The 286,630-nt window shown below is 38.3% G+C and overlaps 4 protein-coding genes across 7 annotated transcripts; 2 read left to right on the forward strand and 2 right to left on the reverse strand.

The window, feature by feature from the left end:
• Positions 1-10,765: 10,765 nt before the first annotated feature.
• Positions 10,766-60,309, reverse strand: LOC139717032 (uncharacterized). Its single transcript, XM_071628548.1, has 13 exons — positions 60,165-60,309; positions 59,867-59,900; positions 57,451-57,623; positions 38,300-38,310; positions 22,915-23,030; positions 20,848-20,963; positions 20,286-20,374; positions 19,312-19,911; positions 18,196-18,351; positions 16,637-17,375; positions 12,648-12,858; positions 11,445-11,572; positions 10,766-10,845 (listed from the first exon to the last, which is right to left on the reverse strand). Exons 1-13 carry the CDS (start codon positions 60,203-60,205, stop codon positions 10,776-10,778), a joined length of 2,484 nt encoding a protein of 827 aa, XP_071484649.1. The 5' UTR covers positions 60,206-60,309; the 3' UTR covers positions 10,766-10,775.
• Positions 60,310-60,959: 650 nt separating this feature from the next.
• On the forward strand, positions 60,960-158,794 carry LOC139716917 (MAGUK p55 subfamily member 7-like). 4 transcript variants are annotated; one of them, XM_071628436.1, is made up of 17 exons: positions 60,960-61,102; positions 78,503-78,957; positions 103,427-103,545; positions 109,032-109,109; positions 119,310-119,540; positions 122,288-122,369; positions 128,458-128,543; positions 144,269-144,343; positions 147,327-147,419; positions 148,757-148,953; positions 150,328-150,407; positions 151,908-151,991; positions 154,163-154,249; positions 155,088-155,168; positions 155,825-156,027; positions 156,707-156,847; positions 157,566-158,794. In XM_071628436.1, exons 2-17 carry the CDS (start codon positions 78,921-78,923, stop codon positions 157,740-157,742), a joined length of 1,851 nt encoding a protein of 616 aa, XP_071484537.1. In that variant the 5' UTR covers positions 60,960-61,102; positions 78,503-78,920; the 3' UTR covers positions 157,743-158,794. The 4 variants fall into 4 exon arrangements, with proteins under 4 accessions (XP_071484537.1, XP_071484538.1, XP_071484540.1 ...); XM_071628437.1 differs by having other exon boundaries at positions 78,533-78,957; XM_071628439.1 differs by lacking the exon at positions 147,327-147,419.
• A 9,381-nt stretch (positions 158,795-168,175) lies between these two features.
• Positions 168,176-186,907, forward strand: LOC139717060 (macrophage mannose receptor 1-like). Its single transcript, XM_071628568.1, has 4 exons — positions 168,176-168,242; positions 169,368-169,778; positions 181,205-181,618; positions 186,762-186,907. Exons 1-4 carry the CDS (start codon positions 168,176-168,178, stop codon positions 186,905-186,907), a joined length of 1,038 nt encoding a protein of 345 aa, XP_071484669.1.
• Positions 186,908-199,443: 12,536 nt separating this feature from the next.
• LOC139716919 (choline/ethanolamine transporter flvcr2a-like) lies at positions 199,444-267,428 on the reverse strand. The gene is made up of 10 exons (XM_071628440.1): positions 266,553-267,428; positions 262,381-262,513; positions 251,260-251,397; positions 222,193-222,260; positions 211,719-211,822; positions 211,292-211,402; positions 205,843-205,948; positions 203,084-203,195; positions 201,613-201,659; positions 199,444-199,773 (listed from the first exon to the last, which is right to left on the reverse strand). Exons 1-10 carry the CDS (start codon positions 267,231-267,233, stop codon positions 199,558-199,560), a joined length of 1,716 nt encoding a protein of 571 aa, XP_071484541.1. The 5' UTR covers positions 267,234-267,428; the 3' UTR covers positions 199,444-199,557.
• Positions 267,429-286,630: the final 19,202 nt, after the last annotated feature.

Consider the following 286,630-nt stretch of genomic DNA (forward strand, 5'->3'; position numbering starts at 1 on the left):
CGGTCTCTGTCATAAAGTACAAAATAATACCTTTTAAATGATATATTGGTCACTACATATAAAGGTACATTTTTGAAGTTCTGGTCAAAAGAAGCAAAAATTTTCTTATTATTCTCTTTATTTTTCTTGACCTTTAATCGCAAATATCTCCATTTGGCAAATATGGACTTATCGGTTTTTGCAAACAAACTCTTCAAATTAACACATGCAATGGCCAAGGCAAAAAGAAAGGAAAAGAAAAGAAAATGGCAACAAAAGAAAAAGAAGGAGAATATAAGCAACGGCAGCAGAAAAAAAAGAAGTCTCATTACAGTTACAGTAAGCTAATCTATTCAGCAAAAAAAAAGAAAAAAAGAAAGTAAACACTTTTTTGAGATCATATTTTTCATAGAAGATTTTGATGAAAATCTATGGAAAAATCTATGGATGATTATATTTACCATACGAAAGGTAATTTCATTGGCTATCAATCTAGCAGGTCAATATAAAGGGAAACTACGCATGGGTGAACACATTTGTTTTTGCCCTACATGACACAAAAGTAAAAATGGCAAAACTTGACGTGTTGTCTTTCATTTGCAAATGCACTTCCAGATAACAATGATATCAAAAGACCAGTTTAACACAATGAAAGACATGAATGAAATATCAAAAATTTGTTTTCTTTCTCTTTATCTCTTTATAACCTGAAACAAAATCAAAGTGGGAAACTAAAGGGGGAGAATAAAAAATTGTCTGTCAACTCAAACTTCAAATGACATAGGGAGTAAGGGCCCAACTTATTAAATGAAAAGATTATCTTTATTTCACTCTTTTAACATAGTAATTTAAGCATTCATGAGACAGATTCAAGAACCAAATATTAATCACAATTTTCCTACTTTGAGAAATCAATTCAAATTCCTACCATTTTTGTTAATATTGCATCTTCTCTCATTTCATTTGAATTTGGATTTGACAGAAGATTCTTCATTCTCCTCCAATTTTTTTAGCCTTTATTAATCTTTTGGGCTTCGTAGATATCATAGAGATCAAAGTTTTACTTCTTCAACTCAATTCATTCTTTTTTATTGTGTTAAATTTGACTTCTGCTCTTATTGTTACATGGAAGAGCACTTATGGATGAATGACAACTTGTTCATTTTTGCAATTTTTACTTTTGTGCCTTTGAAGAGAAAAACAAAGGTGTTCACTTATGCGTAAAATTTCCCTTTTTATTGACCTATGGCGCAGTGTATTGCTAGATGATGGCTTATAAGTGTCATGCCTTGAGCATGCTATCTTCTTCCTTTCTGTGCAATTATACTAGTAATACATGATCTGATTTCGAAAAAAATTTTCCAACGACATCTTTTAAAAATTCCATCCATGTTTTTTTCTATTTATATGGAGATTGTGACATTGTTTGACAGAATTTTGAGGCAGTATTGGGGTACTTTTGTGAATTAGCATGCTGTGATTCTGTCAATATCTTGTCATGTTTGTCCTGCACAGAATTGTTTCTTTATCTGAAGTAGAAAAAAAATAAACGGTTTGAAGTTGGGCAGAAACTAATCCGAGAGGACAACAGACGACCATTGTACTATAACTTGCACATAATTATTTTATAAAGTGTATAAGTCCTGTCGGTGATGGCCAGGAATTTGTTTTCATGTTTGATATGCATGTATAGTTAATCCTCGTTATCATGATTGGATTTTGTCAAAATTGTACTTCTGGCTCGACCTCACACCATGCACTTCTAAACTTGAACTTTATCTATTGCGCACTTTGCAACATCCGATTTAATATGATAACTGCAATCACACACATAATTTAAGTAGTTAGCTGAAATCATCATCAAACTACTACCTTAGATATTTATATTGCAGAATAATCATACCAGAATGGAAAGACGAATCAAAACATTTTATTCTCAATCCACCAGACAAACAACAAACCACTCTACAAACATCCAACAAAGCAGAAACATAAAGGGCTTATTGAATGGGGCCCACTCGGCACACTCGACATAGATATACAGCCTGTCATTCTTGTACTCCTCTAGATGCAGGTGTAAATGTTCAATACCAGGGTACTTGTTTGGTCTTTTTGGTGTGTATGATCCGACATAATGCACTTGTGACCATGGGTACATGTAATTGAGGAGCTGTGCATCCTTTTTTTTTTTTTAAACCTGCCTTTATTCTGTAAGTTTGTCCTCCTTAAGAGTATATTTTCCTGTACACAGCATTCTCTTGTTCATCTTTGTGTAGCACATTGTGTAGCTATCTCGATTGATCACAGTGAAGACAATATTTTTGTCAGTACATGTGTATCAAAATTTTGTTTTCCCTGCTCTCTCTTTGATTTTACATATGTATATATATATATATATATATATATATATATATATATATATACATATATATATATAAATATATATATAAATATATATATATATATATATATACATGTATATATATATACCTATATATACCTATATATATATTTATATATATATATATATATATATATATATATATATATATATACCTATACCTATATATACCTATGGTATGTTGATGAGTACATATGTCGATATCATAACTTGTGATAAAACAAATTAATTGAACACCATTGTTACGTAATAAACATGTCAATGTCCTCCTCCTTATGCGTGGGGTGCCTTGACTACATTGCGTCTACATGGCAACATCATTGTAAAGGGTACGCACTCTCATAGCAACCAATTCTGTGTATATGAGTGCGCGCTCTTCATGTTCAATTTATGTTTTGGCATTGACATTCCGCGTAGAGACTCCTGAAGAAGGTGGATGGAAGCCATCAAAAATTTGATTTGCTCAATAAACTCATTCTTTCTTTATATTGGTGAAATATTGCATTACCGGTTTATTCTTCATTACATACATATATATATATATATATATATATATATATATATATATATATATATATATATAAAATTATTGTTCTTATTATATATTCAGTAAGTGGTATGAATGGTAAATGGTTTCTTTTATGCTTTACCATTCATCGTTGATATTGTTGGTTGATATGATTATTCATTCTTTTGGAGTAACAAATGTGTGACAAAAGGTTATTTACCATACATTACAGTTTCCCCCCTGGTTGCACCAATGAAAGCTCCTCATGCCTGCTCTTAGTGATGTTTGTTATACCCGAGATATGTACAAATGTAGCTTCAATATTACAGTAGAGTTGATTACGTTGCAAGTTGAATTACATACACAAATCATTCATGCCATGTCACTTTTTTTGACACAAGATCTGTAAACCCCCTCCCCACACACACTTCAAACTAGCCTCTTTTAACCAGGCCTTACATCTGAAAGTCAATGTCCGACTCTTGAACCAGACTTACAGCCAGAGTGAGGGGTGAAGTAGTAAGTAGCTCCAGCTACTGTGACATTAATCACCTGCACAGTTACTCTTGACCCTGTGCATCGAAAGCTACTTAGAGTAAATTCCTTTCACAGTGCAGGATAAAATCCTTTGTGGCAAGGTCTGGTCCAAAGGCTACACACGCACACACTGAGCCGGATTGGCCAGAAGATATGATATTTTAAGCAGGCAAATAGACGTACCGACAGCTGACCAAGGATACTCATTACAATATTCTTTTTGAAAAAAAAAAATGATAAAAGGAAAAGAAATTTATAGATAAGTGTTTGGCGTAAATATTCTAAAGAGAATGGAAAACGCCACTAAACACAAAACAACAACAACAACAACAACACACGCACGCATGCACGCACACACACACACACATTCACACTCAAAATGAAGAAAACAAAGAGTCTTGGCTAACATTGCATACAATTTTAATCTCCCACATTTTCCTTATCTCGTTGGATAAAGAACTTACAATTGACAAATGAATCTCTTTTTGACCTTTTCTTAAAATATTGTACAAGATAGTTCAGCGGGCTACGAAACATCAATGTAAAATACTGGTGCCCTTTTATACACAGAACAAAAGAAAAATACATAACCCTTAGTTCATCAGTTGATTGCCAATATTTTTTTTTCTTTCTTTCCTTTTTTTTTGTAACTGTCAAACTGACTGCCAGTGCTATGCTGTGAAAACAAAATGAGTTACAGAGGCTGTAAATAATCCTAGCGTGTGCTCTAAAATTTCAAAGACGACATCTTGACGTGATCACAGCCAATCCCCTGCTGTATTACCAATGATTCCATCAACCTTACTTCCGATTCTTACGGTGCATTATTTGCTTCAAAATTCAAACACAGTTAACTCATTACCTGCTCTGAACCGCCACTGACTGATACATTCCCACTGTTCGAATCTAAGACATCCTATCGCAAATCAATGCATGAACTAAACGAATACACATTCCTTCTCATACCATACAGCTTCAAACAGATATCTCCACTTGCTCAAATCTCCCGCACAATGTCGTCACATCTAAGCCGTTGCTGCAAATGAGGAGGAAGTATAAATTACTACTTAAAACAAAGTCACTAAGAAAGCTACTGAACCATAAAGGTGGTTGTTTAAAGTGAGGTAATAAAAAAAAAGAGACTGTTTCATCAATTTACCTGGTAAATCGGAAAAAAACAACATAAGAATTAAACAAAAATTGAGCAAGCTATAACAAAAGTACATACTGCGATCGATGCCATGTGGAGAAAAAAAAAAAAGACCCACCATTGATGAAAACATACACGAAGATGAACTGAGCGACATGGAAGAAAAAACAAAATGATAAATCAACAAAATTCAATTTTGCGCCCCCAAACCATGATACATCTAAAACACTTTACCTCCTCCTGAAGTTCTTGAGGTTTTTGCGTACAACTGCGTCTTCAAGAGTGATAGTGATTCCCGCACTCCTATGATATGCTGTGAACTCTGTTTTAAACTGGAGTGGTGTCACAGACATGACATAGATCATAAACTATCTAACACAGGGCCTGCTTCTCTTTAAATTGAATTTCCATACGGATATAACATGTCAGACATTAGTACTAACATTTTCCACATCCCTGATAGTAGAAAATCAATGTTACCACACATATCTTTAGGTTCCATCCCAACAAAATTGTCACTTATGTTTTTGTAGCACTTTACTCCCCACCCCTAATATCTCAAGGAACAAGTACACGTGTATCTGCAGCTAAGTAGCATTTAACCAGCAATTGAATAAGCATTTGCTGTTACAATGAAACTTGCTCCCAACAATTTTCTTCACTCTCTTTTTCTTTAAACCCTTTGGATTAAAAGACACAATCTGATTTCAAATCTGCACTCCTTTTCTTTTCTTTTTTGAGTGTGTGCATGAGTGTGTTTGCTTTCCTGATGCTCATGTCAAGGCAAAAAACTAACATTATTGTATCCTGACTACAGCGTGCTTCTATTGTTTCACAAGCAAAAAAAAAAAAAAAATGAAACTTGCATCCCAACAAAAATAGAATCTGTAGGCATCACTTTGTTCCTGACCTTTGACCCTCTGGTCTGTGGATCATGATGTTGAATAGTAGTAACCAATACAAGCAGCACATTGATGTTCTCCCACATAATCTCATACCATGAATGGTTCACTTCTGCTGAATCTGTTTTACATCAATCAAGAACGATGCAAACCAAGTAAATGACCGTGACTGAAATTGTCAAACTCCCACTCGTATGAGTGAGCATAGCATTCCATCCAGAGTACAGTACCCCAACAAACAAGACTACCACAAGCATTCAAATTACTGCATACAGTAGGTACATGTAGCAAACTTTAACCCTCTGACCACTATCTTTCTCTAAGAGATACAGGTACCTCCCCATATCAAGTTCATGTTCCGTAAGCTCTGTTACAATGGCTGTTTCAGCAGTTTGAAAAAACAAAATTATGTCAAGTCCTTCAAAAACATCACACAAGACAGAAATATCTTAGAATTGGACCTCAATCAATGAACTTGGACCTCATGATTTCTAAATCTAATAAAGTGACCCGAGTGGACATGCAAACACACATGAAGATTAACTGGGATATCTTTTCACTGTTTTTCAGCACATTGCAATAACAAGGACACTTTCACACAATGTTTCTGAAACACAGAACCTGGACTGATTTTTGCACAAATTCTATTTAAAATCTCCTCCAGTGAATCAAAAGAACAGATGACTCACATGAAACAGGTTTGAAGAGAGGTTCTGATGATATTACAAGAAAGATAAGGAAGTCAAGATTGTGGTTGGAGTGCACGAAAGGGTGGATGAGAGGCCACGTTTAACATCCTTCCATGGCAGAAAGAGACAAACAATAAAAACAAGTCTGGAGAGGTGACAAAAATTTGTTAAAGATTACATTACGTAACAGATTTACATTCTTATATACTCGCAGAGGGATAAATTTTCCCTGACTTATTAGAAGGCATAAAGCGCAGAACACCACAGGCATAATCAGAGTAACAATTTGGTATGAGAATTAAGCTTGACATTGTGCCTACTCAAACATATTGCTAGGAAAGCCATCTTACTTGTTCAATTTTTACATTTCACACCATACCTCCTAATCAAGGAAGGTAAGTTTTTGTCATTCCAAGTACTATAATAGGGGCCTCTTTCATTTGAAGTCAGTGCCACAGTGAACTGACAATGGTATTTACCCAAGGGTAAGTCACAAAATTATTAACTCCATATCAAACATTCAATGGAAGCATGAAATAAATGGGACATGATCACAAAGTGGTTCACTGTGAGTGTACACATATCTTTTTGAAGCAGAATTGATTACTTTCTTGAATATCTTCACACATGCCACACATTCATATCACACACCATATATGCTAAACCAAGAAATTGAGGGATGCATTTAAATCCTCAATATTCTTCTTTTGCAAGGGACTTCCACAACCCCAAAGCCTGCATGAGGTTTCAACCAGGCTTGCCTCACCTAAAACAATAAATGTTGTATCAGACAAATTTTAGCTACAGGCACAGAAATAAGAAAGTAAATTATGCAAGTGAAACTAATGGTTGTTCCCTACCATGTCAAATGGAAACAACAAAGAATTTGAATACATTGATAGACCAGTGCACTGTTTAGATTGTCCTTCAAGTTCCAGAAAGTTATCTCCATGCCTATTGTTTTAAGTGACTGCAATGTAGAATCTTTGACAATTGCATTTCATCAATGCAATTGTTATGAATTTTTGAATGTTTTGTAGTAATAAAATACCACTTACTTTCAATTCCATCATATCATTCCAATCAGTTTCATGAAAGCTCAAAATTGAGAATTTAACCCATATTAGGCATTATTCTATGCAGCATTAATGACTACATGCAGTGTACTATTTCTCATACAACACTGAAAATAGAAAATGTTTGAATTATTACTTCATTTCACTGCTTCATTAATAAAAGGTAGACTGGATCAATACACCAATCAATGTCCATCATGGGTCAGTGATAAAAGCAGCAAATTTCATCGACATCAACACATAGAATTACAAAGAGATAAATTGCCACAGTGACCGCATTGGTACCCATTCTTCTCCACACCAATGCATCAAGCCAGTACATCTCAACCAAGTTCTTACTACTATCAGTGTATCAGCTAGGGTAGTGGAGAACTTGTGAAAGAAAAAAAAATGTAGACTCCATCAAATCATTTGTTAACATTACACTTAATTTGCTACAAAGTTTTCGGACATAAAATGCAAGGAAATCCTATTCAACTTGGGAAAAGAAATGCCTATATAGCCTAATGTCTTCTGCAAATTATTTCCCTATAAGATGTGTGCACTACCCAGGTTCTCTTGTAATCAACTGATTTCCATTTATTTTGTTTGTTTGTTTGTTTGTTTGTGTTTTTTTTTGGGGGGGGGGGGGAATGGAAGGGAGGAAAGAGAGGATGGATTGTCATGACACATACCCAATAGACACTAAAAAAAAAACCCACAGTTATTACCACTGGTTCACTACTAGGGAATTAATCCTACTAGCCTCATATAGGGCATTGTGAGGTTGATCAATGCCAGGTCTTCACACACAATGAAAGGTCAGTCTTGACCGACAGAGGGTCATCCACCAAGTGTCTTTTTTTGACCAAGAGAGCTCATGCAGAGAGATTTCTCTTGCCTTTCTGACAGCTACAACATTCACGGATGTCACAGGGATGTGTCAATACATTTATGCCCATGTAGAGCTTTGGAAACCATCTGAACAGAAAGACATTCATTCTTACAAAGGCTTGTTTATGGTGCACAATTAGAGTCCATGAAAATTTGTTGAATCTCATTCAAAGTAACCCACATTAAAAAAGTTGTACAGCCAAGACATCAATGATCAAAACACTGGCACATGACATTCCTAAACAAAAAATATATCTGATTATTTGATTAGCATTGTAACGCCTATGTCCCACGGATTCATACCATCTATTTGAAAAGATTGTCTTGTGTGTTCATCGCTGCCCAACCCTATGGAAAACACTTTGGAACTTGCTTTACACACCAGTGGGAGCAATACTTTAAAGTCTTTGAGATCATACCATCCTTGAATACCAAACTCACACCGAGCTTTCACAGGTCATCATCCTTCAGAACCAAAAAATGAGCCATGTGAGTCTCCCACGCAAACTGTATTATTTCCAATGCAAATGGAATACCAATCACTGCCACAATGTCAAAGCACGCAAGACGGTACTAACAAATTAGACAAGTAGAATAGCGTCATAATTACTGGGGGAAAAAGCTTCTTGCATGCTCTCAGTGATGAAGAAGGAAAAAAAAGGAAAAGTAAGAGACTTCAGCTACATTTATCTTAGATGCTACAGATATTTAGAATTTTCGAGGGCACCACGAAAGCTTGTGAACAAGAACCATGACCAACTACAATTTGTGTCGCTCACTGAACATTATAACTATCTGGCAAACTACAGCAGATGTGTACCTCAGCTCTATGTGTCTCTCAATCAACAGTCCCAAATATACACAACATTTTCATAACTGTCACCTTGTGGTTGTAAGAGTTATATATTAGGACTCAATTTTCCTCTGTCACCAAAATGATAATCCTGCAACAATGCAGGAACTACAAAAATAATGTGCAATTGATCGATGAATCCTCTCAAAAGTAAGAGTATTTAAAAAGTCCTTGACATATGAAGTATAGGAAGGAGCATAAACACACTGGAGCGGCAAAATGCAGATATAAAGCCTTTGCATGACTGAACACATGTAATAGAAGAGCAAAGAGCTGCTGAAAAATCCCCAAAGATAAATTCCGGAAAGGGCATTTATTTTTTTTCCTGTTGAGAAATATGGTACAGCTGCCATTACAGGCCATGATAATTCTTGCTTTCAAAACTGGTCTCCAAGTTTCAGGTAACAATTTCAAAAGAAATTGACTCTAGATTTACACATTTGACTGAAGGAAGTTGATGTCGAGCCTTTCCTCAAAACGACCCAACAAACAAAAATTCAGAAAAATCTTGATTATCAAGGAAGTATCATCTATGAAAGAGACACAATGCTCTCATGTAGAATGAAAAACACACACCATATCTTTGCTACGTGCAGTTTGACTGCTGAACCCAAGCTTGCTATGTGGAACTGAAAACCTTCAGTCTTGATTCACTAATAGATAGATAGTCTGAAATGTATGCACACAAGCCTCAATAAACATTTTCTTCCACTTATGCACTGATTGCTAACACTCTGGCATTATCAAGAGTACAAACTCACAGTGCATTGGTGAAAATAAAACGAGCGTATACTTCTGATATGTCCATCATCAGCCAAGTTTCCTACCAAGAGAATCCTTCCAGTAAGAAAGGTTTTTGTTTCTTGTTTTTGCATTAAAACGGGATATTGAATCCTGCCTGACTTGAATCATAGGTTATTCCAACACTTGCGACGAACGAATCCCTCCAGTCATTACACGATAACACACCTGCCTATCTTTTCCCCTGCATCATAGCCAGTCATGGCCATTCGTCCCACCTCATGTCAAAACCTGGGCGCATAGAAAATTGCCAAAGTTACTTCTACGGTACACTTTTCAAACTGTTCTGTTACTTAATCATTAGACAATGCAACAGCCAACACTTCCTCCGATACTGAAAAAAAAATAACTGAAGAAAAAATAAATGAAACTGACGACTAATAGTCTTTATCCGTACTTGTACTTTAGTCTCTCTAGAACAGGTTGGCATGTTGTGCAAGTTTAAGAGTGAAGACAGGTGATGTAAAGTGATTAGAACATAGCATACCGATGTTCGTGTCTCCTCATTCACTTTTGGCACTCTGAATGTAGTTTAGGAAAGAGGAAACATTTTTGTTTTCTTTGTTTTATCTTGTGAAGTTCTGCTCAAAACACATCCTCAGAACGCAAAATGACGATAACAACATTGAAATAATTGAGTGTTGATTCACCACTCAGTCTTCCACTCTAAAACATGCTTGAGTCTGCAGTTTCAAAGTTTGCTCACAACACATATGAAGTGACAATGAGAAGCCCTTTAAAATTTCCCATATAAGAGTGTTGCATTTTAAAGCATCATCTAAGTTTCCAATTCATGTTTATATAATTTTTTTTTCCACATTAGAGGAGGCAACGTAGAGAAGGATACAAGAAGGACAAGCTTGACTTAGGATCTTTGACAACAAGAATGGCAAAATGGATACTAACATTTCCACAAATCTTGTCTGTGACATCTTTGAATAGTGTAACAAAAAATATATTGTATATAATAATCTTAGAATATTTTTGACTAACGATCTGGGTGCTGCTATGTCATGAATGCATTCTCATTCTTCAACTTCTCCAGTTCCAGCACTTGTTTTCGCAGGAATAATACTCTGAAAGATACAAAGGAGACACAAAATGCAACATGACTATGTGACATACCAGTACATAACACAAACCAGTACCAGTACCAGTTCTAGAAAAAGTATTAGAGTACCAGTACATAACATAAATGCGTCACTTGCACATTCCTAACATTTACTTACATCATCTTTGCCGTATGTGAAAAAATACAATAATGTAAACATAGCAGATGAGCCAAATAAATCATATTCAATCAACTACAGACTGTACACCTGTTAAGGACAAACTACCATGGTACATAAAAATAAAGCGTTGAAGCACATTTGGTACTCCATCTCTTGTTTACACTTTCGACGTTCCAATCACACAGGTGAAAATAACTCTGCAAATGCTTTGCAGGGGAATAGCACTGCATGAATCAATATCTGTCTCTTGACTCACTTAATTTCACAAACTCTGCTTAATCTGCTAATCAATCAAAACTGAAGGAAAGACCACACAAAAAGCATACTGTAAGTAAATAATCAGATGAATCTTTTTGCCAAATGGTGGAATAAGCAAGCAAGCACATGAAAACAAAAGTTATTGAAAATATGCAAATTTTCAACGATACTGTTGTATTTCTCACCTTTCTTCTTGTAAGTTGGCTTGAATTTCTGATACCCTTACTAATGATCTTGCAAACTTCAGATCCACAGATAACTGTGAGCTGCTTTCTGCTCCTAGTACATGCGAATCTTCATTTGTCTTTAGTGCCTGGAAAGAGAGCAAAAAAAGAGAACCTGAGTCAATACTGTGAGGCATGGTACATGTAATTTACCCTAAAAAGAAGAAACCAATGGGTCTAGCGTTCACATGAGCATTGCACGTCACCTCCATGGCATTCATGTATGTATCTGATCAACCTGAGGCAACCTATTGCAAAAACTATTGCAAATTGTGTTTGTGACACCATCAGTATCAGAATATACATGTATATCTTGAAATAATCTCCACTCTTCTCCTCACATGATGAAGAGAGGGTATGGTACATACACTCCAAAAGCCTGCAATTCACACTTCATTGTATTTGCACACGTCTCCTAAAATAAGTTAAAGGACAAGTCCACCTTCATATACATAAGGATTGAGAGAATGCAGCAATATTAGTAGAACACATCAGTGAAAGTTTGGGGAAAATTGGACAATCCGTTCAAAAGTTACAAATATTTTAAGTATCTGCACAGTCACTGCTGGAAGAGAAGACTACTACAGTGTATGATGTCACATGCGTACAACTATATAAGGAAAATAAAAAGAGAATTTCACAAAACTTTACTTTTTGAATAAAGTGCACATTTCTTCGACTTGCTACTGACGTATGTTAAGGGTAATATTGTTCCCCCTGCCTTCTGAAAGAGAGAAGTCGAGTGTCCTTTTGTTATGCGAGAAAAATGGAAATATGTTTCATTTCCTTTATTCTTTCTTTATATCGTTGTACTCATGTGACATCACAAGCTATAGTAGTCTTTTCATCCAGCCATGACTGAGCAGAAACTTCAAAAATTCTTAACTTTTTAACGGATTGTCCAATTTTGCTCAGTGACCAGAGCATCTCAGCCAATCAAAACCAAGGATTTTGCTGAAATTGGTCAGCGCTGACAAACGTTGATGAAACACCCCCCCCCCCCCCCCGATGTTATATTTTAAGACCCCGAAGTAGCACATGTTAGACGGTTTAATTATATTGGCAGTTATCAAAGCAAAAATCCGATTGTAGTCGTACTGTACATTCTTTAGGTCATGTCATGATGGCATGTGTCGTCAGTTCACCAAGACTTGAGAAACTCACCTGTTTCTCTGCAAAGTCTGAGGGCCACCCGCTCACATGCTTCGTCAGGTCTTCGGACAGGTGTACTGCGAGTGAGGACGTTAGCTGCAGTAGCGTGTGCTTTCCCTCAGGCCCTGCTTCAGACGGAGCAGGCTCACTGGTGGGCTGGTCTGGGCCCTCTTTGCCCTCTGTCTGCGCTGTCTTCTTGTCTTGGGTTTCCTCATTGGTGGAGCTACAGAAATGCAATCGATTTGTGGAACAGTAAAAATATGTTCAAAACCACAAATTTTGGGGTGACAGCAGTGTACAATTGTACTTTGTCATTGGCGTCAATGGTGCACTATAGCAGTCAATTGCTTATTCTTCAGTTTTTCAGCGTTATACAGACTGTACGAGCGAAAAGCACCTGAAAGGAATGGATACAACATTTACTATTCAGTCAGTTACACACACACACAAAAAAAATGTTTGCTCCCTCTACAGCAAAAGGCAAAAAAAAAATTAAAAAATCAAAACACAAAATCACTTTTAGTATTCACCAAATTATTGACAAGTTGATGAGATAATCAATGTTCTCTGCTGTACAAGTTGTATCTATACATATTAGCTGTGAAGGCAGAGTGAACCATGCCTTTGAAAAAGGTACATAACAATATGAACATGACACCTGGGCCCCATTTCATAAAGAGTTTATTTGATGACAACTCTTTGCTGGAATGACTATTGTCATGGTAACAACAAGAATACAGCATTCTGATTGGCTGTTTGCTGTGGAAAGTTGTCATTCCAGCAAGAGTTGTCATCCTAACATCTTTTATGAAATGGGGCCTTGAAGTACTGGGCATATTTACTATGAATAGCCTTCTAGTTTGTGAAATGCTTTTATTGGGATAATCTTTAACACAATTTGGTTTCAAATATCGACCTCAAAGATTGCTCTATAGTAGTGGTCACAGTGAAATAGTGAAATGATATCTTTTTTTTTCTTCCTTTCATTTAAAACATTATTATCATCCAGACTCTGTGTATCTTTTCAGTTTATCTTTTTTTTGGAAAATATTAAACACAGAGAGAAATCTAGGATTACCAGTATCAGAATCATATCTACAGTGTACTACATCATATACATGTACCGGTATCTTCTCCACTGTCTGGTCAAACAGAACAGCAAATATTGCATGAAACAGTGCCATTGGCCATCATGAAAAACACTGGTAAGCTACATGCATAAATTACAGCGCTTCAGAAAACTCCAAACAAACAAAAACAAAAACAGCAATTTTTTGGATGCATAGTAGGAGCTGGCATAGATATCAGTGTGATGGGTATTACATGTAGTTTGGCATCAACAACATTACTATTCCATGATTTACAGTGACAACATATCAAACAAAATATTACCATCTTGTAATGCATAAATCTAAATGAAGCATCCAGAATAGTAAAATGCAAAACACAGATAGTAAAACTATTACACTTTCTTCCTGCAAATACTGCACAACCTCTTGAATCCTCGATTGTACAAATTTGACAATTTAAAACAAGCATGTTCCGAAATGTGAAACCATTGCATCAGATTGTAGACATTCTTTTTTTTTCTATGAAAATTCTATGCAGACATTTGGTGGCACAATCAAAACATCTCATTTGTTTGTTTTTTGTTTGTTTGTTTTTTGTTTTTTTGTTTTTTTTATTCAACTTTGACATGTCCAAATAAATTTAACAGAATGTGCCAGGCTATATAAAACTTCATAATGTAATCTGAGTTGTTACATCATAAGTTGTATTTTACGGATTACCCTATCATTCAATCTACAGTCACATATCAGTCACAGATACAATATTTATCATGATGACATTTATGGATGTGCTGCAGCACAAGAATTAATGCAGATATATAATGTAGTAGGCACATCATGTCACTTGTGCCAGAAAGTGCTTTCTGAACAAAAATAACTCCACATGGCACCATATGACAATAACTCCATATGACAACTGAGCAAAGTCTGTCTTAGAATTTAAATCAAAACAAGCATGTTCAAAAATGTGAGTTACAGGAAAATATAATACCAGCAAGTCCTTGCCACTGTTACAGGTAGTACCTCTATACAATCGACCACATCAGTTTCATCACATTTAACAACTTTTAGAAATATTGTGGTTTGCTATATATGAATATCTGCAATCCTCTGAAGTAAATAACACGCAAGAAAAATACAGAGGAAGAAAGATGCTACTTTGACATAGCTGTCTTGAATAGATGTGTTTGACAGAGTATGTATTGATCAGTGGTATGAGTGCATGCAGGATGGTGAGCTGCTAAACACTGCGCAGCAAACATACTGCATTGACGTCTCAGGAGATGCGTCGTCAAGGTACTCTCATTGGATAACAAGGTTTGTTAACCTCTTTACATGACTAAGACAAACAAAAAGGTTATTAACCCTTGATGGTAGAAGGTCACAGGGTTCCTCGTTAGAACTTGGTTCATATCTGAATGAAGTAAGAGCCCAGGTGGCAGACCCTGCACTTTTTATCCATGGTACTCATGTCACATATCATTTTATCAAAGGGCAACTGGAAAAACAATCCAGTGTGCTCTAATTTTAACATAGCTCATTGGAAGCATATTTTCATGGAGTAGTCTTGGAGAATACCACATCAATACAAATATCTTACCTCAACAACAAAATGTTGATGTTACTGAAGTTGATTAAGCTTGTATACAATGTTCATCTCAGTAGTAAGAGACTACAGCGTACTTAGTTATGAATGCATATCTCATGCCAGTAAATGCAATATGTAACCACATCATAAGCAGCACAAGACCTTCTACGCACCATTATAGAAATTGTCACACTGATTCAACATATAAAATTGGGAAAATATAATCCAATTACACACTACAATTATGTGTGTGGGAAATAAAACTCGTTGTGAGTCATAGCTGTAGACACTTGCAAAATATGCAAATTCTATGCAAATAAGTTTGGACAGAATTCTTGAATATAAGCTTCTTTTTTAATTTGTCCTTATTTTTTTTCAAGTATAGAAGTACATGTACTTCTCTCTATTTTAAGACAGACACAAATTGTCAGCATTTTGAATACAATTTTACTGATTATAATCGGCATGGCTTTAATCATCATTGAATGTAGACTGACTGCTCATGAATAGGAAAAGAAAACCTAGAAAGTCATCACTTTTCCATGTAAATCCAAGCTGTTACAATTTCTCTCAGTTATCAAACGTGTCAATTATCTTTTCCATCATATCACTCATAATCTTCACATGTATGTTCTGTTACTATGAGGGCTTCCCTGCCTTAGACTGGGAGAGAACACAATAAAACTTGAAAGAATCATTACAAGTCATCCTCATACAGCTTGGAATCTTCAGATGAAATTGTGGAGACTCGCCCCAGAGGGCTTGATTTGGACTGGAGGAATTTATTGAGCTGCTACAGTCAGTCAAAGGATTTCATCACTATGGGTGTACAGGAGACAAACTTTTCTATTTACTCAATCCTAATTTTTGTTGATGTTGTTAATATATATGTACATAATGCTGTATTTTTATTCAATATTTTTCCGTATTAATGCGCTTAGAAATGTTGGTACTGAGCACTATATAAGTGTTATTCATTATTATCATCATTATTATCTTCATCATCATAATCATCATCATCATCATCATCATCATCATTATCATCAAATGAATGTAGATAACACACACAAACTGACACTTGACATAAGGCTTTCAAAGGTACCTTGCACAAGAAACGTTATCTCCTGCACATTACAAAAAGCACAGTGGCATGCACAAAGAATCAAGGTGAATACCTCAATCTATTCACTGCCGAGTAGATCATTACGAGGGTGAATACCACAAAACATTCATGGCTGAGTAGATCAGTGGGAAATTAGGAGACAGGAAGTTTGCTTCACTGATAACCATAATCACCATTTACAGATAATTGACTGCATAAAATTTGGACAATCAAGACTCACCTAGAATCTGGACTGGTTCCTTTCTCCTTGCTGTCTGCAGGAGGTTTGTCACCACTCTGATTTTCAGGCTGCTTGTCAGTCTCTGTTTGTGGTTTATCAACAGTGGAGTTATTCTCTGATATCACAGTCTTGTCATTTCCCGATACATTCCTCTCCCGCTGCTTGTCCCTATCGCGGGCTAATTCAGAGTCCCGACTCCGGTCCCGTTCTCGGTCACGATCCCGCTCCTTCTCCCTTTCCCTTTCTCTGTCTCGGTCACGATCACGTTCGCGTTCTCGTTCACGTTCACGTTCCCGCTCCTTGTCCCTCTCGCGTTCCCTTTCCCTGTCTCTTTCCCGTTCCCTGTCCCGTTCTCTGTCCCTTTCTCTGTCTCTATCCCGGTCCCTGTCACGTTCCCTGTCACGGTCCCTTTCCCGCTCCCTTTCCCGCTCCCGTTCCCTCTCCCGCTCCCGTTCCCTATCTCTTTCCCTTTCTCGGTCTCGGTCTCTACTTTGTGAATAGTTTCTTGAACTACTTGTCACCGATGACGACGCTGATGTCGGGGTGTGATTAGAACTTCCTCTATTTGTTTGGTTCTTTCTCTGCCTGTCATCAGCAGACGGTGTATGGGGTGTCCTATCTCCTGCCCCGTGGTGATGGGAACGCGAACCTCCTGGTGTAGACTGCTGAAGTCTTGGGGAAGGGTGGGACGGAGCTGGAGATATTGATGCTGTTGACAATGGTGACTGACTAGATAACCCTGCAGATTTAGAATATCAAAGGATTAATAACAAAATTATACATGGTCTTTATGGTCTATAAATGACAAAAGCTTGAGTTTGTTCTGATGTAATTGCCCTGCTGTGTCTCCAAAGCTTAAACATTTGATTTCTTCTAAAGTGTATAGTGTATATGAGAGGAACATTATGAAATTTTCCTTATCAAAAGGGTGTTATTCTTGAGGTGATACAAAAATGTTCTATGAATGAATTTGCTTCATATGTTGATAATGTGAGAGTGAATTGTCTATTCACCAATGTTCTCAGTGAAGAAAATGTGTACTCTATCAACAAGTGAAAGCTCAAATGATATAACACATAGATACATGCACATGCGTATGCAGATTAATTCACAGATATATTCTGTAATGTCCTTAATGTTGTGTTCTTTTGACTGTAATCAGCAAAATTCAATTTTTCTTGCAAACCTTTGGAAAGTATGATATAGAGCCAACATTTTTGCCTTATATTGTATCTTACAAAATTTAATTATCCCGTTGAGGATGGGCTGATTTTGCTACAACACGCATTTCCCATAAACACATGCCCGAGTATACTGGTGACTCGTCCTCAACGGGTTAAGAAATGCGCAGAACACTGAAATCCAAATAGACAGTACGACAGTCTAATGGGTGTCTTGACTGCAGACGCAACACTGATATACACGTCTCCATTCAAAGATCAGAACTGTATGATGAAGTAGTTTGTTTGAGACCTTCCGACAATTTTTACTGATGTATCAGGGCTGGTTGCTGAGGATTCTTTGATTCCGTCAGGGTGTGGTTGTTACGGCACACTTACTGTCATTCAGTTCATCATTCCTCTCGCTGTGGTGCCCGGTGTGCCGTTCATTGGAGGGCGACCTCGAGGGGAAATGCCTGGTCTGGTTCTGGAATCGTGGCGTGACTGGCGATGGGGTGCCAGCAGGAGAGGGGGTGCCCTGTATCCTGGGGGAGTCTGGGTGGGGTGAATGAATCAGAAGAAGAATGCATAAGAGCAACTGTTCGATTTTTAGCTTCATGCTGTACCGTATGTCCCCAAAAAAATTACAACGGGACCCTCTGCAATGATAACTTTAAAAATAATTAATCAATCAAAATACGATTTCAGGGTGTGAAACTATAACTCACTGCGCACATCTTACAGAAAACCCCATTCGATTTGCTTGAGTGGTCAAAGAGAAATGAGGAATTTTGTAGAGCATGTCAGGAATCCCTTCCCTCCAAGTTCTGTCCATTGTGTTTACACATTAATATGCAGTTCCAAGTGCATCCAAGTGCTAAACTTGGAAGAATTAGACTCATGACATGCTTTACAACAATCCACATTTCTCTGTGACTGCTTAACAAAGTTGAATGAGGTTTTCTGCAAAATAGAGCTAAGATGTTATATTTTAAGACCCTGAAGTAGCATTTGGACAGTTTAATCATATTGGGTATTATCAATGCGAAAATCAGATTGTAATTTTTTGGGGGACATACTGTATAACGATGCATCCTACCGTGTAAAAATACTGTGTCGTTCAATGCCGGGTTATAATAATCTCTTGAATTAGGATTACATGACGGTATGGATGCTAATGCATGTACACATTTGTTTGAAGAAGCATCTTCATTCACACAAAGGGGAGCAAAATCCAAATATGAGTGACTGCACAAATACTGGCAGAACCACATCAGTGAAGTTTGAAGAACATCAGACAATCTATTCAAAAGTTAGAGATAAGCCAAGTGCTTTTTCATTATACAACAAATGAAAATACTTTGAATTCTCAATATAAGAAACTAAAATCTTTACCTTCTATGGCTAGATATTAAATTAACAAAGATATGTACATATGGAAACAGACCGGCAAACACACACACAACCTAAAACAAACTCTCTTTCCTTCTACTTTGAAAGGCAAACAATACTTACCTCTATCAGATCGATCTCCCTTGGGTGGATGTGACACAGTGACAAGATTTTTTAACCTCCCATACATGTCAGTTGCAAGAGACACGCTGCCCGCATGGGGTAAGCCAATCTTGAACAACCCCCCTTGGGACCCGTGTGGGTCTCTTTTTGGATGGTCAGTTCGATTGGTTTGGGGCTTATCTATGCTCTGCCCCCGTGGTATCGACTGATGGTACGAAGGGTTGCCGCTGCTCTTGCTTGGCGTTTGATGGTTGCCACTGGACCGAGGCTGGGGGAGGGAGTGGCCAAGTGCATTGCTTGTGTATGATGACGACGATGACGACGAAGATGACGACGACGATGAATGGGACTGACTGGTTCCGTATCTGAGCTGTTGTGATTGGCTGCTGGCTGACGAGGTGGTGCTTGCTGATGATGCGTTCCCAGAAGAGGGCTTTGTGTGCAGTCCGCTGGCCTGAGATTTGCTCTGTGATAGGCTGGAGTTATAATTCCTCTCATGCGACTGGCCATCAGCCCCTTTCTCATGTTTGTCGGACACATTAGGCTGGGTTTGGCCGCCATCAGACTTGCTATTACTGGAATGCTTGTCATTAGATGTAGCTGGAAAAGAAGTACACAATTATCAACATTAGTCACATTGCTCGAGACAGACATGTGATCAGTAACCATTTTGCATTAATGCATCCAGAGTTTAAAACATAAAATACTCAGACTTGGAAGACGCGCCAACCCAGTGGAATAAAAGGGACTCATATTGACTTTAAAGCACCCACAACCTAAATCTCTATGCAGTTCTGTTGTCTTCCTTCCTCTCTGCATCTCACACTTCAGTACGAATGCAATTGACAACGCATGTTTTCTAAATGAAACAATGAATTCTGGCAAAAACAAATTATCACATGAAAGTTATCAAACTGTAAGAAATTCTGTGGCAGCAGCATAGTCCAACCAGAAAACGAGTTGTTCATAATTACCTTTAGATGACATATTAGGAGTATTAGAGAGCTGAGGTGAGTCACTGGTACCCAGTCTCTCCTTTCCCACAGCCCGCTGCAGCTTCTCCCTGTTGGTGTAAAAGTAAAAAATTAGGAAACTGTTTTGATGGAAATATATATATTTGCTATCATCAATATGACTTCACATCTTGTACAGGGGATGGCTTTGCTTTTGATACACTGAGTAAATGGTACTTTGACAGCAGCTGACGGCAGATAAATTAAAATCATAACATTCTCTACATGATGTTTCATGCAACCAAAATGGAAGCACTGTGAAGAGCATAATATTTCAAGTAACTGCCTTTCACTTTCAAGGATGCCCAAAGAACCTTCTTGCACTCACCTCAGATGAGGAATATTTACAAAGAAAAACAGCAATCAATGCTGACGTTTTGCTTACATTAGGGGTTTCAGAAATAAGTAATAAAAGATCACTAGCATTTCGCGACGAACAGGTATTATCCAACACAGTCTAGTTCCCATCAACATACATCTAGAAGACTGTTGCATTTAGTGGCAGTTCAGTGGTACGTCTCACCTTTCAACCCACTCTTTGGGTTTTTCCCACTGTGATACTTCTGTTTTACAGTTGTAGTAATATTTCTTTCCCGATGAACTCTTGTGCTCTGACCATTCTTTAGCCTTCTCCAGTATCTGCAGGGAAATAACAATCCATTCATTTATCAGACCATTGTTTGATTCCATGTACAATTTTCACTTTTCTCGCATAATAAAAGAATGTTTGACTCGCCTCTTTCAGAAGGCAGGTGGAATAATATTACCCTTAACATACGTCAGCGACAAGTCGTGGAAATGTGCACTTTTTTCAAAAAATGAAAATTTGTGCAATTCTCTTTATATTTTCCTTATATTGTTGTACACATGTGACATCATACACTGCAGTAGTCTTCTCATCCAGCAGTGACTGCGCAGACACTTTAAAAATTCATAACTTGTGAATGGATTGTCCGATTTTCTCCAAACTTTCACTGATGTGTTTCAATAATATGTTGCATTCACTCATTCCACATGTATATGAAGGTGAACTTGTCCTTTAAACTACATGAAATAGATGCATTGTGAACTGAACTTGTTTAAAGCACATACATTGTACAAATATGTACAGTCAAACCTGTCTATAGCGGCCACCCAAGGGAGACGGAAAAAGTGGCCGCTATAGACAGGTGGCCGCTATAGACAGGTAATCCAACTTTGTGTGCATTGCTTACATGTACATGTATCATCGGTGTATCCTTACATATTCATGTATGTGTGTACGTATACACACACTGTGTGTTTCGTGCATTTAACCATGCCGGTGTATATGAAATTGTTACACAGTAGTATGTGTATTGTCGTGAAGATAACTTAACACCAGTGCATTATTATGACTGAATGGGGGATGAATGCAGCGGTGGCGGTCACTGAACGTTGCCCGCACGGCTACAAAGCAGAAAACATGCTGAATTATCGGCTCGGCTACGGTTCCATTGGTTTTTTGGCCGCTATAGACAGGTTCAAATCTACCGCGGGAAACAAAATTTGTGGCCGCTGACCGCGTCAGACAGGTGGCCGCTATACACAGGGTCTTTAACAGGGCTTTTCTCTCGGGGGGATTTTTCAGTGGCCGCAATAGACAGGTGGCCGCTATAGACAGGTGGCCGCTAAGGCAGGTTTGACTGTACTTTAAATCCCAACCACTAACCAACTGGAGCTTCCAGTGGCTAGAATCATTTGCTGTCCACAAATATTTTGCTTGAAATCAAGAGGGCTCTTGCAGCACACAAGTGTCATCTTCAGTTGCATTCCAGCTCATACTCTAGGTAGTTCATATTGTATCAGAAGGTAATTTAAAACAAAACCAGTTTTGTCCTGGTAGTAGCTGCATATAGGGTGTCATTCTTACATTTGGGAAGGCATTTCCCTGTTTCTCATCATAGTCTAAAAACCTGAACTTTGCAAAGCATTGTTCTGAACCTTCCTCTGATTTGATGTCTATACAAGTAACCTGGATTACTGTAAAAGTGGATTTTTTTTTTTTTTTTGGAGGGGGGGGGGGCTAAAATTTTCACGCATTTCATGCAACCAGAAACTACATGTCGCACAAAAATAAAAACATGCAAATATTTTTGCTTGCCATATGTTCCCTAGTTTATGTCTCGATTCCGCAGAACTAAAAACACACAAAACTTTTCTTACCCGACAGAGCCCGAAAAATTAGTTGCGCGAAAATATCCACTTTTACAGTATATCGTACACACTGCAGAGTATTTAAAGCAACACTGTCCTGGAGTGATATTTACACCCTACGATAAAAATACTTGAAACATCAGCTACATATTAAAATGTCCTGCAATGCTCTGTACATGTAAACCTATCATCCAACTGTTTCAGTCAGTTGGTATTTAGTCCATGATAAATTGTTCTTTCTAAATCATCTTCTTCCAAGCATTTCTACTATAACGACCTGCACCTACAATGAACTCTCAAATGAAGCAAACTTTGTACTTTTATGTGTTTCAACACATTTCTAAAGACCCTTCGTTTTAATTGTCATGGTCTGACAAAAGCAAAGATGGTTACTGGTAACCAGTAGGTAACTTACCGTCTTGATATGCCGCTCATGGTCCGACGAGGGGTGAGAGTTTTGCAGAACATGGGCTTGGTGATTTGCAGTCCTGTTTTCTGCAGCATGGATAGAGTTGCTTGCATTGAGAGCATCTGTGCATGAAACAGGATGAAATACAGTAACAAACAACTGAATAATGTGGAGGCAAGAACACAGGGCTGACATACTACAGCGCATACATGTATACTGATTCCGTACAAATCCAAACGTATCAGCACGAAGTGGATTAATGCACTTGCCCTACAAACGCGAATGCATGTATGCACAAAGTCAAGATGTCATAATATCATACTGCTTTGGTTGCAAGTATGTCTCACTAAGATTCGAACATACAAAATCTCTCTGCCATATGAACTTTAACAGAGAGCCTTGCCCAAATCTACAATGTAAGCAGAGGCATAAAAAACAAAAAAAGACAGAAGTTCCACATGCACCAGTCACACTCTACTGAATGTAGTCACAATTACATATCAGTATTGTCATTCATAACTGCATCCATCGGCCTTATTCATTATGTGCCCTGCATTAAAAAGCAGGACAGAAACATGGAATGAACGGCAAGGTGTGACTGCTCCTATACAATCATGCCTTCAACTCCCTATCCTCACTTCTTGATGTAGATGTTAAAAGTACACTGACAGAAGCAGCCATTGTGACAGGCAAAACTCTTGAATGCTACATAAATCAGCTGTTGACAGGTTACTGAAAGCATATTCCATTTTCACATGGCAAAAGTGTCTCATTTGTAAACCCATTTATGACATGCACTTACAGTGTTGTATAGGCTGTTACAGATCTATACAAGTAGTTCAGATGCTGAAATTACTGTAGGCTTCTCTCCAACTACACACTGAAATGACATTCCATTCAACAGTCATGTCCCAAACTCTATGCTGTTCAGTAGACACACAGCTCTACACAAAGACACACATGTACATTGTACATACACAGCTGTATTATCGTGTACCTTTAATATTCTGTGAAAAATGCAACTAGTCTTGTCAGTGGAAGTGAAAATAAGGTCAAGCTAAGCTTTATCTCCCCAACTGTGTTTCAGGCATCACATTATTCAGTAGATGAGTACATAAATGTATGCACCTAATACAAAGTAAAATCAAATTTGCAGAGCATGATTACAGTTTCAAGTTGCTATCAGATGCACAAGAACAGCATGACTAGCATCAAATCATTTCTTTGCATCATTTTACAGACAAAGTCTGTTTGCCTTCTGGAGCTAGGACCATATTCAGGTGCTACTCTTTAACACCAGTTTGCAATAATTTAATCAATTGGGAAGGAGGTAGAAGGAACCTGAGAGTCTTGTCATTATCATTATGAAGTATTCAATATTTGTACTTTCTGTGCTTGAGTTATATTTCCTCTAAGAATATTTCTACCCCACCTGAAGCTCTGAGATAATGTACACAATTGAGTGTGATTGTGTGATTTGTTGGGATAGAAATTATGTCTCCCCCCCCCCCAAAAAAAAAAAAAAAAAAAAATCCACTTTGACAGTAAATAAAGCATGAAAAGAAACCTCATTTATTTGCAATCAAGGCATGTTTTCTCATGTCAAAGCTTGACTCACATCAAAATAAATATGGCCAGCTCAGGTGGTACAATGTACAAGTACATACGTACAGTGTATAGTGAACATGTACAACACATACAAAATTGTACGCGAGTGAGCTTCTGCTGACAGTGATGCACGCAGGACAAAAAAAAGAAAGAAAAAAGAGTGTGCTGCTTCTAAAGGGCATGGCTGCTTTTCATTTTTTTATAAACAATTGCAAAAATGACAATGGGCGTAGAGGACATACAATGTAGCCAAGTGCAACCTGGGCATATCCAACATCACAATACAAAAGAAACATGGCCTCGAGAACAAAGTGAAATGCATTTCCAAGAGCAGTCATAATTGTATTCAAGGAGAGTCACACACAGAATAAAGGCTCTGTGTAAGAAATGTTTGTCTCAATCAATCAATAATATGAATTTAAAAATGATCACAGAGAAGCACTCTTCCTATAAATAATACACCATGTTGAAACTGCTTTTCAATCTACAGTAATCCAATCCAATCAAATCACTGTATTCTCTGTCACTGCTGTGAACACTCTAGTATTACAGCTGTATGACCTCCTACTGTACTACTCTCCGGAATGCAACTGGAAACAACAGAGTACCTTTTCAATACTTGTTTTTGAAAGAACTTTACAGGTACAAAGTATGATTGCCCTGGCTCCTAAAATCAAAGTTTTACATGCAGGTCCTCAAACACGGGGAACTGGTCAACCATAGGATCTAGAGGGAGACAAATTGAAGAAACTCACACCTGAACCTTCACCCCTCTGAATAATTTTTTTTCCCCCTTTTTTTTTCATTTGATGTGCCTTGTCCATCTTGGACTACACGTACAACAATGTCGGAATGTCCGAGCTTGAGTATTAGTTCCATGTTTATCGTGTCACTGCCAACAACCAGGGACAGCCTGGTGGTAGTGTCCCTGCCCGGAAAGCAGACTTAGACGACAGGTTCAAGTCCTACTGGTTCCTTCTTCTGACATGTAACCCGTAGAGGACGGTTTGATTTTGCTACAACATGCATTTCCCATAGACACTTGTCCTCAATCGTTAAATTTACAGATCAGCAGTTGCAATCTTAACAAATTTAATTTGTAGAGGGAGACAATCTGAAGAAACTCCCACCTGAACCTTCACCCCTCTGAATAGAGCTTCCTTTCATAGGATCTGTTGTGTACATTAATTCCCACTGATATTGCACTTCATCATATCAGCTATACAAATCTGGACAGTTATAAAGGAGATTATGAGAAAGCATGCTGCTTTTAATAGGACATTAGGATAGTGACAAGGTTTTTGAACCCTGAACAGAAAGCATACACAATTATAGTGTGCAATTTAGAAGACCATGAAATTTCCATCAAAAATGCACAAACACATGTCCAGTCTGTTTATACCTTGCAGCATTAGGAAACAAATTATAACAAAAAAAAAAAGACCATACTGACAAAGTTGGAGCTACACACTTGTAAGTTCAAGCATCTACATGAACCATCATCTAGAGTTCAACTTTTGAATGGTGACTACAATATCAAATGTGAAAAATAAAAAGACACAATGTTCATGTATACCGGTACATCTTTTCCATGCTGGTATATTCACTATTGGAAATAAAAAGTAGTGATCAAGCATGTCGCAGCGACATGCTGAAACACCTCATGGACCACCCTGTTATAGCAGTATGCTATCCTCGGGGGGTGGGGGGGGGGGATGAAAGGGGATCCCCATTCCTTCTGTGATAAGACATATTTCATGTCTCATCATGCGACATGAACCTTTCAATACAATTTGTGGATATAATGTATTATACATTATGTAGTTTATACTGCAAATTATATTGGTACTAGAATTACTACAGTCATACAATAACCTACAGTACCTGGATTGGGATAACATACATACATACACAGTCAATGTAACACTACACTCTATGTACATTGTACACAGAAGTGAGGCTACAATTGTAGCTAAAATTCAGTTGGAAATGTACACTATCTACACAATAAGGTCCTTGCCATGATTGAACATTTCCTTGCTTGAATAATGTTTGACTGAATATCAACGACACACTACATCTGTACACTGTACATGCACATTTCATGATAACCAGTTTTGTACACAAGCCGTTTGTACAGTACCGTCTTGACCGGCATAGAGGCCGCATTTTATCATTTTTAAATAAGAATTAAGAGCAGTGTCACTGTGTAGGTGCGGCCTACATGCAGCGATAGTCAAAGTCTAACTATTTCAAATCAGTGAATCGCTGGTACATTCATAAAGAATAACAGGCATACACACACATGGGCCGGTGCATCAGATGCAACCTCTCTACAATGAAGGAATACGTCTGACAAATACAGCATTTTTACGCGACCTGACTGATGTGATAACCTCTTAAAGCACTGTTATCAGCTACATTTGTATAAAATTACTCATTTTCTATGCTAGGGACTAGGGACTAGCAGCAATGGTTTTGGCAAAATTATACGTGAACAACACAATGACAGCACAGATTAGATGGCTAGCAGACCCCTGTTACTTGTAACAGAGCAAAGCAAGCTTTGTTCGCACACAGTGAATGTATGTATACATAGATGCATGTTATATGTAAATCAATCAAAAGCCTTCTAACGCGCTAAACATTACATCAGACTCTAAAGGGGGAAAAAAATCTGAATAAGGATATCCCACACTTGTATTCCTTACAGTAAGTGTCAAAAAGAACATTTGGATATAAACAAGTGCCACAAGCTCATGAATTTTCTTTCTGAGGGCCAAGGGCACAGCAATGAACTACAGCTACGATTTCTAAGCTAGCCTCAAAAAAATATATATATATTTATGACATTATCACAAATGCTACAATTTGAATTATTTTTCTTCTTGGCTTACACCTGTACACAAGAAACATTTAATCACTATATTTTCTTGTTTAAGCCAAGAGAAACAATGCAGATAATGCCTCTGGCAACATTTTGCAGCAGAGGCATAAAGATTTAGTTTACATATATGTATTCATGTATCACAATCTGAAATGAAGGTACAAAGGTAACCTTGTCAAAAGCCGTATGTCTCAAATCATGAGAGAGAATGAAATTACACTTCAAAGGTGAAATACAAAATTGTACTGAGGGGTTGTATGCTAAAATTTGAATTACTGTTCATGTAACTGTAACCTTTGATATCGGCTTTTAATATGAATACGGTACTCTTCAAGGTGATTTTGTGATCAACGGTTCTAGTTTTGGTGCATCATGCATAACATGCGCATGTTTCAAGCTTCACACTGTGTGGCAATTGCAATTATTGCGGCAGACATTCACATTTCAGCACACAGTATGAAAGTACTGTAATATGATGTCTTTGGAATTATGTTTTGAATTCAAAAGACAAGAGGATCATATATTATGCATAATTATGCACTTGAAAATAAATTACTGAATATGCCACATATTTTGGCAAGTATTAATTTTAGCGAATCGGGACTTCTTGATGATTTCGCGAGTGGTTAAATTTGCGATTGTGAAGCACAGTATCGGGATCAGAGTCAATATTCTCATGTGCTTTTAATTTTGCGAATAACACCTGACTCGCAAAATTTGCGAAAATAAAAACCTCACAAAATATTTGGCGTACACAGTAAGCTGCCTAACAAAGGCCTAATATTCACTCACATGGAAGCAACTTGCCAGACATAAAAATATTGATTTGCATGTACTTGTAGGTAAATATGCACATATTTGATTATTGAAGGACAAATTGGCAAATGAAAGGCAAATTTGCACAAAATTGTTCGTTTTGCTACACTTTTGTCAAGCTTTAGAGTGATGCTATTTAACCAAGGTGCCATGGAAATGCCAAAATCCACAATTCAAATCCTCAATCTTGACAATTTTGTCACATTTCTACCTGTAAGCAATGCAAGTTAAGCTACAAGCAACATTGACAGCAGAATGTTGCTCAGTTAGTTGCATCAATTTTTTTCTTTTTGTTCTTCTTTTCCTTTTTTTTTTTCCCTTAACTGTGCGCTAGTCGGGGTACGGCTAAGAAGGAGGATAAGGCCTATACAAATATACACTGTATGTTACAATGTATATGAAGGTTCATACTAAAGTGTGTTCTTCATTTGTAAGGGTCCTACCGGCGAGTGGTGTCTTGGAAATATAAGTGGGATTCACACGTACACGTACGCGAATTAGTGGGATACAAATCTCAAGGTTTGCATCGCGATCAGGTTTTCAAGATTTTTGCCATTGTGGACTAAAAAATCCCACCAATTATTGTGCTCAGCATCACAATACAAATTCCAAGAAATCTTGCATTTAATTTTGAGTTATCCCGATAATTTGCCCAGTGGTGACTGTGCAAATGTTGGACCAAATAATCTCAAGATTTTATATCCCATCATTCAAAGCACACATTATCACGATAGTGTGCGCACCATACCACTGTGACATGCAAGAACAAAGGGCAAAGAGAAGCTCACATGCACACTGTGTGAGTCAATTAGCAGGATACTCTTGTCCATGTTAACTCTTACAAAACATCTCAAGATATGGATTGCAATCATTCTCCCGCTATTTTGAACGTGAATGTAGCTATAGGAGTTACAATAGGCATTTTCACATCAGCCCGATGTATCGAAAATAGCGCGCTATTTTCTGACTTGAGAAATTATCCCAATAGCGAAATAGCGCGCTATTTGATAATGTGAACACAAATTAGCGCGCTAATTGTATCGCTCTGATCGAGAAAATTTCTCGAGTCCAACTCGGGAAATTTTCTGAAATAGCGGGGATAGTAGCGCGCTATTTGATAATGTGAAAATGACTAGAGAAAAATTAGCGTGATGCATCCCATCATGCCTAGCGTGTGTGACTCGATCGATCGAGGCAAACTGCACACAAATCATGAGGAATTTTTTGAGAGGGCACCACACATTACTGATGCTGTTTGCACATACTCAGCTGTCGAATTAGCTTGAAAAAAAAATTCGGGCTAATTCTCTTCGGGCTGATGTGAATAAGAAATGAAATAACGCGCTAATTCGCAATCGCAAAAAGTATCTCAAGCTTGGATTTTTTATCGAATGATGTGAAAACGCCTAGTGCATATTCTTAGCAGACAACAGTCATGGCTATTCTTCAAATTTTGTAAACTGTACTAAGATGTGGCTTCATCATGCAGCATGAAGAAAAAAAAAAACAAACAAACAAAACCGGTGACAATACCTAAGTGTGTGCCTCATACTGTAATGTATTTGCTCATGTTCGCATGACTAGGATTGCAAAGCCCAGTGGCACTGGCACCTGGAAACTTGCACACTGATTTTCAGCTGGGCTGTGCAAACATCAGAGACAAAACTACTGATCATCATGGGTGCAAGATCAAGTTTTTTCCACTTTGCTGTTCAAAAGATATCATCATGGATGCTTTTATCATCAGGAACGGGAGCGCACTTCTAGACCACTCATGATTACCTTCAGGCAAAACTGAGATATATTCTTTGATGATTCAGACACTGAGGCAATAATGCCTCCTTAGTCAGCACAGATTACTGTTACAGATAATCTACAAACACACTGCTGAAAGAGTAATGAAAAATGTAGCGAGGTTCTGCATGCAAATGATGTGCGAAATTGCACAGAGACACATGATTGAATGGCTAAATTCACTGATGCATGCCTGAGCTGCAGTATGCACATGCACATGTACATGTACGGTAACAAGTGAAGTACAATGCAGCTCCTACTTCACATAGGAAATGCGCTATTCCCCTTATTACGTCTGTGTATACCAATCATGTATGTATTAGGCTGTAATGTTAACCTGTTTTGCTATGACACTTGAAAAGCATTAATTCCTGATAAGTTAAAACTGGATGGCATTGTGTGTGCTCATTAACAAATTTGTTTGATTTTCCCACCATTCCAATATTACTTTCTACAGAAATCATGGATTACAGGGCATTCTTTTTTGTTTCCTTTCACTAACAGTTTGCATAGTATTCAATAGGTAAATTCTTTAAAGGACAAAGAACGCAGGATTTGAATTAAGAAAATCATATATGAAAAAAAAAAAAGGTGTCATAGCAGAGGGAAATGTTTCCTAAAACAGATTTTTAATGTGACCTATTAGAAGATATTTGCGCCACTGAGAAATTGCGAGATAAAAAACTGATCAATTCACTTCACCCATTTTCGCCCCCGAACAGCTGTCTTTTTCGAGCCCTAAATTATGACGTCACAAAAGGCTCAAAACCCTTTACGAGTGCAACAGTACATTGAGGCCGTCATTCATAAAGCATGTATTCCCAGGCGAGCGAATGTAATATTTGGCCTGTCTTTCTTCGCGTCGGCTTTCTCGGCTGAGCCATTAAAACATCCAATTTTTACCTTATATTGTATGATAAGACTTTGAGTTCGATATCGAGAGTGAATAGAGTGAACCGAGTGATGACAGTGACAATGACACCGATAGTGACGGTGGCAAAGTCGGGGTGGTAGAAGAAGTAAGGGTGAGGCGACGGAGCCCACTGTCTGTCTGTACTGTGTCCGTGTTGATGTGTTTTGCTATGGTGCACCAAAAGGAACCATGTCTGGTTTGGTTACAATATCACTTCCCCACAAATAATTTTGTGAAAAGAAAACATCTTCAACTAATGATGTTGATGCCCTTGATTTTGACATAAGAGTAACATTTTGGGTGATTTTGTACTGAATTACTGATTTCACTCCAGCTAAATAGCTACCGTAAGTGGCATGCACACGTACATAGATGTACGTGTTCATTTGCTATAATTATGTACCCGACTAAGTTTGTGTGTTACGACATAAAGTGAAACCTAAATGAAACACTGACCTTGCATGTCTAACCGTTGGCGTTAATTGTAGGCCAACGTGATTACGAGAAGCTAGGGTTCTGCAGATTTAGCTTCTGGTTCTAGTTCAAGTAGAGTACCTAGGCCTATGAGTCATTTGAGAAGAGAGACTGAGGCGCAAAAGTGCAAGTAGAAGTCTAAAATTCTAAGCAAGATGGATTCAATAAGTAAAAATTTGCAAAACTTATAACCAACTTGTACCTGATTCTGTGAAGAAGAGACTTCGCCTCCCATGCAGATCATGCAGAATTCACACTTTGAACCATGGCACTGCGTAGCAACAGCGCATCAGCTCATGGCTATAAAATTCGTTCCTTGTGTGACATCATAATTTCGGTCCCCAAAATTTCGCCGTTAGATCGGGTTCTGGCGGTCAGAAAAGGGTGTCAAAACACCATCTCTCCATTGTTCTAGAGACGTTTTCATGTTCACGTTCCTAGAGACTAAGTTTTCCAGAAATGTATAATTCACTTTATTTATGATTATCAAGCTATTTTTTGCATGATGACTACTTTAATTTTGCTGAATTGCACACCACCATGTAATACTTCTGGTTTGAGTGCTAGACCTAATGACATACTAGGGTGTACTCACAGGACATTATCTTTAGGATACTATGCTCTAGCATGATAGATCCACTATGTACAGTAATTCTAAGTGGTGGATCATGCATCAATACGCAGTCGCAGCGGATAGGTACAACTACTGTATACGCCATCTCGATATATTTCGCGAGTCAAATTTTTGCGAATCGGGAATTCCTGACAGTTTCGTGAGTGGTTAAATTCGCGATCGTGGAGTCCTGTACTGAACGGAGAAATGTACACGCGATCAGAGTCAATATTTTTGCGTGTCTTTAATTTCGCGAATAGGACCCGACTCGCGAAATTCGCGAAAATAAAAACCTTGCAAAATATTCAGCGTAAACAGTAACTCACCGTTTTCATTTTGCCATGATCTTGCTTCCCCCCTGAATGAATGCGTTGTGTACAAGAAACCGCTGGGAAAGTGTCGCAGCAAAATTGCTATAACTCCACAATTTAGTTCATACTTTGTAATTATTTTTACTTTTTTGAAAATGAAAAACCTCATTCTGACTCATCATTACGCTACATTTTTTGAATAATGATGAAAAATATTCAAAAATGGAGCAAAACTTGACTTTTGAAACAGAAAATGATTGTCAGAAAGTTGTTACGATTTCACATTTTCACAACGTGAACAACAAAAATCTTACAAGTATGTTACTAAGTATGTATTTCTTTACATAGTTCTAAGATCCCCATCCACAAAATGATTCACAAAATAACCCTTCAAGAGTTCAAGCACATGCCTATGACCCTGTCAATGCTGAGAAATAGACAGCACTACTAACTTGAACATGTCACACCATTCGAGTGAACATGTGTACACCATAACACTTAGTTTACAACGAAAACATGTTTCTCATAGCATAATATTCTTTTTCTGACTATTTGTCCTTTCTCTACCACACACATACTAACATCCACAAACACTCACACTACACGTTGTTACGACCAAAATCACTCCGAGAATGATCGCACAAAAGAAACAATCAACTGATGTTCAGGCGGTTTATTGACAGTGATATTGTGGGTACAGACTGGTAATCGGCGTCACATCAGTACAACAATGATCAATAGAAACAGTTATAAATCGGTAGTGGAATCACTTACACGTATTAAATAATCCTTTGAAAGTGTCCAAATACGATGTTCGATGCACAGACGAATGATCCGCGACGCACCGATGAATGATTCCTCCGACGTAACTCCAGAGGCGCAGGTTACGATAGTCCACGGTATAGATCCGGGGTAAAATCCACGATATATGTCCACGGCGAAACGTGCAGAGTCCAAACGTTGTGACGACCACGTCCAGTTGATGCGTTGAATAATGATTCACTTAATAATGTTCAGCTAGGAATCCAGCCCGTCACAGCTTTGCCGTAGCAATGTCCATTGATACAAAAATATGGAGTCCAATGAAGGCACATTAATTCTCTGCAGGCAAAATGTCTCCCAGGCCAAGTATCTCCACAAACATAACAGGTCAGCAGGTAACACAGGACTGACTATAACAAGTCGCTTCAGAGCCAGAAGTGACGTAACTCTCAGAGCAGAGGTGTTGGGTACTCTGCCTACTGCAGAATTTCTCTGGCTTATATACTATCCATTCACCCCCTTCTAGCACCTTCTATAACTCTCTCCAACCTACTAGCCAGTCCAAGTTCCAGGAAACCTGGATGACTCACTGCCTAACTATGTACAAAACATCATTACCAAGAATAACTACCAATCACATTGGGCTACAGGGACAGTGCCTCACTCAGCCAAACATGTAAGCACTTCCCAGAACTTTCTGGAACGGGTGAAATCATACTAGATTGAGTGAGCTATAATGTATTTCCTGTTACATGCATGTACTGTATAGCTACATTGTATACCACCTAGAAAATTCTCCACTGATCTGGTCAGCCTGTATGTACTATATGTACATGTATACCATGTAGAATGTTCTCCATGAATCTGGTCAACCTGTGTACATACACATTAAAACAACCATGCATACAGTACATCATACATATGTACATAACTACTTAGTGTGTACATAACTACTAGTGTGTACATTTGTGACACCATCCCCCATGGGAAAAAGAAAGCCTTGCTGTAGCAAGGGTTTCTTTTTCCTTCACAATTTCTCATTATTGTATACAATGAATGTGAGGTAAAATCCAAGTCAAGCTATAATCACATACTATCACATGCCTTTTGGATAGCTGTATTAATTCCATGTTCTCTTTCCATGGATACTATTTACAATGATATTGCTTGGATTCTCGGAGCTTATACAATCATATCAAACTGTTTTGCACACATTAATGAATATGCTTAACACATACACTGGAAATGATATGCGGTGAAAACTTTTCACCTTTGATACTCTCTTCATGTTACACTCTTGACAGAGCGTCGGCAATTACATTGTTTTTGCCTGCCACATGTTTGATTTTGAGTGCATATGGCTGCGTCATCATGCTCCATCTGAACAACCTGTTGTTCTTCATTTTGAACCGGTCTAAAAAGACCAAGGGGTTGTGGTCAGTATAGACCGTGATCTCCCCTTTGCTATTTGTCAAGTACACTTCGTATTGCTGGAGGGCAAGGATGAGACTGAGAGCCTCCTTCTCAATTGTGGAGTACTTCTTCTGGTATGTGTTCAATTTTTTGGAGAAGTAGCTAACTGGTCGTTCAGTGCCTTCTTCATCTTCTTGGAGCAAAACTGCTCCCACTCCTACATCGCTAGCATCTATTGCCACCTTGAATGGCTTTGCGAAGTCAGGAGCTGCCAAAACAGGCTCATTAGCAAGGACTGCCTTTAGTTTCTCGAAGGCTCTTTGACATTCATCAGTCCAGGTGTACTTTGCCTTGCCCTTCAACAAATTTGTTAGGGGGGTGACTACAGTGCTGAAATTCGGTACAAATTTCCTGTAGAAACCAGCCATGCCCAGAAATCTGAGCAACTCCTTCTTGGATTGGGGGATGGGAAAGTCTAGTATAGCCTCTACCTTGGCTTCTCTTGGCAATACTTGTCCCTGACCGACTACATGCCCGAGATACACTACTTTGGCCTTTGCAAATTCACTCTTTGCCAGATTAATCACCAATCCGGCCTCCTTGAGTCGATCGAAAAGTTGCCGCAAGTGTGTAATGTGCTCCTCCCACGTGTCACTGTACACTAGGATGTCATCAATGTATACTACACAATTGTCAAGTCCAGCAATGATTTGGTTTGTCAGCCGTTGGAAGGTGGCCGGAGCATTTTTCATGCCGAATGGCATTACTTTGCATTGGAACAAGCCATCTGGTGTAGCAAAGGCGGAAATCTCTCTGGCTTTGTCGGTCAAGGGCACCTGCCAGTATCCCTTTAGAAGGTCTATTTTACTGACATACGCAGAATTTCCGACCCTGTCAATGCAGTCTTCTAGTCTGGGAATGGGGAAAGAGTCTGTTTTCGTCACGGCATTCACCTTTCTGTAATCTATACAGAATCTTTGAGACCCATCCGGTTTGGGCACCATGACGATTGGGGAGCTCCAACTGCTTTTACAAGGTTCTATTATGTCATTGTCTAGCATGTATTGAACCTCTTCCCTTACTTTTTGCAGTTTGCTCGGGTTTAGTCTGTAAGGGTTTTGCTTGATAGGGTCAGCATCTCCTACATCAACATCATGTACAGCCAGAGGGGTGCAGCCTGGTTTGTCTTTACACAGTTCTTTGTACTCATGTAATAGACTAGTCACATCTTTCCTCTGATTTTCAGGTAGGTAGTTCAGTGTCTGATCTACTTTCCCTAACATCTCTGAGTTAGACAACCTGGCACTAGAGGGCTCACTTCCATTCTCATCTTGAGCTTCTCCCTCTTCATCTACTTCTTCTACTACCACCTGAGCTACGCCTACCGGCTGACTAGCCTTTCTCTCATAGTACTCTTTCAGCATGTTTACATGACACACCCTCTGATCTTTTCGTCTGTCTGGCGTACTGATCACATAGTTCACATCATTGAGTTTCTTTTTGACATAGTACGGGCCACTGAACTTGGCTTTCAGTGGTTCACCTTGTATGGGCAGCAGTACAAGAACTTTGTCACCTGGGTTGAAAGTTCGGGCTTTGGCATTTTTGTCTGCCTTTCTCTTCATAGAGTCTTGTGACACTTTCAAGTGTTCCCTAGCTACCTCACAAGCCTTTGAAAGCCTTTCACGAAACTTTGACACGTAGTCAAGTAGGTGGACCTCATCATCCTCAGTCATGAATTTCTCTTTGATGAGCTTCAGTGGGCCTCTAACTTCATGACCGTACACCAACTCAAATGGGCTGAAACCCGTCGACTCATTTGGGGAGTCCCTCGTTGCGAACAGTAGGAAAGGGATGCCCTTATCCCAATCCTCGGGATACTCCTCACAGAACGCCCTAATCATTGTCTTTAGGGTCTGGTGGTAGCGCTCCAACGCACCTTGGGACTGGGGATGATAAGCTGACGACTTCAGCTGCTTCACACCCAAACGATACATCACCTCTTGAAATATGCCTGACATGAAATTTGACCCTTGGTCAGACTGCACTTCCTTGGGCAACCCATACCTAGTGAAAAACTGCACTAGAGCATCTACCACAGTCTTAGCAGTGATATTTCGCAATGGGATAGCCTCTGGAAACCGTGTAGACATATCCATGATTGTCAAGAGGTACTTATGACCCGACCTAGTCCTAGGCAAAGGTCCAACACAGTCAACTAGAACCCGACTGAATGGTTCTTCAAACGCAGGTATCGGAATCAATGGCGCCGGCTTCACTGAATGCTGTGGTTTACCAGCCACCTGACATGTGTGACAAGTCTTGCAAAACTCAGCCACATCCACATTCAGCCCTGGCCAATAGAAATGCCTCATGATCCGATCCTTTGTCTTTCTGACGCCTAAATGGCCGCCAACAGGTAACTCGTGAGCAATCCTCAAGATCTCACCGCGGTAACTAGGAGGGACAACAACTTGACGGACCACCGTCCAATCCTCATCAGCTGGCCTATGGGGAGGTCTCCACTTCCTCATCAAAATGCCATCTTTGACATAATAGCACTCAGGGACCTTTTCAGCCTCAGCCTCAGAACACGCCGTCTGAGACAAGCCTTTCAACTCAGAGTCTGCCTGCTGTGCTTCAACCAAGGAAGACTTGCTAAACAGCCCATCGCTGTTAGCCTCGGAGCCTAATACAGCAACCCCATCATTCAAATCCTTGAAAAAGGTTTCTGCCAACCAAACACCGGAATTCTCCTCCACATCAACAGAATCCGCATCATCTTGAACAGCTCTACGAGCCTGAGACCTAGTCACGACACAATCTGGAAAAATCCCAGGAAATTCCTCCTGCAACTGCTCAGTTTCAGCAACCACCACTGGTTTCTCCGAAACAACTGGAGACGCAACCACCTTGTCCCCAGCCAAGTCATTCCCCAACAAAAAGTCAATGCCTGCCATGGGCAACTCGGGAACAACTCCAACAGTAACAGGACCAGAAACTAGGTCACACTTCAAATCCACTCTATACAGTGGCACTGACATATAACTGCCATCAACAGTCTGAATCAAGACTTTTGCATTCACTGCACTATCTGGTGGAAAAGTCATACCACCATCCACCATCAACGACTGAGAGGCCCCCGTATCCCGCAGGATGACCACTGGCTTACCTGCCTCACCAGAGGTACATGGGGTCACCTCACCATCAAACAAAAAGCTACGATAGCTCTCATCCACCTGCTTCAGCCTATCTTTGAATTTGGGAGATTGACTTTCAATGGCCTGTGTTTCACTGAACGGGACACTGTTTTCAGGTAGGACACTTTTTGACATGACAAATCCCAAGTCCTTCTTTGTTTTGTTTTGCAACTTCCAACACTGTGACTTTACATGCCCTGTCTTGTTACAGTGAAAACATTTGATGACATTTGCACTTGTACTGGACCCTTTGTCAGATTGAGGCTTTGGTGCCGATGAAGTTTCAGAACTCGTGCCTTTTTCAGGACCAGCATTCTTTGGACTGCTCGACTGAATTTTGTCTCTCTTATTTCCAGAGAAATTCCTGAAAGGTGGTCTGTTGTCATTTCTGTGGGTCAGCTCATACTCATCAGCCATCAAGGCTGCTTTATGCAAACTTGTCACTTTGTGATCATCCAAATGCGACCTCACACTGAAAGCAACACTCTTTTTGAATTCTTCCAAAAGAACAACCTCACGTAGGTTATCAAAGTCCTGATCCACTTTCAGGGATCTGTACCACCTATCAAACATCATTTCTTTTTCACGAGCAAACTCAACATGTGTCTGGCCTGGTTTACGGTACGAATTTCTGAACTTATGTCTGTACGCCTCTGGCACCAACTCATAAGCATTCAACACTGCTTTCTTGACTGTAGCATAGTCACGTGATTGCTCTTCAGAGAGAGATGAGTACACATCGGCTGCTTTGCCGACAAACACACTTTGAAGGAGCAAGGGCCAAAATTCCTGTGGCCAGTTCAAACTGTTAGCCACCTTCTCAAATGACACAAAGTATGCATCAACCCTGTTTTCTTCAAACTTTGGCACCAATCGAATGTTCTTGGCCAAATCAAATTCAGGGGGAGCCCTTTCCTGAGTTCTTACAGTCTGTGCATGAGCCAATTCCATCTCACGCAATTTCAATTGTTGCTCAAGTTTCTTCATTTCAATTTCTCTTTCAATTTCTAATCTCATCTTCTCTTTCTCCATTTCCAATTCCCTTGCTCTTTCTCTCTCCTTCATTTCCAATTTAGCAAGCTCAAGCCTCGTTTGATCTGAAATTTGAGCTCGATCTTGAGTGTCAATTTCTTCTTTGAGCTCCATGTGACCAGCTACTAAGTCAAGGATCTCTGCCTTTCTTACACCTTGTGGAACATCAACATTTAAATGCTGTGCAACAGCGGTCAAATCACATTTGCGTAACCTTTGCAAATCTTTGAGGGACAAATCTGTCCTCTGAACAAATGCCTGAACATCCATTGTACTGATTGACATTGTCACACTGTATTACACACAATATACAATTGAACAATCAACTCAACTGGTATTTTGTCTGTACCAATGTTCTGGATTCCGGAACGTTCCAAATTCTATATTTTGGCTTTAAATTCAATTCCCGGACAAGCCCCCAATTTTGTTACGACCAAAATCACTCCGAGAATGATCGCACAAAAGAAACAATCAACTGATGTTCAGGCGGTTTATTGACAGTGATATTGTGGGTACAGACTGGTAATCGGCGTCACATCAGTACAACAATGATCAATAGAAACAGTTATAAATCGGTAGTGGAATCACTTACACGTATTAAATAATCCTTTGAAAGTGTCCAAATACGATGTTCGATGCACAGACGAATGATCCGCGACGCACCGATGAATGATTCCTCCGACGTAACTCCAGAGGCGCAGGTTACGATAGTCCACGGTATAGATCCGGGGTAAAATCCACGATATATGTCCACGGCGAAACGTGCAGAGTCCAAACGTCGTGACGACCACGTCCAGTTGATGCGTTGAATAATGATTCACTTAATAATGTTCAGCTAGGAATCCAGCCCGTCACAGCTTTGCCGTAGCAATGTCCATTGATACAAAAATATGGAGTCCAATGAAGGCACATTAATTCTCTGCAGGCAAAATGTCTCCCAGGCCAAGTATCTCCACAAACATAACAGGTCAGCAGGTAACACAGGACTGACTATAACAAGTCGCTTCAGAGCCAGAAGTGACGTAACTCTCAGAGCAGAGGTGTTGGGTACTCTGCCTACTGCAGAATTTCTCTGGCTTATATACTATCCATTCACCCCCTTCTAGCACCTTCTATAACTCTCTCCAACCTACTAGCCAGTCCAAGTTCCAGGAAACCTGGATGACTCACTGCCTAACTATGTACAAAACATCATTACCAAGAATAACTACCAATCACATTGGGCTACAGGGACAGTGCCTCACTCAGCCAAACATGTAAGCACTTCCCAGAACTTTCTGGAACGGGTGAAATCATACTAGATTGAGTGAGCTATAATGTATTTCCTGTTACATGCATGTACTGTATAGCTACATTGTATACCACCTAGAAAATTCTCCACTGATCTGGTCAGCCTGTATGTACTATATGTACATGTATACCATGTAGAATGTTCTCCATGAATCTGGTCAACCTGTGTACATACACATTAAAACAACCATGCATACAGTACATCATACATATGTACATAACTACTTAGTGTGTACATAACTACTAGTGTGTACATTTGTGACAACGTACAGACACACAAAGAGGAGAGTATGGACCGCACCTGGAGATGGTGACTCTTCATACTTGCACTGAAGCGGTGGTACACGTAAGTGCATACTACTAGACTAATTACAATGTATATTTGTACATGTATTAGGAATTACAGAAGCTACTGGTCCTCAATATGACTGCCACAGGACAATGAAATACATTGTACTGCCCAACAGCATGACTGTGCAATTAGTAGAATCTGACCAGGATTGCTTAGAAAATAACGCTTGGGGTGAGGAAATGAAATGTTTGTGACTATTTCTAACGATTGAGTTGCCACTTTTGAATATTAGCGATGGACAATGGAAAGTACAATTGGCCAATAAAGCCATGAAAATAACATGTAAATTTTGTTGCACTTGGGTAGTGTTTCCACTAAGCTATTCCCGCTTGTCAGGTGAGCACTACATGCATACTTCCCTTATATTTCAAATCTGGTCATTGTTGTATCATTATATTATTATTAGCACTGTTATTATCATGATTATGGACATGATTTGAACTATAAACTACACATATGAATGTTATTATCAGCATGATTCATTGTGTAGGTTTGAGGGTTTCATGACATTTGCTCCTGCGACAAATGCTCCCATGAAATATCTGCATATTTAGGTGATCCGAGTATCCTTCGGATCACCTTCTGTATCTGTACGGATTCTTTATTTCTTTATTTCTGGACAAAAGTTGTGCAGAGGTTAGCTCAGAAAGTCCTCTGCCTATCAATTTCACACTTATACCATATATGTATCGTGTTGCAAAGACGACAAATCTTGTAAAATCATTGTGATCAGTCGACCGTGACGTCACTATGACGTCATTATATGAAAACACATTCTCAATCATATCTCATTAATGGAATGGAGTTTTTCAATGAAATTTACGTCACATATATTTCAACTGATGCGCATTCTACTCATGTTCTCAGAATTCATACTTTCTCTTAAAACGTGCGCGTACGCGCGCGTTGAAATATTTGTATGCTCAAATCGAGCTCAAATTTTTTTTGCACACGTTTCAGACCATTTGGAGCATTTTTTGAAAAACTGAAAAAATTGGACGGACGCGTACGCGCGCGCACATATACGCACACACAGCTCATATGCAATACAAATTTCCCGTTTTTTCACCCTTATCGGATGCTTGAAATATCAAGCAATATTTCTACCAAGTTTCAAGTCGATCCGACTTAATATGACGTCATACGGGTCCGTCAAAGTTGAAATTCTGCGCGCGCGTCAATGGCGATATACAGTGCAACGATGCCAAAAAAACGCCAATTTTAAATCCGATTTTACTCGTCAGGATGGACGGTAACCCCCCATTTTCTTTACATATTCTGAAAGCTGATGAGTTGGACATGTTATTTCATGGGTTGGCGATGCTGGCAAAATGATTAAAAGATATCAAATTTCTTCATAAAGTAAAAAAAGTAAATTTTCAAAATGACGTCATCAAATTTCAAGTTTACTCGAGCGTATCTCACTTATCCTTTGCCAATTTACACCAAGATTTCAGTATGTTGTAGCTTATTAAATTATCTTTCATTAATATAATTACAACATTTTGATTGGATGACGGCATCACCTCATAAAAATGGATTGAAAGTAATATTGTCAAATTTGACCAGTTTACGTGTTATCTCTATGGGAGAGCAGTTTTTCTGGCAGTGAAAATTGACATGACTCTCTTTTTCGAGCACTAGCTCACTTATGCTTCGGTGAATTTCTCCCAGATTTTAGTATGTTGTAGCTGAGACTTTGGGCTATCGTAAGTGTGCCCTTTATTTTTTCATACGATGTCGGCATCATGTCGAAAAACTTGGTTGAAAATGGCACGAGGCTTCGATGCAGCGTCATTTTGCTTAATACACAGGGCCTATGGAGAATGAAATAGGTCATTGCGTAGCGCATCCGACTCGTAATCCTAAGGTCCCTGGTTCGAGGCTCACCCCTGCCAATATTTTTTTAAAATTTTTTTAAACACTTTTTTCTTCTTTTTCTTTAGTTAATCTTAATCTCCCTTTCCTTACTTTATCTTTTTCTGATTTTTTTATGCTTCTCCTTCAAATTTCTGTAAAATAACAATTTTTTCTTTATTTTCCTTTCTTTCTACTACTTTCTGTGCAATAGATGAACAACAACAATGGCTATCAATCCCATATTTTGCTCATGTTTAGTACATGTCACGTACATTATTTCATAAAATAACAACTACTTGATCGGACACCATCTTGGGTATGTAAATTAGGGTCAAAGGTCATATATGTTTCATCCTGTATCTTGGTGAATACATGTCCTATCTTTCCCATATTTTGCACACGCAAAGACCATGTTACAAGAATCATTTCATAAAATAATCACTTTTTGCTTAGACGCCATCTTGGGTGTGCAAAGTGAGGTCAAAGGTCAAATATACTTCATTCTGTATTTCCGTTAGTGTATACGGAATTCGGTACCAAAGATGGCAGGTCTCACTCCCTTTTCTAAATGAGAATCCAAACATCGTACGGCCTATGTCCCGTCAACACAGATGAAACCTGTATGGTCATGAATATTTGGATCAGGACTCAAATCATTGATTTTGGAAGAGATCGGATCACCTAATTTGTCAGTGATGACAAATTCCGGTTCTAGTTTCTTTTTGTTGTTGTTGATTATTTTCATTTTCATGTGGGTGTGTTAATTTGCGGCATTTTTGTAAAGTGAGCTTTCGTTCACAAACTGCATGAATTGTGTGATGTTTACGTGTAAAACATTTGAACAAGGGTTCTGATGTGCAAACATACTGAATACATGGCATATTTCGCGAGGTTTTGATTTTCAAGAATTTCGAGAGCCAGGTGCTATTTGCAAAATTAAAGACACATGAAAATATTGTCACTAATCCCCAATATGTGACGTATGCGTACTGTATCACATTTCTCCATTCAGTATAGGACTCCACAATCACAAATTTGATAACTCGCGAAATCATTGGGAAGTCCTAATTAGAGAAAACTTACCAAGACTTGCTAAATACATGTATATGGCGTATAAAGTATTTGTTTTCATGTATCATTTTATGTTTTAAAGAGTTATGCCATGCTGGAATATATAATTCATATAATTCATTATATATTATGACAATAATTATCATAATTTCCATCTCACTTCAGTCCTCACTCATACCTCCTTTGGTACGATTTCTCTTTTTCAGTATTTCTGATCATTTTGATGGAGTATTCAGAGGTTTTAGATGTTTTAGTAGGTTTATTTGTAGAAATGTGCTATCTCCAAACCACTTGTGTACTGGTCTTATATACGATTTGCTGGCTGTGGCATTTGCGTGAATAATTATGAGTATGTTTCTGAATGTTTGGCAAAGGACAAAATTATTTAAACAGTGATAGTAATGGTGATTATTGATGACGGTGTTAGAATAAACAACTTACTCAGCACGGCATTATCTATACCTAGCAACTTGATTCTTTTCTTAATCATTTGGCCATTTAAAAAAATAAATAAATGAAACAATGAAAATTGTAACAGTAAACAATCAATGCCAGTAGCCGACATGTCTATTTATCATGTAAGAGATTAATCAACTCATGGGAAATAATGAAAGTACATGTATGTCAAAAGAAAGAAAGAAAAAAAAAAACAGAGCTATGCCATTGAAAATATCACTAAACAATGCCAGTCACATGATGGCATATAGGCTTCCATGTACATGTGTGTTCACTAAGTTGTGAGATGATATCATTGCAAGCGGTTCAGTTGCGATACATGCCACTGTTCAGTGAAAACATCATAAGTTTAGAATTCCATAACTATAACTCTGAAGTCCCTTTCTCATGAGATGTCTCCTATTTTGATAGTTTGATTGTCCTGTATTAATAGAGATTCTTAAACCTGGAGTGGCTGTTACTTTTACAAATCAGAAATTGAAAGCCATGCTTGTTCAGTTGTCTGGTTATTCTTAAAATGTTGACCACTGCCCACATGGGAAGGAAATGGTATCAATATTGATGACCCTGTAGGGAACATAGACACAAAGTGTGTTTGATGCTAGGCAATATGTACAAAGTTGTACAGTGTTGTAGGCATGTTGACAACATCTTCCATAGATTTAAAGAGGGAGACAGAGAGACTAGCAGTAAAAGATACGGCACTAAGACACTATTTACACCAAGTACAGTATCACAGCACTTCACAAAATCGCAAATAACTTATCATAAAACGTATCGATAACATATTCTCACAATGGAATATTGCTGGCAACTTGTGACAAAAGCTTGAAGAAATAACTAGTGAGGTTTCCCTTAGAGACTACGATGCACCAAGCTAATATTTTGGAATACACAAATAAACTATGTCAAATAAACCAAAAATTTAATCTTGTGTTAATGAGCTTAGTCTGATGACCGACTGAATATAATTTTAAGGCTTACATGTATGAAGCATATATCCAACATATGTTAAAGGGGAAGGCTAGTAACTGATCAGTGGGAATTCGTGGAAATGCTGGGAGATGATTGTTCCAATCCTTATGGGATTCATTCAAGAATTCATTGTATATCTATTGTTCTGTGAGAATGATTTGCTTCAGAACGGTCTCATATTCAAGTAATGTGCAGATTAATGCTCCGTCACTGACCAGGGACGCTAACCTGGAAGCATTAAACTGCACATTACTTGAATATGAGACCATTCTGAAGCAAATCATTTTCACACAACAATAGATATGCTATGAACTCTTGAATGAATCCCATAAGGATTGGAACAATCATCTCCCAGCATTTCCACTGATTCCCACTGATCAGTTACTAGCCTTCCCCTTTAAGGAGCAAGGACATTTTACAACTTCGTATCATACACACAAATGCATTTTCTTAAAATGTGATATGAAGAGATAGTTTAAGGAGTTCTTTGAAAAGCGTTAGGGCATGTGACTTGCATCTGGCCATTTTTACAATCAGTGGTGTAAAACACAGTGTTGGCACTAATTGGTGTATAACTTTCTTATACACTGACAGATATGCATTATTTTTTCTCATAAACTTACCACCCACAGTGTCTACCTTGGGTACCTTAATGAACTTTCCTCTCTTTTTCTTTCAGATGTGGCAGGCACTTACATGCTTGAAATCCAACACATTTGGTGTACTCATTCTGACATAGTATTTTTGTCAGAGCTAGCATATTAAATTGTTTATTCCTTTTCATTATTTTTGTTGCTGTTGTGATAGACAGGTATCCAACATTAAGAACTATTATGTTTACCAGGTTCTGCTTTGTCTTCTTTAAATACTGAAATTGTCCAAACTTTATGTTTCGGAGGTGACATTTTCCGTTAACAATTAACCCCTCTTTTGAGTTAGCTCTTGTTCACAATTATAAAATTCAACTTTGCTAATTTCCATCAAAACAGAATAGTAATCAATCTGACTTAACTTTGATCCAAAGATTATTTAATTCAAATAACTTATCATTTTTTGGTGAGCGTTTATAAATTTATGTAACTTTTCCGTTAACATTTCTGTCACCTCCGAGACAACGGATTTATGTATTTAATTTTTTTATTCTTGACATCAGTTATACATTACATTTGCAAAAATGTAACATATCCCCTCACATTATCTCTGAAGGAAGGTAGTAGAAATATAGCCTGTTGTTTTCATTTCGGAGCAATTTACAATTTTCCGTTAACACTTGTCACCTCCGAAACACTTGTCACCTCCGAAACAACAAGCATATTATATTTGATAATTTCTTGAAGACAAAGCAATTTTGTTTGATTCTGCCCAATTGACAGGAATCTCTTTTGGATGACAATAGTAATATGGCAACAGGAAGTGAGAATTTTCTAGGGATTAAAAAAAGATCCAATAAAAACTAAAAATTACTGTTTCGGAGGTGACAAAACACTGTTAACAAGATTTTTTGTTCATTTCTGTTGAAGAGAAACCATATCATGTACACCAATGGTTTCATTTATTTTAGTAACATAAGTCTCAAAGTGAAGAAATCAACTACCACACTCTCACTCTTTTTTTTTATTGCTAGACTGTACGTTTTAGGGCAAATTTACATTTTTTCACTTTTTTTAACAATGAGAATGCACAAAATACACCCTTCTATTGTATATATAATATTGTAATCAAGATCATTTCTCCTGCTTTAGTTAAGTAAACATATAGATGCTTTCATCTTAGAAGCTTGATTTCCAACAAGCAATTTAGTTGTGAAGATTTACCAATCACAGCTTTCCATGTAGGTTGCTTTTTCTTGTGTTTCGGAGGTGACATTGTTTGTTAACACCATATTGTTATGCGATAGTGAAAGGCAAGACTTCAGTTCCTTTTCACTATCTATCAACATTTTCTAATACTTTTAATATCTACAAAATCCTCACAACAGAAGTGACTTGTTTATACATAACTCACCAGAATTCCCTTGATACCAAAGTGATACCTGTGGCAGTTCATGCATGCCCTAGTCCACAATCATTAAAAAAAAGAATGTAAAAAAAAAAAAAAAAATCATCAAATAATCAAACTTCACAAAAAGGCCACATGCCTATAGCTGGTGCACAACTTGTTCTTGAATTCTTAGTTGTTGTTTTTCCATGTACAATGTGGTAATCATAAACAAAAGTATGTGATTTTTTTTTATATGACAATAATTATTACATTTTCCGAGTTGAACCAACTGTTTATGACATTGTATTTTTTAAAGATTATTCAAGTTTGTGACAACTAAAGTGAACAGAGGAACAAGTCCCGAGGACTGGAAAGGGAAAGATAAAAAAACAAGATTTGTAGTTCTATTTCAGTATAATTTTGATGAGGTGTTTACCTTGTTTTGTTATTATGTTTTATCTCAGAATTTGGCTTTAAGTACTGGAATTTCAAGGAAAAGAAAATGGTTTCTTAAAGGACAAGTCCATTTTCATATACATGTGGATTGAGTGAATGCAACAACATTAGTATAACATATCATTGAAAGTTTGGGAGAAATTGGACAATCCATTCAAAAGTTATGGGTTTTTTAAATATCTGCGCAATCACTGCTGGATGAGACGACTACGACAGTGTATGATGTCACATGCATACAACGATATAAGGAAAATATAAGTGAATTTCACAAAACTTTACTTTTTGAAAAAAGTGCACATTTTTTCAAATTGCTCTGATGTATTTTAGGGCAATATTATTCACCTTGCCTTCCAAAAGAGAGAAGTCATATGTTCTTTTGTTATGCAAGAAAAGTGAAAATACAGAATGTTGAATTTTCTTGATACTTTCTCTATATCCTTGTACACATGTGACATCACAAGCTATAGAAGTCTTCTCATTCAGCTTTGACTGAGCAGAAACTTTAAAAATCCATAACTCTGGAACGGATTGCCTTACTTTCCTCAAACTCTCACTGATGGGTAAATATTGCTATATTTACTCAACCCTCATGTCTATTGAGGTGAACTTGTCCTTTTCCAGTTTTGGTCCCTTATAGGTTTATTTGAGACCAGTTTGTGTCCGGGACCTTCTGTGAAGTTGATGGGGAAAATTACTGAACAAAAACAAATTTTCCCCTCAAGTTCACAGAAAAGCATTATGCTGCTCTCTTCAGCTGGGAAACACAAACTGTTGTCTTAACCAAACTGTAAAAACCTGTTAAAGATTAGTATGGATTACAATCTCAAACAAAATATGAGCTGGTATCTATTATCATGAAAGAGAATAAACAAACAAAATAACAAGTAAGAACTGAAAGAAAGAGCTTATATTTGAAAATTAAAGCCATGAGGAAAGACATGAATGTTCACTGAATAGTTAACACCTGAGAAGTTGGGTTGTCTCTGTGTTGTGTCACCCCAAAAACAATAAAATGGTTTTTCTTATCTTATACTTCTTACTCTCAAAAGTGACTGTTAAATATGCATGATTTGCAGGTAATTTTCAATCAATTCAAAATGATATGTAAAATATATTTTAGTAATGTCAACAGTTTAAATGAATCTGGTGTATAGAAAATTTATCCCAGATGAACCAAACACCTTTCACCAGTATTATAACATTTGTATGGTGGCTATCAAGGATGATGAAGAATTCATGAACATCCTTGAATTAATCTATTTATAAAACTATGTGCAAACAAAAACGTACACAAGTCAAATAAGAATTTTTGCTTTTGGTATTCATACCGTATGTCCCCGCCAAAAAATTACAGTGGTATCCTCCTCCGCAATGATAACTTTAAAGATAGTGAATCAATCTAAAATACAATGTGAGGGATTGAAACTATAACTCATTGCCCACGCCTTACAGAAAACCCTATTCAGTTTGCTTCAAAGGTCAAAGAGAATTTAGGATTTTTGTAGAGCATGTGAGGAATCCCTTCCCTCCAAGTTCTGCAAGTGTTTACACATTAACATGCAGTTCCAAGAGCATCCAAGTGCTAAACTTGGAAGAATCAGACTCCTGACATCCTTTATAACAATCCACATTTCTCTGAGATCACGTAACCAAATTGACAGGGGCATTCTGCAAAATAGAGCTAAGATGTTATGATTTAAGACCCCAAAGTAGAATTTAGCTGATTTAATCATATTGGGTGCTATCAATGCAAAAGTCTAATTGCAAATTTTTTGGGGGGGACATACTATATGAATACATGAACACAATGTTAACATTGAATGTCACCTCCGAAACAAAGTTATTCTTCCCTGGTGTTGCGGAATAAAATATTCTGAGAGTAAAGAAACAATACTGAAATGATCTTACACCCTCATTTCAATTTAAGGTAGAAAATGGAATGCCATGTTTCTTCGGGTTACAATATCTAGTTTATGTCCGTTATATTCTTACTGTAAATTAATATTTTAAAACAATGTTAACATTGAATGTCACCTCCGAAATTAAGTGATTCTTCCCTGGTGTTGTGGAATAAAATGTTCTGAGAGCAAAGAAACATTACTAAAATGATCTCACACCCTCATCTCAAGTTAAGGTAGAAAATGGAATGCCATGTTTCTTAAGATTTCAATATTTAGCTTACATCCTTCGTCCAATTGGAAGGCAAACTACCGGTACCCGTGCTAATTAATGAAGTGTAAAAAAACACTTGTTCTGTGTGGTTTATCTGCTTGAAACAGGAGTTAATTTCTTGTTCTCGAGTTATAATTATTAGAAACATTGATAAAAAGAAGAAGTTTTTGTGTTATTCTCACTTATTCTCAAAAAAAGTGAGTGTTAATATTAATGTCACCTCCGAAACATTCTAATATGTTAACTGTCACCTCCGAAACATCCATGTGTGAAAAATCCAAGTTTTAAAGAAATGATGGGAATTTCATTTAACCTACATAGGAAGGTAGCCCTTCTTAAAGACTTGTCATAGTAAGAGTTTGACCTGGCCTGCCCTCCAATAAATAGTTGAAATCTTAAAAATTACATGTCAATTGGTATTTTTAGCAAAAATTTATAAATCTCATGTATTTTTTTTTAATTCACTTTTTATTCAACCCCCAAATAGTTTTGATTCACAAACTATATATTGTTGTTAACCATATAAACTTTGCATGGTGAAGTTTGACTACAGAGTTTTGTCAATATGGTGCAATTCATGAAAGCAAAATTTTGCTTAAATTTACTTCAGGTGCCAGGGTTTTCCTTAAATTACACCAATAACCCTTCAGCTTTAAGGTCTGAAATGCTATTTTTTCAAAAATTTGAATACTTTCAAACAGGAATCCAACAGAATAATGAAAAAATATTTTGTTTGAAATTTTGACCCTCCGAGTACAAAAGTTACACCACTGATCGTAAAAAAGGCCATCTGGTAGCAGTAACTACATGTGCACATGGGTTTTGATAGCGCATGACTCCCATTTATATTCTGTCCTTGGCAATTAAAGGCGATATGGGTGATTGCATGATATTGTTTGAAAATTAAACTACAGCCAATATGCTGATCAAAAAACATGCATGCCGTGGACCTCATCTAGAAGCATCGCAGAGTCTTTAAAGGGACTACGTTGTGGGGTGACTATACATTGCGAAGGTTAGCAATTTCAATACAGTCAACTTCGGATACCTCGAATTCGTCGGGACTGAAAAAAATGGTTCGAGGTACGCGAAATTCGAGGTACGCGTACGTACGTCGAATTTTCTTCCACTTATCCGACGTTTATCGATGTTCAACATGGTATCTGTTATAGTGCCTACCGATTGTTTGCATGCTTGTCAATTGGAATTGAATCGACTTTTATATGAATGAATTGAATGAAAATCGGAATTGAAATCAAAATATTAGAAATGAAGATTTTGGTGGCCCTATCGCGTCACCAAAAAAGTCGGATGTTTGCCTTTACTTATGAAAATGGACAGCGGTAACAATCGGCTCCGTAAGATACTAAAATGAATGTCGGATGTTTGCTCATACTTTTGGAAATGAAAAATGATAAGACTCAGCTCCGTATGGTGCTAAAACCAATGTCAGATATTTGATTTTGCATTCGGAAATGAATAAGGATAACATTCGGCTCCGGAAGACGCTGAAATATATGTCGAATATTTGCTTTGACGTTCGGAAATGAAAAACAATATTCAATTCCGTACGATGGTTAGATAAGTGTCGGATGTTTCCTTATACTTTCGAAAGGAAATAGCAATAACATTTGGCTCCGGAAGATGCTAAAATAAATGTCCGATGATCGCTTTTATGTTCGGAAGTTGCAGTAATATTCTGCTCCATACAATGCTAAAATAACTGTCTGATGTTTGCTTTTAAATTTCGAAATGAATAACAGTAACATTCAGCTGCGTTCAATGGTTAAATTACTCTCTAAAAAAAAACCGAGTGAAAATATTCACTCTTAAAAGAGTGAATACAAAAAAGAGTAGATTTAGAGTGAAATTGGAGTGAATTTTGAGTGAAAATGTTCATTTTCACTCGTTTTAGAGTGACCTCAGGGATCACTCCAAAATCTTCGAGTGATCCTTGAGGTCACTCCAAAATGAGTGAAATTGAACATTTTTACTCAAAATTTACTCCAATTTCACTCTAAATCCACTCTTTTTGGTATTCACTCTTTTAAGACTGAATATTTTCACTCGATTTTTTTAGAGAGTAATGTTTGATGTTTGCTTTGACATTCGGAAATGAGTAACAATAACATTCAACTCCTTACGATGATAAAATAAATGCTGGATGTTTGCTTTTACGTTCGAAAGTAAATGGCAATAACATTCAGCTCCGGGAGATGCTAAAATACATCTCGAATGATTGCTTTTACGTTTGGCATGTTTGGAAGTGAATAGCAGTAACATTCTGCCCCATATGATGCTAAAAAATATTGGATATTTGCTATTACATTTCGAAATGAATAACAGTAACATTCAGCTACGTTTGATGGTGAAATAAACGTCTGATGTCAGCTTCGACGTTCAAAAATGAAAAACAGTAACATTCGGCTCCGTACGATGATTAAAAAATTGTCAGAATGATTCATTTCACTTTCGGAAGTGGACAGCAGTAACATTCGGCTCCGTACGATGATAAAACAAGGAAAAGTAGAAATTACGCGGTGCGTAACATATGTCCCCGCCGGAAGTAGCATTTTGTAACAAAATGTGCAATATAGGTAAAAAATCAAGGTCAAAGGTCAAAGAAGTCAAAGGTCAAAATTCTGTGTAGAAGTTTTGAAGCCCTCACCTAGTGCCATCACATAAAGCAAATGGAATCGAAATTGGGTTAGAAATGGCGAAGGAGTAGCATTTTGTAGCCAATGTACAATATAGGTCAAAAATCAAGGTCAAAGGTCAAAGAAGACAAAGGTCAAAATTCTGTGCAGAAGTTTTGAAGCCCTCACCTAGTGCTATCACATAAAGCAAACGGAATCGAAATCGGGTTAGAAATGGCGAAGGAGTAGCATTCTGTAGCAAAATGCACAATATAGGTCGAAAATCAAGGTCAAAGGTCAAAGAGGTCAAAGAGGTCAAAGGTCAAAATTCTGTGTAGAAGTTTTGAAGCCCTCAACTAGTGCCATCATATAAAGCAAACGGAATCGAAATCGGGTTAAAAATGGCGAAGGAGTAGCATTTCGTAGCAAAATGTACAATATGGGTCAAAAATCAAGGTCAAAGGTCAAAGAAGTCAAAGGTCAAAATTCTGTGTAGAAGTTTTGAAGCCCTCACATAGTGCCATCACATAAAGCAAACGGAATCGAAATCGGGTTAGAAATGGCGAAGGAGTAGCATTTTGTAGCAAAATGTACAATATAGGTCAAAGGTCAAGGTCAAAGGTCAAGGTCAAAGGTCACGACTGAAATTCTGTGTAGAAGTTTCAAAGCTCCCATGTAGTGCTATCATATAAAGCAAACAGAATCAAAATTGGCTCATAAATGACAGAGAAGTAGCAAATTGAAGATTTTGATCACACACGGACGCACACACGGACACACGGACGGACGGACGGACGGACGGACGGACGGACACACGGACGGACACACGGACACACACACGTACGGAGCCCGTTTCATAGTCCCCTGCTCGAACTCGTTCGGCGGGGACAATAAATGTTGTATGTTTGAAATGAATAACGGTAATATTCTGCTTCGTACGATGCAAAAATAAATGACAGATTGTTGCTTTTACATTTGGAAATGATTAAAGGTATTAATCCGCTCAGTGAGATGCTGAAACAAATAGCGGATGTTTGCTTTCACGTTTGGAAATGGATAAGGATAGCATTCAGCTCCGTAAGATGCTAAAATGAATGTCGGTTGTTTGCTTTTACATTTCAAAATGATTAACGGTAATATTCGGCTCTGTAAGGTGCTAACAGACTAATAAAATGTTGAATGATTGCTTTTACAATATGAAATGAATACCGGTAACTTTCGGTTCTTTACAATGCTAAAACAAATGTCGGATGCTGACAAATGTCGGCAAATGCTCCCCCGTTTTTCATTTAATTTCATTTCTAATATTTTTCTCCATTTTTTTTTTTTTTTTTTGGGGGGGGGGTGTGTCGCCAGATTTTAATTTCGAGTAAATTCGACCACCAAAAAATAAAAATCAGTGATACTGGTGGCCCGATAAAATTTAGTGTGGAGCCCTGTCTATTCTATTTATGCTCGGCCTATATTTCCACATCATATTCCAAAATATTTTCACAATCGCATCGCTGAAAAAAATAATCAGTGCTAGCGTTCTCGGGGAAAAATAAATGAAACATACTTCGTGAAAGGCAAAAAAAAAGTTAAGAAAAAGGCACTACGCAGGAGATTGATGTTTGAACAGTGGACCGTGATTAATGTCAAAGATGTAACTGTCAACACCTACAACTGTATAGGCAGGTGCGCCACGACGGCTAAGAAATCTACGCGCTCGGTACGGCTATCATGATCAAGAATTAAAACACAGTGGTTAAAGAAAAGAAGATGATGGGGCAGAGCGTAGTGCTATCGTAAGCACTCCATTGGCAAGGGTGCTATGTGCATACCGTGTACGTACGTAGGTAGGTGTTGGGGATTTTTCTTGTCAGCTGTGTACCGGGTATTTCTTTGGGCGCGTGATTTTTCTGGTCGGGAATATTTACAGTCGAGTGTGACAAGATTTGTGGCATTTCTTCTTCGCTGTCCACGCGCGCTTAATCGGAGATGCTGAGTGATGTTTGCAATTTCGATTCGAGCTACATGCTGGGAAAAACAATGAGTTAATTAAGATCGGGACAGTAGATTTCACTTCGAGGTAACCGAACTTCGAGTTATTTTCTTCGAGCTACGCGAATTTTAATACACGGAAACTCCATAGGAACAATCGGGACTTTCATTTTGCCCCCGAGGTAAGTGATATTCGGCTTATCCGACGTCGAGGTATCCGAAGTTGACTGTATATGCAGGAATTCCTGTTTTGAACGCTTTAAAAAACGTTCACAAAACAGGCTCTTGCAAGCGGAGAAAACTGTAGAGCAGATGAGGACTTCTTTTGGCCCACCTCCCGGTCTTCGCATAAGATTCGTACTGTAATATGCTTCAGTGCACATAGTATCTGGAGGTGGGCAATTCTATTTTACCAGGCCTGCACTTGTGGTTTTTTAGTGTAGTGCAGTGGGCAGCAAAAAAGATCAATTTAATCAGAGGATCACAATATCTGTGAATTGGTTCCCTTCATCACGATCATGAAATTTCACTGACAGGGCTTGCAAAAGGGCTACTTCTAATGAAAGAGAGACATAAACCGATATACCAAAAAGAGACAGAGAACAGAAAAGCTAAATTGGTGCCAGAAAGTGATAGACCAGAAAAGGTTTGAGAAAAAGTAAATAATCATTAAACAGGTTACTGTATTGAAAGATCACCAAGATCACCAAGACATCCCTTGGAATATGCATCTCATTTGTATAAATTGTGATGTCATTTGCCTAGAAGTCCCAGCAATATTTTGACAAACAAAAACAAACTCTAGATGATTTTGGCTGCTCTGATCATGCAGGAAGAACCTTGCTTCTCATGTCTTCCAGACTGGACTGGACTATAGCATCTTTGCCCCATTTTCCATGAAGTCAAGACTCGAGGAATACTCTCATCATCATCATCTTCTTCTTCTCTTGTAAATTAGACATTGATCATAGCATGCACAAAACAAAAGACCTTTTCTTACAGCTACTGCACTATCATGTTACCAGAACAACTCTTCTGAGGTGCTTGAGTACATTACACATGTATGTGTACATGTATGTAGCTTAAAGACATCCAAATAAGTTTATATTTTCCCTTACTATTGGCCAGCAGGGGACATGCATAGAAATTTTAAATCAGGCTCAAGTTGACATCCATGGGTTTAAAAAAAAAAGGAGAAAAAACAAAGAAAATGTGATTAAACAAGAGAGTGAAATTTACATCACAACTGGAAAAAATGAAAGAATATGGAATTATAAAGTTTCTCCAGTTTTTCAGGAGACAGTGACATCTATCAAAGTGCACTTATATCATGACTTTACATAGCTCTGTTATGATGTTGTAAAAAGAACATTGTCAAAAAATTATTTTCTGTGACTGATAATGTAGCAATTTTTGTAAGCCCTCCCCCATTAAAAGACATCACAGCTACGCCATTACAATTCCATAATGATTGAATGCAACTGATATTTTTTAATTCATTCCAAACATGAAAACTCACTGAAGCCCACAACAGACATTATGTCATCTTCTTTGAATCTAATTCTGCCAAATTTTGAATAGTGAATGTATGTGAAAATCCAAAAATATTAGAACTGTAACAGTCAGATTTATGACAAGCTCTTTATGTTTTGTGTGTTTTAATTGACATGATGAAGTCAACTGCATCATAGAGTAGTGTCTCTCTTTAAATTGGCAACAAGTTGTCACTCTTTATACTTATACTTCACACTGATATTGTACTTTATTTCTTTTTCCTCGGGGATTGACATCCTGCCCTCATAAATTTGTTCCTAATGAGTATCAAAAGAAAAAAGAGAATACACCTTACCACAAGAAAAGGAAAAGAGTGCCTCTACTGTTTTGACATGCTCTACCACATGAACAGTTCTTTGTGGGGGGGGGGGGTGTTTTCATTTTGAAATAAATTGAATAAAAAAGACATTTGAAGCAAACCATACACACACAAACAGAATCACAATCATATCATACATGTGCATGCAAAGCCCTGACAAGGAAGTCTTTCATCAATAGTCTCAAGAACTGATTCACAATTGCCTCATTATTAGAATGAAGGACAAGAAAAAAAAATACATGTGAACATGGTCAAAGTTTACAAAATAAGAAGACAAAGGCAAGGTAAACTCAGGACTGTGTTAAAAGGATTGTAGTTTTGGTTAGGATTCAGATTTTAAATTTTTGTGCGATAATTAGAAACAATTATGAAATATTTAAGAGCATACAATTCTAAGAGAAATTCAAAGTTTATTTGATGAAAATTGATTTGAAATGACAGAGATATCCAAAAACTTAATAAAACAAAGAGATCCTAATAGAAAGTGGGTCCCACCTTTTAAGATCCCTTTGTTCTTAGATATCTCATCCATGTCAAAACCAGTTTTCATCGAGCTTTGAATTCCTGTAATAGAATTGTATGCTCTTTCATATTTCATAAGAGGCTTTCTCATTATCTCACACACAAACACACAAAAATGGAAACCTGAAGCCCCATCTGAACCAAAACTATACCATCCCTTAAAGTGTTTATCCAAGCAAGTTTATCACATTGTACAAGAGTGCTACATGTTGAGTCAATTACTTCCACATTGAGTCTTTCTGAAGAAGGAACATTCACAGTTACTGGAGAAAATTCTTTGGATAGTGTTCTTGCAAAGGATGCTAAAATCACCCACTGTTAATGATTTACATCACACTATGGGGGGGGGGGGGACTTTTTGTCCATGAGTACAACTCTGGAAGAATACATGATACATGTATTTAGAGTGAAAAAAAAAGTGTGATGCATGTTTTGTGGGGAAATTTTTATGCAACAGCTTTGCATTGTGTTATACACATTCTTTGGCTATAAAGAAAAATACTTACAGTAACTTGATTTCAGTGTCATGTCAGTCATCTTACAAATGTACACTATCAAACTCTTTTTGAAGTCATTATGTCATAATTGAAAAAAAAACAAAAACCTTAGATCTTGTATATTGCTTACAGGGAGCCAGGTGTCCCTGAAGGATTTGAAGAAAATCAAGAATTTTCATTCAATGGTGCAAAACATGTAGACAATTTTCATCTTAATTCTGACAACTACTACATATCCAATGATTAAATTATTTATAACTAAGTATAGAGCTTGTTTACTACTGTAGAAGATTGAGGTGCTTTCAAAGAAGTTGGAGCTTTATTGAGTATTCTGTGGAAAGGGTACAAAGAACTACACTTCATTTGAAGTCTTCTGTGTCTGAAGTAAATTTGGCTCTCCCATTTTGACAATATTCTGAAATTGCCATGAGACGAATGAAAAAAAGGGGTGAAATATGAGGTTAATAGCACAGACACCATTCTTGTCCATCTCTGACCACCATCAGCCACCCATTCCATAGCACTGTTATATAAAATTGTCTTTTCAACCCTTGAGTGTTATCAGATCTTTTTAATCAATTTATTTTTTACCTGACTTCTGCTTATCCTTTTGACGTTGGATATACATGGTCTTCGTAATGACGTTCCTGGGGCTGTTCTGATTGGTCGATGAATGGCTTCCAGTAGCGTTTGAAGGTGTTGGCTTCTTCCTCTCCCTCTCCGATGCCATCTCGTTGTTTTCTCGCCCTTTGGAGTGACCGTCAACACCCTGTCAAATTCAGTTCAAGATAAAGAACCATCAGTGATGCTCCAGACAACATACATATTAGAATACATTATTTTAACAATTAATTGAACTGTTTCATGCATTAAGAAAACATATCCTGCCTTCTATAGTTCTAAAAGTCCTATAAACACTAGGACAGACCTAAAAACAGTAGCAGTCTTCTATAGCCTTTATATTTACATGGTTGCTGGTTCAAACCATATCTTTACGTGCCTGTGACTGCAATAATACATCGAAATACAACTTCCTCAAATATTATTTAGGCCTACTACAAATGCATTCATCAAATTCACTTCAGCACACCCCCAAATCACAGCATTATGACTATTTGATTTTTGTTGGGCACGTTTCTAATTTGAAAGGGTGTGAGCCCATTTCCTGGAAACACTGACAACTGACCTACATTATGTATACCACATCCAAGTTGAAGTAGAACATGGTTGAATGAACTCATTCTCTAATAAAAGAATGGCAACAGAACTACAAAATACAAGTTGCTTATGAACCTAGATAGTATGTAACTTATGTAAAAAGACTAAAGCGAAACATTCAATTCAAACTAGGCACATCTTTGAATTATACCTTTCTCAAAAGACTTTAAACACACATGTACACCCAAGCAGCACAAGAACAATTTTTGAACGAGCAGATCCAGGCATGTCACGAGCACCATACATCTCTATAACATTTCTACAAACCTGTTTATAATGGCATGTAGTTTTTCTTTTTATTTCTATTAGAAACACAATCATCCCTCTACCACAGAAGCTCCAAGTATGCTATCAAACATTCTGGAATACACACTAGCAGTCCCACATAAAACCATTCTGTACAATTTTACAGGGATATTCTATAAGTTCTCTGATCAAGACTTAGAAAGGTTTCGAACGTTGTTTTGTATCTTAGGTGTATGATAAAGACTTATCTTGGTTGTTAAGTGCACTGAGAACTGTCAGATCAGAAATGCACAATTAAAAGCAGTATCATCACCATTCATCTGCACTAAAACTACTGTCCAGTGATGTGCACTTAAAAGCACACATTCAGCTCTGTGAATCCGTATCAGTATGAGCAATATTGCTGAACAAAGTCAGACCCCTTTTTAGCCCATGAACAGATAAAAACTGTTACTAGGATTCAAGTTGGAGTCCAGCCATTTGTCTGCATTTTTAAAGCAACCTGCATTCTTGAAGAGGCTGTCCTATAATGAAGCCACTGTTTAAACTTGGTACAGTGTTGTACAGACTAGTTATCTATACATGTATCAACAGGTCTTATTAGGCCCCTAGTAGGAATTTATTGCTTACTGTACTTAAAAGACAAGATAAATGTCTGTTCACGCTACATTCAGTCTTCACTACATGCACTTCTGAGACAGTGCACCTCACTGCACTCGGTACAACTATCCCTGCTTAGAGGGATGTACTTCAATGAAAAAAGAAGGTGGTGCTGGATGCTTGAAAAATTTGGGTATTTCATGAAAGTCATATGATGGGCTTCTAAACTTCTACAAATAAGATTACCTTCCTTCACATTTCCAGTCATACTATCCAATAAGGGAAAAAATATGACCACCATTGCTAATATATAGATGTTTCTATATCCATGGAAGATCACAAAGGGGAAAGTTTTTAACCAAACTGGCACTGGCTGCCTTACAACTGAATCATTCTGTAAAAATTATCTGAAAGAAAGTAGAAACTTGCCTGACTCTCTTTGTAATTTACACCAATAGGCATTATTCAAGTTCAACTTCTGTATTTCTCTAGACGGGCCTTACTCAAATCAAATTCAAACACCCAGTGCACCCAGACCTTCAATCGCTCACTCAGGATCTGCACTACTTTAGCACCATTTCATACCACACAGCAAGACTTCGTCATGTTTTGCCCAACATTCAACAAGTTACAAGACATTAGACACTAGAGTCTAACCGTTAGGCATTACTATGTTAATGAATAGAAACTATGTAGTAACTTTACACAATTCACAAGTAGAAGTAATCAGCATGAAACTTGAAAGTTGAAAGTCTTCACTTCACGTTCCCTTGTAAACAACCAGACAAATGAAATACTAAATTTATACCATAACTTACCTGCACATTAACAAATTACACTTCATTTAATTATACTTAATTTGAGGTTGAGACATTGTTATTACACAGTAATTTTAATGGCACTGTAATTAAAATCTCATTCTCAGATCTCAATTCAATCACTACAAACCTGAAAGGGATGGGCTTCATTCCGCTCATGGAACCTGCAATGAAAATAAAGGGGAAAAAAACTTTTATTACACATCAAGACATGACAAATACAGGACAAAATGCCTTAGAATGAAAACATTAAGCCGCAGAAAACAAATCGGTCTCCATCCTCTCCTGGAACATTGTTTGGAGCAGACTGCAAAACATGTAGAATCTACTGTTCTACAGTCCCACCACAGAAAATCAATCCCAACATGCATAAAAAGTAGGGAAAGATTGTTGATTGAATAAAATTTGCTAGCTGAGAAGAAATTTACCCATCACGGAGTCTTGGTTGTTTGCTTGCATACATCACCATCAATGCAAGTATGTTAGAAGTGAATCAGACACGGAAAAGCATTACAGGAAAGCTGTGAATTTGATGCCTCTTTTCACCCCTAACATAACACACAACATTTCACCTAGGTGGTGTCGCCATGTTCAATCCGGGTACTTGATGACCTTTCGCACTTGGTCAGGTTTTTGTGCTGCAGTGCGATAGTACAATTTTACGTTTCCTGTTCTATTACACTTCACAATGTAATTTGACTGAAAATATTTATTAGATGTCGTAACTTTCTGAAGGAAATGTACAAATTATCCGTATAAAATAACAAATTTGTTCTTAAAATGCAATTTATTTCATGATAACGAAAGGGGTATATCAACTTTAGTATCGTATATTTTCTACTGTAAATGCGCCACATATGTTGAATTCTTTCATTTAGAATAGCTTCTTAGTGGAATTAGAACAAAAATATGTGATCTGAACATTTTTTTCAATTCAGAAATAGAGGATTATAGAACTTATTTAAATCAATATAACGATCAGTTCTCATGCGTTTGTCAATAGTTACCCATATCAGAATGGACGTGCCTGGTAATTGATCGATTGACTTGCTTGTCTGTGTGATCGATCTCCTGTTTTCACTAGCATGCAGGAAAACCCACGCGAACAAAACACGCGCACAACAACAACAACCACGTTTCGATTTGATGGGTTGATCACATCACGATTCTCGATCTCAAACACACACGGCTTCATTGCATGCTTGTGAATTGATGTATTGTGCACCCCTGGATGGCCAAGGATGAAACCTTCGAGACAAATTAACATGGGATCTTTCGCTCGTCTTTGTTTGTTTAGCCAGTAATCATCAAGACTGCCAATTACAACACATGACTCCTGCCGTCGTCTGACACTCATTTATATCAGGTAACTGGCCAGGAACAGTTAAAAAATCGCATACTTATAATCAGGTTGTGATGATGTCTTGGGCACGCTGGAATGACGTGCAGCTCGCCGCTGCGGGCCCGGCGCCCGGCCCCGCACACACGGGCGGACGAGTACGAAAGGAGCCTGCTGCATGCTGGCTACAGATTGATCACAAACCCTGACCTTGTCGGTCGTAATTAAAAGGAGTCTTTACCAAAGCATCTCTTTCATATTCCCTCCTTTCTTTCACATTCCTTCCATTTTATTTGCCCTGTTTTTAAACGACTTCCAAAGCTAGATTATTAACAAATACTGAACCCCAGATAGTGGTATGGTATGAAAGGCAGGTCTCATTACTCTCAATCTCATCTAGAGTCTAGAACTATTTAATTTTAGTAATACTCATAGACAGTATTGTCATGATTGTTCAATAAAGTTAATAGGGCAAGGAGACTGCGTCCTAGGCCCCCTACTGACTGTTCACCCGGCCCTATGGCCTCTTATGCAGATAACGCCATTGTTTTAGGTGGAAGTCCTCAAGAATTGATAGGATACAAAAAGCTTTAATGTTTGATTCTGTTTTTCGTTATTGCCATAGCTGCATAGCCATTGGCATTTATGGCATCTTTCCATAAACGCCTGTAATCAAAAGCAGTGATTTTTTTAAAGGGTGAGGAAACAATTTTCCAACTGTGGTCTTTGGAGAGGATAAACTTGGTGTCTGGTATATTTGGGAATAACATTTGCTAACAATGTATTCAAAAAGGCCATTGATAAACAGGTTTGTCAGGCAGCACATGCCTTTATATGAAATTGAAGCTTGATCATGTATGCTTTGATCCTTAACTCCTGTTATTAAATATAAATATACAACTTAAAGCTGTTTGATCAATTAGAATTTAGATCTACCCAGGGGCGGATCCAGGGAGGACCGCAACCGGCGCATGCCCCCCCCCCCTTTATTTTTTGTTGAAACAAAGGAAATAAAAAGAAAAAAATGGGGGAGGGGTGCGTGCGCCCCCCTTTAATTTCAATGCGCCCCCTCTTTACGAAATTCCTGGATCCGCCCCTGGATCTACCTGTCTTTCTTGTATGGATGTGAGGTACATGTAGGGGATTTGAAAAGCTGTCTCAAATTGGGTCTTTGTGTTTAAGATTTTGAAAAAATCAATGTTGGGCATGCACTTACGAACACACAAAGTTGTATGGTTTATGGGGACCTAGGGTTTACAAATTAATATGTCATTGCAAATCGTATGCTGCTCTGGTACAGACTCGTCCGTGGCATTCTTTTAACTCTTCATTGTTTGTTGATAGCACTCGTAGCATACCGGGGACTTAAAAGATAACAGGACTTCTTGATAGTTTGGGTTTCACTGATATTTGGGAAAATCAAGCATGGGATATTACACTGTCAAAATTTAAGTCAACGACTCAGAGGTTGTTTGGTATATCATTTAAAAGGACTGGCATGATGAAGTATATTATTCTAACATACATTTTAAGTATGAACTTGAATTTGAGAATTATTTGATTGAATCAAGTCCTACTGATCATAAAAAATTTTTCTGTTGCTTTAGGTGTTTAAATGACAAGTTACCTGTGGTGGCAGGATGGTACTGAAACATCCCAAGAAGTGAAAAAAAAAGGGTGAAAATTGCTCTCTAGATTAAATCAGTGATAAATTTCATTATTTATGTCAATGTCCACTTTTTCAAAATTCTCATACGCATTGGTAAAGATGACAAAATTCTATGAAGAAATTGTTAAATATTTTGAAAAGTGATCAATCATATTATTTCAGTGATTAATCATTAATCAGTTTTTAGACCAATAACAGACCCGGAATTACGTGCGAACCCAAAGGCAATTTTCCTTTTTCTTTTTTAACTCCACATAAAGGAATGTCTCTGAATTTTGCTAGTTCCTGACTCTTACTACAATAAAATTGGCAAACGTGTCATAAATATGATGCAATATTAGCAAACATCGCATACACCATGTATTAGAGGGACATTGAAGATTTCATGCCAGTTTTTGGAGTCAAACATGAAGGAATTTTTTGAAATACAACACTGAACTTTGTGAGCAGTTTTGATAATCTGGATTCTTATTTTTCATTTTGTTTTGATCACAGGAATATTTGTTGATATTTTCTCTTTGATTAGATGGTAACATTGTTGAAAACTGACTAGAAATATTTGTTCTACACAAATTTGTTTATGACCACGTATCTGTTCATTACGTATTCAAGCACCGCTGAGCTGTACATAATACTTGAATAAATATGTGCAATTTCGCTCGTGCTGCAGTCTGACTGTAAACCATTTGTGTAGTGACTGACTCTGCTCGGTTGAAAAATGCAAGTAGAAAAACACATTGTGTTTTGCAAGATTACTGAAATATGACAGATTAATGTCAGATAATGAAGTTGTACATGTAGGTAGTAAAAGAGTTGGGTTTTTCTTTTAATTAAAAGACAAGGCAAAGAAGAAATGATTGGTCATGAAATTCTTCACTGCATATCCAAGAAGTTTAGATGAAAAAATAAACCAAAAATTTTTGAACATTTATAGCAGTATGAAACCATATTGGATTTTTATAGATTAATGAAACACGACAGGTCATTATCAGTTAATGAGGTGGTATCTTGAAGAGCTTTTTTAATTGAAAGAGCATGGCAAAGGAGAAATGATTGATCATAAAATTCTTCACAGCACATCCAAGAAGTTTAGTTGAAAAAATAACCCCCAAAATTTGATAACATTTCTAGCAGTATAAAGCCATTAGGTGTATTCTTTCCTCTAGCTACAAAAGTGAAACGACCTGCTCAAAGCAAAAAATTTTGTGTTTTTTTTTTTGTTTTTGTTTTTGGTCATTTGTTTCATTTTTTGTTTATTGGTTTTTTCATGAGTTGTGGTTTTTTTTGGGAGGGGGTTGTTTTTCAGATCATGTAAAAATCACTGTCAAAACCATGATATCTCGGAAAGTATTTTTCAATTTGTAATATTAAGTAGTGCAATATTTTTATATCAGAGATTTTATTTAGGGCTTTTGTGTGTGTTTTTGTTTGAAAAGGAAACCCCATAGAAAATTGATAGCAGTGTTGATAAAAGCAAAAATTTAATGTGATGTTGGAGTGTAATGCTTACTAAGATGTACAGTATTTGTCATTTTCCACAAGAATTTCAACTTGTTTTGTATGTTTTGTGTAAATACACTCTGACTTGTTTTGTGTGAATACACTCTTTAAGCAAAGAACAAACATCTTTTATTTATAAAAAAAAAAGAAACTAGGACAGGTTTCAAACTGGTACCTTCCATAAATTAATTTTATTCTTTTTTTTCTGTTTTGGGAGATTAGACAAAGGTAAATCAAATACAGGACAAGTTTTATAAATAATATTAGACAAATTTGATAAAAGTAATACATGGTAGTAACTGAAAGCACTTTTTCCATGCCCCTCCTCAAACAAAGAAAAAGAAAGATGAATGCGTAAATAAATAAATGAATAACCTGAAAGAGGATGATGTAGAGTAATCCCCCCCCCCCCCAAAAAAAAGGTGTTATTTTTCAAACTCCAACTTCATCTAGGTTTCCTTTTAGTTTGTACATTTGTTTTGTGTCCTTTCCAATCATGCTCAGAACATTCCACATGCATCATGAAATATCCACAAAGGATGGGGTTGGGGCATTTCTTTAAAGGACATGTTCACCTTCATAGACATGTGGGTTGAGTGCATGCAGCAATATTCGTAGAACACATCAGTGAGAGTTTGGTGAAAATCGGACAATCCGTTCAAAAGTTATGAATTTTTGAAGTTTCTGCTCAGTCACGGCTGGATGAGAAGACTACTATAGCTTGTGATGTCACATGTGTACAACGATATAAAGAAAGTATAAAGAAAATTCAACATATTTTCACTTTTCTCGCATAACAAAAGAACACTCGACTTCTCTCTTTGAGAAGGCAAGGGGAATAATATTACCCTTAACATACGTCAGTAGCAAGTCGAAGAAATGTGCACCTTAATAAAAAAATAAAGTTTTGTGAAATTCTCTTTTTATATTCCTTATATCATTGTACGCATGTGACATCACATCACAAGCTATAGTAGTCTTCTCATCCAGCAGTGAGTGAGCAGAACCTTCAAAAAATCATAACTTTTGTACAGATTGTCCTATTTTCCTCAAACTCTCACTGATGTGTTCTACTAATATTGCTGCATTCACCCAATCCACATGTATATGAAGGTGGACTTGTCCTTTTAGTGTATGCCTATCCAGTGTATTGAAAGCAAAATTCTTTTTTCCTTTTTCCTTTTTGTTGGTGTGGAATGTACAATACATTTCTTATCACCTCTGAGTTGTCTCCCATATGTTTTGGAAGAATGATATGCAAAAACTTTCCCCCTCTCTCTCTTTCCTTAACCTTTTTTTTTTTGTATTAATGTTATTCATTATTGGGTGTCAAACATTCAAGTTTTGTACTTGTTCTTGCCAATCGTTCTGTGTGGCAATTAAAGGACAAGTTCACCTTAAAGGACAAGTTCACCTTCATAGATATGTGGATTGAGTGAATGCAGCAAATATCACTAGACCGATCAGTGAAAGTTTTGAGGAAAATCAGACAGTCCATTGAAAAGTTATGAATTTTTAAAGTTTCTGCTCCGTCACTGCTGGATGAGAAGACCACTACAGCTTGTGATATCACAATTATAGAACAATATAGAGAAAATATAAAGAAAATTCAACATATTTTCACTTTTCTCGAATATTAAAAGAACACTCGACTTGCCTCTTTCAGGAGGCAGGGGGAATAATATTTCCCTTAACATGTGTCAGTAACAAGTTTAGGGAATGTGCATTTTTTATAAAAAATAAAATTTTGTGAAATTCTCTTTGTATTTTCTTTTATCGTTCTATGCATGTGACATCATACACTGTAGTAGTCTTCTCATCAAGCAGTGACTTCACAGATACTTTAAAAGTTCATAGCTTTTGAATGGATTGTCCGATTTTCCTCAAAGTTTCACTAATTAATGTGCTCTAATGATATTGCTGCATTCACTTAATCCACATGTATGTATATGAAGGTGGACTTGTCCTTTAAAGGACAAGTTCACCTTCATTGACATATGGGTTTTGTGAATGCAGCAATATTAGTAGAACACATCGGTGAGAGTTTGAGGAAAATCGAACAATCCGTTCAAAAGTTATGAATTTTTGAAGTTTCTGCTCAGTCACGACTGGATTAGAAGACTACTATAGCTTGTGATGTCACATGTGTACAACGACATAGAGAAAGTGTTTAGAAAATTCAACATATTTTTGCTTTTCACGCGTAACAAAAGAACACTCGACTTCTCTCTTTCAGAAGGCAAGGGGAATAATATCACCCTTAACATACGTCAGTAACATACCGAAGAAATGTGCACTTTATTCAAAAAGTAAAGTTTCGTGAAATTCTCTTTTTATTTTCCTTATTTTGTTGTACGCATGTGACATCATACACTGTCGTAGTCTTCTCATCCAGCAGTGACTGCGCAGATATAATTCATAAATTTTGAACGGATTGTCTGATTTTCCCCAAACTTTCACTTATGTGTTTTACTAATATTGTTGCCTTCACTCAATCCACATGTATATGAAGGCGGACTTGTCCTTTAATACGCATGCAGATTGAGTGATTGCAGCAATATCATTAAAAGCACATTAGTGAAAGTTTGAGGAAAATAGGACAATCTGTTCAAAAGATATGCATTTTTCTGTGCAGTCACTGCTTGATGAAAAGACTACTAGACAATCTATGATATAATGTCACATGCATAGAACGATATAAGGAAAATATAAAGAGAATTCCACAAAATGTCTTTTTTTTTTTTTTTTTTGAAGGAGGAGTGACTACACATTCCCTCGACTTGTAACAGACGTTTGTCAAGGGTAATATCATTCCCCCTGCCTTCCGAAAGAGGTAAGTCAAGTGCTTTTTTGTAACATGAGAAAGTGAAAATATGTTGAATTTTCTTTATATTTTCTGTATATCTTTCTATGCATGTGACATCACAAGCTGTAGTACACGTAGTCTTCTAATCCAGCGATTGCGGCCCTGAAACTTCAAAAATTCATGACTTTTGAACGGACAAATCAAATCAACAATCAAATAATACAGCAAAGTTCCCAGGACTTGCAACCTTTTGTCACCAGTCTGAGGGAATGGGATAATGGTACAGAGAATGTCTCATAGTGGCATACTGCCCTCTGTTGTTAGGAACCATGCAGGTTTGAACACTCTTGGGGAACATCTGCCCAGCATTGGCTGTATACATGAAATAAGCAGGTAGATTTTCCAGCTTTAATATGTGATGTCTAGTACCACATATGATGAACATTGCACCTTTACTTAATATAGAAGACTGGTCTTTTCAACTGAATCACTGATTTTTTTTCCTTTAACCATTTATGAAATCAAGTCCATAATCAAAGTCTGATGAACCAGGGGTGGTATTCTGAAATCCTTCCTATGAAGAAATTTCTTCCTAAGTCAGGATTTTTTCCTAAGTGGTATTCTGAAAATCTTCCTAAGTTTCTTCCTAAGTCTGTTCCTAAGTTTTTTCCTAAACTTAGGATGAAAAATATTAAGGGGGCGTGAGTATGCAAATTTCTGACTTAGGAAGAAGTTGGTATTCTAGAATGCACTTAGGAAAGAAATTTAGGAAGATATTTAGGAAAGCTCCACCCCTGTCCTAAGTACGTTGTTAAGAATAGCAATCTGCAGACATCGTGATAGGTGTGCTTGTCATTCACTGCGCGCACATGTACTTTGATGCGCGAAATGAGCGTGAGAAAGGGGACATGTCGCGCACATGTGTATTCCTATTTGACCCTACGTCATAGTAGTATGCGATTGTCATTGGTTGGTTCCTTATGATACGGCATTTTGTATTGGCTTAAGAAAGGACGTGGGCGGGGGGGATAAGGATGGCCTAATTTACATTAAGAAGTGCCTAGAAAGAAATTTCAGAATACCAATTCTGTCTTTCCTAGGCACACTAGAAACTTAGGAAGATCTTCAGAATACCACCCCAGGTTTTTGTTATATTTCCTAGCTGCATGGGCATTTGCTTGTTCGTGGTACTTAGCAAGGGTGACATTTTCAAATGCTTGTGAACATGCTGATTTTTATAATGCAGTCGTACAGGTATGAAATATCTCACTGGGTGTGAAATACAGATGGTTGTACGATCCCTGCATTTAACACAAATTTCATATTTCATACTACAGTGGTGATAATATAATTGTATGAAAGGCATAATAAATAAGTGTTTATTTAACAATTATATCTGTTATCAACATTTCTTATCCATTGGTAAAATGATGAAATCACGTAAGTGAGAAGAATGGTCTGCAAGTTCCAGTAACTTTGTAGAATACTCAGTATTGCACATGCAACATTAATCTTGTGCATTTTATGTATATTACATACTGTAAGCCAATGCATGCACACTATCTATTTTTGTGAGGCGATAGTACAACAGAGGTGCAGAGTAAAGTGGTGTATTGTACTGCAGCAAGATGGGAATTTTGGGATGGAGCAAGCAATAATGCATATTTTTTTCCCCTTCAATTCGTTGAAACCATGAATGTAACTTTCCTTTTGTATTACAGTCTTGTTTTGATCCACTCAATTTCAGGCAGATCGAAGATAAGATGATTGATATCGCGACTTTTTCCTCTTGATGGCAGGGGTCAGCTATCCGTGGCTTTTAGTAGTAGAGGGGACCCCGAGAGAAGAAAAGTGTATTTGACATTTGGATACGGGGCTTTTGCAGATATGTTCACATAGAGAAAGGAAACTTGGAGGAGTGGTGTTGATCTCGTGAGTGATAAAGGGTAGGAATAGTGAAATCTGAATGTGAAATTGACTGTCAGGATTGATTTCCCTCCAAGAGTTGCCCCCAACTTCTGTGTCTCCATGCCATCCGTGCCAGCCCACCTGAATTTCTTACTTTTCCCTGACTGTAAACACTCCAGTTTTCTTGCTCTGTTGGGTTCTTGAATGCACTTTCCCTCTGTTATGAAACCAGAATCATGTGATAACAAAATCTTTATGTTTTATGGGCAGTGATGCCTTTTTCAAATCACATGAAGATGACAGTATTGGCAAGGAAAATTTAAAGAAAAATTATCCCCAGGTGAAAGTACCTGTAAGTGCGAGCAGAGGAACAGGATCAACAGATGAGAGAGAATATTAAAAAACAGTAATAATAATGAATAAATGAAAAGGTGACATGAGTTTTGGATCATTTGATTGTGGTCTATATTCCCAGTGGCCTGTTATGCCTCATTCAAGCCATTAACTTATTCACTAGGGTCCAAAATAGTAATATATTAACCCATTTTGCTTCCAACGAGGCAAGCAGGCGTACTCAAGGTGTGACTTGGATGAGCATCATTGCTGCATCTTTCCCCTGCATGTAGTCTAGACAGGATGCTGCAAAGATCCATGGCCAATTAGCGTATTCTTTGCTGTCTGTTTGCAAAACAGCCCGAGGGGAGGGCCACAAACAAACCGTAGATGCAGCATGAATGACAGACTAATGAGCCAAGACTCAGACACACAAAGAGGAAAAAAAAAAAATGCAATAATGACCACACCGTTTTAGCCTATTTGCTGCTGATAGATATTGTTCAGTCCAATCAACGACAGAGCCGATTTCTGGGCCTTTAACGATCTCTTTTCCTTATCCTTTCTGAAACTTGGTGATGCTAAAGAGTCTTCAGAGATAATGAAATTATCATGGAAGCAGGCAAGAAAGTAAATGAGCTCTAAATGGTTCTCTTTAGTATTCAATGCGCGTTCACATCATATTTTGTGTGTGGCACCTTAGTGGTCAAATACATATCTTGCACATTCTGCTCACCCACCCTTTGCTTCAAGTTGACAGAATGTGAATTGCTTCTGGGCATTTTTGTTGTGTTTTATATATTACGTACATCATACCCCACCTTAATAGATTCAAGGACATCATGTGTGCAAGCTACAAAACTCTATGTTTGTGTGAGAGATTCTGTAGCTACAACTGTAAACTTAAAATCTGCAGACTCAATTCCCAGCTTGTTTACAGTACTAGCATGTGCACATACATGTATTACTCTGACAATGTGTATTTTGGTGATTTTATAACCTCCAGCAGCTCAAAGCTGTGTAAGAATTTCTGTATGATGAGGGATTTGATAAAATTTTCAAGGATGTGAGTAAATTGTGCAATCTTTAAGATTAAACAGTGATATAAAGAAAGGCTAGCTATTTTCAGAGGAAGCAGAATAGTATTGCCCTCATTACAACCATATTATTCGACTCATACATGCAATATGGTTCTACAATTTGTAACTTGGGCAATACATAACAGTGTCCCCCTCAAGGCCAGACAATATTCATTTAACAAAAAATTGTACAACATGTATTTATTTCATCTCATTTTACCGTATGGGAGAAGCTTGTGATTGTGACACGTCATGAAATCTCTTGTCCTTCTTCTCTCTCTCATCTGAGATATGCAAGAACTGTTCTAATCGGTCATGGTATTGAATGTCAACCATTATGGTATGAGAAACATCAAAAAACCCACCCCTACCCTCACGCCCACCCCACCCCCAACTGGAACCAGACTGCTCTGTACAATGATCCTTGGATGCAGAGAATTTGTCGTTTATTTACTGGGAAATTATATGAGGGTCTTTCTTTTTCTGGAATCTCAAATACAAAGTGTCTACCAATGTATCAATATGCATGCAGCCTATAACTGGGGCACTTTGAGTAGTGCAGTGTATATGATACAGTGGCATGTATTTATGGACACTTGTGGTTCTTGTGATGTACGGAACTCATGAAGTAAGGACACTTGCATTTTTTTTTGGGGGGGGGGAGGGGGGTTGTTTGGGGGGATGATATGAACAAGTGAAGTTTATGTAAATTTGCAGACAATTCTGTTCTCACAGTAGCTCATTCAGCATCTAAATCAGGATGAGGGGAGGAGGACATGGCAGAAAGAATCTTGTATGATGCAAGACAGATCAGATAATATCCCCATTCCGCAAAGATTTTTTCTCATGGGTCACTTTTTTAGCTCACCTGAGCCGAAGGCTCAAGTACAAGCTGTAAGCTATTGCGATCGCTCTTCGTCCGTCGTGCGTTGTCCATCGTACTCGTGCGTAAACTTTTTACATTTTCATCTTCTTCTTGAGAACCCCATGACCGATTTTCACCAAACTTGGCAGGTAGCATCCCTAGGGGGATAGGATCTCAATTTATTCAAATGGGCACCATGGCCCACCTGGGGGGCCCCAGGGGAGCCCAAACACCCTAAAATTAAGGAATCTTTGAAAATCTTCTTCTCTAGAACCAGAAGTAATAGGGCTTAGTTGATACTATGAGTACGTACATTGATGACTGTAGTTTCAAGTTTGTTCATGGGGGAATCAGGGGTGCCCCCCTTGGGACCCAGGGGAGGGGGGGTGGGGAGGGGTCCTAATGGGGCCTAAATTGTACATTTTTTCATCTTCACTTTGAGATCGCCATGTCTGATTTTCACCAAACTTGGTAGGTAGCATCCCTAGGGGGATAGGATCTCAATTTGTTCACAATGGGCACCATGGCCCACCTGGGGGCCCCCAGGGGCCCAAACTCCCTAAAATTAAGGAATCTTTAACAATCTTCTCTAGAACCAGAAGTAATAGGGCTTAGTTGATACTATGAGTTAGCTACATTGATGACTGTAGTTTCAAGTTTGTTCATGGGGGAATCAGGGTGCCCCCCTTGGGACCCAGGGGAGGGGGGTGGGGAGGGTCCTAATGGGGCCTAAATTGTACATTTTTTCATCTTCACTTTGAGATCGCCATGTCTGATTTTCACCAAACTTGGTAGGTAGCATCCCTAGGGGGATAGGATCTCAATTTGTTCACATGGGCACCATGGCCCACCTGGGGGCCCCAGGGGGCCCAAACTCCCTAAAATTAAGGAATCTTTAACAATCTTCTCTAGAACCAGAAGTGATAGGGCTTAGATAATACTATGAGTTAGTACATTGATGACTGTAGTTCCAGGTTTGTTCATGGGGTTGGTGGAATTAGGGGTGCCCCCCCCCCCCCCCCCCCCCCCCCGCCCCCCCCCCCGGACCCAGGAGAGGGGATGGGGAGAAGTCCTACAGTTGTAATGGAGCCTGAATTGTACATGTTCATCTTCTTCTTGAAAACCTCATGATGAATTTTGGCCAAACTTAGCAGGTAGCATCCCTAAGGGGATAGAATCTCAATTCCTTCAAATGGGCACATGTCCCTCTTGGGGGCCCCTAGAAGGCCCACCCCACCGCCCCCCCCCCCCCCCCACCATATTTAAAATCTTCTACTCTAGAACCAGAAATGATAAAGCAAAGTTAATACCATGAGTTTGTACATTGATGACTTTAGTTCCAAGTTTGTTCATTGCAGATCCAGGGCTGCCTGCCCCCCCCCCCCCCCACCCTGGAGTTGGGGGGGGGATCCATATGCAGACCTAAGTTTCCAATGTTCTCAGGTAAGAGTGTGCAAGAATGCATGGAAGATGAAATTTTTTTCCGCTTCCGGCCACCAACCGAAGTGTATCGGATGGCAGTCTGATGAATCCGACTTGTGTGGTCTACTATCACATCAGTATCAGACACATCAGGCGTGATCCGATGAAGCAAGATCATACGATGAGGACGCCCGACACGTCTGACACTGACCTGATAGTCGACAGAAACAAGTCAGATTCATTTGATACACTTCGATGGGTGGCTGGAAGCAACAAACTTTGCTTCAGACGAGTGACAGATGTGAGAAAAAAAAATCTCTGTTGGGGGGGTGGGGAACGGGGGTTATGATATGTGCAACTTATTCTATGTGATTATTTGAAGCATTTATTGAAAGGCACATTGGTCAGGCCTCTTGTGGAAAGATGTGCAGAGGTGGTGTGAGAAGGGGGAAGGGAGAAGTGGAGGGGGGTAGGGGGCAAGAGGGGTACACCACTGTGAGGAAAAAAAGGGCTGGGCTTTGTGTGTGTGCATCTGACTCATGTCCGCAGTGGGCTTCACCTTTATCAGATCCCCATGTTTTTTGGCACTTTCTCTGCCCCCTTGGGGCGTGCCTGATGTAACTCCACTGAGGTGTTTCGCCTGTCAAAACATCTCGCCCTTTGAATGGATTGAAAGTTTGGGGATTATCATATGATGTGAATCAATGAGCTCATTAATCAGAAATGAAGCTGCCAGCTTATGGATGTTATGCTTTCACCCTCCCTTCCTGTGTTTCAATTTGGTTATCAGCCAGTGCACACATGTATCACAAAATTTGTCTTGTTCATATACACTGGGCCTGTATACAGTTCCAAATGCATTGTGAAATGGAAGAAGTCTTGAAGAGTTATTACCAAATATAGCAATAATTCACAATTTGAAGAATATAAGTCACAAATATTTTTACATACAAACTATGATTTTCAATCAATTCACCACGTTGAATTCCATCTAGAAGTGTGGTGCATTTTCAATCCTTTGCATTTATTTAAGTGCAATGATTGACAAAATGTAACCCAAGCTGTATGTAATTTGGTTTTCAAAGAATGTGAAATACATGAAACTTTTGTGCAAAGTATTGCAGTCCCCCCCCCCCCCCCCTCCCCGGGAGAAGGGTAAGAAGGGTATGTTTTTTTTTTTCTGTATGAGGGGACTGCATTCTACAAGCTCTGCTTTTTAGCAGTCCCCTCCATTTCCAGCAATATTGTTAATGCATTTACCACAGTGAAATAACAGTTATTTTTTGTATCTCTGTTGATTATTTACCTGTATCTTTTTTGCAATGTTATTTCTGTTCATCGCATTGTGGTACTGATTTTCTGACATCTGTGTATACGAATGTTTCATTGTACTTACAGTTATTTTGTTTGTTGGAAATGAAATAAATCAACTTGAACTTGAACTTGAAGGGACTTCCCAAAATCAATACTGGATTTTAGTCCATTGATTTTCTTTTTAAACACTATGTGAAGACACACATTTTCTAATGCTTGCCTCTGTCTTGCCAAAAAGACTCAATTAAAAGTCAATACTGGTGCCAATACAAGTTCATAAACATCTCCAAATGAAAAATTGCAGTCTCACACTGCACTTTGGCTGATTCGTCGCCAGTCAGGGAATCTCAAGTAAATTTTGTTATCAATATCAATTGCTGTCCTCGAAAGAAAGGTATTATGGCCACAAAGCTCCGTTCACACTGATCAACGTGGACTTAATTAGTACCTTCCTTTCACATTCCACTGTGGCCACCTTGAAAGTTGAGTGACCATGCAGTCATTCTTCAGGGAATGCATGTTATGCATATAGTACAATTGGATAGTGCAAAAGGTGTTAAAGTTTGTTGTTATATTTTGGTGGGTTAATGTGTTTCGAGTTACCAGGTAATTTTCTTGTTGTTTATAATATATTTTTAGATATGACTGTCAAATAGTCGTACATGGAAGTGAATCAGAAATTATATTTTTGGATCTGTGCATTCCTCTTGCGTGGCTTCCCAGGCTTTGTGTCTCATGTATTAATTTTACTTTTCCTCTCCCCCTTACTCTCTCCTTCTCTGTCTGTCTGTCTGTCTGTCTGTCTGTCCGTCTGTCTGTCTGTCTGTCTGTCATTTTTCATATCTCCCTAGGAAGGGTGGGGATGTATGGAGTCACAAGGAGTAAATGTCATCCATGTGTTTCTGTGAGAACTGTTAAAGAACCTGTTCCTCATACTCACCTGTGATGTGTTACCTTTGAGCACGATGCCTCAAACCGTTTTTTGTTACAAGCCTGTTTCTAATTTCTTTGTAAGTTTCACTGTCACGTGTATATTACATACCAAGCATCACAGTACATACTGAGGATTGTACCCTCAGAATTTGAAAGGCTTTTCTTTCTCCCGGAAGCCCTTCAATTGAAAAGGTGATTTATGAATTTCTCTGGAGTAATATACATTTGAACAGGAAAAGGCTGTTGTTAGATTAGTCATAGTACCTATATACAGAGTGCAACACATGTATAAAGTGTAAGATTACTGGAGTCTGCATGGGTAAAGATTACCCCCATCAACCTTAAATACATTTGTATTTCATGCAAATAAACATTAAAATCTGTAAGGTTGATAGCTTGATCAAGAGGATAAGAATATTGGTCATCCATCTCAAAGCTACTGAAATATGTATCATTGTTCAGCTTCTTTTCACAAGTGTTGAAATTATCGGCCCTGGCAGAAAATCCAATATGCTATGCTTTTATCTTGCCATGTCTATTTGGGGTCAATTTTTAACCCGTGCAATTTGTATTTAAGATATGATGGCAAGTACATAGGGTAACTGATTGTTTTGTACATAAAGCCTTGTATGGCAGCTCAAGTGGTTAACATCATATTTTCAGTTCATGCTCACTCTACAGTATCCAATAAATTAATTTCGCATATGGGTATGTATTATAGAGGATTGGAAAACTTGGGAGACTCATAATAAAAGCAAAAACAAATTGACAAATACAGTATTTTTCTACTCTTTTAACATTTTTTGTTACAAGAAAATTTACCTTGCCTTTGCATGTCATCCTTTGACACAGCTGAAAATTTAGCACATTGCAAAAGTGAGGATGAGGACCTTTAAATTCAGATGTTTTGTAAAATCAAATTCAATTATACTTTGTGTAGTTGTGGAATTCCACATAACACACCCTGCGATTGTTTGTGTTCCATGAGAATTGAAAATGAGAATTTCTGGCTGCATGACATGGCATACGTGTGGTATGGGGGCACTTTGTGTAACTGATACTTGCAGTTTCAAGGATGCAGCGCTGGAAAAAATATGAATAATCTCCTGTATTCTAGCATTACGTGCAATAGTAACCAAATACAACAAAGTTAGGATGACATGAGTTGTTTGTTTGTTCAATTGTTTGTGTTTGTGTTAGTGAACTGCAGACTTTTTTTCACATGATGCAAAGCCTCCCAATAAGTCAACAGTCAACATTCTTATTGTCCAAGTAAAGGATCATCTATCAAAGTATCAATACTATTACAGGCTCTCTTGGTACTAGTATTCATATATTTTAAGTGGCAGTATGGGTTTATCTATTACTTTATTGTGAATGAACTGTAAATGTGTGTATTGCTGAGTGTGTGGTAAGTGACGGCCATCATGTTGGCATTCTTTTGTACAAGTTGCATATTTTCCCCTCAGCTCTGGGACATTTGTATTTTGCCGTACTGAAATGTTTTGCAGCCAAAGTAAATTCAGAAGTGAACTTAAATTCTACTTGCATCATTTGAAAGGGTTGTGTACCCATTTCTTAGTTCATTGCACCCATTGTAATGGTGATTAAGCAGTAAAGTAATAAGCAGTCTACTCCCAGAGGTCTTAAATTTCAACTGCACCCACAAACCACAGAAATATACAGTAACTGTACAACAAAGCACCTCTCTCTCTCTGTCAAACTTCTTCAAGCTTTAATAGTGGTTTGAGTAAGCCACTTTGCATGTTTTAAATGGGTGTTCAGTTGTACTTTCATGTTAAATGCAATTCAGAAGCAAGTAGGGGAAATCCAGGATTATCGAAATGAAGATGGGGGCCATCGACCACTGCGGAAGATCTTGATGATAAAGAGAATATTGGAGAGGGGGGCAGTCTTCCACACAAGGTTTTAAAATTATTGGAGCTCTTTCTGAAGGGATCTCCATAATTATTCATTACACCATAGACACATTATTTAATTGACGCTGTGTGGTGGGGTGAGCGTGGAGGGATTACTGTTTTACAGCCATGACGTTCGCGGCCACTAATGCGGAGGGGAAATTATCATTTCTTGCAATGGACGTCACGAAAAGAGCCACAGCCCAAAGTGACAAATTAATTTAGATTCATGACAGCCACTTCGGGTACTGATCTAAACTTTTGGCAGTGGATTGCATTATTACTTTTAGATTCCATAGTCACTTATTTGCCGGAATGCCCCTCAAGGAGACTTGGATAGAACCTTTCAACCAGGACACCCAGCTAAATGCCTTGTTTGTTTTGTTTTCTAATTTTTACATTAGAATAGGCCTATATAGCTGAATATACAATGGCCAAATAAAACTTCAAATACATGCCTGAAAGAAATGATACAAATTTATCCCAGTTTTGATGTGCATTCTTTATTTAGTAATTTAACAGAATGTGATTTATGAAGTAGCTGCATAGTGTCACCATAACAATTGATTAATGAATGTAGTTTCACTTCTAATTACAAATGATGTTATAGTTTATATCAGATATAAGGCGCATTATATATTCCATGAATTAGTGTAATAGCATTTTGTTTGGTGATTTTTTTTTTTTTTAAAACTTTTGTGTGAAGTAAACGTTAGCATTTGTTCTGGGAATCTAATATGTATAGATTTGAGGAACAAATTTAAGGCCTAGTGATGATGAGCACATGTCTTACATTAATATACCATATATGTTAATTAGTCTACTGAATTTCTTGCACAGGTGCTATAACTATACATCTCTTTGTAAGTGATATTTTTCATGATGGAAAATTGATGTTTTCTGATGAGTAAAACAATTTCTAATCGTTTGTCCAAGTAAGTGTGGCATGTCATGACATCTAAAAGCCATTACACATTATACATTTGTATCTCATTTTGATAATATGTCTTTTATGTTCTGTATGTTGTCTTTTTGGTTCATTGCCCTTAATTTGGTAAAAATTTCACCAGACAAGTTGGCCATGCCAGGAAAATATGTAAAGGTGTGTTCATGGTTTTGCTACTTTTTTTTTTTAAATCAAGACTAGGCCTAAGTCATTTCCATGACTTCGTAGCCTAGAAATCAAGACTAGGCCTAAGTCATTTCCATGACTTTGTAGCCTAGAAATCAATCTCACAAACCTTTAAAGTGCATACTGAACTTCAATTCTGTATCCTTGTCCCCATAGAAGCTTGTTTAGAGTCCTCTGCTTTGAATGTCTGTATAAGGTGTGCCAGGCAAGCCGCACCATGAGACCCATAGGCTTAAAAAGTCCCATCACCTGAATGGCAAGTACACATCATAACACCTCAGGGATACCACTAATTCAATAATTGGTGAGCCTCCCTGGATATGGATGTAATGCAAATCACATACGTTTGGCTCTAATCAGTGTGTTCTTGGCCTTGCTGAAATGCTACGAGTGTCTTTTTGTTTTTGTTTTGCTTTGTTTATTTTTTTGTTTTAAATTAAAGTGATTGTCAGGAAAACCCCCTGCACTGAGTTTGGGTTCATTTTGCTACTTCTGGCAGTTTATGAGGGCTAGCAAGAAGCTGACTTGTCTTGATTTATGCTTTCAGGAAATTGTCATCGCTATCCATTTCGTCCAGGCCGTGCCCTACCGCTGTGCCGCAGCCAGTCGCAACAGGAGTGGGGAGATCAAGGCAGGTCTTGGGGGCTCCCTCTGCCATCAGTGCCGCAGTAGCGCAGGGTCTTTGACTGGCACCTCTGCGAGAAGCCCTAGGAAGTTCTTGCCGTTGCCGTTAACGCAACAAGCTCCACCTTCTCGCACTGTGATTGACAGAACCGCCCGGCCAATGAGAAAAGTTGGTGGGACGACGTGAGTCAGAGGAATTGGGCCGAGAGATTTCCTCCAACTCTTCTCTAACTCTCTCCCTCCCTCTCTCTCTACCGTCAGAAGAAGGAGCCGTATGAAAGGAGAAAGTTTTTTCTGGAGGTAGACTCAGTTTTTCCTCATCGATCAAGACGCCTGCAACCATGCCTGTGCTCTCGGAGAATCCACCTTTCAACCCAGGTGAGTGAGAACAGATTTGTCACCGTAATTTTGCTTTTTCCTGTAAATTCTTTGACTTATTTCTCTTTTTGTGGATTCAGAAATGATAACAATTTTTTTTTTGGTTAAAATGTACACTAGTCCCACTCTCATATCGTTCATCAGTTAGCTGCAGAACTTCAACTGTCAGACTCATACCAACATTACTCTGAACAATTGCTTCAACCAGACATCTTTATTTTCTGGAGAAGAAGTTAGGGTGCCATTAAAAAAAAAGAAAAAAAAAAAATCTCTTCATGTCAGGACTGGTAATGTTTTCACTTGCTGTACGTGTGGAAGAAATGTAAGACATACATATAGTATGTTGTATGCATAATGTTCTAGTTGATGCTACATTGACCAAATTTCACCAATTAAGTGCAATACTAATCCATGTGAGAGTAGTGATTGATTACAAAGTAGAAGCACGCAAAGAGACTGGTAAATGTTATGGACGTGAAATATAGCATTTAATATTTTACATGTTTTCACATAATAGTGTTATCTGTTACAACTTTATGCAAATTTGAAGAGGTGTTGATGTAATCACCTCACAACTTTCTTTTTTTTTTTCTTCATAAAACAAAGGATAAATCCAACAATGCCCTTGGTCAGTGATATAGCAACTATTACCAAATTTTCCCTAAATGTCATGATTTCTAGATTATTACAATGCTACAATCATTTGGCCATAAGGATACAACATTTTTTTAATTCTTTTTATAATTTGTTGTTGAAAAGGACATTTGGTGAAAATGTTTAAATAGGTCAATGAGAGACTTAGTGAGATATACAGGGCTGCACACTAACCCATTTTTTCTACTGGTCCGTCCTGTCTGTCGGACCAGTAGGTACCCAGTTTTTCCATGTTTTACTGGTCCATTCCTGAAAAAGTTGCTGGTCCGACAGTGATTTTTACTGGTCAGAGACCGTTGGACCAGTGCCAGTGTGCAGCTTGGGATATTGGCATCATTATCTTCTTTAGTAATCATGACCAATATTACTGTTTAAAAACAAACAAATACACACAAAAATATGAAATGCCGAGACTCCATAATTTATGATCACATACATTTATTGTCATTGAAAAGTCATTTATACCTTTAGCAAAGAATTTGCTGGGATTGGATGACTTATAGTTTCTTGGAAAAATTTGGGGAAACGAGCTTTTGCCCATGCTGGACCAACACCGTGGAATTTACTTCCATTTGACCTGAAAGGCTTGAACTCCATTATGTGTTTTAGGAGCAACCTAAAATCCTTCTTGTTCAACTGTGCGTTTTGAAGACAGATATTCAATTCTTCTTCTTCTTCTTCTTCTTCTTCTTCTTCTTCTTCTTCTTCTTCTTCTTCTTCTTCTTCTTCTTCTTCTTCTTCTTTTGGCACGATGTATTTTCACGATGTCTTTTGCTTAGGTGTAAAGCATCTTGAACTTGAACATTTAGCCAGAATGGAAAATGGCATTATAGCAATTCTAATATTATGTATGTATGTATGTATGTATGTATGTATGTATGTATGTATGTATGTATGTATGTAATATTATTATTATTATTATTATTATTATCATTATTATCATTCTGCATACATAATTCTGCTTGAGATACATGTACATTGTATGTGCTGTACAGTTCTTGAAGATGGGTGAATTCGACCGTGGCAAATCTACTCATGGCATTTAACCCAATTCTAGAACCAGTTATGTGATATTGACCTTTCCAACAGTAACTACATACAATGTACATCAAAGTATTTGTGTGAGAGAATCAATATCTTTGCAAAACCCATTTCACAGGGAAGCTGGAGGTGCTTTCATTTGAATCGAGACATTTTTTTTTTTCATTTGGCATTTTAGAATGTGCAAAGCATGGGTCACTTTATTCAATGATAGTGTTGTTCTTCAAAGAGCTTTGTGTGGATTGGGGCAAGAAAACCTTCAAAAGGTATTGGCGGCAAAATGAATCAGTTTATTATTGTTGGGGTTATTTTTCTGAAGATCGAGTGTTTGAAAAAGTTTCAATTTTGTGTCTTTACCCTGTCTAGTTCTGTTATTACATGTTTTTTGGAAATTAATGTCTCTAATTTTGAATTTTTTAAATTCCACACTACTTTACCCTGGTTATTTTTCTTACAAATCAATGTGATTGTAAACCATGGCTAAAATGTTTAAATTGCCCCTCTATCCCTCCTCTACCTCCTACCCCCCCCCCCCCCAAAAAAAAAAAACTTTAATTTTAATGTCAGCATGTAATCTGATATGATGTAACCATCTTTGGTCAGGTACAGCTGTACATCTAACTGTGACATCTCTTGTATAGCACTACTCAAGTGGTTTGTACACAAAATTCCTGGAATATGATTCTTAAGGTTTCTGGTGAAAGATTCTTGAGTTTGCAAAACATATCTATTTTGATATGAAGAACAAACTACTCATAATGATTGCAGTGTTTTGAAGCGAGTGTTTTTGTGAAGAAAAAAAAGTTAAAGGGACTGTACAGTACTGGTTGAGGTGGGGATTCATGTTTTGAACATTCTTAAGTGAGATAATGAGAAACCTCTTAAGAAATATGAAAGAGCATGTAATTTTAAGAAGGATTCAACGTTTATTTGATGAAAATTGGTTTTCAAATAGCTGAGATATCCCAAAAAGTGATAATAATAAAAGGCGACAGGCCACAACTTTATTGGGATCTCTTTGTTTCACCTTGTTTTTGGATATCTCAGCCATTTCAAAACCGATTTTCATCAAATAAACTTTTGATATCCCTTGGAATTGCATGCTCTTTGACATCTCATAGAGTGGTTTCTGAATATCTCGCAAAACGTTAAAAGCTAAATCCTCACCTCGACCAGAACTGTACACACCCTTTAAGTTGGCAATGATTTTTCATGTCATGCATTTTAACAGTGTAATATGACATTACAAAAATGTGATTGCAGCAGTTATTTGAAGATGCTGAGAATGATGCAATGTTCATTTGCTCGATGAATTTGATTTGTCATGATTTCCACATAATACTTCGTAATGTTTTGTCTGAATTTGCTCACATTTCACAGTGATTATGAGCCATTCTATATTTTACTCTCAGCTTTCATGCAAAACAATTAACTCTGCGGAACGACTTCTTGAATGTGAGTAGTTTGTCCTTGGGAGGAAATGAACATTATACACAAACACCAGACTTATTTGCATGTGGCAATTTATCTGATCGAGACCGCGTACATGTGTACTTAAAGTTAGTTTAAATGCTCAATGAGTAAACCTGATTAGATGTCACTAGAGGTAGTATACATGTTCAGATTGACATTAAAAAAAAGGAAAAAAAAAGAACTTTACACTGTTTGAAATATAACGTTTGATAGTAGAGATTTCTTTTTCTTTTCTTTTTTTTTGCATGGTTGCCAAAAATGTCTTTATCCTAATGACAAGGATTTATACATTATCATTAATTCAACGTACCCATGTCTATGGATGTATGTCAATTCGTGAAGGGGCACATAACCATGCACATATGGTGTAGTAATATTTAACATTGAGTAACCAAAATACTGGCTTGAATCATTTAAAAACAAGAAAAAACATGAAACTCTTGCCATAAGTCTCTTACCTTTTATTTCTAGGTCTTGATATATAATGATTGATTCTTTTTTCTTTTTTTTTTTATTTATAGGATGGGTTTGGGTTGAGTGTTCGGGTTTGTTTGTTTTTGTTGTTGTTGTTGTTGTTTGTTTGTTTTTAACATTTGAAATAAAAATGACCAGGCACAGGACATTGTAGGAGCATATCCATGATAATCTGAAGGAAAGAATTACAGAAAAAGCTACATTAGAATAGATTTAAATCATGCAAGATCGTGTGAACATGCTCCTAGTCCTACAAAGACGTGATGATAACTATGTTGTAATTGGATCTGATGAGCCTGCTATCCAGCCAGCGTGAAGAGAGCATTAGTGCCTGCCTTTGGGGATTAGGCTGCCCCTCCATGGATTAGACTAATCTCCCAATCAACCGTGCTCTTTTTTTTTTGGATGGAATCCATCCACCATCCAGTGGCCGTCTCCTGGTGAAGAGGAGAAGCCGTAGTCTTTGGACTGAGTGCTGCCCGTATTTTCCCTCATGCACACTCCCACAACTCAGGGCATCACTGCAGTGGTGCATCAGAACCTCAGCCTAGTCTCTCCCTGTCCCCTCATTCAGTCACTCACTCATGCCGTCCGTGTCTCAGCCAGCGCAACACTACAAGGGGGCTGTGGTATGCTTGGCGATTATTTACAAAGAGCACACCTACACAGGGCAGTTGTGAGTGGAGGGACATTCGGGCTTGTGGTGACTTACAAGTACATACCCTGTGGAACGTGCATATAGTTTGTTTGTGGGTGCAACATTCGTTGAAAACATGCAGTCGTCGCCAAGCAGCGGTCAGTGATCGAGGCTGTGATGTTGCTGTCTTGTCCACGTCAGCGTCTTGCCAGATAAGCTTTCGATGATATTACCAGTGGGGAGAATCAGCTTTTCATGAATGGGTATGTACACACAACTGTATGTTGTTCCCTACAGCATACCTTTGCGACAATGAACAAATACGGTGTGCTTGCATACTCATTGTCACTTGGGGCTTGTGTGCAATATGTAATGTATTGAGTCAACTGCACAATGCTATTATGGACGCTTGTTGTCTACATTCAGTTTGTACTTGAAATGTTGCTGCAGTGCTTCTTGTTATGTCACCAAATGTCAGTTTTATCACACTGGCTATGGTATCCATGAAGATAACATACACACATGCTGAAGACTTCATCACTCCAGCACTGTCTGTAGAATTGATTGGATGGGACTGCAATCAATATAGCTTTTAGTCATTGACAGAGTGTTCCAGTGAGCAAATTTGCCATGCAATATGTACAAAGAGCATGTTTGCATTAGGGTAGAAGGCAGGACTGACCATGTACATTGAAACTTGCTTGAGAAATACCATGACATTAAAACACTTCCAGACTCCAGGGCTCGAATACACGAAGGTGGTACAAATGAAACCATGGTTTAAACCATGGACAAGAACCATGGAGCGCCAAGTATCTCTCGGAATATTTCTTTACGAAATTGGTCATTTCGTCGACAAAATGACTGTTTCATTAACGAAATTATCATTTCGTGGACGAAATGTTAATTTAGTTACAAAATTTGTTATTTCGTTACAAAATAATCATTTCATCGTTGAAATGACTGATTTCGTAACGAAATATTCCATGCGACACTTGGCGCTTCATTGTTTTTGTCCATGGTTTACAACCATGGTTTCATTTGTACCACCTTCGTGAATTCGGGCCCAGAAGTTTTTTTTCCATTCTCATGATACAGTGTAAAGGGTATGGAAGTGTCTGGCACACCTGTGGCACCAAATGATATTAGAGGATTTCTCTGTTTCTGAGACTAATGGCAAGAATAAATGCAGAGTGTGAAATGAGTTTAGAGACACAAAATGATGGCACCTTGAGCTGTCCTGGGTCAGGTTCTCAAGATGTGGAATGGAGTGTAGAAGATTCCCAGCATGTCATGAAGTACAGTATATAGAAACATATAAACAGAGAGAGATGCCAGTAGATGTTTCTGCCGGTGGACGCGATTCAGTGATAGTTTCTCATCATCGAATAGCACTACTGAGATATTCATAGGGCATTTACATACTTAATTAGTATGTGCGTGGCATGACAGTGGCAGCTATTTTGCAATGATGTGATCGTTAATGTTTGTTATCCTTCACACATAGTCTGCGTATGTTCGTCATCATCATCATCTTCTTCTTCTTCTTCCATAATTTTCAAAGGGCTATGAAAATTATGTATTACGAAGATGAATTAGTGTTAATATACCAATGTAGTAATATATCTGAAGCGTCATATGATATCATAGTGACCTTTGATATGATTCATTAAATTAATTTTGATGTATGACACTATGTCTGTAGTGACATGATCTGTTATATTGATAACTGGTCAGGTATCATGTTAGTGTTTTTAACAAGAGGGAGAACATCTGTATGCTATGTTATCAAAAATGTGTAATTTATGAAGCAATATGACTTGAGCATAGAATTATATACCACAGGGTGTATGTGGTCCTTTGATAATCATTGGGGTATACACTTTGTCTCGAGAAATGATTGTAAGATATCACCCCTATACCATAATGTCCAATAAATAGGGGAAAAGCTATATAAAACTTATCCACTGCTTTACAGTTTGGGCATCTTGGCTGAGACTCTTTGCTCTTTAAAGCATTCAATTAACCTCTTGGCATTTGGCATTAACCAACCGCATTTGCTTCAAATGAGGTCAATTTTTTTTTTTCTCTCTTTCTCTCGCAGTACAATGTACATCATATAATTTAGTTGATTGCAGCTCTACCACTGGGCACAGTGCTTAGCTTTTGATCCTGCAAAATGACTGCAAATGGCAAGAAATTAAATGGGCAGGATGAAAATTTCATCCTGTTGTATGCGCAGTGAAGCCAACAAATGTTACATGATCTTTTGAAGCCAATTAGTTTTGCATTATTTATGAGTATACTGTACAGTCCTCCATTAAGGTGTATTGATTTTTGACAGTGTAGTCTGTTAGGCTGTGTGGAGCTGCAAACTAGGAATAATTCCTAGTTTGCAGCTCCACACAGCCTAACAGTCAATAGAATGTATTCACGGTGCCTTTTGGGGCAAGTATTATTAATTTGCTATGTGTTTCAAACACGGGGGACACTCCCTTCATGCTTATGGATCAGCGTTTAAGGTGAATTAATTGGTCTACACCATGTATGCAAACTGGGTTTTTTTTTCACTTTCCTATCTTTGATCGCTTTAAATCTTCTGATGCCTGCTTTCCCCAAAGGTTTGAGAGCAATGCAATGCTGTGGAATTTTGATACAAGTATCCATGGCATTCACTCACACAAAAGCTGTTTTTGTTTGTTTTTGGTGTTAGTGTGCATATATTTTTTATTCATATGTTTTTGCCTTTCTTTTTTCGCTCTTTTTAAGTTATGTATACTGTCACCATTCCTGTTGACTTTTTATTATAGAAAATGCAATTTTGATAATTGTTTCCTAGATATCTATGTTTGTTTTGTTATTGACTTATTTGGAGGAAATCTAATATTTTAAAAAGATTTCAGAAAATCAAACAATGTGTATGATTGTGTGAAATACCCAGGTACTCCGCAGAATTTGCATTTCGTTTTAAAGCTGCTTAGAGATACAGTCAAAAATTTTTTTTTTTCTGCATATATATTAACCTGACATAGCATGCATAGACCGAGGACCTGTAATTGACGATAGGACAGATTCCCCCTTCATGTTTACATCATTATGTCATTAGCACGTCCATTCATTCTCAGACGTGATGTTAATCAGAGCTGGCAGAAGTTAATGGCCCAGGGATCAGGCAAGCGAAAACGGGGGAGGGGGGAGGGAAAGTGGTGTGATGCTTATTACACTGTGAAATAGAGACATCTTAATCCATCATGTATACAATTTGGTCTTTGCATTGTAATGAGATGTTGGCAGCATAATATATATATTTGCCCACATCCCAATTTCAATTGAAATTTATAACTATTTTAAGTTTGATACAAGCTTTCTTGTTTGCATTTATTTTTGTCCTGTTTGTACAGTGTCCTCCACCAAACCCAGAAATATCCTTTTACCATATAGGCTTATGTGTACATGTAGATAGAAACCACAAGATCCTAGATGTGGAGTCACAGTTGTACATTGACATTAACCACATTTATGGACGTTTGGCCAGCACCCCCACAAAAAAAAAAAAAAAAAGGAACAAGAAAATGAAAATTAATGTACAACATGTGTTGAATGAGTATTTACATGTATCTCTAGATGCATTAGAGCCATTACGATACTGGGTACCGATGTAACACTGGACTGTCTATTCAAGTTATCCTACAAGCCTCTTTCCTTCTTTTAAATCTCTTTCATCTGCTGTAATCTTCTTTTATAGTAGCCCCTGACGAGTCAAAGTATAAAGATGCAAATATTTTGTCTCTTTAATCTTGCATTGGTCAACTTTCCAGAAATAGTGGAAGTGCACGTAATGCATAAAATCCTCTCTTAGCATTAAGAGAAATCTGCCTAAAGAAGGACAAATGACACCATCCACTGTGTCTAGAAGCTATTAGTACAGACAAGGAGATTGCCTGCAGACCACAGAGAACTAGGGTGATAATTCTGTGCCAGAAAGAAGAAGGAAAAAAAAGATAGTCGATCTTATACTATATGCACTTTGATTTGCACCACAAGTCTCTATCATGTGTTATGAGTTTCTTGTTAATAAATATTGTTGGTCAGTACCACAAACATTAAACTTTGAAACATACAGAACTCACTGATTGTCATTTTCTCTTTAGATAAAATTTCATCAGTTGAAAGTCGATGGGCTTTATAAAAGAGAACCATAGTACACTAAATTCTCCCGTTTTCATAACATGGAAAGGTGTTAAAGAATTGCATGATTCATTGATTGAACAAAATGTCACCACTTTAATAGACAATGTAATAGGCAGATGAACATTAAGAAATGAAATCAGCATGCTGATAATAAGATGAACCTTTCACTTCATGATGCTTTCTTATACCTCTGTGCGATTAATGAATATGAAAGAAGGACAGGTTGTACTGTTTCTTGATTGTTTTTTACTGACAGCAATCCATATTGGCAATATTTTACAATTATGCTGAATGTAATGCATCTGATCATTGTGCTTTCACAGACATGTTCATACCACTCTGGTCTTCCGTGGTATAGGGAATGCATAATGTGAATGGGATATCAGCAATGCACATGGATGAGAAGTGTTATTACCAGAATGTTTGGCTGACATGACGTCATAATTTCCCCAGGGAGATACATTACTCCCCACAATAACATCTTCCGTCATCAGGAGAGTTGCTAGGTAGTTGCACGGCGAGCGACGTGTCTTGCTAATCTGTGCTATCCGGCACATCGCAGAGGACGATTTCGCCCCGTTGTTCAGCCACAGATACCGTTCCATGGCCGATCGTTTTTCATCCAGTATGAGGTAGCTACAGTAGGGATCGGTCGCTACCCCACTCCCCTCTGCGCATCCCGCCGAGAAAAACGTGTCAACATCCCACCTCATCTTCAACAACCGAGTGACTCAATCGGCTTCCTTAATTCCTCTATGATGGATTGGCTTAACTTTCCGAAGGACGTCGTCTATGTACTCCTTTAGGAGCATAGTCGCTCCCGAAATGGAGAAATTCATTGTCCTTGCATGAGGCTGGCTATTAGTAGCCCTCTACAGCCTCCAGAAAGGAAAGCTGAAACCAGCGGCACTTCCTCCTGGTGAAATGTGGTTAGGTGTCCAGCGAGATCCATCGGAGATAGGCAGGGAGGGGGAGGATCCTGACGAGTGGTTTCTAACTGTGGCACTTCCTGAAAGCGTGACAGGAAAGGGAATTCTTCATGCAACAAACTCACCACTTTGTTTCAAACTTTCTCTCCATGGAGTAGAGAAGAAGTGAAAGTTGTATTTATTGCATTTTTTTAACAAACATTTTTGTCACATTTCCTCAAATAAGATGATGGCAGATCCAAACATTTCCATGAGTTATGGAAATAACCAAAGGATGCAAGTCTGTTCAAAACAAGGTTTGGACACTTTTTGATAAAATATGGATGCAAATCACAGTAAAATATTCTTGAAAGTATAAAGAATTTATATCAGGAGGTGCAAGGGCCACACCAAAGGGGAATAATTTCATATGGTCCAAATTGCCATGATGATGATGATGATGATGATGAGCATATAGCACCATTTACCTGTAAAAAAACATTCAAAGACCTGTGCCCGGCTCATAAAGTCATGTGAAAAGAAGCTCATATCACTTTCTGATCCTAAATGTTATGTTGCTGCCTTTTCTTTTAAGGATTGTATCAGAATATCAAGTGAGATTACACTCCAAGATGGTGGGAGGAATGTGAGCCTTTTTAATGGGCAACTTTTCATAAACAACAATTCTTTGAAGTGCAGTATACTTTAATCATAGTCTGCACTATAGATGATTAGTATACAAAGACCTGCATCTGGTCTGGAGTTACCTTGGGGACACTTCTGTCTTTAATATCTTACTCTTACCACTCTGAGCTTTTCAAACAATGCTACATTTGCTTGTTCTTTAAATGGATTGCATCGTTGGGTATAGCACCGTCCCATCACTCAGACTGTAGTTTAGCCATCCGTAAACTGACAAATCTTGATTGAGTGCTGTAAATTTGTACGCTAGTATGTAAGCATGGCTGCATTTGTAATGTAGGGCTAAGTGTAGGTGGTGTGTTTGCGCACTTATCGTAAAGCAAATGAAATAAAAATAGCTGTTATTGCAATAAACATCGTTGAATGCTTCTGTGATGTTGAAAGGAAGTAGAAAGGAGACTTGATTTAAAACAAGTGCAATTTGCTCAGACTATACTTTCTTGTAGTGTCGATAAGAATGAAAAGCAAGCAACCACATTTACATCTGAATCGTAGAGAGTAAAATGCATATTGTTGGTTGAGAACCAGAAGGGCTTTATTGCAATAATTTTTTTTTTTTTTTTTTGGGGGGGGGGGGGGGGGGGGTGAGTAATTGATATCATGTTGTAATAGCTTAATCTCATCTACGTTATGGTGTCAATTTGAGATTACTTTCGTTTTCAGTAAAATATTAACAATTAAAACAACAAGGGTGCTACAGTATTTTACCCTATAATACTTAAAACAAATCGTATAATTCTACCCACTTTTCATTTTAACTATTTCGATGTTTTGTATAATGAGCGAAAAAAAGAAAGAATGTGTGATTTTATTTGCATGCTAGTTTCTAGTCTTGCTCAAATATTCACTGTGATGCTCATTGAATTACATTCTCTATTTTCAGACTAACATTTAACTGGTCCAAAATTGACCTTTAATTGTGGGCTGCATTTACATTTTTCATAGCTAAATCTGGAGGCAGTTTCAGGCTTAAAGTGATTAGTGTTGTAATGTGTGAACAGGAAATACAATATGCAGCAAAGGTCAATTACACAAGGTGATGTAATAATGGCTATTGCTCAATCTGGACAACAGAGCTACGTACCAGTTGATTATTTTTCTACTTTGTAGCTAGTATTATCTTACTTCACACCATGCTTCATAATGGGGATGTAATTTCTCAAAATCTTTAAAATCAAAGGATGTACACGTAGCCTTCAGAACTTTCTTATATTGTTTGTTTTGTTTTGTTATTGTGTTCGGATATTGCTTGGCATCATTTTGTATTGTATTTTGTTTTGTTGTGTTTTTGGAGATGTTTGGACCCTGGGATTATAACAGTTTTTGTCTTCAAAGTACAAGCACAGCCTGTCCATTCAAGCACCGCATAATTTGCTTTTATGTGTGAATACTCTGGCTGAGCTTCTAGTTGTGTGAAGTCTGAATAATTCCAGTATACCCTCATAGAACCCCACTGCACACTAAGTTCATTTCAGAAAGCTTTTTGTAGTATTTCAGAGCTGTCCACAAAGCACCCATTCAAACACAAATTGCATTTTGTGTATATCCTGAGGCGTAATATGATTTTTTTTCCCCTCAGTTTTTCTTGTGTCATCGAATATACTGGCAGGTGAAATTGTGTATTTTCAAGTTTAAGTGCTCAGAGTAGAATATTGAGTTCCCTTGACATTTCCAAGACGTCTAAAGCAAAGATTCTCTTTGCCAGTCGTGTTATTCTTTGGGGGCTGACTGTCTTTGGAGATCTGAGCCCACCTGTAAGCTGACATCAGGGATGAGCTAATCCCTTGATCCCCCTGTGGATTAGATCAGAGAAGGTAATGTTTGACTCATGCGTCATCTTTGGATGGGAAGCCGTCTCATCTCTCAGAATATGATGTCATCCATGAACATCTGATTCTCTCAGGGGGCTTTTCATCTTGGTATGAAGGCTCTCCAGTAGGATAGAGTAATCAATACAACCAAAGCCCATTGGGGAGAGACCATCGTGAAAAACAAGATTTTACAGCCCTTATTTGATTTTTTTTTTCATTCATATGAAAGTAAATTGTCTATGTGATCATGTGGGAGTTGAATAGAACCTTTGTATAGCTGATTGACATCTAGATATAAATATCTGTCCCAAACATTGGTTATGAGGGTAATGACATATTATACCTCTTCTTAGCTACCTAAGAAAGAAATTTTCTCAAAACTTGCCTATCCTACTTTTTCATCTCGGTGTAACTTTGATTGTAGAATTGAAAAAATAATCTTTACTGCTTTTCCCAGCAACATAACTCTCAGATTTTACATATGGACATTTACATTTAATGACATACTGTAAAACGAGGAATGTTCACGTGCATTTTAATTTCGCGAATTTCATGAGTGCCAAGATTCGCAAAAATAAAATGCATGCGAAAGTTCTTGTCTACACTGTATGCATTGAACTCCAGTGGCAATTTGCGAAAATTTCATGCCATGTAAAAGGCCGTCAGCTCCAATTCGCGAAAATTTCATGCCGCAAATGTATCATGTTTTACGGTAATGGAAAATTGTAGACATTTGCTGTGACTCGTGAGTATGATTAATACCAAATGTTGCAACTTTGATATTTGAGAGATTAAAAGAAAATGGAAACAAGTAAGAGAGCAACCAAAAGAAAGGGGAAATGTCTGTGACCGATGGTCTTAGGTTCCCATATTTTTTTTTTTATTCTTTTCTTTTTCTTTTTCATTTTAAACATGAACAAGAGGTCATAAACTAAAGCCATTCAAAAGAAACTAGCCAGGAAATCTTCAGCCCAGTTACTGTATACGCTATATATTTCGCGGGTGGGTTATTTTCGCGAATTTCGCGAGTCGGGAGCTATTCGCGAAATTAATAACAAGAGAAAATATCACCATCCAAATGAATCCCTTGCCTTGATGATACGAACATTTCAGTACTAGTATACCATGTCACGGCTTACCGAACAGACCATACTGGCTAAGTTTGTTTGAGTACATAGCACGTCCACGTCTACTTACGGATACTGTAGAGAGCCAATCCATTATCGCAAGGGGACCATTCATCAGAAATCTAGCGCGATGGACTTAAAGGGATAGTACAGTTTTGGTGGAGATGAGAATTGGGTTTTTAACTTTTTGCGAGATACCAAGGAAACACTTATGATATAGTACAGAACATACCATTTTAAGAGGAATTCAAAGTTTATTTGACGAATGTCGGGTTTGGAATGACTGAAACATCAAAAAACAAAGTAAAACAAAGCAGTCGTAATAAAGTGTGGGTCCCACACTTTATTAGAATCGCTCTTTTTTGATATCTCAATTTTCATCAAATAAACATTGAATTCCTCATAGAATTACATGCTCTTTCACATTTTATAAGAGGTTTCTCATTATCTCACCAAAAAATGTTAGACACCTGAAATTAGGTCCCAACCATAACTGTACAATCCCTTTAACCACTTCAAAATTGTTGACTTCTAAGTTACTAGTTCGCAGAGTTTAGTAAGTTTTTTTCATGCAGTGTATAACTAGTATCATTCTTATTTGCTGGTAAGTTGAAACTCACACTTTCTTTGCCACTTCATATTTTCTCTGGTCCCCCAATCGCGAATTTAACCACTCGCGAAAATGTGTGACAGCGGCAATTCGCGAAAATTTATGTACGCGAAAATTATAGCGTATACAGTATACTGGTATTATACAATCATTGACATCACCATGTGCTAACTGTATCTGTTGCACTTTATGATGCTAATTCTGAGATACATTGGTGGTTTTATCCTCATCAAAAGTTAGGCCTACATTTTACATGAACATCATTAATATCATACAAAGTTGAAACATGAGCAGTCGTGAGCAGTGCCTCAATCACCGTGGATCTATAATGAACTCCAAATAAATTCTATTAATGCTCAACAAAGCCATTTGTATTCACAGTTTTTAAAAAAAAAGTGATAATAATTGCAATATTGAGACACGTAAAGGTAAACTCTGACAAGTGCTACCCAAAACATGCCAGAATGATCATACACTGGAATATGGTGCACAGTAATGATTTGCAGATTGTGAACCCTGCCTACAACTGTACATGTAGGTCTAAGGATTTTTAGCTCACCTGAGCCAAAGGCTCAAGTGAGCTATTGCGATCGCCCTTCGTCCGGCGTCCGTCGTGCGTCGTGCGTCGTGCGTCGTGCGTCGTCCGTCGTCCGTCGTCCGTCGTCCGTCGTGCGTCGTGCGTAAACTTTTTACATTTTCATCTTCTTCTTGAAAACCCCAAGACCGATTTTCATCAAACTTGGCTGGTAGCATCCCTAGGGGGTTAGGAACTGAATTTGTAAAAATGGGCACCATGCCCCACCCAGGGGGCCCCCAGGGGGCCCCCAGGGGGGCCCAAACCCCCCAAAATTAAGGAATCTGTAAAAATCTTCTTCTCTAGAACCAGAAGTGATAGAGCTAAGTTAATACTATGAGTTAGTACATTGATGACTGTAGTTTCAAGTTTGTTCATGGCAGAATCAGGGGTGCCCCCCTTGGGACCCAGGGGAGGGGGGTGGGGAAGGGTTCTAATGGGGCCTAAATTGTACATTTTCATCTTCTTCTTGAGAACCCCATAACCCATTTTCACCAAACTTGGCAGATAGCATCCCTAGGGGGTTAGGAACTCAATTTGTTAAAATGGGCACCATGCCCCACCCAGGGGGCCCCCAGGGGGCCCAAACCCCCCAAAATTAAGGAATCCACAAAAATCTTCTTCTCTAGAACCAGAAGTGATAGAGCTAAGTTAATACTATGAGTTAGTACATTGATGACTGTAGTTTCAAGTTTGTTCATGGCAGAATCAGGGGTGCCCCCCTTGGGACCCAGGGGAGGGGGTGAGGAGGGGTCCTAATGGGGCCTAAATTGTACATTTTTATCTTCTTCTTGAGAACCCCATCACCCATTTTCACCAAACTTGGCAGGTAGCATCCCTAGGGGGTTAGGATCTCAATTTGTTAAAATGGGCACCATGCCCCACCCAGGGGGCCCCCAGGGGTCCCAAACCCCCCAAATGAAGGAATCTTTATAAATCTTCTCTAGAATCAGAAGTTATAGAGCTGAGATAATACTATGAGTGAGTACATTAATGACTGTAGTTTCAAGTTTGTTCATAGGAGATCCAGGGGTGCCCCTCTTGGGTAGGGGGGGGGGGGGGAGGGGTGGTTGGAAGGGTCCAAATGGGGGCCTGAATTGTACATTTTCATCTTCTTCCTGAAAACCTCATGATGGATTTTTGTCAAACTTGGCAGGTAGCATCCCTAGGGGGTCAGGATCTCAATTTATCAAAATGGGCACCATGCCCCACCCAGAGGGCCCCAGGGGGCCCCAATCCTCCCAAATTAAGGAATCTTTAAAAAATTGGGCCCTTATTGTACATTTTCATCTTCTACTTGAGAATGCCTGGTCAAATTTTGGTGGAGCTGTGAATAATTTAGATTAGTGACTGCGTGAAAAGTGAACTTGCGATACTCAGGTGAGCGCTAGACCCGCGGGTCTCTTGTTTCTTCTTTTTTTTGCATCATGAGCGTAAACGTTTTTTGTTTTACACTATTACATCACTACGTTGCCTGCTACAGATTGCGAAGCCATTCATGGCATGTACAATATAGCGGCCAAAACTCTCGGTGGCCCTGAGTGGGCCTATAAATGTCAAATGAACTTTTTGTATTGACCTTTTTTTTTCTACATATCTCTTTTGCGGCATCAAAATCGCAAATTCACAGATTGAATATCCCAAAAGTGCCACCAGTGGAAAAAAAAAGTAAAGTTAGTGTCAAGCATGACTTGAGGATGACAATTACAGATAAATGATGGAAATGAAATGGGCAAAATGAGATGAAGACAAAAAATTACAGAGAGCTCTGAGCCAGATTGGGTATACGGTTCTGGAATCAATCATGTACTACACAGAAGCAATTAGAAGCATATTGAGTGGAAGTCACTATGCTTGTCTGTGCAAACAAATTGGTCTCTTCTTCACTCCAATTAGAGAAATGCGCATCTTTATATTTGAGTCCTTCTTGTTCTGCAGTAGAGGAAATGATGTCTACTGGAAAAATTTTTACCAAGGCCTTTCTACTTTTGCCTTGTCTGTTTCCTTGATTGCAGTGACATCTATGAAACCAAGCGTGTATCACAACAAATGAACCAACCATATATAGACTTGCTAATTCACCAGTTGTCAGGGATAATCTACAATACTTGTATCAGTGGCGGCTGTTTCAATTTGCCATTTCGAGATGGTCACAAACTGCTTTCCTCTATTCTACCACTTCATTCAGAAGAGTGTCAAATTTGTAGCTCATTGTCTTTTCTTTGCAAAGTATCAGATGTATCATTTACCCGTTGAGGACGGACTGATTTTGCTACAACACGCATTTCCCACAGACCCCTGCCCGAGTATACTCGGGACTCGTCCTTAACAGTTTAAAAATGCAGAATATTTCAAATTTGTATTTCTTCTTTATATGTGACTTAAAGGGGAGGTCTACCCCTGAAAATAAGTGCATGTGAATAGAAGCAGAAAAATTAGAGGAACAGGACAGAAGAGCTTGAGCCAGTTATGGTAAAAAGTAAGAAAATAATGATCTTTTTGTCTTTTAAATTGTAATCAATCAAGCACGAATTGGCAGTACTGTGATCTCACATGAACTCACCTCCATTTGCTCTGTACTATGAAATAAGAAATTAAGTTCTCCAGCCAAGTAAATTGATAGTCATATGCATTCTTATATACTCTAATCTAGATATTTTTTGTATGCAGCCCCTGCGTGCAAAAATACTCTGTCATTTATAACAAAAAGACAATAGATTTTATTGAATTTCATGCTCAGGACAAATGGAAGATGAGTTCAAATGATAAGTCACAGAGTTGTCCATTTCTGTGTGATTGGTCACACCATCACAATCAGAATTTGGTCCAAACTTTCATGAGTTTATCACTCTCTCATTTTTCTGGGTCTATTCAACAAACTTATTTCATTGCAACTGATTGACAAATTGCCCTACATCAACGTTAATCAGTTGCAATGAAAACATCTCGACGGAAGAATTTCATGAATTTGAAAAACTTATTTTAAAGGGGATGGCTAGTACCTGATCTGTGGGAATCAGTGGGAATACTGGGTGATGATTGTTCCAATCCTTGTGGATTCATTTAAGAGTACATTATATATCTATTGCTGTGTGAAAATTATTTGCTTCAGAATGGCCTCATATATTCAAGTAATGTGCAGTTTAATGTTTCCAGATTAGCATGCTTGTACAGTGACGGGGCGATCAATAAAAGCCTGTTTACGATCGCCCTGTCACTGTACAGGCATGCTAACCTGGAAACATTGAACTGCACATTACTTGAATATGAGACCATTCTGAAGCTAATAATTTTCACACAACAATAGATGTATGTACTCTCAAATGAATCCCAGGTCCCACAAGTATTGGAACAATCATCCCCCAGCATTCCCACTGATTCCCACTGATCAGGTACTAGCCATCCCCTTGAAGGATGGACTTTCCCTTTAATGGGCTACACATTGCATAGAAAGCTTGATTGAGTGCCATTTTATATCCGACTACCGTTGATAACATACATAGCTGTTACATGTTAACTCAAGGTATGCTTGAGACGTTAAGTCTTTGAGATGGTTAGCTGGCTCCACAGGTCCCTAAAAATTGTAGGGGAAAAGCACATATTATGGAAATCATGGTGTATTGTGGCTAGCAATTCATGCTGCTGCTTCAGTGATGATAGCGGTTTGTATCTGTTATTTAGAGAGATAAACCCAGTGGGTGAATCCATCCTAAAATTGCTCTTTGATGAATGGGGGAGTTGGGTGGCAAAACAGTTCACAAATGGATGGAACGTGACCTGGATAAGGTAACAAGCCAGTAATGACTGGCCTCAAGTCCCAGACCCTCTCCAGTGGGTAGCCCCACTGGTGGGACCTCATTCTCCACAAAACAAGCTCACCCGTCCTTATTGCACCCAGCATCACTCCCAGGCTTCCTGGGCCTAATTAGATTTGGTCCAGTTGTGCCAGTTTTGACTGGTCCTACTGACCTTGTTATCCATCATGATGCAATTTGTTTTGGTCTGCTCTTTTTCTTTTTCCGTATCCCCTCCCCCCCCCCCCCCCCCACCCATCCCATCTATCCCATTTTAATAGGGCTGTTCACACTGCCACTGAAACATTGTGACCTTTCAGAAACTTGAATTATTTATGTGAAAGTCACCAGGCAGCTGTGCTGAGAGCTTCCTCTTTCGTCCATGAGGAAAATTGTAAACTGGAGGGGCAAGTTCTATTCAGTTTATAATACAGCAATAACTGGTAATATTTTTCAAGTGCTGTAATGTCATAAGTTTTAAATGCAGTGTGAATGGAAAGGTGAATTTATCAAGCTGTGTTCTTACAGTTGTACATTGCCGTATCTATACACAATGTGTACATCTCACTGAGAATGGTTCTACCTCTGTGAGGTATTGAAAGTTAAGACTTTGTGCAGCACATTGAAAAAAAAATATGGAACTCTTTTCTTTTAAATGTCTTTGTAGTGATCAGGGGGCAAGCATAGTTATTTGATATGTATAATATCTCTTGTAACAACTATTTTGCCCACTGAAAATAGTCTTGGCATAAAGGGATACGACTTGGTAGGGACGTACTCCTATTAGTTGGGTAGGATTTGAATGAGCACTTTCTAGGAATTAAAAAGATTTCATCTCATTTAGTGAGGTATTCTGGTTAATTGGTTAACAAAGATCTGCTCTCGCACTTGCTGTTAATACACAGCTAGAGTGGACTGTGCTGACATAGAATGTTAACACTCTAATTTTATCTAAACTATAAGATTTTGAGTGTATGTTATTTTTCACGAAATACATTTGAAAAGCATGTTGGGAGTGTCTCTTCAAAGGTAGGCCCTACATGAAGGCCTACATTGTAGTCATTATCTTTCCCTGGCCTTTTCTGTAGGAGCCGACCATCAGACTTGAAATGATAAAGAAAATAATCATTTCAGAGTGCATTTTTCCACATTTTAGCTCAAAATGTCTCTGTTGTTTGATAGAAGTAAGAAAAAAAATCTTCCCAGATGTTGTTTTATTTTCTAAGTCTCTGTAGAACAGCTTCTGGTAATCTTGTAACAAAAGTAATGGTATACCAGGAAAAATAGATAAGTGACAATAGTGATATCACATCAGTCATCCTCACAGTGCATACTCTGAAGGGGGGGGGGGGAGGGGAACTAGCGTACCCCCTCCTATGGTACATACGTAAGCAGCTTTAGCATTGTAAATTCTGCGATCTAGTGCCTACTGAATGTAATAGTTTTCCTTATCCGAGTTTAGGAAGATATTTTCTCAAAATATGACTATTTTGGTAAATGGAAATCCATTTGTGTGTGTGTGTGTTTGTGTGTGTTTTGTGGTCTTTGTTGTTAGGCGTGAGTAAAAGCTTGTCAGACGTATGAGCATGAGAAAGATACCTGAGATCCGAGTCTCAGGGATCTTGGTAGATGCTGACTTGTGAAGATAGAAATGAGTTTTTCTGAGATATAAGCCCATCTCTGCACTCTCATTGAGGGAGCGTCAGGAGCTTCAGGCTGCATCTTTACTAGCTGGATTGTCGGCTTGGTATAAGGAGCAGCGCTCACTTGTACATCTCCAATGTCTGTCACCGTCAGAGCTGTTCAAACACTTCCAGGGGGGAAATGTTCCGTCAGGGTTGCGTACATTTCTGCCCCCTTCCAAGGCAGATATTCCATGTTCAAGCCAGCCCTGTTGACAGACAAACATATTTGTCATCCCCCAAACCCCACCAGGGTGTAAATATTTGATGTATCTGGTTATTGCCAAAGAGTTACGATGGGTAATGATGATAACCCCCCCCCCCCCCTGTATACCAGGTCCCATCTGAAGCATTGCTGCCAGCTAATTCTCTTCCCCCTCCCTTCCCTCCCCAACCCTCCCTCTTCTTCCCCTCTCCCCTTCTTCCATCTTACCTCCTCCTCTCTCTCTCCTTCCTCCATTTCCCACCTCCTCTCTTTCACCCTCCATTATGCAGCACACTCAAGATCCTCCTCCTCCTTTAACCCCTCCGTGACTCTCATTTTTCACTTCTGTCCGACGAGGGACCTTTACAATTTAAATGTACACTGTTTGGATGTACATACAAAGGTATCTGCCTCATTTGTAATGTGTCCCCTCTTGACTTGAAAGGTCAGACAGTCACTACCCTGGTCTTCGCCGATGTTTGCTCCTTGCTCACACACCTGCATCATGTTCCTAGAAGATCGCATTGCGTCACCGAGGAGGGATCGCATCCCACTGTCATGTGAATCCACACAGACTGGGAGAACTTCTTATCTACCTTGTCGCGAGATGTCTCGCAGACCTGCAATTTTACGATGTGGGAGGTCTGCAACCAAGACTATTCTTCAAAGTACAGCACTAAAAAAATTATGCTGTTCTCAAAGGTGTTGGTCATACGTTCGACCTCACTTCTGCTTTACATGCTTACATTGTAATATCTTGACTTGTCTGTACAATGAGGAAAAAAAAATAAAATTCATTGAATTGTCTGCAATTTTTGAAATTTTATATGCTAGTGGTGAATCAAATTTATGCAATCAGCAAAGCAAGATACATGTACGTTCGCAGCATGCAGTTTTCGCGTATTGGAGCGGACGACCTTTTTTCGTGGCACAAAATTTTCGAGAATTGCTACTGGCATTCAATGCACATAGTGTAGACGAGGATTTTTGCATGCAATTTAATTCTGTGAATTGCAGAAATTTTGCAAACTTAAAATGCACATGAAGATTTCCGGATTTACAGTACTGTACGCAATGTATGTCTTCTTTTATGACCTTTGTGATAAAAGCACTTCAACATATGTTTTCCACTGGGTTCCCTAAACTTTTCATGGGCTTTGAGTGTACAGTATCCATTGATGTGTTTAATGTCACTTGCCATTAGTTCTGAATTGAAACTCCAGATGGGGGAGAAGAGCAATCAGTGAGCTGGGTATAATCTTGTGAAGACAATTTTGCGGCTGATCGAGTAGAGTGTTTGCCTAATGACACGTTTCATAATTCATCTAGACGTGCGATGAATGCAGGGATGAGTGAATGATTTGTTTGTTTTTTTGTGCATTTGTTTTCTTTTCATCTGATTGTGTTGGCTTCAACCGTTTTACATACATAGCAAACATATTTTTGCTGAATGACTTGTCACTAAAATTTCCATCCCCCTTTCTTTTGCAATAATATATAGACAGTTTTCTGGGTCTTTTCATTGCTAATGATCAATCTGAATACAGTTGTACCACATAATAAAAACCCACTTTTTTCTCTCTCCTCTCTTTGGCTAAAATGTTTTGTGCATAAGAACTCAAACTTCTCACATGAATTGATCTTAAACATTACAAGACACTAATGGCCTAATTGATGCTAATACAGAACTGTGTAGTTATAGCAGATTCATCCTAATAAAGATTCTAGTGGCAGTTCATAGCTTAGAAAAAACAGAAGAGTGAAAATTTCACAGCAGTGTTAAGTATTGCAACTTGCAAGTGCACTCATTACCCAATTCATTTTGACAAAGAAGATTACGTATAAACATTTCGCTGTATAAAGATGCATACTGTATCATAATCATGATTCTGTAATCAGGTACTAGCACCTGGGAGTGCAATATGTATGCAGTGTAATGCATGTTCTTATCTGCAATAGTGTCATTTCTAGAGAATAAATTTAGCTGTAAGTTATTTCCAGGGTATCATCTGCCCATATAAGGATCAAAAGAAACATTTTATATTGTGTGGAGAATTGAAATCAATTGCTGTTAACACGGTATTTCAGCCGCTTCATTTCTCTTCAAGTGTGAAGAGTCTATTGGAGAACATTAGTGTTGTGTACTGGGGCCCTTTTGACTAGTAGTGTGACTGAATAAGTTCAATACCTGTACTTCTTAATGGCCGTTTACATTGTTAATGGGGTAATGGCATCTGGTTACTGGTAATGTGTGCTTGAAATGTAATTACGATGTCATTCAAAGTGCATGCAGAGGATGAGTTCATTGTGGTTTTATGTTGGGTTCAACATCAATCCAGTTTGCCATAGACTCTATAGACACTGAAACTGAATTTAGTAAAAGCCTGAGTTTGTCAAAATTGTAGTCTTCATGAAACCTATTGTAGAAGTACTGTTGATTTTGCAGGTTTTTATTTTTTGCACTTTGCGAGTCCATTGCCATTCACCAAATTAATGATGCACAAAAACATCTACTCAGATGCAGACACAAATGCAATGTGCATACATGTGTACATTTCTCCATTAATCACTGCATTCCATGATCGCGAATTTAACCACTCGCTAAATTGTTGGGATGTCCCAATTCGCAAAAAATTAGACTTGCGGAATATATTGTGTATACCAGTAGTTTTTTATCGTTGTTAACATAATTAATATTCATATTTACCTGTTTTTGTATAAACACATGTTGAAGTAAGCTATACAAAGTGTTTTATGGTTGGTGGGATGTATGCAAAACTTTTATATAGTTGCTTTCATGTAGAAATTAAAACATTACTCTTTCATTACCAAATTTGGCAATAGCTCAAGATATCTCGTAGCACATTCTGATCCAGTGCAAAGAAAACCCAATATTCTGCTGTAAACGTTAATGAAGACAATTGAGACAAACGTGCAAGGTAGAGGTACGATCTGTACAGTGACACTATCTAGGCAATTTCTTTGGCATCCTTCATTTAGTGTGGTTCAATTGACTGAAGTAGTGCAGCGGACTGGGCTCGTATTCCGAGAATCAAGAGATTCCCATCAGGGATAGGAGAAAATGCCGCTGAGGCCATAACGGCGATGATGCCCGAAACCTATGATCACCTTCCAGTGTTCTCTGTAAAGAGAGATGTGAAAGATAGTGTCTGCCACATATCACCTTCCCTGATGATGTCTTTAGGAGAATGTGTTGGGCAATAAAGACCTCACATGTTTGTGGCCCATTTGAACTTTTCAGATATTCACAGCCAGGAGGTTTTGAGTCAGGCTCCATCCATGGCTAATAATGACAGGCGCACGCAATTTATAAAGAATTTAAGCAGAGCCATTGACGTCTATCACTTCACAGGAGGCCCGATACTGTGTTAGATACACCTGCTACTTGAATTCAAGAATGGGCAGTGTTGAACAACATCGATACCATTAACAAATTCAAAGTTTCTTCAAATGGCAATAAGAATACTTCAGATCAAGACTTTTGAATACTTGTGCCAAGTTTCCTCGTCTTGTGGTTTTGTTTTTGTTTTTATTTGAAGGAGGAAGGAAAAAAAAAAAAGATGCTGCCTCGTTGTCGCGGATGCAAGGACAAAAAAAAATGAACAAAAACACAGGAAATGATAATTCATTCATTCTGAGCGTAGAATCCCAATATAATGACAAACATGGGATTTGTTCATAAGGCCCGTGTCTAAACATTATGTAAACATATGCAGCTCATTGGGAAAAGGACAGGAGGTGTCCGCAATGACAAACAATGCAGATAAGACAGAGAGACTTGTAGTGACCACGGCCTTCTAAACTGCACAAGGCTTTGTAAGCATATTTTTCCAATTAAGATTTCCTATGAATTCTACCAGGAAAGTGCATAACCCTTTCTGGTAATGTTTGTTAAAGGGGGTGGCTGGTAACTGATTAGTGGCAATCAGTGGGAATGCTGGGGGATGATTGTTCCAATCCTTGTGGGATTCATTTTAGAGTACATTACATGTATATATCTATTGTTGTGTGAAAATTATTTGCTTCAGAATGGTCTCATATTCAAGTCATGTGCAGTTTAATGTTTCCATGTTATCATGCCTGTACAGTGACAGGGCATTAAACTGCACTTAATTACTTGATCATGAGACCGTTCTGAAGCAAATAATTTTCACACAACAATAGATATATAATGTACTCTTAAATGAATCCCACAAGAATTGGAACAATAATCCCCCAGCATTCCCACTGATTCCCACTGATCAGTTACTAGCCATCCCCTTTAAGTTTCAATAAAGAAGAAAGGGGAAGAGTTGTTGTTATATTATTATTTCATTGATATTATCATTGTTGGTGTTGTTACCATCATCATCATAACCATTTTCATTGTGTCTGTTTATTATTATCATTACATTTTTATCACCATTATTGTCACTTGTGCTATAACTGTGTATTTGTATGTGGGAGGTTCCCAAACATGGTCATTTTTTTTTCTTTTTTTTTTTGCAGCACATTTGCAACATTAATGCACCAAAATACTCATGAAAGTTTTGTGTTTGTTTCCTTGTTTGTGCCCGTATCCATAGCTCTGCAGCAGTTGCTGGGCTGCCTCGATCAGATCTGTGGAACGATCGGAGAGCGGCACGAGAACCACATGTTCCTGAGAAACCTTCTCAACAACAAAGAACTCGCCGCTCTGTGCCAGGTGTGTACCTGATAGCTGCCTCCAGAGATAAAAACAAAGATCCGTCCAGAATTTTGATTTATTTCACTAGTAACAGTACTTTCATATTTGTATCGAATGGGTGTTAAAATGATGATGTAGTGTAGATCACATGTTATTTGCCCGCTCTTGAATTGTTCAACTCTTCTTTCATTCAATGTGACTATTACGTAACGAATTTTTTCAATGAAAAAAAAAAAAACACAGCTGTATTCATAATTGTCGATTTACAAGGTAGGTATATGGAAAATGACAAAGAAACTCTTGGATATTAATTTTGTGTGTGTTTTACACAAGTATTCATTAATTTTTCATCAAATTTATACATGTAGAGGGTAACATCCTTGGCCACACTGTAGCACCTGTGGCCAAGTTAACCCGTTGAAGACGAGTCCCCAGTATACTCAGTATACTATTGTCTATGTGAAATGTATGATGTAGCAAAATCAAACCGTCCTCATACAGGTTAAGTTGTTAGTGTTATTCTCACTTTTTAATAAATTATTAGTTTTCCCTGATAATTCTGGTTGGTAGGCTATAACTGTGGAATTGAATATCTTTGAAGCTTGATGTCTGTCCAACTCAGTTGTCCACAGAGGTTGTTGATAGGCTACATTCAATTTGTGGTTTTAGGGTTGTGAATAGTGCATTCGCCATATTCATGTATTTTGCATTGTGATATTTTGCATTATGGAACTTAAACAATATTGCGAGTGGTCAAATTGGCAAACTCAGAACCACAGTGATGGAATTAGGTAATTTTTCTTTCAATGGAGAAAAAAAAAATAGTGATTTTCAAACTTGGAGACAATAAACAATGTGTTTTGATTCCAGGAACCAGAACTTTTATGAGTTCCAAAAGCAGAGACAAAACTTTTGTGAGCTATTAATTTTGTAAATAACAATTGACACACATTGTTTCTTTTGTGTTTATCCACACACACACACACACACACAAATTGCTGCATACACAGTAGTTATCTTCATGTTATATTGTGTTTGATTAGTTTCAATTTTATACGTGCGAACCCATTGATGTGAACCTGTAGGCCCTACCCCTTCACACAAAGTGAGTTTCTCTTGTTATAGTGTATAGTGGGCAAATTTTACAAAGATCTGAAATGCTGATATTAAATTGTGAACAGTCTGCGTAGTTGAATTCTTGCAGTGCTCATGTAGATTGGTAAAGACATGTTGATACAATGTACCAAGATGCCATAGACTTAATACAAAGAGTGTCTCTCAGTCAAGAAATTTTCACACCATTTACTCTCCATATTTTAGCAGCAAAATACAGCAAATTTTTAAACAAATACTTGGTGCATTTTGTTTTGTTGTGTTCAGTTAATGCTTTATCAGCGGCAAAGTGTCTTCAGTCAAATTGATTGCACTCAAATTTTGTCCTTTCTAGACCAAGCACGAAAAATGACTTGTGCAAAAAAAAAAAAAAAAAATGTCAAATTTTATAGTAATATACATGTACATGGGCTGTTTGGGGCCCTTCAAGAACAATTTGTCAGGGATAACCTACGGTAGAAAATGTATGAATTCCTGACAGTCCAGAAGATTGCAAGAAAGGAGACAGAAACCTATCTATCTATGTTTCCAAGCTAATGTCGACACAACGGGTTATGCGTCATGACTCAGACAAAAGTGACAGCTTGGGTAGCTCATAGGATATTTGAAATGCTTGAGGGATATCATTTTTATGGCTCATTTACCAGGATGCGCTCACTTATGGTCATTTACCGGCACGCTTAGTTATGGTCATTTAATGATTTCCTTTGGGATCTGAGCCTCTCTAATATTTGTCGTTTTGGGCTGGCCGACAACATAATTGATTCGGTCATCGGGTCTTATGGATTTTGCCATGGTATACTGGGGCGTAAATGGTAAAGGTCGTACAACATTTGATTAGTTTTTCGTTGTGGATGCAACATCATGCCAAGACCACAGAGAGTTAAGTCTTGTGTCCATTCATCAGTTTGCACTATTCAAGTCATAGTGGGCAATTGGTCCTTTTTGCAACAAGGGCATGACCTTTGAATTGTCATTAGTTTCATCATAAATCAACTTGAAATCTTGAAATCTATCTCTAAAGAATGAATTGTACGTACTCTCAAAACTACTGTATGCCAGATACTTTGCAGATTGGGACTTGTAAGACGGTATTCCAGGTGGTTACATTTGTGATGAAGGACCACATTGATGGAATGAGAAAGAAGAATTTCCCCTTTTCATTAAAATAAGTTTCATATTACACCGTGTACCCACCTTTAGGCAGAGAATATGCAATGCATACTTGTTGCATTAGAATTTCGTGGTTGTTGGTTGACTCACAAAATTTATGAAAATAAATAGACCCAAATTGTACCATGTATACAGTGTTCACATGCTTTAAAGAGATTTCCTCTGCGATGTAGCAATTAATATTGTCCCCTTCAAGCGAAAGCATGCTTTAGTATAGTAATATAGTACCTACTGTGGAGTGATTTGTGTTTTACATGACTGTAGTAGGATATGATGCGAAATGAAAGAAAATAAGAGAATACATATTGATAGATGTTGAGTCACAAATCTTGAACAATAGAAGGGGGGGGGGAAAAGGTTTATCTGCAAAAAGGTGCATATTTTAAAGCAATCAAAATCAAGGATTGCATACAGTTTGTGTTGTTACAACATAGGAAGGATGCATGAATGAATTCCTTATGATTTACAAACAGTTCCAAGTGTAATGCCCCCAAATAAAGTGGACCTGTCCTTTTGTTGAAGCGAACAAATGGCAAACACTTTGGGCATTTTTATGAGAGTCTAGACGAGGTGAAACACCACATTTGAAATGATTCATAGCATTTCTCTTGAGGCATTAAAAAGCAAGGAGAATGCATCGGCACAGGAAATAAGACTTGGGTGCAAATTAGACACAAATATATGATGCAAGACAAGCTTCTTCTGCATTTGTCATAGTGAACAGTACATCCTCTCATTCTCACAGACTATCTCGGAAATTATATCCTCCTCCTCGTGTAATATCTAGCTTTTTTTGCCTTGTTTCTCTGGCGGAGGCCGATGGGAAGAATGTGTCGATGAGAGTGCATTGAGTGATGTCTTCCTGTCAGATGTACAATCTTATGTATGAGAGAAGAAAGATGAGAGCTATTGCAATGCCTATGACTCCCCCCATGTGTCACGGTGGAACATTCGAGCCGCAAACACCGCCGCCGACTACCACTGGAGGCAAGGGTAGCGATGACTACCTACGGCTCAGTGCAGATTTCCTGTCGTGTCTTAATACCAGTGTATTTTTCTTACCATTATTTCAGATTTTTTATGTATTTAATAGACAAAGAGTGACTTGGCTGCGTCACATGATTAGTAAAAGGCCTGAATTGTCTCCGCAAGGCTATATTTAGTAGCGTTTAAGATTCCGGAGTGATCAAACTTGTGTTCTATTTTGATTTGTTGATCCTGGATGTGTTTACAAATGAAAGGTCACGCATTAGTGACATCAGACTGGTGATGTTTACGACGATAGGTATAATTAACGCTTCACACGGATGTTGGAGATAAGGGTGATCATTGCACCCCTTTGTACGCATAGTTGTCTTGGCTTGCAGTGATGAAAATGAGATATTTGCCAGTCACATCAACTTTGATTGATGTATAAAATGTGTCATGTCTGACATGCTTTTTGTTTCATTTGCAACTTGACTTCTTAAGTGCCTTGTTAGTCCAGCTTCATTGACGAACACACCATAGGTAATTGTGAGACTTTTTTTCCATATTTCACAATAAGTTGATAACTGATTGCTGTAAGAAGGAAAAGGTAGTATGACTTTATGATATCTTATGTCAGCAGCATAATTTGAAAGTGGGGTGGTTTTCTTTACCTACCTATTAAGTCATCACTTTGACTTGAAATGAACTTGTTTCTTTACATTTAAATCTTCCTTCTTTATCATTTCATTAAGGGCATCATTTACCATTTGCAGATGCAACAAAAACCCAGCTTTAGTGCTTCAAAATAGTTTTAAAATGTGAGTTAAGGATAGAAACAACCAATGTAAAAGTTGTAATCATTATAATCAGTGTTAAGTATTGTTGAATATACAAAATGTCAGCAATAGTTATAATAGAATTGTTTCTAGTCTAAATCATCTACAATTATGGTTTTAGTGAGAAAAATAGTTATATCTCCTTATATCTAAAGGCTTTATTGTAAAATTTTATTTGGGAGGATGTTTTGTGATACAACTGACATACACATATGCATCAAACATGATAACTCAAACATTTTTTGAATCACTGCTCCCAGTGGTAAAAAATACCTTTAAGATCAGCCAGCAAGGAGTTTCTCCCCCTCGGGGAAGAATAATTGTATCTAAAGAAACATAGCGTAAGCTCAAGATAAGCGCAACAAGTCTCAGAACAGTGCAAGTAGATGTATGGTTGAAAAAGAAAATAGGTATTGTTAAATATAATATCTTATGGAGACTGTGAATCAGCAATGTTATACTACTGACCACCAATGAATCACATCCTCATTTGGTAGGAATGAAAATTCCAGAATGTGATATATTTCTTTGAAGCCATTTCATACGACAGATTTATGTAAGCATCATGTAAATTGTAGAAAGATTGATGTGTAGTAATTCTTGTGCTTGGTCATCATTAGAATATGACTTTGGAGAAAATATGACATTTTGCTTCGTTTCATGCCAAAAACTAAACAAGGACACTATCCAATTATATCTCTGTTGTGAGACATTTGCTCAATATTTATGCACCTATGATCGATTATAAACAGAGTTTTATTTTCACTGCACATTAACCCGCTGAAGATGGACTGATTTTCCTATAATAAGCATTTCCCACTTACCCTAGCCTTTTGTCAAGGCCCTCTTGCTGTAATGGGCGAGCAAAGCGAGCCCAGCCGAGCACGACAGCATGAGGGCCTTTTGAGATCTGCTTCACATATTATTATTCATAACACGTGAACCCTTCTGAATATTCATATTTACGGGTTCTGGTCGACCAATGGAATGGCGCGCTCCCCACATCCTCTTCAGCCTTGGTGTTGTCACGCCTGTTGTTCGCATGCATCACTGACCACCAGCAGAGGTCAGTGCACAGAAAGTTACACACTCTCCCCCCCCCCCCCCTCTCTCTGTAGAGTTCTGTGGGTCTGTGGCGTGCATTCGTATCGGGTTAGAGCAGACAGACACGCTGATTGGTCGACTTTTGCTCCCGAAATTGGGGAGCAAAAGTCGGTAATTCAAAGGGCTAACAAAAGGATGCAAAGCAGATCTCAAAAGGCCCTCGCGCAACCCCACTCAGCTGGGCTCTCTTCACCATACAGCGAGAGGGCCTTGACAAAAGGCTACACTCACCCCAGCTGGAGAATACTCAGGACTACAGATGTAGTCTTCAATGGGTTAACAATAAATTTGTACTTTTTTTCTTTGCAGGCACATTCTATCATAGAGGAGTTTGATGACCGGAAGTACCCACCAGCAGATAATAATGCATTCCAGACATTGTATGAGGTAAGAAGATGACAGTGTACATTTCTCTAGAGCTACAGCATGCAGAGACTCCAACTCTCCCATTTTCGACGGGAGATCTCCCACCGAAAGCCCATCTTTGCACAATCTCCCGTTCTCCCGTTTGAGATTTGATTTCTCCCGCCCTGGCTCTGAGTCTCCCGGTGGAAAGGATTTCTTTATTTCTATCGTGTGTTGAAAAAATAAGCCTTAGATAGCACCAGAGAACATCTAGAATCCTAGGAACTTCGCGCTTCGCATACATCAACTTGGAGTCTCCCGTTAGCTAGGGGTATCGGGCGGGAGAATCTCCAGATCAGAAGGTGCTTGGGGTTGGAGTCTCTGCAGCATGTATTCTGTGGACGTGGGGGAGAAACTAATACTCCCTCTGCATAATTATTCATGGATGGTTTTAACACACCTTGTGCACATGTTAACATCTTATGTCTAGCATCCATTTTGTGTATTTCTTTTTTTGTTCACGCATGTATGTATTTGTAATGTAAGCATATGAGGAATTATGCATTGGACAGAAAAAAATATAGGATGTCCAATTTACATTTGAGGAAAAAATTGTCCGTTAATAAAATGGATGATTTAAGTTTTATGGACAGTATACCCAACTTATGCATATTGACTTCAGTAACTTATATTTTGAGCCAAGGTGACCAAAATATCAAATTGTAAGAGTAGTTATGACCGCTTTAATTGGTCAGCTTTGTAAAAAGCTTTTCATGCATACCATGAAATGATCAACTTGGTCATGCAGGCAGCTATGATAGTACTTGTAGAATACTTCTCCGTTTACCACTCGTAAGATATAACCAATTTCGTATTTAAGCAAAAGATATATTTCTATTTGTAACTTTTCCCTTGCTGTATCAGGGATGCTGTATCAGTAATCATTGCCTAAGACAGAACAAGTCAGTCCCTGCAAAAAGAGATAGAGAATATAATGGTTATGCGTATGTGTGTTCACAAAGAAACTAAAAATTTCTAAGCCAGCACTGCCATATTCATGTGACTTTTAATAGATAGTTCCCACAGGACCCTATGTCTGATGATATGACATTCCAACTGTTAATTCATGTCTAATTTGGCTCAAAGTTTTCCTTATCTGTGATTGCATTACACCAATTTCATTTAGATCAACTTCATCTGTATCATAAATTCCCTGTGAAGCACAATGTGTAGTTCACACACGATTTTTGTGATACAGATGACCTACTCATATGCATCAAATGTGATATCTCAAACATTTTTAAAATCACTGCTCCCAATGATAACAGTACCTTTAGAATATTGATATATTCTTAATGAATTCCAGCTTGAATCGAGTTGAGCAAAAGAAATGGACCCTACCTTCAAACTTGCAATCATGCCAAGATGACCCTCTTACTCATTAATGAGTTTTCTGCGCGCCACATGCTCGTGGTCTGAGCCACGTTTCCGGAGAGCCATGGGAAAAAACAAACAAAACAAAACAAAAACAAACCAAAACGCAGAGTAAACTCATCAGCCTTGGGGAAAAAAGAAATGAGAAAAAATATACTGCATGCTCTAATTATTACCTCCCTCTCTGTTCCAGCCATAAATCAGAATGGACTTGTTTACTACTCATTTCTTCACCTGCCCTTCTATGTTTATTCCAAAGGAAGTGAATAGGAGAGGGAAAGGAGTTATTTGAGAGAGGGATGGGGGGCGTGAATGGGCAAGGGGGAGGGGTAAGAACACGTTCAATTGATGGTTCACTTGATGAGAGCAGTCAGTAAGATTTATGCTTGTAGATACGAGTTTGCACTCCGTTAATTTGGTGGCTTTACTAATTATACTCACTAAAATATCTTCAGACAGTCAAACTTGCCCGAGCCAAATCCATCAGAAGATAGGCTTCACATTGGCAGTATATTTCATGTACAAGCGTAATAATCATTGTTAGAGCACTGTTTGGGGTTTTTTCCAGTATCGTAGAATAGCTAAATGTTTGACTTATATAATATAGCATACTATAAGTACTTAAAAAACACTTTTTCATCACTATCTGTGCTGTAACACTAAAGGTTAGTGTGTATGTAGCATGGCTTGATATGTTTGAGTTTGATAATGAAACAGCAAATGGACTTGCAAATGAGCTGAGAGTGTAGCCACTGTATGTAGGCAGTTTTTTTGGTGGGGTTTTTTGTATAGTTTTATCATGATCATGAGTTGCTGAAATTATGGACTTGCAGTGAGTCTCTTGGCTTGACCTTCCTTAGATGCAAATCACAAATATCATTTTATTACAATGATGAAAGACCGTTATTTGTTGGGTTGGTTGTTTTTTTTTGGGGGGGGGGGGGGTGGTACTCTCCTCTCTTGAGCCCCATTCACACTTTAAATGCATTCCTTTCTATGTCAATGAATTCAGTCTAGCTAAGCTAGGGAGACTCGTAGCTGCACTAGTAGCCGAACTAGCGAGACTTGGATCGTAGGAGTTTTCATCATTGAATCAAGATATCGATGCACCCTTGCTAAATAGGCTTTGACAGGTTTTCACACAAAAGTCAATCCTCAGTAAGCAGTACTCTGTGTTGTTAGTGGATGATCCCCCCCCCCCACAGTCTGAACCAAGGACACTATGTATGCATTAAAAGCCCCGAAATCCTCATGCCTATGTGAATACTACAGTCAATCTTGTCAGAATCATACAGTTGGAAAGAGCTCGCCTACTTCACGCAATGGAAATGATATTTTAGCAGCATGCTTCGGAGGTGTGAGTTTAGGTTGCCAATGCCTAGCTGCTGCAGTACAACAATCATTTAAATCATGATGGCTAGTTTGTCTGCATAATTTAGCTGGAAAAAGAAATGTAGTACCATTCACATTGCAAACATTTCTCAATTTTGTGACTCGCTATCAGGGTAGCGTCTCTATGATTCAGTGTTCTTACAGAATTCATTCGAAAAATATGTTCGAAAAACCATGAATAGTGCCCATCAGTATAAATATGTGCTTGGCTCATTGGTAACAGTCAACTCCATTTGAGATTCTTTGGCTATGTTTGTACTTACATGCAGGGTGTTCAGACACACAAAAAAAAATTGTTCTAGAATGGTACATAAGAATTTATACGTCTGAACGCTGACTAACGAAATGATGTATAGCGAAACGATGGTCAGAGCATCCTTTCAAACTAGAACTCGATAATGAATCAGCATTCCATCATGTCCATTATGCGTCTGAACGTATGGCGACCATAGAACTGTGGGCGGGACTTAATGGGAGCGCGCACAAAAGGTGACCCTATACCTGTCACTCGTGATCGTAATGGCGTGCGCAGTGAGAAACTGCGCATCTATACGTTTTCCAGAATGGTTGAGATTAGCCTCTGAACGGTCTGTCGGCTATATGATTATTCTTTATAGTTATATGTTGTTTCTTTATCAACTTTTGGTATAAACTGGCTTGCATCTGAACAGGGGGATAGTGATCGGCAAGATTCTTGACTGTATCCGAGCTAGGCCAACCTCCGCACTCCATGCTATCCCCATGCTAGCTACTGGATCTTTAAACAACCTTGCAATAACCTGCCATATTGATCCAGAGTGTTACTGACAGCCAATGAAAGTTTTGTTACTCCTAATCCAAATCCATCCTCCAGCCTCACCATCCTCTCCCCTCCCCCCCACCCCCCCCCCCACACACACCAACACCCAATCTGTCAGCAGGGGTCATTCTGGGACACCCGTCTCTCTAGAGCTCCCCCTCCCGTAATTTGGTTCTCTATCCTTCTAAAATTGGTGAAGGGCGGAGCCACCTATATGTGTCGTTTTATAATCAAAAGGGACACCTCAGGTTGGAGAACGGAAACCTTTTAATCCTGGTGTGATGTGATCGGGATCGGATTGGACTACCTGGAACTTAATTTCTGCAGAATTGGAATGGCAGTTATGTGATATAAATCTCTGCAGCAATGTGTGTACGAAGCAGAGTCAGCATGACATGGTTAACTTTTTAAAAACCAGCCAAAAAAGCCTTCCTGTGTTCAGTGATCTATCATAGTTCTGATATCTCCTTTTGGGTACAAAATACATTTTATGTTGGAATTATGTCAGTGTACTTTCCATCTACAGTGTATATACCTGCTGATTGCTATAAGTGTTGGTTCTATAAGGATTAGAACCAGCACTAGCTGTCGGGCAGAAGCTCAGTGGTCTAGTGGATAAGACGCCTGTCCAGTGATTAGGAGGTTGTAGGTTCGAACCCTGCTTGAGTATGTATGCCCATGATTATACCCCCGCCAAACGAAGTTTGAAGGGGGTATATAGGAATCAGCGGACGGTCGGGCGGTCGGGCGGGCGGTCGGTCGGGCGGTCGGGCGGTCGGTCCGTTGCAAATCTTGCGTCGCGAACTACTTCCTCAGTTTTCAACCGATTCCCATAAAACTTGGCACAGATGTGTGCCTTGGGTTGTAGATGTGCAAGACGTATTTTTTTGACAGTACCCAAAAGTACGTTGCCATGGTAACGGCATATTATGGGCAAAAATGGGTACAAATCTTGCGTCGCGAACTCCTCCCACAGTTTTTGACCAATTTTTATGAAATTAGGTACAGATGTTCATCTGAATATGTTAATGTGCAAGACTTATATTTCCGCAGTGGCAAAAAGTGCGTTGCCATGGTAACGGCATGTTATTGGTAAAATATAGGGCAAAATGCTTCATGGCAAAACTGCTTCATCAGTGTTCTTCCAATTCTCATGGAATTCATATTGAATGTTTGTCTCAGGATATAGGTCAGCATGACACATTTCTTGACAGTGACAAAAAGTATGTTGCCATGGTAACAGCTCACATATTATGAGCCAAAATGATGGAAAATTTTGTGTTGCAAACTACTTCCTCAGTTTTTGCCCAATTTCCATGAAACTTGGTACAGATGTGTGCCTTTGGTTGTAGATGTGCAAGACGCATTTTTCGACAGTACCCGAAAGTACGTTGCCATGGTAACGGCATATTAATGGTAGAAGATCAAGGAAAGATCTTGCGGATTTAACTACTTCCTCAGTTTTTTGACCAAAGCTTATGAAATGTGGCACACACCTTGATCTTGGTGGGAAGATGTGGAAGACATATTTTTCGGACGTGTCGGAAGCTGCGTTGCCATGGTAACGGCATATAAATGGCAGAAGATCAAGGAAAGATCTTGCGGATTGAACTACTTCCTCTGTATTCGACTGAAGCTCATGAAATGTGGCACACACATTGGTCTTGGTGGGAATACTGTCTTCAATGCATGTTTTCACCAAGTGCTGTAATTTCCTTGGGTAAGACTGTCGTCACGGGGCGGGGGTGTCTCAATCACCTTCAGTGATATTTTCTTTTGTCATGGCTACTATTAAAAATACTGAATAACTTAGTGCTCATTTATGTCAGTGTAGGGCAACTTATCAATCAATTGCAATAAAAACAACTCAACAGAAGAATTTAATCACTTTGAATGTATTTGAGGTTTGCAGTTTGTGAGGTTAGCAATTTTGCATTTACTGCTATTTAGAAAGATTTGGCAATACTGAAACATTCTCATCAATTAAAAAGAAACCCATTTCCCAGTGTAAGTTGACTTTAATGATAATGTAATTTAACTGTCTTTTATGTAGTATACTTCCAATATGATACTGATCAATTCGCTTTACATCATAAGATTGTCTCAATGAGGAACTCAAAAAGAACGTGAGAACTTTGTTACATTCTTTTTGAAAAAAGACACTGATGATGATGAATGTAGTGAATAGGATAAAGTTCTACACATAGAATAGTGAAAGTCTGTCATTTTAGATTTTGGCGAAATAAAGTAATAGAATTTCAATGTTACATATGAAATAGTATCATTGCTCACAATCCCCTATATTATGCAAATTTGATGAGATAATGATTTCCCATGGCAATTCTCCCATTGGCTTGCACCCAAATCTTCACTAGATTTCCTCTCTGGAAATGGCTTTAAACTAGAAAGTCGAATCTTGGAAGGTAATTAATTTTATGATGTGTTGACTTTGCAATGTGAACTTTTTTTCGAAGGCATTGACAAAAGTATAATTGTATTTTTTAAAGGTAGGGGTTCCCTTTTACAGACCTCCCAAAATGCAGGAAAACATTAAATATGAACCTCAGGGGACTTGTTTAGGCCACTGCTGAGAAATTCGGAAGTCAACAGTTATCTACAATTTGAATAATGCACAAAACTCAACTACTCAGTAGTTCTGTGTGTCAGCCACACTTAAGCCTTTTTGTTGCGGTCTTCTGTATTTTTTATCTATAAACACAAATCTAATAGTATAAGAGCTGATGTAATAACATATAGAGTGTGTGGCAAGCATGTATATAGAAATGTTTGTAAGTTTTGATGAACTTTCTTCACAAAATATACATGATGGGCACATATGCAGTGCATGGGTCTGCAAAGGTAGCCTAGTAATGTACTGGAATTTACGGTGAGCCCCGAAAAAAATTCAGTTCAAAATCTAACGGTCATTAAAAGTGTACTAAATGTTACCTTCCACTTTCAATACTTTATGGGAGTTTCTAAAATGATACTCTCTTCAACATACCACTGTATTTACACAACTCTTCATTTAAGGCATGCAAATGGGATTCCCTACCTTTAACGCATTAAAGACTAGTCCTAAGTATCCTTCTGGGCGAGTGTCTATGGGAATTGCAGCTTATAGTTTCGTACTCAATGGCCCGAATTCACGATGGTGGTACAAATGAAACCATGGACAAAAACCATGGAGCGCCAAGTGTTGCGTGGAATAATTCGTTACGAAATCAGTCATTTCGTCGATGAAATGATTATTTTGTAACGAAACGACAACATTTTGTAACTTAATGAACACTTCGTCCATGAAATTTAACGAATTGGTCATTTTGTCGACGAAATGACCAATTCCGTAACGAAATATTCCGTGCGACACTTGGCGCTCCATGGTTTTTGTCCATGGTTTAAACCATGGTTTCATTTGTATTACCTTCGTGAATTCGGGCCTATGGGTTAAATTACAAACCAAAGGGAGAACCAAGGAAAGGTAGCATTATTGCCTCTTCTAGGTTTTTTTTTTGTAATTGTGATATATATATAGAAATGCTTCATGAATACTAACAATTATTCTTGATACTTCATATCTTTTTGCACCGTTGTGGTCTAATTTTGCTACATTTTTACAGACTGTTCTATTTAACGACTGTGTGTTCTCTTCGTAGAGCACTTAGCAAAGAGAGCAATATTTTCCAAGCCATTGAGATCAAGGCAAAGTAATGCAGCTTGAATGAGCAAATAATGGTTTTCTTCATCACAGCGTGATGGAAGCAGGTCTTGCAATGAATTTCATGAATATTAGAGAAACCTTGGAGGCATTAACTTTGAAAGACAAGTGTTGGACGAGAGAAGATTTTAAAAAGATGTCTTGTACTTCTAAGCCTAAGCCTTTTCTCTTGATACCATACATGAATGATTTATTTCTCTCCTACAGTACTTCTTGCTTTATATTTCATATTACCGGAGGGTACTCAATCTACCCTTTTATTTTTTTTCCAGTTCCTTCATTGCTACATCTTGATCCTTATTTTGTGGCTAATGCACGGCTTTGTGTATGGATTGCGTCTGTTGGGTTGCCATGGTAACATACCGCAAAAAAGCTATGAGGGACATGGAGCCTACAAATGTGGCGCATCTTTCGACTCTATTATGTGCGCGCATCGCCCTGCTCTCGTGGTAGAAAGTTTCGTTGCAGCCCTCCCATAACTTATTCATGTTGAGTGTGTGCTTGCAGTTTACTCGCAGTATAACATGGCGATGGTAGCGGGCATCTTTTATTCATGGTGCTGTTCTCGCTGATCCGCTCCCCCCAACCGAGTGGCAGCCCGAGTCCAATTTGTCAACAGCGCATTTGTTAAGTGGCGAGGAGTTGTATATTTCACAACTCTATTTGGAAACTGCCCTGTTGACTAGTCATGTCAGCTGTATGTAGAGTGATCATGCAATGCTCACTTACCAACTCTGCTGAAAATGGAGGAACTTCTGATGTGCGTCTTTCTCCACCTTTCTCAGAAGTGTGGAACTTATGGATAATTAAAAGACATTTTAAGTGAATAAAAGGGATTGCGGGGTTTAAAAAAAAAAATGGATTGTATGGCACTGTAGACAAAATTTTATATGAAGGCCTGGGTGATTTGTTTAAGAATAAATACTTTCCCCAGCTTGTTGCCAGTGTGTATCTTTATCAATGGCCTCTGTTATCTGTTTCATTCACTCGCCATTTCATTTGGAATGTGGGTAGTCTCTTTTCACAAGGGCGTAGAAGAAAGTGGGTATCCTATTGCACAGTGTTAAAGAAAATGAAAGACAAATGCACAGACTTGACTGTGTGGATTGGAGATTACCGCTTGGGTTATATATGAAGTGATTTCTTTACATATGATATGATTTCGCTGTTGTGTGTTAGTATGTGAGATACTTTAAAAGTGGACATTTTCATGCATTTGTTTTTGCGTGAAAAGAAACGAGTGCAAATAAATGCACACAAAGATTTTGGCTCATTACATGTAGCACCAATGTTTTCATTATGCAGAATTAAACACACTTGAAAGTAATTGTGCCCAGCTGAGTAAAAAAAAAAAATCAATAATTGATTGCGCAAAAATGTCCACTTTGACAGTATTTAAAGTCTATTTTTGCTCTGTTTAAAGATTAAGCTTGGCTTCATTTGATGTGCAGACTGAGAGGACACTCTAAATAGGGAAGGGATGAAAATGTGTGCTTTGGTGTACTGCAGAGAAGTCTCTAATTTTCATGAAAGAAAGAGATATGCACTCAAAGACACTGAAGTTCTGTATACTGTAAAACCTATAATTTTTGTGTACCGATACATTCGCCAGTGAGTAGGTTACAGACATTTTCGCGAAATATTGTATTCACATTTTGACAGGAGGCAATCGTTAAGTGCACTAACTACTGCCTGTCTGAAAATCTAATGCGATCAAGATCAGGTAGTGATATTCTCAAGTGTTGTTGAATTTGCGACCCAACAGTGACTCGTGAAATTCACAAAAATTAAACTCTCGCAAAAATAACAGCTTTTACAGTAGTTGTGCATAGCTAGCTAGCTACATGTGGGCATGCTGGTGGTGCTGCGAAAATACATAGCTTCCACAAAATTTGTAAGTGTAAAATAATCGCTATTCATAAAATTATTTGACTAATCCATAGAAAGAACAGGTGAGGATTTTTGTTGTCGGGAGAGTCCTGGATGTTCTAACCTCAGGGTTTGAAATGCTATTTCAGGGATGTTATTAATCTCTCAATAGCATTTTGATATTTCGTACCCTTTAGCTGGATCAGTCTGCTTGTTCCCTTCCAGGCATACAATGTATATCATCTCCTATAATGTTGTAATATACAGTCATTTGGTATGTGTTTGGGACCTCACCTACTTTTCCCTTGCCTTGCAAATGAGGAGTTCTGTCAGCAAAAACAGTGAGTTAAAGGATTTGTTTCCCTTATATACAGAACTAGAAAGCACTCAGAGAGTACAGACCTCCACCGAGCAGCTCATTTCAACCTATTTTTTGATTTCCACTTTGTGTTAAAGTCCTGCATTCATATCATCTACATTATCAGATTCCTTGACCGTCAAAATATATCCCTTGGCATTTGGAATCACATTGATATCAATAGTTTAATGGCTATTCACAAACTCAACATTTTGATAACTGTCATTTTCTTCATAATTCCCCCATTGTCTACTGTGTCTACAGTAGCAATGTGCAAATTAATGGGGTTTCCCGCTGCGTGATAAAAGTCAGTTACCAGTCATCATCATAATATAGTGTACAAAAGAATACAAAATATATGTGTATTTACTTTAGAACCAGAAATGTTTGCATGCATTTTAATTTCATGAATGTCGCAAGAGCCAGATTCGCATAATTAAAATATACACGAAAGTTCTTGTCTACACTGTAGTGCATTGGATGCCAGTGGCAATTTGCAGAAATTTTATGCCGCAGCAAAGGCTGTCTGCTTCAATTTGCGAAAATTTCATGTCGCGAATATTTCTTGTTTTACAGTACACTTCAGAATGAGACTTGAGTTTCATACTATGTGGATGGGTATATTTTATCTTTCTGCTGCTTGTTTTCTCGTTTTGTTGGTTTTTCGTACAGGTCTGCGAGGAGCTGCAACACTTTGTCAGCATGCCAGAGGTCATGGAACTGTGCTGCCTGCTCACGCGAGCCCACATGAGGGCGATCTTCGACATCCACGACCAGATCGCGAACAAGGACTACACGCCGGAGCTGCCGCCCGAGTTCCCCGAAGACCTCACACCTGTCTGCAGTGATGATGAAGAGGCTGGTGTCAAAATCGTCAAACTCGTCAAAAGCGTAGAACCTCTGGTGAGAACGCACCCTTTGGTACAAATATACATATGGAATGCAATTTGGTGGCATCATCAGATTCATAGATATGTTCATAGATCTTTTTCATCATTGTATGTAATATCATAGTGTACTGTATTTACCGTATATATATCATACGATTTTTATTTTCATGAATTTCCTGAGTAGGGTACTCTTCATGTGTCTAATAACACGCAAAATTATCGACTCTGATCTCGAAATGGATGTAACGTGCACGTGTACATTACTCCGTTCATTTCCGAGGTTTTTTTTCACAGTCATTCTCAAAAGTGTAGGACATCTTAAAATCAAATTGACAAATAGACTAAAAAAGGAGAAATTATTTAATTACCCAATGATGTCGAGGTACCTTCAGTGCAATCTTATTTTTTTGCTGACTGAAATCAAGATGTGATTCAGAGCAGAACAAAAATCACGATCATATAACCAAAATTGTTCTTACATGCATTTTTATGCATCTGTGGAGATGGAGACCTTTATTTAATCTTTCTTTCCAAGATATGATGTCATACACTGAACATATCCCAGACACAATTCAATTTCCCTTTCAAAAGTTCCATGCCCCAACCAAAGTGTGAAATGGCTGCGGCGAATTACTTATCAATTAGGCATCAACACTGGGGAGAGATCTAGAGGTGTCCGCAATTGCCAGCAGTTGGGTTTATTCCCAACAGGTGGTTCTGGGCCGTGATAGTAGGAGTCAGCAGAATATTAAAACATTTGGTTCCTCACTTTGAGATTTCTGGCCATCCTGTCTCTGATAGGGAATGTAAGTTATTCTGTTGATTATTTCTGTGCTTTTTTTATTAGTTTTATATGATTCTGCCACTCGTTGTGGAGGCTGTTCCTTTTTATTTTTTAGAGGGGGGGACAATCTAGTCAACATATGATGTAGGGCTTGAAAGTGAAACCAGTGTAAAGGAAATGAAGTCCAGAGAAATGAAGAAGGAGAAAATGAATCGGGAGGCAGAGAGAGAGGGGGAGATAGAGAACGAAGGAGATAAATCAAGAGGGATTATATCTGAGGGGTGACCTGGGGAGGGAGCCAATTCCTGCTTTTCGTGGTGTCGACCAATTTTTAGTGGATGCACGTGATTCCGCTTGGTTTGGAAGCCAGCCCATTCTGGGTTAACCACCGGTCTCAAGGTGGTACCAAATTAAACGCTTGTGTAGCTGCTATAGTAGCTGAACAGTATGAAGTGCATATCGTCGCTGGGGTGACAAGACCTTGTATCTACAATTTTGGTGAAAATTACTTTTTTGGATTAATGGTCAAATAATCAATAAAGTGATGTCCTGTCCAAATCTTAGATGTCTTACCCAAAAAATGAAGCCACCATGGCATGTCAAAGGAATGTCTATCCCATTGGATACAGTGCTTTGGCTGCCATGTTTTTTTGTTCTCCTGAACATTTGACATTTTGTAGATACGAGCTAGGTCTTGTCGCCCCAGCAACGATACAATACCTAATTCTTTATAGCTGATAGCTAAACAGTGAATATCCAGAGGGAGATGAACTATCAGTGCACACTTTTTTGTTTTTGTGTTTCAGTTCACTTCTTTGCTCACATATTCGACCATTTTCTGTCTTTTTATATTGCAAAATACAGCACAAATCTGGAGGCATATAAGGGAATACAAATGACAATAGATGCAAGTAGATTTACATAGTGAGACAGAAGAGTTAAATCCAGAAGAATGAATTTAATGATTCATTAAAGTATTAGAGCTAAAATTGTCATATCCAGAAGAAGGCAAGAAGACTGTGAAGATAATATAAGATAGTAAAGATAGTTAAAGGAACGCCTCCAAAATTCTTGGGGGGAAGTGCATATGAATAAACAAATACAACAGCAAAACGAGATACAAGAAATAAGGAGAGAGATTAAAAGAGATTCATGTGATCAGAATGACTTGGTGGAGGATCGAATGATATGATAGAAATGAAGGAAGAAATAGAGTAATGTCTACAGGAGAATTGCTCCTGGATAAAGGTCACACACAAGTTGCCTACATGTAGCTCTTCTTGGATATCCAGGGGGTTATTATGTCTCGAAATGGGGTCTATTTCTAGTTCTCCATACCTGGCGTAAATTTCCATGGGGCTGTCCCTTTATCTCCTTTGTCTTCATTCTCTTTCTTCTCATTCACTTTTTTTGTAACTTGCAATGATGGTGAATGTTTATCTTGCCTGTTGCCAGATGGGAGAAACCTTGACAACATTGTTTTCAAGAAAAACCGTAATAATGCATAAACCCATGTCCATTGTGGGCAATGCACTTTCTTTACAGCATGTGACATTTTTCTCCAGCTTGGAGAGTAGTGTATTTCAGGAGCTACATTATGGATGTGTAAATTGCATTTCTAGTCAAAGCCCAGTACCAAAGTGTGATGTCATAGCCATTCATCGCCATGGAAACTGGTTCAAAACAACCTCACCTAGTCTGACTGTATATGCTCGCATCTGGTTCCAACCAAAGCTGTAACAAAAGACTGTGACATCATCACTTTAGTACTCTGTTGGTTTTCTATAGTTATTCTAGACATGAATTTCATAAATGCCTTGTCTGTTTTCTAACACACTAGTGTCTTTTTTGTGAGATTTTGTCATACCGCAGAGAAGTGCAATGAATTTGTTGATTCATGGTGGAACTTCTTTAATAACCACAAATGTTTTTGATATGGTTTTTTTCTCTCTCCATTTTGTGTTCATGTCATGTAGGGAGCTACAATCAAGTATGACCACAAGTCTGGGATGATTGTAATTGCCAGGGTGATGCATGGTGGCGCTGCAGATAGGAGCGGTGAGTTGTTGTGCTTCTAGGTCCACAGTCTCACGGGTGATTTGTAGGGCATGTATGCAAACCGTGGTAACACAGCAAAAGTAGTTCTACGGCATAGATTGGACTGTTACCTCAACATATCAACATATATGCCATTCGCCTTTCTGAGTTCATGGTGATGGTTTAGCAATAGACCGGTTTACTAACATATTCAAATTTTATGCATGCCTTTGGTTTGCCTGACATAGCAACAACTAATGCACAGCAAACTGGATTCCAAGTATTGAAAAGGGTTTGGGGGTACAGGTTAATAGAATAGCTTGTTACAATGTCAGGGTGGAAGAAACAACCATAAATTTGAATATGTTAGTAAACCATCTATTAAACATGTTTGTACAGAGTCGTTTGTTTGCCATGTTGATTGAATATAAAGTTGGGTTGAAAGGAGCCACTGCAAAAACAACCCTTTCATTTCCATATATGATAACACAATTATGTTTGTGTTTTCAGTGCTCTCACCCATTGCCATTAAGTTGTTTTGTTTTTGTTTTCAAACTTGTTAAAGGCTTGAGGTTAATTTCTACATTTCCAACTGAAAGTCAAGTAATCAGAATTTATTTTTCCCTTCTTTCTTTCCTTTTTTTCAGCGAGTTCAAGGCAGGTCCTGTCTCCAAAGGGGGAAAAGGGGGTTTAAAAAGAAACAGTGGCAAGGTTATTCAGCATTAAGCATAATTGTCAGGAGAGGGAATTCAAACCAGATGGGGAAATATCACTGGCACAAACAGAATACAAAGATATTGTTTGGAAAGGGGAGAAGGGAATGAGAAGAACAGACGGGGAGTAATTGAGGAAATTGTTGAATTTGAATTGATTTAGAGGGTTTATTAATGAGTCACTGGAACCTTGGCGTTGCTCGATAGCAGAGAACGCTGATCCGCTGGGGGTAGAGCTGCCAACTAACATTATCCACCGCTCCTGTGTGGTGCCCATTTGCTCTTTAAACTTTCCACTCCTCCCCTCCCCTATCCGATATACTCAGATGATCATTTTCCCTCCTCCCCCTCCCCTCAATGTCAGATCCCATTTAAAATGAACAGTGAGGTTTACTCCTGTTCCTTTTAACCCTTCCTGTACCAAATTGTGCTTTTTCCTGGCCCTGCTTCCAGTCAGTCCACTAAGGGTCACCGCTGCCAGTCTTCACTTACCGACCTGTCAGCAGAAACAATACATCCCACCACATTGTAGGAGGTGGTCAAAGACAATTACAAAGTGGGCTTTAGAATCTCTTCCATCTGATTGGTCAATTATCATGCATTGATTTTTAAATGAACCACACTTAGCTGTACAACCGGTACAATCTTAGCGCATGGCCATGCGTCTGCTAAAATTCAAACACATGGCTCAAGCCTTGTATAGTATTGTACCAGACATATACCACGCATACCAGACGCATGATGGGAAAAATTTCATGAATTTACAGGCCCATTTTATAAAATGAATTATGCGCAGGCCTATTTTATGGATCAGTGAAAACTGGATACTCCCATAATAACTTTGGAAACGGTCTAAAACCCACTCCTGAGCTCATGAGTTTTAAACAATTCCAAAGTTAAACTCACATATATCCAATTCTCACTGATCCACTCTAGATCTGTCCTGTGCATCATTTGTGTAATACTCCTTGGTAGCGGCATTCACACTGGCACAAATAAGTAAATTTGGGGATACAAATCTTGAGATTTACCTCGCGATCCATATCATAAGGTTTTTGCAAGTGTGGACATCAAAGTTTCACTAGCTACCGATACCACAATAAGCATTGTGGTCCATATCCCAAGAAATCTTGCGATTATTTCAGAACTCCTGCGATTATTTTGGAAATATTGCGATAAGTTGCACTGCAGTGAGTGTCTGAATGCTTTGGCAAATAATCTCAAGATATTTATCCCATCATTCAAAACACAGATCAAAACAGTGCATAAACACAAGGCCAAGGGGCGTCATTTTACTAGATTTCAGCATGAACAATTTGGGATATTTATGTCCATCTAAATGAGTACAAAATACTTGGTATTTTGGATGGCTATCGACATCTGCTATTTTGCCTGTATGGAATGACACTAGTGATTGACTTGGCACAGACACCTGGCTCAAATTTTCTTCAGTTTGTTCTGTAGCCATAGCTACTGAAACATGACCAAGCACCATATATGTGCAAACAAACTGACACCAGACGAGACTGATTACAACAATTTCTTCAAATGATGAAATGGTGATATTAGCATTGAGTTCTGTATACAACAAGTGCAGTACAATTAAACTGCATGTGTTCACAGTCATTATAACATTACTTTAAAAACCTCTGAAGAGTACCTTGCCACTTACATGTTCGTATAAAGTGGCAAAGGTTTATGCAAAGAATGGAAAGTTTTTCCTCTACTGCCAGTGTCACAAAACCTAGCACAAGCTGAATACTGATGAATACAGTTCTCAGGAAGAAAAAAAATACTGTTATTCTTTAGATGTTACATTCGTCAAAAACAATTATCATGCGATATTTTCACCCCAGCATTTTGAAATAGTATTTTGGGAGAGTAGATTCTTCATAGTTATTTCAAACCTGTTGGTAGCATCATTCTGTACAGTTTCCTTTCCCTTTTACCCACAAACATCCTTGTGAAATATAGAGGGTCAAACGTTCCAGTGATGTAAGAAGCCAAAGCTGATTTTTATTTTGACATCCACTCCACGTAACAGTGGATAACGTTAGACATTCTATAGTCAGTATGTCATGAATGCCAATTCAAACCAATTAAGGATTGTGTCCAAGGTGTACACTGCTTGACATGTGATCATTAAATATACATTGCATGTGCCTTCTTGATTGAAGAGGGCTAGATTTACTGTTATGTTCGCGTGCATTTTAATTTCGTGAGAGCTGAGTTTCGCGATATCAAAATGCATGCTAAAGATCTTGTCTACACTAAATGCATTGAATGTTAGAGGCAACTTGCGAAAACTTCATGCTGCGAATAAGGCCGCTGGCTCCCATTCGCAAAAAATTTCATGCCGCGAAAATATCGTGTTTAAACAGTATATAACTTTTGGTGCTTTTACGGAGAAACTGGGTTGTTTGCATGGGTTTGATTACTGGCATGAGATTCTGTGGATGGACAGTCATCATGACTGTATCCTAAAGTGGATTCCGTATTTACCCCCCAAACGTCAGTCATTATTTACTCCTCGGCAGGTCCAAAGCCAATTTCCAACACCTAATTTAGGCAATTAGATTCTTGATTTTTGCCAAACATGATTGACAGTGTCATCAAGTAGCCGTGGCAATTAAAAGTTATTGTCTTCTTTAACAGTCCACACTAAAGGCGAGTGGATCCCCATGTGAGTGTTTCCAACTCACGAGTCCGCATCACACCTGTCCGTGATGTCACAATCCCCTTTGTCCGCGTAACGAGGAAAGACGAGTTTCCCTCACGATCACTAAATGTCATCGGCTCACTTGGGGGCGGGGGATGTGCCGATTAGGGGACAGACATCCCCTGCGGGGTCAGGCCGGGTGGTGGCGATTGTGGCGCTCCCACCGTTTTTTGTGCCTATTCATCTTGGGTAATTACCAGCAAAACACATCGGTTGAATTATGGGGAAGAGTTGAAGAAACCCTAAAATGTCCCCGAACCCAAAAGTGATGTAAAACATTTGTCGTGGGTCCGTCCAAAGTGAGAGAAACATGAAACGTCAGTCTAAGACCAAAACATTGAATCTCTGCCCCTAGTGAGATACGTGAATTGTCAAAATAATTTCTTTAATGTACCTTCTATGCCCTAAGAAATATGAGGGAAACAAACTGCAGAGAGAAAGAGTGGGAGAAAAAATAGAATTCTGACTTTCAAACGTAGTGTAGTATGTTCAATAGTATTTAATGTGTGAAGTCTGTTTTAAACAGTAAAACATTTTGGGCACTTACAAGTGTATATCTCTATCAGAAATTTATATGGTATGTAAATTAGAATGAAATGAACTTTGTTATGCATTTTCCTTTTGAACAAAACTGATGAATCAAATGCTGCCTCATGCAGTGTTTCAGAGTCAATTTATTTGTATTGTGTGACAAAGATATGAGTTCACCATTTCTGGAAAACAGATTTTCTTTGGCATGATAAGACCATCACAGATGTGCTTCTATCATTGCTTTCACCATAAAGACCTAGGTCAGAAGAAGGATGACAGATGTTCGGATGATGTGTTAGTTAACCTCTGCTAGTGGGAGCTCAAATAGTGCATTTTGCATATTTTTTTTCTACAAAGTCTTAGAAATTCTGTTCCATTTGAAAATATTTCACTGTTTCTTCATTGTTGGCGTTGCACAGTTCTGAGTGGTATATCACTTGTATTTTCTCTTTTATTAATTGACCTGTTTAGAAGTAAAATTTTTAAACTTGTCATAAAGATAGTGATTTCTGTACAATTCAACAGCTTTTTCAGAGTATTCAAAGTTGGTATAAATGTGGGGAGTAAAAAACAAAACAAAACAAAACAAAAAACCTGAAACACTTTCATGAAAGTGTGAATAGGTCTTTCATTGCTTTGTTAATGAGCATGTATTGTTTTTACCGTTTGGCGTGCTATTCTCTCATTAGACTCACGCATGCCGCTGTGATGTTTCTAAGAATGATAGGAAGGAAAACGTCGTAGCAAATAATGGTGCATGACGCATTCAACATCATCAGTTAATTCCATTCTATCTTTTTAAGCACACCTGTGAGTTACATCCTATCACAGCTTGAGATAACGATCACCAGAGGGCTCCCTTACTCATGTTTTGATGACTGCTAGAAACAGGTTTAGCCTCCAGCGACTGCTGCATCTGATTTATGTTACCATCAGTTGTCATTTTTTTGTCTGTTTTATGTCGGCTCATTGTACTTTCTCCTTCCCTGGTGCTGCCTTTACGGTGTCCTCCAGAATTTCACGTCTAATCGGGAGGTCATCTCAGGTGCCGCCCGGTCTGCACAAATCTTTTATGATGCACCTGTGCGCATCAGAGCATCCTCTGGTCATCGCTAAATGGAGGAGCCCTTTCAGATTGGCAAAAGGCCATGTTTGTAAACATGTTTAGAAATGAGTTTCATGCAAATCAAGTTATCTTCTTTCGTTTTTAGTAAATCTGAAGGCAAGCTTCAATCACTTTTTGACAACCAGGTTTCATGGCTCTGGCATATCTGAACCCTTAGGGTGCTTTTTGAATGTCAATTAGCACAGCAAACCTCATATTATTGTAAACACGGTCCAAAGCCTTTGGCAGAGAAAGGGTTAATCAGGAGTTGCATGCTTTATTGACAGGTGATAGAGTTTATAAATGACACAGCTGTTACATGAAATGTAATCTGCGGTTTGCAGTAAGCAAGGGGACTCTGCCAGTGTGTTAATACTCTGTTGCTCTAAACATGTTTGAAGACATGTTTCTGAAGTGGGATTTAATTAAGAAAGACATAACAGTTCTCTTGTAATTGTAAAACCCCTCAGGATCATTGCTTTAGGGTTTTTTTTTTCCATGCAGCATTGTCTCTCATTTTGTTTTTTTCTCCCACCTGTATCCTGGATTAATTCTCCAACTTGCATTTGAGTAGTGATCTCAGCCAATGAATGATATTTCAAATGGTATCCTGTACAATGCTGCTGAATGAAACTGCTACACGAAAGATAGTTTGTGCTGGAGCGGTATAAAAAATTCATAGCAAATTGCGATGCAATACCAAAGAAAAAAAAGTATTCCCTGTGTATACTCTTTTTTGTTTTATTTTTTGTCTATTTTGATGTTGAAGTGCACTCTATTTTGCTTTCCTTTCTTATGTCATATTCAATTGCATTCCATCTTCATATCTCTATCTCTTTTTCTCTCTGTCTCTATCTGTCTGTCCATCTTTGGCATACTCTTCATCATGCTCACCATCTGCCATGTTTCTTCATCAACGTTTGATTCATATATATCTGTGTCAATTTCTCCGCATTGTACCTCATTTCTTTGTCTCTTCTTTCTCTCCTCCCCCCCCCCCCCACCAATCTTTTGTTTTCTCCATCACCACCACATCTGCAGGTCTCATCCATGTTGGGGACAAAGTTCAGGAGGTCAACGGAATTTCAGTCAAAGGTCATGATCCAGAGGAAGTGACCCACTTTTTGGTGAGTGTCTGATTTCAAGAGATAGAGGGCTCACTCACAGGAAGAGAGTTATTCAACTCGGCCCTGACAGAATACCAAGAGTACCTGCAGAGTGTTTTCTAAAATTGGAAGACCGATGTCAGTAACAAACAGGTGGTTAGTAATAATGACAAACTTGAATGCAGGAGCCCTCTTTTGCAAACTGTGATAATCTATCTCTACTTTTCCTTGAGCATGGCATAAGATTTATAAAAAAAGAAAGAATGGTTTTGAATTTTGTTGTCATCTCGCCCTGAATGTAGCACCATGATAGGGACATTTCAACTTTCTTTCAAGATACCTCTGATTTTGATCGAACAATAATTTTCTTCCGTGAGATATGTTTTCTTTTTCTACCATGAAATACTAATTCTTATATTAATAGTTTGAATCACCGTGCTCTGAGGCAGAGAGGCAATTGTCCCTTGGAACGTTGGTACATTCGATTCCTTTCCATTTGTTCTGCTGTGCTGCAGAGACACCTGTTTTTGATGACCGCTGATATTTTACTATTATCACACTCAATCTTCCCTCTCTGCCCAAATCACTTCTATATTTTATATAAATCAGACCATTCAAAACCCTTCTTTACCACTCAAATTAATGAATTCAGTTGATCTTCTTTACTATTTGCTTGTTTCCTTCCATAAGAGGTCAGTGTTTATTTCTCTGTGTGTTTTACAAGAGCCATGAAAACCAAAGCTTTGCTCAGGAATTGAAATTTGATGCTCTGTAATCTTAATTGGAACATCCATGCTAATAGCAGCAACTTCTGGATTGTTGGATGATTCATTACTCTGGCAACATTACTGGTGGTATGACTACACATTCATGTACAAATGTAAACAGATACATCAGAGCAGAAGTGTGGGCAGGACGGAGATTACGCCGCCGGAGCTTAATCTTGAGATTAGAAAGTATTCGTAGAGCTTCTCTTTCGGCTTACGATTCTTGATTACACAGCAGATGTGGCTTCCGCAGAGATATTCCCCTTTTTCTCTTCCCTCTCACAGTAATCTTGTTTCAGGATTACTCGTAGACAAACGAATTCCATCTCTAGTGTGCAATTGTTCGTGGGATAGTCGCAATGATAGTTTTCCGGTGAACGTGTCCCACTTGTCAGCGCTGCGAAAGGTGGGAGCGATTCGCCAGCAGGACAAGCCCGAGAGCATCTCTGTTTTCGAACAATGTCGACACGGTTTTTGCGCCGGCGGGCTAAACATCTCCCAGGAGTGCCACCGATCCTACCTGTGATTCATTAGAGCAACAGGAGGAAGGGGGGAAGGTGGGGGGACCGGCCGGAAGCGACAGGTGTTTTCTCGGGATCGGGTCTCGCGTCCCTGTTGCCATCTTGGGATGTGGGAGTGTTTCACAACATCCTGTGCTCCACACAGCATCTTCTCACTCTACCTGCCACTCAGTCTGTCTCTCTTTCTCCCCCCCCCCCTCTCTCTCTCTCTCTCTCTTCATATATACATGTATATAGCTATATAGATAGAAAGATAGATAGATAGATAGATAGATAGACAGATAGATAAATAAATAGATATAGATAGACACACATATCATTATAGATATATGTATACCTATATCTCTTTTCTTTCTCTTTATATCTGTATTTCTCCTTCCTTTCTATTCTCTTTCCACTTCTTCGTGTATAGGAATGGGTATGTTGAGATGAACTTCAAAGGGTGCTTTCCTGTATGCATATCTCTTGCATAGAACCGCTATAACCCCCAAAATCTATTATGGGCCCAGTTAGTCTTGTCTGTGCATCTATGTATGACCGATATATTTTGTTTCCTAATGTACATCCTACTCCAGAGTGTCTGTTTGTCCGTCTGTCTGCGTGTCTGTTTTCTCTGCACACATCTCATCGGTGCGGGGAGTCCCGTTTATTGTTACATCCTGCAGGCTCATCTCCTGTCGTCAGACACAGCCCCCTCCCCTCCCCATAGCTCCCCCTCCCCTCCCCCTTTATAGCTCCCCCTCCACATCCCCCTTGCCTACCCCCCCATCAGCCCCATCACCTTCTCATCTAACATCATGTCTTCTTCTTCCAAATATTGTTTCATCTTTTCACTTTCTGGGTCTGTTTTTTTTTTTTTTTTTTTGGGGGGGGGGGCAGAGACCTCACTGTTATCTTCTTTTCCTTCTTCATCATTATTCCTGTTATTAGAGCAAGTATTGTTTCTTTTCACATCATCTTTGTTTTCTTTTGGACCAAAGCACTCAGCAGTATCTTCATAGTGGAATATTCAAGTTGGAATAAAGACATCTTGATGATAAAAGTCCCATGATAAAGAGAATACTCTGGATTAGACAACATTGCATCACAGAAACAATGCAGGACGAAACCAACATGACATGACAAGTGTTTGGACGACTTTGGCTTTGGATTGACCCCTTGAAACGCCTGCCTTGGTCACGTGACCGTCGTGTCACATGTGCACTCTCCTATGTCGTTTCAATCAGTATACATTGGATCATGATTGTTTCATGGCCGGGAATGTTAACGTCTGAGAGTTGTTCACCCTCGAGACGGAATAAGTCGAGTCTAGATACAAGCTAAAATAAAGAAACATGGAGAGTGTCTGGTACCGTACCCAAAACAATACCCCTGTACTGTCATGCACCACAGATGAACATGAGAACTGTAATGTAGATTATGAGGTAAAAATAGGTGTGTGAAAAGAGCAGTGTGCTCTGTGCATTTATTTAAGAAGAGTCTTCTTGCCCAACTCAGTTGTGAGAGAGAAGGCAGTTTGTCAGTTAAGACTTCTTGAGGTTTGTAGGCATTGGCCCTCTGCATCAAAATTTGTCTAGTTGTACTGTGGATGCTTCTTCCAATTATACTGTCACTTGCACTTTTACCCTGCACAATATATGTTTGTGCTTGAATTCCAAGTGCATGAATGTTTAAACCCCGAGAAACGGCACAAGCTGTGGTGGGGAAAGAAAACTCACGTAACTTGTCCCGTCTGCAGCTGAATCCTTCAATGGATTTCACTTTGAATTGATTACTTCCTCGATGCCGTGCAAGCATCAATTTCCGTGCAAGATGTCTTGAAGGTGATGATTGGGGCTGCATCTCTGAGGAGGGAAAACAACATCGATAAAAAAAAAATTGAAATACAAATTATAGAAAGGCTGTGTAAACTTTGGCAGATAGGCACATGCTAACTCCCTTTTATGATTATGTTGAAAATCATGTGTTTTTGTGTCTTTTTGTTTGTCTTGCTTTTGATTCAGTGAAATAGTCAGTTGATCATGTAAGACAACATAATATGATATAAAATGATAGGAGAATAATAACCCTTGCATTTCACCCCAGGAGACTAGTCTTTCCGATCACAAACTTCAGTCCTAACAAGGAGTTGTCTCGTATGAAATATTCATATTTTCAGCAGCTTGAAAGATGTCAATCATTTGCAAAATTCTCGAAGTGTCTATATAAATGTCAGCTTAGGAATTATTTATTAGAACAGAATTACACTTACTACAAGTGCTTTAAAAAATCATGTGACCTTTCATTATTGTTAAAGAAAAAAGTGTTGTCTATATTATAGACCATTTAAGCCACAGTGGACCCATTCTTTTCAGAAATCTGTGCTAATAAGGGCTCTGAGGCATGAAAAGCATAACCCCACATTTAGAAATCCTTTATCTGATTGCAGTTCAGTTTAAATAGAACAAATTGTGCCTCTTTGCTATTTATCATTCACAGGGGTGAACGCTTTGAGGCTTGTGTAGTAGTCAGAGAGAGAGAAAAAAAATAGAAAAACTAGGTTAATGTCCCATCTCTGGTACATCCGAGGAGTGCAAACCGAAGGTCAGAAGTACTTGGGAGGAGACAGTGCTCATACCCACGGTGGATGTTAATGAGTGGGATTAAGGGGCCAGGACTGTCTTGACTCAGTCCTGCGACATCCAGTTGATGCAATGCAGAGTATATTCACAGAAAAAGATGAAGCAAGAGAAAGGGGGGGGGGGGGGGGGCTAGCAAGACATTCTATATGAAGCAAAACATTTCATCGACTGAGAAAGAGTAAGAAGTCAATATCAGAATGGAGTGGAAATTATGGATAAGATCAGATGAATTTGATATGGATATCCATCCCATACGAAGAAGGACAAACTTGAGTAAGATGCATCCTGAGATGTTACATATATGGAAAAGGTTATATTTTTAATGGTTCCATGACATAAATTTTACCCACAAACATAACCCTAATCCTAATCCTAATTTTCACCTCAAACTCAACCTAAAACCCCATCACAACCTTAACCCTAACCCTAAATCCTTGGTAAAAATTAGACCGAAGTTATTGTTGCAAGGAGCAAATGTTGTGTCACCATTTTGAATGCTGAGGGAGAAGGGTAGGACTGTGTTTTCATAACTTTTGAAAAGTAAATGAACGTTGTAATAATGACAGCAGAGACATCAAGGTTAACCGAGAAGAGAAGTTGATAATTACCAGTCTGCGAGAAGCGAAGAGAGTAATCCAATATAGAATGTCCTTCGGTCAGTCAATGGTCATTACAAATTTCATCAGTAACGGCAAGGGTCGTCATATCGCTTGACCACCTCGGCAGGAGGGAAGCGCACTGACCTCGTTACAACTGACCGAAAACAAAGTTGAGAATGGCAGAGGAGAAAGACCAGTGTACGTATCTCTGTGGACAATCTTCATTTAGAGTGTCATTGTCATCACTTTATATCGTCTCTGCCTGGCAGAAGGGCCCAAGTGTAAAATTTAGGCCACAAAAATTGAATTTTGGTTTGTGGCATAATGCGACAGAGTTTGGAAAGCTCTTACATATGATGTAACCAGACAACCATCATCAATTAGTGATGTTTTGAGCACAGTCCCTAAGGCCCTTCTGCCGGGGCAGGCAATTTTTTTTTTTTTTTTTTTTTTGTTGCTTTGGCTAAGATATGATGATATTGTATCATTGTATCCTATCCTGAGTGAAAGAAAATAAAAATCGCACAAGAATAAGAGGAGCAGAAAATTGGGAAAGGCGTTTGGGAAGAACATATCCTCAGTTATTATGTAGAGTCAGGATAGAAATGACCATGCTACATTGCACAGAGTGTGGTGTAAAGAGACAGAAAGAGGAAATATATTACACTCAATTAAGCTTCTCATTGGTACATTTCAAAGCAGAAAGAACAAAGGGAATGAATTAAAAAAAAATGAAAAACAGATATATGTGGAAAAAAAACAACAACCTAAAAACAATGTGGAATAGGCTTGTGCTGTAGAGCAAGTAAGTGACACATAAATTGAGCAGGGATGCTATTATTCATTGGGTTCACACTCTTGAGGATTGGTTTGACATGGAGAGCACACATTGCTGCACTCAAAATGCATTAGCCTCCACAAATCCTTTTTGAGGATTGGGGGATAACTTTGATCCTCTTCACTTGTACTCCCCCTTCTCTGCCCCCCTGCACATTTCTTCCAAGGTTCAGAGATTGCTTAAATTCTATTTGCATCTGCCCTTTCCCTCATTGTAAGATATCTATCTAAATCTCCAGAAGCCACTTTATTTGAGTTTTCTTGTTCTGGTTTTCATTTACAGACTGTATTTGTAAAGTTGTATTGTGTGGTCATAAACAAATCAGGATTATAAGTGACAAAGTCAAGCGTACTTTTTGAATAAGTGTTCCAATTCTGCTGGTGGCACACATAATATGGTATTAAACAAGGTTATATGTTACATGTTACATCAGAGTACTGGTAAGAAAAAATAATAAGTGTGTTCGTGAGCAAACTGTTCGATTTAGATAAATCTGTCTATTTCCAACAATTAGTGAACTATCCTGCATCGCATGAATATAATTAGAGATTTATAGAATTGTGGGCTGATGAATATGGCTACTCTCACAACAAATTAACCCATTGAGGATGAGCTGATTTTGCGAGAGCACGTATTTCCCAGTGACATCTGCCTGAGTGTTATAATGACTAGCTTTCAACGGGTTAAGTGAATGGTAAAATGAATTGTGGTTAGGACTTCAGAGGGCTTTAACCCTATCTAGATCTCTACCAGGGACTTCGGACAGTATGTATAATGCTATGAGGTTTTCTGTGTCAGTCAACACTCAGAGCACACATAAAGAGTTAAGGAGGAGACGTCAGACATTATGGATTTTTCTCTACAAATGCACATTCTTCAGAACTGAGTGGATATAGAATGCCACAGATATCCTGAGATTCAGTAAGCAGCCATCAACACTTCGGGTGCTATCTTTCACACACACACACACACACGTGAAATCATAGCTAATTTACTCTGCACGTAACCTGTCAGTGATGGCCAGGGGGTGAAACTCTGCGGCCGTGCACGGACGGCTAGTTGACCGTGATTGCGGGGGTCGTGGAAGCCAGAGTTGAGGTAGCCGGCGCTTTCTACAAAGGTCTTGTACTCGGAATGCAAGAGGGGTTAATTGTCGCCTGTAGCAGTATTTGGCGTTCATGCTTTCGGAGAGATGATTTGATTAAAAAATATGTCATCACCTTGCAAGCCAAAGCAGGAGTCTTTTCTCACTGGAAGCACTGAAAGTCACATCCTCACTATAACCCATTGAGGACGGAGTAATTTTGCTACAATGTGCATTTCCCATAGACACCTGCCTGAGTATACTCGGGACTCGTCCTCAACGGGTTAAGATTCTAGCTCTTCAACTTTTCTCGTGATCTAGAAACACAGGAGGGGAAAAGCGCCGTTATCATTTTATGGTACTTTTGTAATTCAGGCAGGATTTTTTCCTTCCCAGTATTTCTTAGAAACTTTACCATGCGCTATTAGATAAATGCTTTTGCATATTAAATGGAATAAATGGAATCACTCATCACTGCTCATATTCTTACATTGCCCATCTTATTTGCACCTACTTCTTAGCATTTCATTGACTTTGGACAATATGTACAATGCTATGGGGGTTTTAGTACCAATCTACTTTCAAAGCACACAAAGTGTTAGGTATCAATCTTGAGAATTACTGTAAAAGTGGATATTTTCGCGGTGTTGAAATTTTCGCGCATTTCACGCGATCAGAAAGTAGCGCGAAAATAAAAGCACGCAAATAATTTTGGTTGCCATATGTTCCTGTGCGTGATGTCTTGATTCCGCGGAATTAAAAACACGCGAAACTCTTCTCACCCGGCCAAGCGCAAAAAATTAGTCGCGCGAAAATATCCACTTTTACAGTACTCAGGAAAAAGGCTTCAGAGAGCTCTAAGATTACAGTATCAGCCCAAATATTCTCTCTACCTCTCACTCAGTTTAGCTCTCATGTTTTTTTGGGTTTTTTCACAGAACAAAGATAAGTACATATGTCTTGTCGTAGTACTTAGCAACCCTTCTCACTCTCTCTTGATCTCGTACTGTTCCTGTCTTTTCTTGCTTTTCATTTTTTTTTTTATAGTTTTATTCCAACCTGCGACACGAATGTGAGATTTCACAAGACCAGGGCATGCTGTGCTCATTCAGCCTGTAGAAAAGTCTTCCAAAGTGCATTGCCAGTGATAGGGAAAGCATTGTAATATGACAGCATAAGGCCTAAATTCCTTGCTTCTCACTATAAAATTAAAAAAAAAGTTGTGATGATGAATAAATACAGTATAGATGAATAGAGAAGAATGAAAAATGAAAACAACAGGAGACAAAACAACAAGGAAACAGCTGGAACTTTATCTATATAGCTGTCTTATCTTTGCTGAAATGTTATGTGAGTTCTTTTGAGATCTGTGACAAAGATCCTTGGCATTTGGCAAATCACTAATCTAGGGATTCTTTAATCCTCATGTGGAGGATCTTGCTCACTGAAACCTTCTTTCAGATGAACTTTCAGCTGAACAACCAATGCAGCAGAGGTTTTCTTTGATGTCGTTATTTGTTTGTGTTTATTTCTCCTTAAGCAAAAGAAATGGCAAGTGTAAATCTTCAAAACAACAGTATATGATGCATTGGTGTCTGTATAATGCTAACATCATAAAAGAGAATATATGAGGGTATATTTGATATCACATTACAATCAAGCAGTGATGTCGTAGTTAAAGTACAAAACTTGATACACCTTAATTTCCCTGGTATCATTACGTCTTAATGATCTTTTGCGGCATCTGCATTTCTGCTGACTTTCATACTTTCAGCAAGCCATCGTACCAATGATGCAAATTCATTTTAAAGCTTGAAGTACGGTGTTTACCTCCAAACCTCTGTCACTTTGTAGTCATGGATATATTCTAACAGAGTACATTTATACTTCGTTCCCATAGTGTAGCAAGTTTTTTTAATGCATTCATGCGGTAATGTGTTTGGTCAGTTTTCCGCTGCCCTCCCCCCCCCCCCTCGATGTCTGATGGTCTGTTGAGAGTTCTGTCTGCCCAAGAAAAACGGTCACTGAAGTCTCCTCCTAACCGCTCCTTTTCCTGACATAAAAACCATCATCTTTTTCCTCTCATCATGTCTGGATGGAAGGATGCGAGTGACCTAATTTGGGTTTTTACGATTACGTCTAGTCCGGGAAGGACTCGCGGATCTTTTCTTGGTAGACAGGTTAATGAAGGTGAGCAAATACAAACTGCCGCGTCTTCTTCATCGTGGTTGCCGCGGTGACGTTTGTCATCATAGGTTGTTTGCACACCTCCAAACTTTGTACACACGTGCAAACATTTGATAAGGAGTCTGATAGGAAGCGATTCAAATGTGGGTCCATAATTTATCGATTGCTCCCTTTCCCAAGTCCATCTAAATTTCTGTTTCTATCAGGTTGTCCTCGTCAAGTGAAGCGCCTGTTCGACAACATTAGAACAACAAGGATGTATAGATTCAAGCATAATTGTATCTGATTCCTCCCATATTTTATGTTTTTATATGGGTACATTCTTTGAAAGAAACATCTGTCATGTCTGTATCGTCCCATGAAGATTAGTTACACAATTTACTTCAAAAATTGCAAAATTGTGCTTTTTTTAGACAAATCAATGGCATGTCTGAAAATGGATTGCAGAGTAATCAGATTAAGCGACATTGGATTCTGTGATATAATATCTGCCAGACATTTTACGAGCATAATCTTTTGCGAATCAGGACTTGCAGGACAATTTCAAGAGTGGTTGAAATTGTGATCGAAAAGCCCCAGGAATGATATGTGAAATCGGAGTATTATCTCTTTTCCAAAGAAAAGTTAGCATTTTGTTTTGTTTTTTTTTCCCCTCTGGAGACAAGATGCATTGCTGTGTCTGTCAGGCAACATGATTGTGAGTTGTTAATTTGGCGAATACATTGTATCAGGCAACTGATGAAATTTGTAAGAATAAAAACACTGCCAAATAAATAGCACATACAGTACATGACTGTGTGTGCCCTCACAGATGCAAGCAAATCAGGCCACCAAACAGCTACAAAATTGTTGCTTATGGCCATAGAATGTAAATCATCTATTTAATGGGAACTTGAATGTTTTTCAAGCCTCCAGAAAACTTGCTTGAGCTCTTATTTCTAGATAGTCTTAGTTCCAGCCATTTCTTTCTCACTGAGTCATTTATTAAACATGATTGATAATATACGTTTATGTGTCTAAAAGGGTATGATGCATAGGAATAGGTGTGTAAGGTTGAGATTGAAATTGATTTCTTACATTTTTATTTTGTTTTGTTTTAATTTTTCTGGTAAAATAGTGAGCTTTATTCGGGAAAGTGGTAATTGAGGATAAAATGTCTGTAATTCATACCCTGGCAGATGCTTTCGAGTCTGGCATAAAGGAAAAAAAATGGGGATTTTTTTTAGCTCACCTGAGCCGAAGGCTCAAGTGAGCTATTGCGATCGCTCTTCGTCCGGCGTCCGGCGTCTGGCGTCCGGCGTGCGTAAACTTTTTACATTTTCATCTTCTTCTTGAGAACCCCATGACAGATTTTCACCAAACTTGGCAGGTAGCATCCCTAGGGGGATAGGATCTCAATTTGTTCAAGTGGGCACCATACCCTACCTGGGGGGCCCCAGAGGGGCCCAAACTCCCCCAAATTAAGGAATCTTAAAAAATCTACTTCTCTAGAACCAGAAGTGATAGAGCTAAGTTAATACTATGAATTAGTACATTGATGACTGTAGTTTCAAGTTTGTTCATGGTGGAATCAGGGGTGCCCCCCTTGGGACCCAGGGGAGGGGAGTTTGGAGGGGTCCTAATGGGGCCCAAATTGTACATTTTCATCTTTTTCTTGAAAATGCCGTGATGAATTTTCACCAAACTTGGCAGGTAGCATCCCTCAGAGGAAAGAATCTCATCCCCATCAAATGAGCTCCATGCCCCACCTGGGGGACCCCAGGGGGCCTAAACTGGGACCTAAATTGTTTTTTCATCTTTTTCTTGAGAACCCCATGATGAATTTTCACCAAACTTGGCAGGTAGCATCCCTAGGGAGATAGAATCTCAATTCCATCAAATGGGCACCATACCCCACCTGGGGGGCCCCCAGGGGTCCCCCCCCCCCCTCCCGTAAGGAATCTTTGAAGATTTTCTCTAGAACCAGAAGTGATTGAGCTAAGTTAATACAATTAGTCAGTATATTGATGACTGTTGTTTCATGTTTGTTCATGGCAGAATCAGGGGTGTCCCCCTCCCCCCCCCCCCCCCAGGACCCAAGGAAGTGGGGTGGGATGGGTCCAAATGGTGATGTAAATTGTGCATGTTCATAATCATTGGAAACCCCTTGATGAATATATACACCAAACTTGACAGGTAGTAAAGCTAGCTCTCAAAGCTACCCTCCACCATTAACCCGTTGAGGACAAGTCCCGAGTATACTCGGGCAGGCGTCTATGAGAAATGTGTATTGTAGCAAAATCAAACCGTCCTAAACGGGTTAAGTTTCCGATGTTCTCCGGTAAGAGTCTGCAAGAATGCATGAAAGGTGAACTTGCGATACTCAGGTGAGCGCGAGACCCCCCCCCCCCCCCCCCCCCCCCCGGGTCTCTTGTTTTTTGTTTGTTTTTTGTTTTTTGTTCTTTTTTTGGGGGGGGTTGTATGTGTGTGAAGGATTGCAGGTCATATTGAATGGGCATGATAAGGAATTACTGAATTACTCTCCTCAAGCAACAGTTCCAAAATAGTGAACTTTAATACATATAGGCTACACTGTACATGTTTTGATGAAATGATCATTGAAGCTTTAAAGGACAAGTCCACCTTCATATACATGTGGATTGAGTGAAGGCAACAATATTAGAAGAAAACATCAGTGAAAGTTTGGAGAAAATCGGACAATCTGTTCAAAAGTTATGAATGTTTAAAGTATCTGTGCAGTCACTGCTGGATGAGAAGACTACTACAGTGTGTGAGGTCACATGCGTACAACAATATAAGGAAAATAAAAAGAGAATTTCACAAAACTTTACTTTTTTAATAAAGCGCACATTTCTTCGACTTGTTACTGACGTATGTTTAGGGTAATATTATTCCCCCTGCATTCTGAAAGAGAGAAGTCGAGTGTTCTTTTGTTATTCGAGAAAAATGGAAATATGTTGAATTTTCTTTATTCTCTTTTTATATATTGTTGTACTCATGTGACATCACAATCTATAGTAGTCCTCTCATCCAGCTGTGACTGAGTAGAAACTTCAAAAATTCATAACTTTTGAACGGATTGTCCGATTTTCCTCAAACTTTCACTGATGTGTTCTACTAATATTGCTGCATTCACTCAACCCACATGTCTATGAAGGTGAACTTATCCTTTAAAGTAGCACTTTGTTTGAGAATGCCAGAACTAGTGGAAAGTTCATGTACCTTGGTTAGTGCTTGAATTTCAGTTTGTTTCCCTTTCCCAATAAATGCCATTTACATTGCAGTCAAGAAATTAGGCCCAGATGGACTGTAATTGAATGCTTTAACTAATGTGATACATCATCATTGCTATCACCGATACATTTTATCCATTGGGTCCGGTCCCCTCTTAATTACTGGAAGTTCTTACCATTGACCCCTTATCCGTGCCGGCAGGAGGCTTGAATTTCAGGTGTGCAGTCTTATTGGGGTGTGGTGTTCAGCCGAGTGTGAAACTTCCAAAATTTCTCGCTTACGAGGAGATGAAATTCACAGTGACTTGTCAGTTTTGCCAGCCAGAGTACCGTTAGATGTGCGACGGCAAAATATTGTGTTGCAGACGCCCACCTCTGCATTATCAGCTTACACTTTATCCGATTCAAAGTTGTCTACGTTACCCCTGTATAAGGCGATTTGTAGCTCGTTTTATGTCTAGTTCAACTTCCTGAAAAAGAAAGAAAGAAAGAAATTGGAGTCTCCTGAGCTATCAATGTCATACTTTGTGAGTTATGACTCTGTTGCTGCAGACATATAAAACTTAATGTATCTGCCTTTATGTGTAATGCAAATTTGCCCCATATTTCATTTTTACTCAACTTTATACCTGACTCTCCTTCAGTTTACTTCAGCTGGTTTTCTCATATCCTTCCTCTCCGTACTTTATTTATCATTTTCCTTATTATCAAACATAATAGAATCAACTGGCATATGCAGACATAGATAATTAAAAAATTATATATCACATTAATTTCTGAAATATGTTCCCTTATTCCTTTCTTTGAATAGCTCCAATTTTGTTTCATGGAAGAAGGTGTTATCAGTCAAACTGAAGAGTCAGTGTGTGCAGGGATAAGTAATTAATGATTCAAAAATTGAATTAGTGGTCGGTGGCATGGTCTGGTGATAAAAATGAATCAACATGATGTGGACTATCCCTGGGGTTTGGGGAGGCATGTAATTACTGCTGGTCCTCCTGCATTCTCCCCAGCCCCAAGAGCCGATGAAGACGGAATGGGCAGCGTATCGTTGGGGGATACCAACTGTGCAGCCAGCACAGAAATCAAGAATCTATATATGGGAGGGGGGATTTTGATGAAACATTGTGACATCCCTTAAACTTGTTGAAACTTATATTGTATGGCCTTTCTGAATTCTGAGATGCGTGGAAACAAAACATGGTCCTGAGTGCGTAAATCCTTGCGTTTGTAGCTGTACTTCCACAGCGACTGTGGCCAAAATGCATTGAACTGGATATCTTTGAAAGGACATTTTCTGAAAGGAAACTGAGGTCTGGTGTTCCTCTCCCCCCCCCCCCCTCTCTCTCTCTCTCTCTCTCTCTCTCTCTCTTCCTCATTTTTTTTTTTCTTGAAGGCATCACTTATAGAATATTCATGGAAATCTAAAGTGCAATGTATAACTCAAAGGTTGTCAAAGATTGTTTGACAACTCCTGTGGAGATGATACATCCTGACGGACAGATGATCGAAACCGGACAATGCAGTCTCCCCTTCACCTCTTTTGTCAAAGTTTGTCAGATGTGAACACCGACGGCTACTTTCTCATATCTTTTTTTCCCCTTTCTTCCTTCTTTCTTCTTTTTTTTTTTTCAACCTTACATGAAAGCGTGAGAGGTGACACGTTGTTTGGCTGTTTGAGAAGCTGGAGTTGGGAGTCTTTGGTGTGGATAAAATTACTGAAATGAAACCGCGCCGAATCACAACAGTATGTCAGTGGAAATTGAATTTTCGGGCTCAGGAAGGCGGGGAAATTGCCTGGATTCACTTTCATTTCTTCTAGGATCCTCTCTCTCCCTCCTCTCTAACTCCTTCTCTTTTTCTCTCTCTCTCTGATCTCTTTCTCTGTATATTCTGTCCCAATCTCTTTTTCTCTTATCTCTGTACCTTTCCTCCTCTCTGTCTATTCCCCTTCTCTCATTCTCTCTCTATATATACTCACTTTATGCTTACCTTCTTTCTTACTTTTGTGTATCCATATCTCTCTCTCTCTTATCTTCTCCCATTCCGTTTCTTATTCTGTGTTATCTTGATATGAAATCTTCATAGGGGACATGTGTAACTGCATCAAAATATCATTTCTTTTGGGGGGTCATGCTATGATTATCAGAAGACAGTGTTATCAATCACTACATCTCCTAGTCTGTATGGTTCATCCTCTATGCCATCTGCCCATTTAAACTCATTCATGTAAAGGTAACCAACATCTTTAGTCTACTATCTGTATTCATTCATAGGTATTGACTTAGTATAAAGTTGAAGAATCTTTACTTTTGTGGGGTAATTCAACTTTCTTACTCTCTCGCTCTCTTCTACTCTGTTTCGTGGTCTCTCCATCTCGTTATCCTTTTATTTCTCAGCCTTTTCTCACTGGATGCAATACAGTATTGATCGGTTTACCTCTTCACCATGTAACATTGAAATGTTACCTTCTTCCAGTATTCCTCCCACGGTCATCTTACCATCTCCCATCTCTGTCTGGTTTTCACGTTCTGTCACTCTGTCTTACCATCTCCCTTCTTCACCGTCTGGCTGATTCTTTTTGTCTGTCCTTTAAAATCTCTCTCTCCCTCTCTCTCTGCCCTTGCCCTTGCCTCTCTTTCTTTGTGAGAGATGTTAAGTGTATTTTAGTGGTGAGAAAAGTATTTATAAGAGCCACCTTGAGCAGCAGTCCCTCGGCTGCACTCCCTCCCATCTCCTTTCAATTCAGCTCCCAAGTTTTTATTGTCTGCGTGCGGTGTACGCTTGCATCCTGGAGCCATCCTCCCACTGAATGCTGCGTGTGAGCGTCTTGTGAAAAGGGACCCTCCCTGCTTTCCTGCCTTCGGGGAATACAGGGTCAGCCCAACCCGTTTTTTTGTGCTCCCCAGTCGTCGACGAGCGTGGTTCTCGAAATGTTTGTCAGCCATGTTTTTCTCTATTTTTTTGTTGCATCTATTGAACAGTCATCAGCCTCATTTCCTGGCCGAGAATTGATGCACCTCACATCAGCTGCCCAAACCCAGAAATGCCCAATCTATTTGTTCCTCTGCACAAAGTGAAACATGGTGTGTGTGTGTGTGTGTGTGTGTGTGTGTGTGCTTTACATTATTCAAAACCCGCTCCCAGGAGCTAAGGACTTCTACACAAACACTTCTGCAATGGCTACTCAAATGTGAACGTTGCATATTGTGAAAAATTGTTTGCAGACGTAGACTGGAATGGCATACAGTGCCCTCAACACACTGTCTTAACCCTTACTCTGTTTTGTTCGCCGACTGGCATGTTCACTGGCGTGCCTTCTCCCCCGATTGGCACAGATGTGTGGGAACTAATTGTCAATTAATAGAAGTAGATTAACTAATCCTCCAAATCTCTTTTGTATCACCACTACCTTCCTGCTGGGCTGAGGTGCATTGCTACACCGGAGTGTGCTTGCTAAATTTACAACTAGGTCATATTTGAATGGATTTCTGAATACTAATGAAAGTGCTTGGCAAATCATCCTTAGTGATTACCAGCAATTTTGTCAATTTTGATTAATAGTCAGGTAGGTAGCAAACTGTCAGCATTGTCTGGTGCAAATTCCTGTCACTGGAGTTACAAATTAGTACGTATAGGTATACATCTATGACATCAATACTCTTCTTAATCCAGAGGCTGTTAACATTTGTATTTAAAGACATCCAAACTGTTCATCTTCATTGTTGCACTTATTATCCGTGTGTTGTGGGCAACTGTTGTGCGCTGGTAAATTTGTGCAGTAATCCACAACAAGGCATTGTGATTGTTGACTCTTACTCTGAGTTTTAAAAATGTGAATTCACCCTGAATTTGATCTTGATGTGGTCCATTTTTTTTTTCTCTCTTCCTGAAAGGCTTCCCTGGACGGATCGATCACGTTCAAGTTGATTCCGGCTGACATGGACACAAAAAAGAGCCAATACAGCCAGGTGAGGGTACAAAAAAAATATAATAGTTGAAATTTCAGTGATTATGTTTTCTCCAGGACAGAGAGATTGGATGTAGAATCTGTGAAGCAAAGGCAAAAGATATGTCAAATAGTGGAGTGAAATTAGACAATCAAGTGAAGCAAGTATTAGGTAGAAGAACAACTTTGGATTTAATCATTTGAAATTCTCAACACATGTAGCATGGTGCCGTATCTGCACCTCAGAATAACCTCATTGATCATGCCGATATGGCATAGCACGCACAGAAATCAATCTCACCAGTGTTGCAAAGTGACTGGATATGTTCTTAGCCCCAAGAGTAACATGAGGGAATCAATTTCCGCAGAGGATGTGTTACAACTTAGTGTCCTTGATGAATGTTGCGCAGAGTCATGACGTAGAAAAAAAATACATATATTCATATTTCTTTTTGAGCGTATGTGAGCTTGGAGACATTGAGACAGCTGTAGAACATGAAGTAGCTATCTGCCTGTGCATTGTGCCACTGAATGAGTTTGCATCTTGTAAGCATTAACATTGCAGCATGCTCCTCATAACACAATGAATTTTAACAACTGACTAGAAGTGATGATGGTTTGCTCAGTCTGTGTGAAAAACAAGAGGTCAGAGGTCAAATCAGACAATGAATTGACCAATCTATTCAGTTTGGTTGCTTTCGTGTTCAACACTTAATTTTAGGACTGACATACCTTTCACACAGACACTCTATGCTTCACTTTACTGTGCATTTTGTGGATTTTACATTATGGTAGTATTGTAGAAGTGGAAATTAGCCCTTAGCCACTGAGGCAGCAGCAGGCTCTTTGCAGTATTTGCTCAATTGTCATGACTGTCCACTAAATTGAGAATACACAAAATTCATCATACCAGGCTGGCAAAAAAAAAAATACTCTTGTGAAAATTACCACTTTCACAGTAGTCCATGTTTCTAGTTATAGACTATAGCCCCCGGGAGAGATGTATATTGACCAGGTGGGGATAAACAAAATGCAAGACATTAGAGAATGCCATGTAATATGCCAAGACAGCCATAGAGAGCTATTATTTGTCTTAAAATGGGAAACTTGAGGATTCTTGTGCACATGTAAGTAAAGAAGCACCTATCTGGATTTCTCCTCTTTTTCTTCTTCTTCTTTTTCTTCTTCTTGAGCTCACCCTGAGCTTCAGGCTGGAAATAAATTTCTCAATTATCCTGTTCAATTGTAGAGCCTTTTTGTTAAACTTTAAAGCCATCATTTTAGCCCTTTTATTTTAAAGGTTTGTATCGTAAAGCCTTGTTGTTAATCTTTCAATTTTGTTATATTTTCCAGAAAGGCCTTTTTCATTAACCCTGTAATTCTTAGAGCTTTCAGCTTATTTGGCTTTTAAAACCTTTTAATTCTGATAAGAACATTGTTGTTAACCCTTTTCATTCTCAAAAGCCGTTGAAACCCTTATATTCTTCAAAAGTTCTCTTTGTTTGACCTTTAAATTGCAATACCATTTTTAACCTGACCATTTACAGATCCTTGAAGGCCCTTCGATTAATTTCTCTCTCTGTCACCAAATCAGTGAAACACAAATAAGTAATTGCTTTACATAAGTTATGTGAAGAAGCATGAATGTCCATATGCCCCTGTGAAAAACTACTGACAATTTGGTATAGGATACCATCAAGGGGCACCATAGGGAAATGCATTCAAGTCAAATTTGCCCTGAAATGCAGGTGAGCGTGGAGCTCCCTTTAGGTCTGACTCCTTGTTTTTTATTTATTTCAGACTACGTTTACCAACACTATTCAAATTTTGTCAATTCTGGACACTAGTGGTTATGTTACAATAAGAGTTTTATCTCAAAATGAGCTAAATCTATTCTTGTTAAGTTAAGATATTTATGATTAAGGCTGCTAAAAAATGCAAATGATAAGAAAATATGTGACCCTGCACCTCAAAACAAACAAAAAGTCGCCAGACAGGAATTTTTAGTGAAGACCATATTCTGAAAGAGCAGACTTTGACTTTAAAATGATGTATAACTCAAATCAAATGGACTCTCCTAACCTATCTAAATATTGGAAAGAAAGCACAAACTCAGGAAAAGTGTGAACTGAGAAAAGAGGCTCTGAAGTACAGTGTCTATTCAAGCGCTTAATCTTTACAAAACCGTGCTGGCTGTGCGATGAATGGGACAAAAAACAGGAAGTAAACCACCAGAGTAACAACAATGAAGGGATTATCAGATTAAAATGAAATTAAGCATGCCTCATTAACACATTCTGTCCATAATTAATGCCAACTTTCAAAGCAGTAGCACGATCCTTTTAAAAGTTATTAGAGTTGAAAGTGAAGAGTGTGGACAAGGTTTTTCAGAAATGAAAAAGGGATTCTAAAGACACACCTAATCACACTATTCTACCAAAAATGTTCGAGATAAACTGCTAAAAAAACACACTTTCCTGCCCATTTTATGATACCAAATTTTAGCATAATGTAAAAGAAGACCCGCTCTTTCAGAAAATATGAAAAAGTCAAGTTCGGGTAGGTTGACCCATTTCACTTATTTTCAGTCCTCACGCAAAATCAGTGCGTGCGACTTTATGTTCGTTTTGAGGTGCACGGTCATATATGGAATATATTTTATCATAACTTCTGGAATATTCCTTGTTATGTCACAAGTGAGGTATTACAGGAAAGATTTAACTTTGCCCCATCTGATGATGGACATACTTTGAAATGTTTCAAAATGGCACTTATAGCCCATTTTTGCAATGAAGCTCTTGAGTGGTTGTTGTGTAACACGTACCTAGTTTTGTCATGGAAATATCATTTGTATGCACTCTCACTAATCACATGACCAATTTTTCCCCGATCAATCCCCGCACGTGGCCTGTCACTGCCCCGTCCGCTGGTTCCTCACCCTTCCCGCCTCCACCACCTCCACCTCCTCCTCCTCCTCTCCCCCATCACTGCACGTCACACAATAGCTGAACTTTCACAGCTCACCACTTCCTGCCTTGGGCGGCGCTGCTGCCAATGGGTCGGCAGCGGACTTCACGACCGTTGATGATGGAAAGAAGGTTTGTTTACTTCGGACTAAACTCAGCCACTAACCAGCATGTTAAATCAGAGGCCTCTTCAGCTAGCATATACTGAATTTGGCTGTTGTAAAATTATGTGACCAGTTGCTACTTTACCCAGATAAAGTCAAAGACAATTAAGCAGAGAAATTGAAATAAAAAATATAAGAAATCAAATTGTGCTTTATTCATTTGTTAAAATTGAAATAACTCCTTGTCAAAATTACAGAGTTTAAAGATGTGTCAAAATTCTGTAACTATTTAGCTTGTTTGAAGCTTGTTCCAGGGGTGTTTGAAACTATCCTCTTCTTTAAATGCACTATTCCTTGCACCCTTCATCGTACCTACTCTCGAAGACAATTATCGCCTATTTTTTCTGTCTGGAGGGCATCTTTCTTAACATTGTTCTGTGTAAGTTTAATATTAAGACCTGGTATATGATTTTATCAGCTTGGAATCTGGGTAATTCAAGAATATTAAAGTTGAGTAATTGCTTTTTGGTGATTAAAATAGGCTTTCTTGGCAACAGGTCACATTTGAAATGGGACACTAAAGGTAAACATGTGTGGAAGGACAAAATATGTGTACCTCAACGCTTGCATCATGCATTTCATTAATTTTTGCATCTTCTATTGAATGAATTCCCATGTTAGACATTCATTTTAGCTTTTTGAAGGCTATGTACTAATGTACTAAGCAATATCACATCACAGTTGTTGCTGATCATGAAATGTATTCTGCCGTGGCAACCTGTGGCGGGATTGTAATTACAAATGATTAGTTTTTGGTGATGTAGGCAGATTTTAGCTACATTGGTCTGATAAAAATCATTGCCAGGAATGATATGCTAAAATGACTAAGCCTTCTGTGACTACGCTGTTCTGAATATGTTAGAGTAATCAGCTCCTTGTAGACCTGATTCTGTCTAAATTTTCCCCTCTGGTGAAATCATATTCTCCAGAGTTCTGAGTCATCACAAATAAAACAATTAATGAAGAAATATGCTGCACTAGGCATTGGAATGGAATGGGAATCCTGGTGAGAAATGGGCTGTGGCACTGGAAGTGGAATGGGGATGGCAATCCTAGTGTGAAATGGGTTTTGGCACTGGAATGGTGATGGCAATCTTAGTGTCAAATGAGATAGCAATCCTAGTATGAGATGGGCTGTGTCATCAAAATGGGGATGGCAATCCTAGCGTGTAATGGGATATCCATCCTAGTATGAAATGGGCTGTGTCACTGAAATGGGGCTGGCAATCCTAGTGTGAAATGGCCTTACTTCACAATCCAGCATCTTCCTTAATGCCTGTTGTCCTCCCACCACTCTCCGTGCAGGTCAAAATGCGGGCCCACTTTGACTACGACCCGTACAAGGACGAGCTGAATCCGTGCCCGGACGCCAGCATCTCATTCCGCAAGGGGGACATCCTGCACATCGTGGACCAGGACGACCCTCACTGGTGGCAGGCTAAGAAACTGGGGGACAAGGGGCTCAGGGCTGGCCTCATTCCTGGCAGACAGCTCCAAGAGAGGTCAGTGGGGTCAAGTCAATGATGTTATGCAATGAAGAGACTCCAAGCCTTCCCGCTTTTGGCAGGAGATCTCCCTGCTTTTAGGCCATTGTCTCAAAGTCGATATCTTCTGCTCTTTGACTTAAGAATGAAGTTCCCCTGCCCTGGCTGTATGTCCCTCTCCTAAGATGCATTTCTTCCACTTCATAACCGTTCTCTCACCAAACTTAGTTTGTCATGTATGATTTTTTAAAAAATAAAAAAATTAATAGATAATGCTATGATAGCACCAGAGTATCTACACAGATATAACCCTGGAACCTGGACCCCAGCTGCAAGTAACTTCGTGCTTGTGGTGTACACTACCGGCACATGATATTGTGAGCATATTTACGTGATAAAAATTCCAGTTTGCTAGGGGGTCCAGGCTGGAGAATCTCTGGTTCAGGAGATGGCTATGGATGGAGAATCTCTTTCTGATTCCTATATCCTTTCACTCCCAGGCAGCTATAAGAGATGCCAAAGGTCAAGTTGGTACTATACAATCTTGTTACAGCTTAGTAAATGTTTCATGATGTGATCATTAGTAACCATTGTATTTAAAGCTGGATAGGTTAGGGCAAAATTTCTGTTAACCCTATTTTAACATATAGCCGGATGTCAACTACAAGATTAAATTGTCATGCAATAGAGAAATGTTGATTTTATATTTTTTGATAAATTAATTATGCAAATTTACACATGAAATTATATTTTCACCTATAACTCCATCAAAAAGAATGAAGGATTTCTAAATTTTTGTGTCAGAGTTCCTCAAGACACATCAAACAATTTTCTTGTAAAAAAAATAGCGCAATCAAAATCAGTTTCTTTGTTTTTTATTGTTTTGTTAATTTCTTATCTATTTTATTGTTTTTTTCAACCTTTTGTTTTCTATTGTTTTTTGCCAAAATTTCTTGCAAGCACTTTTTCAAGCTAATCTACATTAGAATTGATTAATTTCAATGGACAAAAGTTGAAATAATCTAATTTATATCAATTAAACAAAAAAACACAATTTGCTTTGGATTTGCACACGAAATCATGAATTTGAGTGGTTTTCGGGTTGACATGCATATGCAAAACATTGCGCAACTTCGGAACGGTGCACCGGGACGTCGCAAATTTGGTCTCAAAATATGTGGGAGACTTCAATGAAAAAAGTCATAAAACGACGCAGCAAAATCTTTGCGCGTTGCGGAATCGTGGCGCGAAATGTCGAGGGGGGAGTTTCATTTTGACCCCCCCCCCCCCCCCCCTAGTTAAAATAGGGTTAAGGATATGCAGTATTTTCAGGTTGCAGTCAAATAACTGATACCTTTGGTTCTTGTATTGATTTCTGATTTGTTGCTGCAGGAGACTTGCCAACAAACGTTCCACCGTCAATGGCAATCTAGGGAGCAATACTTCTCTGGATTTGTCATTCAAGAACAGTAGTAAGTACATTGTTTGTCTGTCTGTCTGTCTGTCTGTCTGTCTGTCTGTCTGTCTGTCTGTCTGTTTGTTTGTTTGTTTGTTTGTTTGTTTCATTTTCCATCTAACAAGATGGCTGGATAGATGGTATTCAGCTGCACTGGCTAGTCTTTATGGGGTTCAGTTGTATGTATGTGTGGAGGGGGGAGGGTGGAAGTGGAGCTGGGACCTCATCAGAAGGTACATGTAGTATGCACCCTGCTCTTTGTGATGAATGAATGAATCGGGATCCTTTACGTGCATGGGTTGTGACTCTCTCACACATGGGAGCTCCATTTTATGTCCTATCTGAGGGACAAAGTGTTTTGCCTCTTGCCAGAAGGGACAGTATAGAACTACACAACATTGCTGAGCAAGACTCACCTGGACTTGAACCCACACCCAAACCTGAGCCATTCAAATGAAAGGCAGATATGCTAAGAACTATCAAGCCACCTCAGTGTCCCAACTGATGGTGCCAACTGAAGGTCTTCTGTTTTGTTTTTTAAGCCAATGGATGGATTTTTCTGCACATTGATCTATGTGGTCTCTTCAGGGTTCCCACAGTCATGGAAAATCCTGGAAAAATTTGTGGTCATAGAAAGTCAGGGAAAAGTCAGGGAATTTGGAAAATTTGTGAAAAGTCATGGAATTGCATTTACCTCTTGGCTATGGCAGCTTTCCAGTTTGTCGTGTCTCGCAACTCTCATACTCTGTGATCATACTCTGCTATTATAATTGGTGTTCATGATTTGCATTTTCCCCAGTTTTGTGACATCCCAAATTCTACATAACTCCCGGGACATATACTAATGATAATAGATGTACATGTCATGAGTAAGATAGTGGGTGGAACGGATGGCTATGAGGGGAGGTGGAGGCCAACATAACGTGTCTGATTTTGGAAATCGTGCCAGAAAGGAAGTCATGGAAAGCAGCAATTTAGTCATGGAAAAGTCATGGAAAAGTCATGGAATTCTGTTTTCAAATTTCTGGGGGAACCCTGTCTCTTGTTTAAATTTCTTTGTTGCTCACAAGCACAATAGTAGTGTCTCTTTGGAATGCTTGCATTCTATCACATGATCTATGTGGTCTCTTGTTTAAATTTCTTTGTTGCTCACAAGCACAATAGTAGTGTTTCATGAGAATGCTTGCATTCTATCACGAATGATGGAAGGGTTTTGAGATTATTTACAGAGGTATGTCATGTGTGCACAGTTAAAATCTTGCTAGAGAAACATTGTCAATGAAATTGTATTACGTAAATGTATAGATTGCCAGGTTTGTTCTCTGTTTATCCTGGGATTGCTTATTTGTATGTTGTGATGTGGTGTTAATGCGTGAGTATGGGTATGAAAGCACATTTAAAAGAAAAAATCCTAGTTACTTAATATTATACAAATTTCTCTTTCATGTACAATTTCTGTCTACATAGATTTCTTGACTAATAGATTCTTTTTATGGTATTTTTGTTCTTTGTCTAGGTGTAAGAATAAGTGCCAGAAGCAGCTTTAGAAGTAACAAGAGGAAAGTCAAGAAAGTGATGTACCAGGCCAGACAGAATGAAGGTACGTTTCCTGGTACTTTGTAAGTGTGCAATCAGGGAGGTGGAAAGAGCCACCTCCCTGGTGCAATGTGCTTGTCAAAGGTAAAGAAGAAACAAAAAAGGGAAGTTAAGTGTATCTGTATTTTCTCGTCATTAAATATGTGAGTTTGAAATATACATGAAGCCTTTGCTCAAATTTTCTTGAGAGGGAGCATCCCCTTAAAATACATTGTCTAGACGTAGGATTAGTGTCTCAGCTTTGTAGAGCCCCTAGACAGGTCTGGAATTGGTGTAGACCCTCATACCCTTGTTTGATTAGACATGGTTTGTCATATATATCCCCATGTGAATTCATATTCACATTGGATGGGGGTGAGGATTTTGGATGCAAACTGACACAACCTAGGGCTGTAGCTCCGGAAAGGTTGTGGAATTGACACTGTCGTATATTTTTGAGAGAAATTGTCAAAATTTGTCTGGAAAAACTGGTCACATGAACACCCTTCAGTGCTCTTGATCATTAGCTGAGGTCATCAACATAGCCTTACATAGAGCCCTAAGATAGAAACATTACTTTGAGAAAAGAAAGTGTGAATGTGTGCTAGTTTTCTGATTTAGTGAATTTTCAGTACAGGCTAGTTCTTGATTGTAAGATACCACAAGAACATGTAATAGACCCTGTAAATTCCAGGTCAAATCAATGAAAATTAAGTAACTATGAATATACATATTTATGCCTCCGCCACGAAGTGGTGCCGGAGGCATTATATTTTCGGGTTCTCCGTCCGTCCGTCCGTCCGTCCGTCCGTCCGTCTTTCCGTCCGTCCGTCCGTCCGTCCTTCCGTCCGTCCGTCCGTCCTTCCGTCCGTCCGTAATGAATTTTGTGGACAGGGTAACTACCAAAACCTTTTGAGGTATCCTAATGAAACTTGGCATGTATGTGTATTAGGGGGTGAAGTTGTGCCTATCAACTTTTGGGTGCACATGCTCAAGGTCAAAGGTCAAAAGGTCAAGGTCAAATGCTTAAAATTTTACTATTTCCCCCATATCTATGCAATGCCTGAAGATATTTTCTTGAAACTTAGTGTATACATGTACTACCCAATTAAGATTCTCTGGTGAAAGTTTGGGGTCATGAGGTCAAAAGGTCAAAGGTCAAAAGGTCAAGCAAAATGTTAAAATTTCACTTTTTTCTCTGTATCTTGGAAATTGTTCAAGGTATCTTCATGGAACATAGTATATATGCATCTACTGACTGGCAGTGGTTATCTAGGGAATTTAGGGTTCATGGGGTCAGGGGTCAAAGGTCAAGGGCAATACTTCAAAATTTTACTATTTTCCTTATATTTATGCAATGCCAGCAGGATTTTTTTTTAACTCGATGTGGGTATGCATGTATAAACCAATAGAGATTCTCTGGGATTTTTTTTTTTTGCCAAGAACGTCAAAGGTCAAAAGGTCAAAGATCAAGTGAAAGTGCTGAACTTACTTCTTTCTCCATATCTCGGAAGTGGCTCAAGTTATCTTGAAACCTAGTACATGCTGAATTTATGTATGTTCTGCCTGACAGTGATTCTCTTATAAATCAAAGGCCAGATGAAAATGATAACAATTTACTGTTCAATACAGAAATTGCGCTTTTTCTCCTTACCTTGAAAATTACTCAGTGCATAAACTTATGAAATGGTCAATGTCAAGTTAAAGTTCTTAAATCCCCAAATACATGCTCTCCTATTCATCCAATTAAACATAGGTCAAGGAAGGTAAACATTCAATACATTTGTGACAAACATGTCATTTTAATATTTTGCCAATTTTGTGAAAATGTAATCACACATTGTCCACATGTACTATAGACCTATTAGGAGAATCATGCATTATGGCGGAGGCATACCAGTCGCCATAGCGACATTTCTAGTTTTTAATATTTTCGAAATATTGGTGAATGATATAGATAAACAATGTAAAAATTATCATTTTCAAACTATATATATAATGAATTGACGTGCGCAGCAAATTCATTTTAATGAGGTTTTCATTGTGTATATCATTTGTTGAAAAGTATATGATGAAATTCATAAAGTCTTTTCATGAATCAGAAAATGTTTTCCTGCTGCGTCAGTAACTACAGATGAATACTTGTACCTTTGTGAATGATAACATGTCCTCTCTGATCTGAATATTGCCCTGAAGATTACGACACAGAGGAGGTTGTTACCTACGAGGAAGTCTCCCTCTACAAGGCTAGTCCATCAAGGCCCAGGCCCATTGTGCTTATTGGTAAGTGGAGGTGCAGAGACATGAGGGGCCCTGTGTCACTCATTGATCAAATAAGGCACAGGTCCAGTGCTGGTAGACTTACTGCTTCAAGGATTCAGTTTGAGCCAAGGGGCATTATAATGTCACCTCAGACAAGGCCTAAAACTTATATCCTCAGCGGACAACTTTGTCGGACGAAATGCTTCATGAAATGCCCCCAGGTCAAATACAACCATTGCTCAGATATGGCCCAATACCATAGATTGTTTGGTCAAGGCCCAGAACACTGTACTGATTGTAAGTTGAGCCTTGGAGCCATTGCTGAACCGATGATTGCTTAGTCAATGCTTAGGTGCATTATGTCCAACACAAATCCTTCTCAGCAGGACTTTGTCTATTTACTGTATTTACTGCTATGTTTACACCAATATGTACATACAAAAACTTAAAATTTCCTGGTGATGAGGTTTGTCACTGCATTTACTCAAATAGCTCTTGAACCATGTACCAGAAAGCATCTCATTGTTATTTCCTTTCAGCCATTCATTAACCCCATGAATTGACTTTCAGTTTCAAAAATTGCATTCACTGTATTTGCCAGATTTTCAAAGTGGCATTGTGAAATGTGCATGCAGTAATGTCAAACAAATAGAATTTTGTTACACATGTTAATATAGGAAAGAAGATGACTCAGTTGGCCCAAAGTTGGTTCTTCTTCTTAATCTACAAATTAAGACATTCCCTGACATGTTGCATTGTAAAAAAAAGAAATAAATAAGAAAAGAAAAAAAAAAGAAGTTCATACCTATAAGACTGATGCGGAACTATTGTCATTTTATTAACTCTTATGATCTTTTAGGTCCACCTGGCGTGGGACGCAATGAGTTAAAGAGGAGACTGCTCGCCTGTGATCCTGATACCTTTGGAAGTGCAATCCCCCGTAAGTTACAGTGCCTTTTATGTCATTTTCTTTCTTTTCAAATCAGAAGCATGAGGGTGAAACAGCGCCTCTGATCTTAGAATATCACTGTCCCACTTTATTTTATAATAGGCAGTGTTAGAGTTATGTGGTAATGATGCATATATTTCAGAGCGGGAGCATAGATATATTCTCCCCTGCACTCTGTGGGTTGTTAATGTGATATTCTTGGAAGGTTTCAGTTTTGAAATTGAACAGGGAAACACAATGCCAGAGATGTGGGATTAAATTTTGCTCAATCATGATGAAGGGATTGTATTGTGCAAATGATTGTCTTTCTTTTCTGGCAGTTCGGAGAAATGCACATACTTCAAAGAGAAAAGTATATAATCTCAAACCAATTTGTCTGACTTTCACAGATTTGAGGGGAATTTAAGTCTAGTTAGATGATAGTTGCCAAAAGGGTTAGCAGTCGCAAAGTGAAATATTTGGTAATTAAGGGTAAGTTGCTAAGTATCAAGCGAAAGAAAGAGTATTTGCAAAGATAGTTTTACATTTGAAGAGATTAAAGGTTTGTAGAGCTGTAACCTCCTGTTATGTTATTATCATCCCCAAATGATGAAAGTTTTCTGTATGATGCTAAAGTGTTTATCATTTGTTGCATGTTGCGACTGCAGACACCTCGAGGCCAAGACGGATCATGGAAGAAGATGGCACCGAATATTACTTCATCTCCCGCGATGTCATGGAGACCGCCATTCAGGAAAACCGCCTCATCGAGTACGGGGAGTACAAGGGTCATCTCTATGGCACCAGTATCCTAGCAACCAAGAGACTGGTCGATGAAGGCCGGACGTGCTTGCTGTGTGTGCATCCACAGGTAGGATAATTGTACTCTGGGAATCTTAAAAGTACCAGACATTTGATTTCTGCATGATGCCTACACCTTGAGATAGGATGATATTGCTTTGAGAATCATACAGATTCCAGACATTTGATTTTGATTTCTGCATCTACAATATTATAGATGCCAACACCTGCATTGGCCAGCGATTGAAGAGGATTTCTTTAATTATTGTCTTTTTCTGAGATCTGTGTGATGACAGACACCTATGAAAATTGCAAAGCACTGAAGTATATTAACAATCCTGATTGGGATATCTACTGAAATGCAACTAATTCAAGATGACCTTGTGCAACTTGAAGTACAAACAGAAATATGTACAAAATGCCTTTGATTTTTATACCTGGTTCTGTGCAACATAGCTTATTGCTCAGCCAGGATAACCAGAGATAACTACCACAGGTACTATTTGCAACATGCAATTCTACTATTCTTTAAACAAAAAAAGAATATACAGGTAGGCATATCTCATAGGTTTTTTAGACAAATCTTACATACATAGTTATCTGAGATGCCATTTGAACAGAGTGGGGTTTTCTTGTGTTTGTTTGTTTGTTTGTTTGTTTGTACTTTTGTGTGGCTTGTATTGTGCCTGTCTTCCATTAAAGTTTATCAGCTTCACCTTTCACTGACTGTGATGTGTTGTCTCTTGCAGGCCCTGAAGATCTTAAAGAACTCTGGACTGAAGCCTTACGTCATATACGTCAAACCGCCCTCGCTTGACGCCTTGCGTGCTACAAGAATGTCGCAGAAAGCCATGGTGACTGTAGAGAAGACGCACACGAGACCCTTCATGGTATGTTGTGATGCTAGAGAGACTTTACTGTGCCCTCAGTTTAAAAGGATGGTATAGTATTGGTTGAGATGAGGATTCAACTTATAACTTTTTGCGAGATACTAGAAACTACTTTATGACATGTTAAAGAGCATACAATTCTAAGTGGAATTCAAAGTTTATTTGATGAAAAGCAGTTTTGCAGTGGCTGAGATATAATGATAATAATAATAATAATAAGTAACACCTTATATAGCACTTGATACTGACATTTCTAAGTGCATTGATACGGAAAGAATATTAAATCAAAATACAGCATTATGTACGTATAATATAACAACAACAACAAAATTAGGATTGAGTAAATAGATAAGTTTTCAGCAATGATTTATCCAAAAACAAAGTTAAACAAAACAATCCTAATAAAAGGTGGGTTCCATCGATTGAAGATCAATTCTCTCTCCCATGCTACCAGGGCCCCGTTTTATCAAAAGATAAAATCGATTTTAAATTTCATTACCACAAGACTTCCATAGACTTACAGTTGAAATCAACTAAATAATCAATTCTAACTCTTCATAAAACAGGGCCCAGGTCTTTAATTGCAGTTTAAGGCGGTCATATCAGTAACGTGAGGATGAGATGTTGGTACAGAGTGCAAATTACCGGCTTCTAAAAAAAAAAGATTGAGAATGTACTCATCAGTTGGATGCTTTCGCTTCTCCGCTTTGTCTTTCAGGACGAGGACCTCGTGAACATGATCCAGGTCGGTAGGCGCATGGAGACGATGTACCAGCATTACTTTGACTACACCATCGTCAACGACAACCTGCAGCGAACCTTCATGGAGCTCAAATCGGTCATCTCGCGAGTCCAGACACAGGAGCAGTGGGTGCCGAGCAAGTGGCTGAGATAGACCCAAAAAAAAAAAAAGAAGTCTCTTCACCGTGGACCTAGAACCTTTTCCCACAATGAAAGTCTACCATAGTCCTAGTCCCGCTTGTTAGTTCTAGACTGTCATGTATATGTGAATGGGAGTCATTCTTAGGCAGCCACTTTGATCTGATGTTTCCCCTTAAGCCTTTGCCTGTGCACACATTGTTAGTAAAATTTGCATCGCTCTGCATGTCGGTGGCCAAACTGCTGTAGCAAGTTTGTGTTTCAGAATGAAATGACTATGTGTTAGTATAAACTGACTCTTGTCTTCTTATACACAAGTGCCATGGGGGAAAAAAAAAGAGAGAATTCTGAAGTTCCCGCTCCTAATATCCAAGAACTGCTCAAGTGAACAAGAAGAAGACAGTTAGAGTAGAAGCTCGTTTATATTTTGTAGTGAAATCAAAAGTTTAACACCTATTTCAGTTAAGAAGAAGACTGTTTTTATGCACTGAGAATAGACTGAGTCTACTGGATGTGCCCCTACAGCATCACACACATGTTGCTGTGCAGTATTCCAGCATACCCAGAAAATAGTGTATGGATCAGTGATCAATGGTTCGTATGTATGACAGATATTATTTTGCAATAATCTTTGAATGTATGTAGCATACAGATTGTACCCTATATAGCCAGATTAACCTTCTTGGGGCTTCATGGGTAATTGCATTGACTGTGATACAGAATAACATAGTTCTTATGTGTTCAACTTATGACAGTTTGTGCTAGTGGCTTTGATGGTTAGACCGTGTCGTCAAGTTTGCATAAGAGGCCTGGGGAATGAATGATAGTAGCGATGACAGTGTCTTAATATGCAAACCTTTCTTCCAAGTTAACCAAAGCACTCAGTAAGCTGCTGTATTTTACCAAGGCATTGAGAAGGTTTTATGGCACACTGAGTGTTGGTCACTTGTAGTACTCGACAGCTATTATTAGACTCTGCCCACTGCTTTCATCATGTGATATTGGCAGCTCTTCTTGTATGGAATCCATTCACTCCCAAGTTAGAAAGCGTAACACAAGCAAACTGAAAATTACGGTGTGATTCAAATTGTTTACACAAGGACATGAAGTGTTGCATTCACTGAATGATGTCTCAGTGTGACAGTAAGTTAATGACATGAGCAAGCCTTTGCATCAAAAACCATTTTGCAGTAGATTTAGAGCACAAATGTTTTATCTGTATAGTGGAATGGATATACCATAACACAGTCAAGGGATAGACTTGATGTATCGTTACCAAGGCAACAGATGTTGTATGTGTGTGAAGAAGTTTCCCATGACACTGTAACTGCAAGAGAAATAGTTTGAGAGGTTATTGCCAATATCAGAATGAGCAATGTAGGATGTGCATGCGCTACTTACCAATAGGCCAACATCTTTTCTTTTTGTCATAGATACATCATATATCTCATGGCTGCTGTGAATCAGAAAACAACAATCATAGTCAAGATTTATCACATAACTGAATTTGCATAATAATCACTAACCAATTCATCTTCGGAGATCATACAATTCATCTTTCCGTATTTTCAGTAATATGTGATGTATCTCACTGCTGTTTTGAGTCGAAAGGAACCATCATTGTCAACAATATATTTATATCAAGCAACTAAATTGTCTTGATTATCACCCTTGCAAACGCAATTAGTCATGCAGTGCAATTATGCAGGAGGAAGACACTTCATAGAACTTTAATCATAATTTCTGCCTTTGTGCAAGATGATGTTGATATGATGTACATTATGAAAGTGCCTGGTAACATTTAAACAAGGAGCAACAACGTCATTGTAACTAGTAAAATAAAAGCCCATCCTTCCCAAATTTGCATTAATATCCTTTAAGTCATAGACCTCCTGATCTACAAGTATAAAAGTGAAAAGTGTTCTTCGCTGTTTTCATAATGTTGATATGTGTGTGGGCCAGCGTTACTCGCATGAGCCAACGCTCTTTGATGCCAACCCATCAAATATTCATTAATTAGGAAAATCACCCCAAATTTATTGGTCCATAGAAAACACAGACAATACTGAGGTAGTGTATACATTGTATATTTAAATTAGAAAAGGGTGCGCAGAAAGACCCCTTCTTCCAAGGCCCAGGAGATGATCCTTGACCACGCCCACTGTGTGATGTGCTCTCAGGCAAAGCTCTTACTCCTTGCCAGCTCCTGATGTGTGCAGCGCTGCATTAGTCATGATCCTGTCATTGAAATAGACCTAGTGTGAGCAGAACTCGCCGGACCAGGGTAGGCTTTGATGTCGAGTCAGCTGCTAGGCTCGCTTCCCCCTGTCTTAATGTGTATTCAAGAGTGCATATAATGCCTGGATGTGTAATCAGTCAGTCAGTCAAAATATCATTTATTAATCCAGCTACATAGGTATGCATTCTCAGCTGTACATGTTTACCAGTATGTCCCAGAAAGGCCCACCTGCTTCTTCCCCTTAATGTAGTGGCAGTAGTTTATAGCACAGCTCACATTGTTTTCACATTTAAGTTTGCCTGTTCATACTTAAACCATTGCATGCCTAGATGTGTGGAATGCTGGTTAGTGGACGATCTGAGTTGCCAATATGTGGCTTATGACATATAAATCATGAACTTAACCTGTGCATAATTTTGTATACACAGAAAAATGATATATGATATAGCTATATGAAGCATTTTAATGTGTAATATCTGTATGTATATTGTTGGTGCATATGCTAGAAAATGTTGATATGTGTGTACATGGGAGTAAAACTCTGCTGGTGTTATTGATGTTGTTTTAATGAGTTAAGAGTAAGGTGTGGGCGGAGATACGCCTTTGCTGCATGACAGGCTTCCTATACCTTCTTTATAGTCATCAAGGTACCTGCTGTGTCATGGACTTGTGACGTTATTGCACTGCCATGTAGTTGTAGTATTCCACATATGTTTTCCTGGGGCGTCTCGCCACAAATGAAATCTCTATTAGAGTCAATAATGTCCACATTATTGGCATATCATTAAGTAAATTTTGATTGACTTTAATTAGGGAAAAGTATCCATGCACTCGTACCAACTTCCGTAAAATTCAGTATCAAGAAATGTCTCTGCTTGCATTTTGATACAGTACAAAAAATTATCTGTTAGTTCTTACTGTAGTCCAGTTGAGCTCACGTTATTATTCCATATTTGTTAAGTGAAGGTGAAAAAATCTGATCAGGTGGATAGAATTTTCAGAGGAGAAACATCAAGGATGCTTGCTCATTTCCAAATGAAATCATAGAAATTGAAATTAAGCACAGTTACCATTTTTTTTTTTGCAGTAATTATATGACTCTTTGTTTTCATCAAGATATGCCTTTAACTAGTGCTATTAATATGCCAAACACAACAAACTTAAATGTACTGATGCATTGCCATAGGTTTTGTTAATTATGTGTAAATTGCACACTGTCATTCTTGATAAAAGTCAGGTGCCTTTTCATTATAGTGGTAATTTACCAAGAAAAAAAAAAAGCATTTGGTAATAGGAAGGAAAACATGGTGTCAAGGAGCTGGGAAGGCAAGGAATGTTACAAGTCTCCATCAAACATTTTGTTAGATAAGATCTTAGCTTCATATTTGATATACAAATGAGAGGTACAGTTGATGCTTCAGATAATTTTCTTAAAAGAATGAATTTCTCAAGCAGTTGTGTGCTGGAAAATGTTTCATTTATGTTTTAGTCAGTGTACAGCACTACAATGTGACTTGATAGACAAAGTTGTCTGTGGCAAATGTTTACTTGATAAATGAAAGATTTTAAAAAAATGTTTACTTGATGACTTTGCTAGGACATATTATTTATTTCAAGCATTGATACACCAGTAACAAATCTGTATACTGTCCGCTGACATTCATCCTGTTTGTTTTATGCAAATCAATGATTCTGCTCTGTATATTTTGTAATTATTTGCAGTTTTTGTTCACTTTTAGCCTTTTTGTTTTGTATGTTTTTGTTTAGTGTGTATGGTACAGAAAGCAACTGTCTTTTAAAAGTGTAATACAATTTGATAGTATTATCATATAACTTATTGATATATTTAGAATTGATATGCTACTAATTTACACAGAAGCCCATTTATTTTACAGTCAGTTGATGCAGTTTTGTTATGATGAGACTAACAGAGCAGGAACACTCAGAATGGATATAATTGCTCATTCACTTGTGTAAAAACTGTCCATATTTCACAACTAGATATTGTCATGTATTCCATGGCTAGACTGTAGTGTGTGGGCATGTCTTCATTGATATGTTACTGTAACTCCTCTTGTCCATTTAATAGTTGAGAATAATTTAGATCATTCCCTTGTCAGTTTTGTGAATACCGGGTAGTAAAATGTAAAAGTTGTATTCATATAGTATTTTTAAAATATAGCAGAATACTTGTGACCACGCATACAATTAATCTATTCATCACATAGTTCAGTTGGTATTTGACTCAGCTGGTAGTTTTACAAATATGACAACTTCCATTGTGCAGAGATAAGCATTTTGCATGGTCTGTTCATGGAGGTACATAGCTCTATGGCTTGACCCCACATATGTCCCTTTCAATTCTTATTGTGACGGTTTGATCTTTACGGGATATTAATCAAACCATGAAGTAAGCAATGCCTGTACAGTGGCATCATATCACAAATTTAAAATTCAAGTGGGAATGAAAACAAGGAGGGCCAAATATGTTTCCTTTTAAACCATTTGCTGCTTTGAGAATATGATATGAAATAACATACTAAAATTTATAGATTTAATCTGGACTCCTTGTTTATCTTCTATTTTTCCTCCCTCTTAGTCCTCTGTTTTGTTTTGTGTTTTGAAACCTCATGTCTCCAAATTTCAATCAACAATGTAATTTTACATGTCTCAGAAAAGACTTGTGTTGAAGTCAGCTGTATGTTTTACACCATACCAAGTTCAGACTGTTAGGTGTTGCTTATCACTTTCTCTATTCATACTTTGTCTCCCTTGTAATTTGTGTTTTGCTGATACGCAGGAAGTACAAGAATTTACATACAGGCATGAAACGGGCTGTAGCAATATTTTACTTGTGAATTGTTTCTAATTTGACAACAGTATTATTTACTGTGGTTTAGTATATACAAGACTTGTTGGACTGCTGCTCAGTTGTGTTTGGGGTTTTTTTTACATTCGATAGATGAACTTGTCAGGCTTTATATTTGAATAAATATTTTACGCAAAAATACTTTTAGCATTCTGGTGCACAATCATGATTCCAAATTCAGCACTTACCGAGTGTTAGTTCAAATTGTTGTATTCTTCAAACACTCCCTGTAGGCGATACAATTTGCTCTGAGTGCATATGCTTCACAGTATTTTAACATTTTCTCGCACCAAAAATGGCATTTAGGTAAACATTACCATTCATTGCAAACTACTGTCCATAGATATACTGAAATACAGTTAATCATCATAAGTTTCAAGAGACCTAGGTAATGGTAAAGCTACACACATGCATCACTGCTTACTGTCAGTTCTGTGTTATGAAAGCAATGTAACGTTTAGTTTGAAATATATGTATTCACATTTCTTGCCTCTGTATTCAATTACAATTACCAAGAAAGAAAATGTGGTCGATTCAAACAAATGAAAAAAAAAAAAAACAGAGACTTACGGCTTGCCAGGATGTATGCAAGCAGTTATGCTATTTTGGCCAATATTATCTGTACACAGCTTCCGGGCAAACTTATGTCAGTATTAGTGGTCAAGTTCATAGAATTATTGAGAGCTTCAACTTACAGTGGAGATGAGTGCGAATGGCACAGTCATTATTCATGTTGCAAATGCATCAGTCGAGATAAGTTTCTTTCACATTTAATTTCTGTGATGCAAAGTAATATTCCTGGTGCATTGTGAAGTGCTTTATGAGAAGAGTGGTTGGAGATATGCACATTTTTTTTTAAAATCTCCCATCCTTATATTTGTACAGAGAAAGTGAGTATCGGCATTTGGATTTTTTGTTGTTGTCATGGAACAAATTATGAAATATGCTAGATGTACATTGCCATTGTAAGGCCCTGTGTGTACATTCATTTCCATGTGCCCGATGCATTAGTGTAAGAAGTCATCACTTATATTATATCAATGTCAGTTGTCATGGATACAAATAAAATTATGCTCTAACACTGCGACTCTTCACCTAGAATGCTTGAGTGCTTATTCTGTACGGCATTCTGTAACTATGCACATTACAGCAACTGCAATGAATATTAAAGTGAAAACATAGTTCTGGAAAGGATTGGAGAACCCATCTTGCACCATTTCATATTTGCTTGAAATCCATCGAAAGTGTCTTCCAAGAAACCTACGTGGATGAAGCGATTTGCCGGGATGATGAGCTGTTTTGGAGTATTTTGAAATCTAAAATAAAAGTTGGTATACCAACTTTTATTCCAGAAGGATCCAGGCTAACTTGGTCTCAGGGACAACTTGGCCCTATTTCAGACGATTTACATGCAGTTCGTGATCGCCATACTTTATACGTAGACGAACGTTCATCTTGTATGAGCTCCAAAGAGGTTCTTAACCCATAACTTCGACCAGCCAGAATGCGAAGCGATCCCATTGTACAACACTGTACAATCCAAAACAAAAATCCAAAAAGAAAACTCAGCCCCCTGATAAAGCGAGGCCAAGTTGTTGCCGAGTCCAAGTTAGCCTGGCCCCGTTCTGAGATTGAGACTTAGCGAACCTTTTTGGTTAATATTTTGCATTTCCATCATTACCCAACGAATATCTTGTTATAACAGCATTATTTCACACATTTCTTAGGCATAAGTGCACATTTTGGAGCAAAATTTAACAATTCTGCAAGTTTACTACCAGAACCATGTTTTACCTTTAAACACTTTGAATTGATGCACTGGTCTTGTGATGTCTGGTTTACAAATGAAGAGCTTAAATGAAAAAAAAAAAAAAAAGATACCTGTATATCCACTTTCAGCTCACCTGAGCCAAAGTGACCCATTGTGATCACTCTTCTTCTGGAGTCCATTGTCTGTTGTGCTTAAACATTTTCATCTTCTTCTTGAAAACCCCATGTACCAAACTTGGCCAGTAGCATTCTTAGGAGGCCTTAATTGTTAATTTTCATCTCCTTATTTGTCGTGCCTTCAGTATTATATTGCAGCACCACAATCCCTCTCTTCTTTCTTATTTCAAAACAACAACAACAACAATCTTGGAACAGTCTCCCCACAAATATCCAATCAGCAGTTAACACAGATCAATTAAAAAAAAACTGTTGAAAATATATTTGTTCCAAAAGTAAGACCTCTTTATAGCTTGTACTTAATTCCACTGCTAGTGATCTGACAACTTTAAAGTCATTGTTTATTTGTTTTGCTTTGTCCTTTCTCTATTTTGTTTTGTTCTGTAAATATTGCTGATTTCTTGTATTTTGTTATTGTTGAAGTGCTTTGCGTCTGTTTAGAAAAAGTGCTACATAAGTATTGGTTATTATTATCATTGGACTGATTTTGCTTAATTTGTTGAAATTTACACCTTGCTCCCCCTGGGGGCCCCAAGGCGGCATGTTTTAATTGTCTTGCGTAAATCGAAATTCGCGTGACTGAGTCAAAGGGTTTTCTCCATTCACTTTGAATTTGATTTATAAAAGCGAGGTTGATAGTAGATATTGTTGATCGAGAAGGCAATTTTCCCCTTCTCCTTTTTAAATTCTTTCGTGACGACAATCGCTCTTACTGCTCTTTGTTCCATTTAGCTAAATTGAAGTTCCTTCCGATCACTCGACCCAATATATGCAAGCCATTCAGTCGGTGAAACAACAAAATCCAATGAAAAGAGCGCATTGTCATTATTGAGAGTTGTCAGTTCATTGTCATCGGCGTCCATTGTATGTGGGCCTATACTTGTACGATATGATGATACAATGAAGAATTTCCCAATATGTAATCATGGGTTCATCATCCTTGACCGGCATTTGATATACGCTTGTAAGACTATAGCTTTGTCAAAACATCATCTAACTCTCACGTCCATTACTCCTGGGCTTTACACAGCAATACTCAAAATGTTTTGCATACTTATGAATTTCCTTTGTTTTGCGGTATAACGTTAATAACCATATATGGGCTGGTTTTCTTTCAAAATTTATATTCATATATTTCTGTTGGAGATAGAAATGAATGAATGGATGAATGAATGAATGAATGAATGAATTACGTAATTAAGTAATTAATTAATTAATTAATTAATTAATGGATGGACGAACGAATCAAACTTGTAGAAACATCGGTGGAATGCAGTATTATTCTTTTTGCATGCTGCTAAAGTATACTATTATGTACTAGAGGTATACTATTAACAGGACAGTGCAGCTGTAATGGATGACAGCGAATCTCATCTCTTGAATAGGAGGTCTCGAGTGTATATATATATATATATATATATATATATATATATATATATATATATATATATATATGTATATGTATATATATATATATATATATATATATATATATATATATATATATATATATATATATATATTAAATGACTTTCATTCTTCCTTGAGCAATCCCTACACTTTTTAAAGGCGATATGACATGGATTTATACATCTATTTAGGCCTGCAATGACCACTAAGTTTGAAAGTTAGGAAAATACCCAGACACAGGTTTCCAAAGTCGCTCGTGAAACACTTCCATGTTCAAAGTTGCTTTAATCAAAGTAGTAAAATGAGACAAGCATAAGCATAAAAGTCTTTTGAATCGGGCACAAAGGCCCCGACAGTTCAAAATGAAAATTCCCATGTTGTCATGAAAGAATGGTCCACCGAGACATGCAAAATTTAATGAGGTATAATGATGAAACATTATAATAGCGCCGTTTCACTGTAAAGTTGCCCGACAACATACTGAATGTGCGATATGTTTGAGGCAGTGAATTTCTCCCTAGCGAGTACGAGCTGATCAGACTTTGATTCAATAAAATTAATGTCGCTTTTGACTCTGGCAGAAGACACATGACGTGTGTAAGGCTAGGCGACGACGGAATGTGGCTTTAGAATAGAAACCTTGAGCGACGAATGCGATGTATTGTCACATTGTTCGCATGGCAAATTAAGGCACGCGCGAACGATGCATCGAGGCTTTATAGCAGCGCGTTAATGACGCTGAAAGAATTCGAAGAGATATCCTATCCTCTTTCATAATCATGTGTGACCGTGGACATCATATGACCTAGAACGGATATCACTCGATGGTCATTCTACACTCGGACTGATTTGAAGCTTAATTCGAACTTCGGGAGAGAACAAGCACGCTTTCTGCCGAAATGTAAGTATCTGAAATCGTTACAGCAGATTGATGCTCGTAATTTATAGATTTCTTCAGCACTGAATGTTTATCTTGTAAATCAAAACCACAAGTAAGATTTTCGAGATAGATGCTGACCAAAAAAAAAAAAAAAAAAAATGTGATCTTCATCCCTTTTCACTTCGATTTTGTTTGAACTCGACATGTGCGAAGGAACCAAATCGCTCTCAGGTTTACTGTGGCGGAATGAAATTGAAAAACGAAACTTGAATTGAGCTACACTTCACTTTACATCAATAAGAAATAAAATAAAAAATAACACAAAAAAAAACTTGAGGGGTTGACCGACAATTGCCATCATTCCTAGCTCTCAAGAACATAGTCCATGTCTCAAAGTCTTCTTGTATAGAACGAATTTTCTTATAATTCTAAAAAATAAAAAAAGATAAAAAGGTGAGAAAAATGTTGCAATTTATTAACTATCTCACAGCGTCATTTTCAGCCACAAATAATGGATATTCAAATTCATGAAATTCTTCCGTCAAGGTGTTTTCATTGCAACTGATTGTTATTGTCGTTATTTAGTAGTTATTTACGTCGATGTAGGGCAATTTGTCAATCAGTTGCAACAATGGATATGTTTGTTGCTTTGGTACGTTGATGGTATACAGTTCGCTGGAAAACACAGCCTCTTATACGATGCGCAGTTTTCAGATTATCTACACATAGCAGTACAATAATTGTCATGTCAATTCAGACACGGTTAGGCAACGGGCATATAATTGCAACGTCGATCTTCATAAAAGGAATATATATCATTATACTTGTATATTATACAAGTGTCGACCTAAACTTTACCATCTCTTTAACGCATTGGTTAGTCTGTTGGTTTGAAGACGTCAAGAAAGATGTCTCCAATCGCCACTTGATAAATTAAGTGCAAATCGAAAACCCAAACATAAATTGCCTGCATTATTTTATATCAATACCGATACATGATTACATGACGGATCGCGACACGTACGAATAATGAAATAAAAATAAACGTTGATTATTCAGAAAGCTCATTATTATTATTTCTCCTTCTTAGATCCCCACAGAAAGATGAATGATCCTCGGCTTATCTTCGTGCTGCTGTTTGCCTCTGAAATTCCTATCGGAATCGAGAGTGGTGAGTTTTCTCTTTACCCTCGACAGCTTCCTTACTTGTCGCTCATTTTCTTCTTTGTTTGTTAGTATTATTATTATCATTATTACTATCATCATCATCATCATCATCATCATCATCGCTATCATCATCACTGTTATTATTGGACTAATATATTTTGCTTTAGATTCCCAATATATATCACAATATATATATATATATATATATATATATATATATATATATATATATACATATATATAATTGATACAACATTTGCTCCTGCGACACTTGTCACTCGTTAGTAAACAGTTAACAGAGGTGATAGCATTTCAATAAAACTTGGTGTGAAAAACAAAGGATGAAACCGAAAAACTTACCGAAAAGTTTCTTATTTTACATACAAAAAACTTGAGAAAAGTAGGTTTGGTACACTTAACCTTCGAAGGACCATAACCGTGTGATCCATGACAATGTTGACGCAAGCAAGGTGTCAAATTAAAACTGATAAGCTACTTTGTATAAATGCAGTAAATATTGCATAAACACTAAACTATGTATTCTTGAAATAGCTGACCTTTGAACTTCGGTTACCTTTCCTTTCTTTCTTTCTTTTTTTCGTTCTTTTTCTTTCTTTCTTTTTTTAGGAACACACTGTAGATCCACTGTAGGCATCTAGGCCTATAATGACGTTAAAGGGTTGTATGATCAGTGACAAACATATTATATCAAACTTAGAAGTTTGTCACCCTCATATGATGGCCTCATCTCTAAGATAATAAGCGGGAGACCAAGTAAAAGGTTTATCATAGTTTTATGAAAAACACTGCAGTCAGGTACAAGAATACATCTTAATCTTAAGTCCAAGTGGTTTATGTATATTACTGTGAAAAAATAAAATCCGTAGGATCTATAGACAAGGAACTCTTCAAGCATTTCAAATCCTCGAGATGATACTCACTAGGGAGATCACTGATTACCATGGAGAGTGTGTTAATGCCGGATTCTTTTAACTGTTATTGTAAATTAAGTTAACGAACATCATTTTTATGTTTAATAACTTTTAATTACTTTTTAAGTTTTCGATTGTCATTATCATAGCGAGACTTTAGCGCATAACATATACATATATATGTTTCGATCAAACAGTGTGTCCTTTGAATTACAACCAATGGAACGGGGCGTGCTACAGTCTGCGTGGGCTGCAGACTCCGTCTACCTTCCCCGACGCGGAGGACTCGTGCGAGCTCGACGGGGCTCATCTCGCATCGATCACCAGCTCGGACGAGATGGACTACGTCGTATCCTTGATGGCTGCCAGTAGCTCTCCTGAGGCGTCGGACTCCTGGATCGGACTGACCAAGGATGGCACTGGGTCTTGGGGATGGACGGACGGGTCTCCCGTAACCTTTACTGACTGGGGATTATTAGGGCAGGACCAAGGGGCCGAGTGTGCGCGCATCAGCAAAGGTCTTTTCGGAAGCTATAGATGGCAAGACCAGCACTGCACAGAGACGTTTTCATATGTATGCAAGACTGATGTATCGACTACAAGTGCCGGTAAGGCAATTACTTTGTTTCTGGGTCTCTCCTTTCTTTCTCTTCATCCGTCCCTATCGTAACCTTTCTCCGACTTTCTTGTCTCGATTGCTATCTATGCAGGTCTATCTTGTGTAATTAAGTCTGTGTTTTTCTCTCATTCTTGTCTTCCTGTGTAGTACGCTCCGTGGTGGTACTATCGTCCTTTTAATCAAATTTTGTCATTCCTCGTAGGGAGTGACTACCACAGTCAAATTTGATAGATGGCCTACTGACAATGACGGACTGGTCCCTTTTGTGTTCGCGGTACACGTGAACATTTAATTGATATTTCACACGACTTAGGCGCATTCGTCAGAGGGACTAATTATGTGTAGAAATGAACTGCAAGCCATTATCGGTGACGGAGACAATAGGGACGCCAAACAGAAAGATCGAACTTTACCGCTGATGGCTGTATGAAAAGTTATAATCCACTCAATCATATACATCGTCCGATAATAATGCATTAATAAGCCTCGACTTTGGGATAGTGGGCTTAGATATAATTGGGCGGGGTCTATTTACTTTTGAATAGCCTACTGCACGAATGATACAGGACGATCGAATTCCACAGTTCTCATATTATCTCCAATTTTTAAATTTGCAGATAGCGACGGAAATTTTTCATATTCTTTTGTGCATTATATGCGCTGAGCACGAAAGATTTAATAAACTCTGATGCAAAAAAAAATTGCACTCGAAGCCAAATGTGACTATTTAAATGGTGTCGTGCGTTATATACTCTACAAAGTTCTCGGCTGCTCTTTCCCTCTCTCATTTACCTTTCTCGTTCTTCCAATACCGTTCTTCTCTCTCTCTCTTCTTTCTTCTGTAAAACAACAACAACTTCCAATGACCCTAATTTGTCATCATAATCTAAAACTGACTATTCACAGCAAATATTGACTTTTTACTCTCTGGAGACAATAAACATGTGTCATAACAGTCTGAAAATTCTAATTTAATGAAGTCAATACAAGTTTAAACATTTCTGGCTCTTATAGTGTGTTTCGATTTTTTAATTTGAATTTGAATTTGATCAGACTTGTCATATAAGCGATAATTTTGTTGACTTGTTTCTCAGCAACAGAACCGATTCCGTCAACTGCCTGCACAACATCATCACCAAGTTCGTCTTCCACTGATGTTCGGAGACATTTCCGTGAGAATTCCTTCACCTTACTCAAACGACGTATAACAGTTCATCCTGCACTTGTGACGTCATTGCGCACTTCACAGAGTGTGGCGCACTGCGCAGGTCACTGCAGTAAGATGTCAGACTGTACCCTATTTGCATATCAGTCGACCAATCATGAATGTGTGGTTCTGACTGCGGCGGGAGATCAAAGTGAACCGATAGCTGACGAAAATTCAAATTATTACGCCCTCTATCGGAGAGAATAGGTTGCAAGCCAGAGCTGCCAAACTCGTTCATTTCTTTTTTTTTTTGTTTTTGTTTTTTGTTTCGGGTGTTTTTTATTTTATTCTCTCTCTCTCTCTCTCTCTCTCTCTCTCTCTCTTAGCTAAAACACCTCGGCATTGATGGGAATGTGTTGAGCTGGATTGAGGGTTTTCTCTGTGACAGGATGCAAAGGGTCATTGTCCGTGGTGAGGCTTCTCTGTGGAGGGCAGTCCGTAGTGGTTTTCCACAGGGAAGTGTTCTAGGGCCGATACTATTCCTAATATTTGTGAATGCTATTTATGAAGATGTCGACTGTAATAATGAGACTGTTTGCAGTCGACGTCAAATGCTGGCAGTCAATTAGTGATCCCGATGAATGATCTCAATTTCAAACCCGTATGACGTCACTGTGATGCGAATCGTTTTGTTGGCTACCACAAATATGTCTGTAAATTACGAATTAAGCAATGTAATTCGTAGTCTGTTGATGTATTTTTTTTTCAAAGGTTGATGTAAAAGGGCGTGATTTTGTATCTCACATTTACTGACACTGGTAAATATACTACCAATGAATACAAGCTATTAAATAAACGTTTGGTGTTTCATTAAAAGAATCGAATTCGTGCTGAAAGATCCACATCACATCCGTCCACCAAAATTATATCATTGTCCTTGTAAATTGCCGAGAGTATAATTCATGATGTATAACGCTGTACTAATGGGCGAATTGCTCTACTCTATTCTAGCAGTACATGACGATTGTATTAAAATAGTTTGATATGGTATAATGAAGAAATTGCTAGTGCGAAACTGCGTCGAAGGCAATTAGAGCGAAAATGGACGAAATCGTTGTTAGAGATTGATAGGCAGTTGTATTGTAAACAACGTCAGTGTGTCCGTTCATTACTCAGGAAAGCGAAAACTGAATATCACGCCAAACAAGTTAATGACTGTGGAAAAGACACAAGAAACTCTTTCAAGTTGTAAACAAGCTTCTTGGCAGAAAACAGACATCCCCTCTAATTGAGCATGATTCTGACAAAGAATTGGGAAACCAGTTTAATCAGTTTTTCTTAGATAAGATAGCGAATATATATACGCTTCTCCTTACCATGTGTCCATGAAGCTGAAGTTGCAACTACTTCAAAATTAGATTCACTAAATCCAGCCACTGTAACTGAGGTTAAGAATATGATTATGAAGTCTCCAAATAAGTCATGTGAATTAGACCCTTTTTGCACAGATCTGATTAAAAAGTGTGAATCATTTACGGCCCCTGCCACTACGAGCATAATAAATGGCAGTTTTGCAACAGGTGTTGTGCCAAACGATTGAAAACAGCGGTGATATTTCCAACCCTCAAAAGACCTCATTTAGATAAGAAGATTTTACACAATTATCGACCAATAATATTTCAAATCTGCCATTTGTTAGCAAAGTTATGGAACGTGTTTCTTTCTCACGCCTACGAGACAACTTGCAGGAGAATGAGTTTCTTGATAGCCACCAATCAGCGTATCGCCCTGATCATAGAGACATTACTTGCTGACCTAAGTCATCAAAGTTTGAGACAGATGGATGCTAGGAATACCACTGCAGTTGTTTTACTTGATATTATGTCGGCAGCTTTTGATACTGTGGACCATTCCATACAATCCAGACTCTCAGATCTGTAGGTGTCACAGGTCTTGCATTAGAGTGATTTCAATCTTACCAGCCGTTCACAATATTACCAGATCAATGACAGTAGCTCTGATACGGCTGCACTTACTCGCGGTGTGCAGCAAGGGCCTGTAGGTGGACCACTTCTGTTCTCTCTGTTTTGTTTTTTTAAGGATTAGGTACATTTTTGAAAGGCGCAACATTCAGTATCACTGTTATGCAGATGATATACAAATATTTGTGTCTTTTTCACCAACCAGGATTGAACTCTCTGAAGATTTAAAACGATTAGAATTATGTATCGATGATGTTAAGGCATGGATGGAAAGAAATGGTCTGAAATTTAATGACAGTAAGTCAGAATTTATTCTGATAGGAGCCAAACAGATGTTGTCTAAAGTGAATTCTGATACATATTATGTAAGAATTGGCAATAGTAATATCAAGCCTTCGAACAAAGTTCGTAATCTTGGTGTTTTTTTAATGCAAATCTGACATTCAAAGACCATATTTCATATGTATCCCAATCTGTAAGATTTCATTTGCGTAACCTGGGCTCAATTCGGAGATATCTAACTAGATCAGCAGCAGAAAAAACTGATGCATGCTCTTATTTCGTCTCGCCTAGATTTCTGCAGTGCTCTGTTTTGCAGCCTTCCACAAAATAAACTGCAACGTCTTCAAAATTGTGTCGCTAGATTACTTTCACGAAGAAAACTACGCATACTACCCCAATACTTCGGTCCCTACACTGGCTTCCTGTAGAAAAACGTATTAACTTCAATATTCTTCTTCTTGTGTACCGTACATTGCACTAATTTGCCCCTGCCTAATTTCAAAATACTCTTTTTCTTCGCCAATCACCACGAAATCTCCGTTCATCGAATACGCAAAAATTACAGGTACCTCGAATCAAGCATAGTTGGGGGATCGTGCTTTTTCATACATGGGCCCAAAACTTTGAAATAGCCTGCCAAAATCTCTTCGACAAACATCTTCTGTTGATGATTTTAAAAAGAACATCAAGACCTACCTTTTTAATCTAAATTGACAATTGTTTACCTTATGTATATGTGCACGTATATTGTTTGTTTATTGTTCTTATTATCTTCTGTGATACTCTGTTGTAACGTGATACATTTATAGTCTGTTCTACAGCGCCATGAGTATCTTTTTGCGTAGAATGAACGCTTTATAAGAATCTCTTTGTTATTATTACTATTACATTTTTATAGCATCTTCTCCACTGGATACAAGGCGCTTAAATGTGTGATATAAAACCAATTTTTGATATCGTTCTTATCCGTCTACTTCACAATGTTGTACCACACACCAGCGCAACACTCTAAAGTCGATTATCTTAATGCTCCTGGAATGATAACAGAATGATAGGAAGCCTGTAATCAGGAAAAAGAAAGGTTAATGATTCAGCAACTAAGAAAGAGTCTCCGTTGTATGAAAGTTTACATGAAAAAGATATATTAAAAGATTTATTAGTGAAAAATATTTTTGAATCAATACCATGTTAATCGTCACTTATAACCTCGTTTTACAGAGATTTTTTCTCATCAGTCATTTGCAAAGTTTTTTGCTTCCGGCAACCCACCGAAGTGTATCGGATCACAGTCTGATGAATCCGACTTGTGTTGGTCGCCTATCAGGTCAGTGTCAGACGTGTCAGGCATGATCCAGTGAGGCAAGATCGTCCGATGAGGATCACGCGAGCAACGTCTGGCACCATGCCTGATAGTCGACCAACTATTTTGAATTCATCAGACTGCGATACGATACACTTTGGTGGGTGGTCAGAAGCAACTAACTTTGCCTTCGACGAGCGACAGATGAAATCAAATCTCCGTGGGATGGGGTGTTACGTCCTGTACGCCTATTCCACAGATATTTCTTCTCATCGGTCACTCGTTGGAAGCAAAGTTTGTTGCTTCAGGCCACTCACTGAAGTATATTGGAAAACAGTCCGGATGAATCCGACTTGTGTTGCTCGACGATCAGGTCAGTCTTAGACATGTCGGGCGTGATCCGATGAGGCAAGATCGTCCGATGAAGGAACTAAGCTCAGAGCTTAGTTCGTCGTCGGACGCCTTTCCCCTTCGCACAATGAGTCGAATTTGTGTCGGATGAGTGACCAGTCAGTCTGTTGTGTGTCAGATTTGTGTAACGCAGCAATCGGGCGTGTCTGGAGCGTCCGATAAATTAACCGTCATCGGATGCTCGTCTGATTCCAATCTACGATCTGCCCGACGTGCTCGTAATTTGCCCAGCACAAATGCAACGTTCATCGGAGGGTTAACGATATTCTGCACCGTCCGATTACTATCCACAGTCACCTGACTCTCATCGTATAAACCTAGTGACGTCCGATGGCCAACGGTCTATAAAAAGAGGGTGATCCCACGGTCAGCAAACACTGGCGCTTTGGCAGACTTTTATCGGACAATGACCGTTAGCTAGACGTCCTGAAAGTCGGCGACCAAATCCCCTTCTGCGTTTTGAATAAAAATGTGGATTGAGTGAATGATGTAGCAATATTTATGTAACACATCAGTGAAAGCCTGAGGGAAATCGCACGATCCGTTCAAAAGTTATGAATTATTAAACTTTCGGTGCCTCTATTGCTGGATAAGAGGACTACAGCATTTTGTGACGTCACGTATGGAAAACAATATAACGAATTCCACAAAATTGAACTTTTTTTCACATTCCCTCGACTTGTTACTGGCATACTAATTATAAAAAGAAAAAGAATGAGATGAATAAAGTGATATTGTTAGATGCCAGGAAAATGAAACGAAAAATATGCTATTTTTTCTTATATTTTCCTTACGTCATTTTCCATAGGCGACGTCACAAAATGTTGTAGACTTCACATCCAGCGATTCAGCGATAGCAGCACCGAAACTGTGGGATTCATAACTTTTCAACAGATTGACCAATTTACCTAAGAATTATTTCACTAACGTGCTCTAGTAGTATTGCTGCAACTACCTAACCCATGCATACATTTGAACTGATTCTTATTTAAGTGCCAGCCGACTCTCATGTGCCACTATAAACCTAAAATACAGTGGACTCTCGTTCTTATGCACTTCTTCGCCTGCTGCTCCCGAAGATTCAATGACAGCAGATGCTCTGGTCTGGTCCTCCGTCATCCCTAATGCTACTGTTGAGACCCAGAGCTCCCTCATGATTGGGAAGTACAGTCAAGTTTATGGAACTAAAATAAGAAGTAAAAAAAATAGGTATCTGTTCATAATATATACATTGTTGTTTTGAATAGTTTTAGCTTCCTTCTTATCTAAAGATTTCAGAAATACATGGAATTGGCATTTCACTTAAACTATCGTCAGGAGGTGTACTGTTCTGAGAGTCTGTTTGACCGGCTTCAATACACGATTTCCAATTTTGGCGCCAATCAGCCCCGTTATGAATGGTCTGAGTCTGACTACCATGCTATTACTGACTGATAAGTCGGACTTGTGTCCTACGATTGTCGGGAAGTGTTGGGTCAGTATCAGACCACCCTCCAATCACAATCAGAATGATTAACAGATGACAGATCGGGCGGCTATACCAGCCTTCGATCTGATTATTCCGATCAACGTCAGATCTTTGTTGGATTTGCTAGAAATTGGGGCCCCCGAATTCTGCTTGTCGGCTCAGATCTCATCGGAACTCATCGGAACACCGAAATTTTATATTTCTGGGGTCAGATGAGCCTCCGATGGGTCAGTGTAAAGAGACCTTTAGCTGCATGTGAAGAGTAGGATTGAAGTTCATATAGGTATCCATACAATATATATCGCAAAGGGAATTATAGCTTGTAGCTATATGCCTACTAAGGAGGTTCAGGGCGTGACTAATACCTCCTGACCTTGGCTATGTGGACCTTCAATATACTTTCATCTTTGGAAGATGAGTCTTGAGCAGCGAAACTAGCCCTATAATCTTGTGTACTTCTTGTTCAGTGTTAATCATGTTTAACGTGTAAAAACACATGCGCGCCCCCATGCGGCGCACTATACAATGACAGAGAATTCTTCAGCGGCTTCGTGGTCCATAATAGACGTGTTAGGAAAAACTGGCTCTAACAAAAAAAAAAAAATAAATAAATAAAAAAGGGGGCAAAAGGTGGCAGCCAAATTTGGTATCGGGTTAAAGCTGAGACATCAAGAAATGTGGTGGTAATAAAATCGAGTTGGAAATCCATGGAAATCTAAACGTTTCATTTGGATAAACACGAATGATTAGCCTATTTTCCAGGATATTTACCAATAACATGATGTTCACGAAGATTAAGTATCTTTGCATTCTTACAGCTTTCATACAGTAAACTGAACTCTTAAGAATTATGTGGGAGCAATACATAGATCGATATCTTCAAAACTACATGTTGAAATAACAGATTTATTAAAGTGGTCACAATTTGCTCTGAAACTCTTAAAATGTTGTACTTTGCTACTTAAGATAGGAAATGTACTCTTTTAAAGTACGTACCTCATGGTATTTTATGAAATATTCTTCAAAATTTCGTCTTTTATGAGGGGCATATCAAAAATTAGAGAAACGAAATTGCCAAAAAATTAGACTTTTGGCGCACTTTGGTATCTCTTGGCGCACTTTGGTACTCCCTGTCGCACTGTGTTAATGTGCGGCGTTTCACCGTAAAGTAGCCCGACAACATACTAAATATGTGATATATTTTACAGCGAGTACGTGCTACCGACCAGACTTTGATTCAATAAAATTAATGTCACTTTTGACTCAGACAGAGACACACATGCGTAGGGCTTGGTGACAACGAAATGTGGCTTTGATGGAATAGAAACCTTGAGCGACGAATGCAGTGTATTGTCACATTCGCATAGCAAATTAATGCACGCGCGAACGATGCATCGAGGCTTTATTGCAGCGCGTTAATGGCGCTAAAAGAATTTGAAGTGATTCTATCCTATCCTCTTTCATATTATGCATGTGTGACCGTAGACAACATACAGCCTAACGGATATTACTCAAGGGACAGACTTCGGAAAAAACAAGCGAGCTTTAATTTCTGCCGAAATGTAAGTATCTGAAATCCTAACAGCAAAATGATACGCGTAATTAGATTTCTTCAGCAAACTGCAGTAAATGTTTGTCTAAGTCTTTCAGTTGTCAAAACAGTCAAAAGTAAGATATCAAGATAGTTCCTGGGGAAAAAAAGTGATCTCCATCTCTTATTAGTTTAATTTTGCCTTAATTCGACATATGTCGGATCGTTATAAGCCAAGGAACCAAACTGCTCTCAGGTTTGCAGTGGCGGGCTGAAATTGAAAAAAGAAACATGAATTGTGACGCATAGAACTAGTAACATTCCAATGCATATTATCATATATATGTATATAATATTCATATATACATATATATATATATATATATATATATATATATATATAGATATATATATATAATGAAGAAACGAACTGGTAATGCATTTATGGCCAATAAAGCGTGAGTTTATTCGACTCAAATTTTTGCGTCTACATGGCAACATCACTGTAAATGGTGCGAACCCCCATCCGTGTCTCATGGCAACTAAGGGGGCATTGCAAGAAAGTTGCAATTGATTGCAACTCCCCAAAATCTATTGCAAATCCTGCAATTAATTGCAAATTTGCAATCAATTGCAATCAATTCTGTTGCAAGAAAGATGCAATTGATTGCAAATCAATTGCATCTCTGCAATTGATTGCAAGCTCCCTTCTTGCAACAGGAATTTGCGATTGATTGCAAGTTGCAATCGATCTATCTATTGCAAAGTTGCAATAGATATTTGCAATCAATTGCAACTCGACTTTCTTGCAACACCCCCTAAGTCTATTAGTGCGCGCTCTATACGTGTTCACTTTTTCTTTTACTTTGTTTTGATACCGTCATTGTCAAGATTCCTGAAGAAGGCGTAGAATATATATATATATATATATATATTCATATATGTTTATATTATATAGGCCTATATATATTTATATTATATATATATATATATAAATCATATAATTATATGATCATTTAAGTACATAATGATATAATCGAGATGACGTGAAATTGTCTTAATTCCTATAAGAACATCTACAAAGAATTAACTGTAGGCCTATGGAAATTAACCGTGTCTCAAAGTCTGCTGAATAAGTTAAAGGAATCTGTTTGCAAAATCTAAAAGTAGACTGTGAGATTAATGTTACCATTCATTAGCTTTCTCACAGCGTCAATTTCAGCCACAAATTGTTGTTTTTGGTGTGTTAATGATGTGCCGCTCGTAGGGAAACACGTGAAGCCTGTACGATGCGCAATTTTCAGATTATGTGAGTTAAATATGATAACCTTTTTCATATACATACATTGTATAGGGCCTACATATCACTGTGAAAATCCATCCTTATAAGATCTATAGACAGGGAGCCCTTCAAGCATTGCAAATACTCTCTTGAAAAAAAATCGAGTGAAAATATTCACTCTTAAAGGAGTGAATTAAAAAAAGAGTGAATTTAAAGTGAAATTGGAGTGAATTTCGAGTGAAAATGTTCGTTTTCACTCATTTTGGAGTGACGTCAAGGATCACTCGAAGATTTTGGAGTGATCCCTGACGTCACTATAAAACGAGTGAAAATGAACATTTTCACTCACAATTCACTCCAATTTCACTCTAAATTCACTCTTTTTTTAATTCACTCCTTTAAGAGTGAATATTTTCACTCGATTTTTTTTTAGAGAGTACCCTCGATGAAGCTTGATTACCATGGATTAATGATTACCATGGAGAGTGCGATAATGTTGGATAATTTTTTTTACTCATTCTCATGAATTAAGTTAACGGACACCAAATTTCTGATTACCTTTGCTTACTTTTTCAATTTTCAATTTTCATAAACAGAGCGAGACATTAGAGCATATTATTACGACCAAAATCACACTGAGAATGATTGCAAAAAAAAAAAAGAACCAAAATATTGAAGCGGTTTATTAACAGTGTTATTTCCGGTACAGACACTGATCAATCAGAATGAATAATACACGATCACTGACATGAATGTCGTACACTCAAATGTAAAAATCATAAGTTCAGAGACTCCAACTCTCCCGTTTTCGACGGGAGATCTCCCGCCGAAAACCCATTTTTGCAAAATCTCCCGTTCTCCCGTTTGAGATTTAATTTCTCCCGCCCTGGCTCTTTGTCTCCCGTTGGAAAGGATTTCTTACTTATTTCTATCGTGTGTTGAAAAAAATAAGCCTTAGATAGCACAAGAGAGCATCTAGAACCCTAGGAACTTTGCGCTTCGCACACATCAAGTTGGAGTCTCCCGTTTGCTAGGGGTTTCAGGTGGGAGAATCTCCAGATCAGAAGGTGCTTTGGGTTGGAGTCTCTGTAAGTTCCATGTAATCCCCTGGAAATGTCAAGAGATGAAGTTCGATGCACAGATGAATGAACCTCGATGCACCGATGAATGATTTCTCATGTGTAAATCATGTAATGAGCACATAGGTTACTGTAATCCAAAGTATAATTTAAAGTAATAGTATAAATCCACAGCGATACGTGTAGAATCTGGACGTTGTGACGACCGTGTCCAGTCAATTATGTGAATGATAATCTAGCAAAGAAATAATCTCTAGCTAAGAATTCAGCCATGCAGTCAAGGCTTCGATGTAGCAATGTCCATAGTCGTGAAAATGGAGTCGGTCATCAATGTATAGGCGAATTAATTCACCGCAGGCAATAATTAAGTCTCCCTGAGTCCCAGGCCTTATCTCCGCAAAATATAGCAGGTCAGCGGGTAACACAGCACAGACTCTAACAAGTCGCTTCAGAGCCAGAAATGACGTAACTCTCAGAGCAGAGATGTTGGGGACTCTGCCTACTTCACAATTTATGCGGCTATATATTAAGTACCTTCTATCTTTCTTGAATGTTCTGTAATTATCTCCAACTTAGGGCTATACATACCTGAATCTATACCTAAAAATGGCTTACCACAGAACACTGGGCTACAAGTATAACATGTACTGTACAGTGTATGTATTGCATCAGTTAGCCAAATATGTAAGCGCTTCCTAGAACATTCTGGATTGGGTGAGGTCTTCTTCTTTCACATGCATGTATTAGTTCTTTCACATGCATGTATTAGCAGCTTCACGATGAGAAATTTCTCCACTAATCTGGTCAATCTGTAAACATACATATTACAGCTAAGGGCACATTTAAACAAACTTGCAATCCATTTTATCAACCAGTATACTGTACTGGTAGTATGCACATTTATGACAATAATGTTTTGTTCCGATCAAACAGTGTGTCCTTCGAATTACAACCAATGGAACGGGGCGTGCTACAGTCTGCGTGGGCTGCAGACTCAGGCTACCTTCCCCGACGCGGAGGACTCGTGCAAGCTCGACGGTGCTCATCTCGCATCGATCTCCAGCTCGGACGAGATGGACTACGTCGTATCCTTGATGGCTGCCAGTAGCTCTCCCGAGGCGTCGAACTCCTGGATCGGACTGACCAAGGGAGGCACTGGGTCATGGAGATGGACGGACGGGTCTCCCGTGAACTTTACTGACTGGGGATCAGGGGGGCAGAACCAAGGGGCCGAGTGCGCGCGCATCAGCAAAAAGCATCAGAGCGGACGCTACCGATACAGTTGGCATGACCAGCGCTGCGCAAAGACGTTTTCATATGTATGCAAGACTGGCGTATTGACTACAGGTACTGGAGAGACATTCACCTTGTTTCTGAGTCTGTCTTTTCCATATGTCTTTTCCTCTATTAATATGCGTTTATTACACCATAACATTATGTTCCCGGCGGCCACGGCAGCTTCATTTGCCCGAAACGTAGTGCACCGCGGGTAGATCGAGACATTCTCCTGTTTTTTCCCCCATCTCATTCTAGTTTTGTAAATTCGTTCAAGTCCTTACCCCCGGTGAACATGAAAGCCCCAGTCACATAATGCTCTGCGTCCGGCGTTACGTCCAAAAAAAGTCATTTTTCTGCGGACTCCCGCGGATCCTTTGCCGACACCAGAAAATTTATTCAAAACATACCGGGAAAAATGCGGGCGATACGGACAAATACGACCAGATGCGAATACTTGCGTCCACTTGCGGATATTCTTACGAATTGGCAAATAATAGTTCTGAACACTTGCGGAGAGTTGCGGATATTTTTGGATAGTTACGGATACTTACAGATTGTTATAAATAATTATGGACAGTATTGTTTTCTGTGACGATCCCTGCTAAGTCAGTGTATTATGACAGCGAGGTTATCACATAGTGGACTGTCTTACATTGTACACTGGCATGACTGGGGAAAACTGAAATTGAATTACGTACAAGTTGTGAAAAAATTCGTAATCCTTTAATTTGCTTTACAGTGATAAAAGATATATGAAATTTTGAATTTGAGGTTTGAATTTTATTTGTGCAACTCAAATATGAATAAACTTCATAAATGTAAAGAATACATAACGTAATTATACCACAAATATAACACAATATAGATCGATAAGTTAAACATTAGAGTAAGAAAATTATTACTCACAGTCATGGAATAGACAAACTGTGGTTACGTTGTCGTTGTGCAGCGATATTCATGACTTATTGGGTTATGTTAAGGAGATTTTTATAATAAAACAATGCTTATTAAATTTCCAGAGAAAAAAAAAGACACCAAGACTTCAAACACCCCTCCCACACCCAAGTACAATATATATACAAAAATGTAATACACATTCCATGGAGCGTAAAATGGGTAACACTATAGAGAAAAATTCGTTCTCAGTTTTCAAGTTGATTTATGTCACTTCCAACTAACAAAATAATTAGAAATACAATGAAACACTCGAATACACAGATGTCAGGAAATCAGTACCACAATGCGATGAACAGAATAACATCGTAAAAGAGATACAGGTAAATTATCAACAGAGATACAAATAACTGTTACGTCACTGTTGTGAATGCATAAACAATATTGCTGGAAATTGAGGGGACTGCTAAAAAGCAGGGCTTGTAGAATGCAGTCCCCTCATACAGGAAAAAATATAATTGCAAAAAACAACAACAACAACAACAACAACAACAATTTCCCTAAACGGTAGTAAGAAAAAAAGACATACAGAGTAATACACACATACATGCACACATACCAACGCACATTAACAAACACAAAGCGGCTCTCTTATAAGGAAAGATTGATGAGAGGATAGAAAGATAGTAAGAAAGGTAGGAAGTTCGAGGTGGAAAGGGCGGAGGAGAGGGAAATGGTGGGTCATAACCAGGGCACTGGAGGCACAGAAGCACGGGCTCGCTGATAAACAAAAGAGTAGTGAGGTTACCGACGCAACAACGATTTTGAAAATCAAAAGTAAGAAAAAAAGAATGAATTATTTTTCTGCATACGAAGTCTTTAAATAATTCTTTAACTTTAAAGAAAATGTATTAAAACTTAAAGCTTCTTTTATATTATTGTCAAGAGAATTCTAGAATTTTGGTCCAGAAAATGAGAATAAAGATTTTGCAAAAACCGTCCTAGTCAAAGGCAAATGATATTCATGGGATTGACGGGTTGGATATGCATGAACAGTTTCATTCTTTAAGAACATGGAATCAATCACAAGGGGGAGAGAATGGTTAGTGAGTTTATACATGAATTGTCCTAGTTGCAAACGATTAAGGTCAAACATTTTCAAAATATTATTTTCGTGAAGTAAATTATTAGTATGACTTCTCCACGATTCGTGAAAAGTGATACGAAGAGCTTTTTTCTGTAATAATAATATTTCTCGGTAAATTTTCCAGCGAATTACTGAACAGCATGGATTTTTTTTTCATTTTTTTGCAAATTTGTTGACAGTTTGTTCGCTCTTATCCAATGGAGTAACTTCGTTAATTCACCTTTTAAAGTATCAATAATCGATCAGAATCAGAATCAGATAAAACACAGTATTATCATCCGCAAACAATAAGAAAGAGAGGATGTTTGAAGAATTTGACATATCATTGACACAGAGAATTTTGACATATCATTGACAGAGAATTTACTATCGCTGTCACACACCTTTCCAGGCCAGAAAAGTGAATGAAATGCTGTCACCCCATCCCCTACCCAAAATATTGCCTTTTCGTAAACAATATACATGCAAAGAGTGCAAGAAAAAAAGTTTAGCACAAAGGGTCAACCGATGTCATGAGTGTATGGGTGCCACCTAAAAAGACCATTTTGTGGGAGAAATGTCATAATTTGACCATGCGGTTCTGCCTCTCACTGCTCCGACTGTGTTGTAGCATTCCTTCAGGTAAATGCGCTGCAGCATGGCAACACGAGTTATGTGGCTTCCCATGAGTCTCTGTGTTCCCATGCCAGCGGAAAACGGTAAACGTTGAAGGACGTAATCGCCCGCAGCATCCGTAACTGTCCTCAAATATCCGTAAGCGGACGAAAGTGTTGAGATACGTTAACTTGCGGTTACTTTCGGATACTTCCGGTGGACGTAAACGAACGCAAACGGACGGGAGGTAAAATTTCTTGCGGATGGTCTGCGTCCAGGCTACGGATAGTTACGTTCAGTTACGGAAAATTACGTTTGGTTGCGGTTACTTGCGTAAGTCTGCATCCGTAGAATCCCTCTGCGAAATTTTGAACATTTCAAAATTTCGCAGGCTTGGCGCCGTCATTGTGCGTTTCTTTACGGATGAGTTACGGACAGATACGTCTACATACGTCCCTGCGGATGCCTGCGTCCACGCTGCGTCCCTCTGCGTTCACTCATTCGTATCTATCCGCGGCGGACGTAACCCATCGCAAAGCACTGTGTGACTGGGGCATGCTATCAGAAGCTGTTATAGAGCGTCTGGTCAGACATGACTATCATTGTTTTCCATCGCGTCGCGATACGGCATATTACGTGCCGTCGTGTTTACGTTGCGTTCACCCCGTTTTATCACAGTATACAAGATTCCTCATTTGCACCGTGACTGCCGCGGTTGACAGTTTAAAAGTCGGACCGCACGACACGGCAATCACAGCCCATCAGATTATCCTGTCTCATCGCGTTGTTTCACGTCCATCCCGTTTTGTCCACGGTGGCCTGAAACGTGACTGTCGTGGTTGCTGGGAACATAGTGTAAGCGCAACATGCGCCATCCCTATCGTAACCTTATTCCTATATCAACTTCCTTGTCTCGATTGTTGTCTATGTTTCGTAATCGAGTCTCTGTGTGTCTCTCATCTCTTCTTTCTGTCATTGTCTGTGTAGTGCTATTGTCCTTTTAAATCAGTTTCGCCATTTCTCGTAGGGAGTTCCATCCAAGGTCATATTCAATGACGCATTATTGGTCCCTTTTGTGTGCGACGCAGTTCAAGCGCATCCGTCCAATAGTGATTTATGAACTGAAAGCCGTTATCATGTGATGGACACAATAGAGACGCCGGAAAGATCGAACTTTGCCTCTAATGGCTGTATGAAAAGTTATTATCCGCCCAATATTATTTATACGTGTGTGTGATAAAATGTACTAATGGGCCTCGACTTCGAGATAATGGGATGGGTCTTTTAACTTTTAAATAGCCTACCTGCTGCGCAAAGGATAAAAACAATACATTTCATTTTTTTTTTCTCATCTCCGATATAGCTACAGATAACGACGGAGATTGTTCTTTAGGATATTCTTTTGTGCATTAACACTGCAGACACTTGTATGAAATATAGTGAATTAAATCGCACTCCCAGCCAAATGTAATTATCTAATGTCGTGCTTTGCTCTTGAGCTTTAGTCTACTCTACCCCTCTCTCCCTTCTCTCTTTCTCGTTCTAAAGACCTTGAAATGCCATCAGTGAATTTAACGCTCTGGCAAGAAAGTTTTGACATTGTACTCTCTGCTGATGGCAAACAAAGATAAATTATGTATCATAACAGTCTGCCAATTCTGATTTACAAGTTCTGACATCTTTCACTTCAAATACGTTCGGATTAGACTTATCTTCTTATTGCGACAATTTTGTTGACTTGTTTCTCAGCAACAGAACCGATTCCGTCAACTGCCTGCACAACATCATCACCAAGTTCGTCTCCCACTGATGTTCGGAGACATTTCCGTGAGAATTCCTTCACGTTAATCAAACGACGCATAACAGTTCATCCTGCACTTGTGACGTCATTGAGCACTTCACGGAGTGTGGCGCACTGCGCAGGTCTCTGCAGTAAGATGTCAGACTGTACCCTATTTGCATATCAGTCAATCAATCATGAATGTGCGATTCTGACTGCGGCGGGAGATCAAAGTGAACAGACAGCTGATGACAATTCAAATTATTACTCCCTCTATCGAAGAGAATAGGCTGCAAGCCAGAGCTGCCAAACTTTTCATTTTTTATTTTCATTTTTTGGACATTGACTCGAAAAAAACAACAACAAACAACTAACTGAACAGTTCATACAGCTATTTTTAGGTAGTTTCGGCAGTAATCACATACCAGTAAACACCATTTTGACGAGATACTCTGTTTATTTCTCTCGTTGCTACGAGATCTCGAAGGGAACAGGGAGAGATCATTAACTTGTCTCTGTTAAAACCTTCGTATTATTCACACAAGAGTGAAAATATCTCCTTAATCGGGCAAGGGTTGTTAAACGTTAAACACCCTTTTTTATGACCATCGGCCCTAAAATGGCAACTAGTCTTTACTTTTTACTCTGTCTCCAACACGCTATACAGACACAAAAATTGCATGAGTGGCGCAATACTTCACAGCAAGTTAGTGTTGCCTGGGATTTTCCTCAGTAACCTGCTAGCCGTCATGTCTGTTTAATCCTCCTCCATTTTACGGTTCGCCTGGATACAACAGCTCAGCAGTCTAGCTCGGACCATGAATCTTTACAATACTCGGACGAATCAGGTATCGGGGCATCCGATCCGTCACTGCTGTGGGACCACCTCGTTAGGAGCAGGGAGGTGCTCACCTCCCTGTTAGGAGTCAGTGTTACTGGTTGATGTGTATTAGTAGTGACTGTAGATGTAAACTGTATCTGTAAATTTGATATTTGTAACAAATGATGCGATTATATACTGTATGATAATATTAAAATAAAAAATCACCGAAAGTGAAAATGAACTTAGCAGAAGGTGAAGAGGTGTATTTCTCCTCCCATGTGGAAACCATTGACAAAGAATCTACGATATTCGGTTTGCTTTCGTCCTTGGTCCCATGGTTATAACATGGACCTACTTTAGGTCCATGGTTATAATCAATGGAGATCGTTTACTTTCACGGGTTCATCATCCGAGAAAAAGAAGATCGGCTGACGGATGGGATCCAGATTGCCCCCTTCCCTCCTCTTTGTATTTTATTTTCACAAATCTGAATTTAATTCTCACGCGTTACTATCTTCTCTCATATTGTTGTCAACTCTGGCTTGCTCGTCGGATTCATGAAATGAATGAAAGTTGTAAGATCGCAACGGCTGACCTACATTTTAACAAACATGTCGCAAAAATGACGAGTTCGATTACTGCTGGTTCCCTTTTCATTCAACATGTTTGTTAAAAATGCCGATCAGCAGTTACGATCTTACAATTTAATTTGTACAGAGGGAGACAAATTGAAGAAAACTCATACCCATGTCCATACAATTTACACGTACTCAAAATTTGTGATTAGTTTCAAATTGTTAAAGTTTCCCTGGCATCATCTCCGGATAAGGAGACTACGTTACTTTTTGCAAGGGGATTGCACTCTAAAGAAAGTTTAAAGAAAAGTCAACATTTTTGTCGCTTTTCTAGTATGATATAAGATAACTTGACTTACCTCTTTAAAAAAGGCAAGGAGAAAAATGTTCCCCGTAACATTGTGTCAATAACCAGTTGATGGAATGTGTACTCGATCTTTATTAAAATCAGATTTTGTAAAATTATTCGTACATTTTTCTATTATATTCTGTAATGACTTCTTGAAATGAAATAAGGCTCGTGATTCCGAAGGTCTGTTATTCTGAAACGCACAACACAGTTAAACTTCGTAAACCTAGCTGTTCATTAATCCAAAAATGAAAGAGGGTTCGTTAATCCAAACATTGAATAAAGTAGCATTATTCCGAAGGTTCGTCTATCCGACAAATGGAAAGACCGTGCGTACTTCAGTTATACCAACCTTCGGAATTACGAACCTCATCAATTTCATTTTCAGATAATGATCTTTGGAATAACGAACCTCTGTTTATTTCAGGTTAGCGAACCTTCGGGATAACAAACCTTTTTGCATTTTCGGATTAACGAACATTCGAAATTATGAACTGTAACCGAATTATTGAGTATACTACCTCTATGATGCACAAACTTTAAACGAAAGGAATCTAATTTCCAGGACTGCAAGGGGCGTTAAGAGAGCATTGAGACCTACTTAGATCTTGCGCCAAAGAGGGCAAGAAATATCTTATCTTATTAAAGTGAGGAGAGGTTGCATTTATTAAAATGTTGCACTCTGGAATCGAGGACTTTGATAGTATCATTTTTTTGTTGTTGAAAGACGCTGAATGCTTTCATTTACTGTGGATCTGTGCAATGAAATATCTTACTCCGTGAACGATATTTAGATTATGATGTAGAGTACATGTCTTTTCCTCAAAACCAGAACAAGGCCAGAAAGGTTACGAAAAACAGCAATATACGTACCGTGATCTGGGAAAGCCTCTCTTCAGATTAAAGAATTGACATTGTTTTTGGAAACAATTCACATACTCTAAAAGTTCTGAAAGTGCAATTTTGACGAAGGTTTAAATTGTGTCTGTCTATATCTGTATACCGTATGTCAAAAAAAAAAATTACAACGGTACCCTCCGCAACGATAACTTTAAAGATAATGAATCAATCTAAATACGATTTCGGGGTATAAAACTATAACTAATTGCCCACATCTTAGAGAAAACCCCATTCGATTTGCTTCAGTGGTCAAAGAGAAATGAGGAATTTTGTAGAGCATGTCAGGAATCTCTTCCCTCCAAGTTCTGTGTTTACACATTAATATGCAGTTCCAAGAGCATCCAAGTGCTAAACTTGAAGGAATCAGACTCATGACATGCTTTACAACAATTCACATTTCTCTGTGACCGCTTAACCAAATCGAATTGGGTTTTCTGCAAAATAGAGCTTAGATGTTATATTTTAGGACCCTGAAGTAGCATTTAGACGGTTTTATCATATTGTGTGTTATCAATGCGAAATCCGATTGTATTTTTTTTTTGTGGACATACTGTACATGTATATTGTCCTCGCCATCCCCTTTCTCCTGTATTACCGCATGTATACATTGTGACTGTATAATTTTATGTGCTATCTCATGTACTGATTTTGACATAGTTGACGGGTTGTGGGGGAGAAGATCTGCACTGCCCCTGCCGACTGCCCTGTAATAGTTTTCACCACCATGGGCCTATTTTCCATGTCTGCTTTGTTGCTTGTCATGCTGAATTCAATTTGCTTTGTCATCATCTATGTGGAGATGTTTGAAATACAGAAAATATCATAATCATACAATAATCAAGAGTTTGATTTGATTTGATTTGATTTCTGCATTTTTCACAAAATATATACAGCGTAACAAACAATTGTCTAATACTAATCATAATTATTATAGCCAACACAAAATGAATATAATCATAAATGATAATGCACCAATAATAAAATATTGTATAGGTGAGTTATAATCATACACAAACAGTTGGAAAATCATTGATTATTCAAACTAATTATTACAAACAAAATGCAGGAGACCGTCATCTTAAGTCGAAGCATGAACTTGATGATGGCCTCTGAAAATGCATATGGCTTATATTCATCTCATTACAAATCATTTAATACATACTAAATTGTATAACTGAGTGAGTACGCACAATGCATCAGTGCAAAGGTGAGTTAGGGGCAAGTATGGACGTGCAGTTTTGCTGTTTTGTTATTGTTAATGCTGTTTAGAAAAAAAAATATGTGTAGATTAATTTGCATATATAGAAAAGAAATGGATAAAGCTCCCTTTTGAGACAATCACCCAAAATTGCAGTTATATAGGTTTCATGTTCTCCTATTAAAGAGTGCCAGGTGAGCCATGGCATATTTTATCATTAGATAAGAGTGGGTAAAAGAGTTCTTTTTGTATCCCCCAATACACAGGAGTACTTCAAAAGTGTAATTCCACAGGTGATTCCTCTACTGCCTGGTAGATAGAGTTGACTTGCATGGTGGCTATACACAGAGTCTAAACATACTCCACACAAGAGAAAATAGAGACCAGAAAGTGGATAATATATCTAAAACTATGTGCTTGTTCTTTCCTTGTGGTTGGTTGGTTGGTTACCAAATGACAAAAAGAAGCTAACAAGTGACCAACTCAGACTGCAGGGTTGTATGGATTGAATAATGTCTGTAATTGGCTATAAAATGTAGCAAGGAACAATGGCTGCATAGGATTGATGCTTGAATGGAAATGATTAGACAAGGAGAGTCCAAGGCAGATTTTCACTTAAACAGAGAGGTGATCCAGAGGTAGAGTCTGGTTAACAAATGCACATGTAATGGCCAGTGATTAGATCTGACTTTGATCAGATAATAACAAAGCAAGAATAGCAGAATGATGAGTAAAACACTACAACTTCCTTGGAGGAAACCACTTTGCACAGCTGCAAAGAGCAATTGCTGTTCAAGCAATTACAGTTATAGTTCATGAAGGGGTTAGATTTGAACTACTAAGAATTATATCCAGCTCTCTGAGCTTTATTCCTTCACACAATGCATTATATCACCCATTCATTATTCACATGGTACACACACCCGTCACCTTTCGTTGCACCCTACCTCTTACATACAGTTTCCATTCTCATTCTTCCCCTACACATCTATTATTAACCACATCAGAAATCTGAGGTCAACTTTACTTCTCTGTTGCCCAAGTTTTGACTGTCATCATTATTGACTGGTCAATAATTTTGTTATGTCTCTGTTTTTCCCTCTTCAAAATGTATTTCAAGATGTGATTACAAGTGCATTAATTGTCGATATTTTCAAGTTCGCTCTAGATGTCTGATATAGTTAATGATAATAACACTGACTGGCTACTTTCAGGAGATATGATATTAACTGCCCTAACTGTAATCGAATCGCTCTTGTCTCCGACCTGAGCAATGCAGTTCAGTAATTCAGGCAATACATTGTACATGTTTCATCCGGTTACAGTTCATTATTCCGAAGGTTCGTTAATCCGAAGATTCGTTAATCCGAAGGTTCGTTAATCCAACAATGAAATAAGGTTTGTCATTCCGAAGGTTCATTAATCCGAAAATGAAATAAAGTTTATTATTCTGAAGGTTCGTTAATCCGAAAATGAAATAAGGCTCGTTATTCCGAAGGTTCATTACGGACCCTATTTCATTTTCAGATCAACGAACCTTCAGAATAACAAACCCTATTTCATTTTCGGAATAGCGAACCCTATTTCATTTTCGGATTAACGAACCTTCTGAATAATGCCACAAAATAATGTTCGGATTAACGAACCCTTTTTCATTTTCGGATTAACGAACCTCGAGGCATAGGAAATTTGTGTGTTTCGGATTAACGAACCTTCGGAATAACGATCCTCCAGAATAACGAACCTTCGGAATAATGAACAGCACCCGTTGCATCCCTCTCAAGTTTTGTTTGTTTTTTAATGTCGACATAAAAAAAAGGAATCATCACACACACTTTTATGATTTTACTGCAGCAAAGACAACACAAAATCAGACGTTTCCGTGGAGTTCGAGCAGAATATATATTTGTGTACTAAATAATCTCATATACAGAGTACATTGTAGGCTTTATATTTGCTTCTCACTGTCATAGGCATACCACAAATATTACCACGACAAGTATCTCATGAAAATAGCAGTATAAAAACATTTAGTTTTCACAATTTCTATTGAAATACACTCAATATCCGTTTTTATATCACATTACATTATTATCTGCCAGGGTGCATGTCAAAGAATGCAAACCCTTTACGGGAGAGTTTCATTTCATCGGCAGCAAAACTTTGTCTGTGACAAAAATACAAGTCTGTGTTACAGTATTGCCACTCATTTATCATTTGTGCCATGACAAGCTCTGCTGAACTCAACAATACATGTAGTATGTAATCACAGTGTTCAACTCTCTTTTCACAATATATTATCCACACCACACTGTACCAAAAATACTTCCACACACACAAAAAAAGTTACTTTCTGCTAAGATACACAAGGTCAAGACACTCATCACTCAACAGGAAAAACATTTGTGAAATAATGCCCAAAATATCTTTATCATATTCATGATAGTGATACATGTAATTATATCATGATATTTGAAGTCAAAGCAATTTCATAATTTCTGACAAGCTTGTTTCTTGTTTGTGTTTTGTTTTGTTTTTTATTTGTGGATAATTAATCCGTATCATGATTCTGCAATTCACAAAGGAGTAAATGTGCTTCAAATAAACAAGATTTACAAGAAATATATGAAAAAGGAGAGGTCTTGCATATCTGTTTGAATCAGAGAAACATAATATTTTCCTAAACTTGCACAACATTTTCCTAGAATCATATTGCTGGCACTTTGCCAAAAAGGGAAATATTTGGCTGAGCATTTTCTCACGACTGAAACAAATGGATGATAGATCAGTGTCCAGGGGGGTTAAGCGTATCACAATAGGGTCGCAAAGTGATAGGTCCTACACACTATACACGACACAGGCTAGCAGTAAATCTATCTGTCACCATCAAACAAAGTTGTTCTACCTTCTGGTGGATAAGGGCAAAAGGAATTGTACTTTGTGACAATGCATCATGAAATTCACAAAAAGCTTCAGAGGCTAATTTCCCTGTGGACTGAGATAAGAGAATACTCTCCCTCGACAATATTGCTTTCCAAGTTTTGGAATTTTCTAAATGAGTACCAGAGGTATTTTTTCCCTCTACCTATCTCTGAAATTTTGAAGTACTTTTCTAACAGTTTTGTAGAGTCTTGTTTCTTTAGTCTGACACCATTTTCTTTAATTTTCCATGCATGAAGCACACGGTCATGCATAATACAATGTATAAAAAAGACCAAAACATTAAAATATCTTTAAAAAACAATCAGCTAATGATTTTCAGCAGCCAACCTGGATAATCGTCTAATACCTTTATAGTTATTGCTACATTGCATACAATGTACCTTGGAATTCAAAGCCTTATTTTCACACATCTGACCTGAACTGTAATATCTTACACATCAACCTTTTGTAGGTTTTTGTGAAACAAGGTCACGCTTGGGCTGCAAGCTTATCATTTCTCACTTGTCAGGGAGACCAACGCTATAACACGACTCATCAGGACACACTGATAAATAGATTGCATAGTATTGATGCATTAAGAGTAAATACTTGTGTCACAACTAAAATTTCATATGGAGATATGACAGTGTCACATTGGGGAAATGTCATGAGAAAACTGCAAAAGCTGTCATTTTCATGACGACTTAATTTCGTCAAATCACTGTTGGGCTGCGATATCTAACATCATGTAAAAATAACGTCTCCTGAACTTGATTGCTGAATTTTAGAAAGAACATCGAGAACCCGCTGGACAATGTTTCAGTGACAGACAATAGGCTACCTGTCTTTACCGCATGTGCTTTTGTGATAATCTCATAGGCCACTGAACAGAATTACTCTAAAAGGAAGCATGTTTCCTTGACAACGAAAGATGAATGACCCAGTCAAAAACCACAACAGAAAACATCGGCTGTACAAGGTGAGTTGCAATGCAATATAAACAGAATAAAAGCTGTTGCAGTAATGTGAAATCATATATAAACACCAGATAGATATCCCCAACAAAGAATGTACAATATCGCAATGATTTTTACAATCAGCCTGATCCTCTTGGAAGAACCAAAGATATTAAAAAAACACAAAGTACTCCACAACTTATTCTCTCATTCTCTTAACCCTGTCATTTCCACAGGCACAACTCTAAGATACATAAGTGTCATGCAGAAAATTAATGACAGCTTGAAGAAATAACATATGCAGTCCACTGGGAGTTCTTTTGCATAGGTGCTTGCCATGGTACCTACAAAGTGACTACTAATACAAAAAAGAAAAAAGCCAACTGACCACATAGCCCATTCACATTCACAAGTATCCATCAAGGGCAGCAATGCAGATGTCTAGCAGAAGGAACATACAGGGAATTCATACTTGCTGAAGAACTTGTTTGTAATCACGTTTCTGATATACTGTAAAAGTGGAAATTTTCGCGGTGTTGAAATTTTCGTGCATTTCGCGCAACCAGAAACTAGCGCGAAAATAAAAGCACGCAAATATATTTGCTTACCATATGTTCCAGTAGTTGATGTCTTGATTCCGCGGAATTAAAAACACGCGAAGCTCTTCTTACCCCGCCAAGCGCGAAAAATTAGTCGCGCGAAAATATACACTTTTACAGTAATACACGATTCCAAATGTGTTCATGGGTTACAGAGTGTCCAGACACTGACACAAGTCACTCTGCCGACAACTATGCTACAAACTATACTCCATATACAGCAGCTGTGTTGCAAATCTATGGCCTGCCCATCACACAGTAACATCTCCAAATGCTTTACAGCAAAATAAACATACAATTTATACACACACCCCATTGCAGAAGTTGAGGTCGGCCCCACAAATTAAGTCCAGTTTGATACAATATATAATACAATAAAGTCCTTGAGACCAGCAGTTTTCTTTCATTATGTAGAAATCTTAATCTAGCCAAACTATGAAGTATATGAACATGTACAGATAATGATCTAGGATCTGAATTCTTCATTCACTGTAAAGAGATTTTCATAACCATGTTTGATTATAATGGGAGAGGACTGTATTACAAATGCTTCCCTATAGGGTAGAGAAAAACAGAACTGAGGTATACGTCCAGGCAGTGATTGGGAAAAGGTGTTGAGGGAAAACACGTGCTTGGAATGGATCATGAATCTAAACCCTTCACAAATAAGATCTTGGTGCCAACATGAATGGGCGTACTCTGGAATCAATTGATGACTCTGTGATTGAAAAGTCAATGTATCCAACCAATAACTTGATGGAACTCACAACAGCTGGACCAATATGACACACAGCGAGAAAAGAGCTCTTAACACCCCAGTTGTGTCGGATGGTTTTGATAGACAAGAATTAGGCAAAAATAAACTCAAGAGATTTTAGTATAAAGAAATATAAAAGTGAAAAGAAATGAAAGAGCAAAATGTCAAAAAGAAAACAAGTACTATGGAAATGCCCTACATAGAATCAGTTGGGGGTGAGAATACAGCAAAGAGTCTTTTAAGGCTTGCTCTGGTTATGGAATTCGAAAAAGAAAGCAAGAATTATATGTTTTTTGCTGATCTTTGCTGTTCACATTCAAAATGTCATTCATGTTCATCTCGTAGGAGGGTAAAGAGAAGATAAGAGAGTAAACACTGGTATTTTACAATGTTTGTATTTCCCGAGTTTTACTCTAAGAAACTATCTACAAACTGGCAACAATTCACATGGCATCATTTTCATTTGGTCGGGGATGTAAAAAAAAATCAACAAATAAATAAAGAAAAAAAGAACTGTGCAGATGCACATAAAAAGTATTACATGTGACTTTTCACCATTCACTGTGTGCCCGGGAAAATGATGTGAACGCATGCGATTCAAGGTGTGCTTGAGAGAATGACGTGAACGCACGCGAGGCATGTTTTATACTTATGGGCCTCCCCAGCATTGGCGTTGTTCTCCCAGACACTCGATGTGTCGATAGTAATCTATATAAATATATGATTGATTTAATAGTTCACATTTTTGTTAATTCCTTAACTTGATTTTACTGTAATTGCAAAACATAGAATTATAAGTATGATAATATATCTCTTCCTTGTATATAAATCTTCATTTATGTTACATTGATAAAATTTCAATGTTAAGACATCAATTATTATAATTGATCACTGATTTACAAAATGATGTGAACTGGCAATCCTCATACTCTCATACCCTTCCTGAGCATGCAAGCAACAATTTGAATGGCTGTGTGTATTTGGAATAATTTCATATGGTCACTGAGGAAAAGATTAAGTACAACTGTACCTACGAGGAAGCCGGCACAGGACTAACAGCTTTTGGTCATCTCTGCAGGCAGGACTACGCAAAGATGATGAAGCACCTCCTTGGGGTGCAACTGCTGCTGCCAGCCGGAGTTAAATCATTAATCTTATGATTCACAGATCCTGGTCTTCTCCGCTGACCCCCACTGGGTCCTTTATAGGAGGGGACTTTGAGGCCATTGGTGCCTTGACCGCTTGCTTTATACAAGCTTTTATTACTTCCTTACTGCCACATGAAACAAATTATAATTCTCTCTCTGATACCAACAGGTCTTATTCACAGTCCCTTGTGGTGGTAATAAACTTCCCGACACAGGCTGTGGTTTGTTACTTCAGGGTACGCCGTCTCTCTCATAGAAACAGGCCCCTGTAAGCCTAAACTGACCCCTCTCCTTAATTGTGTTAATATATCACATCAATTCATAACCACACACACACTAGTTACCATGGAAACCAGATGATGAATCCTACACTGACCTCCTGGAAGACACCTTAGTATGAAAAAAAAACAACAACATGTAAAGATAACAATAAGAGATATTGACATGAGGGAATAAGTCTCAAAGCCCAATTTAGGCACATCTTTTCCTTGGGTGCATAAAACTTACAGATGTGTTTTGGACATCATCATGAGGGGACTACTCCAATGAATTTTGACATAACAAAGTGCTACTACCTTTGTCAAATCACAGTTTCGTTTCTTGTACATGTTCTATGTTGGAGATTGATATACTGACTGCCATTCGAGGGGACTATTAAATGTGTGACAAAATACCACACTTTTAATAGGACAGCGTGCAAGTCATCATCCGAATATTGCCCTCTTCCACAGCTAGACCAGGTAATGGCGAAAATTATCACGGGTAGAATTCCTTGTATCACACTTTGGAGGGTAAATGAGTGCAAAAAAGATGTATGTTTTTGTCATGACTTAATCTTGCCTCAAGCTACACAGTCAATATCATGGCCATGAGTTGTTTGTGGAGTCAATATTCTGACATGGTTCTCCTCGCACAAGCAGTTGTGTATCCTTCCACAAACTACTGCGTTCTTCACACAAAACATGCACGGTGACAGCATAATTTTCACATCATAAACTAGACTACAGACACCAAAATAATGAATATAACTTCCACATGGTTACGACATCTGTCTGCATTACCATCATTAGTAACAGAAGTGCATAGGCTTTAACAATAAAACAAGAGAGCACGATAATCTGATCCATAACTTTCTTGACCTCATTAACACACTCACTCACTTATCGGCACTGAACACATGGGAATTCACAATCAAAGTGCCTTTGACCACTTATATGGAAGAAAGAGATTATGCACTCACTTTCAATTTTATGAGGTAAGACGGTTCTACAAAAAGATGCACAAAAATCCACAACTAAAACAGCAAACTACACAGAAATGCATCGACTCTGGATTTGTGCAAAGAGTCAAGCCTAAAAATTGAACCAAAACACCATATCTATTTGACAAATTTTCACTCTGTATGAATGAATATAGGCATTAAAAATGTCTGACACTGTAAATGACCTAACTGCAAATTCATTTCCCACTGTGCAGAAATATTACATAGGCCATAATTCTGCCCTTCACATATGCAAACAACTTTAGTCCAGCATCGCTACTTATACCAGGATTCCGCATACAGCTTGTTTATGAAGCAACCCATCATGCACAAATGGCACTTGAAGAAGAAGAAGAAAAAAAAAAAAACTTCCGAAGTGAAACATGGGTAAGGCAAAAGAAATGATCTGTCATTGACTGACTATATATTAAATATTAAATTTGTTTCAACATGATCAACAATTACATATTCTCAAATTTAACCTTGATAATTTTTCACTGCAAGTCACCATATCAATAAAGTCATTTTTATTTTCTTTCATTATCCTGCATGTCATCACTTCTCTTCACATCACATCACATCTAAAAACACCCCATGCATGGCACATCTGGTACCGGTATTCAAGTGCCAAGCATGTGTTAGGAGCCAACAAAAAATTTCCTACAAATCTCATCAAAATATCAAGTTTCAAACTTTGAGTCTCTGTTTTAATTAATGAAAAATGGAAATTCTCTTTAATTTCCAGTTGCAACACCACACTCTCATAATATCACACAATTTTTACACAATTTTCTCTATTATCTTTGGTACAGCAACTCTGCATATAATGTCCATGGCGATTCAAAGTATTGGGTCCAAGAATGTTGGAGACATTGGCTCAAGTTCACAAAGGTAGTCTGAACAAAACCCACAGTTTAAATTTACTTCATGAACTTCAACACGATATCGTCTGTTGAGAATGAGAAGGGCAGTAAGTAGTCTTGAACACTATGGGTTTAGTGACAACTTTAACACCCTTATCATTCTCAACCGACAATATAGGCTTACCTTTCACACATGCGTACCAGAGCATGGTTATCATTGGATGCATGTCGGTGCACCCAATCTGTCACGCACATCTATGTTGACAAATTTGCGCAATCCATGAGCTTAAGTTAAACCACCTTTGTGAATTTGAGCTGTTGCCACCACATACCAAACACTGAAATATATTGATGGATTGATGGATTGATGAGTTGTGTGACTAACCCCTCTCCTGTCAGAAGACCAAACATGCTTTCCAACTGAGAACATTCTATCTTTCTTCCACATCGAACATCATGAACGTACTTCATCATGGTTTGTCAATATGATCTATTGTCATAGAATACAATCTCCATCCTCACATTCACGACATGATTTTGAGAGTCAACACAAAGGAAGTCATATAATGGACACTCATATTAAGATGCTTCATAATATAAATAATCCAGTATACACTACTGCTTTTTAGTCATTAACATCAATCCCTTTCTCTTGTCTCATGTATTTTTTTTTAATATCTACTTAAATGAAAGTACTTGGCCATTTTGACATGGACAATTGTCATTTTAATGAAAATCAATAAAATTGTATGCCATGTAATTGACAGAAACATCACATATGTCAGACTCATGTTTTGTTACCTTGCAACAAATCTCAATGATCAAACTCCCCAAGCTCATTCCATTGGATAGCCTCATGTCGGTATTGAAAGCATGGGAAGTGGTGCTCTGCAGTCTAAGTATTAGTTAGTTTACAGCTTCTGAGCTCTCGAATTGATCATTAACTTTCATTCTTTTCAAGGTGCATCAATTCTGGCAGAAATTTCATAAATTTCCTGATAGCATGCCACAACTTTAATAGCTTCAATAACAATTTTTTTTTTCTTACATGCATCCACTCTCTCACTACAGAATAGAATATGCAATCAAAGCAAAATTATTTAAAGCAATTAATTTGAAGTACCTTTCTGTATGTATGCAATATACATGCGTGTGCTGGAACTTTACACGCAGGGATAGAAAAATAAATGCCACAGGGGGCAATAAATACAGGAGTACAAAATAAAAGAGGACTACAAGGCGTTATGTCGGTGTATTCTTCTGTTCTGTTTCCGTGGCATCATTAAGTCTATCTTCTTCTCCCGCTGAAATTACAATGGCGTCATCATCACCATCATCTTGTTTCATTTCCGTCTCGACGTCTTCGTCGTCGTCGTCGTCGTCGATTCCCTCAAACTTCACGCTGCTTATTCTCGCTCTAGCTAGAGGATTCTTCTCCGGCTCCCCAGGGTCTTCAAACTATGGAACCATCACAAAAAACTCAGACAGTCAGGAAAGTAGAATTATGAAATGTAATCATGACTATTCATGGGTTCACTGATATCAAAATAATATGGGTCTAGGGCAAGTATCCCCTGGACAAGTACCCCAGATCCTTCCCCTGACCCTACCCCTAATCCTAATCCTAAATTAATCCTAACCCTAACCCAAACTCTTATCCTAAGCCTAACCCTAACCCAAATCTTTACTCTAACCTTATTACTAACTAGTATTTAGCCAGGGGTAATTGTCCGGGGGAGAGAATTGTCCTGATGTGCGAAATATGCATCAGATATTACCGTATCAGCAATTGATCAGGGCAACAACCAGTTGTTGTTTTTAAATAAGATATCTACAAATCTTGTGTCCTTTGGATCATGTGACTTTTCTTATCTCATCTTTTTATTCCCTCATGAAAGCAAATCATCAGTAACGAAAATCTTGCATCAAAAGCCACTACAAAAAATGTCTTCATATTTTTCTTGATTCATTTTCCATTCTAGCATCAAGCATGAGACTGTGTTCCAGTCAAATCAATTTTAATCATGAATGTCTCTTAATCTCTTTATAAACACATTCACTGACCTATTCCTGAACAAAGCATATGGTGGAGGCTCAAGTAATATCATAACTAAATAACATAACTGACTGAGCTGTACTATTAAAAAAAAAAAGAAAAAAGTGCAGTTCACTTTAGTTTTGAGACTGGATTTATCAAGGAATGCCTTTATTAGCCATTGGAAACAGAGCATCATTTTGGTTGGTTGCAGGTAAGAAGCAGAAAACAGATCAATGGGAAAAAAAAATAAACCAAAACAGGATAAACATACACAAAGGCATGACCATGTCAATGACAGTTAGTCATTGTAAATAACCTTCAGTAGGCTCCAAGAAGAGTTGTGAACATGTTGTCTTGAAATTCGCCCAATTCACATCTCTTTATGCACTGTCTTTCTTATTTTTTCTTCACTCTCGTCCAATATACAAAAAAAAAAAATTATCCATTTCCATTTCCTATCAAGACAAAAGAAGATTCTCTTACGACTTCAAGAAATATCATATTGCACTTCATTTTTTGTAGGGGGGGGGGGGGGGTCAAAATAAAAGGAAGATTTCCAGGTAAGGGATGTTATTGTCATATTCTCCACCACAGCTCTTTCCAGGTCCCATTCAGTAACCTTGTGCAATGACTCAGTGACGAGTCAGCTGTCAGATTTTCTTCAAACATTTTAATGTCACACAAACCGCAGGCTGATGCATGACTTGGATATTACTGATTTCATTGCAATGAACTTTCTCTTGTGAGGTAAACCCACCACCTCTATAAACTTCAGATAAGATTGCTAGCACCATCAATTAATGCCACTTGAGAAACATGCTACCCATGAAATAAATATGTAACACGTTTTTGTGCTCTAACTTCACACTCAACAAACTACTCAATGGAGTGGTTGCATGATCTGTGACTATCATATATTCAGCCAAACATTTGTACATGATGTATATTTGATATACATCAAATCATCATTTGATCATCATTTACCTACAGAGCCTCAGGGTTACCTAAAAAAAACACCTACTGTATGAGCTGTTATTTTCGTGAATGAGGTCACAGACATTTTCATGAGATCATGTTTTTCGCCATTTGACACAGAGACTATTGTAAGTGTACTATCACCCTAGTGTATGGCGACATTCTCCCATATTGTACGAGTGCCGGTCTGACATTGATTTGCAAAATTAGTGAAAATCAAACCCTCTTGAAAATAACAGCTTATATAGTACTTGTGGTATATGATAACACACATGGTGGCTTACCTCTTCTTTCTCCGCATTTTGTCTCCTCAGTTCAGCTTTGATGAAAGCTGCAGCAAGAGAAGAAAAAAACAACAATAGTTGATGTATTAGCAAGAGCTTGATGAGATTACATAATATTCAGTCATTCCATCTTTCCCATTTACTGGGATATAATGCCGTATGAGAAAAACACATAGGAACACACATGCAAACACACACTTTAAAACAATGGAATATTGGTACCGGTACACATAAATCATTTTGTATGTTTGTTTGTTTTTTGTATAAGGACTGTGCTAGACGACAAGAACAAGGACATCTTTAAGTCATCATGGCATGAACATTATGTTAGTAACGAATATAGCAAAAAACAAATGAGAAGGAGTATTAAGACTATACTGGTGGTAATTAACTGCTGCAAATTAACTGCTGCAAAGTAGAAAATTATGCTAATATAAACACATATTACCTATAGCAATCGCAGTAGCACCTCATGTGATTGTGCATTTATTTTGTGTAACATGCACATGTAGCCCTCGATACACAGTAAAGATCTTAGAGCACATACTGTGTGAATTACAGTCTGGGACATGATCACAAGACAAGATTTCATATGCGAGGCATATGTGAAATTATACATTTGGTGCAAATGCCAAATCAAACTGCCGTCAGCTGATGTTGAGTACAACTGGTAAATAGTGGTACATATGGTAAATTCCACTTCACTGTATTAAATCGAGACAGAAAGTTCCTACGTATACGGTAGAATCATTTATAAATCAAAATTTGCACACTTTTTAATTTCTGACATTGAAGTGACATGGCATACTAAAGCAGATAAATACGCTAATAAAACAATTAACAAGCGCCCCGTAGCATCAAAACAATGCACATCTGTGCATTATTTGTGTAGGGCAGCTTAGAATGGGTCCAACTCCATTACACAGGCAGAATAATAAATGATGTATAAGAGGCTCATCTGAACTTGTTCACTGCCAGGAACACAACTACCCTGGGTTTTCTGATTTGAGCCCCATGGGTTTATTCACCATAATTTATAAGTATGCAGGCTGAATACTCATAAGGGCAAGTGTAGACAGAATTATACCAACATTCAGAGCAAGAAAGAAATAACAGGAAAATCAGTCAGGTGAACAGTTAGAGGACTAAAAGAAAGTAAGTGTGATACCCACATACCATTAGGTGAGGTGAATAAATACAATAGAGAAAATACCAGTATATGACAGTGGACATAATAGGATTGGAAGTCTACACTAGGTCAGGCCTTGATTATTCATGTGAAGTGGCCAGTGACAGGGTGGACCGAAAGTGGTGTACCATATACTGACTAATACGTATAGCAATATAAAGTCCTGTTCACAATATCCCTTTATTTGTAAGTAAATGACAAAGAGACTCCAACTTTCTCCTACCTCTCCCCACCCTCACAGCTCCAATCCACAAACGTTTGCAAAGACAGATCTAAACTTACCTGTGATAATTGTTCCTACTAGTAGAGCGACACACAAGAAGATATTCCCGACCAGTGAGTTGACTTTGTTGACGAGAACACCCATGATCAGGGTGAAGGCAATGCCAAATGTCTGCAAGTATTCAAACAAAAACACATGCACGTAGGTCATAAGTCATAAGAATTTCATTTTTGTTCTTTTTTTAGTTTACTTTTAATACCTAAATACAGCATTATTTGACTGCTCAAAAAAAAAGGAAGAAGAAAAAGAAGAAGATTGTGACAAATATGTTGCTGACTGATTACAGATTTATCTTAAAGATGCTAGCTCATTCGGTTTGCGCAATAAACGTCCATGACTTTATTTTCTCATGAGAATTTCATAAGTTTGCAAACCATGAATCACAGATATTTTGTTTAAAACCAGCTCCATGAAAGAGCATTATTACCCATTCTCCTACATGTGAACTTGGGTGTGATATGTACGGTGCACCTGCACAGAAGTTTGAGGGATGTGGACACACAAACCTGGAGGTGTGGTATGTGTATCGTGCTAAAGCAAGGGCCAATCATTAACAACCATCCTTCATCAGTGCTCCTGACTATAAATCGTCATTGACAGCTGTTCAGTGACCCCCACCATAGTTACCTGCCAGGCCTGCACTAACATTGAGATATTTTGCAGGTCATTGTACTAGTCTAGGAGCAAGAGCTACCAGCACATTGCATTCCTTCGTGATCACTGCTCTCCCTACCTTCAAAACAACAATGGGAGCCACATAAATCACTTCGGTCATCTATCATTTGTACCATATTGCTTATTATCAACCTGGAAGAGAAGATCCATAGTTTCACATGTGATATACCGTAAGACCATAAATGTTTGCGTGCATTAAACTTTCGCAAATTTCACAAGGAGCCACGATTCACAAAAGTGAAATACGCGGGAATGCTTCTGGCTGCACAATGCACTGAATGCTAGTGGGAATTTGCAAAAATTTCTTCCCGCAAAAAAAGACTGTCGGCTCCTATTCATGAAAGTCTCATGCCACAAATGTTAGTGGTTTAACAGTATGAAGGACTGAATATAAAGCCAAGCTGATGAGAGATATAGGAACAAAAATCACACCTAACCTTAAATTTTGTCAGAGGTTTTTTCCCCTCTTCTATTATCCTCTCTATGGGGAGGCAAATGCCAGCAAACTAGTGCACCATTTCTTCATTTCAATGAAGAATATATACTGTTTAACCATGTGCTGTTATATCACTGTACAAGAAGACTATAAGATTTTGAGATGTCACTATAGTGGACTAACAGAGAGAAAATATTAAAAAATGCAACAAAATGAATATTTCTCTATTTCTTAAAACATGTTCAATCACCTTGCTACTAACAAATGTTAAGGGCAACATTATTTCTCTGCCCTGTGAATAAGGTAAAGTGCTCTTTTTTTAACATATGCTACAAAAATGAAAACATGTGGAAGTGAAGTCTATTCCTATTATTGTGACATCACAAATATTTATAGCCTCTCATAATCCAGGCATGATTTAACCAAACCTTTCAAAATTCAGAGCTTTTAAATGGATTGTCTAATTTACCACGAACTTGGCTGATGTGTGTCCTACTACTATTTCTTCATTTGCTGAATCCAAGTGTACATTTGGGGTGAACTAGCCTTAAGAATATATCAATAACACACCACATCTCTATAGACTATTGAATAAGCAGTAAGAATTTGCTTAGGAGAAGAAGGAAATGATGAGGGTCTGGGAGGCAGACTACACGCCAAGAAGACATTGATCTAGATCTCTATAACAATACAGACACTGTCATGTGGTGTTTTAAGAGGCAAATGTGTATGCCCTCATGGACATGAGCAAAAAGTGTAAGTAAATATGCACAGGGCACTAGTGTCAAAGATGACAAGAAGTCAGTATATTGACAAACCTCTCTTTGTAGGACATCAAACACAAGAATAAACTGTGTCAACACCAAAATGTGTTTGTATTTGAGCAATTTCTCTTTTAATGGGAGGAAATCCCAATGCAGTTTCTCTCCAAATGACCTCATTTCTGAGGCAATATCAAATATATACACACACCTGGTGTGCAGTGAGCAAACAAGAATGTACTACTCAGACAAAGAAAGGAATGACATTGAACACAGGTAAAAGTGCACAAATATGGCTCCCAGCTGATAATCAATTACAGTTATAAATTCTCCTCTATCGCTGCCTTGAGTCAACAGTCTTTAGTATCAAAATTGCAGTGTATATCTTACAGTGCAATAAAGCGACGTATTATCAGCACTTGGTCCTTATTAAAAGTAATACCATTTCATGACATTTCATACTTTCAGTCAACAGTATAATTATGTTTGCCTTCAAACCCAGAGTCTGCAATGCAATTGCTTGTAATTCGAAAATGGAAGGTTTCCAACAGGAATATCATACTTTAACAAAAACGCAACATTCTCCAAAAGACAACAAAACCATCAGGTGTTGTGAAGATAACATCGGTGTCGATGAGCAATACTCTATCTGACTACCAATGCTGGAGCTTGATTCAACACAGTTGTTGGGGATAGGACAACATTGCTAGCACTAGTCCAGAACTTACAAATTACTCATTGAGCATTATCACAATCAAAGTTGATTACCAATACTTATCACATCTAATCTCAGCACTAATCATCTCAGTACTTATCATCAGGACGGACTTATCAATCTAGTAACATATAGAGGAGAAGATTAAGCATGATTTGTTGTAATCTGTACCTGAGCTGAAGCGTTCAGCAGGCCAGATGAAGTGCCCTCTGGTTCAGGAAATGTCAGCTCAGCAGCAAACTCAAATCCAAGTGGAAGATATCCTGTCATGAAGAATCTGCAGTCAAGACAAATTAAGGGAAAGGGGCATGTAAATACACCACACTACAAACTCGACAGAGTTTAATTGGCGGCATTGTGCCCTTTCTCATCGACAAATTGTTTCATCCTGACAATATATAATATATATTTGTATATATTGGCCTCAAAATGACAATTCAATTACACCAAGTAGCACTATTCATCAGAGGCATAAGGAAATGGGTCAAGTACTGTTCACATCATCTGTTCCTACTACTGAGATACAATTGCACCATGAAACAAATATCTTTATAAAATGGGTTCAAGAATGTAGCCAATTGGAAGCGCTGAAATGAGTCACGTGTGCCTGTATTAATTTCTCACTAACATCCACGGCCTGATGTCACAATGTTTACACTAGCAGTGCGCACTCAATCAGTTGTTACAAGTGCGTCGCGCGCTGCTATACACGCTGTCAATCCTGTAAACAACTTCTAGTTCGGGCTGCCGGCCGGCCTTTCTTGTGTGCATAACATGTGTGGCGTACGTATACTCTTATACGTACAGTACTTATATGTGCGGGATTTCCAAGTGCGACGTGCGTAAATGTTTGGGACGAACATCTTCGGACATCTTACAAAGGTACGTGAAAAATGCTGTTAGTTTTCGACCCATTTTATAAAACAAATGATGCACAGGATTATTTCGTGGCGTTAGTGGAGATGCAGCTCACTCTCAGGTATTTACAATGTAGTGCAACATGCACTCGGCTTCGCCTCGTGCATGTTTCACAATTGTAAATACCCTCGAGTGCGCTACATCTTAACTAACGCACTCTATCCTGTGCATCATTTGTATAATATTGCCTGGATTATCATTTTTGGAGCATATAGTCGCTCAGATGACATGACCTTGTATCTTAAATTTTGGTGAAAATCACTTTTTTTAACATTTATTGTCAAATAATTAGTTAAGTGATGTCCTGCCCAAATGCTAGCTGTCTTACCCCAAAATTAAGGCCACCATGGTATGTCAAAGGAAAGGCGATTCCATTTGTTGAAGAGCTTTGGCTGCCATGTTTTGTTTGTTTGTTTGTGTGGGTTTTTTTTGGCTCTCTTGAACATTTGACATTTTTGCGGGGTCTAGGGCAATTACCCCCGGACCCTTCCCCTGACCCTAACACTAATCCTAATCCTGAACCTAATCCTAGCCCTAACCCAAACTTTATACCCTGAACCTAATCCTAACCCTAATCTTTGCTCTAACTTTATCACTAATCAGTATTTAGCTGGGGGAGGGGGGGGGGGGATTAGAAAGACATCTCAGAAACGCCACAGCAACATAGCAGCGATGTCTCCACGACTTCCGAGTGAATATGTTGTCACATTCTTTGGAGATGTCTTGGACATCGCCCTGGAGTTGCCTTCTTGGTGAGAGGGCAGGTCATTTCTGGTCTCTAGAGTTGCACAAGTCATGGCAAAGTCCAGTGAGATAGGCCCTTAACTAAATATGGCCAGTTAGCTAAATCTTCTGACTACTACAGTCAACTTTGGTTATCTAAAGTCAACCTTGCATACGTCAAATAATCACCTATTAAGGGTGAAGGTCTTTTCAAGTCCTCTTGTCTTCATATTCTATATTGATTTTAATCCATCATATGTCAAATTTTTTCAAAGTTAAAGCTATTTCTCCAGTCCAAATAGATTTGACTTTGAGCAAGCTTGACCGTAGTAACACGGGACCATGTCATCTGTTTTAAAACACATTGCAGAGGAAACTTGAATCAATATTCTGGCATCCATACAAGGGTGACAGGACAACTTAACAGCAGAGAGTCTTTTGGATAGTGTGGGCTTGCCAAAGAGCCTGGCACAGATAGCTCACAACTCGGCCTACAGACTTTAGACTCCCTGAGACTTAGACTCCGTGCAAAGGAAATATGATGCTTCCCCTGATTGTAAGAGGCAGTCAAGCATTGTGAGATTATGGCCTGTCTGCAATACAACACCATGGCCGGAGTTGATGCCGCGTTGTCATGGTGACCAAGTAGTGGCTACCAAGGGGTTCTGAAGAGGAAATTCACAATTTTTTTTTTCTAAAAATCTCTCCTTCGTCTACACTTCTGACTAAAGACTGGATCAAACTAATCACTCTACCAAACAGGTTTAACCAAATTCCCTTTGTCATCTTAGATTTCACTAGGATGCAGTAAAAAGATGAATCTCAGACTGGCATAAATATTTTCAGAAAAAAGATTGAATAATTTCACAAGCTACTTACTATTACATTGCAAATTAAGTGGACTTCTTGGTATATCATAATCATACTGGGGGGGGGGGGTATTGAATGCTGTATTCTGAATGTGAAATCCTACATTATAATCATCATGACAGTTTGACATGTTCTCAAGTTTTTTGTTCATTGAGCGTTGCGGGTGTATTGAGTCTGGCCTGTTGCATGCTTAAATCCCATCATTGCCTGCAAAGCAATGGAAACCTTATCTCCCCATTCATACAACAGGAAAACAAGGATTTCTTGAACGAAATGCAGACATGGTCATGGATGTTCCCCCCCCCCCCCACACACACACACACACGACTACATTGCTTAGCCTGAAGTAAATCCTGGGAAATAGAGTGTGTCAAGGAAGGAAGTTGTTGGCTGTAATGGGCGGAACATTCTGCACAATGCTGCAAGAACGGCTCGTTCGTACGAGTCTCTTGACTGTGAAGCAGAAGACTCTCCAAAGATCAACCAGTGACAAGGTGCGTGATCGGGGAAAAAACGGTCTTTGGACCGCAGCTGCTGTGGTGGAACTTTTCCCTATCATCTTCAAAGGTTAAAAGAGTTACAAGATGCATTTTCATGAGCCAAACACATCTACAATTCACCAGTGTTTTCCAACGGCAGCCAGAATTTTGATTTAAAAAAACAAAAGCAAACAAACAAAATTTTTATATAGAACATTCCCTTGACAATCATATTTTTGCATTCTGACACAGAACATACATGACAAAACTAGAACAAAAAGTAGTCTTCAGATGTATCCATCCAATTGGTATCAAACACGGTAAATGACAAAATTTTTGCATGATTAATTTTCATTTTCTGTTGGGCGAGATGAATTTTGCACATGTCTCTAACTTTGTGTAATCAAAGACACAGAACAATATTACAAATAGCACGCAAAATTCATGTGGCACGAAATGCATGAAAATTTCCACTTTTACAGTGCGAGAAGACACATTTATTTAGCAAATCTGCGACTGACAGCTCATATCATCATAAAATAAAGATAAATGCGAAGTCAGTCACTCATACAACATCTTCGTCTCATACTTCACTGAAAGGTAAGTTATAATCTGAACTAGAAAAGCACTTGGAGGGTGCAGACCTCCACCAAGCAGCTAATTTCCACCCATTTACATACGTACACAATTATGTTGAAAAATACCCCTTTTCCCAATGAAAGAATCTTTTCTAGTGCCTTTACCTTTGCTTCCCGCTCAGCGCATGCACGCACACCTCAAAATACACACAGATTGAATTCCCTTGTTTGTGGGCCCTATTTGCCAATGATAAAAAAAAAAAATCTTTCAAAAATTCAAACAAATTCCATGATCCAGACAGTGATTCCATTCACTACCACAATTCTATCATTCGTTCCTTGGGTCATTATCCACTTTTCCTATAAATTTCATCCAAATCCATTTGCACTATCTTTTTTTAAATATTTTTTTAGCCACTTTGCTTGTCAGACAAATAAACAAACAGGCCGACAGACAGACAGACAGACAAACCAATACCAGTAAAAAAAACCATAACCCCCTTGGCGGAGGAAATTATGGATATTCCCAACACATGCCTGCCCCAGCATATTTGGGTTCAGTTCTGAATCTGGTAGGCATGTCGTGTTTGCAGGCAATTTGTCCCTCTGCGCGTGGGCAATAGATGCCTTACAGATGCAGCTGAGATAATGCAAAATTTACCTTTTACACTGTCACAGCATGCATGGACTAGAATATTGGCTCATAAAACACGCAACACACTGCTTAGATTGATTTATAAATTCCCTCTCATTGAACAGTGTACCCCTTAAAGGGACGGTTTATTTTTGGTTGAGATGGGGGATTCAGACCTTAACTATTTGCGAGATAATTAGAAACCGCTTATGAAATATTAATGAGCATACAAATCCACAAGGAATTCAAAGTTTATTTGATGAAAATTGGTTTTCAAATGGCTGAGATATCCAAAAACAAAGTATAACAAAGTGGTCCTAATAAAAGGCGGGTCCCAACTTTTATTAGGATCTCTTTGTTTCTTTGATATCTCGGCCATTTCAAAACCGAATTCCTCTTAGGATTGTGTGCTCCTGAATATTTCATAAGGGGCTTCTCATTATCTCACAAAAGAGTTGGAAACGTCAAGCCCCTTCTCAACCAAAATTATACCGTCCTTTTACGGGTAACTTCATTAACTCATCAGGTCCAAGGAACCATATATCTGAGGTTTGACACTGTGTCATTTTGTTCAAATATTCAGTATTCATTGTTAGTATTTCATAAGGTATAAGTTAAAATTTCTCTTTCTGTGAGTCCTATTTTGGTTAAAAAAAACAAACCAACTGTAATTTGAAAGCATGGTTAACAAAAGCCTCTGATTACTAAATTCAAAAGTGGTCTATGAATTGGCAAAAAAAAAAATGTAGAAGACAAATTTTACGTTTCTGTCTCAAAGAGACAACTTTTTATATTTCTATTTTCTGATATTGTGCAGACTTCAGTTGATATCTTAGTGGCTCGGAGACTACATGACAATCTGGCGACAACTTGGCGGCGATTAGAGTCTTGCTGGTCATGTCTCAGCAATGTTTCCAGGGAGTCGCTAGAGAATCAAACATGTTTGATTTTTGGGGATACTTTTTCCAGTCTCCAGCTGTGGTCTGAGACATCTCTGTGATGTCTTCTTTACATTGTAGTTGCTGCCAAGTCACAGAGGCTAATTTTGTCTATGAAGCCTCCAACGCGTCTCTGCGACCTTGCTGAGAACCATGGCTACCTACCAGCAACAATGTGGAGACGTCTCAAAGACCTCTGGGTGAATAAGTTGTCACCTTGTTGGGAGACAACTCTTGACATTGCTAAAGATTTGTCTTTTTGGTGCAAGCACAAACAATCTTTTTTTTTAATGTTTTGAGTCACATGAGTCGCAGCAGTCGTGGCGACATCTATTCCAGTGATATATGCCCTTTACTGATTTTAACCAGTCCCATTTTTAATCTTTCCCAAATACAAGATAATACAAGGAGAATTTGTGCAAAAAAAAAAAAAGTCCCTTCCAGGACTTGGATGGGTCTCGGTGACAGCCTTTTACTCACCCAAGGAACGCGGTGACACCGAAGACGACCCAGATCTCTCCCAGCTTGAGAGTGAAGGTGAAGCAGGCCATGCCAAGGAGAGACAAGATGTACACTCCCAGCGTCGTACCCCTACCATGGAGAGACAGAGTGACGGCACTAATCATCATGTACACATATTCTATAAATGTGATGTCAACTAAAAGGTCGTACATAATCCCTTTTGCAAATGTAACAACAGTTTCCATGATTACAGAATGGTGTTTCCCAATATCTACCATTGTCTATGAAATCTTACCATAAAAACACCTGAGAGTTTTTTAAAACGAGATGAAAAACTAACCCCATGACACTCAAGAATCTTTTGTAATAAAGAATAATGGTTGGAATGTTAGTTTTGTGTGTGTGTGTGTGTTTTGTCCAATAATACATAGTGTTGGGAACTGACCTGTAGGACCTGGTCCTGTCCAGCCAGAAGCCTGTGACTACCGAACCAGCCATTCCAGTTATCACCAGAGTCAGCCCGATGATACCAACCATGACCTCTTGGCTCTGTGAATGAAAAAAAAAAATAGAGAAACATATGAATAAAAATACTTCTTTGGTTTCTTCTTACTTTCTGATACAAGAATGAAGCTGGAGAGAGTCACATGGATACAGCATTATGTTTGATCATGATAATATTGTCATCACTTTTACTATCATCATAACATAAATATCATTGCCATGTGTCATCACATGAATCTTTTATTACCTCCACAAAGGAGGTTACGTTTTTGTGGGCGTTAGCTTGTATGTTTGTTTGTCTGTCTGTTTGCAAAATAACTCAAAAAGTTGAGAACAGATTTGGATGAAACTTGCAGGAAAAGATTACAATGACACGAAGAACAGATGATTAAATTTGGGTAGTGATCTCAATATATCTGGATCAAGGATTGTTTTTTATTTGATTTGATGAAGGATTATCATAAGCAAATAGGACCAACAGAGGAGGGAGTTCAAGCTGTGCACATTTGAGGTGTGCATGTGCACGCAAGTGTACACTCCAGGCACAGCAGGCAGCTCGCTTATGGAGGGATTCTGCTGCTGATGAAGTAGACTAGTCTTAAACAAAACAGTAAGGCGTCTTTGAAATCTTTGTCATAGGAAAATAAGGGTGATTTTCAGCATGCTCGTATGGATGGCTATAAGCTGCTTGGCAGAGGGTCCGCGCTCTCTGACTGCTCTTCTAGTTGTAACTTTAATCATTACCATCATGAGTTCTGCCATTACTTTCTATCATGACTTTCTATCATCATCGAGGAAGCACAGGTCAGAGAGAGGCCACCATCCCCCCCCCTTCCCCTTCTCCTCCGAAATGCAATTAAAGCAAACTCTGTTAATTTGATTACTTGAGTTAATCTGTCAAATTGCAGAAGTAAATTAACAAATTTCTGTGCTCCTTATCTTGTTCTCTGCACTCAAATCTATACCGGGACCTACCCATAACAAGCTTGCTTTTATGTAGGTTCTATCATATTTTTTTCCCCAAACATTTTCACTTCAGATCCAAACTTTCAAAGACTGAGTGAATTCTGATTATATTATAATCATATGTACAATGTATGTTTTTTCTTCTTCCTCTTCTTCTTTGTTATGCCAGTATTCTGTATTCATTTTAACAGACAATAAAGTATCTTGTATCCTCGCTATACCAGGAAGGTGGGCCCACCTCCCTGGCTAATACAGTCAAACCTGTCTATAGCGGCCGACCAAGGGAGATGAAAAAGTAGCCATTATAGGCAGGTGGCCACTACATACAGGTTCTTTCACATATTTTTGTTTTTCTATTGGAAGGAGTTATTTTCAGTGGTTGTATATGGCAGGCGGGCGCTAGAAACAGGTGGTCACTAAGACAGGTTTGACTGTATATTAATAATTACTATATATTTCAGGACTACTTTATTGTGCATCCGACCTGCATATGATGCATCAATTGATATTTGATATGTCTGATGTTTTTTTTTTTTTTAATTGAGAGATTATGACAATAAATTGGTATGAAAACTATTAAGTACTTGTGGAGGACACTTCATCTTCCTCTATGACATCACAAATGAAGATTGATCACATGAGAGGATTAAATTTCTGGAGCAGTAATACCTTGGAAATAACTCACAAATTTTACCTGTCAGCATTCTGTCACTGAGCATGTGACTATTAAACAACCAGCATTTCTCAACTGCAAATGATCAGTGCCCATGCTCACTCCTTCAGACCTTCATTTAATTACATGAACATGCCACACCTGGGTCACATGACCTACACCAACTGAAATGTGCGATAATGATCCCATGGGAAATTAAACTTTGTGCTCTATGGATTTTTTATGCCCCTAAACGAAGTGTCGCTGGAGGCAATATGTTTTTAATGGGTTGTCCATCCGTCCATCAGTAATCAATGTTTTTTTCTTTGTACATTGTCTGTTGTGATGTGTACATCATTTTGATGTCGATTTCAAATTATTTCCTAGAAATTCCACAACAACAATAAACAGAGAAGAAAAGTGTACATAATATGGGTTCTACAGGACATTGATGTAGCAGTATTTTCAATATTGTCCACATGTTATAGCTGTACAATATCTGAAAAGACCTTTTCCTGACTGAAAAAAAAGAAGAAAAAAACATGAAGTCAGCAACACCGGCAATAATGGATATTGTGATGCTGAATAAACTGGCCATCACTCCAAATGCCTTCATTCATTTGTGCTCAAACACATCTTGAAGACTGTAAAATTGGACTCATGTCCTTCGGTTTGCAAATCATAGGATACATGTGCATCTGTCTGCAGTCTCCCAGCACAGACAACTCAAATAAGGGTTGTTTTTGTTGGAAGCACAAAGATTGAGTAGCAAATTTTGTTGAAAGGTCTTGGGTGAGTCAACAATCTCAGCAATACACTTTACTTTTTGGTTCAAATCAAAACAAAATGAAACAAAACAAGACAAAACATAAGATATGGTCTGTATATTATCACACAAAGTCCCCCCACAAATCTACCACTTGGCAGCTGACAGAATGCACCAAAAATGGGCAAAGTGTCACAAGTTCTAGGTCTCACATGTAAACTGAGATGGGGCGTTTACTTGGCATATGTTTGAAAAATCAACAATACAGTCAGATACAATATTTAGTATCACAACTGGCAATCTATTACAGGGAATTCTACAGGAATTGAAGAACATATTTCTGTATTTTCAAAAGGATGTCTATTAAACTCAATCAGGGACTAAAGAAGTCAGCTTGTATACTCGAGAATCCAAGCACAAACTTCACGTTGTCAAAAACGTGGATTGGGATGTAGTTTTAGGCTACCATCAAGGCTGCAGACAATTTATCTTACATCACCTCATAGTACTGTTTGATTTGCCTGTCTGCTCCTCTGACCCCTTTCTTTGTTCACAGATCAACAACAAAACCTGAATTGGTTTGCTTTCTTCTTCTCCCTCTCTGGTATATAAGAATGTGCCATGTGGACATTATTTGCTGACTGTTGCTCAGTGGCGGATCCAGAGGGGGGCACACCGGGCGCGCCCCCTGTTATTTTTTGTTAAAACAAAAGAAATAAAAAGAAAAAAATGGGGGGCGAGTACGCCCTCCCCTTTAATTTTGTAAAGGTGCCTCTCCTTTACAGAATTCCTGGATCTGCCTCTGTTGCTAGTCACCTCGCGCAAACAATGATGGCTTGGTATCATTCATTTGTTGCCAGTGAGCGAGGGCAGGATGCACCTTTTCACCTGTTCTTCACACAAAGAATGAAGCATACATAGAATCCTACACGGGCATGAGTTGTCATTCTTTCATTATGCCCCATCCAAGGGAAACAGCATTTTGTGTCCTAAAACCTAGCCAGACTGCAACCTCTGTGCATCATCCCTGTCACCAATAGTAATGACTGGATTAAAGGGGAATGAAACCCAAATTTATACATATCTGGATTGAGCAAATGTAGAAGAACACTTCAGTGACATTTTGAGGAAAATCAGACAATCCCTTCAAAAGTTATGGATTTTTGAAGATTTGGTGCCACCACTGCTGGATGAGAAGACTACAACAGTTGGTGATGGCACACATGGACAACGATTCAAAGAAAATATACAGATTATTTGTTTCATCTTTTATGAAGAGTACACATTATTCCTCCTCCTGATACTGACATATGTTAAGGGTAGTACAATCCCCTGTTTTCTGAAAGGGGTGGTTTTTTTTTTGTTTTTTTTTGTTTTGTTGTTGTTGTTTTTTTTTTTGGGGGGGGGGAGGGGTTCATTATAGGCCTAATACTGCGAAAGATGAAAATATGTTGAATCCTCTTTGTATCTTTTTTTTAGAGTGTCCATTACATGACATCGCAAAGTGTTATTGACATCTCATTCAGTGATGGCGTCACCTAAACTTTGAAAATCCACAACTTTTGAACGGACAGTCTGATCTTCCTCAAAACTTCATTGACATGTTCTACGAATATTGCTGTATTCACTGAATCCAGTTTTACATTTGGATTACATTTTCCTTTAACGGAGGAGACGGCAAGATCCAGAGACACAACCCTGCACAGATGGTCTAATTTGGCCTCAAACGGGAGACCTCTTGGGTTACCTGGCAAACATGTTGTTGATTGACTGAGCCAGCTCACTCACTCCTCCATTTGGTTGCGAGGCTCTAATGGCTGCTGCACCTTTTTGTCCGCAATTTGCTCAGAATATCATATCATGCCATCAAACACACCAGATGAAATTTACTTCAAATAGTGTAGACTTCATAAGTTCCTACATTAAATTTAGTCTTATTTCGGTTAATTTTTGTGACCTATAATATCAAACACTACTTTTACCATTCCTATTCAGATCTTATCAAAGTACAATCAACAAAAATGTACTATCTTTGTATACTTCCGTACATTTAAACTATAATTTTCGTATGGTTTTCAATCCTTTAAAAGTTCCACTTTACTCCCATTTTTGTCCAAACTGCACACACTAGACAGCATTTTCAAACTCCAGCTCTTCCCACCTCCCTGCTCCATTCCCTCCAAACTGAACTAGAAATGTCGCTACAGCGACTGGTTATACCCCGCCAAACAACATTTCATAAGCTTTGGTCAAAACAACATTTCATAAGCTTTGGTCAAAAAACTGAGGAAGTAGTTAAATCCGCAAGATCTTTCCTTGATCTTCTGCCATTAATATGCCGTTACCATGGCAACGTACTTTCGGGTACTGTCGAAAAATGCGTCTTGCACATCTACAACCAAAGGCACACATCTGTACCAAGTTTCATGGAAATTGGGCAAAAACTGAGGAAGTAGTTTGCAACACAAAATTTTCCATCATTTTGGCTCATAATATGTGAGCTGTTACCATGGCAACATACTTTTTGTCACTGTCAAGAAATGTGTCATGCTGACCTATATCCTAAGACAAACATTCAATATGAATTCCATGAGAATTGGAAGAACACTGATGAAGCAGTTTTGCCATGAAGCATTTTGCCCTATATTTTACCAATAACATGCCGTTACCATGGCAACGCACTTTTTGCCACTGCGGAAATATGTGTCTTGCACATTTAACATATTCAGATGAACATCTGTACCTAATTTCATGAAAATTGATCAAAACTGTGGGAGGAGTTCGCGACGCAAGATTTGTACCCATTTTTGCCCATAATATGCCGTTACCATGGCAACGTACTTTTGGGTACTGTCAAAAAATACGTCTTGCACATCTACAACCCAAGGCACACATCTGTGCCAAGTTTTATGGGAATCGGTTGAAAACTGAGGAAGTAGTTCGCAACGCAAGATTTGCAACGGACCGACCGCCCGACCGCCCGACCGCCCGACCACCCACTGATTCCTATATACCCCCTTCAAACTTCGTTTGGCGGGGGTATAATAAAAACTATCAGCCTACATGTTGTACTGGGTAGAGAATGGAATTTGTTTCAGAAATCTTCCTAATGAACCTACTCATTAAAGGTGCATGGTCCCCGTGTTTTAGTCAAATGCGTACACGGGCGCACAGCGCAAGTTTCCTATAGAGACCTACGCTATCGACTTCTTTTGGCGCTTACGCTTTGGCCCACTTTCCCGAGTCCGAAGAAGACCGATTCACTGTAGTCAGTGGTCCGATCACACTTCGGCTCATGATTCGGCTGAGGGGGATGACAGCTTCAGCAAACTTCTTTTGTGATGTCATAATAACAAGCACATATGCACGCACCCTGGCATTACTACAGACTGCGCGATGCGCAGAGAAGACAACAAAGGCAACGTTACTTAGCAACACCTACGCACTTTACTCTTGATGACAGCTCTACTTCGGTAATCTTCGGCAGTATCATCAACAGCGCCATCTACACTACCGGGACTATGCCCCTTTAAAAGCTGACATTCTTTATCATGAATAAATTCTCTTTGAGGCAGACATGCTTCGGTTTGAACCATCACTCGTTACCTCCGCCAAAGGGGGAGGTTATGTTTTTGTTACCGTTGGTTTGTTTGTTAGTTGGTTGGTTCGTTCGTTTGTCTGTGTGCAAAATAACTCAAAAAGTAGTAAACGGAGTGAGATGAAACTTGCAGGGAAGGTTTAGAATGACACAAGTAACAAACGATTAATTTTTGGTAGTGATCCGAGAATTTTTGGGGAATTTATGACAGATTTGTGATATTTTTGCAGGTAGGGTCAATGAACTTGGGAGTTCAGGCTGCGCGTATTTGAGGTTTGCATGCGCGTATTTGAGGTTTGCATGCGCGCACTTAAGTGCGTGCTCTAGTTTCTGCTAGGGTGAGGCGCGCGGTGCAGCTGAGGGTTTATGACATAACATTATTAACTAGAAATGTCGCTATGGCGACTGATGCCTCCGCCATAATGCATGATTCTCCAAATAGGCGTATAGTACAATGTCTTCACAATGTGTGATCCATGACAGTTTCACATAACTGGCAAAATATTGATATGACTGGTTTGTCAGAAATGACTTGAATGTTCACTTTCCTTGAACTGGGTTTGCTATAATTGTTGAAGAGTGCAGGTACACATATTTGGGGAATTGAGAATTTTTACTTGAATTCTGACGGACCCTTTTATAAGTTTATGCATTGAGTAATTTCCAAGGTATGAAGAAAGAGTGTAATTACAGTACAAAATAGATTTTTTTTTTTTTGGGGGGGGGGGCATTGAAACCTGACCTTTGACCCTTAACCTTTGACCTTTGACATTCTGGCTGGAAATTTCCTGGAGAATCTCCATTGGGTAATGCATGTATATATTACGTTTGAAAACTAATAATGCAAGCATTTCATATACTAGTGTATGAGGGAAATAGTAAAATATTGAGGAGTTGACCTTGACCTTTGACCCCATGACTATTGACCTATGACCCCTAAATTCCCTAGATAATCTCTGCCAGTCAGTACATGTGTATGTACCAAGTTCCATGAAGATACATTGAAGCATTTGTGAGAAACGTGATATTACATTTTCACCTAACCTTTGACCTTTTGACCTTTGACCTTATGACATGAAACTCTCTCTGGAGCATCTTTATGCAGTAGTACATGTCTAAACCAAGTTTCAAGAAAATACCTTAGGGCATTGCATAGATATTGGGGAAATAGCAAAATTTTTTGCATTTGACCTTGACCTTTTGACCTTTGACCTCTTGCCAATGTCACTAAAATCTACTCAACTAATTGTCCCATCATACTTCATCCTTGGACAAAGTTTGGTGAAAGCTGCTTCATCCAATTTTGAGTTATCACGTAAACAGATAAATTTCAGGATTTGACCTTGATCTTTGACCTTTGACCTCAGTCCGATTTCACTAAAAAACTAATCAAGTAATTGTCCCATCATACATCATCCTCCGACACAGTTTGGTGAAATTTGCTCTATCCAGTCTTGAGTTATCGCGTAAACGGATACAATTTCATGATTTGACCTTGACCTTTGACCTTTGGCAGATTTCACCCAAAAGCTAATCAACTAATTGCCCCATCAATGCAGTACGTATGGGTGGAAATCACTGATCTCTGTGGAAGAACAAGATCAGTGCGGGTGGAAATGGGCTGCATGCTTGGCGGAGGTCTGCACTCTCAGAGTGCTTCTCTGGTTATTACAGCTAATATGCTTTATTTTGAATCATTTTACTTTGAAGCAGGCATTCTCTACTTTAAAACTGACATTAGTACCTTTAATAAATTTCCTGATTAGACAGACTGGGACTATTGTATTCAAACATGAGAGGCCGACAAGGTACACAACCTAGGTAATCTATTTACTGGTATAATATGAGACCTTCATAATAAGGACAAAATGGTATAATATTAATGGACTAGTCATTGTCCCTATACTCACAAATTTGCCAAACACGGCACATGTTATTTCACATCAGAAAATAGCCTATAGATAAGGGGTATCAGTACCTGGACAGGAGGATTTTTTTTTCTTTCTCTCTCGTTCTCATGTGTGATTAATTCACCTGATTAATTCAGCTGATTACCCTAAGGCCTACAGTTCATCCTACAGACAAGAGGCCCCCCTGAACACAGCTTGAATTAATGTGGCTGTGTGCTGGCAGGTAGCTGCGGCTATTCATGATGTGTAATCTCGTGGGTTCAGCCTCGACGACTCGTCAGAATTTTGCATGAGACAATGCACCGTGAAAGAAAAAAGGCTCACTTTAACGATTGCAAAATTCTGCCGCCCGGTTGTTAACTTTTACTTATAAGTTTGATTCCATATCACCACAATTCTCTGTTCTTTACATTGGCTGCCTGTAGAAAAAAAAGGATTATTTTCAAGATTCTGTTGCGAGTACATCTTTCGGTTCATTCTTTTCCCCCCCATATACCTGTGCAACTCTATTCTCATATGCACTATGACACGAAGTCTACATTCATCATCAGACGCATTGCTACTCCAAACACCCAGAGTAAAACATGGATGGGGTGATCGTGCTTTCTCTGTTATGGAACCAAAATTGTGGAATCAGTTGCCTATTTAGTTCAGGAAACTGTCATCTACAGAAACATTCAAATCCAAACTTAAGACGGAGCTGTTCCTCTGACACTGAGGACTATAATTGCAATCTATAATGTTCAGACCCAATTGTATTCCTTATCTGGTATGTGTTTGTTGTTGTTTGCCATTTTCTTTTCTGTTGTCATGAACATGTAGATCTATCTCTTCACTTTTGAAGTGCCATGAGAACCTAAAGGTGGACCTGTGCGCTATACAAGTGGCCACTATTATCATTATTTTTAATATCATAAAACTGATCTTGTAAATTCCCAAACATTAAATACAGTGTGCCCAGTTACAAAGCCAAAAGCTGAAATCAGAGAACTATAGCAAGCTTGATATATGGAAAAGCTAACTTCAATTACAAATCATGTCAGAATCCATGGGCCTGTTTCATAAAGAGTATCTTGCGCTCAATTCATAACTCAGTGAATCAAAGATAAGATCAATAGTGATCTAAGTCTATTTCATAAAGATACTTTCACTTAATTTACAGCACAGATTGAACATGACTATGTTTGATTGCATTGATCGTTAGATCAATCGTATGATCAATCTCTACAAAACGGCCCCTGGGCATGCAAACTGGCATGACTGCATAATACTTGGACATTCTCCGTTATACCATAGCTGACATCTTTTGTCGACTTCACTGATATCATTCATGACCAATTTCTCCATGAGCGACGCATCACTTAACAATTAACAATAAGATCTGGCTGGTAGCACAGCTTTATAGGGAACTCCACCTCATCAGTATTCAAGTTGACTTAAATGAAATGAGGAAGCGTTAACACAAACACAGAGTATCTGTAAGGCTTAACTAAATTAGGAAGCACAAAAAAAGTTCCGCAGTATCAAAATTCTTCATGTACCAAGAAACAGAGATACTGTAAAAGTGGAAATTTTCGCAGTGTTGAAATTTTCGCGCATTTCGCGCAACCAGGAACTAGCGTGAAAATAAAAGCAGGCAAATATTTTTGCTTGCCATAATAAGTTCCAGTAATTGATGTCTTGATTCCGCAGAATAAAAACACGCGAAACTCTTCTTACCTGGCCGAGCACGAGAAACTAGTCACACGAAATATTTACATTTACAGTAGAGAGAACACAGGCTGTTATTCGAATGCTATCATAATTTGATATCCATGATATCCCATGGAAAATAAATTCCATTCAATTCAATGATATTCCTTCAGCCTCTTGATTTTCAAAAGAAAACTTTCTCTGTTCTATTGTTTTTTACTTGACCGTAAAGGTTCTTCTCTAAGCCGTTTCAATAATGCACTCATGGATATCTCATTTCACTGAGCAATAGTTGAAAAAAATCCTATTTTAATCAGAGCAAACCGCAACAAGTGCATTCATACAAAATGAGTAGGTGTTTTTTTGTTTTTTGTTTTGTTTTGTTTTGTTTCTTGCAACTGCCTTTTCTCAGGTAAGAGAGGGAAGAAATGAGGCAAAGTGTCACAATGAAAGGTCAATAATGAAAGGGCAGTGAGTTGGCTCAGTCGGTAGCGCGTTTGCCTCCGACCCAAGCAACTACCCGGGTTCAAACCCGAGTCTGGACTGAGCAATGTTGTGTGTTATCATACCGTCCCCTCCAGCAAGAGGCAAAACACTCTGTCCCTCGGATAGGACATAAAATGGAGGTCCCATGTGTGAGAGAGTCACAACTCATGCATGTAAAAGATCCCGCTTCATTCATTCATTGCAAAGAGCAGGGTGTTTAACCCGGTGAAGTGGTCGCACCTCACATCCAACTGGATCCCATGGAAGACCAGCTTAACGTAGCTGAATATGGGCTATCCAGCTATCTTCTCAGGTGGAAAATGAACAAACAAACAATATACTCACTGGAAATTCCGAGAGGATAACTTGGTTGAGAAGTGTTGATATAGCATAGAATGTACCCACGTTGATTCCTGCAACAGCACACAAGCAGACAGACACATTACAGATAGACAAACAAGGAGAAATGGAAGAATGAAGGATTTTTGTGTCAAATTTTGATATAATATCCTTCTCTGTAAAACCACACACTGTGTCATATCAATGGCAGTATTTGTCTCCACTCTAATCAGGTAATCAATTTTCATAAACCAATCTTACAGGAGAATGAAACCCAAACATAATATATGTTTATAATATTAAACTACAATATTATAAAAGTAATATGTTTATACATATCATGGTTTTGACATATAATTTTCATACAATATATTATACATCTAATGAGTGAATGCAGCAACATTAGAACACATCAGACAAGTTTGAGGAAAATTTGACAATCAGTTTAAAAGTTACGAAGTTTTGGTGCTACCATAGCGGGATGAAAAGACTACTACAGTTTATGACGTCACTGCAGAACAATGATACATAGAAAATGTAGGAAAATACAACTCCGCACAATTTCTCCTTTCTGGCATACTGAAAGAGCAATTGACTGATCTCTTTAGAAAGCATGCAAGAGGAATAATATTACCCTAAACATACAGTTGTATGTCATTGACAAGTCAAACAAATGTGTACTTTTCATAAAAGATTACATTTTGTGGGATTTGTTTTACTGGTACACTTTCTTTTACAAACGCACATTGTTGTTCTACAGTGATGTCACAAACTGTTGAAGTCTTCTAATCCAGCAATGGCAGTGCCAAAACTGTAAAAATTAATAGACTTTGAATTGATCATCTGACTTTCCCCAAACTCTCACTGATGTGTTCTACTAATATTGCTGCATTCACTAAATCCAATGAATAATTGGGGAAACTTTCCCTTTCACAGCAACTGAATTCTTGAACTGCTCATGACATATCAAAGGACTGTTGATAAAAGAAGACGTGGCATAGAATTTAAAAAAAAAAACTAATAAAAAAAAAAAAACCTGAAGATGAAGCATCAAATTTTATTACTGCAGTTACAGTACCTTCCATTATGCATCCAGATACTATATCGCTGTATTACTTGCTGTGCTGTGTTTTTTTCATCAGCATTCAGTCTTCCAGCATTGACCTACCAGTAATTACAGTCAGTCAGTTTCTTCAGGGGTTATGAAATGTCTCAGTCCAACAGGAAGGCCATGGAGACGCAATAGCTATTAAGGGGATTATTTAATCTCTTTTCACTAGCATTACAAGTGTAGTTTACAGACAACTATGCAGACCCAGCGATACAGCGCGATTAACTCCGCAATAAGACTCGAAAGCTTTTGAATTCGTAACGGTAATCGAAGCACTGTTCAAAGTGAAGGACAAAAAATCTCAGAAGTTCACCAATTGTATCTCCCCTACTTTACCACCAAATCGATTGAAACTTCACATAATATGATTATGTCATCCTCCATATGAATTTTGGGTGACAAAGCTAAATCTTTCAAGATATTTGGGTTTTTTTTCTGTTTGAGTCGATGGAGGGACAGCGTTATGATTATTTCCCCGACGCATGTCTGCTGCAGCATGAATATTCATTTAACCCGTTGAGGACGGTTTGATTTTGCTACAACACGCATTTCCCATAGACACCTGCCCGAGTATACTCGGGACTCGTCCTCAACGGGTTAATTAAAATATTGCTAGTCTGAATAACCAAGACTCACTACCTGCGAAGTTTTGTGTTTGCGCAATTAGTATTTAGGTCAAAATCAGAGCAAATAGACAACCAAGGTTATGAGAAAACACTGGACATGTACAACTAGATCCGAGAGTTACGGGAGAATTGAGCATGTTTTTTTTTTTTTTTTTTTCGAGAGAGAGAGACTTTTTGCAGCCTCCAGCTGGTCTTGAAGACATCTCCTTATACCCCTTTCCCGCTGAAGGAAATCTTCTCTGGTGCATCCGGGTAACCACGCAGTATGAAATGAAACTCGGTTGAAACCTATGGGAAGCCTAGGTGAAACACTGATTAAATTTTGGGCAATTTTTACCCTAGAAGCATCCTGGGTAAACACCGATAGTTCAACGGGAAACCATCGGTGGTTCACCTAGGAACGCCCAGCATGAAAGGTCATCGCGGTGAAACACCGGGCGAAATATGCAGATTGTGTCAAAGGTCATGTTTTGTTTCCGGTCATGCACACAATTATCGCTAGCTAGCTTGCGCTCCTAGATTGTTCCACACGTAATGCGTGGATGTAAACATACACACGACTAGTATGTCATTCGTGTGACGTACAACGGTATTGTATTGGATCGTGTTGTATTGTACGCATGCCGTAAACAAATAAGTGCTGCGCAAAACTGATACCCCTTTCAGGTAATCGTGGATGCGGATGATAGGAGCAATAAATCGTAAAATTTTGATTACATGAACGGGAGAGGAGTACAAAAGTGCGCATTATTTTGATGCTGCTATTATCCGCATTATTGCAGCATGAGGAGTTGATCGAGAATACATGAACGCGTTTTACGACTTATGTGCACTAACATTCCACAGTTCGGTCAGAGGTCACTCGATTTCCCGCACAACCGCTGATTGCTGAACTTGAGCGAGAGCTGTGCATACACGTGAGTATATATCACCGGAAACATTACGTCATTATAGAGGCGTGCGCAGTAACCATGACAAATACTCCCGTCTTTCGCACCATTATATGAACGGGCGCTCGTAAAAGTAGTGCGCACTTCATGGGATATATGAACGCGATTTTGATTACTTCATCCGCATTATTTGGATGCGGATAATTGAACCGCGATTACCTGAAAGGGGTATTATATTAGTACTTGAGTTGCCGTGTTGTTTGTCCTGTTGAATGTTGCAGTTGAATTAACTATTTTGGAGTTAAGTTCTGTGAGAGGTAGAGAATTACGAGTACGAACCACTAGTAAAGTATCACGTTCAAATTAGCGCTCGAAATGTTGTGCCATATTACACACTTCCGCTGGAATTGGCCGCAGTGCGAGCAGAAAACACGTCTAGGGGAAAGTTGCAAACAAAATCCACCGAGAGCATTGTCGTAGGTGTGAAAAGACGGCACTGAAAATTTCACCGGAGGTCCTCGGTGAATTCACCGGGGAATCCAACGGTGGTTTACCGAGAGTGGCAGTGGGAAAGGGGTATTAGTCGCAGACACTGGTGGAGACTAGTTTGTCTAGGAGGTCTCTCAGATGTCTCTGCGACCTTGCGGAGACCCACTGGCGACCCATAGACATTGCAGAGACTTCTCTGCTACTGAGGAGACATCTGCGAGATGTCCAAGCGAGGTTTCCATGACTTTCAGATTACTAGTAATAAATTATCATGTTATATGGAGATGTCTTTGAAGTTTCCCAGGAGACTCCTTCATGGCAAAAGCGTAAGTCATATTTGTTGTCAGTTGAGTGGCAGGAGTCACCTTGACTAATTGCATAGTCATGACAGTCATGGGAAAGTCTCCTCCAGTGAGATAGGCCCTTTAGGGTCAAGACAGCCATCAATCCATGTTTTTAAATTCCAGTAAAATATGATCGACAGGTCTGCTTTGAGCTGGCATAAATTTGGACAGAGGAGCTGAGGGCAATCTATCTTCTGAATGATAATCCTTCCTAAGATAGACTTAAGTGACTACATTTCTTGAATTACCTACCAGTATAGGACTATCAAGTTTGACAGTGAAGTTAAAATGTCAACAAATTTGACATGCCTGCCCCCCCCCCCTTTGTTATTCTAATGAACAACAAGCATCATGTTATAGACTGTGATTAATAGCTGGAAAACAATACGGAATTCTTTGCCTGAATATAGCATAATGGCATGGATCATAAAACACCAATTACCGGTGAGCCACCAATAAGCTCTCAATAGCTATGAGCTATTAAAGTCACTGCGTTGCTTGTCTTTCTAGATGAACTGATCGCATGAACACGAGCTATGTACATGCCTGTGTACACAACATCCACCCAACCACAGCTGACATATAAACGTGCTGGAGTAACAACATAAATGCTCTTCGACCAAGCATTTCTATGTACATGTATTATGGGGCTTGATATAGGGCCAACATTCTATATTTTCATGTTTCCTTTACAATCACAGCTAAATTGTGTGAAAGTGTAAGCCTATCTATATTGCACTGCCAATGAAAGAGGAAACTTGCCTACCTCTCCCCCCCCCCCCCCCAAAGTGGGCTGTTTTGGAGCTAATAATGATGTACACTCATATAACATCAGGCTATTTTCCTAAACCACAAAATAACTCACTAGTTTAAACTTGGGTCTGATCAGGGAGGTGACTCTCACCTCCCTGGTCTGATGAAGACATCCCTAGTCATCCCAATTCAAACTGCCCCCTTGTAAATCGTAGAACTATCTGCTCTCAGCGTATATATGTGTGTGTGCATTTGTATGTTTGTGTGTGTATAGGTGGGGTGGGGTGTGGGTGTCCATAAATGTGTGTTGCCTAGAGAGATAATTCCTTTGCTTGATTCCTATCATTTCTCTAGTTACGTTCAGACGACAAGCCCTAACATCGAGGTTAGGAAACCTCAAGGTTAAGCTCTTGCCCCCTAACTTCGACTTGCGTCCACACGACAAACTTAACCTCGAGGTTAAACTCCTGCCCCTTTGAGTTGGTTGATTTTTGTGTCAACATGGTGCTTAACTACAATTGGGGACCCCTGCGGCTCGTGGTTAGAGCGCTAACCCTGAGATATCTCGTGGTTCTTAACATCGAGCTAACCTCGAGGTTAGCTAACTACGAGTGCGAACTACAAGCTTAACCTCGAGGTTAAGGCTTGTCATCTGAACGTAACAATATCACCATCCAGTGCAATTTGATGTCTTCATTCATACAAATGTATACATTTACCAATTCCTTCTTCAGTGTATAGAGGCAGACAATGCAATGCAGGATCCCTCTCAGTGCTCTAAGAGTTAATCTGGAGATGCACTCTACATGTGCTTTCCAGAGGAACACATCTTGCACTCATTGCCATTTGGGGAACATTCTAAAAGTTCACTCAACCACCAGCTAGACACACTAGATAGACGTCTATCAAATAGCTGTCACCACAGACGGCCATGACAATGCTTCATGCTTGGAAACACCATTAAAGGTTTAGTGTACCACTCTCTGGCTTTCACTGGTGAAACATCCATCTAGTATAAGGATGCGAACGCAACTCAAAACAAATACTGGTAGCTTTTAAATCACTGTGACTTAGCCCTACAGCACTGCCAGCTGTCTTGCATTGTCAACTATTACCCACAGACGGAAACAGTGATTCTTATACTCCCTTTTTTATACTGTGGACTTAAAACTTCCGACGCGAGATAACTTTAGCTCGAGCTAAGTCATTTAATACGACCATTCTTGTCCATCCGTGTTGCATACCAGATCAGAGTACTGTAGTTGTCATGGTGACCTAATTCCCCCCCCCCCTGTTTCCTCCAAAGGGCTTCTTACACTTGTAAATTTTTGCTTAGTCCCGTACCAACGGTGGGGCTAAGGGGGGGGGGGGGGGCCTTAGCCCCACCGTTGGTACGGGACTATCCTTAGCCCACTTTCTGTTTACACTTGTTTTTGCCAAAGTGGGCTAGCCCCACCTATAGTCCCGTACTATCTGGCCCTGCAAAATAGCAGGGTTAGCACCGCAATTGCGGTGGCAAGCAAGCGAGTGTAAACAGAACAAAAGAATAATCCGGGGCTAAGCGACGGAGACGAAGACCGACCCCCACTGACCAATCAGAAACGAGGTAATCAAGTGCTGCCGGTGCATGCGTGTATGTGTACAGTGCACAGCGTAATCATGAATATTCATGTGGTTTGGAAAGTACCGGACTAAGAAATACGAATGTAAAAAGGTCAATTTTCTCCTTAGCCCCGGACAAGAGCTTAGTACGGGACTAATTGGCGAGTGTAAAAAGCTGAAAAAATTGGTACGGGACTAACGATAGTCCTGGGTCAGAGAAAGTACAGGGTTAAGAAACACAAGTGTAAAAAGGGCTCAAGTGTCACAGAATTTAGCCCAAGCTAAAATCAAGATACCATTTAGTGATTTTAGCTCGGGTCTGAAGCAGACCTGAACTACCTCCCAAGAGGGGGCTAACTTTAGCTCATAATGCTACATATTTTTAAACCATTTATACTATTTAAGAGTTGAATACAGTAGCTTGCTTTACAGCTGTAGGTCCGAGATAACTCCCCATAGGAATGGAGTATTACATTATTTTGCTAACAAATGATCTTGTATTCATGAAAATGAAACTGCAGAGCATGGCAGAACAGGGTTGATATGAATCAAACCATAAAACATGCCCATCATCATGGGTAGCCCGTTTCATTCACTGCCAACCGGAGTACATTCAAAACCCATTCAATAGCACCAGTCAGCGAAAATGCACATCGAAGCATGTGCTCATCAGGAACGTGTTGACTCCAGTCAAGATTCTTTGGCTGTGTTAGTATTTACACAGAGATTAGTGATAAAGCTGTACATAATCAAATACAGGGACCCTCAAATCAGGGAGGTGTTAGAAAAGGAGAGACAACTCTTCGTAATTCATGCAAACACATGTTTTGGTTCAAAGCGTTACAATGGGATGTCTAGCATTCCACTATACGCTTTGAAGTCATGCGCTGCACCGCTCTAGTTGCAAGGCGAAGTTCGGAGACGAAAAACGCACTTCACCTTTCATTGAATTACAAGCTTTATTTCCCCGCAAAATTAAAATGAAATACTCGAATTGTTTAAGAGTAGTTTAAGAAAGAATTCAATATCATAAACATGTATTTCTAGTTTCTTCGTAATGCGCAAATTGAAATGAAATGAAAATTAGGCCATCTTAAAAACCTTATATTTTTCTATAATGCGCACATTTCCGCATGTTAGTTTTCTATCCTTTAATCTGGGATATTTTTGATCTTTCAAATAAAGTACTCTGCTAAAGCGTGCACCAGCGTGCTTTTAAAACTATTTGCTGTTAAAATTGTCAGTTTTACACTGCATTTTGATTCGCTGCTCCAGTTCAAGGTACACAAATATATTATTGCCATCACATTGAAAGAGAGAGAGAGCGAAATGCAGTAGGGGCAAGTATTTCTAGATGTCATAGCGCTAGTCCCGATTATTGATGCTCTCTTTTGTCAAAGCACCTGATTTCCACCTGTAGTTAAGCGCATAACTACTCGGCGGTGACGCGCATGACTTCAAAGGAGAGCAGGAGTCGTCTCTCCTTTTCTAACACATCCCTGCTCAAATGTACCAGGTATCCAAATTTGACCAGCCTTCCCACTCTGTGGTATCCCAACACTCCTGGATCTTTAACATTTTAACTACCCCCCCCCCCCCCACACACACACACACATAAATATCTGTAGTGTACCCATGAGAGTGGCCGTAGGTGATTTTGAGATCTTTTGAGATATCAGCAGGTGGCTTGGCACTAATGGGTTAAAAGCATTCATACATTTCCTTTCCAGCTGGGATGAAAGCCTTTATGAAATCCATAGAATAATGCAAAAATCCACGCGTAATGCCAGCCCCATTTGAAAACAAATTGGTCCCCCTCCCCCCTCCCCCCAAAAAAGAAAAGACATAGAACTGCAAAATATCTCTCATCTCATTTGTTGAGGAAATGGCTTTATCATTTTTTTATGATTATAGTTTCAATGGTATTAGCTGTCAGCAGTAATGCATTTTATGTTGTCTTTTCAAATGCATGATATGTTGGCCCACTTTGTATTTTGTTGTTTCTTTCTTAAATCTATGTATTCCAGTCATACCATTCATAAGAATTTTCCTTGCCTCATGTAAAGCAGGTTGAAGGCAGATGCATAGAAAGAACTTTTCATTTTAAGCTGCCCATATACATACATTGTATGTGCACATTCATGCATTGGCTCACAGACACAGAGCTAACATTCGTGATCAAACCTTGACTTGTTCTACTTCTTCACGACACAATTGTCGTGATATGTCTTAGGCCTCTTCACACTGGTTGAGAAATGTAATTGTAATGCTGAATCACAATTACAAACACTATTATGATCAGAATTTTCATCTCTCTGTACAAATCTTGCTGACAAATGCAACACAAAATGAAGTATTAACAGGATATGTATATAAAAGGGTTAAACTAAATCAATAACCACTTGTAATCAGACATGGCCTAATTACTGGATCTAGCAGAGAGCACCATAGCAAAATAGATATTGGCAGGTTGGTTTGATTTGATTTGATCAGGAGTTTGACATATGGGTTGCCTCAAAGTATTCTCAATTATTAAAACCTGCATAGGGTCAGTGAGAGCAGATTTTACCCAGCAGGCCAAAGTATCAAATTCAACATGTGACCAATTCTGCTATAGATGTAGTCCAGATACTGGACGATTTTAATCGTCCGCATTCCCACTAACACACGCATACACATGCATGCACCCACACAATGCGCCCAACCGCTGATTGCGACACTCCACCAATTGGTACTCCCGAAAAAAATTCAGGAGGGGAGAATTGTATAATACAGTGTACATATACAGACACCATCAACGTACGTCCGTACGTACGCGGGTACACTACATACGAATACAGTCCAGGAAGTGGACTACTATAGATGGGGTTTCATGATATCAAATGGCGTGTTGCCTGAGGGGCAAAAACAAATCACGTATGTATTAAGCTCATATCTCTACTCAATGGTACGCATACCGCGTACCCGCCCGCCTATCATGGAACATGGGATGTGTTAGACGCTTACGAGCTTGCCCACATGTATGTGTGCCCCAGTATGCAGTTTTTGCCCCTCAGCATGGCTTGATAATGTCATCGGAACCTCGTCTACACATTCTTATTTCATGGAAAATGTTTATTCAAACACCCAATTACAAAGTACACTAGTACGCTATCATACAGGGACTACCGTACTACACCAGAATTCTTCAAGAAATGGCAGATTGATACAAGATGGAAGTCTGGAAATGATGGCTCGAGTTTTGGTGGACGGAATCATCACACCTGACAAATTGTGGGGACATATCATTGGACATAGAATAACCCCCTGTCCTTGGGCTAATGGTGTATTAAAACTGTCACAAGCTACTAAAAATGTGTCAAAACATGTGCCAGATACAGTTAATCATCCAGGAGGCATGGAGAGATCGTGAAATTTGGCACATCCTGAACTTGAAACAAGATTAAGGGGATAGTACAGTATTGGTGGAGATGAGAATTGGGCTTTTAACTTTTTGCGAGATAACACGAAAACACTTATGAAACAGCACAGAGCATACCATTTTAAGAGGAATTCAAAGTTTATTTGACGAAAATTGGGTTTGGAATGACTGAAACATCCAAAAAAACAAAGTAGAACAAAATAAAAGGTGGGTCCCACATTTTATTAGAATCGCTCTGTTTTGGATATCTCAGCCATTTCAAAACCAATTTTCATCAAATAAATGTTGAATTCATCATGGAATTACATGCTCTTTCATATTTCATAAGAGGTTTCTCATTATCTCACCAAAAGATGTTAGAAACCTAAAATCAGGTCTAAACCAAAACTATACCATCCCTTTAATATCACACAGTGGAATTATACATCTTTCATTATTCAAATTGATTCAGAATGCAATTTGTCATTGAATTAAAAATTAAAGAGAAAAAGAAGAGAGGAAGACTGCACACTTCATTTTGTCAGCTGAGAGCTAGAAGGGCACTATCACAATTTTTGGGGTATTGAGTTGTTGGTATCACATTATAGAGCTTGATCTCCTCTCCATCATGATGTCAATTTCAAATAATTTTCATCTTCAGTAAAATTTCAAAAATCAAAACTGCTAGGGCACTATTTTACCCAATATTTGGAACAATGCTTATCTTTGTTATATCATGAAAATTGATTATTTTGTTTGTATCTATGCTCAAATCTTAGAATGCGATAAAGCCCTTCTGGCCATCAGCTGACAATTTTGTGATTCACTGAGTAAGTCTGATCATGGACCTAATATACGTATGGACATTCATCGTATCGTTAATTAATTCATGCACCTGTACATCTCAAAAGTGCCACAAAGACATTTTTAGCATGCTTCACTGCTTTGATCCCATGATCGTCACCACCAGCAAGCCGGGAGAAGAACAAGACGAAGATTCGAGAAATCTAAAACTATATGCGCAGAAGAAAATAACTCACCAAAATCAAGTAAAGTGAATGTACAGTTGTGGTTTATGTGAGGAAATCATACCTCAAACAATTTCGCTTGGGAGAAGCAGGCAGTTTTTAAAAGAAAGCTAACATTTTGGCAGAATGATTGTCATTTGTGATCTCAATATTTCACTTTTCCGCAGCTTATTCCAGAGCAAAAAGGGACGGTAATGGTAGAGAACAGGTATATCTTGCTATTAGGCAAGGTCTTATGCGTGTGCCAAAATGTGTGAATCAACAATTACCCATCTTTTGACACCAAATTTGTCATGATCTCAGGTATGCTGCTCCTCATCATCTGTATTTATTCAAAGACATTTCCGTCTGAAAAAGGCATATCAGCGAAACAAGACTGAAATGAGGGAAAAGATTCTTTTGTTAGTGATGATACATGATCACACAATCATTATTGTCCAGATGCACATATTCCATGTGTCGGTGATGATCATTACATCAAAGAAAGACTGCCGTGAACAGTCCATGTATATTAGGTCCATGGTCTGATGTAATCTAAGGCATGAAAGAGCATTATTTACTCGAGATATAACCGAGAACTGAATTGTTCACAGACTGTTAATCACAGCAGACATTTCATCGAAAATGATAAATAATAGATGTCATGATGGAGAAGACATGTCTGCAACTTTAAATCATTACATTAGGATGCTCTCCCATTATTATCATAAAAGCAATATTATATATATACACAAATTACTCTGTCCTTGAAATCTATTTCAATCATTCAGCCTTGAGAAGAACACATTCTGTTTATAAGCAGGTTCAATGACATAGTTCTTCCTGTATTGTTCTCAGCTTGTTGTTGTTGGCTTTTAGTAAATCACGATGCACTTTCCTGAATTCAACCTATCTCCATTGTTCCATTCTCCTGTGATGACAATATATTGTGGTGTTAGGGGAAATAGTCCAGGCTAGGCTCCATAGAAAGTGCACCTAACCTTGTTTTTTTATGCCTCCGCCAACGAAGTGGCCGGAGGCATTATGTTTTCGGGTCGTCCGTCCGTCCGTCCGTCCGTACGTCCGTACGTCCGTACGTCCGTCCGTACGTCCGTCCGTACGTCCGTCCGTCCCGTTTTGTTTTTGTCGATATCTCAAGAACCGTGTGGTGGTTTTACATCAAACTTGGTATGAGGGTATATCCTTGGGGGATAACACTTTGTGTGGATTTTAGGGTCACAGGGTCAAAGGTCAAAGGTCACAGGTTATTTTGTGAAAAAAAATTGACATTTCATGTTTTTCTCCATATCTCGCAAATGGTTCAAGGTATCTTCATGGAACTTAGTATATATGCTTGTACCGATGGGCAGTGATTATCTAGGGAAGTTGGGGGTCATGGGTCAAAGGTCAGGGGGTCAAAGGTCAAGGTCAACTCCTCAAAATATCACTACTTTCCTTATATTTATGCAATGCCTAAAGGTGTTTTTTTTTTAACTTGATGTATACATGTATTACCCAATATATATTCTATGGGAAGTTTCTTGCCCAAAGGTCAAAAGGTCAAAGGTCAAGTGAAAGTGCTGAATTGCACTTTTTCTTCCATATCTCAAAAGTAACTCAGGTATCATCATGAAACTTACATATTTATGCATGTTCAACCTAACAGTGATTCTCTTTGGAACTGTGAGGTCAAAGGTCAAAGGCCAGGTTTAGATAATGCTATTTTCCCATTTGATACTGAAATTATATTTTTTCTCAATACCTTGAAACTAAATGCATTTAAACTTATAAAAGGGCCAAAAGTCAAGTAAAAATCATCAGTTCCCCAAATACCTGCACTCTGACATTTTAATCATTCATCCAATTGAACCTAGTTCTGGGAAAGTGAACATTCAGCACATTAAATGTGTCAAACCGGTCATTTTAATATTTTGCCAATTGTGTGAAACTGTCATCGCACATTGTCAAGACATTGTACTATAGACCTATTAGGAGAACCATGAATTATTGCGGAGGCATATCAGTCGCCATAGCGATATATCTAGTTATATATACAATGTTTTTTGATGGTTTCTTGTCAATTCGAGGGTGCTGATTCCGAATCCGATTGATGCCACTCGCGTAACCTTGAGCATTTTCGGCAAAATGCAGAAATCCAAAATGGCCGCCAGATATGCTAATTTGGCCATCATAATCCCAGTTACGTCAATTTTATGACCAATTATTCCATCAAAGTTGTTTAAATTTTTGTTCCTTGAGTAATTCTACATACACATGCAAGAAATTTTTTCTTTTGAAGAGGTGCATTGAGTATTTTAAGCTTATTTTCAATTCAAAATGGCCGCCACTCCTATACTCATGTTTATGAATGGCAAAACACAAATAGAAGACGAATTTTCAGTCACATACCTACGCTTTTATCAAGTTTTGCATGTGCAATGCAAATCTGATGAGTGCCACTAGCAAAACAAGCAAACAAACAAGCAAACAAGCACAAAATTTATTGTTTTTAGGCTTATTATATCCTTCTTAATACAACACTTCAAAATGGATGCCACTCACATACCCCATCACAATTATGGACGGCAAAGTGTGCATGGAAATAAACAAATTTTCTTCTTTTTTTTCCTGTCACTCAGGTACACTGTTTATCAATTTGTGTGCTGATTATAAATCAGAAGGTTGATCCTAACAAAAGCTGTTTTGTATTTTGATGCAAACATCCAAATTTACTCCCTCAATCTGAATTTTCCCCTAGGAATTTGGAAAAATCCACCAAAACTTGAATTGATGCCAACGTCAAGATCGTTTATCAGGAATTATTAGATATGAACATTTGACACTTAATTGCCTTGAGATGTTCAACATCATAATATTCACTCTACTTTACTGAATGAAAAGGCTGAATCCTAGATGATGACACAAATGAAATTCCCAATTAACTGTCCTGTTCTTCTAAAAGCGATATTATACAAACTTTTCAGTTCCCTCATCCGAGAAAGAACATGAGGCAGGGGAAATTGGAAAATAGGGACCACCTCACTTCCTGTCGTCAAATCTCTGAAATGAAAACAATGGCCGAAAGTTTTTCATGTTAACCCAGATGAATTATATATGGTAGATGAATTTTACCACCATTTTTTTTTTCGGAGTGAATGTGTTTGCGTATAATATGATGTCAACGGAGACTCTGAGATATGTACAGTGCTGCCTCATTCTGAAAGCAGTGCTATAACAACTTCACACGGGGTCATCCCACAAGACCGACACCCACGAGTCATACAGCCTCCGAGTTCGACATTGAAAACAGGTCCATGAGTCATACAGCTCACGAGTCATACAGCCCATATGTTCGACATTAGGCAAATAAAGCCCATGAGTTCGACAATCGGCAAAAACAGCCCACGAGTTCGACAGACTCAACACAGGGCTTAATGTGTCGGTCTCGTGGGCCTTGTTAGCTTAGTGTCGAACTCATGGGCTGTATGACTCGTGAGCAGTATAACTCATGGGTTATATTACTCGTGAGCTGTATGACTCATGGGTGTCGGTCTCGTGACGTGCACCCCTTCACACTGCTTGTCTTTAATCTACAGCACTTGCAGATTCAGGATTGCTCTAGGTAACCAGACCAACTGTGTTAGGACTCTGAATGATGGCCTCCTTAAGGTGGCTGTATAAAACTAACTCCACTAGAGCTCTTCTTAACATATACATGGTGACATAACATTCACTTCACGTAGGAAGTTTGAACATGATCTTGCCTTTACGTTTCATAGAAAGTCCTTGGATGATATGAGCTGAGTACTGACCCATCTCAAGACAATAGAGGAGTACTTCACCTTCTGGAGACTTTGCCCCAACCTTTATAAGATTATCATCATGCCTTCCATCTTAGTAACCATCTTGCCAACGCTATGTTCAAGGTAGCCCTCTGTGGCAAGCCTTCCAAGCATAGGCTAAGGAAGTACACCCTCCTTCAATGGCACTCGATCACTCTCCCTCACGCTGGAAGGAAAGGATGGCAAGTGTCACCAGTGCCATCAACGCATACCCTGACCTTCCAAACACGATAGCATGGGGGTATTTCATGGAGCGTTTTGTCTGACAAAGTTGCTCTCAGCCAATCAGATGCAAGGATTTTAGTAGCTTATAACAGTTTGTCAATAAGAAAAGATCTGACAAAACGCTTCATGAAAGGCCCCCTTGAACAACCTGCCATCAATGCGTCTGAAATCCCACAAGCCTAGATTTCCCTCCCGTAACTTGAAAGCTTTGACCCCTAAACAGGTTGGTGCAGATGCTGGTCTGATGTCATCTCTGATACCACCCAAGTTACCTACAACACTGTCTCTGGCCTGGCAACAAAGCCATAGGGCTTCATTAGGCCCGTTCACAAACAACGAAAATCGAAATTTCAATCGCGATCCAAATTTCGATTTTTTTTTCGACCGTTCATACACAGGGAAAAATCGCACTTCGCAGCAAGGAAAGAACGATCAGTGGCCAAACTGCGCATGCGCGAATCTTGCATGACCGAAGACTGACCCCGCAGTCCCAATAGAGTTTCGCACGCGCTACGAACGATGGGATTAAAAATACCGATTTCCGAATCTCGATCGCGCTCACACACACGACGCTTGGCAAAATAATCGCGATTATTCTGAAAAATCGCACTAATAGTGCGAGTTGGATCGCGATTAGGATCGCGGTAATTAGTGAGATTTTTCTGTCCACACTGGAAAAAATTTCGAAATTTTGATCGCGATAAGAAAATCGATTTTTAAATCGCACTTTTTCCCTTGTGTGTGAACGGGCCTATTGGGTGGTGATCAAGCAAGTCTTCATGTCTTCATTCTGTTTCTATGGCAAATAATCGCCCTCTGACCCCTGAGGAAGTGCTGAACATATCATAAGATGTGGTTGCAATTAAAGAAATTGCAGGACCAATAAGCATCTTTAGTCTGAGAATTCTGCAAATTTGGGGCTGATGTCGCCTACTGCCAAACATCCAATTAAAGGGTTCTTTAAAGACAATAAGAATGACAGTTTTAGTTTTAAGACAAGACTGAATGAAATCATGATGTCAAAGTGTATGTTATCAACACTTGGGAACTGTGAGAGAACTGAAAGAGGTATCTCACATTGCTCCTCGATTGATGTTCAATGAATATTTTGTACGGTATTGCCGTGTTTGGACAGTTTCGTTTATGCCTTCACCAGTTTTTGTTGTTGTTTTACTTCAATAAGAAAATCATGTTTGCTCGATAATATCAAGGCGGTACTTCTAAATTATATCATATCAAAGCGATGGAGGTTATGATCCATTTCAAATTTCATTTTGCCGAAAATGCTCAAGGTTACGCAAGTGGCATCAATCGGATTTGGAATCAGCACCCTCGAATTGACAAGAAACCGTCAAAAAACATTGTATATATTAAAAAACAAGGTTGGGTGCCTTCTAGCCTGGACTAAAAAGTGACTTTTCCCAAGTAACATGCATAAAAGAAAAAAAAAAGCTTTAACAGCTAAAAATTGCCATCACAACTCATTCTGGAATGCAATCTTTTTAAACCCATCTGTATCCTCTTCCATTCTCTGGTGAATACAGGTCCTGAAACCCGGCTAATTGTAGAAATCATGATGGGTTTAGCACCGGTGCATGGTTGGCGTTGTTATCGTTCCCTTGAAGAGCCAATACAGGATGTCCTAGATAAATCTATCAGACCTCATTCAACTCTGATGACCTGACCTCAGCACCCACTGGCAAAATTTTGTGAGCATTTACTGAACAATTAATGCCTCTACACATCCACATTCCCCTTAAAAAAAAAAAAAAAAAAAAAAAAAAAAAACAGAGAGAGAAAATTTAACCACCCTTTGCAAAATTGCTTGGAAGTTCCAATCCAGTTTAATAGACTAGTTGAATATGCATGATAGAACCAGTTTACATACAGACAAGCTGGATAGCCATGGCCAGATTACATAGAAAGATAGCAATCACATGATATCCATTTTTTTCAGCTGGTACCCTGTTAAGTATGAAAAGAAAGCTGTAGTTCTACTGTAGCTAAAAAAAAAAAAAGGTGAAAAAGAGTTTCCAACTAAGAACCCATTATGTCGTGGAAAACATCCCCCCCCCCCCCCCAACTTTTCACAAAGCAGGCTGATTGGGACCGGGAACAAAATTTGGAGGAGAACGTGACTTTGGGCCATAAATGATAGCATTCAATTGTATTTGTCGAATGTGCACAAAGTCTGGTTTAAAGTGACAGGGCTTGCCCCAAGCCTAGATTGTCCCTGCAGCTAAGTGACAGTTGAGATAGCTGCGGACGACCACTTGTAAGAAAGACAAGATCTCTGGTGACTGTCCCCATGATGCGGGGTCAATGTGAAAGCAGGGTAAGATCCCTTCTTCTATTGATGCTAACTTGAGCCATACAGTGAGCTTAAAATGGTGAGCTAAAAATCTATATTGACTCACAATGTAGTACAGATATGAAGGCTACCAACATGACGAAACAATACTAGTCCTAGGCTGCGTTTATCTAACTTGAGAGAGAGAATCACGTTTCTAAACACATTTGGAACGGTGTTTGCAAACGTGGTTTGAAACGCGATTCTCGGGGTGCCGCGTTTATCTAACCATCATACAATCGCAACTCAAGTGGTGTCACTGCGCAGCTGCTTTGCGCCGTTTGACCCGGGAAGTAAAGGTCAACTGCATACCACCAAACATGCCTCATCAGTCACACACAAATAATGGGCAGAGAACACAACCGGAAACAGCTGGGATTTGACCTTGAGATATAAACGCATTTGAAAACGGCATTGCGTTTATCTACTCACAGAACGGCGATCGTGGTCTCAAACGTGATTCAAAACGCCCTTCGAAAGGCATTTCAAAACGGCTTTTCTAAACGCGTTTGAAAACACGGTTGCGTTTATCTAACCCCTGAAAATGCCTCAAACGCATTTAGGATCATGATTCTGCCTCAGAATTATTTTAGATAAACGCAGCCCTACATCCACAAATCACAGGTTTAAAGGACAAGTTCACCCAAATATACATGTGGATTGAGTGAATGCAGCAATGTTTAATAATAGAACACAATGTTTAATAGTAGAACACATCAGTGAATATTTGAGGAAAATTGGACGATCCATTCAAAAGTTACGAATTTTTGAAGTTTCAATGCCACCATCACTGGCTGAGAAAACGACAACAGTTTGTAAACATTACTGCAGAACAACGATAAAAAGAAAATACTTTAAAAAATCAACATATCTTAATATTTCCAGCAAAGTAAATGAGCACTAGACTTTACCTCTTTAACCCGTTGAGGACGGTTTAATTTTGCTACAACACGCATTTCCCATAGACCCCTGCCCGAGTATATTCGGGACTCGTCCTCAACGGGTTAACAAAGATGGGGGGGGGGAACAATACTATACTAGCATGTGTAAGTTACAAGTCAAGGGAATGTGTACTTTCACTGATGCATTCAACTAACATTGCTGTATTCACTAAATCCAAACATATATTTGGGTGAATTTGCCCTTTAAATTCACCTGACCTGACCTCTTGTAAAAGGGAGAGGTCCGTGGGAAAGATTGCCCTGTTGAATTGAAGAATTCTTCACTTGGGCTACAGTTCTAGATTCTAGTGTTCATTTCATCCCTGAGGCACCAAATTGGATCCTTTTTTTTTTTTTTTTGTTGTTGTTAAATCCATGTATTTTTAGGCAGTTGTTGAGTTCTTGAGATCATCACATAAACCTTGTCTTTGACCTCTAAACTCTACTTCAAGAATTTCATTCTTTTTTGTCAGCAATTTTGATTGAAAAAAAAAAAATGGTGAGAGTTGATTAATGACAATTTATGATGAAAGCTGGATATAAACTAAATGTCTCTAGGGGTACTGATGGGAGTGGCTTGAGTTTCAAGAGGGGCACAGGTCTGGGTATTCCACAACACCAGTAGTTCAAAAGTATTGCTCCAGCACAAAATAGCGGGAAATGCATACAAACCTGGTAAGATCTTAGTGGAGTACCACATCTTGCTTCGATGTCATTTTAGTTCTCAACAAAAAGGTCATGAAAACAATGTGATATTACTGCATTGGCCACTCTTGACCCTTAGGCCCGAATTCATGAAAGGTTGTACAATTGAAACCATGGTTTGAACCATGGACAAAGACTGTAGTTTTGTGTGGGGCGCCAAGTGTCGCACGGCCTATTTTGTTACGAAATCAGTCATTTCGTCAATTTCATCAACGAACACCGTAAAGTTCCGTGTATAAGATGCACTATTTTTTCGTCGGAAAACGTTGAAAATCGGGAGTGCGTCGTATACACGGGTACAGTCGAATCACGGGAAAAAATCTGTCATGTACACCCAATTTTATAAGGCCATCTTGGGGCCATGTATGCCCATCGACGTTTGGAAGGTAAGCAATCACTAAAACTTACGGATAAAAGAGCGATCTTTCAATCTGGACACACACAAAAGCTGCAAATACGAGATAAACTTACATCGGCCTTGTGCAGTAATGATGTATCAATCTGGCCATAAACAGCTGTAACAGCACTGCTGTATGCCACCGATGTCAGTCTACCAAGCTACCAACAGCCAACCTAGTAGCTGGAATACGCGATGTACAGGTATCATTACTAAATTACCGATACCGTAAAACTTATCAATGTACTAGTTTCGATATGGCCATAGACAAAAGCTGTAAATTACGGAGTAGGATCGACACTATGTCACCGTAAATATGAACGATGCGTGAAGCATGCATGCATATCCATGTCATTCGTTTGCTCTTCATTTCACGAGTGCAAGGCCAGCTAGGATAGCATAGCTACACTGTAGCTACAGTACTGTAGCTAGCTAGCTAGCAAGCCTTTGGCAAAGGCAGCAGCTGCAGAGAGGCTTTTGCAATGGACTCGCGTGCACACAGCGATCGGATCGAAGCGCGCTTGCCCGTTGCGCGCTGTATGTGCAAGTCCATTGCTCTCTGTGTGCGTGTGCTGAAATTATAGCGAGCTGCCTTTTGCAAAAGGCTAGCACTGTGCAAACAAACATGGTACAAGAGACACACATGTTACTGGTAACAGTGCATGAGTGTAATTACCGTACGCACCGTACGTCTTGCCGTATGATCCCTCTGCTACACTTGTTGATGTTTTTCTTATTTTTCGTAATGAACCTTCCAGTCTGACATGCGTCAATATGCGAGACACCCTCTGCTATGTATGACAGCAAAGATCGTACTGTACACTCATGAGTACGATATGCATGACACAATAAAAAAAAATGTACGATTGAAAGGCTCTGTACACTCATGAGTACGATATGCATGACACATGTACCACGATTGAAAGGCGAAACAATAGCAAGTGAGTACAAAATTGTTGTACCGAGACAAGTCTCGCATTTTGCGTCTTCCATATTTTGTTGATGTCCGATGAATACCGTTAAAGAAAATATAAAAGGAAACGAAAAATAGAGCAAATACATGCTGCATTCTAGGGAAATTTTGAGCTGAAATAATATGTATGACACACGCAATATTTGCGTGGACATTTTCGTGTGTTTTTTTTTTTTTTTAATTTAGGTCCGAAATTAGGGGTGCGTCTTATACACGGGTGCGTCTTATACACGGAACTTTACGGTAGATAATGTTCATTTCATTATGGAATGTTAGCATTACATCAACGAAATGATCATTTCATTAACAAAATGGTCATTTCATCGACGAAATGACTGATTTCGTAACGAAACAGGCCATGCGACACTTGGCGCCTCATTCAAAACTACGGTCTTTGTCCATGGTTTAAACCATGGTTTCAATTGTCCCACCTTCATGAATTCGGGCTATGCAGTGCCCTATTCTGGTTTACTCATGAATCTCAAATGGAGTGAAGGTCTTAATATTCAAAGCAAAACACTGCAGAATGGTATAACTTGCATGTTTTCTTGCAACTGGCAGACAGTTAAAGGCCTAGGCCTATACATTTTAGACCTTGGGGTAGTGAGTTGTGATCCCACTGTGGAGGTACAAAGTAATGCCCCCCCCCCCCTCCCCCAACCCCCAACCCCCAACCAACTGTACATTAAAGGCATAATTTACCTTTTGCAGATAAAACAAAAACCCAGCATTGGTGCTTCAAAATAGTTCTAGGATGTGAGTTAGGGATAGAAACAACCAATGTAAAAAATTTGAACCAGTTTAATCAATGTTAAGTATTGTTAAATATACAAAATGTGAACAATATAATAAAAATGTTTCCAGACTAAACCGTCTACAGTTATGGTTTTAAATAATGAGAAAAACAGTGATATCTCCTTATATTTTAAGCTTTATTGCAAAAACTTTATATGGTAGGATGTTGTGCGATGCAACAGACCTACACATATGCATCAAAAGTGATATCTTGAACATTTTTTATATTACTGCTCCCAAAGGTAAACAGGACCTTTAAGGTTTAAGGAGAATCTTTGTCCTGCATATCAAACTCATGTCCTAAAGAGAACATACTTGCTACAATCACAATGGTCCTGAGATATATTATCTCTATCACATGGATAAACTCCATAATTTAGTAAATTCATAACTGAAAATGAAGATCCAAAATGTATGCTATACACTGCCAAATACTGGCTGCATACCCATTAATTAAAGAAGAAGAAGAAAACAACAACGGTGTAATTTTAGCAAATGATTTAAATCAGCTTCTAGCTGTTCCCTACTCTGCAATATCCTTCAGATATTTCCTAACATGTTTGAACAGAGGGAAATATGTTATCAAGGAGTGACCTACACTGTACTTCAAAAGGGGGCTGGTCCTTTCACACTCAACCCTACTCAAGCCATTCTGTAAACTTTTTACTCCACAAATCACAGAGACGGATTAGCAAGTTACGTCTTTCAACAAACAAGATAACAATGGATCACACCATTTGATGATATTACTCACCTATGTTTAAACTACAAAAAAAAAAACTTTAGGTGTGCTTGAACTTTGAACATTTGACAGGCAATTACACACACAATATCCAATTAACAATGATAGAAGATAATAAAGTTGGCGACAATGAACTTTTTAATGAATGGAGTCACAATGTCTTCAATTTCATCTTCACATTTAAAGGCACAATGGGATTGATTATGTACCATGGCCGTTGTTACGGAATGAGTAATAATTTACAAAGCATCAGAAAGGTTCTGATTATATAGGGGTCATTCCATCGGGTTGGGGCAAAAATTGTGACATCAGAGTCCAAAAATAGAAGTGTGATAAATGGATTGTTTTGTTTATTCCAAGTTTTGTGGAACAATTCTTCAACTAAATCCACTCAAGGCTTCATAATACTGTCCTTCATATTTGAGTAAACTGAGAAACAAGATTTGACAAAATACCACCATTACATGGACATCATTTATCATCCTTGCTAAGACTATACTTGCTTACCTTCAAAATAAAAGGAGTTGATCTCAATCACTCCTAAGAAACTTTTTACTAACAAAATTGTTCATCACTTTGTTCCACATTCTTCAACATGGTACAAGTATTTTGACAGATAGAGCATCAATAAATGGAACATGAGACTCCTTGTGTATAGCAGTACCATGTTCTGTGTTGTTCTCTTTTCTCACCAAGCAAAGAAATTCAATTTATGATGGAATGTAGAACTAGGTATTGAAGAGAAATGATGCCTAATCAGAATGCAATAATTTTCATTGGAAATACTTGACCACTTTTTTTGGCCTGACCTTCCATTTTTTATGTTACCACCATTACATGGACATTATGTCTCTGTAACAGAGGTATAATTGGGAGCATTATAACTAAATGTCCATCAAGGGTCATTACATACCAAATTTCACTTTTTGCCACAGGACCAATTAATACTACTACTGTTGTACTAGCAGAAAAACACCTTGAATGTCAAATTCTTTGGATGGAAATAAAAGAACTAAATATTAAAAATGAAACGAGAATGTAAGAAATTATTTACAAGTGATTTTCAAAATCATACTAATCCTGTTTAAGTTTCCACTTCAGTTTGTCTTTTGAATCATGTCTTTTTCTGTGTAAATACAAAAAGACTGTTAAATCTTATAATTTCTAAATCTTTGATTACTTTAAAATGTCAATATCTCTTTCAAGACATTACCTTAAAATGTGCATGCATCTGTTACATGGACATAATGTCCCCGAAATGGTGGTACAATGGCACAGAACTAACAGTCCGATAATGATATGAAACTTGTGATACTTGAAATGATATCAAATGTACACATGTGTATGGCAAGTTGCATCCTGGTGAAGAAAAAAAATGGATGAATGCATGGAAAAATTTTTATTTTTTGGCACAACGTGTGCACCCCCCCCCCCCTTTTCTATAAAACTGCAAACATTTAGATTTTATGACTTTGTCCGAGCAGTAGATGTGTACAACTGTTACTTTATTCTAATTCACATAACTTTTTCTTGACCTGGTAAATGAAGAAGAGTAAGAACATATAATGTTTGAGTACTCAATGATTGGTGTTTGACAAAAATAACTTATTCGACTTATCATTTTGATTTGTATTACTGTTACATGGATATCATGTCCCTGTAATAGTCATATCGAATGGTATTACATTACTGAATTTTGATAGATGTCCAGTATCAACCACCTGATCCAAACTCAATATAAACTCAAGCTTACAGAGGTGTAGGTATACATCACATCCAGGCAAGCTTCTAAAATGTGTAGCAATGAACAGGTAAGAGTTTGTCTTCCATACACAATTATAACTCTGAGACCTTTGATGCATTACCGAAGAGATGTACGAAAAAATGTACTAGTTTATTTCTCCTAAACTACAAGTATGTCAAGACATGGCATTACAACGACAGCACATGGTCGATACGTTCCAAAAATACTGTAACTTGTTGAATTTGGTTACTTTAATTTTCCTCACTTACCTGGACACACAATAGAATTGAATATTAATTGCAGTATAATGATGTCATCCCTGAACTTATAAGTGGATAAAACATTAACTGTGAACATGCAAAAAATAATTGGTAAGCACAAACAGTTGTTAAAATGAATACATAGGCCTATATTTAAAATCTATATTGCATTAAAAATTAACATTGAAAATAATCACACATGCTTTTGCTTTTTCATATTATAACAAATACCCACTCCAAACAAATAGAAGATAAAGTTCAAGGATAGTGAAATGAAAAAAAAAAATAACACGCGCTGACAGGTTGATCAACATTCTTCACGAAGAAGTTGTGACTCCATCAACTTTCAGCACTCATCATTCTTCATTTGTTGTTTTTTTTATCACAAAAATTGTATTTCATATCAATTAATTTGTTTGGAGAGGGTGTAGTTTGGGGAAGGTTACCAAAATTATAGACCGATAAATCTAGCTCTTGTTCGGTGGCTTCATGCAAAATGTACTGTCGGCAATAAAGTCAGATCCACTCCTGACCGCAAAGTTAACAAGAGGCTACCAAGCAAGAGGAACATTAATTGGTCTACCAGAATTATAGCTTAAAATGAATTGGACTGTGGTCATGCATCATTATGCACAAAGTAATATTTTTATCCTGACACAAATCCCACAACCAGAACTGATGTTTCACACTAGAGAGACTACCTGGCTATGATCTAGTGCCAGTAGACTACCTGATCGTAGTCGGTTTCTGAGGATTCAGTCCATACTAACTTAAAGGACAAGTTCACCTTCATAAACATAAGGATTGAGAGAATGCAACAATAATAGTAGAACACATCAGTGAAAGTTTGAGGAAAATTGGACAATCGATGCAAAAGTTATGAATTTTTGAAATTTTTGTGTTGGAACCGCTGGATGAGGAGACTACTACAGCTTGTGAGTCATATGCGTACAACAGTATAAAGAAAATGTAAAAGAAATTTCAACATATTTTCACTTTTTTCGCATAATAAAAGAGCACTTGACTTGCCTCTTTCTAAAGGCGGGGGGAATAATATTACCCATAACATTTGTCGGTAACGAGTCAGGGGAATGTGTACTTTTGTCAAAAGATGGAATTTTGTGAAATTCTCTTTATATTTTCCTTATATTGTTGTACGCATGTGACATCTAAGTTATACATACACTGCAGTAGTCTTCTCATCCAGCGGTTACTGCACAAAAACTTCAAAAATTCATAACTTTTGAACGGATTGTCTGATTTTCCTCAAACTTTCACTGACGTGTTCTACTAATATTGCTACATTCTCTCAATCCTTATGTTTATGAAGGTGAACTTGTCCTTTAACATATTTTGGTGGAAAAAAATATGCCTAATTGCAAATGAAACATGTTGGCTAACAATCAAAACCTGTCTGTACAGAATTCTAGTAATAAAGATATTACTTTCTTTGAGGCCTTTATAGCAACTCTGGAATAAAAAGGGCAATGTCTCACTTACAGTTTTCACTTACACGAAAAGAGGTATGTGGGACTGTTATAAGAGATTCTGGACTATTGGGGATAATTTTTTGAACTTAAAAACACTTTCTCCATTATAATATGTTGACACATTTTCATGATAGGTTAAATTGATGTCATGAAACAAGTACCAATATATATCGCCTCATTTATGTCACTTTAAAAAGGAGAACTTCTTGGAAATCCAATCCACCATTACAGGGACATTGCTGGAAGATCAGCCACTGCAGGGCTTCAGAGGGCACAATATCAGATTGATTTATGTGCACATGGTTTTCAGCTTACCTCCCATCCTCCTGATACAGTAAGGTCTCTTCTCCAGTCTCTCTTTTTTTGTGCATGCCATGAAATGTGATCCACCGTTACAAAATCAGCCAGGACATTGCTCAAAACACCGGTGACCCTCCATTAGTTTACATAACAAAGACCTATGTTTTCAAAACTGATCTTTTGATGAAAAGTTGCCTACCACCTGCCCTTTATTTCTGACACATAGCCATGGAAAGGATAATTTATGAATGCAAGTAATCTACCACAATACCACCATTACCAAAAAAGTTCAACTAGGACATCGCATGTAACGGTGGTACCGGTATGCCTGTGGTTGAGGAATGATTTATGACTTGAAGTCACTTTTCATTTGCTATCCTATTACTGTTTTGCTGATAAACGAATGTTGCTTTATCAATTGTGACCATCTGATTCTGACTTTGTTTATCTGTCAATCAGATATCTTCAACTGAAAACAACCTTTTTAGATGTCACACTTGGTACCCAATAAAAGAGCATGGACATCATCACTAAAAGACACACCGGCACCAACTCTTGTGATTCAATGTTTTCATTTCTTCGTCAAGTAATCACCAACACAATTACCTTCCCACAAAACCACATTGCAACATCAAATACCTTATGAAATTTTCAGGATAAAGCGAGCAATTCCTTAAGAACACAAAAAAGTGTTGTTGCCCCAACCCCGTGGAATGACCCATAGAGCATGGGCATTATCTCTCCTTGAACAGATACATTCCATCTGCAAATACAGTGTATTTTGGCAGAAATCGAGAAATGCAGGATTAGTGGGGTTAGACAGGGTTTCAACCTGCGGAGTGAGGATATCAGTGCCAAGGAGTTACCAAAGGGAAAGAAAAAACACATGGTCACAATTTCACAACAGATAATCATGTATACTCACTGACTCCTTCTAAACATTAGGCCCTATATCAAGGTCAATCTGATCAGCTGCCATAATTATTCCAAAGCCAACAACAACAACAAAATCTGATACAATTCATCGTAGTCCTTGGAGATGGTATGACACTATGCTTGCTCATGTCAATGATACACAAGAAATAGAGACAACGACAATGAAATGGAGACAAACACATACCTACAAACAAGTACACCCTTCTGCACAAATAGCTACAAAGTATGGATAAATACAAAAGGGCTTTTTACACCTTTGTAAATTTTTGCTTAGCCCCGGACCAATGGTGGGGCTAAGGGGGGGGGGGGGGGGGGGCCTTAGCCCCACCGTTGGTACGGGACTATCCTTAGCCCACTTTCTGTTTACACTCGTTTTTGCCAAAGTGGGCTAGCCCCACCGATAGTACGGTACTATCTGGCCCTGCAAAATAGCAGGGGTTAGCACCGCAATTGCGGTGCCAAGCAAGTGAGTGTAAACAGAACGAAAAAATAATCCTGGGCTAAGCGACGGAGACGAAGTCCGACCCTCACTGACCAATCAGAAACGAGGTAATCAAGTGCTGCCGGTGCGTGCGTGTACGTGTACAGTACACAGTGTAATTATGAATATTCATGTGGTTTGGAAAGTCCGGGGCTAAGAAATACGAGTGTAAAAAGGTCAGTTTTCTCCTTAGCCCCGGACAAGAGATAGTACGGGACTAATTGGCGAGTGTAAAAAGCTGAAAAAATTGGTACGGGACTAACGATAGTCCTGGGTCAGAGAAAGTCCGGGGTTAAGAAACACAAGTGTAAAAAGCCCTTTAGAATCATTGCTTGCATACAATTTTGCCACCTACAGTTTCTTGGGAAGGAACTTGAAAACCTTTTTTTTTTTTTCCTTCAGACATTTTTAAAAATACAACACTAGCTTTATACGTATCAACAGCATGGCCATTGTCTCTCATTGAATAGTTATATTTGACTTGCAAATATTGTGTTTTTTGACAGTAAGGGGCTTTATGTAAGATTCATGAGACTAGATGTGAAGACAAATCGGTTTGTACTGGTTTGAACCGGTGGAGTGAGATCATCACAACCCATGAGTTACAAAAGAAAGAAAAAAAAAAAACTAGGTCAGGACCCTACCACGGATCATTCATACAAACACCTGTACATCATGTCAACATGTATTCATTCAGAAACCAGCAAAAAAAAAAAAGAAATGCAATTAAAAAAACAAGATGCAATCAACAAGGAAATGGTCTTGCAAGAACAATGATAATCTTAATTGAAATTTGCATCTGACAGCAGTCAGATTATCTAATCAAATATTCATAGAGGTCTTGAAGCTGCCAGCTCTTAATGAATCATATCTGTTTTGTATACTGGTTTATGGCTCAGTGGATCAAACTTGAGATAGATGAAGCTGATGCTCAGGTTACACCAAATCTCTTTGAAGGCTTTTGTTATTTGTCGCACTTTAATGAGAAAATAGGCAAGGAAATAGTTGTATTACAGTCATATGCAGTGCATTACTACAACCATGTGAATTCTCATTCTCCAGAGAGATGGTAAAGGTATACAATTTCTTCACTTTATATGTGACAACAGTGTGACATTTCCTAATTCAACCTCCTTGTAATCACTGGTAAAATTGTATATTTAGAAATAAAGGGAGGATAATTTTAAATGCAGCTTTATTTGCCATGGGTAAATCACCATTTTGATTGTGCATTCACTTCTCTTAAAGCCTCTGTCTTGGATACGGGGGGGGGGGGGGGGGGGGGGGGGGAGATCGCCAATTATTGGAGATTCCACTGCTATCAGAAGTCCAAGTGGACGTAGGTAATGGGTCGTTTGCAACAGAACCAGCCCATTAGATGTTAAAACCTTTTCCTAACCACCCATTGTTTTTCCCACTGCTGTGTCATCAGTATTCATAAGGAGTAATTTTTTTGTTCTTACTATAAACATTGGCTCATAAATGGCAATTACTTGCTGGTGCTATACACTATTTGCTGTTCCAGCACATCTCTGAATTAGAACAATGATTCCAAAGTTCAGTGCACTAAACAAAGTTTAGTGGGACATGCTTCTCACTTTCTCCAGAGTCTACATTAGCTTTTACCACCTTTAAACTAAAATATAATTCTCAGAAGGGATTAAAATCCATCTTAAACCATATTTGTTTGCAATATTTTGAAAGGGTCTGCCAAAAAACTAACCTGGCTGGTATGATTTGCCAGGATGAGGAGTCGTTTTAGAATATTTTGAGATCAGAAAGGGTAGAATAATTTTGATCGTAGTACACAACTGTTACTGTAAAAGTGGTTTCTTTCGCGGTGGTTTTATTTTCGCGCTTTGAGGTTGAACCGCGAATTTAACATCACGCGAAAATGTTTCGGAACCCGTTGCTTGTTACAACGCTATCATTACCGACCGCGAATTTAAACACACGCGAAAAAGTCGGCACCGATGAAAACCGCAAAAGTTTCTGTACGCGAAAGAAACCACTTTTACAGTATTCTGGCAGAGTCCTCCAAAGTTCACATTGCGGGTAGGTAAAACGCTGCGCGATGATCGATCGTGCCCTGGCAATCATACTTTTAACAAGCTGCATGCCATTTACTCTAGCACGGAGGATTGATGGATACTGTGGTGTGGCTCGATTTGTTGATCATCAATAATCGATCATGAAAAATGACACAGAAACTATGATCGGGTAAGCTCTGAGATTGTAATACTTCTGTGAACTTTTTAGGTTAATATATCGCATTTTCTTCATTTATGTAGGAATGTTTGTAAGAATATTTGTCTTTTGGGAGATGGGGTCAACAAACGAGGGAATCCATTCTGCGCATATTTGAGATTTGCATACAGGCACTGAGCACAGGCTTGAGGCACAGAGCAGGAAGGTGATGAGGTAAACGAGGCTTCCTTATCTTTTATAGAGCATAGGGCAAATTTTCAGCACGTGTGTATGAAGTGGAAATGAACTGCTTGGCGGAGGTCTGCACTCTATTAGTGCTTTTCTAGTTTCCTTTTGCATACTGTACAATAACATTGTCCAGAAACAGCAATGCGAACTTCAAGTTTGGGTCTGTATTTGGAGACTTTGAAATCTGAAGTTTGAAAAATCTACATGGATGAAATATGAAGCAGTGAGGCTCACCGTATGTGATGAGAAGCAGAACAAAAGGCACGTTTTTGAAGAGGGCGATGATAGATTCCTTGTAGGAGCGTCCCTCGCTGGACTTCTGGGAGTCGTACTTGGCCTTGCTGGGGGGCATAGGTGGTTGAGGCTGGTACACTACATGGAAACACACATAGACATCATCATTATACAAAATGTATTAAAAAAAAACCCCAAACAAACATAAATAGTGTTTCTGCGAAAGAAATCAAATCCAAACGAAGCACGTAACTGTATATGATTACCAATAACAAACAAAATCTTTCACTTTTGGCACCAAAGTGATGATAAACTTAATAATATCAATAAAACATCAATATCATAAATAATATATCCATATATAATATTAATGTAATACCAGTAATTACAATCACTCAAGTATTACCAGTACTCAAGCATACTTTATGAAGTATCAATTAAACACTTAATGCAGCTACCTCATAGATTCAAAACAACACAGTCACTTAACCCGTTAAGGATGGACTGATTTTGCTACAACACACATTTCCCATAGACACCTGCCCGAGTACACTCGGGACTCGTCCTCAACGGGTTAATATGGTGGCTTTACTATTGAATATTAAAGTTAGTGTTCATTTATGTGAATTAAACAATTTGACTTGTAATGAACCAAGATATTCTCACAGGCATTATATTGGACATAGACACAATGGCACTCTCACAATCACAACCTTCTTTTCACTGTATGATTTCAAACACATTTCCACCCAGCTGCTGAGCATGTATGATTTGTTGTTTTGACATATTATACAATCATATGATTTCCTTTGCATTTCAAACACTTAAGGGCTTTTTACACTTGTAAATTTTTGCTTAGTCCCGTACCAACGGTGGGGCTAAGGGGGGGGGGGGGGGGGCCTTAGCCCCACCGTTGGTACGGGACTATCCTTGGCCCACTTTCTGTTTACACTCGTTTTTGCCAAAGTGGGCTAGCCCCACCGATAATCCCGTACTATCTGGCCCTGCAAAATAGCAGGGTTAGCACCGCAATTGCGGTGCCAAGCAAGTGAGTGTAAACAGAACGAAAAAATAATCCTGGGCTAAGCGACGGAGACGAAGTCCGACCCTCACTGGCCAATCAGAAACGAGGTAATCAAGTGCTGCCGGTGCGTGCGTGTACGTGTACAGTACACAGCGTAATTATACAATATTGGATGGCCTTGAGATTAACACAAGGAAATATTGGACGAGCTATGCACAAATATTGAACGAGTCGAAGACAAGTCCAATATTTTGCTTAGCGAGTCCAATATTTCCTTGTATTAACCGAAAATAGGACATTCAATATTATCATTATTATCCTACAGAGGATTTTAGCAAAGAACGTTTTCACTTAGACCTACCCTTTCTGTCTCCAAGTGCTGTATGGTCTCCTGTAGTGATCCTGACATGGGGTATGGTACATGTACAAGTGTACACTCTTCAGTGCAAGTTAATCCACTTCAGTCTCTGATAAAACAGTGATCTATGTATCCAAGGTAGCCGTCATGACCGATGTTACTGTTAGACCGAGATCTAGCTAATTTAGGCCGCGTTCATGCGAATTTCGTTGCCAGAATCACAAACATGAATCATGATTCAAAACGGCGTTTCAAATCACGGTCTCAGCGGAAGAGCGTTCATGCGGGCTTTCGCAATGCTGATTCTGGCTCAGCTCATCATTTGCCATTGCGCAGCGCACTGCGCAGTTTGACCTTGTCTCTGCAACTCGAGCCAGACCTCCTTATTCCAGCTGTACAGGCCTTTACGTTTTTATTTCGGTGAATACTTTCCGATTAGCTGTGGCATTCAGGCTCTGCCCACAGATCGAGGAACAGATCGAGGAATAATCCAAATTCTTCGTCTCTCCAATTGTTTCCCTTGGTAGACACAGCGCTGCAGCTATTACTTTTATCAACTCAATCGGAGAGTAATTACATGTATTATTATGTTAAACAGTTAGCGTTAGATACTAGCATAGAATTGGTGTATGGCTTTGATGTAAACAAACAAGTGCAAGTATGGTACCAAAACACATGATTCATATTGTAAGATGTACACAAGCGCGCGAACAGAACTAGAAGCTGTGCATGGGATACCCCATGAGACACGCATGCGCACAGCGCACAATGACGTCAAAGAATCATGATTGAAATCACGGTTGCGTTCATGCGGTTTCTGCGATCGTGATTCTGGCAGAATCATGATTCAAAACACCCTTTTTTCAGCGTTTCAGATCGGCGTTTTGAAACGCGTTTATATGGAAAAATCACATGAACGCAACGCAACTAAACACGTTTAGCGACTAAACGTGTTTAGAAACGCAATTCTAGTTTCGCATGAACGCAGCCTTAGACCAGAATTAGATGTATTTGTACCCGAGATCTGAGAAACAATTCACGTCACATCTACCGTAGATCGTGAAAGATCGAATTAGGCTACTACCACAACTATACACTGTAGTACTGTAGTCCTACTGTCGCGCATGCAAATGCAAGCGGCGGCCGGCTACATGTATTTGTATATCGCGCGCGGGCTATCTAGCAGTAGTGCTGAGCATGCAGAGCTGCAGATCAATCGTCGCCTTGCGCCTGCATGCACAAAAAAAAAATGCAACTTGTTTTCATCAAACCTAAATGTACAATTCCTGTTATGAAAGTGATATTTTGAAAAATTGTATGAAAAACAATTTCAACTAATTGATATATGAAATTTGTTTGTATAAACACAGAATTTTAGAAGAAACGATATTCCAGTTAATTCGTGATCGACCAATCACAGACGTTTTTTACTTCATATTTCAGGTCATCTTGTATACATGTATCTCAACCAATCACGGTGCAGTTTATAAAAACTTTGGGGAATCCCCCTCTTGCTGTTCAATATTTTAAATATTGGTCGCCTCGGCAAAAAAATATTGGTCGAGTTCAACAAACTTTTTAAATGGGTTGGAGGTTATGAGGTGCGTCGACAAAATAACACTTGTATTTGGGCTCTAAAAATCCTCTGTATGGATAATAATCATGAATATTCATGTGGTTTGGAAAGTACCGGACTAAGAAATACGAGTATAAAAAGGTCAATTTTCTCCTTAGTCCCGGACAAGAGCTTAGTATGGGACTAATTGGTGAGTGTAAAAAGCTGAAAAAAAAAAAAGTCCTGGGTCAGAGAAAGTACGGGGTTAAGAAACACAAGTGTAAAAAACAAGGAAAAGTAAAAATTACGCGGTAAAAGCGTAATATATGTCCCCGCCGGAAGCCACTCTGATTCTCCCTTTGGCGGCCGTGGCGGCCATTTTTCAAAATGCCGCCATGTGATACAGAAATGCTGTGTATTTTGGAAACTATAAGTCCGATTGTCGTGATTCTTGTACCAAAGTATAGTTTTGAGGGTCAAGGATTCCAATAAAATAATTTTTGAGAGGATAAAATCATGGCAACCTACTTATTGGCGGCCATTTTAAAAAGATATGGCCACCATGTAGATAAAAACATATCCTTAAAACGTATGGACAAAGTGTCATGACTCTGGTACCAAGTTATATGTTTTTGGGGTCAAGGATTCCCATTAATTCAACTGTAAGTAAATATGAATCGCTTCATCCTACGTTTTTGGCGGCCATTTTAATGAATATGGCTGCCATACAACAGAAAATGAATATTGTATATCTTCGAACTCAAAAGATATATAATCCCGATTCAAGTATAAAAGTATAGTTTTGGGGTGAAAATTTTCAATTTAATGATGTTTTAGCAAAGTGAATAGGTTCATCACATCCTTTGTTTTGGCGGCCATTTGATAAATATAGCCTCCCTCCAGTTATATAGCGTACGAGTGTTATGAAAGCGGGATGCCCATTGTGGATCGATTCTGGTGTAAACGTTTGTTTAGAGTTCAACAATTACTTGTTCACATCATTTTTAGTGTTCTAATGTGGAACATCTGGGCATAGTTAACTTTGGAAGCATTTTGGAAAATACGCTCAACTTCCTTTATAGGATTTAGTAGCAAAATGTACAATATAGGTAAAAAGATGAAGGTCAAAGGTCAAAGAAGTCAAAGGTCAAAATTCTATGTAGAAATATAGACTCGCTTTCTCTGGTCCCTGGACCACTGGAATGAAAAATCATAGTTTTCCAACCAATATATAGTACACCCGTTTTCTTTGGAAATATGACACTAAGTGTGAGAAAACTTCTAAAACTTATTGGGTCACTTTCATACATCAAATGTAAACACACTACAATTATGTATGTCTGTAAAATCCATGATTGACCAGGTTGTTCTGATACTTACAACTACGCTGAATCTTATACATCAAACGATTAAGTAAATATAATAGGTATTATACGATACATCTTTATAGGTCTACATCTAATTGTAAATTTGCAGCGTAAAGGGGTAAAGAATCGGCCTCATGAAAACAAATCCGATCTTCTGCCAAAGTTTTGTATCCTATACCAACATCATTTCTTTTAGACAGAGCTGGACATGATAGATTTTTTGTGTCATCATCTTGACATATGAATATGATGTACTTGGTCCAATCTGTTTCTTTCCTGGGAGCTGGTTTCTCGTTGAAATGAGCTTTGTTTTGAAGCCATGTTATCCTAGTAAACCCAATAACCAATTACTTAGAAAGATAACGGAATCGTAAATCACAGGGTAAAGAAATGTGTACATTTTTTTCTATGTGATTTTCGTGGCATTTTGTAGCCTTTTGATGTACAATATTTGTAAAGAAAAATCAAGGTCAAAAGTAGTCTACTCTGAATACATTACATAGGTCAAAATCTTTATATGATTTTAGCCTCTTGAACTGAATTTCACCCTACCCACCCCAAAGAAATTATACTGATGCATTTGCCATCTCATATGGAATAAGGATTAAGGTTTCATAATTCAAAATCAACTTCTACAGGTAAATGGCAGTGGGATTTCAACGCATTTTATAACGTAGCGCAAAATAAACTAGAAGAAAAATTACTAATTTATGAATTTAAAAACTTCAAAGGTACAAATTTTGGGTTTCATAAATTGGAAGATAAAACTGCAGAATAAAATATTCAGTATATCGATCTTTTAACCGGCACCTACTGAAGATGTTCTCTAGCGCACCTGCATCTACATAATTAGCATTAACGTTCATCATCATCAACTCGGATGTCAGGAACAATGGCGATTGTCAGAGTCATTCGATTTTTATCATGATTCCTTATAATGTACAATACAAGGTCATACTATGAAATCAATGGTCAAGAACTGAGAAAGAAATCAATAGGTCTTATAAGACTGCAATAATCATGTTTTTGTGGCTGAAAAACTATGACAGTACACTTATTGTACTCTCCTGTCTATGCATCCAAAATTCTGGGTAAAGTCTTCTATTCCATTCTCACCATTTACTCCATCACTTATTCAACATAACGGAATTTATAATCAGGTTACAAATGTAGTTATGTGAGTACCTATATTTGTAGTGAATGTGATAAGGTATGGTCAAAAAACAATCAAAGAACAATAAAGAACTAAACGCCGCAACAACAAAGGAGTTCATTTACCAATAATAGGTGAACGACTGTTGTCAGTGGGACAATACATATGGCAAGTGAGGGTGTATATATGTATATATATATATATATATAAAATTACATATATATATATAGTGGCCCCTCAGAAAACAGAAACGAATATTTTTTTCAAAACCAAAACGAAATTGTCCAATTTGGTTGAGTACTTTTCTTTCTATACATGTTTTTGTTGATCATTAATTTCCTACTTTATTTTATCAGAGCTCAGCAACGAAGACTACCCAACAACTGAAGGTGAATTTTCGACAATAATCCTATTCAAGCATTCCACATTGTGATGTGCGGCTCAATTATTTGTTAGTCTCCCAAGGCAGTGGCTTTTGTTCGATGCTGAAATTTGTTGAATTGAGCTAAGAAATTTACGCTCGACCCGTCTTTGCAAAAACATCTGTAGAATAAAAGATACGCAACCAAATCGGATGATTTTGGTGTCATTCTTCTTCTAGATAAATTCTCTATAACTTTATGTCATTCATTTTTTGCATAAAGTAATGCAAAGGTCAAATTATTTCTCGCGCTTCCATTAATTCTAGGCCACACTGTATATAATGTGTGTGTGTGCGTGTGTGTGTGTGTGTGCATACTCTATGTAGTGCGGCAATCATATTTATCAAAATGGACCTGAAAACTAGATGTGTTAGTTCTGTTCATCAGCAAATGCTTGTTTAAAATCAATGACCCCAATTAGTTTCAAAGACGTACAGTATAGTATATATTGCGGTGGTCATGTTTTAAAATGGCAGCCAAAACGTATAGGATGTGATGGTTGTATACACGAAAAGATGTATCCATTTAAATAATTGAACCTCAAAAACATATTTTTGTACCAGAATCATAAAGATGCATCCATTGGTTTTAAAGATATATGAATAGAATGTAAAGCGGCAGCCATGCTTTTTTCAAAATGGCCGCTAATAAGTAGGTTGCCATGGTTTTATCCTCTCAAAAATTATTTTATTGGAATCCTTGACCCTCAAAACCTATACTTTGGTACAAGATTCACGACAATCGGACTTGTAGTTTCCAAAATACACAGCATTGCCATATCACATGGCGGCCATTTTGAAAAATGGCCGCCACGGCCGCCACAGGCAGAATCAGAGTGGCTTCCATATCAGAAATGACTTGTATTGGCATCATGTACATGTGTACCAAGTATGGTGCTTTTACCATAATGTGCATGATTCACCCTATATGTGCTCTATATCCGCTGGACTAAAAGGGCTTTAGTGAGGAAGTGGGAAAATATACTACATCACAGCAATACTATCGAAACTCAACACTTTTATTCAAGGCAACAGCCTTGATGGATAGATTAAACAAAAACAAATTGGAAACATACAATGTGTACTTTCATTTCTCAACGGAAGGTCGCCAGCAAAGGGCTTTTCAATTTTCAACATTCTCCTAGTTGACTGCTACAATAGTACAGGATTACTTTATCTGAACATAGTCACATGTTCCTTGTTCTCCAGCCACGCATGTACGATCGAAAAATATCAATTTATGAACATACTGTACTGTAGTCCCATCCATATTTTGATGTTTTAGAAATTAGACCAAGTACAGCACATATCACTTTTTATTCAATATTTCTTCATATTCATCAGCATTATACAAGTTTGTTAGTTTGTTTGTTTGTTTATCTTTTTTTAGTGGGGGGGGGGGGGGGGGAGGCGACCCTAGCAATAATTTCCCTTGTACAGTGTGTGTGAACTGAATTACCACAAATTTCTCAATGACCCACTTCATCTCTGGACTTTTTTTTTAAGGAAACCAAAAGGAGAGCTTGTATCCTTTGAATTTTGTATTGTAATGATCTAGCAAGGATCACTTACACAGGAGAGGATCTTTATAGTAGCCAAAATAATGAGTTTAATTGTATTCACTTTAGCCACGGTTTCTGTGCATTGGGACTACTCTTTCACGTGAAAAAAAAGGGCATCTTTCTGATACTCAACGTGAAACCTTGATGAGGACAAGAAGGCTAGACAGACAACCTGATGTGAAAATGCCTTGGTGCCTTGCTTTGTTTTCTTTGACACAAGGATGTAATTTGCTTCCTATGTAAACATTCAATATAGTATCGTGCAAAAGCACATCACATTCTCTGTCCATATACATTGTACCAGCAGTATGGGCCTGGATACTTTTAACTGGATAAACAGAACACTTCGCGGTGAAAGCTCCAGCAAGAAATTCTACTTGAACTATCAAGTGGCACAATCGACACAAATGTCCCACACAGGCATTTCTCAAAACTCACAATAAGTTGTTTTAGAGGAAAACTGGTATGTACTGCATTGAGAATTGGAGCATGCATGTTCACATAGAACCTAACCACCAATGATAGCTTCTGCTGAAAGAAGGTGAAATTTCTCCTTTTACTATAATCTCATTACATGGTGCTTATCCTTGATGAAAGAATTGTGGTTTTTATCAATGTGAACCACTTAATGACGAAATCATGAGAAATCTTTTATTAAACATGGTCAGGAGTTATCGATTATACCTCAGTGTTGAGTGTTAAAGGAATCCAAAACCCAAAGAGAAATGTGGATTGAGTGAAAGCAGCAACATTAGCAGAACACATCAGTGAAAGTTTGAGGAAAATCAGACAATGGATGCAAAACTTATGAATTTTTAAAGTTTTAGTGTTGGAATCACTGGACGAGTTTATGACATCATGTGTGGACAACAATATAAAGAAAATATAAAGAAATTCAACATGCTTTCACTTTTCTAACATTATGAAAGAGCACTTCACTAACTGCTTTCAGAACGCACAGGGAATAATTACGACCCTTAACATACAATGTATGTCAGTATCAAGTTGATGGAATTCGTAATTTTCATGAATAATGAATTTTTGTGGAATTCTCTTTATATTTTCTTTTATAAGAAAATTTGCAAAATTTCCCAACTTCTTATTTAATTTGGATCAAATTTTCACTATTGTGCTAGTAAAGTTTTACTCATTCCTTTCAGACCAACTTTAACTGGTACCAACTTCCCCTTTAAACTCATATTAAGAGGTTCACGAATCTTTCTGCATTCACCGAATTCACATTTTTGTGAGGGGAAACTTCCCTTTAAGGGAGGAAGCCTGATCATGATCTGTAGTGTCATGTGTAGTATCTGTTTAAACTACAATGTAAATGTAACCTTAATAGTTCATTTATGAAAAGAATGAAGGTTACAGGTCATCTTGATTTTAACCTGTGTATGAATGGGGGGGGGGGGGGGGGAATGTGGTGTTTGCATCAATCTACTGACAGTGAGCCTGTCTGTCACTGATATTCCATATTGGGGGTGCATTGCATACAACACACAAAGTTCCGTTGTTTAAAAAAAAAAGTGTTATATTTTAACTTCAGCGAGTGGAGTAACATCACTTTAAATGAAATATCACTATTATACTCTTTATATTTCATCTTAATGACTTTTCACTAATATGCAACTTGGTAGGCATCTATACCAGAAGAAGTGAAAACAATTATACAAATTAAATAAGAATCGTTCACAGTGTCGTATGACAATTCACTTCTCGATGCTACAATAGTATTCTCTCTTGGCAACTGAAAATATTGTAAGCATTAACAAGAAAGTGTGTCACATACAGTAATGTTACAAAACTGCTGAATGCATTCTATATAGACAATGTATGTCATTTAAAAATCTCCACTGGGCAATAAAAGGGATAGCAAAGAGGCTATTGTTTAAACCTACTTAAAAAAGTGAAGGCAGTCTAGTGTTTGTGTATATGTACAGATACTGTATATATCCCAACACAATATCACACAATTTCTCATCTTGCTGCAATTGTCTTTATAATTCAAGGAATATTTTACACCCAGTTACGGCTTCAAGAAGTTGTATTATGCTACACATTGCATCTGTTTCTGAGACCACCCAGCATACAAACTCATATTATCCCACTCTGATACATCATGACCAACGATCATGAAAAATTTCCACTCGGGCTCCTCTGCAGAAAAAAGGAAACTACAGTCCCTGAGAAAGAAATGAGGATTGACCCATGACCGCCAAGACAGATTGAAAACGCCTCTGGCATATGGATTTTACCACCGGATAAACAGAACGATCAGAGTCAGGGCTGGATTTCACGTGAATAGATGCCCGTGGCCGTGCAGCATAAACACTTTCTCGTACAATGGAAGCCTTTGTTCGCTGTATGCTCCCGTAGCAACAGCCAATGAGCTTTCAAGAAGCCTAGTTGCTGCCTTATCCTGGCAATAAATTGTAATTTCTGTTTTTTTCATGGAGTCCTTCATGGCCAAGGCTATGTCTTCTTGAGCACAATGGGATGACATTCAAAAAGCCAACAATAATGCTTTCTGTAGGTTGACGTCAACGAAGCCAATAAGAAAGAGAGTGCAAAATATCAATGGCTTTATCATCCTCGAGATCACACCCCCACAAGCAAAAATCTATCTGTATCTTACATTTTAAGGATGTTTTCCATTTCCGCAATCCCCCTTTCAATCTTTCATACTCCACGTCACAATGTTGTTTCTGAATTCAAGAGCATCTGGGGTAACTGGCTGAGGTTTCTCCTTTTTTTCTCTCTCCTCATCTTTCATCACAAATTCAATGTTGTCCTACTTTACAGGATTTGCCAGTGAATGGCTGAGCATTTCACTGATGCACTGAGATACCTGTTTGCAGGAGTACATACTGTATGTACGTAGGTATTTTCCATGGTGTTGTCTCCAATGTGAACGGGAGCTATTCCATGGAGATCAGGAAAAACACATCATGGAGGACAAAAGCTACAAAAAGATTATGTTGTGCAATTCTACACCACGTTCCAAGTTGGCTTCATCAATATGGAGTAAAATTTGACAGAATGGTCAAGGTTTCAGAAGAATTGGACTTCAAAAAAAAAAATAATAATTTTTGAGGTTTCATACAGCTGTACATTTTTGCCAAATAGTGATGTTGATAACCATCAGCTGAGGTGATGATGTCAACAATTCATGTTCTCCCATCTGAATTTTGTACAAAAATATTTAAAAAATGCTGCCCTGGTACATAAATAAGCAACAACAATCCTATCCCCTCATCTCTTTTTAATTCACTTTTTTATTGCTAAGTTATTGCAAAACAATGAAAATGTGCCACATAAGATACTGGTTTCCTTAAAAGCTGATTTGTATTAAATGTCTTTTTATCAAACAGAGAAGTCAGTACAGATTTGTGTAGGGCCTACAGTATATGCCAAGATAAGACCTGTAATGTCATATTGTGTACTCATTCAACACATACATGTATGTGTGCATATTTGATTTGATACACTGTAAAAAAGTAATGTCATTGTTTCTTTTTTACAATTTCAGATACATAAAACATCAAGCATCTCTAAATCTTCTTATGTCTGGTCTTTATGAAGTCTCTACCATTTTGTTTGGAGTAGTACTCAATGTATCAAAGCCAACTTGAACAATGTGGAATCTTTAAACTTACAAAAGAAGAACCAGTTTATTACCTGCAAGAATAAGGATGAGAATGACGGATGTTATAATAGCTGTACCCAGGAACATGTTGTGCATATCTTTCTTGTTGTCACCATCTTTGGGCACCAGGATGGGTGGAAGCACAAACCCCAGGGCGACTCCAAGCTACAGAGAGGAGAGAGAGAGAGATGGAGAACAAAATGTTGGGACAATATTTAGGGGAGTCAACAAACATTCAATTCACATAATGAAAACAAACACACACAAACACACACACTTCAGGATTGTGATGAGCACTATCTTCTTTGGAATGTTAAAAAGAAATTCATGTATATTTACATTAACAATACCAAACATGACTCTGCCATCATTTGCTAGAGTGCAGACAGACACTTTGCATTGATATTCCAGGTCTGTTACACATGTTTATTCTCTTGTATCTCTTTATTTGGGACTTATTGTATAAATTCAGGAGATTGATATAATGTAAATGTGATAAAGACATTTGAACCTTGGCAAAATGAAACTCATGATACAATATGTAGCCGGAGCTACTGTGATCACCTGCAGGAAAGAATCGGGTAGTAGCAGAGAATGAAATGTGCCTCTAATATTAAAGGAAACAAAAGTTGGTGTGTAATTGTTATATTACAGATGAGAAAGAGTAGCTCCAGATGATACACTTATGAGATAATTCATTTGTTGCATTATCATTGATACCTACTGGTATACAGACACACATGTATAGAGATGTCTATACATTCATTTGTTGCATCATCTTTGATACCTACTGGTATACAGACACACATGTATGTATAACAAACAATCATGCATCTCATTTGGTCAAGAGAGATTGGTACAATGTGTATTGAAGTACTGTCAGTTCTCACTTCAAATATGAATAATCTAACAAGTTGATTCAGCTGTCTCCGTCACATACAATGTACATATGTACAATGTATGTACATGTACGTTTGTAAGTGAGGGCTAATCATTGATTAAATGTGCAATTCCAAACCCTTTTTTTAATTTTATGAGTAAAACTGCACATGGAGAATACATTGTAGTAAAGGTTTCATCAAACTGAACCAGACAAGAGACAATTTGTGTGACACATCACACGCTTAATTCAAATGGATGTTGATCAATACTTTAGTTGACACTGTCTAGTAGTACAATACATTTTCATGGACCATGTGTTTGCTCACTGGCGCATAAACAGTTCTTAAATTAGGCACATCATCCTTTTAATACACTGTAGCAGACAAATGCCAAACCATTTAATTTCAGAGAACAAAGGGGCATAGATTTGTAAAGGAACAGAGCTCATTGAGGCTCTGCATGTTACACATAAGCTATGTACATAATGTACATTTTGTATGTTCTGTCAATGTGCATTCATACATACCATGTAAACCACAATGCTATTCAAGCTTCTTCACAACCATGGATGATGTGAAAACGTTTTGGATTCATTCTTTCATTTCAAATGATGTGGCATTACGTAATGTCATCATTTTGCATACAAAGAGACAAATGTCCCAGTAAAACACTAACCTTTGCTTAATTAAGAATGATATAAGTGCGGAGCTTTATAGTAAACACCCTAAGCGTTTGTCAAGGCCCTACAGCTACACATATACTCTGATCTCTGATGTTAGAATTATTTGATCACTTATCACTGGATGTCAACAAAGTAGTTTGCACAGTCCAAAAGTACATGTAATCTGCCATTTAGTACAATGTTAGGAAACACCAGTGATCCCATAAAGCCTAATGATAACAAAACAACAAACATAGTTAGTGTTGATATAAGGCTATTAGTAGAGAGATTAGTAATCTATATATTTCCCTTTCAATCAAGAGGAAAAAGAAAAATGGCACAAAAATTATCCACACAAATTACCGGTACCGGTAATCAATGTGCTAATTTATAGAGTCATACCCTCTCTAAGAGATGTTGGAAGGCCAAAGTTTGATGCTTAATAGTAATCAGTGATTTACAGACATGGATCTTTCTAAAACTCTAGTCTCAATTACTAACAATGAATAACTAATGAATTAAATATATAGATGAGTACTTTGAATAGGTGACTTCATAAACCCTCTGTTCAAGAGGGGGGGGGGGGGGGGGGGACATGATCTTGGTATTTCCCCGATAGATACAAGAGATTTCTAGACATCATTGACAGACTAGATAGAGCATACTGGTACTTTATTCTGAGATGTTTACACTACAGTAGTTAGCCAAGTCCATCATCATGTTTGGAAACTTTGAGAACAACACAATGGACTGGATAGTGAATGGATCATGTACAATGTAGGATGGATACAAATTCTATGCACTTAAAATCTTGGCCCTGAGCTAGTAGGATTTGTTGGAATCTAAACACATGTACATATTAATGTACATACTTGTACACTGAAAACCTTTTAAAGATCATGAATACAGGCAGACACAAACATGTACGATCATTACAGTCTAAGGAGACTTGAATTTGTATAGTTTGAGATCTAGGTCAAACAAGAGTGTATTAAACTATTTTAAAATTAGATGAAGATAGAAACTGTGTCAATGCAACATCAGCTTAACGCAATGTACCATGTGCCAAGCACAGTCTCGTAATATTAACTTGGTGCTAGTGACCATATCAATCTGCATTTTCTATTCTATTCTATAGAATGGTCACGAACTAGCCCACATTCTGTAAACTGCTTCTTTGTCTGTTTGTTTTTTATGGGAGGATGGGGAAGAACATCTTTATCTGACAAAGCTTACAAGTACGTAGCAACATATAAAATGCTTCTGACTTGGCTAATTTCTGGGTTGAGTATAACCATACTAAATTAATGCTCCATTTAAAGGGATCGTATAGTTTTGGTTGAGACCTAACTTGAGGTTTCTGGTATTCTTTTGTGAGATGATGAGAAATTTTTTTATGAAATATGAAAAAACATGCAATTACTAGAGGAATTCAACATTCATTTGACGAAAATTGGTTTTGAAATGGCCGAGATAACCAAGACAGGGCGATCCTAATAAAAGGTGGGACCCACCTTCTTTTATGATCACTTCGTTTTACTTTGTTTTTGGATGTCTCAGCCATTCAAAAACCGATTTTCATCAAATAAACTCCTCCAAGAATGATATGGTTTGTACTATTTTCTAAGTGGTTTCTTGGTATCTCACAACAAAATTAAAAGCCAAATTCTTATCTCCACCACTACTATACCATCCCTTTAAGCAGCATGCTGCACACCAAAAAAAAAAAAAAAAAAAAAAAAAAAAAAAACACTTTCTGTTTTTAAAATTGCAATTTACATTCAGAGATGAAAAATTGAGTAATATCTTTGTTGTCACAGTACAAGAATTGTGTTATCCCTGTAACTCAGCATTGGTAGCTCATTGTAGGCATTGCTATTGTGATTTAAATGCATTTACCAACTCTCAATAGGATTCTGTAGGTTTGTAACAGCGATGCATAAATTTGCCCTTGACAGAAAAATCCATCTGTCCGGAGAAGTTTTTTACGACATTTTGTGTTTTTTAACTTAAACTATAGGAGGGGATCCATGAAGCCAGATCATGCAGTCTCCGCGGAACATATCCCCGACGACTATTGATCTTTCAGTTAACATCTGCCCATATCATGCTATGAGACCGAGATACACTGCCATTTTCTATTACTGTTTGGTCTGTTGGTTGGTATTGAAGCATGAATTTACCAGTTGCTATGGAACTTATCAACTGATACAATATTAACTGGGCATGACTTAGTGTAAAAACCAACACATTGGGTTTCAAGAGGAGCAATCTGCACAGGTCATTAAAGAGGGAGCCCCGCACAAACTCTAGAAAAGTTTGTTTCCCCAACCCTAGCCTGACCAGACGCTGTAAGTACGCTGTGTCGCGACATACTTCTACGTACAGCGACTGGGCTGTGTATAGTTACCCCAACCCCTTTCTATTCAGTTTGGGCACTTATCAAAGGCAGCATCTGCAAAATACACAAATATGAGGCTTGAGGGATTGAAACTCCGACTCATGCCCTTTTATGACCTCTGCTTTCTTTTTATCACTAATAACAGTATTTACACTACATCTGATTTTGAATTGATCAAAATGCTTTTAAATAGCAAGGCAAAATAATTCAGACACAGTGTTTCTTTTTATATTCATAATGTATGACTCAACGAGTTGTACCTGGTTTCCAAAGACACCGATGGCACAAGCTGTGGAGACTTCATTCGCTCCAAACCACGTTGCAGCTACATGAGCTGGCATGCCAAGAATGAAAATCTGACCAACAGAACAAATTGTTTGTCCTGCAAACGCCATGCCAAACATATGTGGAACAGATCCAGCATATCGGAACCACGAACCAGCGCAGTTGAGACTCGCAGCTAAAATCCCTATCACCTTCAATCCTGCCCTTTCAAGAAGCCAGGTCGCGGGGAAGATGAGAGGAATGTACACAAGCATGTAAATCATGGACGTCCAGTCGATGGCGAGGTATCCCACATCGTAGTATTCAACGAGGACATTGCCGATTACGGCATACTGGATCCATTGGAAAGCATTGCTCAATGATAACAAGCAGAAGATGCCCAACATCACCCACCGCCGCTTGTAAATGCGAGTGTAATTCGACGAAGTGCTGACATTGCGAGTCTTCTTGGGTAGATCTTTGACATCCATTTCTGTCGTCTCTTCCATCTCGTCTGCATCTATTTCAGTTTTTAAAGCAGCATACGTTCGCGATGAGTTGTAAGCAACATCATCGTCTGCGTTGCCCAGATCGCAAGAGCTGTGGTATTTGTCACCACTCTCTTCGTGATGAACGCCCCCGTTCAGCTGTCCGTCTGTGGCCGTACCTTCTCCCATGTTTTATTGACCGCGCTCTCACACCAACAACCGAACAGGAACCGAATTTGTTACTGGCTTCGATATCGAAGATGCTGGATCAGTGGCGAGATGTTGAGTCTGCGTCAGTACCAATAACTTTCATGAAATTCCATGCGGATTCAAATCTTATTGCCTCGACAAGGGAAGAGAAACATAGCACTATTAGCAGACTACTTCGCGAGATATGACGCACAGCGGTGTGTAATGATAAGCACACGGGCGCTCATTGCATTACATGACATCACAGTGACCGGTGATGATGTCTCGCCGTACCTAGCTACTACTCTGTACTTGGTGTCTCCCGAATGACGTACCAGCAAAGAATTACCTCACTAGCTTCTACAGTATACTGTAAACGGTATACCGTCAGTGTAATGTTGCCCTGACACTCCGCGAGAACGTACACAGCTGGCCCTGGGTCAGTCTACGAAGTGCAGTGCTTGGCCCAGTACCCCCTCTGTCAGTGCCGTTCCCAGTCAACCCGCTCTGCCAGTGTCATGTTTGCGCCCTCTCTCGGTTTGGACATTACAGGCAACAGTTGTTGCGCCACTGATACCGTTATGTTATGTAATGGGCTATTATAGAGAAAGCACTGTTATGCCGAGATTATAGGGCATGGGCTTGGTTGCCAGAGTTGGCATAACTATGCTTTTGGTATAATTTTAGATGCTTCAGCATCTAGCATTATGCTAGGCATATTCTTTTTTTTTTGTTTTTATCATAATTTCATGTTACGGAAAGGATATCTCCATTGATTCGCAGAGACTCCAACCCCAAGCACCTTCTGATCTGGAGATTCTCCCGGCTGAAACCCTTAGCAAACGGGAGACTCCAACTTGATGTGTGCGAAGCGCGAAATTCCCAGGGTTCTAGATGCTCTCTGGTGCTATCTAAGGCTTATTTTTTCAACATATGATAGAAATAAGTAAGAAATCCTTTCCAACGGGAGACAAAGAGCCAGGGCGGGAGGAATTAAATCTCAAGCGGGAGAACGGGAGATTTTGCAAAAATGGGTTTTCGGCGGGAGATCTCCCGTCGAAAACGGGAGAGTTGGAGTCTCTGGATTCGTTTGGGTACTGTAGTACTTTTTTATGTTTGTTTGTTAGTTTTCAGCTGATTTGTCGATAGATTTGTTTGCTTGTTTGTTGTGTTTTTGTTTTGTTTTTAGCTTGTCAACCGATTGGGCACCACAATTTTTTAAAATAAAAAACAGAGGTCCGTTTTTTTTTTTTTTTTTTTTTTTTTTTTTTTTGGTGGTGGTGTTTTTTTTTTTGCTTGTCATCCTAGTGGGCACCATAATTCGTAGCAAAAAAAAATGTGAAGACCGTTGTTGTTGTTGTTTGTTGTTGTTGTTTTTTTCTTGTCAGCTGATTGGTTACCACAATAGGCTGATATGATGTGACATAATTTCATGGCAGTTTAGCATAATTTTAGGCCGCCTCAAGCACATTATTCCATTAAATCACGATGGTCACACTGGGCAGGGGGCTTGTTCACAGGAAGGGAGTAGAAGGGATTGTAGTTTCTAAACATTAGGCAGGGTTTTATGATTGTAAACACGGTTTTATTATGGGACACTGGTCAACACATGGCTAAAAGTCGAGACATCACACTGTGCACTTATGTTTGCTTAAAGAAGTCAGGACTGCCCTTGTTTATTGCCCGAATTTATTGCTTATTTTTTTATTCCCCGAAACACTCAATTGAAGCATAACAATCAAACATACACAAATGTGTATAAAGCGAGATGATAATTGATAACATAGTGACTAGAGTAAAGTGAGGAACAGGGCTGTAAAGGAGTAGTGTATTGTATTATTATAGTGCACTTAGTGTAACGAGGATTAGTGTACACATTGTATTTAGAAGTGAAGTGTATCGAAGTGTATAGCTGTTTACCGTAACAAAGGAAAATACGCAATTCGTTGTAGATGCTCATGGCACACGAGTGTTGACATAGCAGTGTACATACTCGACTGACTTTATACTATTAGCATCCACTGTTGTAAAGTCAGAGGTATCGTAAACGTAATGCCAATGAAATATGATTTCTGCAATGTGCCAGACAAATTCATCAACCTCACTGGCTTCAGTTTGATGACTTTCTTGTAATCATTATTGTTGAAAGTCACATTCTAGATGATGCGAACATATCAGTGTGTATCATACTGTATATTATGCACTTTAACTTCTTACAATTGTTTGCGATCTGTTAATAGTGTGCGAATATGAATGTCCCTCATAATGATTGAGGTTTCGACATTTTGAACACTGCTGTGATGCTTTATAGCGCTGTAAAGCGCATGAGCATGCGTTTGCCTACAGTGACCTATAATGAATGATGAATGACTAGCTGAAATGATTCACACTGCTATCGTGTGGTTATACCTGTCAGTCTATAAAGTGATCATGACATGGTTATTCGTCTCTTGGCACAGAGAAAACCCTGATCGTGTGGTAACCATTGTTATATCTCTTTCCGGCCGTAACATTAAAAAAAAAAAAAAAAAACAGACAAACGGAATAACATGATATTGAAAATTATGTTCAACAGAAAAGGAAACGAAGTCTGGTCGTGATGACATTACATCCTTACTGGATAAACATCATGCCCAGGAAAAAAGGGGTTACTGGATAAACATCATGCCCAGGAAAAAAGGGGAAATAATCAAAACCAAAAAGGGAAGGAGCTGAGCAAAATAAACCGCCATTGGAAGACAGGTTAAATTTTCATTCTTATTTTGAAAAGCGAAAAGGGCTAAGTTCAAAACGTATACAAATCAGAAGTCACTGAATAACAGAAAATTTGCATGTGGAAAATTTTTAAAGAACTGACATCGAGCTCTAAACTCACAACAAAAATGTATAGGCACTACAAACAACTACTTAAATTGGGGGTTATAGGTGGTTATTGCCAAGGTTCATAATGACGAAAATGAAATAAGGCTCATTATTCCGAGGGTTCGTTCGTGTGGAAGTGAAATAGGGTGCGTTTTCCGAAGATTCGTTTAGCCGAGAATGACAAAGGGTGTCGTTAATCCGAAAATGGAATAACGTTCGTTAATACACACTTGTTGTTGTTGTTTTTTTTTTCATATTTGGATTAACGAATCTTACTTCATTTTCATATTAACGAGCCTTCGGAATAAATAACTTTTTTTTTCCATTTGCCAATAAACGAACCTTCGAAATAACAAACCTTTATTTTCTTTTCGGACGAACAAACCTTCGGAATGGCCCCACAAATGTTCGGGATAACGAACCCTATATTTCATTTTTAAATGAACGAACATGGCTATTGCGATATTTGTGTGTTTCAAGTTCCGAACCTTCGGGAATACAAGTAACGAATATCACCCACATGGGAATGACTGCACAGGCAATAAAAGCGTTGCCATGGCAATGCACTGAGCTCTAACATTTCAACTGTACAGTCATTAAGATATTAATTTCACAAAATGACCCTTTACAATAATAATTTGTACCAAAAGCAAATGCAGTTTTCCATTTGTAATGCAGGAATTACAGACAATATAACAATACCAGCTTAAGGACATACGCCACCATAGATTCTCGCGCACTCATTATTTTGATTACCGGTAATCACCTGTGCGAAGGTGTTATTATTATTATTATTATTATTTATTCGGCAATTCAATATACAATGTACAATACAAGCTGATATAAAATACAAACAGAAAATCGTAAATACATGATATAAAAATTGTGGTGGTTCCAGGTGCATGCTGCTGGTTGCCAGGGGAGGAAAAGGCAAACTTAATCACCGAGGCTCGAGACCTTCCTCCCCGACCAGTGCATGCACCCAGAATCAGCTATATCATTGTAAAACACATGGAAGAGATAGGACATGTATTCACTGAGATACGGAATGAAACATTTATAACCTTTGACCCTAATTGACATACCCAAAATGGTGTCTGATCAAAAAGTTGTTATTTTATGAATTAATGTATGTGACATGAACTAAGCATGTGCAAAATTTAACGGTGTTGTCCTAATGGAACTAAAAGTGTTAAAATAGCGCCTTTATTCAGAGGTGGTAGGATTCAGGTCAGGAGTTCGACACCCGACAGCCCACGGGTCATAAATCCCATGAATTATACAGCTCACGGGTCATCCCCAGAGTCATACGGCCAAAGGCTCGCCCATGAGTCCGACACCAGGCAAACAAGGCCCACGAGTCTGATGGGGGCTGCATGAGTCGTTCTCGTTGGCCTTTTTTTGGCTAGTGTCGGACTCGTGGGCCCTGTTTTATTGGCCAGTGTCGGACTCATGAGCCATGTTTGCCTCGTGTGGAGCTCATGGGCTGCATGACTCGTGGGCTTTATGACTCATGAACCTCTATAATGTCGAGCACGGGGGCCGTATTATTATGACTTGTGGAATGAACCCGGTAGAAACTGGTCACGTTGTTATTGAGGTTAATATTGATCTCCCGAATGCATTTGATATGGTACCATTGATATATCGAACGATACAAAAAAATACATATATCGACTTTTATGATTTAGTGAAAATGTTACGCACTGATTTGATAGTTGTTTTAGTCAGAGAAAATAATCAACGATTATTGACGGAAACACGACATGGGAAACTGAAATGGTCCGTTGGGTGTCCATCAAGGCAACATTTTGGAGTTTTTTGTTTTTACGTATAGCGGCCTGAACAGTGTAGTTAAAAATAGTCAGGTAGCATTATTTGCGGACAACACGTGTATACATGCATTATGATTTGCATTTGGTAATCCAAAGTATACATCTGGGCTACCCTAGTGGTAGACTCAGAACCTCATTTCAATAATGTAAAATTAAGAATGTCGCCTTCCTGTTTTATGGAGGGCAAGATATTTTCTTGACCAAACTATTTATACAGCATTAACTCTTTATAAAACGATGATCCAACCCAACTTCGATTATAGATGATGTCCGTTATTCCCAAGGTTCGTTAATCCGAAAATCAAATGAGGTTCATTATCCGGAAGGTTCGTTAAGACCAAACACACTAATTCCGTATACCGATAAGTGTTCTTTGATCCAAAAATTAAATAAAGTTCGTAAATTGGAATATTTCGTAGCGTTATTTTGAAGGTTCGTTGTTCCGACAGTTGTTTATAAAACAGGTAAGGTTCGTTGTGCTGAAGGTTCGTTAATCCGAAAATGTAAAAAAAAAAGAAAAAAAAAAGGTCATTATTTCGAAGGTTCGTCATTCCGACTGTTAGTCTGCAAAAGAAATAGGTTCGTTATACCAAAGGTTCGTTAATCCGAAAAATAAAAGGTTCGTTATTCCGAAAAAAAAAAGAAGGAAAGAGAGTGTACTAACGAGACTGCAGATTTTATACGGAACCGTATTTCATGTTCGGATTAACGAACCATCGAAATAACGAATCTTTCTTCATTTTCCGACTAACGAACCTGATTTCATTTCGGAATTACGAAAATACGGAATAACTAACCTTTGAAATAATCAACTGTAACCTCGATTATTGCATCACAAAGGGATGAAATCTAATTTCTACTTTCTTTTACAAGTTTCATATTCTCCAAAACAGAGTCCTTAAAAAAACCCAAAACCCAAAGAGAAATGTGGATTGAGTGAAAGCAGCAACATCAGTAGAACACATCAGTGAAAGTTTGAGGAAAATCGGACAATTGATGCAAAAGTTCGGATTTTTTTTTTTAATGCCTCCGCCACGAAATGGTGCCGGAGGCATTATGTTTTCGGGTTGTCCGTCCGTCCGTCCGTCCGTCCTTCCATCCGTCCGTAATGAATATTGTGGACAGGGTAACTATCAAAACCTTTTGAGGTATCCTAATGAAACTTGGCATGTATGTGTATTAGGAGGGGAAGTTGTGCCTATCAACTTTTGGGTGCACATGCTCAAGGTCAAAGGTCAAGGTCAAATGCTTAAAATTTCACTTTTCCCCCCATATCTATGCAATGCCAGAAGATATTTTCTTGAAACTTAGAACTTTGAAAAGTGTATACATGTATTGCCCAATTAAGATTCTCTGGTGAAAGTTTGGGGTCATGAGGTCAAAAGGTCAAAGGTCAAAAGGTCAAGTAAAATGTTAAAATTGCACTTTTTTCTCTGTATCTTGGAAATTGTTCAAGGTATCTTTATGGAACAAAGTATATATGCATGTACTGACTGGCAGTGGTTATCTAGGGAATTTGAGGTTCATGTGGTCAAAGGTCAGGGGTCAAAGGTCAAGGGCAATACTTCAAAATTTTACTATTTTCCTTATATTTATGCAATGCCAGCAGGATTATTTTTTTAAAAACTTGATGTATGCATGTATAACCCACTAGAGATTCTCTGGGATTTTCTTTTTTTTTTTGCTAAGAAGGTCAAAGGTCAAAAGGTCAAAGATCAAGTGAAAGTGCTGAACTTACTTCTTTCTCCATATCTCGGAAGTGGCTCAAGTTATCTTTAAACTTAGTACATATTTATGTATGTTCTGCCTGACATTGATTCTCTTATGAATCAAAGGCCAGATGAAAATGATAACAATTTACTGTTCAATACAGAAATTGCCCTTTTTCTCCATACAATTTATACCTTGACAATTACTCAAGTGCGTAAACTTATGAAAGGGTCAAAGTCGAAGTTAAAGTTCTTAAATCCCCAAATACATGCTGTCCTATTCATTCAATTAAACATAGGTCAAGGAAGGTGAACATTCGATACATTTGTGACAAACATGTCATTTTAATATTTTGCCAATTTTGTGAAAATGTAATCACACATTGTCCACATGTACTATAGACCTATTAGGAGAATCATGCATTATGGCGGAGGCATACCAGTCGCCATAGCGACATTTCTAGTTAAATTTTGGTGTTGGAGCCGCTGGACGAGGAGACTATATGAGGTTATATATGACGTCATGTGTGGACAACAATAAAAATAAAATAAAAAGGGAATTCCACAAAAATTCACTTTTCTAGCATAATGAAAGAGCACCTGACTAACCGCTTTCAGAAAGCAGGGGGAATAATATTGCTACCCTTAACATATCAGTATTTTGAAGTTGATGGAATGTGTAATTTTCATGAAAATGATTTTTTTGTTGAATTCTCTTTATATTTTCTTTATATCGTTGTCCACAAATACGTCATAACCTCTAGTAGTCTCCTCATCCAGCGGTTCCAACACTAAAACTTTAAAAATTAATAACTTTTGCATCGATGTCCGATTTTCCTCAAACTTTCCCTAATGTGTTCTACTTATATGCTGCTGCTTTCACTCAATCCACATTTCTCTTGGGGTTTTGGTTTCCTTCGAGAGCTGTTCTGAAAGTACAGATAATCGACATCACACTGCGGACAGGATTTATATCAATTGCTACTTTTACAAACGTTAGTGGCTTAAAAAAATTACCAGAGAAAATCGGAAAAGAAACAAAACTCTGCGGCAACCTTTAAAAAACATATCAGTTCTGTTTTGTGAAAGATCTCTTACACCCGTACTATGACTTTCTTTCTTTCGGTGTAATTTTTGTTTATATTATATTGTTCACGTGATTCTTCATGTTACCTTATATGTCTTAATCCCTCATGTCTGTGAATTTGCAATTATTATCATTTAGATCATCGTTTGACAATAAGTACGATAGGTGTTTCAGCTTATATATAGGATAGCTAATTGTATTAATTCGTTCAGATTTTTCCTCGTTAAATTTCATGCTCGTTTCTACCTTCTTCTTTTTTCATCTATGAATGTATTGTATGTATACGGACTTGCTGAAATAGCAGCGTCAGGGCTGACTATAAGTGTTTTTATAAATGTATAGATATATTAAACAAACAAAGCATACTCTTCTCATTGTCATACGGTTTATTTTCTGATGGTTAGCCCAAAGTATCTACAGTAAAATCTCTGGCATTCCGACTACAGATTTCAACGACATGTAGACGACATCCACAGTGAAAATAGCACAAGACACTGAATCTTTCGTGCATTTTATGTAATTTTGATTTTGTTGTAAAGCAAAAAAAAAAAAAATGTGTAGGCCCTATATGGAGAATTATTTACCTTTTGGGGGGAAAGGGCGTTGATATTGTATTATATGGGAAGGGGCTTACAACCATCGTTCACGGTTCTGCGCCCAGTCCATGCTTTGCGTTGCCAGGATTGTATAGTTCCTAATCCATCGTCAAAAACATGACTGTATTATTAAGCCTGTGGAAAGCCTGTAAGACTATGATGTTGAGTCAGATTATATAGGCCTACATTTCCATTGATTGTGGTTGTACGATATGGATCAATATCATTGTGTCATTAAATTTAGGTGACCTTCTTTGATGCCCAATTTCAAAAGATTTCTCTGCAATCCTGTCAAATCGATGTGAACTTTCAAGTCGACTTGAATAATTATTTGATTGCATTTCACTCTGAAATGTAATCCGTAACCACTGCACCTTTAAAAAATAATGCATTCATGTTTAGTTCAGTTTATTTTAATAAAATGTTCAAGCTTTTTTTTTTTTAGTTTTCACATCTCATGATCGAGAAGAAATTGTTTTTAGGCCTACATTTTTTTCTTAATTGTTCAACTCACGATGATTCGTATGTAGCATAATACAAAGACATCGTTCAAGAGAGAGAGAGAGAGAGAGAAAAATGCAATTTTGAAAACTGCCCGAAGAATCTAGTCATGAGATTGACGTCAGTAAATGCAAACAAGCAGTTCATATCAAAGAAAAAAAATCGAACATGGCAGGCTCTGAAGTAGGTTACATAAACCATAAGACTGCCTGCTCTGACGCCATATATTATTTGTGCCCCCCCCCCCCCCCCCCCTCCCGTTTGTTACGTGATGTACCAGAAAAAAAAAAAATCACATACATATTAAACTGGGAAGCCATCACTGTCCTCAATAATAGACTCTCTATTTTCATTCGTTCATTATGCCGGAGTTTCGAGTAATACGTGTTTGGGGGGGGGGGGGGGGGGGGGGGGGACAAAGCGAAAAAAAAAGAAGCAATTTGTAACGTTTTATCCATCAACGCTAGAATTGCGATGATGAATATCTGCAAGCAATAATGCAACCAAAGAGGCTAATATATTACCAGTGTTCGTAGAATGCCGTGCGTGCCAGATCCCATGATCATTTATAACTACGTATATAATAGCAGCCATTCTGAAATCAAAACGTTTAATTTTACACCATTTACTGTATACCAAATCCCAATCAACATTGTACTCCGAATGTACTGTTCACCTTTACGCATCGTGGCGGTGCGGTTCGACTGTTACAAGTTCATGTTATTTGTGAACGGGAAAAACAAAAACAAAAACGAACGTTATTATCTCAGACATAACATGACAACAAAATTCAATACAATGTATATAGAATAAGGGAATAAGAGAAGTGAACACCCGAACGGGTATACCATCTATAACTCATTTGAGCCGCATGCCCTAGGAAGCCACCTCTTAGATGCAGTGAGTGAGTGAATGAATGAATGAATGAATGAATGAATGAATGAATGAATGAATAGATAAATGAATGAATGAGTGAGTCCTGAGTGAATGAATGAATGAATGAATGAATGAATGAGTGCGTGAGTGAGTGAGTGAGTGAATGAATGAATGAATGAATGAATTTCAATTATACATATAGTAAATAAGAGAAGTTTACTATGACAAAAAAAAAAAGAAATGGTGCATATTAGTTATGGTTACAGCTCGTTATTCCGAAGGTTCGTTATTCCGAAGGTTCGTTATTCCGAAAATGAAACAAAGCTCGTTATTCCGAAGGTTTGTTACGGACCCTATATCATTTCGGATCAATGAACCTTTGGAATAATGAACCCTATTTCGTTCTCGGATAACGAACCTTCGGAATAATGAACCCCATTTCATTTTCGGATAAATGAGCCTTCGGAATAGCGAACCCTATTTCATTTTCGGATTAACGAACCTTCGGAATAACGAACCTTCGGAATAACGCCACAAATGTTCAGATTAACAAACCCTTTTTCATTTTCGGATTAACGAACCTCTAGGTGTAGGGAATTTGTCTGTTTCGGATTAACGAACCTTCAGAATAACGAACCTTCGGAATAACGAACCTTCGGAATAACGAACAGCACCTTTATCTATGTAGGCCGGGCACCAGCGTGGCGGCGTGTGGATAAGACTCAATTTCTAATTCGAGGTCCAGTTAAATCCCTTCACCTACAATCTTGGACAAGATACTTTTACCTACCATGTCCCTCTGTGATCTACCCAAGTGAATACATGGGTACCTGGCAACGCTGGGGAACTGGCAGGGCCCTTTGGTAGAGCAGTGGCATCAATGAAGAGGCAACCCGGGATACAGAGACCTTTGTGTGACAGTGACATTCAATACTCTGTGGCATTTTATGTGATCTATCACTTGGTCTATACTCTCACTTCATCTAATAGCCATTTAGTCTCAACCCACATGGTCTAACCCTGTTTCGTCTACAACCAGTTCGTCTAATGACCACTTACAGTATAGTCCAATTGCCACTTAGCCTCATTACCAGTTGGTCTACTTCCAGATGGGATATGCCCACTTCATCTAATACCCACAGTTTATTAGACAAAATGACAAAAAGTCCAAGGACACACTGGTCATTAGACAAAACGATAAGTAGCCAAACTGGGCATTAGACCAAACTAGCATTAGACGAAATTGATAGTAGACCAAGTGAGTTTAGCCATTGTGGTGTTAGACGAACTGGGAAGTAGACCATCTGTTTGTAGACAAAGTGGCAATAGACCACATTTTACACAGTAGGATACCCCTTTCTCTCTCTCTCTGTCTACTGTACGAGCTGAAATTTTCGTGGTGGTTTTATTTTCGCGAATTTTGCGAATCGCCTTTGAATCACGAAAATAACAACGCGCAAATAACTAAGTTCAGTTAGACCCTTGCAACCGCGAAATTAACAACACGGAAAAATGTCCTCCAAGTAGCAATTCGCGAAAATATCTGTACGCGAAAATTTCAGCTCGTACAGTATTATGTGTGTGTGTAATACTTGGATGAATGTATAGAATAAAATGTATAAATATGAACGTGTCTTGAAAGCATTTATATTGTATTGTAAACATTTGCAGTTGCTTGGCTAGAGTCTTCCATCTTTTACTGTGCAATTCAGAGGGTCGGGGTTATTGCACCAAAAGGGACTAGTTCATAAAGTTTCATATATGGCAATTGTTCAACATCATGCAATTATAAATCAATGATTTTAGATTACCTGCAGCAGAGAAAGCTTTATACATTCAGCTCTAAACTTTGTTATAATAAACTGGTTGATAATACGTTATCAGAATTGCCTTGAATGAACCTATTCAAGTGGACATTTTGAATGATTCCTGTTTTATACGCTCACCATACAAACAAAAAGAGGCCAGGAACCATTGTGTTGTAAAAATGTATTGTGTGACAAACATAGTAATGTAGTGCCATCTTCCTATTCTTCCCTTCTTTTTTTCCCCTTGTATTATTATTTGTATTGTGCCATGGTGAATAATCGTTACTGCGATATATTACCGTTCTTGAATGCTTCTGGAAGGCATCTAAAGATGATATGAAGAGTTTGTTCGCAAAAACCGATAAGTCCATTTTTGAAGATTTTGAAGTATGGTCTCTGTCATAAAGTATAAAATAACACCTTTTAAATGGTATATTGGTCACTACATCATATAAAGGTACATTTTTGAAGTTATGGTCAAAAGAAGCAAAAAATGTCTTTTTATTCTCTTTATTTTTCTTGACCTTTAATCGCAAATATCTCCATTTGGCAAACATGGACTTATAGGTTTTTGCGAACAAACTCTTCATATATACAATTATATAATAGTAATGAATATGCATATAATTTATTAACTTATTAGTGGTGTGGCAACACACACGCACACATACACACACACACACACACATATCATATACTATGGTTTTCTGCATAACGTTTTTTGTGTGTATTTATTTATCTAAATAAAGTCAACCTTGCTTAAGTCGACCTCGCATAAGTTCAATAATCGTCTAAAGTCGAAGGTCTTTTCAAGTCCTCTTCTCTCTACATTCTATTGATGTTAATCCCTCATAAGTCAAATTTTCTCTAAGTCAAAGCTATTTATTCAGTCCAAATAGATTCAACTTAAGGTTGACTGTACAGGTTGGTTATGCACTTTTAGGATATCAAATGAAGAGTAGGGGATACAGACAATATACGAACCATGCAAAACAAACCAAAACAAACAAACAAAACACAAGGCATACGCCAAGGGATGTCTCGTCCACCCTCATATCGCAATTTGTGATAACAGTGTTTTACGATGTAAGCTCATTTACCTTTTGACCTTTGACCTTGGTCCAACTTCAATACTTTTCGAATTTGACCAGCATCTTTAGGTGACATACCAGTGGTGTGAGTTCTGTGGTCATAGCTCAATGTGGAAAGTTGAAATACTTGTATTGAGTGTACACCACAATACTATGTGTACAGCGCTCATCAGATAAAGTTTATTGACCATTTGACCTTTGACCTTGTCAGAATTTACTAATCTTCAATCTTACTCGCATCTCAAGGTGATGTACCTGTGGTATGAATTTGGTGGTCATAGCTCAAGGCTGTGGAACATTATTGAGAGTATACCACAATACTAGTGTACAGTGCTTATCAAGTGAAGATCACTGACCATTTAATGGTCAAAGGTCAAATTTTGATCATTGAACTTGTCAGACATTTCATGCATATTCTAACTTGACCGGCATCTTAAGATTATGTACAATTTGTATCTGTGAGGTGAGTTTGGTGGTAATAGTTCAAATATGTTGAAAGTTATTGAGAGTACACAACAATACTGTGAACAAAGTGCTTATCAGGGCAAGTTCATTGACCTTTTGACCTTTGGCCTTGTCAGACTACACCTATATTCATCCTTGACCAGCATTTTTAGGTTATATGCCTGTGGTGTGAGTATGGTGGTCATAACTCAAAGCTGTGGAAAGTTACAGAGAGTACACCAAATTGCTGATGTCACCGACGACACTGCCTGCAAACGACGCCGGTGGTGGATAAGTGATACCTATGTCTCACTTCTGCTACACAGGCAAGACAAAAACCATACATTTTCACACAGCACACACAACAATGCGGTGCAACAAGCAAAATACATGCACACACACACACACACACACACACACACACACATGGTGGAGTGGCCATTAGCAGTAAATGTTTATAGAAGACACTTAAAAAGTATTCATGTTTCACGGTGCATTTATTCTACACTGTAGCAAGCAACATGAAATTGACATTGTACATATTTTGACATGTGAAAAAAGTTTACATGATTCAAATAGAAACAGTACATAAAAAACATAAGTTTACAATAGACTTGTGTCTTTTAGCATGATGGATATCATTGACTCTCTGGTCGCAAACATTTCACGGAAAACAGAGACAAAAATTCCCCACCCATCCCCATACAATGGCACAAACAAAATATCCTTCCAGTTTACTATTACCAAAAAAAAAAAAAAAAAAAAAAAAAAAATCATGCCAGCTTCCAGGTTAGCGAAATGTGAAACTCCTTGTATGAGTAAACAGAACAGTCAGTTTCCAACACACCTTGATCTTCAGTTTTGAGTAGGTGCAAAAATGTTTTTAAATATTTCAAAATATTCCTACAAAGATCAAATTAGAGTGCCACAGTAGCCTCTTTTCTCGATTTGTTCTTCCAGCGTATTACAGGTTCATCCCCTTCTAATCCCACAAGATCTCTTATTAATTTCTCTTTTCATTGGATTACACATGTATCTGGCATTGTAGCAACTGAAATTTGTTGCTGGCAGCTTGAAGACTGGGAGACAAAATAAGGGGTGTTATGTGTCCGATTATCACCTGTCTCTATGTATTCCCAGTGATCTGGGCAGGAGAAAGCCAATTAACAATTCAATTATAGAACAGCGAAATATCAGTAATGGAAAATCATTCTTACACACATTGTTTCCTTGAAATGTAACTGGAACTCACCCACACAAGCAAAATTCCTTGTCTACGAGACATCCCTGAAAATGCTAGTAGGCCTCCCTAAACAAGTACCTATTCTGTTCTGTGATAGATAAGAACCATCATAAGCTCTGCATGTATTATGGGATGAAATGTGACATTTGAATGAGAAATCAGGCTTTCTACTATAAAATATCTCCAAGACACTTGAAAGACACGTCTCATATTGTGATCTTCTTTTCTAGCCTCACTTTTGACCTTGGATCTAGCACAGTCACGTAATTCTTGGGCATATATATGGCGGGTCAATTTTTTGTTGACTTCCAAACATACAACAGTTTAGGTGAGCTCTTGTATGTTTCTCTTGCTGTCAACTAGACTCACGACAGAATGAGAGCCTTCTCACACACAGGAGGGATAATTTGTCACAAGTGTCGTATTATCTACCTATCGGTGGACTCCTAACCATTCACACATTTTTGAAATGCCACTCACTCCATTGACGTTTTCCTAAAAGCATAGTTCCGATTTTTCATGATCTTGTTTGATACAGAAAACTAATCCCAACAAAACATGGCTGTAACAAAAATTCAAGTGAGTGGCATACATTAAACTAGACATTTTGACATTGCAATGTAAATATTTGCACCTCTGTATGTACCTCTTCAATAATTTCCCACTCACTTTGACCTATGGGAAGTGAAAGCTGCTCATCTCTCACACAGTGGCAAATGATTCTGAATTTTCTCACACACTTCCCACCTAAGAGGATATGAGTTTCGCCTTTGACGTTTCAACTTTACAAATTAATCAGTAGGATTTATCTTTTCCATACTTCTTTCAAACATGTCCAATACACCAGGTTTTATAGCTCTAAAGTTGAATTGGAAGCAAGATTCTCAATCGATTTGAACATGATTCCTTGACCTTTGACTTACGACCTTAAGATAGAGTACACTAGGATCTGACTTTATTCTTTGATCTGACATCTGGAAACAGCAGCAGGAGAAGTGAGAAGTGAGTTGCCACATCACAGAATTATCTTTCATTTAAAGTTTGATTAAACTTGCCACATTACAGCTCATTGTCCCAAAGTGATATTCAATAGTGATGCATGAATATTTGACCTTGACCTTTGGCACATATGAAAAAAAAAAATGGCTCAGTGAGTGTTCAGTCACTTCTCCATTTTCTCTACAGAAAGATCATATAACAGATGATGGACAGTTCTCAAATTATCACACACCAGGTAACATTGTGGACAATGACATATGAATTAAACCTTTCCCCCAAAATCTACCATCAAGGCAGCACTGTGGTTGAACAAGTGTTTTCTAACACTGTTAACTTTGACACCTGAACCTTTAGCCCTTTAGGCCACTTTTTACAAGTTGCTGTCAGTTTTCGCACTGCTCAAGTGATGAATTGAAAATGAAAAAAAAAAAAAAGACTGACCAACAATAATGCGTCCAGTATCATGACACAAGATATGCATTACAGAGATAAGACACACACACACACGATTTACCGTTTCCTTTTCAATCAACCTGGAATCTCCATGTACATCGACACACATTATTCAGGAGAATATAGTTGACGATCACAAAAAAAAAAAAAAATGAGAGAAAGAAAAAAAAGCCCTTGCTTCTTGCCAAGAGGGTGCTCTTGTGAGTTCTGCATAAAGTCCCATTTGGCGTGAATGACAAAAAAACATGGTGAGATGTTTTTCTTTTGCATCAAACTACTGGATACAAGTCTATGTGTACTTCCTCGAGAACTCAATCTGGTTTAATCTACACTACAGCCCTACGTAAAGGTATACCTACGCCCTAGTATTCGACAAGTATATTTCTTCTTTACATTATAATCTTTAAAAATGCAGAGGGAAAAAAAAATTACCAATTGATAATTATGCTCTGTCAGTAATCATGACACTTCGATGAATCCATTTCAAATACTATATACATATCATAACATTGCATAACATCATGTTTAAAGGTATAAATGGTATGGGTCAGAGTGATTCAGCGAGAACAACAGACGATTTCTCCTCCGAGTTGAGGTAAGTCAGTAACAAACAGAGATTCTGGATACAGTGTAGCCTTTTGCCAAGGCCCTCTCGCTGCATGTTGGTGAGCGAATGGGGGTTGAAATTGCCTGTTAAAGCCATCATACAGCAAGAGGGCCTTATCAAAAGGCTAGATACAGTGCTGCAGGTTATACAAAGTGACACGGTAGGTCAAACCATCTTTGTACAGCACCAATGACAGTCTACTTGGTCATCTTTCATTCTCCGGACATCTAGACAGTGAGGAGTGTCGGCATGTCAATAAAAATGTGCTACTTTTCAGAAATCATATAAAGGAAATTGAAAAATAACAAAAAACACCTCTCTGATATAAATGTATGATGCCCTCATTTAGATTTTGTTCTTTTTAATTGTTCTGCACATTTAACACTGAACATAAATACAGACACTTTTCTGAATCGGCAAAATAGCGCACAACCTGTATGCCCAAAGACTTGGGCTGATTCCATTGAAAGTATCATTTTGATAAGCACACACAAATATCTAGAAACCATCATCCACATTCTCGATGAAAAAGTGGACAAACTTGCATGGTCCTCCTATTTCAAATTCTGAAGACCATATGATCTCAGATGAATTACACTATAAATACAGAGTCCTGGATATTACACAAAATTACACAGCCCATGCAAGTTTGTAAAGAGCTTCAAGCATTTACCCTCAGTTTGCAGTGTACATCGGACCTTGGATTTGACTTTCACATGTTCAGTATCATTTTTTGTTGTTGCAACAACTGGGATCAGAAAAATCAAAACTCACACTAAAATGCATCGATGATGTGATTATTTGACAATCTTACTGCCACAGGATGGGGTTATTAAAAAAAAGGATGACTGCTACCACAAAAGTCATTTTTCTCATGTAAATCCTGCATTTATGATGCTCTCTGGGGAAAAATACAAGACCTCCATGCAGTGCCACAAAAGCATTTTACTTTACCCTGACGATAAATGCATCCCTTGTTCAACAAAGCATTCAGGTTAAGACATTAACTATGTATCTTAATACAGGTACCTATAAACTTATGCCATCATATGGATGAGCTCTTGTCAATGCAAACTAGACTCAACAGTAAACACAAAGACATTGCGGGATGCTGGATATTTGCCATCTGCACAAAAATTAAGATATCATCTATCAAATTGGAAATATTGGCAAAATACAGACACTATTGTCATTATGTAGAATGCATTCTGTGCTCATGAAAAAAGGGGTATTCTTTTAAACCATAATGTACACAGTAACAGGAGACAATGGACAGTAATACAGTACCAATGTTATCTCAATACCTCTAAACAATCAGTACATGGATTTATCTTTATGCTCCCCCCTCCCAACTGTATTCCAGTATGAACAAAGAGACAATATGAAGCCATTACATCCAGATTCCCTGGGGGACGGAAAAGCCCACACATTCATCATTAATCAGTGATTGTAAGGTTTCTGCATATATTGCAGACTCTGAATCCAACACACAGCACAAAGGAAGTCAGTACATGATCAGTATGGGGAAAAACTGCCCAAACCCTTCTGGTACAGCATTGCTTGTCGTAAACTCTCCTAACAAGCTGCTTCAAGACTCAGAAATAAATCTGTTTGGAAGAGCCACCATGGGTGTATAACACTCTTATAAGACATGATGCACTTACAAAGTCTTCACGGCCCCAAGTCTTGTTTCTTCCTCCATTTTCAAATCTGGCTGCATTTATAGAATTGGTTTCTGCATTTCAAGTACTTGTATTGTAATCACCATCAACACACTATTAACAAATGAATGGCTCCCCACCCCAGTTTCTATGATGTCAGTAATCCCCCCCCCCCCACTTTTGAACCATGCAGCATTCTTGACATAAATGTCACATCTTACAACAAAATTTCCATTTGTGTATTCAAGCAAATGCATACTGTTATCAGAGGGAGGTAACCGCACACACATCCAGGAAAGATGATGAAGCCTTGTAATATTATCTACTGATTTTGCCCTATGCATACCAGCTACTTGGGTTCACACATTTCTCATCTTGAAGATCAACTCTATGTTCTAAAAATTGATGATCAGTTTGTAGTTTAGCACCGTGTGGACACACTCAAAGGTTAGCAATCATGAAGATTAGTCACTGATTAGAGCTATGTGACATCTTAACCCATTGAGGACGAACTGATTTTGCTACAACACGCATTTCCCATAGACCCCTGCCCAAGTATGCTAGGGACTCGTCCTAAACACGTTAAGGTTTATACTTTATCCAGGAGACATGGAGGGGGGGGGGGGGGGGAGTCCCACTAATCGTGCATCGAGTGGACATGATAACCAATGAACTTGAGAGTTAGTATCACCTTTCCTCAATCCCTATTTGCTACCCAGGTCAATCTTCAGTGTGTGTTGTACACTACTGTATCAATGCTCATTGTCTGGTTTATCACCAGTGCTGCGTGCATGTATTTCTTCCGGTTCTGTGGTTCACGCATCCAGTGAGACTCTTGCTCGAAGGTTTAATCTTAAAGATTCTATATCGTGTGGACTCGCGAGGTCCTTTAAAAGCACTAACGTTCATTGAAATTTAAAACTTTGGTTTATTGTTGAAGATTAGAAATGAAACTATCATCAAGCTGGGAAAGAACCAACTCTGATCCATAATTCAAGTAAGACATCATCAGCATCAAGTGTGACTGGACTGAGAAAAGACACAATGGCAACTTACAAAAAAAAAACCAACCAACACAACAACTGAAAAACCTCAATGAACATAAAATGAATGTGTGTGTGTGTGTGTGTGTGTGTGTGTGTGAGTATTTCCATGGCAACGTGATGGCAACGCCCAGTGCAATAAACATAGTTTGTGTCCAAATACATTCAGATTTCAAGTATACATGACATACAAATTACCACGTGCATCCAAAAATAGGGCAATATTGGACTCACGTTATCAAGTTTGCAATAGCAGACATTTAATATTATTGTGCAAAAGGACATCAAATTTGAATATTGAATATTACAACAAATACAGTCAGAGCTCAATCACACACTCATGATATCACTGCTTTTACTCTAAAAATAGGTCTTAAATATTACAATGACATCATTATTAACTCAGGTGACTTTCACTGAAACAAACCTGCTTAGTTTTCCTCTGCATACTGCATGAATCATGTATTTCCCACAGGTTTTTATTTATTTATTTTCGCAAGTTGACTGATCATTTGTAAAATCAGCAACATACCAAAATATTGCCTCCTGAAACACAAATGTAACCTAAATCACCTCCATGAT

This window comes from Diadema antillarum, unplaced genomic scaffold (genome assembly GCF_040938485.1).
Source record: "Diadema antillarum isolate AM-2024a unplaced genomic scaffold, OU_Dant_1.0 scf00000071, whole genome shotgun sequence".
Classification (NCBI taxonomy): Eukaryota; Metazoa; Echinodermata; class Echinoidea; order Diadematoida; family Diadematidae; genus Diadema; species Diadema antillarum.

Bases quoted from the DNA above. Each gene is read 5' to 3' on its own strand.
- LOC139716919 (XM_071628440.1), bottom strand. From the start codon at position 267,233: ATGGGAGAAGGTACGGCCACAGACGGACAGCTGAACGGGGGCGTTCAT. The intron at 211,403-211,718 runs GTCAGTTCCCAA...TCTCCATGGTAG, and splicing joins GACAGGACCAGGTCCTACAG to GGGTACGACGCTGGGAGTGT. The intron at 199,774-201,612 runs GTAAGCCACCAT...ATGGTTCCATAG, and splicing joins AAAATGCGGAGAAAGAAGAG to TTTGAAGACCCTGGGGAGCC.
- LOC139716917 (XM_071628436.1), top strand. From the start codon at position 78,921: ATGCCTGTGCTCTCGGAGAATCCACCTTTCAACCCAG. The intron at 103,546-109,031 runs GTGTGTACCTGA...TTTTCTTTGCAG, and splicing joins AACTCGCCGCTCTGTGCCAG to GCACATTCTATCATAGAGGA. The intron at 156,848-157,565 runs GTATGTTGTGAT...TTTGTCTTTCAG, and splicing joins CGCACACGAGACCCTTCATG to GACGAGGACCTCGTGAACAT.
- LOC139717060 (XM_071628568.1), top strand. From the start codon at position 168,176: ATGAATGATCCTCGGCTTATCTTCGTGCTGCTGTTTGCCTCTGAAATT. The intron at 168,243-169,367 runs GTGAGTTTTCTC...TCGATCAAACAG, and splicing joins TCCTATCGGAATCGAGAGTG to TGTGTCCTTTGAATTACAAC. The intron at 169,779-181,204 runs GTAAGGCAATTA...CCGATCAAACAG, and splicing joins TGTATCGACTACAAGTGCCG to TGTGTCCTTCGAATTACAAC.
- LOC139717032 (XM_071628548.1), bottom strand. From the start codon at position 60,205: ATGGTGATGTATGCAAGCAAACAACCAAGACTCCGTGATGG. The intron at 19,912-20,285 runs GTAATTATGAAC...CTTCTTTTCCAG, and splicing joins TCCTAATATGTCATCTAAAG to CTACATCTAATGACAAGCAT. The intron at 12,859-16,636 runs GTGAGTCTTGAT...GCATTTCTGTAG, and splicing joins GGAACCAGTCCAGATTCTAG to CTCCACCAATGAGGAAACCC.